Raw genomic sequence first — 288,358 nt, forward strand, 5'->3', positions numbered from 1 at the left:
TCAGGCTGTATATGTAAATAGATATATGGGGATTTTGCCTCTCAAATTTACCAAGCTCCTGAAGGTGCCTGGGGAATTCAATACAACCATGTGTATAGTACTTGCAAATATCTTCCACTTGGTATGTGCATTTGTCTTGTAATTTCTCTCACAAGCCAGAAAGGATCACACAAAACAGCATTGTTGTTATTTTCGACATTAATAATGCTCTTTTTTCTAATTATGTCATCTAAAAGAGGAATCTAGGAGCCTTCCACATACTGGACCGAACACAAGCTCTTGAACGTCCAAATACAGGACTCTACTAAGAGCTTTCTTGGAAAATCATAGTTGGGACTCTGACAGACAGGCCTATAATGGCCTTAGGTTGTTGTTGTTGTTGTTGTTGTGGTCTGGTTTGATGCAGCTCTCCATGCTACTCTATCCTGTGCAAGCTTCTTCATCTCCCAGTACCTACTGCAACCTACATCCTTCTGAATCTGCTTAGTGTATTCATCTCTTGGTCTCACTCTATGATTTTTACCCTCCATGCTGCCCTCCAATACTACATTGGTGATCCCTTGATGCCTCAGAACATGTCCTACCAACCGATCCCTTCTTCTAGTCAAGTTGTGCCACAAACTCCTCCCCAATCCTATTCAATACCTCCTCATTAGTTATGTGATCTACCCATCTAATCTTCAGCATTCTTCTGTAGCACCACATTTCGAAAGCTTCTATTCTCTTCTTGTCTAAACTATTTATTGTCCACATTTCACTTCCATACATGGCTACATTCCATACAAATACTTTCAGAAACGACTTCCTGACACTTAAATCTATACTCGATGTTAACAAATTCCTCTTCTTCAGAAATGCTTTCCTTGCCATTGCCTGTCTACATTTTATATCCTCTCTACTTCGACCATCATCAGTTATTTTGCTCCCCAAATAGCAAAACTCCTTTACTACTTTAAGTGTCTCATTTCCTAATCTAATTTCCTCAGTATCACCAGACTTAATTCGACTACATTCCATTATCCTCGTTTTGCTTTTGCTGATGTTCGTCTTATATCCCCCTTTCAAGACACTGTCCATTCCGCTCAACTGCTCTTCCAAGTCCTTTGCTGTCTCTGACAGAATTACAATGTCATCAGCGAACCTCAGAGTTTTTATTTCTTCTCCATGGATTTTAATACCTACTCTGAATTTTTCTTTTGTTTCCTTCACTGCTTGCTCAATATACAGATTGAACAACATCGGGGAGAGGCTACAACCCTGTCTCACTCTCTTCCCAACCACTGCTTCCCTTTCATGTCCTTCGACTCTTATAATTGCCATCTGGTTTCTGTACAAATTGTAAATAGCTTTTTGCTACTTGTATTTTACCTCTGCCACCTTTAGAATTTGAAAGAGAGTATTCCAATCAACATTGTCAAAAGCTTTCTCTAAGTCTACAAATGCTAGGAACATAGGTTTGCCTTTCCTTAATCTTTCTTCTAAGGTGAGCCGTAAGGTCAGTATTGCCTCACGTGTTCCAATATTTCTACAGAATCCAAACTGATCTTCCCCGAGGTCGGCTTCTACCAGTTTTTCCATTCGTCTGTAAAGAATTCGTGTTAGTATTTTGCAGCTGTGACTTACTAAACTGATAGTTCGGTAATTTTCACATTCTTTGGGATTGGAATTATTATATTCTGCTTGAAGTCTGACGGTATTTCGCTGGTCTCATACATCTTGCTCACCAGGTGGTAGAGTTTTGTCAGGACTGGCTCTCCCAAGGCTATCAGTAGTTCTAATGGAATGTTGTCTACTCCCAGGGCCTTGTTTCGACTCAGGTCTTTCAGTGCTCTGTCAAACTCTTCATGCAGTGGCATATCTCCCATTTTATCTTCATCTGCATCCTCTTCCATTTCCATAATAGTGTCCTCAAGTACATCGCCCTTGTATAGACCCTCTATATACTCCTTCCACCTTTCTGCTTTCCCTTCTTTGCTTAAAACTGGGTTTCCAGCTGAGCTCTTGATATTCATACAAGTGGTTCTCTTTTCTCCCAAGGTCTCTTTAATTTTCCTGTTGGCAGTATCTATCTTACCCCTAGTGAGATAAGCCTCTATATACTTATATTTGTCCTCTAGCCATCCCTGCTTAGCCATTTTGCACTTCCGGGGTGTTGATCTCATTTTTGAGACGTTTGTATTCCTTTTTGCCTGCTTCATTTAGTGCATTTTTGTATTTTCTCCTTTCATCAATTAACTTCAATATTTCTTCTGTTACCCAAGCATTTCTATTAGCCCTTGTCTTTTTACCTACTTGATCCTCTGCTGCCTTCACTACTTCATCCCTCAAAGCTACCCATTCTTCTTCTACTGTATTTCTTTCCCTCATTTGTGACAATTGATCCCTTTGCTCTCCCTGAAACTCTGTACAACTTCTGGTTTAGTCAGTATATCCGGGTCCCATCTCCTTAAATTCCCACCTTTTTTCAGTTTCTTCAGTTTTAATCTACAGTTCATAACCAATAGATTGTGGTCAGAGTCCACATCTGCCCCTTGAAATGTCTTACAATTTAAAACCTGGTTCCTAAATCTCTGTCTTACCATTATATAATGTATCTGAAACCTGTCGGTATCTCCAGGCTTTTTCCATGTATACAACCTTCTTTTATGATTCTTGAACCAAATGCTAGCCTTAGGTTAAAGTACAAAAATCATCCAGCACTTGAGACGCCTCATGATATCTCTCCATTATTACCCCATTTATGTATCACTGAGTTTTAGGAGACACTATTCTTAGGCAGCCAAGGGAAATTGTAGCATAGTGTAGCCAGGATATCATGGATCGTTTAAGATCTTGGAAAGTTCCCTTTCAAAATGGGTAGACACGTTACAAGTAGCACGGGTGGTATAGGTATGTGGGAATTGCCTGTGATTAATTTCTCCACACAGAAACACCCGTGTAAGACACACTTCTAAAATATGTGCGCAATGGACTTTCTGAAAACACTCATAAGACACACTACTAAAATCTGTGTGCAATGGACTTTCTGGAAATGTATTAATGTTCTGTGGCCCTAGTAGTGAACCTCAAGTGGCTAACTTGTGGCAAAAGAATAAATAACATGAGGTATATCACAAACAGTACCAGAAGTATTAAATTTACACTGTATCTTATCTATTGGAATGAGGAAGGTTATTCATTGAAACAACTGATTTATTGCAATGGAAATGTGCATGGAGGATGATGATCTAACATAATGATTCAAAGAAACACAGATCCAATAAAACACCCACGAATCACAATTATGTCAACATTAATGGTTGGTTGGAAGTGTTGACATGAAGAATTGACATTCTCTACGCTATCCTCAGTGAGTACGAACATTAATGCTACCTGACTGTTTTTATGTGACAGTGATTGTGGACCACTAAACTGTAAGCCTGAGCTACATTAAGAGAACAATTGCTGCCGCAAGTGAAAGAACACACCACTAATCGTGTATAGCAACATGGAAACCTCTCTACTGAGACATTTATATTATTACGCATAGAGAGAAAGAAATGACTTTTCTTACAAGGAAAACTAATATTATAAGGAAATAACTTTTTCTTCAATTGTCTCTAAAAGTTGAATTTAACATCCCTTGCTGTATTTTCATACATCACGCAGCCAGAATTATGGCATCCAGTGAAGGTTACCTTTTCGAAGTTTTCCTTTTCCATGGAGATGGTAGATTTTGCCATTCCGCTGATAATGATTTTATGCCATTTGCAATTCTAATGGAAGGTGATCATTCCTTTTTGCTGAGCTTTCTTCTCTTCCATCGCTCATTGATATTTGTATATTTGTTTTAAAATAACTTAGAGAGACAATGTTTCAAACTTTCTTGAAGCATATTTCAACAAAATATACAAACTTTGTCATGAATTATTGAGACAAGCACTACATAACATGCAGCTCATATGAGAACACAATATAGATACAGGAGATCAAAGAAGATCGAAATTGTTTATTTTAATTTAGATTCCTTTGACTTCTTGAGTGATATTATACCTTAAGTCTCCAACACATCCTTATACAATTTAATTACAGACTGTCAATAAAAATTATTTTCATCATCAGCCCTTGCACCATTTGTCATTAAAAATTACTGCCTCATTTTTCCTGTACATACATTACATGACATATTCCACCACTGTCTGTTGGAAGCGAAAAACTCAGTGCTTGTCAGTGAGAGCAGGCAGTAATTGGATATTTCACTGAACATATGAAATTACAAATTTTTGCAAGTACAATCACAAGCCATAAAACAATGACAAAGGTACAATTTTGTCTTTCTTACATTCTTAAATAATTCTGGAGTAGTATCATGGTCTCGGTATATAATACCTTTATTGTTGGACCATAGGACAGGCGTGGGGGTGTCAGGAGTTGTTTTATACCTATTCTTTATTATTGTAATGTGCCTGCCTATTGCGAAAACTAAAATTTAAATTCTACAGGAACACAAAATTTAAAATTACGGTTTCTTTATCTCTCTCTGTTCTCTAACTTCATCTGCCCCACTTAATGCCTTTCCACTTATTGGCCATTTATGCCAAAAGTGTACTTCAGTCTTGGTGCACGTTACTTCTATCATGTTTTCCTCAAGTTCATACTCTCCGTTTAGTGTCAGTCAGCATACAGCTCTTAACATGACCTTTCCATCGAAACCACGTTCACAGGTTGAATAAAACAACCTTTTGTTGGAACTGTTTGGCTACTTTGGATTCATTTAATACTTATAAAATGCTTAAGATTATGCAGATTTGTTATTTTTGGACAGTTTTCTGCTATATGCTTCATGGGAGAGCATTTCCTATATAAAAAAATGTCTTGTAGTATTTCTTCATGAGTGACTTCATAAATTTTCATTAGCTCATGTCAATCAACATTGTACATTTTGTTACGGGTGCATTGTCTCTCACACAATTCTCCTGTAGAGTTGTGTTGTTTTGGACCAAACATTAGACCACACAGTGTTATGGGCACTTAATTCCTGTGAATTAGTGCGCAGCGCAAGTATATAGGCTGTACACCGATTTTGCTCGTACCTTCATGACATATCTCCAGAATATTACAACAGTCCACCTGTGGCCTGGTGGAAACCAAAGGTGGTACCAGACGTGGTATATACAGCCAAGTCATCAGTCCTGTGAGTTTGCCATGTAATTGTACGAGGGTTGCCCTGAAAGTAATGCAGCGGATTTTTTTTTCTTCAACAGTTCTTTATTGAACATAATGAGAACTGCACACAAAAAAGATTTTATCTACACACCCTATTTTTCCATGTAATCTCCATCCCATTCTATGGCCTTCCTCCAGCACGAAACAAAGGCGTGTCTGCTCTTTCGGAATCAATTCTTGTCCTGGGTGGCGGAGCCAGTGCTTCACTGTGTGGATCGCCTCCTTATAGGCCTCAAAATGTCTTCCACGAATGGAGGGAGTGGGAATGGCATCATTCCATCGACTGTCATTTTGTTTCAGGCTCAAAATACCGAACCCAGGTATCATCACATGTCGCAATCGGGACAAGAAGGTCTCCCCCTTGGCTTCAAAGCATTACAACAAATCAAGACAAATGTTTTTCTGTGCAATTTGTGATCCACCGTTAGGCACTGGGGGACACATCTTGCACGCACTTTTGAACATCCAAAAGCGTGGATAATTGCATTCGCACTTCCTTTGTTGATTGCCAGACGTAGCGCCAACTGCCGGGTCATAATGCTTCTGTCTTCGCGAATGACAACATCAGCTCACTGCAACACTTCAAATGTGACAGCCGTGGATGATCTTCCCGACCACTGCAAAATGTGGAGCTCCGGCAAACCGCCTTCTGATGACCTCACCCTCCGTGCCCAACGACTAACTTTACTTCTGTTGACAGCAGATGCTCCATAGACTTTGCAGAAGCGTTTGTGAATATTCTCCACAGTTTCTTTCTCTGCAATGAGAAATTCAATGACGGCACGTTGCTTGAAACGTACATCACGTACAGACGCCATTTTGAAACTGTCCTGCAGCTAAGCTATCTGTTGGAAATGGCAGAAACTTGGCGCGCTCACTCAGGAGACTTGAAATAATATATATGTAACGTTTCGAATTTGTAGCATTGTTTTCGGCTCAGGAAAAAATGCAGTGCATTACTTTCTGGGCAACCCTCGTAATTTGCTTTGATGTAGTCCACATTATGGCGCTGAGTGCTGTTCCATCGACGCATTCATACCTGAATATCTGCTTCAAAGTCCCCACTCAACTGCACAGGTCACTTTATCACTTTAATTCAAGACAATTTACAGGTATTCATCATAGAATTGTATCATTTTTCCTTTCTACAAACTTCACTTTACCCAAGTCTCATTTATCTCTCCCTCAATGTTGTGACAACAGTCTACATCTACATCTACATCTACATTGATACTCCGCAAGCCACCCAACGGTGTGTGGCGGAGGGCACTTTACGTGCCACTGTCATTACCTCCCTTTCCTGTTCCAGTCGCGTATGGTTCGCGGGAAGAACGATGTCTGAAAGCCTCCGTGCGCGCTCTAATCTCTCTAATTTTACATTCGTGATCTCCTCGGGAGGTATAAGTAGGGGGAAGCAATATATTCGATACCTCATCCAGAAACGCACCCTCTCGAAACCTGGCGAGCAAGCTACACCGCGATGCAGAGCGCCTCTCTTGCAGAGTCTGCCACTTGAGTTTATTAAACATCTCCGTAACGCTATCACGGTTACCAAATAACCCGGTGACAAAACGCGCCGCTCTTCTTTGGATCTTCTCTATCTCCTCCGTCAACCCGACCTGGTACGGATCCCACACTGATGAGCATATCCTTTTCACCGGTTTTTACACATAAAGGTACATCAGGGTTCAGTTTCTTAAATTTGTGTTACCGTGAAAATTTTCCTGTGTAAAAATTATATCATAAAGTTCTTTTTTGTTATCTATTTTCGGCTATACACGTGCCCATTTAACACACAGTAAACCATATCGAGTAATTTTCTCAAGGGATGTTAAGGTAACTCATGTTTTCTCATTTTATAGGCAAACGAACACATTGCATGTTATCAAATCCAAATCTGTTATAGGAAAATCTTACCCAAAAGTCTATAATTCACACACACACTTGCAATTAGATTCAAAAGCGTCTGAAGAAGAATTTACTACTATCTACTTAGAAGGCATCAACATAATATACATATTCTACAAACAGAAAAGACATGACCAAACTACAATGGAAAGGTGCGACTGAAACAGACATTAAACTGGATAGTGTACTGTAACCTAACATTTACTTACTTAGTACTGGTACTTGTAATACGTACATATTTACATGGATGACTCCAAATGGAAGGCGAAATCGTGCTCGCACTGTGTTGATTCAAAACATTATTTCAAATTCGCCTGGTGGTATTGTTCATTTCTCTCCAACTACAATATCTTTTATATATGTCCATCGTAGCAACTGTCATTTTACCATATATATCAACCTTAGGTCATTTTTCCATCACTCATACTTTATAACTATAAATATCTGAACAATTAATCTCGTTCTCCTGCATGGCAAGTCACAGTCATCCATTTTTCTTCCACATTCTTATGTGGAAATAAGTGACTTTCCTACTCATGCACTGTCTTCATGGACGAGCAATATGGGGTATTTTACTTAGTATAGCTGTTGTGAATGGTTTGAAAAATGTATTTTTGCAAGCACTTTATCAACTATTAACAGTTCTGTGTTAAGTTCATGTAAGAAGCCAACGGTTACATCCTGAGTGGTGGAAGCGAAAGATTAGCTTTGCTTTATACGCATTGTTAAGCGGTATTGCGTGATTTGGCGAAAACGTATGCTGTCAATTGTTGGGCATCTTGGTTTTTCAGTCATTCTTCCATGACTCACTGTATGTACCAGGGCACACACAGCATACATTTTCAGCTCTTAGTTACAGTTATTGTTACTTTTACATCCACAGTGACAAGCATTCATACATGCCTTCCTACTCCACACATTCTTCATCTTCATACACACACGCTCATCCATTCATATATAATTGTACTTCCTATCAGCGTCGTTCTTCCTGTTCCTACCACTATATTTGCACACACCGCTATGCATACCAGCCTCTACTAATTAGGACTTGCACCTGCATGATTCCCTTAAAATTCATCTCTAGACAGAATAATTAAATGCTTGCCCACCCAGCATGCCATTCATGCCTAAGCACATAATTTGCAGATTAATTTAGAGCACATTATTTACCACTACTGTGAAGTGTTTTTCTTCTGTCTTACACAGTCTACAAGTACTAGAATTAAACTTATCCAGACGAAGTACACGCCAGTGAGTGCGTATATTAGCTCTCATGTCAGCAGAAAAGCTTCCACAACTCCTTGCATTTGTCGCCAGTGATTAGTATCATGATTACTGCAGAAACCCCCTCGTCTGACCTGTTTTGTATCAGGCTAGCTCTCATTGACCTATATCATTACATGTCTCATTGTTAATTACTGTCTGGAGCATCTTGCCAGCTGTTGTATCTACCTCTGTTGTCATGACTGGGTGGATTCTGGTATAGGGTATGTATCAGTTTCCTTCCTTTTGGTAATGGTCTTTCCTTAATAGCAAGTTTCTAGGTCTGCTGTCTTGTGGCGGTGCAGCCATGGATGTTGTTGTTATTATTGGACTATGTGTGCCCATTGCCTTGGAAATTTGACTGCATGTTTGTGTTGCCTCCTTGACCTCGCCCTTCTTCATGAATTGAGTCAATGGAGTTCAACATACAGAAGAAATATTCAAGATTTGTTTCTTGTATTGTGATTAATTTTCCTCGGATATTCGGTGGCAACCCACCTTTCAAAATTTTAGCAGATCCATATGAGAGATAAGTTTGCTCCGGTATCTCGTTTTATATTTCTCGAAATATTTTTGCAATCCCCCCTGCATATGGTTCAGTGGTTGCAGGTCAAACACTTCTCACTGTAACCGTTCCTGAGCAGTGGTAGACCAAAAGTTGCCTACAAATGCTTGTCCAAGCTGATCATATGTTTGACAACGTTCTGCCACATCCGCTGCCCTGGGCAATGCATCTCCTTAGGTGAATCCTACGACATAGCGCGTTTTTTGTGATTCGATCCAGCTATGCGGCAGTACGCTACAGAACGCTCATATAAAAATTACTGGGTGAACCTTCTTCGACACTGTAGAAAACACCTGAAACTGGCGATACTTTAAGAGGCTGTTATCTATCAATGTTGATGAAAGACAGAGTACTGTTCCCAGTGAGGCTGGTACTGACATGTGTGACAACAGAGGCGCTAGTAACTCATTTGGTTTATCATTGGTGTCGGTGGTTGATTATGCACTATCTGATCAAAAGTATCCGGACACCTGGCTGAAAATGACTTACAAGTTCGTGGCGACCGCTATCGGTAATGCTGGAATACTGTATGGTGTTGGTCCACCTTTACCCTTGATGACAGCTTCCACTCTCGCAGGTGTACATTCAATCAGGTGGTGGACGTTTCTTGAGGAATGGCAGCCTATTCCTCACGGACTGCTGCACTGAGGAGAGGTGTTCCAAAACATCCCATATGTGTTCTATAGACTCAGGTCAGGACTTGGTGCAAGCCAGTCCATTATAGGGAAGTTACTGTTGTGTAACCACTCGGCCACTGGCCGTGCATTATTAACAGGTGCTCGATCATGTTGAAAAATGCAATCGCCATCCCCAAATTGCTCTTCAACAATAAGATGCAAGAAGATACTTAAAACGTCAATGTAGGCCTGTGCTGTGATAGTGCCACGCAAAACAACAAGGGGTGCAAGCCCCCTCCGTGAAAAACACGACCACACCATAACACCACAGCCTCCGAATTTTACTCTTGGCTCTACACACGCTGGCAGATGACGTTCATTGGGCATTCGCCATATCCGCACCCTGCCATCCGATCGCCACATTGTGTACTGTGATTCTTCACTCCACACAACGTTTTTCCACTGTTCACTCGTCCAATGTTTACGCTTCTTACACGAAGCGAGGCGTCGTTTTGATGTGTGGCTTATGAGCAACCGCTCGATCATGAAATCCACATTTTCTCACCTCCCGCCTAACTGTCATAGCACATGCAGTGGATCCTGATGCAGTTTGTAATTCCTGTGCGATGATATGGATACATGTCTGCCTATTACATGTTACGACCCTCTTCAACTGTCAGTCAACAGATGAAGTCGGCCTGTACGCTTTTGGGCTGTACGTGTCCCTTCACTTCTCCACTTCACTATCACACCGGAAACAAAGGACATAGCGATGTTTAGGACGTGGAAGTCTCGCGTACAGATATATTACACAAGTGACACCCAATCATCTGACCACGTTAGAAGTCCGTGAGTTCTGCAGAGCGCCCCATTCTGGTCTCTCGCGATGTCTAATGACTACTGAGGTAGCTGATACGGAGTACCTGGCAGTAGGTGGCAGCACAATGCACCTAATATGAAAAAATGTATGTTTTTGGGGGTGTCCGGATACTTTTGATCACATAGTGTATGTGCCAAAATCTCTTTCCTCGGTATCGTGAATATGTGGTGGTGAAAAGGTATCTTCTCCTTCGTTTGCTAAACTCTCCTGCATGTTTCCTGCATTAAAAATAGTCTTTTCGTTCGAATTAACTCTACCAATGCGCAGTTCAGAACGAATTAGTTGTACAGCAGTTTGGATGTTCACCTCTACTTTGTCAACAATTTTACTTTCCTTCTCGGACATCAATTTTCGACTACATCTACATAATTTTGATGCTGCAGTACAAACTTTTCCCCGTGTGTGGTGTCACTGTAGAACGCCCCTACCCCACAAGGTGTTTCAACTTCTTTATGTCAGTGTCGACACGTTTGTATTTCATTTTCAGGTAAGGCATTGAAGCAATCGATTTTTGTAAGTGATGTATCAGGCAGTGTGGCTAATAACTTTTCTTTAATGAAGAATCCAATCCCTTCCCTGTATTGTTTTAAATATGTTATTTTCCCAGATTGCTTTAACCTATTACGCAATTTTGCTGCTTCAGGCTGCTGCCGAGCGTTTGACGCATTTTTCACTGTTCTAGCGATAGATGCCATGCTACCTGCTAAAGAGCCAACCATTGAAAGGCCTGTCAAAGTTGGAATAATGAACAGGAGGTTCCCACTTGATGTTATAGGCGCTGATAGGATACTAGGCATTTTACTCAGTTTTACTCTTCAGATCCTTTAATCAACTACTACTGATAACAGAATGTATTGTTTAAATGCCCTAATTTTCCCTTCTTCTTCTTATTCTTCAGCAGATGATGAGCGGCATTCATAACTTTACTGAAATTTAACTCCGTACCTAATTAAGTTTTGCATACATTGCTTTATTAACTACAAGTGCAGAGATACACTGGCCAATATCGATATCCCTTCTTGCACATAATTCCTTGGCTTGGTTGGCCAAAATTCGGTCTGCAGTGTGACAGCCTTACAGTTCTTATTTGCACAATATGCGATATCATGTGTTTGCAGGCCTCATCTAATAGATCGATTCCCTTTTCAGTATTTGTGAGTCATTCTCAGGCTTGGTTCCAGGTCCATAATAGTTATACATGGGTATGTGAAGTTCTATAGATAACTTCTAGAGAATGTCACTGCCTCTGATGAAGTGCTTCTTATTATATATATTTGCTACTGCACTGTTTGAGGTTTATGCGTATTGTTGTATAGTATATCACCAGCATTCGCTCAACCGTTGTGTGATAAAGCAAAACCGAGCAACTTAACAAGGGACATCCCTCACTCGCATGGGTGGTAAAGACATCTGGTTTACTATTTATCTCTAATTCTTCTGTGCAAAAACTACCAGCAATTTCACTACTATTGCTATCCTTTGAGATGTAAGTTGTAGAGTTTTTCTTTGCAAATTGGACGCTCTTAATATCCCTGGTGACCAATTAGGTATGTTCAATTTCTCAGATCCAATCTTGTGTTTTGAAATACGTACTAAATCACCCACATCAAATCTGTATTGCACAAATCTACCATTTTAATACGACTGTGCACGGTATTTATAAGTTCATTATCACAAACGTCAATATTACTGAGATGATACCATTCGAATGAGCTTTATTCCTTGCTGCAACCGATGCTGTGACAACTGTTTCGTTGGGGTCATCCTAGTATATGTGTTGTGGAGATCAGCTGTTAATTTTCTTAGTCTGAAAGCCTACACAGTAATGACACTGCCGCGTATGCCTGCTAATGCAGGTTTAATAGTATTTTTGTATTTCGAACATTGGGGCTTTTTGTTCCTATTCTGTTGGGTTTCTTATATACTTCTGCTGTACATAATATTTGGCCATACTTTTTAATCTTTTGCTGATAGCAATCAAGTCTCGTAGTTTTTAGGAATATTAGACGCAGTAAACCAGATCAAGGCAGTCACTTAGCTGCAGTATTTCTCGATTTCCGAAAAGCGGTTGACTCAGGGGGACACCAACAAATATTACTGAAAGTACAATCATGTGAGGTAGCAGAGACAACATTTGACAAGATTGAGGCTTTCTTGGTAGGGAGGACGCAGCATGTCAACTTGGATGGAGAGTCATCGACAGATGTAGAAGTGACTTCAGGTGCACCACATGGAAATTGTTGGGTCCCTTGTTGTTCATGTTATATATCAATGATCTTGTACACAACATTAATAGTAAGCTCAGACTTTTCGTAGATGACGCAATTATCTACAACGAAATACAGTCTGAATGAAGATGCACTAATATTCAGTCAGAACACTTATAAGATTTCAAAATGGTGCAATGTTTGACAATTTGATTTAAATGTTCGAAAATGTAAAATTGTGAAGGTCATAAAGTGAAAAAACATAGTATCCTATGAATATAATAGTAGTGAGTCACAGATGGAATCTGTAAACCCATATAAATACTCGTGTACAACACTTAGCAAGGACAGGCTCAGTTGTGGATACAGCAGTTAGTAGACTTCGGTTTAATGTTAGAATAATAAGGAAATGCAATCAGAGTACAAAGGATGTTGCTTACAAATCACTCGTCTGGCCCATCCTAGAATATTGTTTAAGTGAGTGAGATCCATACCAAACAGGACTGTGGGGATGATGATCATGTACATACAAGGGCAGCATGAATGCTCACAGGTTTGTTAGAAAAGTTTCAAGAACTTGCTTTAAATGATAACTTAAGGAATATATTACAGCCTCTACGTATTGCTCCCATAGGGATCATGAGGATAATATTACACTAATTAGAGCACACACAGAAGTATTTAAACAATCATTTTTTTGCACTCTATACATGAATGGAATGGGAAAAGCCCTAACAATTGGTACAGTGTGATGTACCCCCTGCCATGCACTTCAAAGTGGTTTGCAGAGTATACATGTAGATCTAAATACATGGTTTTTCCCTTTGTACTCCATACATTCTATCTATCTGACTATTGCTGTAATAAAACAGCCGATAGCATTTTCTTTTTCTTCTTTTCTTTCTTTAGTCTTTGAGAGTCATTTGAGAGATATTGTAACACGCCTGTATGTTTCTCTGAGTGATTGGTCTCTTACCAAATGCTCTAACCCCAGCAGTCGTAGTTTCTTCCAGACAGCCATGCACACTCCAACGACTTTGTGCTGTGTTGTTATGTACTAAACAGACTTTGGAACAGTATACAGCTTATGTACTCTCACGTTTGCCTTCTTTTCAGTAACAACACCCTTGCACTTAATTTACTGAATAGTCTCAATATGGCCTGAGAATAACTGCTATGGTCGCAGGTTCAAATCCTGCCTCGGGCATGGATGTGTGTAATGTCCCTAGATTAGTTAGGTTTAAGTAGTTCTAAGTCTAGGGGACTGACGACCTCAGATGTTAAGTTCCATAGTGCTTAGAGCCATTTGAACCTTGGTGCTTTTGTTGAGTGCTTCAAGTCTAGTAGCATGACATTTAATAATATCGTCGAGCATCTGAAATTTCGTGTCAATGTACAGTCGAATGTTCTGCCTTCCCCTCTAGACTAATTGTAGGTGGATGTGATCGCCATCTTGTCCACAGTGGAATGTATAACGGCGTAATTTCCCTGTCGGTTCTCTATATTTATATACATACCATCATCTTCTAAAACTAGCTGAAAGTTTAGTCCATCTCGACCATCATTCAGCTGCGTCATTTTATCGATAACCAAAAAGATTTTATCGCTAACCAAAAAGTTGTTGTGTGAATGATATCAGCACTCTCCACGTAAAGTTGTAAATTTGTAGCATGCCGTGATAGGTTCCTGCATGTGTCTGGTAATGTGTTTTAAATTCATATTATGCTATCTTAAGACAATAATAAGGTCTGCGTTATCTCTTATGAGTAGCTTTTGTCTCCTAGAATATGTCTGACATTGGTAGAAGACATCAACCCCTCCATGCCTGCCAAAGCAGAAGTATTTTTGTATTTGTTCTTGATTTTCCACCTTAAAATTATCAAATATGAATACAGTATTAAGGTTTACTTCTCCAGGTGGTGAGATACAGTCACTTTCAGTGAAAGTCTTATATGTAAAATCACCAACACCTGAATTATCTCCTTAAGTAGTCGGTATTTGGACTATAATAGTGTTTTGATAACGTACATACATACATAAGGCGAAAACCATCTAGCTCTGTTAACAGACACATAAGAACTTGTGTTTTTCCACAATCAGATGGGACAATATTTATCGATATGATGCTGTTTGGCTGTAGTGATCCATTCTTCTTATTCTGCTTTTACGCAGTATTCTTAGTCCAATCAGTTACCACAAAGCTCTTGTGAAGTGGATGTTTCATCCAACTGCTCATAGTAGAGACTGTATGACTACACTAGCATACATAGGTTTTTGTAGGAAAAAAGGACATAGATGTCATACATACATATTTCATTTATTTTTTACATATATTCAGGTATATATACATCACGTGTTGTAAAACTCTGTAGTTCCAACTACTGATGTGCAGCATGGATTGAAATATTGGGTCACATCTTATTCAATGGGATTCATGGGTTTATCACGACAGTGCTAGTAAATTGCTCCATAATGATTTGTACAAGCTATAAACATACGGCAGCCATTCCCATCTCTGCTCTGTGTGGCATAACTAGCAAAAACTAAATTATTGAATGTCTGTTCCTGCATGTGAGACGATTGGTTTCATTAAAAAGTTTGTTCGTAAGGTCTCCTTCACTGATCTTATCAATGCTCGTGTTAATGTCGGTGTTTGTGTATTTCGAGCAAACATGCCTGCAGTCGCAGCTTAATTATCACATAGTCTACACCACTCTTTAGGGGATAATATCAGTTTAGCATAACAATAACATGGGTTTTCAAAAACCACTGCTGGCTTGAATTCACAATCACACAACATTTCAACACTGACACATTTACTTCCACACAGATTTAAAATCAAGGACATATTGTAAGCGGGTAAGTGCTTTTGCTGAGTCGTCTTTGTCAGAGGGTAGTCCACAGTAACATTAGGAAATACAATTAACAAGAGTTAAACCATGCATATAGATACACTACTCACACATACATGCAAGCATGTTGACGATACTTACAGGATGGTGGTGATGCAGCTTGGCACTTCATGTTGATCCTTTAACAGCTGATTGTTCACTGAAACTATTGGTTATCGGAGGTTTGTACATTGTTTTAGCATTTCAGTGTGGGTAACTTCATAAAATTAAAAAGTATGCGGTAGGTATGTCGCAGTTATCTGTGGGGACCTAATGTTAAGAGTCTTCAGTAGGACAGGAGACCTATTGTTTTAATCTACACAAAAATACATGTAAACTAAATGCGCCACACCCACCACACAACTGTGTGAACTTTTTGTCTGGGTGTGTATGATTATCATTTCAAATTTTAGACATTTTGCGAGCTTCGTTTCCCATTCGCCGCCAACGTTACTTTAAAATCACTCTCCACAAGTCTGATGAGTAAATTCTCTTGGGGATAAATAGTACTGCAATTACTACCTACAGGCCAGAAATGAAACTGTCAAAAGGAATGCAACTGAGAATCAGAAACATGTACAAAAATGCCTGAATTGTGTTATAAAAGAGGGCAAAACGCTATAATGGTATTTGTTTATCTGAACACTGGTGCAAGGCTAGTGAATTAAGTCTCATAAATATAAGCAAGTTTAATTTAGCAACACATTATTGCCGAAGTGTTTTTAAAAATGGTGGGGTATGCATTTACTCTAGAGTAGGACTGCAGTTCAAAGTGAAAACAGAATTGGACCATCTAAATATAGAAAAACATTTTGAATCATGTGCCATAGAGTTAAAAACTGAGGAGAAGAGTGAAAAACTAGTTGTCATTACAGTATATAGATCTCCACTGGGTGACAAAAACATATTCTTCAAAAAAATAGAAGCAGCATTAAACACCTTTTATAGTAATGAAGTGAAATTATTTTTATGTGGAGATTTTAATATTAACCTGTTAATTGAAAGTGATGAAAAAAGACAGCTTTTGAGTATACTCAGCAGCTTCCACATGAAACCACTCTTTACAGATGCCACCAGAATAACAGAACTGTCATCTTCTCTTATAGACAATATTTTCTCAAATATGGAGAATGGTATCACTGAGCCACTAAACGTAAACTTAGGTCTTTCGGATCACAATACACTATTAACATACATAAATTACTCTATCCCCAAGGCAGTAAATTATAAGTGGGGATACAAAAGGCACTTCTATACAGAAAAAGTAAATAGTTTCATCCAGTTGTTAGCTAATGAAACCTGGGAAGATGTCTTTGCACAAACAACAACCGAGGAATCTTTCAATGCTTTTTCTAGTACATTCATGTCCCTATTTGAGATGTGCTTCCCAAAAAAGCTCACAAAGATCAATGTCATGCCTAGGAACACAAGCCAGTGGATAACACCTGCTATTAGAGTATCTAGTCAAACACTAAAACATATCAGTCAACTCAAAAAAGATAACAAAGATGAACACTTCACAGATTATGTTAAGACATACAAGAAAATTTACAGGAAGGTGATCAAAAAAGCCAAGACAATGCACAATGACAGTGTAATTGCTGGGTCAGCAAACAAATCAGAAGCTATATGGAATGTAGTAAAAAAAGAAATAGGCACAAGCAAAAATATTAGAAATCCAGAGGACTTTGTTTTAAAAGATGATCAAGGTGTGCTAGTCAGAAATCGTACTCTAGCAAATTACATTAATGACTACTTCATAAATAGTCCCATCAATCTGCATAAAAATTGTTCTAAGATTAGTAGAACATCAATCCCAGAAGAACAAAGTGTTAATTCATTATTGTTACCTCCCACAAACAAATTGGAAGTTAATCGAATAATAAAAACAATGAAGAATAAAATGTCCTCAGGGATTGACGAGATACCTTGCTCAGTCATGATGAGATGTGCTAGTGTCATATCAGACCCACTCTCACACATCATAAACATATCATTTTCAGAAGGTGTCTTTCCACAACGATTAAAAATTGCAAAAGTAAAACCATTGTATAAAAAGGGCAATATACATGAAGTGGGAAACTATAGACCAATAGCTTTATTATCGGTATTTTCAAAAGTAATAGAGACAGTCATGAAAAACAGAATTACAAATTACCTCGAGAAATTCAATCTATTGTCTGTAAACCAACACGGCTTTCGCAGAGGAATGAGTACAGAGTCAGCCATCACCCAATTCATTGAAAATATTGTAACAGGGGTAGATAAGAACAACAGTACAATAGGAATAAATTTGGACCTCTCAAAGGCATTCGATACCGTCCAACATCATATCCTGCTAGACAAATTAGAATATGTCGGTATACGAGGAGTAGCTAAAAAGTGGTTTCAGTCATATCTCCATAATAGGAAACAGGTAGTAGAAATTGCAACAACAAACAGTAAAAACCAAAGTATTGTTTACAGATTGGATATTCAGACTGTGCCAATAGGGGTACCACAGGGGAGTGTTCTAGGACCTCTCCTATTTCTTCTTTACATAAATGATATCAAGATTCCAGTAAATGGTACTCATATAACCCTGTTTGCGGATGACACAAACATTGTAGTAACTGACATAAACCGGGTATTGCCAACATCTGCAACCAGTTATAGAATATTTGCAAAATTGGTTTGAAGTGAACAAATTAACCATAAATATCTCTAAAACTAATTATATCCATTACAGGAAAGCAAAGTCACACTCTGATCTAGATCTTAGAATACAAAATAAGGAAATTGTGAGAGTTGCTACCACAAAATTCTTAGGTGTACATATAGATGAAAATTTAGACTGGAAATCCCATATCCTGTATCTCTCGCATAAGTTAAGCTCTGCTTGCTTTGCTTTATGCGTTATTAGCTTTGTATGTAGTAGGGAATGTAGCAGAGCTGTTTACTTTGCTTATATACATTCTGCTATTACCTATGGCCTCATCTTCTGGGGTCATAGTAAGAAAAATCTCAAAACCATCTTCACTCTACAAAAACGAGCTGTTAGAATAATTACCAACAGTTCAAGGCTAACTCCTTCAAAGCAATTATTTAAACAGCTGAATATTCTACCCCTACCATGCCTCTATATACAGAAAAGCGTAATTAATGTAAAACGAAATATTAACAATTTCCAATCCAACTCGGATCTACGTACTTACAACACAAGAAAGTGCAATGAGATTCATATAAAAAGAGTTAAGAAGGCTTTGGCGCAGAAACAAACAAACATACGAGGAAGCAGATTGTATAACAAACTACCGGTAAAGATAAAAGAAATAAAAAAAAGTCTTCATTTAAAGAAGCAGTATTCATATTTTTAATGACCAACTGCTATTATAGTGTAAAAGAATACCTGGAATAGCTTCATACTAAACAATTATAGTGATGTACTCTGTGCCAATAGTAATTTTTATCTGACTGTTGCTATGATCTAAATAAATAATATGTACAAAAGTGCTAGAATTGTATGTGTTATATCTAAATGTCAACTGTGTATTCCATGTAAAAAGTCTTTCTCATACATCAATGTAAATAATCAAAGTTGTACATGCTATTTCAATGTGGTCTGATGTTATGTAGTCCACTATGCACATCTGTATTTTGTATAGTATTGTTCACCCTATATGTGTGTATAGGCCTATATATAGCCTACTATGTATTTTTTGACGAAATCCATGCAATGTAAATTGTCTCTGGATGAATAAACTACTACTACTACTACGACTATGGACAAAGGGGTTTGGCAAGGAAGGATGCTCTCATCAGTACATTTTAATATAGTCATGGGCAACGTCTTAAGGAAAGTTCGCCAAGCGTCATCTGCGATGATATAAAAATCGTAGAATAAGCAGGTGATGTGATGATTTGGAAAGAAATGAGCAGAAAATGGAAAAACAATTAAACTCTTAGGTAACCAAGATAGCCGCCGAGTGAGATCACAGATATTTTCTTGGCCGCTAAAAGAACTTATTTAAGAGGAACTAGTGTCAAATTTAAATTTTCTTTCTTTTTTATATTTGCTGTAGTGTCCGTTCTTGACGCACAACTGAATATTAGCGTCCCAGCAGCGCTTGTTCTTGAAAAAAACTTGTTCTTTAGCTGAAGTCCCGATAATCGGGAGATAACCCGAAATTTTGCGTGACATAAACACAAAAAACTCTATTCAAGTTTTCTTGATAGTGCAAAATTCGTTAAAAAAGACTGCTACTAGTTTCATCAGTGTCTACTGCCGCAGTACAAATGTATTTAACTAACTCATTTCGTATTGTGTGCTGGTTAGATAGACGCGATCTATGCCTAAATTTTCCGAGTTATAAACGTTTAAAAACCTGACCAAACACGCCTAATAACCTAAATTCTCTAAAAGTAAATTAATTAAAATTCATTCTTTTTGTCATTATATCTCTAAATCAGAACAAAAAAAAAAAAAAAAAACCCACAGCATATAAGACCTTTGTGTCGTTTTTTGTTTACACACAGCCAATCCCGCGTCCTTGACAAATTTAAAACATTCTTTAATCTTAATTATTCTTTCGAAACTGATCATGAGTGAGAAATTTGGGAGCTGTTATAGGGTAGTGAGTAGTGGGATTTGTTGCCAGTCTTGTAGGAAATATTTTCACTGGGGGAGGGGGAGGGGAACGCAGAGGGGCGAAATTGGGAGAACAGAAGAGGCTCTCTCTTGGAACTGCAGAGTATGCAGTAGGAAAATTTTGATTGGGGAACAGGAAAGGAAAATCTGTGCCCTTCAGGTGCAGTTGGAGGAAGAAAGGAAGGAACTCATAAGGATCAAGAGAGATAGGGGGGACAAGGTTGGGTGGGAACTGGCAGCTGGTAGGAGGATAGGAAGAAAGAGAACGCGATCTGACAGTTTTATCATCTACACCAAAAACAGGTATCTACCACTGCCAGAGTTAAGTGGAGAAGATACCACTGCCAGAGTTAAGTGGAGAAGATCCTCAGGTAGAACGAGGAGCAGGAAATGTGCAGCACACTTCAGCCAAGGCCAAGAAGCCTAGCAATGTACAAAGTCTTAGGAAGAAGAAAGTGCTGCTGCTAGACAGTAGCTATGGGCAAGGTGTAGGCCCTCAGTTAAAGGAAAGTTTAGGGGCAGCGTCCTAGGCCACCAGTATCTTCAAGCCAAAAGCAGGGCTAAGTCATGTGATAGAGGACCTAGCGTCTTTATGTAAGAACTTTACAAAAGAGGACCATGTAGTGATACTAATGGGTGTGGCGGGAAACAGTTTGGACAGGGATGGGGCATATGACATAGGTGGTGACCTGGACAAGATAGCTTCTCTGACTCATGGCACTAACGTACACTTTGTTGAGCTGTTCTGGCGTCATGATCGACCTGTGGAGCTGTGAGGCGAATCAATGTGGGGTTAGGAATGGCTCTGAGGATAGCCAACCTTGCTCATGTTTCTCTGGTGCCCGTTGGGATTATCAACAGATGGGGTTTTACTAGGCATGGCCTACACCTAAACAGGACTGGGAAGGGAAGATTGGTACAGCTGGTTCATGAAAGTAAATGGGGTGGATCTTGGGCCACACATGGTCAAATAACTGTTGTCATAGGTAGGAAAAGTAGGTCTTTCTTAGGATAAATCCAGACAACAGGTTCCCGTGCCTAAAGAGTATCTCCAGCACTTTAAAAAATACTGAAACAATCACTCACAATACAGATTTTAACACGTCAAGTATCACATATACCAGATGTCACAAAGAAAAACAAACCCATGGAAAGAATAACATGGGGCATTTCACAGACTTACCAATCCTCCATGAAAACATGCAATCAATAAAAAATAAAATACAACCATTAGAAGTTGAGCTCCAATCTTTGAACTGCACAGTAGATTGAATTACTGAGCACTGGTGCAGAGACACAGAAATCCAACATGTAGTATTATCATGGTATGAAAAGGCAAACTCTTACTGCAGAACTACTTCAAGGGATGGAGGATCATGCATTTATATCAGAAAAGGAACACAGTTCAAGTCAAGACATGACCTCAGTACTGTAAGTGAAGAGAAACACTTTGAAATATCAGGTATTGATTTAACAGGGCTCGATATCACTAAGAAATTAATCATTTTGTGTACGTATAGATCTCCCAGTGGTAGTGTGGACACTTATATCAATAAGTTAACAGAAGTTCTAGATAAAGTCTCATGCACAAAAGTCAACATAATTCTGTGTGTGGACATTAACATCAACACTAACATCATAAATGAATCCAGCAGCACCCTCATAAACATCTTTAACACTTTTGGCATGTCCCTATTAGTCAATAGTGCAACAAGGGTTACTACAATGACTGCATCAGTAATTGACCGTGTGGCCACAATTACGGACAGAAAAAAATGTGATGTAGCTCTAAAAGCTCTCAGACTATCAGACCATCTGTGTCAAATAACAACAGTAAACTCAGGCATCAAATCATTCCCTAAACTACAAGCCTACAAACGACATCTATCAGAAATCAAAACAAAAGATTTTTAAAAAGAACTAGAAAAACAAAGCTGGGAAGAAGCGTATAAGGAAACCAACGTGAATATGAAATTCCCTAAATTCTCCACATTGTTTGAACTGAACTTTGAAAAGGCATTTCCACAGGAATGCATGTTTGTATCAACATCTCACAAAAACAGATAGATACCATCAGGTATTAAGAAGTCCTCCCAAACACTTGAACACCTCAGTTCCATGAAAAAGATTCGCAATGATCCAGAATTCTTAAATTTCTATCAAAGATATAAACAGATCTATAGGAAGGTGCTGATTGCTGAAAAAAGTCATTTAATGAGAAAATAATATATAATGCAGAGAATAAAAGCAAAGCAGTCTGAGATGTTATAAAAAAGGAAACAGGGAGAGGCAGAATAACATACTGCTAAGGGAGGGTGATAAAGTAATAAATGATCCACAGCACTTAGCAAAGTATGTAAACGAGCATTTTTCAAGTATTGCATAGATGTTATGGCAATAATTCCCTCAGACAAGTATAACACCTGTAAAAACTGTTTCACTAAATACAATGATGTTACTTCCAACCACAGAGAATGAAGTCAATAAAACAATTCAAAAAATAAAAAATAAAAAGTCGGTAGACTTAGATGAAGTACCAATGTGTGTACTGAAACAATGCATAGGGATTATACAAAGCCCCTAAACAAATATAATAAATGAATCCTTCACATCAGGGACATTTCCAGAGCAGTTAAAACAGGTAAGAGTTGTACCGTTGCTTAAGGAAGGTAATGCAGAAGACATGGAAAATTACTGACCAGTTTCCCTGCTGTCAGCATTCTCAAAAATAATAGAAGCAATTATGAAAGACACATTAATGAAGTACCTGAATAAATACAATCTTTTAAGCGGATCACAGTTTGGTTTCCAAAGTGTGCAAAGATACGGAGTCGGGCATAGTAGAATTCACAAAAGTTGTACTTGATGCTCTTGATAAGGATGAATGTGTCACGGGCATATTTTTGGATCTTTCTAAGGCGTTTGATGCAGTCGACCACAAATTTCTATTAAATAAATTAGAAGCACTAGGAATAAGATGGGTAGCTAATTAGATTGGTTTCGATCATACCTAACAAATAGGATGCAAAGAGTAGAGATAACACATACTTCAAATAGATCTAAACATTTAGTAAAACACTTATAAGAACCAAAGTGCATTAATATAGGGGTTCCACAAGGTAGCGTATTAGGACAAAAACTGTTCCTGATATACATCAATGACTTCCCCAGTAGTGTTAGTCATGGCGAAAAAATCCTCTTTGTTGATGACAGCAATATTATAGTCACTGGGAAAACAAGAGAACTCCTTGCCAAGAAAGTAAATGAAACTCTCAAGGAAGTTTATGATTGGTCAATAAGCAATAGAGTGTCACTGAACATAAAGAAAACTAATGTCATGAATTTCAGCTTGAAGAGGAAAAATGACAATGTTCAATTAAATGTAGATGGCACCTCTATAGACTGTGTAACAAATGCAAAATTTCTAAGAATGAATATTGATTCTCAGCTGAAGTGGTGTGAACACACAAACGTACTTGTAAACAGAATGTCATCAGCATGTTATGCTCTTAGAGTGCTATCATCAGTGGGGAACATGCAGTGTCTTTTAGTTACATATTATTCATTTGTAACTAAAAGTTCTTAGCTATGGCATTTTTTTGGGGGAACAAATGCACAAAATATGGACACAATTTTCAAACTCCAGAAAAGAGCCATAAAAATAATAACCAAAAATACTAGTCGAGCTCATTGTAAAGATTTGTTCAGAACACTGGGGATTTTAACTGCTCCATGTGAATACATTTACCAGTCAGCTATACACATCAAAAATAACATTGGTAACTACTGCACAAATAGCTCTGTCCATGACCATAGAACAAGAGCTAGACTCAACTTACATTCACCAATAAAAAATAAACATAAAACTCAAAACAGCATTTCCTACCAAGGAATAAATTACTAAAAGAGATTAAAGAAATTGCATAAATACACTTATTTAAAAGGCAGCTAAAATTACCTGTTGTGCAATAAATTTTTTACATTGAAGGATTACTTAGCTAAAAAAGAGTAGGGGTTTGATAAAAAATGTTATACAAATAAATAATAATAATGATGATTATAAAATATCTAACATAGTTTAAGAATCAGACATGAAAATAAGCTTAACAAAAATTGAAGTAATGAAAATCAGCAGGAAAAATGAAAAACAGAAGTATGTAAATTGCAGTGCAAATAAGTAGATGATTTCTAGTATCTAGGAAGTAAATTAACCAAGAAAGGAAACATCAAGGATGAAGTCTCATAGACAATAGAAAATTGTTCGAAATTTTATCACTGTGTATCAGATATAATTAAAAATTAGAAAATACCTGCCAAAGCAAAGATTTATGGATCATAATGATGGGCTTGGACAAAGAAAGATCTGATTAGAATACAAGCAACAGAGATGCGCATTGTATGAGGGATCCTCGGTAAGATGAGAAGCGCTTGGATAAGGAGTAAAATAACGTGAAACACCCAGCAGATCGGACTCCTACATGAAACAATGGAGAGTAATAAGCTTGAATGATTTGGTCACATTAAAAAAATAGGACTAGAAAGACTTTCGAGAAGAGCCCTAGAATGGACAGAATCTGGACAATGACTAGCTTGAAGGTCAGAGACTAGGTGAAGGATGATTAGGACCAAAGAAGGCTCCAATGGGAGGATATGCTAAATGCTATTGGAGAGAAAAGAAACTTGGAAAAGGGTCTTGAACGACCTCCATAAGCAGAAACATTTCAGGAAAAAGAGAAGAGGCCATAAGTAGTAAGTCTGTGTTATTTTATTTGTGGGTGAAAAACAAGTTTACATTCCATAAGTGAGCTCCTAGAAATAACTGACGCGTTTGAACATGTGTGCACCTGCTTAGATCAGCAAGGAAAAAACACCTTTGAGTTAGAATAGCATCTACTAAATGGATTTTCTTGTAGTGAAAGTAAATCAGCTATTAATGGCAGCACAATAGCAGATGTATTCTGACATGTCTGTGGAGGTAGGGTGATATTTTGTGGAAGAAAAAATGTTTGCCTTAGAATAGCATGATAGAGTGCATTACTATGTTATATTCTTGGTCAGTGAACTATACAAAGAGCTTACAGGCACCAGCCTGCATAGGAAAAATATCTTTGTCTGGGGTATGAGTAGAGTTAGTTTGGAGATTAGAACCCCGAAGGGTAGCTGGGGCAGTCACGCAATATCACAGTGCAGCACCAAATGGTGGAGCAGCCAGGCAGTGATATCACAAAGCAAGGATCCGGCGGTCATTCGACTATCCAGAGGTGGTGTGGTGAGATGGCAGGTTGGAGTGGTCAGAATGGTGGTGTCGTAGTGGCATGTGTGAGTGCTGCTCAGTAGTGGCTAACTGGCAGTGTACACAGCAATGATGGCCTGGCACTCCTGCACAACACACATGACCAGCTGATGGCAGTGGCTCCGGTGTACCACTGCACCAAGAACGTCTTGGTCAACACACAGGGGGCACTCCATGGTGCAGTGTTTGTTTAAATAAAGACATAAATGTTCCTGTCCTTTCCAAGTAGTGGTGGCAATCATTTAAATATTATATATAATCATAGCGCATGTGGACTTAAACTTAGAGCAATTAAAATCTTGTGATTCAAACTTAAGGTCACAATTATTTAAACAGTGATGTCGCAAGGGAAATTGTTCAACATTGGAATGGCTGCGCTAGCAGTATTTTAAACTTAGGGCAAGTGAAATGCACCATGGTAGGAGTGGGGAAAACTAATGATTTTTCAATTTCTCTCTATCTTAAACTTAGGACTGGATTCTGTACTTAGCCCAAGTAAACTGGTAACCAAGCAGGCTGTGTATTCCAATTTTAAGTTGTAACATCAAAGGGTTGTACTTGTAGTCCCAGGTCAACCATTCTGAACAGTGACGACATGGAGCTGTGCTCTTGTTTTGAGAAGTCTGCTGCATGGAAAAACGCTAAAATTTCATTATTCTTGAAGTATCTTCCTTTTAAATGAACTCATTATTATTATTATTATTATTATACTCTTCTATATAATGAAAATAAACTATTCACAGGATTAAATAATAGAGTATATTTATTGCATGAACTGATACAGAATGCTCACTCTGTGGATGTATTAGTACAACTGAATTGAATTGTAGATATTTCTGACAATCCAGAATGAGATTTTCACTCTGCAGCAGAGTGTGCGCTGATATGAAACTTCCTGGCAGATTAAAATGCAAAGTTCGCAGAAGAGCTTCTGTGAAGTCTGGAAAGTAAGAGACGAGGCACTGGTAGAACTGAAGCTGTGAGGACTGTCGTGATTCATGCTTGGGTAGCTCAGTCAATAGAGCACTTGCCCGCAAATGGCAAAGGTCCCGAGTCCGAGTCTAGGGCCGACACACAGTTTTAATCTGCCAGGAAGTTTCATATCAACGCACACTCCACTGCAGAGTGGAAATCTCATTCTGGAAACATCCCCAAGACTGCGGCTAAGCCATGTCTCCGCAGTATCCTTTCTTCCAGTTGTGCTAGTTCTGCAGAAGAGCTTCTGTGAAGTTTGGAAAGTATGAGACGACGTACTGGCAGAATTGAAGCTTTGAGGGCGGGTCGTGAGTTGTGCTTGGATAGCTCAGTCAGTAGAGCACTTGCCGTCGAAAGGCAAAGGTCTTGAGTTCGAGTCTCAGTCCTATATATTTAGAAATTGTTGATGAAGCTCAACGGTGTGTTCTACGAGGCTCCCCTTCAGCATCTGTATGGTGTTGTAACGCAAACGCATCTGCTGCCGGACTCCCACTGCTGCACGCCAACCAACAAGTACCTCAAACAGATTAATAATACCACTCAAACAGGTATATGTAACCTACTCATGTAATATACGCAGAATGTGTTCTGTGCACTATCCTAATACTCGTATTAATAAACTGCAAAATTACTCTTTTACACTGGGTGTCTCTCTGAAGAGTGTTTAAGTGCATTTTCCCTGGTGTTGCAGCAGATATTTGCAACTTCATTTTTGCAATGTGCAACTGGTGTCAACCCAAACAAACTCTGCTCATCAGATCTTTCATGCGACGCCCAACATCAATGGAATGGGTGGAGCCGCATGGGAGTAGCCGAGCGGTCTAAGGCGCTGTGCGGTTGGTCCCGGCGGAGGTTCGAGTCCTCCCTCGGCCATGGTTGTGTGTGTTTGTCTTTAGAATAATTTAGGTTAAGTAATGTGTAAGCTTAGGGACTGATGACCTTAGCAGTTAAGTCCCATAAGATTTCACACACATTTGAACATTTTTTTTTTGAATGGGTCGATTTGTTTCCCTTTTCAATTACAATTATTTTTAATTCGGAGTTTTACACACCCATTCGATAGAGTGCTACTAGAGTAGTATAATACAATATTTGTTTTACCGGTATGTATTAAGAGGAACAGTAAAACACGAGGAATAAGCAATATTCCAGCAGCAACTGAGCAGCACGCTTCTGTATGGCAGTAGCAGTCAGTGTGGGACAGGGTGGTGTTAGCCCTCATGTTTTATTGTCTTGTTAAAACATATAGGTGAAACGAATATCACACTAGACTAAATTGGGACTGCTCTGTAAAGTGGGCAAGTAAAATTGTACTTTAACAACCATTTTTTTGTAGTGGGAAACAAATCGGCGCTTTCCATCGACAATGGACGTCGTATAGAAGAAGTGATGAGCAGTATTTGTTTGGGCTGACTCCAGTTACGCGTTGCAAAAACAAAATTGCAAATATCTGTCGAAACACCAGTGAAAAGTGCCTGATGGCTTTTAGAAGAGACACACTTTATAATAAGAGGAGGGTACAGAAAACTTGATACCTCCGGTTTAAAGGTAAAATTCTCCAATTTAATCACTCAAAATTCTGTACCCTCATAATTTCCAGGTCAGCTCCCTTGGATCACCATCTTGGGTTTTTTAAATTTCACACCAACAGCGCAATGCCCCACCTTGGATTCCCGCCTCTTTACACTTAGGACAACTGCCACACTTTCACAGTGATGTCATAGGATCAGGGGAAGCCCTGCAGCACAAGCAGACTATTTTGAATCCCCTGCCAGTTTTTTTTTTAATTTTCCGCCATGTTTTATGTAGGCCAGTTGGCTTATGAGGTCGTAGGAGTGGAGGAGGAAATCTGGCAACAGTACATGATGTTATCAATGATATCTTAGGAGGATGGATGTATGTGGCAACAACGCAGGCTGTGCTCGAACTGTTACGTCTACAATACTAAAAAATACAAGTACCGTAAGATCTTGATAATCTAGCGCTCGATAATCCGGTAGACTCGATAGTCCAGCATGCATCAGGAATTTTTTCATATTTTTATCTTGGCGCGGTTGGCAGTACAGAAGCTTCGTAACTTTCGGCGCGGCTACTCGACAAGAAGAACTGTCTGTCTCGTTGTGCAATATCCCCACCAAGATAAGCCAGTTACACTGGCCTAAACTAGAAGCCGAAACGGAACGTGATATTAATGATGACCAGTAGACAACAGATCGCTGTGAAATTGTATGACTGATAAATTCTGCATCCACTAATGAACTGAGAGTATTTCCAGCTGAAGAAGTTGGTGAATGGATCGACACTGTAAGATAGTTAGCTGTCGAAGAAGAGCTATTGACGATGTGATATTACAAATTGTTTTGAAACCACAGGAGGCACCATAAACCGAGAGTGACGAAGAAGAAACGCCTACAACTCATATCCCTTGGGCTGAGGCTTCAGAAGACCTAAATACTTTTGTGCAGTTCACTGAGAATGGCCAACAATACAAGCTCCTGAAGTTACAAATTTGTACATCATACGAAACCATTTCTGTTAAAAAAAAAAAAGCTCAATCCAAAAGTCAAGTTATCATTTCGGCAATGTTCCAGAGGGCTCAGGAGAAAATTTCAGTTAAACCATCAGTGGTAGTAACCAGAGCTACATATTCCACGCCCTTGACAACGTCAGATGTCTGTGGAATACGTAAAACCAGTGATTCCAATTAAAATGCGCCAAATTCATGATAACAATTTTTCCAGATCAATAGTGCTTATTTTATTTCGTAACTGTCGTAAATAAAAATTTATATGTGTATTGAACATTTATAAAACTTTGAGCCTCATTCTGATTAAATAGAGCAGTACAGTATTCGACTTTTAAAACAGTTCTGTTTTACGGAAAAGTAATACATACTTTTAATTTTGTTGTGCTGTAATCTACCCTGCTGTGTTTCATATAAAACAGTTACTTGTCTTTGAACATTACAACTATATGTTTTGTTTATATTCCTTTTTCTAAAGCTGGTTTTTAAAAGTAATCTTGATAATTCGACAAATTCGATAATCCGGCATTGACAGATCCCTGAGCAAACCAGACTATCAAGGCTTACTGTACCCTTTAAAAGCTTACACAGGTCGACTTGGACCAATGATGTCAGCTATGACGATGAAGTGGTGCGTATGTGCCAGTAAGGGATCAGTGCGATACAATGTGTCGACATGGAGACGAGATACAGTGGCAACAGACGTAGTTTTGGAAGTGACCGTGACCACACCGTGACTACATCTCCTCAGTTTATAAGCGTACCAACACAGGATGCCCAATGTGTCTACAAGGAATGGTGTGCTACTCGTAGTCAGTTGCATGGCAAATGAAACAATGGTTGTAAAAACATCCCAACCAGCAGGGACTGGAGATGCGTGCCATGCCCGGTCAATAGTAACTGATTTCAAACTCGACTAGAACAGCTGTCGTGAGTGACTCCACAACCAACTCAGCCAGTTTACGAAGGAAGTTTGGGAACGGAATTGGATGCAATAGAAATTTGGTGTCGGGTATTTCGTGTAAGACTATTGCTCACAGCGTCACAGAAAACTTCACGTATTAAATAGGCCAAACAACACAGAGACTGGACAATAGCTTACTGGAAGCATGTAATATCCCCTGATGAGTCGCGATTTTTTCTTTTTTCAACTGACGCAAGGTGTCGAATGCACCTATGGCCCATTGAGGCATTTAACACAGTGTGTGGGGTGCAGGGCCTAGTATAGGCCGGAGGTCGCTCTGGAAGATCCACCCCTGATACCTCCTCAGGAAAGGCCATTTAATGAGGGACAGACTTTATGAAAGTAATTTAGACAACGGAATTGGGAGAGGATCTGGGAACACAACTTTAAATAGGATTAGTATCTGAATATTTATAGCATGGTACCGCAGAGTCAGCAACTGTAAAATGTAATTATATTAAATTTCAGCCTCCAGTTGCATAAGCAAACAAACTTTACCTAGGGTTCGGCTCAGCGCCCGCGGCCCACCTGTCTGGCCCGTTGGTGCGGCCTATCGGCAAAACATCAGTAGAAGTGACGCAGTCTTATGACTATGTACTGTAGCACCAACATTTGAAGTTTGACAAGGCCAATATCTGGCATGTTTTAATTTTAATTTTATATTGTGACATTTCTGAAGAAGGCTACATTATTACAGCTGAAACCTAGGTAAAGTTTATTTGCTTATGCAACTGGAGGCTGAAATTTAATATAATCAAGGATTAGTATTATTTGTAAAATAATTATAGCAAAATTTTATAATGTTTTCTTTTTATTTTTCTCCACGAGTCGCACAACATCTGAGTATACAGTGTCTAACTTCAGAACTTTCTGTAATTAATTTGATTCAACTAGGTCAGCAGTTCGATAAAATGGCAACAGTAGACGATTTGCGTGTGCTTCTCTTTAACGGCGGAATCGAATCCCCTCCCCCCAAATGGATACACACAGTCTTTCTCTATGGAAGGAAAAAACATACAAAGGTAGGAAGAGATTTCATTTGATCCTTACCTGTGTCTTAGCGTATTCTCAGAACCATGTTACTGAGTTGTTACTTTAATATTTTATCAAAAATTTGTGGTATAATTTCTACCCATAATGGAAGGCAGGAAACATATGAGACGTTAAATTTTGTGATACTGTGTGGATAACCTGGTCCACCCATTCAGGTTACTGGGTACGTGAACGAGGATGTTTACTCAACATTCTCGGTGACTAGGTGTTGCCCTTTCTATTACATCTTCATGATGGTTTTGTATGGTTATTTAAGAAGGATCATTTTGTCTATAACAAGGGATGTATTAAAGTGTCTCCCGGTTCCTGACAACCATTGTTGATAGTTTATGGACTCTCATACAAACTGTATGGTGGGAGATTCTCCAGGAATATATCCAGAGCTTGTTTCTGTGCCACACCACTTAGAGGCTCCGATGCAGAATGTGGCAAGTTCACAACATACTGAGTTCTCAAAATGAGAGAGCTATTATCGTTCCATGTTTCTCATCATTCGTTTGATCTCGTGTGTCTATTCTACCGCAAAAATGTCAGTGTCATGCATCCATCTTAGAGGTGCAGTTTATTCAAACATTAGTGTATCTTTAGTGCCATTCAGTAGCGCGATACTACAAACAGATGATTTCAGATATGTATGAAGACGATATATACTTGTTTACCTATCTTCGTAATTTGTAAGAGTGCACTGTGTGAGAAGAAAGGAACTGTACGAGTCTAGTCAAGAAATTCCGGAACTTGCCCCACAACATTTTTCTACACTTACCTTTTACTTATTGTATATGGTCTTCTTCGAAATACTCTCCTCCACAATTGAGACACCGCTCCCAGCGCCATTTCCACTTTCGGAAGCAGTCTTGGTACGCCCCTTGCTGGATCGCTCGAAGCGCTGTCTGCGAATTTTCTTTTATCTAGTCTATCGTTGCTTATCTTCGGTCCTTTCAATGGGGTTTTCCTCTTTGGAAATAAAACAAGTTCGCAGCGGCCATGTCTGCAGAGTATGGAGGATGAGGCAGCAAAGTGATATCGTTTCTTGTGCAATAGTCACTCAGCAACAGGGATCAATGTGTGGATGCGCTATCGTGATGCAAGAGCCATGAATTGTCGCGCCGCATTTCAGGACATTTCCTTCTCACATTTTCTCACAGGCTTCGCAACACGTCCCGATAGTACCACCAATTAAGAGTTTGTCCCTGTGGCACGAATTCTTGATGAACTCGTCCTTCAAAGTCCAAGAAAAACTTTCAGCGTGGCTTTGACATTTGACCTGAACAGACAAGCTTTCTTTGATCTTGGAGAACCCTTTCCGACCAACGGTCAAGATTCAATCTTGGTCTCAACATCATAATCGTAGACCCACGTCTCATCACCAGTTACGACTCTCTTAAGAAACATTTAGTACTAATCTGTGCGATCCAAAAGCTCTTTACAGATTGCGACGCGAAGGTCTTTCTGGTCTTGACTCATGAGCCGTGGAACGGAATTGGCGGCAACATGCTCGATTCCAAGACGCTGTGTCTGACAATTTTTAAACCGTGTGAATCATTGGTTAACACCAAGAACGCCTTAAGCACTCATCACCGCAGGCTTCCTGCTTCATTTAGTGCGTCTCTGTAAAGGTGTTCTTGAGTTTAGCGCAAAATTTAATGCAGACACGTTGCTCCCCTAGCTCTGTCATAACGAAATTTACAAACTCTTCGACACAACATTCTACTCAATACAGCACTGAACAATAACTAATAGACATACAACAATGAACAATTTGACATGTCGCGATACATCACCTCATACAAAAATTCACGGAACTTGTATGCGGACCCTGGAGCTCATACATGTCGCGTATACATTTTGTATATCGCTTTTTGACCATATACGCGACATGTATGAGCGACATTTTAAGAACTCGCGCATGCGCAGTACTATCATTTCCTGTCGTCTTGTCGCCTGCCGCTTATTTTGACGATTAGCGCATGCGTAGTACCAGGCTCTTTGGCGGCTGTTTGAGTTTTGGAAGTGCCGACTGTCGTTTGTTGTGTAGTTATTTGTGTATTGTGTCGTGTGTTGTGCCCACGTGTAATACTTTAAAATTTGCCAAGACTTCGTGGTCCAAACAAAATACACTGCATTTTATAGAGGCAGTGCGCAGGCATCCCTGTATATGGGATGTGAAACTACGAGACTATAAGAACACTCAGAAAAGGTACGACGAGTGGGAGGAAATTGCCAAGGCATTTAACGTGTTAAGGAGGGAATGTGAGGACAAGTGGCATAATTTAAAAAGCCAATATAGTCGCGAGTTAGCGAAAAGGAAGAGCAGCAAAGGAACTGGAAGTGCTACAAGCAATGTGTACCACACTTCATGGTATGCTTTAGAAAGTATGCAGTTCATAAGAGACAATTACAAACCACTCTCTCATAGGAGCACACATTAAGTAGTACCAGTAAGTAAATTTGTTATATTATTTTATTAATCATATATTTGGCAACATTTTTTCGTGCTAATGCTTTACATAATGTGAATATTTACAATTTCACTAAAAAACATGATTCTCCATACTGCTATGGTTTGAAGTCCTGAATGCTGCAGAAGAATAGAGCATATTACTTTATGTCATCATTTAACAATGATGTGGAACTTATTTTCCATACTGCCATGGGATGGAGCCCTGAATACTGCAGAAGTATTCAGCATATTCTCTTCTGTTGTCATTCAGCAATGAAGTTCTTCGGCCAGTTCTGGGCAGTGGCTCCAGCACAGTAGGGGTGTCCCTCCAGGACCCAGGTATTACGTTGCCATCATCTCCCTCTCTGTCGTATGTTCCTGCTGGACAATAACTTTGAGATTTTCTGTTTTGAAGAAAATTATGTAAATAAACACAGGCTAGTGCCACCACTGTAGCCTTTTCCGGACTGAGAAGCATTTGCTTCCTCAGCACTCTGTAAACAGCACTTATAATCCCAAATACATTTTCTATTACTCTTCTTGCCCTGCATGCTCTATGGTTAAAAATACGTTGCCAACTATTTTCTTCATGTAGACCTGGAAATGGTTTCACAATATTTTCCTCTAGGCCAAAGGCTTCGTCAGCGACGAAAACATATGGAACAGGCTTGCTCCTACCAGGAAGAGGAGTTGATGGTGGTATATTTAGAGTTTTGGTTTCTAACATTTTGTAAAATGTGGTGTCTTTAAGGACACCACCATCTGAAATCCTCCCCTGCGTGCCAACATCAGCGTAAATTATTCTATAATTAGCATCAGCAATTGCTAGCAAAACAATGCTGAAGCGCTCTTTATAATTAAAATAAACTGTTCCACTGTTGGGTGGTGCCACAATGTCAATGTGCCTCCCATCTATAGCTCCCAAACACCTGGGGAAATTCCATTTTTCTTCATATTTTTTGGCAATTTTCAGCCATTCCTCTGCAGTAGCAGGAAGCTGGAAAGAAAATTGTTACTCTTTTAATTTAATTTACGCATGGACACTCAAAAAAATTCTAAATACATTAAGATACTTTGATTATAATGTATGTATAACATATAGCTCACTTTGCCTTAGAAATGTGTTATGTATTTTAAAGGTCATGGAAGCCCCAGCCACAGAAGGAGATGGTGAAGGAGAAGGAGAAGGAGAAGGAGAAGGAAGCATTAGTTTCCCTTTCGATGTCACAGAAATGGAGGAGGTGACATTTGCCACGCCCCCAGAAGACATTGTGGAAGTGGAAACCACTCCAGTCATCTCTGTGCCTCCACATGAAAGTGGATCTGCAACTGTGTCACCCTGTACCACTCCAAGTCCGAGTGGAAGTGGTAGATCAAGTGCACTGAAGAGAGCCAGGAGAGACCTGGATGAAGACCGAGAAGATCTTTTGCAGACCTTAAGAAAAGTTGGCGACAATTTAGCAGGCAGAAAAAGGGACCAGTTTACCCACTTGGGTGACTTGGTCGCCAATAAGCTCAGATTTCTTTATGAAAATGGCCATACTAGAATTATGGCAAGACTTGAGAACGGAATATACAGATGTTTGCAGGAGGCAAACGATGAACTAATAGATGCAAATGCATCATAATTTATGTATTCTTTAAAAACATGTATAAATGTTGAAATATGCATGTAATGTGCTGTCAAGTACTACTTAATAAAACTAAATACAGATTAATGTTGTTGGATATCTTTACTGTGAAGAAAGTGTCCTCAGAAATTGTGATATTGTATTACTGAGTGAAGCATGTCAGTCGATCCAAAGAACTAAAAGCTAACCCATTTCAGCAAAATTTGAGAAATTTATGCTGCAAAATGTATGTGCCGTTAAAATTTTAGTTCCTATTCCAGCATCCTCACGTGGTCATGTTGGCAAAATCAACGGCGCGGTAGAAAATTTGTGCTGCTGTTCCTGGTTGACAGTTACTTGTATGTACCCTCGTCCGCTCGTTAAAAGTAATTGCCCTCGTAAAACGAAGATTTCATGACAAAACATTTGCATTGTCGCGCGATTGCTAATGCCAACGTCTCACACACGATTGTCGGCATTAGCATCCGTTGTCAACATTATCACGCGAGGCCGCCGGAATAATAGCAAAAAACTGATATATGTGCCAGATGCATGAAAAAATTATATAATGTATTACATACTCATATATATATATATATATATATATATATATATAAAACTTTTACCTTCGCTTCTTGGGATAAAACTTGCACAATGGCCTCGCAAACACGAAGAATAATGTTTCATATGGCACTTTTTGATATTCTATACAGATACATTAACGTCGAAAAGGAATCCCCAGTGGCCAAAAAACGGAGTGTTACTGCCAACTATCGCTTCCCGAAAGTTTGTGTTGGTTTTGGACACAAGAGGAGCAACAAGAGATAGCAAACCGCGGAAATCCTCCATACTCATCCTAACATAATTTCTAAAATATGCGCCATCCTCTAGCGTTAATTCCTGAACGAGCATTGCGTAAGCTCCGTGAGTAGCGCGTTTGCGAAGAAACTCTCTCTGCCACCATCTACGCTTCCTCCGCCTTTTCTTCCTATCATCTTCCAAAAGAGCAAGTGTACCAGCACATAAAAATGTGAAATCTTCCAAATCGTCGTCGGAAGCCATCGCACAGTGATACAAATCAGTGTAAACGCACGCTCATACATGTATGAAATTGATACTTGTCAACTCATACAAGTCGCAATACATGTCGCAAAGTCGCATATACATGTATCTCATACATGTGCCGATACAAATCGCAGTGTAAACGCACCTTTACACATTAAACACTGGCGTGCGCAGGGATGCCAGCTGCATTTCGCTCTAACACACCTTTGGCCAGAAATTACGAATTATCCGGAATTATTGGAACAGACCTCGTATGTCTTACAGTTAATTCTTGTTAGTCTATGTGAGTTATGGAGGGATAATTTAATGTAGTTGCTGTTTTCCTTGCTTTTAATGAAGTTTATATTGATTCCTCTTCTTGTTGACTCTGATAGAGGCAGATCGTAAGTCAGGTGACAAAATGGTTCTATATAAGACATATTACTCTCTGTTGTTGTTGTGGTCTTCAGTCCTGAGACTGGTTTGATGCAGCTCTCCATACTGCTCTATCCTGTGCAAGTTTCTTCATCTCCCAGTACCTACTGAAACCTACATCCTTCTGAATCTGCTTAATGTATTCATCACTTGGTCCCCCTCTACGATTATTACTCTCCACGCTGCCCTCCAATACTAAATTGGTGATCCCTTGATGCCTCAGAACATGTCCTACCAACCGATCCCTTTTTCTAGTCAAGTTGTGCCACAAACTTCTCTTCTCCCCAATCCTATTCAATACTTCCCCATTAGTTATGTGATCTACCCATCAAATCTTCAGCAATCTTCTGTAGCACCACATTTCGCAAGCTTCTATTCTCTTCTTGTCCAAACTATTTATCGTCCACGTTTCACTTCCATACATGGCTACACTCCATACAAATACTTTCAGAAACGACTTCCTGACACTTAAATCTATACTAGATGTTAACAAATTTCTCTTCTTCAGAAATGCTTTCCTTGCCATTGCCAATATACATTCTATATCTTCTCTACTGCGACCATCATCAGTTATTTTGCTCCCCAAATAGCAAAACTCCTTTACTACTTTAAGGGTCTCATTTCCTAATCTAATTCCCTCAGCATCACCCGACTTAATTCGACTACATTCCATTATCCTCGTTTTGCTTTTGTTGATATTCACCTTATATCCTCCTTTCAAGACTATCCGTTCCGTTCAGCTGCTCTTCCAAGTCCTTTGCTGTCTCTGGCAGAATTACAATGTCATCGGCGAACCTCAAAGTTTTTATTTCTTCTCCATGAATTTTAATACCTACTCCGAATTTTTCTTTTGTTTCCTTCACTGCTTGCTCAACATACAGATTGAATAACAGCAGGGAGAGACTACAACCCTGTCTCACTCCCTTCCCAACCACTGCTCCCCTTTCATGTCCCTCGACTCTTATAACTGCCATCTGGTTTCTGTACAAATTGTAAATAGCTTATCGCTCCCTGTATTTTACCCCTGCCACCTTTAGAATTTGAAAGAGAGTATTCCAGTCAACATTGTCAAAAGCTTTCTCTAAGTCTACAAATGCTGGAAACGTAGGTTTGCCTTTTCTTAATCTTTCTTCTAAGGTAAGTCGTAGGGTCAGTATTGCCTCACGTGTTCCAATATTTCTAGGGAATCCAAACTGATCTTCCCCGAGGTCGGCTTCTACTAGTTTTTCCATTCGTCTGTAAAGAATTCGTGGTAGTATTTTGCAGCCGTGACTTATTAAACTGATAGTTCGGTAATTTTCACATCTGTCAACACCTGCTTTCTTTGGGATTGGAATTATTATATTCTTCTTGAAGTCTGGGGGTATTTCACCTGTCTCATACCTCTTGCTCACCAGATGGTAGAGTTTTGTCAGGACTGGCTCTCCCAAGACTGTAAGTAGTTCTAATGGAATGTTGTCTACTCCCGGGACCTTGTTTCGACTCATGTCTTTCAGCGCTCTGTCAAACTCTTCACGCAGTATCATATCTCCCATTTCATCTTCATCTACATCCTCTTCCACTTCCATTGTCTTCAAGTACATCGCCCTTGTATAGACCCTATATATACTCCTTCCACCTTTCTGCTTTCCCCTCTTTGCTTAGAACTGGGTTTCCATCTGAGCTCTTGATATTCATACAAGTGGTTCTCTTTTCTCCCAAGGTCTCTTTAATTTTCCTGTAGGCCTTATCTATCTTACCCCTAGTGAGATAAGCCTCTACATACTTACATTTGTCCTCTAGCCATCCATGCTTAGCCATTTTGCACTTCCTGTCGATCTCATTTTTGAGACGTTTGTATTCCCTTTTACCTGCTTCATTTACCGTATTTTTATATTTTCTTCTTTCATCAATTAAATTCAATATTTCTTTTTGTAATCCAAGGATTTCTACTAGCCCTCGTCTTCTTACCTACTTGATCCTCTGCTGCCTTCACTACTTCATCCCTCAGAGCTACCGATTCTTCTTCTACTGTATTTCTTTCCCCGATTTGTGACAATTGTTCTCTTATGCTCTCCCTGAAACTCTTTGCAACCTCTGGTTTAGTCAGTTTATCCAGGTCCTATCTCCTTAGATTCCCACCTTTTTGCAGTTTCTTCAGTTTTAATCTACATATCATAACCAATAGATTGTGGTCAGAGTCCACATCTGCCCCTGGAAATGTCTTACAATTTAAAATCTGGTTCCTAAATCTCTGTCTTACCATTATATAATCTATCTGAAACCTGTCAGTATCTCCAGGCTTCTTCCATGCATACAACCTTCTTTTTTGATTCTTGAATCATGTTACTCTCTATAAACATTTAATTTAATTTTAACCATTGCTGTCAGTGTTGCTTGCGTGACTGTATGACTTTCGTAAAACGAAGAACAAAACGCCGAGAACCACAAATCGGAATTTATTTCAATGCACGGTGCATTTCTTGTTCTGGGAACTTATTTTCACGTGTTTGAGCCATCTACACCGTTTTTCAGATTTACGTTAATGCTCATCCTGTTAAGATTACATAACGATAATTACAATGTGGCACCTTTTGAATACTAGTTTTTACAAAACTAAGACAGTATGTGCAGTCATATTTAAATATATATACTGACGGAAAGAAATAGCAACACTAAAGAGTTGTGTGACGTAAACGAATGCTGGCAGGCGTATTTCTGCATCTGAAAGACGATGTCTATTCAAATATCTCGCCAGTCGCATAAAAGTGGCGCTAATAGCTCCACTATGAGGATGCAAATCAGGTTTTCGTTAAATACAAGCTATACCGAACATGAGTTCGCAACCTTTAAGATTGGGCGTGGTGAGTTGATGTTAGCCAAGACTGCCTTTAAGGCAACAAAGACACCATTATCAACACCTCACTGAGTTAGAACGACGCCGTGTAATAGGGCTAAGAGAAGCTGTATGTTCCTTCCGCGTTATTGCAGAAAGACTTGGCAGGAATGAAGCCACTGTACGTGTTTGCTAGTAGCGATGGTCACGAGAATGTACGTATGGAAGAAGACCAGGCTCCGGACGGCTACGTATCGTTACGGAGAGGGAAGATCCCGTGTTCGTCAAATGGCATGGCGCATCGTACTGCATCTGCGACAGTGACACAACGAACTGTAACAAATCGGGTACTTCAAGGACAGCTACAAGCCAGACGCCCTGTAGCGAGCATTCCACAGACCCTAAACCACCGCCATTTGTGACTCAGCAGCGTCAAGCGAAAGCCCATTGGAGGGCATTGAAATTTTTAATGAAAGCCAGTGAAGGGCGAGTGGTGGTTGAAATGAGGTCAGTTGAGGGCCTGCAACCGACGTGTCTGCTTGCCAGACACACTCAACCTACACTTCGAGTTATGGTCTGCAGCACGATTTCATATTGCAGCTGGAGGAATCTGGTGGTTATCCCACACACGCTGACTGCAAATTTGTTCGTCACTCTGGTGATTCGACCTGTTGAGCTGCCATTCATGAACAGCATTCCAGGGGGCGTTTTCCAATAGGATAACGCTCGCCTGCACACCGATATTGTAACACAACACGTTCTGCGGAGCGTCGACATGTTGCATTGTAATGCTCGATCACCAGATCTGTTTCCAATAGAACACTTCTGGGACAATGGGGCGTCAGGCGCAATTTCCATGGTGTTTTGGCAGATATTTGCAATTTCGTTTTGGCAACGTGTAGCTGGAGTGAGCCCAAACAAAACCTGCTCATCACCTCTCACATACGATGCCCAGTGTTGATGGAAACGTCGGTTGGTTTCTATTACAAAAAAAAAAAAAAAAAAATTAAATCGTAATTTTACGTGTCCAGTCGATACAGCGGTCCCAAATTAGTCTAGTGTTTTATTCCTCTGACTGATATATATATTAACACGATCAGTAAAACTCGAAGAATATTCAGTACTCCGGCAGCAACTGAGCAGCACTGTTGTATGGCGGTAGCAGTCAGTGCAGGCCAAGGCAGTGCTGGCGCTGCTGCAGTAGTAAAACGAATATCGCACTAGGCTAATCTTTTACCGATCTTTCGAATGGGAACGTAAAACTCCACTTTAGAAAATAAGTTTGTTGATAATGGGAAACAAACCGACGCTTTCCATCCACACTAGACGTCGCACGAAAGACGTGATGTGCAGTATTTGTTTTGGCTGACTCCAGCTACACATTGATAAAGCGGTATTGCAAATATCTGTCGAAAATGTGCCTGAAGACTCTTAGCAGAGACATTCTGCATATACAGCGTGAGTCAGAAGGAAAATGCATGCTTTGGGGGGTTATAGTATTAGTGAATCTGAACAAAAAACTTTATATCGACATATATCCTATTCCGATTGATTTCCAATATAGGACACATTTAATATCACTATTGTTCATTTTTTCTTGAATAAATTAAAAACCAAAAGACGTGTCGCAATGGAAAGCTGAAAAACATTAAATTTCCCCACCACGAGCATACTGAAAATCTCCGCGACGCGCATGCGCTGTAGCCTACGTAATTTTTTTAAAGCCAGTTCGAAGTAACACAAGCGTCCTGTGTCAAATTATTCGTCTCGACTTCCTCTACACAACTGTAATACATTGTGAACAACGACGATTTCTGAACAACACGGAAAATAAATAACAACTACAATGTGTTCCATCTCGGAAATCGTTCGGAATAGGGTATGTGCCCATTGGTTCAAAAAAATGTTCAAATGTGTGTGAAATCTTATGGGACTTAATTGCTAAGGTCATCAGTCCCAAAGCTTACACACTACTTAACCTAAATTATCCTAAGGACAAACACACACACCCTTGCCCGTCGGAGGACTCGAACCTCCGCCGGGATCAGCCGCACAGTCCATGACTGCAGCGTCTGAGACCGCTCGGCTAATCCCGCGCGGCGCCCGTTGATCCAAATGACGTTTTTTGTTCAGACTAATATTATCACCCCTCAAAGCATGTACTTTTCCTCCTGACTCACGTTGTATAAAAGATGTTTCCGTCAGAGCGTGCAAACACGGAACAGGACATAGAGAATGTTCCAGTGAACAATTGGAGGTAGGGTACCTGGGTTCAAAGAAGACAGCTTAAAGAGATATGCAAGTAAACTTGTCTACCGCTTTGTCTAGCATTATTTTCCGGCTTATTTACAACTAACATGCGTACGAGTTTACGCGTACTGTGCTGTTTATTTTCGCGTTGATTGTTTATTTCCTGTAAGGAAACAAGAAGGACGAACCTGATTACTAGAAAGTCATGATGCAGGCTTTGTTTACTTTACTTGTCTATAAGGTGGCTCTGTTGTATCGTATTTACAATGTCTCATGACAGAACGTGCTATGTATGAGTCAACGACAGGCCCATTCAACATGACTGCACTCAGTGTGAATGTCCGCAGTCATGTCAATGCTGTATTTCCTGGTCGCTGGATTGGAAGGGAAGGTCATATTTCTTGGCCTGCGATGTCACCTGACCTGAGTCCCCCTCACTATCTCTTATGGGGATATCTAAAGCCACTTGTGTATCCAGTGAATACAGACATGGAATTAGTTGCCAGAATTGTATCTGCCTGTGATGTGATACGAAACACACCAGGGATATTTTTCAGGGAGCGTCAGAGTCTTTTTCGCCGAAGTCACGCTTGCATTGAGGTTGATGGTCGTCAGTTTCAGCACGTTTTGTAAGTTACAAGTTCATTGTGTCAATGATGGCATTTCCAGTTAACTGTAACTAACGCAAATAAAAAAGTACACTGTAATCTGATTTTTTCCTTTTACCTCCTTAAGCTGGCTGCTCCTACCCCAGGTTCCCTACCTCAAATTGGTCAGTGGAGCTTCCTCTACGGCCTGTTAAACCTTTGCACGATCTTACGGAAACATCCTGTACATCGAGACCCCGGGTGGGGATTTTGGACGTGACGCTCAACTCAGTTATTGCGGCGAGAAGATGGAGCCAGTCGTAACAATGTATCGGCAACTTTATCTCGGCTTTATTGGTAAGTGCTACATCAGGGAAGAATCAGAAAAGGGAAATGTACCAGTCTGAGGTAAGGGATCCTGGCCTGGAAACGATCGAGTCGAAAGTTACAACCGAAAATAGTTCAGATACCTCTGACAGTAAAATACGTGTACCGGTACTGTTGTTTCTAAGATTGTATGGTCGGTAACTTTCAGAGCTAGTAGTATGGACCAAAACAAAAACAGCTATCGAGTAAACATGGGTCCCAAAACACATACTTTAAGACTTATGAGCACTTGAACATCTTCGACATTTTGAAACACATTTCTTCTGCTGCAAGCTTTTTGGTTTCCAAATTTTTGGAAGAGGTAATATGGGCGAAAACAAGGAAAAAATGCCTAGTAGTGTGGGTTCTAAGAGCCGTGAGCGACTTGATTTATCTTCGCTACTGTGAAACACATGTCTCCTACCAAGCAAGTACCAATAGCTCAAGGCACTCATTTACAGCCCAAGTTAACTAGACTTTTTATAAATGTTTGGGCCCATATCACAGAATAGACAGTATACAGAAAGAAAAGCACAAGGCGGCTCCTTTAATTTGTGTGAAGTCAAGCTTTGCGCTCAACGCCATATTGAAACGGATGCTTACTTCTACGGCTCAAAATGGGCATTCTTACGAAACGGAAGGAATCTAACCGACTAAATGAAAACTTTTACAAAGGAAATGCCAGTGAAACATGTTGTGATAAATCTTTAGCTAAAAACTTATCACATCAGCTTTTAAATTCAGTATCGCTCACATATTCAAGCTATGTACCACTACTGCTTTCAGCGTCAGATGACGATAAAGCTACTTCACTTTGTAAATATCAGTCTTTCCTTGCAGCAATTTTTGCCTGACTTTTATTACCTGGGACTCTCAGCTGATACATCACTTTCAACTTCCAACAGAAACAGCCGTTATGAGACACACTGCAGGTGTTTCAGTGTTTGTGTCAGTGCTGGAATTTTCTTTCACGTTTCCAACCTGAAAGTAAGACACAGGTGTTGTTTTAAATGAAAACAATACGCTGGATTAAAAATTAATTTATACAAATGTTTTTAATTAGGCCCAGATTTATAATTCATTCTAACATATTACGTAATATTAATCGTATTCGTTTAATGAGGGACCATTGATAAGTGCACAAAGAAACTTTTGTCAAGCTTTGTTCTAAATATGTGTTTCAGCTTTTACGTTATATAACTGTTGACGTGGAACGTCTACTTCTTCATCATTGTCTTCCACCAGTAAGTAAAACATAATTCGCGGTCTCTAATTTGAGAAACTTGCACCTACTTAGACAAAGTGTTCACGACTGAGCTGCAGGCTACTTGCAAGTGGCGCCGTCAGGGAGCGCGCTCGGCGCCAGCCTGCTCAAATAAAATACTGTAACTTCCATTTTCTCCACGCTATAGTGAGACGTGGCTCTCCTTCCAATTTTAAAAACAATTTCGGTATGTTAGCTACATATTGTACGCAGTAACGTATCGTCAAAAACGAATCAAACCTAAAGTGGCCTTCTAATTTTGTACTCCGGCGTACCTGGAAATTACGTATCACAGTAACTAAGGCCAAAATCACATTCATCATCGAGCTGTGACATGAAACCATAATATACGTAAGAAAACAGTTTTGTGGTCCAATTAGATTCCTCGGAATCGAATGAGAGATATTATACAGTTGTGAAAAGAGAACGTTCAAATGCAAAACAAGTCGTTTTAAATTTTTTAAAGAAAAATGAGAACCTCTACCAAAAAACGAACTGCAAGAATTTATATAGCACTACTTTTCTACGTATAGAATTTTACACAGTTGAGCTTTTATATTTTACAGAAAGAAATAGGGAAACTCATTTTCCTCGTCAGCCGGCCGGAGTGGCCGAGCGGATCTAGGCGCTATAGTCTGGAACCGCGCGACCGCTACGGTCGCAGGTTCGAATCCTGTCTCGGGCATGGATGTGTGTGATGTCCTTAAGTTAGTTAGGTTTAAGTAGTTCTAAGTTCTAGGGGACTGACAACCTCAGAAGTTAAGTCGCATAGTGCTCAGACCCATTTTTCCTCGTCAACTACTGTCAGCTTCCTTGTGGGAACCGCTCATTACTTTTCTGTGTGGCCTTTTCTCTTAAACCTTATGTATTTCTAATAATCTAATAGTACATCACGCAGCTGTTTACTTGTAGGCAAGCCTATTAGCTAACATGCGCAGTTAATGAAATACACAAAACATGTCCGATCGCCTGTGGCTTCAGACACTGCTGTTTACTGGGCTCCAATTTAGCAGACATCGCGCATACGCACTAAAGTTTCGCTCATGGATTGCAGGTCGTGTTTCCATTCTGTATACTCTTTATTCTGCACCCATAGTAAACAGCTCTGAAAGTTGCCTACCCTGCCCTATTGGTAACAAGGAACCCTTTTCGTTTATAATTTTCGACTTGGTCGTTTCCGGGTAGGGTTATTGATACGTTTAGGCCTACCCTTCTCCATCATCCCTGAAAGTCTGTAACAGAATCACCCTGAGTATTCAAAATATTTGCGATCAGAAATAGGCAGTAATTCTTACATGTGTGTTAAGCGAAACTATCACATCGCAGCCTCTCTCTCTTTTTGTCATAGAAAAAACAAAAAATATCAAATAATATCTTTGTATTCGGGAATTTTATTAGTTTAACATCTGAGACAGATGGTTAATATTCGTTTGGTAGTATCTTTGCACGGAAATTTAGGTGACGCAGTAAAACGGCAGCTGCTTGCGCTGCTGTTACGTAGTCATGTTCGCGTCGGCGCTGTTCGCGGAGTTCTTCAGGGACCCGTTCTTTCGCGTTGGCATCTCGCCCGTCCAGTCGCCACAGTGGACCACATTCGATACTTTCCCGGCTGCGAAGAGTTGTCAAGATGGCGACTGGGGATTTCCTAGCGCAATAAGCTATCCAAGGTACTCTAACGAATAGTTTTGTCAGATTGTCGCTTCTATTTATGATCAAACATTTGCCTGAAAGATATTTATGATAGCCTGCCCTTGCAGTACAAAGTACGTGCAGAACGCTCTCACCTACGCCATCTACGTAGCTATTCATTATTGAAGAAAAATCAGCGAGAACTCAGAAATTTATGTGAAGAAATTTGCCTGTAGTGTATAGGACACGTGACACCCCATAAATCAAATCTGAAAACTCAGGAGCCGAAAGTAAATATTACATTCAGTGGTGCCCCATGCCATCACCGTATGCGATGATACACAACATACTACAAGTGGGTGGTTCTGCGCCAATTGCTCTATCCTCCCCTTCTTAGCATCTCAGATTCAAACAGTTTGCGTCAAATTTTAAAATGGATATCTCCATATTTTTACCTTTAATTACCATTTGACGGAGGTAAATTTTTTAAGAATATGCAATTTTTTTCTTTGGAGTGGTCTTTAAATGCAAAGTGTAATGGGATGGATTCTAGTGTCCGACTCCACTCGTCGGTTTTGCAGAGATGCTGCTTATCGGCAATCTATGAAGGGTACGGATCATACTCGTCAACAAAGGAATATAGCGTGCAGTAAAATAATACTTACATTTAACGCGATTATTATTTAAGCACGAATTACATGGAAACGAATTGAAGATAACGGAAATAAATAAGAACAGGAATGTAAAAAATTTGAGTCTTATTAGGATTATTATCATAATTTATGCGAGTGGAGGGGCACAGAGAACCATAAATTGTATTACTGTATGGCGCATGGTGAAATGGTTCTATTGCTAAATTACGTTAATTCCATTATTGATTATTCATTCCAACAGGAGAAGCACAGGAAAGTTGGATTTTTGGATGGGGACAAATTAAATTAGAACAAAACAGTGGAAAAATAAAGCGAATTATAACAAATACGAATTAGTAATATAAAATATGGAGAAACAAACACCGTAAATTCTAACAAGGCAGGAACTCGAATAACGGAAATCCATTAAAAATTAACAAATATTGAAATCGGTAGAACTTTACTGTATAATTTCAGAGAACAACTACTAGTGCAGAAATGGTATTATATTTGTTGAATCCTGGAAATTAACTAAGCTAGACAGAAGAATAATGCAGTCGACTGAAATTAATTTTTACGAAAAGTTAAAGATCAAACACAAAACTGTATTATACGAGAAGAAATTAATATAAACTGTATAAATAAATAAACAGTGTGAGGGCGTATGTAATGGGAACAATGTATCAATTCTAGTCATCGATTCCAATGTTCGTAGCCGTTTCGCCGTGAAACAGAGAACAATTACGAGAGGAAAAATCTTATTACATTTGCGACACCTGCTAGAAACCAGCGATCCAGTTAGTGAACCATCGAATAGAAAAAAAGATCTAATGAATGAACTTTCGACTAGTTGGAATCGGTAACTGGATTGACCTATATAAGAGGTCAATTCTAGTTATCGATTCCAATGCTTGTAGCTGTTTCGCGGTAATTCAGAGAGCAATTAAGAGCAGAAAAATGTTATTACATTTGAGATAACAGCCGGAAAAATAAAGATCCAATTAATGACCTTTCGAAAAATTGGAATCGGTAACTGGAATTGACCTCATATACAGATTAATTCTAGTTACCCATTCCAATATTGCTAACTTTTTCGCAAAACTTCAGACAGCAGTTACGAGTGCAGATATTGTATTATATTTTCCACACGTACTGCAAAAACGATCTAAGTAATGAACCATCGAATAGTTGTATTCGGTAACTAGAAGTAATATCCACGTGTATTCGTCGGAAGTTCGTGATGATGGAACCTTTCTCAAAACCATATAATTTCCACAAACACTGCACTTGCAAAATTCTGCAATAACGCCCAATTATTGCAAAAATCTTATAGTTGATTTAGGGTCAGTCATTTTCTCAAGGAGAATTTTCGCTCTAAACACAACTGACTCATCCATAATGAAAAGCAGTTGCGTGAGAAATCAAGAGCTTATAAATCACTACTACTTTCATCAACAAAAGATGCCGAAAACAAATTACAATATGAAAACAAAACAATGTACATCGAATTTTTTATATACGCGCGTAACAAGAAAATACAGAGAAATCATTTAACGTTCATAACTACAATATGCTGCACAAACAAAATAACATCACGCATTACGTTATTGGTCAATACCGACTGGTGGAATCGGACACTAGAATTGACCTGTGTAATGTAATGACTACGATAATGCTTTCAATCGTTCAGTATTAACGTGGTTTACGTTTTGATATACAGCGATGCATATTTTAGCGCAACATTATATAGTGCCCCACTGACAAATTTTGTGGCCTGTAATCCATGTCTGGTAGTAACGCAAAACTTATCTAAATGGATGGTTTGTCATCAGTGAATAGGTGATACTTCCTACGCAATTTAAGACGGTTCATTTAACAATTATTGTAATCTTTCTAATGATTCACTTTTCTAGTGTTTCTAATTTACCTAAATTACCGTTAAACGCTAGACATTTGCTTGTATATAAACATTCTGTCTTCACAACTGTTTTGTAATGCCTTATTTTTGCGTTTTTAGGCAGGTAGTTTTTATTGTAAAGATCTTTAGTTACGCAACACGCCGTTCCCAAGTTATGTGTTTTTTGGTAATTTGGGAGAGCGCTTGCAAGCCACATACACTGAATCGCCAAAGAAACTGATATAGGCGTACGTATTCAAATACAGAGGTATGTAAACATGCAGAATACGGCGTTGCGGTCGGCAACGCCTATATAAGACAAGTCTGGCGCAGTTGTTAGATCGATTACTGCTGCTACGATGACAGGTTATCAAGATTTAGCTGAGTTTGAATGTGATGTTATAGTCGTCCCACAGCGACAGGACACAAGATCTCCGAGGTAGAGATGAAGTGGGGATTTTCCCGTACGACCACTTCACAAATCTACCGTGAGTGTCAGGAATCCGGTAAAACATCAAGTCCCCGACATTGCTGCCGCCGGAAAAAGATCCTGCAAGAACGGGACCACCGACGACCGAAGAGAAGTGTTCAACGCGAAAGAAGTGCATTCCTTCCGAACTGCTGCAGGTTTCAATGCTGAGTTATCAACAAGAGTCAGCGTGCGAACCATTCAACGAAGCGTCATCGATATGGGCATTCGGAGCCTAAGGCCAACTCGTGCATCCTTGATGACTGCATGACACACAGCTTTACGCCTCGCCTGGGGCCCTCAACACCGATATTGGACTGTTGATGACTGAAAACATGCTGTCTGGTCGGAAGAGTTTCGATTCAAATTGTATCGAGTGGATGGAGCGGGTATGGAGAAAAGCTCATGGATCCTTGGACCCGCATGTCAGCAGGGGACTGTTCAAGCTGGTGGATGCTCTCTAATGGTGTGGGGCGTGTGCAGTTGGAGTGATATTAGACCCCTGATACATCTACGTACGACACTGACAGATGACAGGTACGTAAGCATCTTGTCTGATCACCTGCACCCATTCATGTCCATTGTGCATTGCGACGGACTTGGGTAGCTCCAACAGGACAATACGACATCTCACACGTCCAGAATTGCTACGGAATGGCTCCAGGAACACTCTTAGTTTAAACACTTCCGCCGGCCTACAAACTTCCCAGGCATGAACATTATTGAGCATAATGGGATGCCTTGTTAAGTGCTGTTCAGAAGAGATCTCCACCCTCTCGTACTCTTACGGATTTATGGACAGCCCTGCAGGGTTCATGGTGTCAGTTTCCTCCAGCACTACCTCAGACATTAGTTGACTCAATGCCACGTCGTGTTGCGGCACTTCTACGTGCTTGCGGGGACCCTACACAATATTAGGCGGACGTACCATTTTCTTCGGCTCTTCATTGTATAGCGAAGTTGCAAACGTAACGGAGCCAGATTTCGATTATCAGAATAGACACATAATGTGCAACATGAAAGTAATATCTCATGTTTTATTAATATCGAAATACAATAATAATTGCGTCGAACTGTTACATAAGAAACACAGGTCTTTTACAATGTTGGAGATATTTTTATTATTTCTACAAAATATAGCGGCATAATTAACTCCGTGAGACGAGCTCATTTACGTATGTAGTAAGTTTCTGTACTCCATACATACAATGAAGAGCATGGGGCTGGCGGGCAAATCAATCTCCATTTCAAATTATCAATGTTTCAAATGATTTAAAAAAAATTAAAACATGGGACTACGTAGGAGGATGGGTGAAGGTGGATCAGCTTTTAGTGCTCAAAGTAATAAACAGTCGTAGGAGAAGCATGGCTGCAAACATGGTCACTGCTCGTTTCAGTCGAATTATTTAAAGCTCTGCTATTAGGTTCCTCCCCAACTGCATCGTCGAAAATCGTGACATATTGCTGCGACCGAATCGAGCAGCATTCATATTTATATTCTTGCTTCTCCTCTGAATGTGTTGTTACTTTTGACAATAAAAACTGATCCTTTTTCGTTCACCTAGCCCCCTGATGCTATTAAAGAAAATCATTTGAAGCATTGATCATTTGAAATGGAGATTGCTTGGTAGGCTACACACAAAATCCATATCAGTTACCTTTAGTCGTTATAGTTGTCACCGCTGTAAGCAAAATCGATATCTGGCTCTGTGGCAGTAGCACCTTCGAGATATATCGCTTGCAATCTTTCTTGCAAACTACAGTGTTTTTAGAAATTTCGGTGCTGTTTTATTGTTTGATAGCTTTTTATATTTATTATTTTTTATTTTATCAGAAATTCTTAAGCTGATTCTATTGGCTATTTCTTCTAAAAGAACCATGTGTATTAGAGCCGGCGTCACATTTTCAGAAGCCATGGCAAAGTCGTCTGCAAACGCGTGACACTTTATTCGAAAATGTTCCCCCTCTTCCCTACCTTATTGGTGAAAGCTTATATTCATTCAGTTTTTCATTCCGGATTGACGTATATCCAGCCCCGTTCCACATTCTTGAAAATTTTCCTTCATGACAGGCTTCACAAAATATGATGAGTAAATGCAATTAAATACTGGGTGAACTTTTCAGGGAAGATACAATCGCCCAAGCGGCACCAATTGGAGATCGACGACTCGTTCCGTGGAAGCCAGTCCAGGAGAGCTCAGCCCCGCCACCATCTTCCAAGAAATGTGGGCTCGAACGGGAAGTTTGTCAGAAACCAAGAAAGACGACTCAGAGAAAGGTGAGAACCAAAAAATGTTCAAATGTGTGTGAAATCTTATGGGACGTAACAGCTAAGGTCACCAGTCCCTAAGCTTACACACTACTTAGCCTAAAATATCCTAAGGACAAACACACACATCCATGCCTGAGGGAGGACTCGTACCTCCGCCGGGACCAGCCGCACTGTCCATGACTGCAGCGTCTGAGACCGCTCGGCTAATCCCGCGCGGCAGGTGAGAACCCTTTCTCATCTTGCTAGTTATTAGTTGCTTCAACTGAATAGTGACTGTTATCTAGAATAATAAGAGCTAATCAACAGGATACTTAATAGTCAAAATAAAGTGCTACTCGTGCAGCACCACGTCAATAGTGTCTCGAGAGCGATTCGAGGTCATGAACGCTGATCTCATACAGGCGGCGCGGCTCGCGAAGCTTAAGTGCCGCTGCTGCGTACGACGTGTTGCGTGGGACACGGGAACGGCTGCTACCAGGAATAAATAGGAGGGCTACATTGTGGTTAGCCGCTCTACTTTATTCGCAGTCAGTACATTTTCACAGAGCACCGTACTAATTGATCTCTACGCTGTCTTAGTTATAGATTTTTTTTCATCGTAGCCTGATGTCGCCGGCTGAAAGCGCAATAGAGAGAGAGCGCGCGCGTTTGTGTGTGTGTGCGCTCGCGCGTGTTTGTGGACGTGCAAGTACCGTTATCTGAAGTTTAGTGCCAGTTATTGAAGCCAGAATCATCTTAAATAACACACGGTAAAACAGATTTGCAATTCCAAATCTGGGGTCCAGAAATTAAAAGTAAATTTTTTCCAGATATTGGTGTAACGGAGGCTACAATGGAGAGAGATGAAGTGTCGATGACGTCTTCTTTTTAATATAAGATTTATTTACGCACCATCTCTCTAAGAATGGGAGAGAGAGTTCAGCCATTGATTTTTTTTTAAGTAGGTCAGATTAAAACGCCAAACTAATTATACAGCTAAAATATAGATGATGTTTGTGAAAAGGATGATGATGATGTGACGTGCATTCTAAGTCATAATGGGTTAAAGTGCACATAACAAGGTCGGCGGAACTTCCGCTGCGTGCTGCAGTTGGCAACACATTTCCATTGGTCATAGTCAATCGAGTGACAGTATGCAGTAGCCAATGAGAATCGCTGAAACTAATGACTTGTTTCGGCGGAAGATGCGAATTGGTTACTTTAGTTTTCATCGTGGACAGCACGAGATTGGCGATTTATTGATCTGGCTATTATTAGTTGCTGGCTTTCATACCTATTTCTTGTCTTGTATGTTTCTCGGAATATGATATTATTTCAAGGGATATTGTTTGTTGTTATATCGTTACAGCTGGGTTGTGATTTGGCAAAGCCAACTAATGTGACTAGCGGAAGACTGGCTGAGTTGATGGCCTGACCTGTAGCGCAGCCCAAGTTATAGATTAAGTTGAAATGTTACAGTTTGCTTGTGAGTTGGCGAAGACAGCAAATGTGATTGGAGGTATGTGGTTGTGGTGACGGATTGATCCGTAGCGTAACACAATGATCGTCCGAAAAAGATTTCCAAGGTTATTTTTACTCAACGACCTTGCTACAGTGGTAACAGATCACCAAAGTTAGGTGCTGCAGGGCTGCCTAGCTCTTAGATGGCTGACCTTCCGGTCTACCGAGTGCTGTTGGCTTGTGGGTTGCACTAAACCCTTGTGAGGCTCATTGAGGAGCTACTTGATGGGGAAGAAGCAGCTCCAGTCACGAAAAGTGACAACGGCGGGGAGAGTGGGGCGCTGACCACATGCCCCTCCATATCCGCATCCATTGATGCCAATGGGCTGAGGATGATATGGTGGTTGATCGGTGTCAGTGGGCGCTCAAGCCCTATTTTGACGGAGTTTAGTTTTTAGTTGTTACTCAGAAACCTAACAGTACAATTAGAAGTTTATAGAATATTCTGTTTTATATGACTACATTCTGCACAGCATATTCCCTCATGCTGCCACATAGTTTCATAGATTCCACACAATGACAACATTCATCGAACACTACATTCTCATTGGTTCTGCCAATTTGTCTAATCATCCGATTTCAATAGCATTCACTTCCCATCATTCGTCGTGCACTTACCATCTGCAGCACGCAAAGCAAAACCCACCGACACCGCAAGTGCGATTTTCATCGTCATAATGAGAACAGTGTGATGTGGGCTCTAGGTAACTATGAGTGAGGATTGAGATGTGGGAGGTATTGGAAAAGATGCTCGTTGGAAAAGGATGAGAGATGTCTTTGTGGGAAGGAACTGGTGGTTGGGATGTAGAGTACCTTTCGTCATGTATCTGGTCCAGAGTGGCTCGCCAATTTGCACTATTCTTCCCTACTCGTTTATGTATTCCCGTGAGACCTCTTGCGATTGCGCACTCGTGTGTCATTTGTTCACTGCAATTAAAGCTACAGCAAGCAATAGCTGAAACTTGAGCTCTTTGTTATTTATGTAGAGACTGGAGGACATAGTGAAGAATATATACCGTGGTTGTTCCTTCTTGGACGGGTTCCCATTTGCACAGTGAAATGTACGGACAGCAAACCACTCTTTATTGCATATCTGACAATATTGTTTCACGTATTCAGAAATTACCGTGAAAATTGAAGACTTCGCTGTTCTCTTTGATGGCCAAGATGAAGGCAATCCATTTACTGTATAAACTAATAAATAACATAAATCTGCAAGCTGTATTCATTTTTGAACACACAAACCATAGCCCAGTGGCTCATTTTTACAATGACATACTCTTCTTCATACTTTCTAAACAGTCACTCACCTGTTTCGCAATAGACAGACTGAATAGCATTACAAAAAGTACCATATTCTACGAGTATTGCCACCTATTGTTCACAATCCGGCAATCATGTCTGCTTAACATGTAAACTTGTACCTTTTAATTGTGGAATGTACCTCAGTTGGCTACTGTACATGCTGCTTATACCGATTAAGGGCAAAAGATATGATTACAGAGTAGCGACTGCTGCAAACGTCATTCTAGCTGAGATGGGTTTGCTCCACAGACAGAATGAGAAGTGTTGGGGGTACAAAGCAACTAGCCACAAGTGCTTTATTTCAGTGTCATAATATCTTCCCAGCTATGATACCTATCTTCAGATGACTATGGTACCTGATGACATTACTGTTTTATCAGCAGCATGTCGTCCTTTCCTCCACTGCATAAGAATGTTTCAGTGTTTAGCAACACTTTATACATTGTTTCGATAGTAAAAACGTGCTATAAGATGAAACAGTTGTATACACCTACATATGTGCAGCAGACGACACTTTGTTTTTTTTTTTTTTTATAAAAAAGCATTTACACACAGAGGTGACGAAAGTCATGTGATAGCGATAAGTCATCTAGTAATAGTAGTAGCTTTATTCATCTGTAGATCTCTTTTTACAAGGGTATATGACATGTCAGAGTATTTATAAGTTCAGACCAATCTAAAATAAGCTAATTCGTATACACACACATTTACAGACTTCCAGTTAGAAACTATCATTAGATTTACTCCTGGTATACAACATTTTTTCTTACAAATAACTTATTAAATAACGTAATGCCACATTGTTCACTCATACCTCACTATCAGTCACTGCACACACTATACACACGTTGTTCCATAACACATCACTCACTACACACACAAACACACACACACAGTGTAAGTAGGCTGTTTAGGTTTTTTTATTGGTAACGCCACCTCTGTATGAAAATCACTGGCTGTGCTGTGTGCAGTCTGTGGCTGCTTTGCATTGTTGTAATACTCGCCATTGTAGTGTTAGGCAGCTGGATGCGAACAGCGCGTTGCGTTGCGCAGTTGGAGGTGAGCCGCCAGCAGTGGTGGATGTGGGGAGAGAGATGGCGGAGTTTTGTAATTTGTCATGAACTGCTATATATATTATGACTTTTGATGATACTAAGGTAAATACATTGTTTGTTCTCTATTAATATCTTTCATTTGCTAACTATCCCTATCAGTAGTTAGTGCCTTCCGTAGTTTGAATCTTTTATTTAGCTGGCAGTAGTGGCGCTCGCTGTACTGCAGTAGTTCGAGTAATGAAGATTTTTGTGAGGTAAGTGATTTCTGAAAGGTATAGTTTAATGTTACTCAGGGCCATTCTTTTGCAGGGATTTTTGAAAGTCAGATTGCGTTGCGCTAAAAATATTGTATGTCAGTTTAAGCACAGTCTTGTATAATTGTTCAAAGGGGACGTTTCATATGTCGACCCTTAGCCGAGGATACCTCACTGGAATCTTCTGATTTTTTCTTGTAGTTTGCGTAATTAGTGTAGCTTTTGTTTATTGCTAGCGCGTAATTATAGAGAGAATTTCCTTTGTAGTTGCAGTTTTTCATTGTTGTACAGTAAAACAGTTGTGGCATGCATGTAGATTTGCACCAAGTATTTCGCAGCTGTGCTTGCAATTAAGTAGACATTGTTTCCATTGCTATGTTATTTTATTTTGCTCTTCAAATTGTGCTTTTCTGTGTTATCGTGTGAAATATTGTGACAATAATGGCGTGTGAAAAACGTAATACTAGGCTCCAAAGTAAACTGAGAAATGACAGTGAAAACGAAAGCAGTGTGTTAGCGCCAACGAGTAATGAATTAACTGATGTTCAAAGTAGTAATTTGGTAATTGTGCATAGGGAAATGGAGCGGGCTGTAAACAATGGTGTAGACAGTGAAACAATTAGTGAACAGGGAAGCATTATCGATCGATCGGTCGGCAACAGCTCGCCTCAGGAATCCGAAATGACAGAACACAATATTGCAAATACTGTAGACTTAGGTTTTGGGTCCTCACCGTTTTCTCAAATGAGTCAAGACACATTTTCTGCTTGTCAAAATGTGAATGTTGCCGGTGAAAATGCACTACCAAAAAGCATAGAGAAACAGATTCCAGACACTAATACATTATTATTGCAATTAATGCAACAAATGGAACAAAATCAGAGACAAATGGGACAAAAACTTCAAAAGTTAGACACAATGGAACAACATCAGAGACAAACACAGCAACAGTTAGACACAATGGAACAAAATCTTCAAAAGTTAGACACAATGGAACAACACCAGAGACAAACACAGCAACAGCTTCAAAAGTTAGACTCATTGGAACAAACTCTTGAACAAACGCGTGAAGATTTAACTACTGAGCTACATAACATCGAATCGAAATGTCAAAAACTTTGTAATGACGTAAAAACACAAATTTGTGAGCATTTCCAACCTATTTTTTCGCGGCATGAAAATGCATTACAGAATCACGAAGCAGCCATAAAAGAACTGCAAATTATTGTTCATGAAAATCATGAGACCTTGCAAGCTAAATTTGACTCAGTTGCATCTACCGATTCGGTTACGCAACTTGCAAAAGCTCAGGAAAACCTAAAGAACACAGTAGATACTCTGAAACTTGGTTCAGAAAAACACACTGAGGAAATAAGTACACTATCGGAGAAAGTAGCCGAACTTTCGGATCAGTTCACTAATTTATCTACGAAGGTAGATGATAATCTGAATGACACAAAACCGGTAGTCTTTAATGACACAGAAGAGTGCGAACAAATTAGGAAACTGAAACAAAATCTGAATCAAATTAATACGCAACACCAAAGAGAAATCCGGGAAGTACAAGATCAGCTGACACAGGTAATACAAGAATTACATATTTCAGAGGACACTCGCGCTCCAGTACAGGAAGAGGGACATAGAAATACGGAACAGCCACAAAATAATAACACCGCGCATTTCGGAAGTTATGAAAGAAATTGGCAAGGTGCACCGAATTTTGAGATGGAACCGCCGACACGACGTAACAATGACCGATATGCTACTCGCCGACACGATGATTTTGACTATAAGCTGTTCATTACTACACGTAAATTCAAAACATTTAAAAATTCTGGCAACGACATTCATCCACAAGCATGGCTCCATCAATTCTCTCATTGTTTTCCTCTCAACTGGTCGTTAGAACACAGATTAGAATTTATGTGTGGCTACTTAGAGAATGAACCAGCTGTAAGAATGCGATCGGTCATTCACGATTGCCACAGTGAAGGAGAATTTTACCATGCCTTCCTCTCAGCATATTGGTCTCAAGCCACACAAGACCGAGTAAAACATGGCATCATAATAATGAAACATTTCGAACAATCTGAATTCTCCAGTCTTGTGAAATATTTTGAAGACATGTTGCACAAGAATCAGTACCTGTCAAACCCATACAGCCCCTCAGAACTCATCCGCATTTGCTTAATCAAATTACCTGAACATTTACGACATATTATTTTAGCAGGATGTTGCAAAGAAGACATTGAGGCTTTTCAGGGACTGTTACAAGAACTGGAAATTGACACTGACAATCGGGGAACGCGGAAACAGGAGCACAACAATTACAGGTCACATCTGTCACAATTCCGCGATGAAAGAAATAATAACTGGACACGACAAGGCTATTCTCACAACACATATAGTGACCAAAACAGACACCACCCGTATGACAACCGTTGGCAGAGTAGTAATAATTACAGGGAAAGATCACCTCTCCGCGGTAGTGACTATCACAGAGACAATCAGAGAAACAGACAATTTGGGAACCAAAATAATTATTATCAAGGGAGACAGAATAACTTTAGACGCAACGGTCCAGCGCGCAGTTATGATTCAGGGAGAAATTCTCCACCACTTAACCGACAAGAAAGAAACTACAGGAACTACCGACATGACGACAGACGATGTGATCGTAACGACAGACCTGAATTGCATCAGAACTGGCGGGATTTAAACAGGGCAGGGCCCTCTCGTCACGGTGAATTTGTAGAAGTTAGGTCTCCAAATCCCAATAACGACGCGCGCCAACAAAGGAACAGACAATGACCTGCACCACAGGCAGCCGCGTGCGCCGGCTGGCTCGGAGAAAAATAACATAGACGCTAACCTTGAGAAAAATTTTAGCACTCCTCACCGACATATACCAAATGACAATTGCATTCAAGTTCAAACTCTGAGTACTAGGAAGAGTAAAGGTTTACACCACATTTCACATGTAAAACCATTTATTGAGAGATAATCTGCGTTTTAACTTTGACTTTGCCATAAAACTTTTCACTTCACATTTCTAGTATGCTTTGTCAGACTTAAGAAACTGTTAACATGCAACAATGTTTGAAATTAACTATCCAGTCAAGAACATAGGTAACTTAGACAAGTAATTGCGAATGCATTGTTATTGCGAACAGATGACACAGTGTTGTTATTTATACATTCTTCCTTGCTAGTTGCACGATTACGTAATGGCTATAAGGCTCACATACTTAGAACATATACTGGCACTGCTAATGAGATTTTCATGCAACATTTTGGTTTACTTGAAAAGACATTCTTTATTTGAAGTACTTTCTGTGGGATTAAAGATGACTTAGCACTTGGTTTCTTTGACAGCTACACAATTATATCACGACGCTACTAATGTGTGACACAAATTACATTGTTGCTTTTGTGCTGTATCTGCTTTATATCTGCACTGTTTTTCTGAATTCTTCTGGAAAGTAAAACATGTTTTAGTAGTAACTTTTGTGGTATAGTTACAATGAGACAGCCTTTTCCGTAGCACAACAATACGTTACAACACAGTACTTTCTTCATCATGGCAATAAGCGTAATAACTAAGATATCTATACGCAAAGCATTTCACTTTTGTTTATCATGAGGTAAGTACATTGGCTTCTGCAGAATGTAGCTTTTGGAGGACGACAACTATGACACTTCCACAGAGATTATCTTACAACAAGACGCACAGTTTAGCGCTACAGTACATGTATTTGAGTGATTAATTTTATACTTAAAACATTTATTTTTAAAGGTTTTTGAATTACAAAGAAAGTTTTCAGTGATACATTTCATTTCATTGCTGTAATCTGTAACACCTGAGGGTATAATTACATTAATCCTCAGGGGGGTACACGCTCACTTTGTGTACCATGTGTTTGGCAAGCACAAGGAGCCCTAGCTAATATGGTATTTGCTTATACAACTTTATACATTGGTACCATATTTCTCTAACACAGAATTACACAGCTATCTGATCATTTAATTGAGAGATAAACTTTTTTTACTACATCAGTGGCACATGTTTACGCAATTACACAGTTGGGTAACTTCACACTTATGAAATTGTATTTTGTCTGTACTTTGTGAACTGTTCATATTTTTTTCGTAACCATTGTGATACTACGAGTGCTTTAAATGATGTATTTGGTATGGGATCATGATTTTTAAAGTGCGTTTGCGGCAGATGACACTTTTGACATGAGCAGAGAATTTTTTTAGGTTTTGAAATTATTGGAGGAAGCTACGACGATTTTGAGTGTTGACTGAGGTGTTATGATGTTATTATTACGATGACTATGTGTATTATGCTGTTGCGGTATGGTTATGATCAATAAGCTGATGCTATATGAGTTATTTGAATATGCTACGCATCTGTTATGATGAAATATGGAAGAAGTGTCGACGAATAAGGTAAGGAATAATGAGTAGTGGTTAGGGACGCTGATTTGTGAAAAAGGATGTCGGAAACCAAGCATCGTACTTTAAGAGTTATGAAATGTGTGTAAATATGTGAATGTATGACAATGCCGGCGAAAATTTTTTGGACAATGTTATATTTACAGGATTTTGTTTCTACATTTGTAACGCAAATTCACAACCTATGAAATTTTTATATGAGACTGTCACTGTAGCGGAAACTGCTGTCATAAATATTTCGTTAAGAAAGGTAAGTGACCTTGGCGTAATGCGTTTTTGGCGCCCAGCTGAAAGGTAGGTCTCTGTAAGCACCCAGCTGCGTGACAGACGCCTGGAAAAAAAAGCCATTAGTGTGTGCCAGAGGCGCAGGTGGAGAAGAAAAAAAAAAGGGAGGTCATTATCCTCGCTATTGACATTCCTTTGTAGAAAGCATCGTAAATATGACACCCTCAAACTTGAAAACATGATTACACTGTGGAGCTCTTAATTTATGATATTTACTAAAATGCCTAATGAAACGGAGAAACATTTCACAGCTATTGTCTTGCTAATTGAGCGAAATGCCATATGGCTTGCCTTTATGTATTTATTTACACATTTTGTTTAATATCTAGTTTCTAGCTGCACTGCAGCATTGGTTAAAATAAAATTTTATAGATGCACTAATATAAATATTTTCTGTCTACAGATCGAGTAAATAATAATTTTTTTTAAAAAAATGAGGGAGCACAAAAAGACGTTTACCTTCACAGGAACTGCATTTATAATTTTCTTTTCAAGTACTTGGTAACTTTTTTGGTAGAATAACTTCTGGTGGTGCACAACTTTAATTACATAGACATTAAGATGTGAATAGACATTTCCCTTATCTGCATTGTTGTCTTTAATGTAAAATTTTTTCTGTTTGAGCTTTGTCATGTTTAGGTACTAGTTATATCATTTGCTTCTGCTGTTTGCCAGGCATAGTGCTACTGAATTTTAATTTGTGATAAGCCAGTATACTACTGATTTATTTTTCTTGTTTGCTGCTTATTGCCTTATATTAGTTGTAATTTATGCTGCTTGCTTCGCCATTTGTATTTTTGATCATTGCTGTGTGTGTTAATTGTTTTGTGCTGCTGCTTTGCCTCGTCCCTTAGTTTAGCATCTGAGCTCAGTAGATTTAAGTTAGCTTAAGAGGGGGTAGACTACATAAGAAACTGACTACGGACAATAGGAAAAAAATGCATTGAGAAGTTATACGAAAAAAGAAGGTACAGAAATCAGGTATAGTTAGGACTTTTGCGAATAATGATGAACCAAGGGAGATCTCCATGCAAAATACTGCAGTAAAACAAACCCTGTCCTTTCCTTTTGTATTATTTTGCTATGTGTGTATGTACCATTGTGTATTTGTCTTTTTCCTGTCTTTAAGTGTTTAGCTAATAAGATTTATGTTGTAGAATTTTTCTAATACTATGTGATTTACTTTGTAAAGATGTTTAGACATTACTTGTTCTGTTTTGTTTTAATGCTCTTGTGTGAAATTGATGTTTCGAAAGTTATTCTGATCTTTTATGTATGTACTTATGTCATAATTCCTGTAACACTGATGTATATGTTTATTTCTGTTCTTTTGTAAAGCCTGTGTTACTACAATTGTTATCTATATAGCTATGTTCTTTAATGATGTATTTTGTACCTTTGTACTTGTATTCTCATGTTATAATATTGTAATTGACACCAGTTCATCTAATTAAGTAACTTGTAAGCATTCATTTCACTGCACACATTTCTGTTGGTCATAGTAATGCACAATATGTAAGAAGTTGGGATTGATAGTGTTTGCACGTGTGTTAATAATTCAGCAAGGGACTGGATAACAGCATTGCTGGTTCTAAGGACAATTCCAAAAACTTTGTGAGTGCACAAGTGGTGGTTATGGACTTGCTACATTATCCGCAAGACTCTTCAATGGTGATTGTGCACCTGCACAGTCACAACAGATGGCTGCTGACCATCTCTACAAGGACTGCAGTGGGTCTTCATCTTTGATGACCCACCAATACCATTATTTCTACTAGGACTACAGTGGGTCTACACCTTTGATGACTCACCAATACCATTATTTCTACAAGGACTGCAGTGGGTCTGCACCTCTGGTGGCCCACCGATACCATAATCTCTACCAGGACCACAGTGAGTCTACTCTGTGATGACCTACCTACCAATACTCTTCAAAACTTCGATTGACTCTGCTGTGGGTTTGCTCTGTTGTGGCCCATTACCTGTCTACATGTCAAGAGTCAGCACTGTCTTTCCGTTGGAAGGACAACACTACTTCTTCAAGACTGCATGGAAATCCACTACTTCTGTGTGCAATTTCTTTTACTAATGAGACTTTGTGAAAAAAAACTGTAATTACTAATATGATGAATGATCAGGACTATCTTTATGGACTGCGAGAAAATTTTAGCTTTTGACCAACATTGTATCAATAAGTGTGTGCTTTTGATTTCTTTGTTATTGTAATTATGAAAAAATTTTTCAAATCTCTATTGGCCACTGCCCAAAAAAATTTGTAAAATTTTTTGTGGGGAGCATGGGGGCTATGTAAGTAGGCTGTTTAGGTTTTTTTATTGGTAACGCCACCTCTGTATGAAAATCACTGGCTGTGCTGTGTGCAGTCTGTGGCTGCTTTGCATTGTTGTAATACTCGCCATTGTAGTGTTAGGCAGCTGGATGCGAACAGCGCGTTGCGTTGCGCAGTTGGAGGTGAGCCGCCAGCAGTGGTGGATGTGGGGAGAGAGATGGCGGAGTTTTGTAATTTGTCATGAACTGCTATATATATTATGACTTTTGATGATACTAAGGTAAATACATTGTTTGTTCTCTATTAATATCTTTCATTTGCTAACAATCCCTATTAGTAGTTAGTGCCTTCCGTAGTTTGAATCTTTTATTTAGCTGGCAGTAGTGGCGCTCGCTGCACTGCAGTAGTTCGAGTAATGAAGATTTTTGTGAGGTAAGTGATTTCTGAAAGGTATAGTTTAATGTTACTCAGGGCCATTCTTTTGCAGGGATTTTTGAAAGTCAGATTGCGTTGCGCTAAAAATATTGTATGTCAGTTTAAGCACAGTCTTGTATAATTGTTCAAAGGGGACGTTTCAACAGGTGATCTCTGGGCCATTTTCTGTACCGCAACTTCCCATTTGCTATCCTGAAAAACTGAGTCAGCATCCCTCTAGAATGAGTGTGATGTTGAGCTCAGAAAGAGGAAGAGGTGTTAGTATTGTGATATGCATAGCTTGTGGGTAAATTTTTATAGAAAAGGAAAAAAGGAAAAAAGAAGGGAAAAAACATAGTGTGAAGGTGTTATGTGGAATGTTGTATGTTTTATAATTACTAATCTTATTTATTTGTATAACATTTTTTTAACCCAACCCCTACTATGTTTGATCTAAGTAATCTTTCAATGTATAAAATGTACTGCTTAACAGATACTTTTTAGCTGCTTTTTTAATAAGTTTTTTTGCAATTTCTTTAATCTCTTTTGGTAAATTATTGTACAGTTTTATTCCTTGGTAGAAAATGCTGTTTTGAGTTTTATGTTTATTTTTTCTTGATAAATGTAAATTGAGTCTAGCTCTTGCTCCATGGTCATGGACAAAGCTGTTTGTGCAGTAATTACTAATGTTATTTTTGATATGTGCAATTGACTAGTAAATGTATTCACATGGAATAGATAAAATCCCCAGTGTATTGAACAGATCTTTACAATGAGCTTGACTACTATTTTTCGTTATTACTCTTATGGCTCTTTTCTGGAGTTTGAAAATTGTGTTCATATTTTGTGCATTTGTTCCCCAAAAAGGAATGCCATAGCTAAGAACTGAGTGTACACTGCATATTACACACTAATGATAGGATTCTAAGGGCATTACATGCTGATGACATTCTGTGTGTTCACACAACTTCAACTGAGAATCATTGTTCATTCCTAGAAATTTTGCATTTTTTACACGGCCTATAGAGGTGCTATCTACATTTAATTTAATGTTGTCATTTTTCCCTCTTCAAACTGAAATTCATGGCATTAGTTTTCTTTACGTTTTCAATGTCACTTTATTGCTTATTGACCGATCATAAACTTCCTTGAGAGTTTCATTCACTTTCTCTGCAAGGATCTCTCTTGTTTTCTAAGTGACTATAATATTTCTGTCATCAGCAAAGAGAATTTTTTCACCCTGAGTAACAATACTAGGAAAGTCATCGATGTATATCAGGAGTAGTATTGGTCCTAATATGCCTCCTTGCAGAACCCCTATACTAATATATTTTGGTTCTGATAAGTGTTTTACTAAATGTTTGGATCTATTTGAAGTGTGTGTTATCTCCACTCTTTGTACTCTATCTGCTAGGTAGTATCGAAACCAATCATTAGTTACCACTCTTATTCCTAACGCTTCTAATTTATTTAATAGAATTTTGTGGTCGATTGTATCAAAGGCTTACAAAGATCCAAAAATATGCCTGTGACACACTCATCTTTGTCAAGAGCATGAAGTACAACTTTTGTGAATTCTACTATGGCTGACTCCGTATTTTTGCCACTTCAAAAACCAAACTATGATTTGCTTTAAAGATTGTATTTATTCAGGTAATTCTTTAATTTGTCTTTTATAACTGCTTCTATAATTTTTGAGAATGGTCACTGCATGGCAATGGGCTGCTAATTTTCTATGTCTTCTGCATTATATTTCTTAAGCAAAGGTACAACTCGTACCTGTTTTAACTGTTCTGGAAATGTCCTTAATGTGAAGGATTCATTTATTATATTTGTTAAGTGGCCTTGTGTAATCTCTATGAATTGTTTCAGTACACGCATTCGTACTTCAGCTAAGACCACTGCCTTTTTGCTTTTTACTTTTCGAACAGTTTTATTGACCTCATTCTCTGCGATTTGAAGTAACATCATTGAATTATTACATTATTTACAGGTGCTATATTTGTTTTGGGGAATTTTTGCTGTAACTTCTCTGCAATACTTGAATAATGTTCGTTTACATAGTTTGCTAAGTGCTGTGGATCATTTATTACCTTATCCCCCTCCCTTAACAGTATGTTATTCTGCCTTTGTTTGCCTCTCCCCATTTCCTTTTTTGTAACATCCCAGACTGCTAAGCTCTTTTTCTTTGCATTATATATTATTTTGTCATTAGAAGACTTCTTTGAAACAATCAGCTCCTTCCTATAGATCTCTTTGTATCTTTGATAAAAGTTTAAGAATTCTGGATCATTGCGAATCTTTTTCATGGAACTGAGGTGTTTAAGTGTTTGGGACGACTTCTTAATACCTTATGGTATCTATCTGTTTTTGTGAGATGTTGATACAAACATGCATTCCTTTGGAAATGCCTTTTCAATGTTAAATTTAAATAATTTGGAGAATTTAGAGAATTTCATATTCTCATTGGTTTCATTATACATTTCACCACAGCTTTTTTATGCTACTTCTTTTTAAAAGTCTTTTATTTTGTTTTCTGATAGATGTCGTTTGTAGGCTTGTAGTTTAGGGAATAATTCGATACCTAATTTTACTTTTGTTATTGGACGGAGATGGTGTGATAGTCCAAGATCTTTTACAGCTACATCACATTTTTTTTCCTGTCCATATTTGTGGCCACATGGTCAATTACTGATGCAGTCATTGTCGTAACCCTTGTTGCGCTATTGACCAATAGGGACATGCCAAAACTTTGAATTGTATTTATGAGGGTGCTGCTGGATTTATTTGTGTTGATGTTAATGTGCCAACACAGAATTATGTTGACCTTTGCACTTGAGAGTTTACCTAGAACTTCTGTTAATTTATTGAGGAAAGTATCCACACTACCACTGGGAGATCTATACACACACAAAACGATTAATTTCTTGGTGATATCAAGCCCTGTTAATTCAATAGCCGAAATTTCAAAGTGTTTGTCTTCACTTACTGTACTGAGGTCATGTCTTGACTTGAACTGTGTTCCTTTTCTGATATAGATGGATGATCCACCACCCCTTGAAGCAGTTCTGCAGTAAGAGTTTGCCCTTTCATACAATGATAATACTACATGTTGGATTTCTGTGTCTCTACGCCAGTGCTCAGTAACACAAACTACCATGCAATTCAAAGATTGGAGCTCAGCTTCTAATAGTTGTATTTTATTTCTTATTGATTGCATGTTTTGCTGGATGATTGTTAAGTTTGTGAAATGCCCCATGTTACTCTTTACAGTAGTTTGTTTTTCTTTGTGACATCTGATATGTCTGATATTTGGGGTGTTAAAATCTGTTTTGTGAGTGATTGTTTCAGTATTTTTTAAACTGCTGGGGATACTCTTGAGGCAGGGGAACCTGTTGTCTGGATTTATCCTAAGAAAGACCTACTTTTCCTACCTATGACAACAGTTATTTGACCATGTGTGGCCCAAGATCCACCCCATTTACTTTCATGAACCAGCTGTACCAATCTTTCCTTCCCAGTCCTGTTTAGGTGTAGAACATGCTAGTATTGCGTACACAAGGTAAAAACGGCACTGTACTCATTTGTGATTCACGTTAAAAGACGTCTGGGAAAATGTGGCCTGGTCAGATGAGTCCTGATTTCATTTGGTAAGAGCTGATGGTAAGGTTCGAGTGTTGTGCAGACCCCACAAAGCCATGGACCCTAGCTATCAACAAGGCACTGCGCAAGCTAGTGGTGGCTCTAGAATGGTGTGAGCCCTGTTTTCATGGAATGGGTTGTGTCTTCTGGTCCAACCAGACCGATTGACTGGAAATGTTTACATTCGGCTACTAGGAGACCATTTGCAGCCATTCATGGACTTCATGTTCCCAAACTACGATGGAATTCTTATCGATGGCTATCTACCTTGCAATTGATTTGAAAAACATTCTGGATAATTCGACCGAATGATTTTCCCCGGCGTGAAGCCCTTCGAACATTTATGGGACATTATCCGGAGGTCAGTTAGTGCACAAAATCGTGCACCAGCAACACTTTCGTAATTATCAATGACTATAGAGACAACATGGTTAATATTTCTGCAGAGGACTTCAGACGATTTGCAGAGTACACACCATGTCTAGTTGCTACACTACGCTGGGCAAAAGGCAGCCCAACACGAAGTTAGGCGGTAACCCTTGACTTTTGTCGCCACAGTTATTGCAGTGTATTGATGTTTAAAAATTTATATATCTTTCATTTTTACATTTCAGTTGGACATTTTTCTTTAAATATGGGTAGATTCGATTACATGTGACACCTCCAGATCGATGTTGTCGCGTAAACAACCCACCATGTCATGCAGAAACTACACATCAGAGTATTCTTAAATGGCTGTTTGCTTTGCCTTTCTTATTTTGAATTTATAAAGTTTGAACCTACCTTCACTGTGAGATGCTGTGGCGCATCACACTGGAGGACAGAGCTGAAGTGTTCATTATATGTCCCTCTACAAACAGACATGCACACTGCTACTCTTTATTTCAAATGTCAGTCACTCATACGAATGGTGCAGTTATGATGATTGATGGCGAGTTTAGCAGCGAGAGAAGATTAAAACAGGCACGGGAGGCATTTGAGTAGCCAGGTTTCGTTTCTGTAGAGTGCTATGGTTACAAAAAGAAATATTTTCTTTTGTAGGATACAGTACTTTTGAAAGTTATGGGCTCTGACTGGATCGTTTATTCGTTCATGAACATTAAAACGTTTGCCTGCTTTTTTACTGAAAACTGAATGTACAGTCCTCTGTCATAAAAAGGTTCAACTGAAATTACTATTGTGAACAGTATGTATCTGTGCACACACCTACATAAAGACAAAACTAGCTGGTGTTCATTGTGCAGTAAATTAAATCAAAACTGTTACTAAAAAACCACTACCAAAATCAAACTGTGTACTGCCAAAAAACTGAAACGCTGACATTACACAGCAACACTATGAAACACACTCTGTTCACTGGTCCATTAAAAATCTAAATTACTAAGAAAATGCTTAGAATTTGCGCAATGGAAACGCGAGACGATAAACGAAAGAACAAATATGAACAGAGTCTCACCTGAAAAATTACAGCATAATTTACTCATACTAAAAAAACAAAAAACCCTTGTTGCATGAAATGAAATACTAATCCGTTCATTACACTACATTGCTGTATATTAAACTCCTATTTCACATGAAAATAATACTCACAGACAACAAAAAACTTAACAAAATTCTTACAAGTCAATGCTTTTACGATTATGCGTATTGAAATGGATTAAACTGAAATGACCTAAAGTGAGGTGGGGAGGTGGATTGTTCTGTTGAAAGAATCGCTGACATAATCAGTAAGCGCCAGCAAAAACTATTACCTTAAAAACATATCCCTAATGCTAATCCATTCTCTCTTTTCCATAAATGCTACATCTGTAAGTCCTTTCATCAGATTAATAATTCCTAGCAATTTTCTTCAGAAAAATCTTCCTCCAATATGCACCACATTAAAAGGTCTGCCAGCTTACTCCATATCCAACACTAGACTACTCTCTGCTCTAAAATGAGACAAAGATACACAAGTTCAGAGATACTACTGTCACTGCCTGAAGTCGACTATTCCACAGATGTCACATGCGACTGCTTCACTCTCGTAATATGAAATTTCCACTCATTCTGAAACTATCTGCAATTAAATGCCCAGTCCACCTAAGTACACTATGTGATCAAAAGTATCCGGACACCCCCAAAAACATACGTTTTTCATATTAGGTGCATTGTGCTGCCACCTACTGCCAGGTACTCCATGTCAGCGACCTCAGTAGTCGTTAGACATCGTCAGAGAGCAGAATGGGACACTCCGCGGAACTCACGGACTACGAACGTGGTCAGGTGTTTGGGTGTCACGTATGTCATACGTCTGTACGCGAGATTTCCACACTCCTGAACATCCCGAGGTGCACTGTTTCCGATGTGATAGTGAAGTGGAAACGTGAAGGGATACGTACAGCACAAAAGCGTACACGCCGACCTCGTCTGTTGACTGACAGAGACCACCGACAGTTCAAGAGAATTATAATGTGTAATCGTCAGACCTCAATCCAGACCATCACAAAGAAATTGCGAAGTCCATCAGGATCCACTGCAAGTACTCTGACAGTTAGGTGGGAGGTGACAAAACTTGGATTTCATGGTCGAGCGGCTGCTCATAAACCACACATCACGCCAGTAAATGCCAAACGACGCCTCGCTTGGTGTAAGAAGCGTAAAAATTGGACGATTGACGAGTGGAAAAACGTTGTGTGGAGTGACAAGTCACGGTACACATTGTGGCGATCCCATGGCAGAGAGTGGGTATGGCGAATGCCTGGTGAACGTCATCTGCTAGCGTGTGTAGTGCCAACAGTAAAATTCGGAGGCGGTGGTGTTATGGTGTGGTCGTGTATTTCATGGAGAGGCTTGTACCCCTTGTTGTTTTGCGTGGCACTATCACAGAAGAGGCCTACATTGATGTTTTAAGCACCTTCTTGCTTCCCACTATTGAAGAGCAATTCGAGGATGGCGATTGCATCTTTCAACATGATCGAGCACCTATTCGTAATGCACTGCCTGTGGCGGAGTGGTTACATGACAATAACATCCCTCTAATGGACTGCCCTGCACAGAGGCCTAACCTGAATCCTATAGAACACCTTTTGGTTGTTTTGGAACGCCGACTTCGTGCCAGGCCACTCCTCAGCGCAGCACTCCGTGAAGGATGGGCTGCCATTCCCTAAGAAACCTTCCACTACCTGCTTGAAGGTATGCCTGCGGGAGTGGAAGCTGTCATCAAGGGTAAGGGTGGGCCAACACCGTATTGAATTCCAGCATTACCGATGGAGGGCGCCACGAACTTGTAAGTCATTTTCAGCGAGGTGTCCGGATACTTTTGGTCACGTAGTGTATCTTCACCTTTCATAATCTCCCACCCCATTTGATAAAATCTTCGTACGTTTTTTATGTTGCCTTACAATGTGGAAACTGCGAAAATTTGACAAGATGCATGAATGTACAAATCTTTTTTACAAAACATATAAATTTAAAATTTACATAAAGAAATTGAACATGTGGTTTTTCGTTAAAAGTCTGTGCACAGGGCATTGTAAAGTTCTGCTTAGGCACACGAAAATATCATTGCAGAATGGAAGTAATTGCAGTCCATATAAATTCCCATCACAAATAACACCTTAACAGTCCAAGATTTGCCTCAATCACTTTGGGTCACTATATCTGTATATGAAGCTGAGATTTCAGTCTCTCGATGTCCACCCATGAAGTACCTTCACTAACATTAAAATAGAATGTCCAGTAAGGGCTGGAATTCATTCAAATGACCATCAAAAACTGATCTTGAAGTTGAATGTCAAATAGTGTTTGGAGTCTGGGCAAGAGACCAAACAGTGACTCCTCTTGCAGTGGACCATTAAGCAATAGATGAAGTGTGACCAAGCGTCCATCATAGACAGTTCTCTTTTGCCAACCATGACCCATGTTGTTAACAGTGGTGAAGTTTCAAGATCAGGAATGTTACGAAAAGTCCTTCACTGACCAACATATCGTCTTCCATAACAAATTAAATCTTGTCCTATATAAATTCCTATACTCAATGAAAATAGTCTCTTGTAATAACGACTGAGGTTTTTGGTTGACAAGTAAACTGACTCTTGCCTGCTAATGTCACATATTGGAGAAAAAACTATGTGATGCACAGAAAATCACAGTGCAGATAACGACACAGTCCTTCATTCACTAACCAAACAGAATGTTATTCCTAATCTGAGAAAACTGTGCAGTAATTGTTTTATCCCTGGCAATTGCAAAAATATTACATAGTATGAAAATGATGTACAATCTTTTTACATGACACAGAATTATATTCACAAAAAAGAATTACAAAAATATTATGAGAAATTAGACATAACATGACATAAACTTATACAATATGTAGATAATCATGAAAATTCAAACATTCAGAATGAACTATTCATAATAAAGTAAAAGATATGACATATTGAACAACCAAAAAAATCACATGAGGTACAAATAAGAAATCTTCAAAATAAGAAGCATAGTAGTGTAAAAAGAACAAATTCGTGTGTGTTCAGAAGAAATCGAAAACGTACCAGAAATTGACGTCTTTACATTAAAACCATGAAAAAAACCTATGACTAGAAACGTATATTCTTTGGTACCAAAATTATCACTACTTTAAAATTTCAGGTATCTGACTTGGATTTATGTTCATGTGTTTAGGGAAGGAAAAGAGGAGGTATCATAGAGTCATGTGTCAACACTTCGTGTTCACCCAAAATTCTCAGTCATCCCCATGCGTGCATTAAATATCAACTATACTTAAAAAATTTCTTAAATTATTTCCATCCTTCAACTTCTTAAATCTCACAGAACTAACTTCGAAAATCTCTTATTCATCACTTACATTTCCCTAACTTTATCTTTGAATAATATAACTTCCATAGTACTCAAATTGTGCCTTAAATATTGCTCAAACTTCGTACCTGAACTTCAGGATATCCAAATTAGTAAAACCATAAACTCAAAACCTTTTTTTTCAACAGTGCACTTCTCAGATCGTCACCTCATATAAAACCATATCCTTTTATTACATCTTATATCTCATATCATCACTTCAAATCGTTTCATTAACTCTCATTTTCTCTACCATGGCTAACCATCATCTTAACATACACCTCTGGTAACTTGTTGCTAACTCATAACTGAAAACAGAAAATCATAGAAAAGTAAGTTGTCATAGACCCTAGCAAAAATTGGTTTAACCAGTGCAAAATGTATTGTGTTCTAATACAAATCAATCTGTCTGTCAAGTGAAGAAACATGACATTGAAACGGAAAACCAGAATAAATAAATGAATATCTATACTAGCTTACTTAAATTGGTGCACCATGGTACTGCTTTTACTAAATATGTTTTATACACTAAGTTAAAAATGTTTGCTGGAAAAGACTGTTAGTAGTTATTAGAACTTTCTCTTCTTTCTTTGTGACAAATTTCGTCTCTCATTTCTCATAGTTTTTGAGTAAGTCTCTCTGAATGATCTTTCAGAATGCAAACATTTTTTAGTAAAATTTTTCATCATGAACATTCAAGAGATCTTAAAAACATATCCATAATGCAAATCTATTCTCTGTGTTCCATAAAAGCTGCATCTGTAAGTCCTTCCATCAGATCTATAATTCCTAACAATTCTCTTCAGAAAAATCCTCCTCCAATATGCACTACACTACAAGTTCTGCCAGCTTACTCCATATCCAACACTTGACTACTTTCCACTCTGCAACTGAGCCAAAGAAACACAAGTTCAGATATACTACTGCCACTGCCGTAGTTCGACTATTCCACAGTAGTCGCACGCGACTGCGTTGCTCTCGTAACATGAAATTTCCACTCATTCTGAGAGTATACGCAAATAAATATCCAGTCCACCTATATCGTATGTCCACATTTCATCTTGTTGCGTGATTCATGCAGCGGGATTCTTTCGTCTTTACAGGGTTATATATTGTTAGGTGTTCTCTTCTTTCATTTTCTTCGATTGCTCAGATAGTAGTAGCACTGGATTGAACAATACATATGTTATTCGATATGTTCAATGGACGTATAAGAAAGCACTCTTCAGTTGTCAGATTTTTAGTATTTCATTTATACACTAATCAGTCAGAACATTACGACCACTGACTTACTATCAATATAAACCCATGCAGGCAATAGCAGTGTCACCTTGTGAGGAATGACAGCTGGTCATACACACAAATGGTGCATGTAGTATCTGCGAGTGTGCTGTCTGTGTGTAGAATGAGGAAGGCCTGCGATCTATCTGAGTTTGATCGAGGGCAGATTGTGATGGCCTGTAGGCTCGGCGCGGTGTTTCGAAAAATGATGACTTTTGGGTGTTCGAGGAGTGCTGTGGTGAGTGTCTTCAACATGTAGCGAAACCAAGGTGAAACCGCGTCCAGATGTCGTGGGGTTGGGTGGCCACCACTCATTACAGATGTCGGACGTTGTAGGCTGAGCACATTGGTAAAACGGGACATGCCGTGAACTGTGGGAGAACTAACATCAGACTTTAATTCTGGGCAAAGTAAAAGTCCTTCTGAACACACAGTGCACCGGTTACACTTAACGATGGGCCTCTGCAGCCGATGATCCATGTACCTGCCACTGTTAGTACCCATCATTGGCAACTAAGACTGAAATGGGCGCATGACCATCGTCACTGGACTTTGGTGCAGTGGCAGGGCGTTGCACGGTCTGGTGAATCCCGACACCTTCTTCATCATACTGATGGGAGGTCACGAAACCGTCGTTTCCGAGGGGAACAGCTCCTTGACATCTCTACTGTGGGATGGAAACAAACTGACAGCGGCTCTGTTATGCGCTGGGGAACATTCACAGAGGCACCTATAGGTCCAGTGGAGCTCGTGCAAGGCGGCATGATGACCAGGAAGTATTATGCACGGGTTGCAGTACTCGTACACCCTCTCGTGACAATTATGTTTCCCGACGCCAGTGGCATTTTTCAAGGCACCTATAGGTCCAGTGGAGCTCGTGCAAGGCGGCATGATGACCAGGAAGTATTATGCACGGGTTGCAGTACTCGTACACCCTCTCATGACAATTATGTTTCCCGACGCCAGTGGCATTTTTCAAGGCACCTATAGGTCCAGTGGAGCTCGTGCAAGGCGGCATGATGACCAGGAAGTATTATGCACGGGTTGCAGTACTCGTACACCCTCTCATGACAATTATGTTTCCCGACGCCAGTGGCATTTTTCAATAAGATAATGCGCCACGTCACAAGGCCAGGAGTGTGATGGAGTGTTCGAGGAACACAGTGGCGAGTTTCAGTTGATGTGGTGCCCCCCCCCCCCCCCCCCCAACTCACCAGATCTGAACCCGATTAAACACCTCTCGGATATGATTCAGCTCATCAGCTCCCTCCCCAGTATTGTTAGGAATTAGGTGACTTGCGTGTGCATACGTGGTGCCAACTCCCTTCAGCTACCTGCCAAGGCCTCATTGCTTCCACACCATGATGCGTCGTCACAGTTGTCCTTGCCAGAGGTGGACAAACCAGTTATTAGGTAGATGGTCATAACGTTCTGGTTGATCAGTGTATATTGAGAGAAAACTTAATTTTCACGCTGATTTGGTTTAACACACACATAGAAATGGTTTCCTTACATTCTTAGGAACAAAAAAATGGTTCAAATGGCTCTGAGCACTATGGGAATTAACTTCTGAGGTCAGTCCCCTAGAACTTAGAACTACTTAAACCTAACTAACCTAAGGACATCACACACATCCAGGCCCGAGGCAGGATTCGAACCTGTGACCGTAGCGGTCGCGCAGTTCCAGACTGTAGCTCCTAGAACTGCTCGGCCACTCCGGCCGGCTCTCAGGAACATACACATGAATCCCACTCCACTCATCATTATTTGCACACCATCGGCTTATTCTGCTTCAACATTTTGTTTGCATTTTCCATCGTCTTTCTGCTGGCACTGTCACTCGTTCCTCCGTGTCACCGGCAACAAATTTAATGGTTTTAGCAGCAAGCAGTCGCATCTCCTTGCGAAGACACGATAACTTTTCTTGTTTGCTCTGGGAGGTAACAAAGTACACTACTTTGAACAGGCACATGGTTGCACCTAGTCATGTGACCAAGTTACACTGCTTGATACATGTTGAGTCATCACTGTGAAGGACACGGAGATTCCACGTATCTTGTGAGGCAGCGTTGTGTTTGAAAGGCACCTTGTGGTGGACCACCATTAGGACGGTACCGTTGAACCGTGTAATATTCAGATCTGCAAGGTATTCGGATTTAAATGTGCCTGATGTCGGACTGCTTGGGAATGTATGAGTAGGCATACTCGTTATCAAGGACCCAGTCAACCGCGTCTAACCACACGAGTGGATCATTACTAATCATTTAACTATTCGCTGGTGGTGTGTACATGTACTCCTTTGATCTTGCAGCTTCCTCAGCAGCTCATAAGATAGCCTTGAGGTGTTTACCTCTCGCAGGTGGAGTCGTCGCCGAGGCAGAGACCACTTCAGCCCTCAGCATCGGCGTCAGCAGTGCGCGCTGCACTGGATGCCGCTCAGTTTGGCTCTGTGCAGTGCGTGCCCATAGCTTTAGGCCACCGATCGAGCCCTCGCCCCCGCCCACCTCAGCTGCCGCCGTCGCGTGTCACCCAGGCGTGGATGGCGTCGCTACGGAAGCCCGATGTCAAGAGGTCACGCAGCGCCGCCGGCCCAGCTACCACCGTCGACTCTGCTGCAGCGCAACCGAGGCAGCTCGCTTCGGCGCACAAAGCTGCAGGAGACGGCCTCGATTCGGTCAGCTTACACATTTCTGTCTAGTTTTATAGTTTCTGTTTCTGCCTCCGCGGTCAAGGCTGTTAATATATTAGGGTCTTGCACAGTGTCGGTAGACACTATGTTACCAAAAACAACCAGACAATAATATGAGATGTGTTCACCCTTCGCCTTTGTGGTGGCTTGAACTCTGGTGGGGACACTTTCAGAGGGGTAACTGAATGTTTGCCGAGAAATGGCAGCTCATTCTTCCTCAAGAGTCAAGGCTAGAGAAGGTAGTGATGTTGGACGCTGGGGTCTTGGGTGAAGTCGATGTTCTGTTTCGTTCCAAAGGAGTTCTATTGGGTTCAGCTCAGGACTCTGGGCCGGCCAGTTCAGTACTGAAATGTTATTGTCCACCAGCCATTGCCAAACTGATGATGATTTATGGCAAGGTGCATTGTCATGCTGCACAGTCATCATTTCCGAACTGTTCCTCTACTGTACACAGTACACAAGGTTGTAAAATATGTTCATATTCTTCCGAATTTACTGTTTGCTTAAGCACAATAAGAGGATCACTCCCTAACCATGAAAAACATCCCCATACCGTAACATTACCTCCTCCATTATTCATTGTTGGCACTACACATGATGGCAGGTAACGTTCTCCAGGCATACCCAAACGCTTCCATCGGATTGCCATACTGTATAGAATGATTCATTAGTCCAAACACGCGTTTCCAGCTATCCACTGCCCAGTGACGTCACTCTTTACACCACCTCAAGCGACGTTTAGCACCGAGTACAGCAATGTGTGGCTTATGAGGAGGTGATCGATCGTTGTACTCCATTATTTTTAACTCACTAAGCACAATCATGGAGCTAACTGAACTACTGGTAGCACTTTGAAACTCAGGAATGATTCCTTCTGCCGATTTCATGCGATTCCCTTACAACCACTCTTCGCAATGCTCGATGGTGCCTGTCCGTTAGGAAATGTTCAAATATGTGTGAGCTCTTAAGGGACCAAACTGCATCTACATCTACATCTACATCCATACTCCGCAAGCCACCTGACGGTGCGTGGCGGAGGGTACCTTCAGTACCTCTATCGGTTCTCCCTTCTATTCCAGTTTCGTATTGTTCGTGGAAAGGTCATCGTGCAGAGGTCATCGGTTCCCAGGCTTACACACTACTTAACCTAACTTAATCTAACCTATGCTAAGAATAACACACACACCCGTGCCCGAGGGAGAACTCGAACCTCCGGCGGGAGGAGCCGCGCAATATGTGACATGGCGCCTCTAACTGCGCGGCCACTCCGCGTGGCTATCCATTAGGACATGGGGTCTACCTGCTCTGGTTTTAGCTGTAGTTGTTCCTTTCCATTTATACCCCACAGTCGCATCACAAACGGTAGACTTCAGGAGGTGAAATGCCCCTGATAGGTCGGTTAGTCAGGCGACATCCAGTGACTGCTCCCCGTTAGAAGTCTCTGAGATTTCGTATCCAACCCATTCTGCTGTTATTGCTTCTCTCCTGTCAACACAGTATTTTCCGCCTCTTGTGAGGTCTAGCGGTCAATTCCGCATTACGTCGGATGTCCAGACACTTCTGATCAGTGTTGGGGCCCCCATGCAGTGTCCTCATTCGACATTCAGGCACTGCACTGCTACAAATATAGTGTTGTGTATGTATGAAGATGGGTGTTGGGGTGATGCACTTTGGCAGGGGATAGTTTACGACGTGAGGCTTCAGCAAATAGTGTTATTCTGTAGCGTCTGTCTGGGAACTTTTGGGTGCTCGTAGGAAGGAAGAAAGAAAGGAGAAATAGGGTTTAATGTCCCGTCGACATGGAGGTCATTAGAGACAAAACACAACCTCTTATTCTTTCAAGGACAGGAAAAGAATTTGCTCGTGCCCTTTCTAATCATTGTGACATTTGCCTGGAATGATTTAGGGTTGGTTCAAATGGCTCTGAGCACTAGGCGACTTAACTTCTGAGGTCATCAGTCGCCTAGAACTTAGAACTAATTAAACCGAACTAACCTAAGGACATCACACACATCCATGCCCGAGGCAGGATTCGAACCTGCTACCGCAGCGGTCGTTCGGGTCCAGACTGTAGCACCTAGAACCGCACGGCCACTCCGACCGACTGTGATTTAGGGAAATCACGGAAAACGTTAATCAAGATGCCCAGACGCGGACTTGAACCGTTGTCCTCGCGAATGCGAGTGCATTGTGCTATTCACTGGGCCACCTTCCTCGGTAGTGCATGCTGAATATTTAGCGTTGATATTCATATTAAATTACGTATGGTGAAGATACTTAGGCACTATTCTCTCTTATGCAGCACACACAACAAATATTACGTAAAGAAGGGACATCGATATTTCTCCAAGCATATAAACGTATCTCTCGAAAGTCAGAAGTAGAAACTTTGGTTAGAGAATGTGACATTGGGTAGAAACAAAGAATCCTTCATCCGTCTTGAGTACTTGAATATAAAATGATATACACATATTAGAAAAGTTTTACATCACCTTAGTCTCGCGAATTCTGGAACCTGTACAGAAAATTGGAATAGAGATCAACATAAACATCATTTCCGCCCTTTTTATTGCTCATGAAAACCACACATTGCATGTTGTATCACCATACTGCGAGAGCTTCAGAGATGGTGGTCCAGAATGCTGTACACACCGGTACCCCTAATACCCAGCAGCACGTCCTCTTATATTGGTGTATGCCTTTAATCGTCGTGGAATGCTATCCACACGTTCATCAAGATACTGTTGGTCCAGACTGCCCCACTCCTCAACTGCGATTCGGCGTAGATCCATCACAATGGGTGGTGGGCCACGACGTCCATAAACAGCCTTTTTCAATCCATCCAGGTATTTTCGCTAGGGATCATATCTGGAGAACATGCTGGCCACTCTAGTCGAGCGATGTTGTTATCCTGAAGGAAGTCATTCACAAGATGTGCACAATGGGGGCGCGAATTGTCGTCCATGAAGACGAATGTCTCGCCAATATGCTGCCTATATGGTTGTACTATCGGTCGGAGGATGGCATTCACATATCGTGCAGCCGATACGGCGCCTTCCATGACCACCAGCGGCGTACGACGGCCCCACATAAAGCCACCCCAAAACAGCAGGGAACCTCCGCCTTGCTGCTGTCGCTGGACAGAGTGTCTAAGGCGTTCAGCCTAACCGGGTTCCCTCTAAACACGTCTCCGACGAATGTCTGGTTGAAGGCATATGCAACGCTCATCGGTGAAGAGAACGTGATGCCAACCCTGAGCGGTCCATGTGGCATGTTGTTGGGCCCATCTGTACCACGCTGCATGGTGTCTTGGTTGCAAAGATGGACCTCGCCATTGACGTCGGGAGTGAAGTTGCGGATCATGCAACCTATTGCGCACAGTTTGAGTCGTAGCACGACGTCCTGTGGCTGTACAAAAAGCGTCACTCAACATGGTGGCGTTGCGTCAGGGTTCTCAAAGCCATAATCCGTAAGGTAGCGGTCATCCACTGCACTGGTAGCCTTTGGGCGGCCTGAGCGAGGCATGTCATCGACAGCTCCTGTCTCCCTGTATCTTCTCCATTTCCGAACAACATCGCTTTGGTTCACTTCGAGACCCCTGGACCCTTCCCTTGTTGAGAGCCCTTCCTGGCACAAAGTAACAATGCGGACGCGATCGAACCGCGGTATCGACCGTTTAGACATGATTGAACTACAGACAACATGAGCCGTGTACCTCTTTCCTGATGGAATGACTAGAACTGATTAGTTGTCAGACCCCCTCCCCCTCCGTCTAACAGGTGCTGCTGATGCATTGTCTTCAGTAGTCTGGGAACCTGGGCGATGCAAAACTTTTTTGATATGTGTACATGATAATTCAAAAATAATATAACAGTTACAGAAGGCTACACCTATCTAATGCGAAGAGATACATCGATGAGAATTACAGAGGGTGTAAAAGTGAGCTCAGAATTTCGATCGTTGTGCAAGAGCAAGCATGTGCATGAGTAGTGATGCGTAAGTAAACAGTTCATGGCGTGCACTCTAAGGAAAAAGAAAAAAGAAAAAACGCAGCATAATGGAGTTATAGAAACTGATATCCATATAGGTATTGATGGAAAAAGCTGAGTTGTAAACTTTGGTAGCCGATGGATGGATATGTGACGCTGCAGCGTAATTTCATTGCGCGGCTCGCAGAAGTAGTAAACGGGAGAGCATAGAGATAGGATACCAGCTTGATTGTCGCCCGCCATACGGCGCCACAGTGTGCGCCCCCTTTTGTTGCCCTTCATGGCAAGCCATCCTGGGCTTAAATTTCAGCAAAGTAATGCCCGCCCGGACACGGTGAGAGTTTCTACTGCTTGGCGTCGTGCCTGGCAAACCGTGCGTTGGCCAGCAAGGTCACCGGATCTCTCCCAGTCGAGAACATTTGAAGCGTTATAGGCAGGGCCCTCCAACCATCTCGGGATTTTGACGATGTAAAGCACCAGTTGGACAGAATTTGGCACGATATCCCAAAGGACGACATCCCACAACTCTGTCAATCAGTGTCAAGCCGCTTGCTTAAGGGCCAGGGATGGACCAACACGATACTGGCTTGCTCAGTTCGTGAAGTTCTTACCGTTGAGTAAATCATCCAATTTTTCTGAATTTGTAATCTTTTGGTTGTCTGTACATGTAAAACACATCTACCGATTTTCGTCCTATTCGGATAATTCCTTTGTGGTCCGTCTTTTTTTTATTTTCCTCCTTCTTCGTTTTTCTTGCTTAGAGTGTTAGTGAAAATGGCAGATACGTGCGTGCTAGAATTTTGCAGCTGTAGTTCTGTCATCATGCTGCAGAGAACATTTCATAAGCGATAAGATCAAGCGTTTCCAGAGTCCAACAACGTTCGCAGAAGCAGTTTGAAGAGACAGGATGTTTGCACAAAGGTAAAAGTACTAGCCGGACATGTGTATGAACACAAAACGTTGAAAGACTTCGCCATTCCTTTTGACATAATGCAGGAAAATCAACGCATTTAGTCAGTAGAGCGCTACAAATGACACGAATAATCGTTTGCCGTGTTCTTAAAACAAAGCTGAAAATGAAACCGTATGTGGTTCATATTTCGCAAGCACTGAAAAAGGAACTCTACATTCAGCGTACGAATTGCGCTACGGCAGTGCTGGACACCAAAAAGGGATAGAAACATTTGCTGTAAGTCTCATATTTAGCGATGAGGCAAACTTTCACAACGCTAACCGGCACAACATTTGAATATGGGGTACAGAAAAATCTTCGTGTGTATTTTAATATCACCGTGACTCGCTGAAAGTGTGTTCTGCACGATGTCAGCGCAAAAATCGTATGGTCCAGTTTTCTTCGCTGAGCTAAGTTGCCGGTGTGAGGCCTCTACTTGATCTGCACGAGTGACTCTACTGAGTGGCAGATTGCTTCCCAAAACACAAATGCTTAATAAAAGTTACGCAGCAGGTCTCATTAATGCAATTAATGTTAAAAGGCTGGCCCTAGCATTAAAATCGAGCTACCGGTATTCCCATAGCTTACTGTCTACTAACTTCGTGAAAGAGATAACTAATTACAAATCAAAATCTTGGCCCAGGTAAATACCAATATTTACTACAAATTCTTAGTATGCAGAAACTGATAAAGGACATTACAAGATTTCTTAAGGAGCAAAAACAGAGCTTAAGAGTGAGAAATGAAACTACGTTATGATACACAATTTACGGATGACAAAGATACTCTAAAAGCGAAACGGGTTTGATGCAGATCAACTTCCTTACATGCTAATACAGCAAAACATATACGTGAGATGAAACCAGCGATTGCAGGGTCGTTCCGGAAAGAGATGAGATTACGTACAACTGTACTTTTCCGCTTAGTCATGAAAAGCCAGCGTGAGTTTTACTGAAACAGCAGCAAACATTTAACTCTGTTCCGCCCTAACCATCTGATGCCCCTACATATTCTCACCATTATGATCGTGTGGACGAGTGGACTGAATATTGCGGATGGGTGTCTCGCCCTAGTCCGCTCCGTAAGTGAATTCCATCTGTCTTCATCTAAGTCTGCCACTAGAGACGCTCGCAGAAAGCCGTCTGCAGCCAAAGCGCCGCCGGAGATGAAGTCTCCTACCAGAGTAACGTCTTCTATCAGAATACCAGAATGTTGATAGGAGAATAATTGCCTGCTACTACATTGAATTCTTCCACGAGAATGATACGACTATAGGAAGAGCACACTTCCCCTGTGCCTGTTTTGTTCAGAGTCCCTTGGAAAAAACATTGCCCACCAATGAGTCGGTAGCCATTAGTGTAATTTACTATATTGTTAAAATCGTCCTCCAATCGTTCGTTTCCTCGCTCGCACTGTTCCGAAAATCATGGGGGAGTGGACCTACGTCATAGCCGCATGTCTGTAACCTTTAACTACCAGTCTGCAGTCTCCTCTTGAAAAAACTTTGGACTGGTCACTAATCTTCATTTCTTTGCGCTCTTTTTCAGAACACCCAAGTCGTAGCTTCCATGACCGTTGGATGGAAAAGTTTTCCCTCGTTCCACCCTCTTTCTACGAATTCGCTGGACCATGCACAATGCACTTGGCAGAAAGCATATTGCCGAAAGGGACACACTGTGAAACGCCCATTACTGTGGCCCCACTTCCAGGGCGCTCACACCTCCTTTCGTGAATTCGTGCGTGACGCACATGAGGCCCTACCTCTTGACCCTCCCTCCCTGTCCTCGCTCCTTCCCCTCTGTGTCCTCCTTCACCTTTCTCAGTGCCCTTGTTTACGTCGGCTCGGCTGTCATCCTCGCTTCAGATATTCTTTCCAGGTTTTGGTCTTCTTGCTTCTCGTTTTCGTATTTCCTTTTGGATGTTTTTCGTACCCCTTATGGGTTTGATCTTCCCTTCTAAATTTTCTCTCCTAGTATGAACCACCAAGGGAGAACACCTTGCTCAGCTTCTTAGACGTGCGACCTTACCATCTCTTCCATTTTTTCCTCGACACTGTTGTCCTTTAATGCTATATAGCCAGCATGGTAGCCAATCTGTGTGGTTGGATTGTTATGTACCCTCCTGACAACCCAGGGACCACGCATCTCATACCCGAACTGATGCCTCCCCGTGTATGCCTAGAGTGGTCGCTTGTCATTCTGGACCATCGTAACTCCTAGAAATGACTGCTGTGTCAGGCAGCCCTTGCTGTGACCCAGTGGTGTCCCTGACCAGAGTGGTTGGTATCATGGCAGAGGCTTTGTATAAGAAATGCATTAAGCTTCAAGTTGGCCATTCCTCTACAGCTGTTTCTTTAGTTTGCAGTGGATTTTTAATGCTGCTTCTTATAACCCTTGCTGTCTTCCGTTCCCTGGCTACAACCTAGGAGCAAGGCCCGGCTCACTGGCTGGTCTTCATCAGGACTGATGGGGACACTTTCACCGCCACCAAGTCACTATTTTTTGTGGAAACTATTGAAAAATTTGGGCAAAGTGGAATCTCGTAGTAAGATGGGGTCAGGTTCGCTGTTGGTCAAAACTTCTTCTGCCACCCAGTCTACAGTCCCTTGTGCCTGTGACCATTTTCACAACCTCCAAGTGTCCATTACTCCTCACCAGTCGTTGAATCTGATTCAGGGAGACATGTTTCATAGTGACCTCATCCTTCAGACTGATGAAGAACTTTGGACCAATCTGGAAAGTCAGGGCATTCTTTTTGTTTGATATGTTCAGAAAGGCCATAAGGACAATTTCATTGATACCAGCACCTTTATTCTGGCGTTTCTACATCTACATCTACATCTACATCTACATGTCTACTCTGCAATTCACATTTAAGTTCTTGGCAGAGGGTTCATCGAACCACAATCATACTATCTCTCTACCATTCCACTCCCGAACAGCGCGCGGGAAAAACGAACACCTAAACCTTTTTGTTCGAGCTCTGATTTCTCTTATTTTAATTTGATGATCATTCCTACCTATGTAGGTTGGGCTCAACAAAATATTTTCGCATTCGGAAGAGAAAGTTGGCGACTGAAATTTCGTAAATAGATCTCGCCGCGACGAAAAACGTCTTTGCTTTAATGACTTCCATCCCAACTCGCGTATCATATCTGCCACACTCTCTCCCCTATTACGTGATAATACAAAACGAGCTGACCTTTTTTGCACCCTTTCGATGTCCTCCGTCAGTCCCACCTGGTAAGGATCCCACACCGCGCAGCAATATTCTAACAGGACGAACGAGTGTAGTATAAGCTGTCTCTTTAGTGGACTTGTTGCATCTTCTAAGTGTCCTGCAAATGAAACGCAACTTTTGGCTCGCCTTCCCTACAATATTATCTATGTGGTCTTTCCAACTGAAGTTGTTCGTAATTTTAACATCCAGGTACTTAGTTGAATTGACAGCCTTGAGAATTGTACTATTTATCGAGTAATCGAATTCCAACGGATTTCTTTTGGAACTCATGTGGATCACCTCACACATTTCGTTATTTAGCGTCAACTATCACCTGCCACACCATACAGCAATGTTTTCTAAATCGCTTTGCAATTGATACTGGTCTTTGGATGACCTTACTAGACGGTAAATTACAGCATCATCTGCGAACAACCTAAGAGAACTGCTCAGATTGTCACCCAGGTCATTTATATAGATCAGGAACAGCAGAGGTCCCAGGACGCTTCCCTGGGGAACACCTGATATCACTTCAGTTTTACTCGATGATTTTCCGTATATTACTACGAACTGCGACCTTCCTGACAGGAAATCACGAATCCAGTCCCACAACTGAGACGATACCCCATAGGCCCGCAGCTTGATTAGAAGTCGCTTGTGAGGAACGGTGTCAAAAGCCTTCCGGAAATCTAGAAATACGGAATCAACTTGAGATCCCCTGTCGATAGCGGCCATTACTTCGTGCGAATAAAGAGCTAGCTGCGTTTCACAAGAACGATGTTTTCTGAAACCATGCTGATTACGTATCAATAGATAGTTCCCTTCGAGGTGATTCATAATGTTTGAATACAATATATGCTCCAAAACCCTACTGCAAACCGACGTCAATGATATAGGTCTGTAGTTCGATGGATTACTCCTAATACCCTTCTTAAACACTGGTGCGTCCCGTGCAATTTTCCAATCTGTAGGTACAGATCTATCGGTGAGCGAGCGGTTGTATATGATTGCTAAGTAGGGAGCTATTGTATCAGCGTAATCTGAAAGAAACCTAATCGATATACAATCTGGACCTGAAGACTTGCCCGTATCAAGCGATTTGAGTTGTTTCGCAACCCCTAAGGAATCTACTTCTAAGAAACTCATGCTAGCAGCTGTTCGTGTTTCAAATTCTGGAATATTCCATTCGTCTTCCCTGGTGAAGGAATTTCGGAAAACTGCGTTCAATAACTCCGCTTTAGCGGCACAGTCGTCGGTAACAGTACCATCGGCACTGCGCAGCGAAGGTATTGACTGCATCTTGCCGCTTGTGTACTTTACATACGACCAGAATTTCTTCGGATTTTCTACCAAATTTCAAGACAATGTTTCGTTGTGGAACCTATTAAAGGCATCTCGCATTGAAGTCCGTGCCAAATTTCGCGCGTCTGTAAATTTTAGCCAATCTTCGGGATTTCGCGTTCTTCTGAACTTCGCATGCTTTTTCCGTTGCCTCTGCAACAGTGTTCGGACCTGTTTTGTGTACCATGGGGGATCAGTTCCATCTCTTACCAATTTATGAGGTATGAATCTCTCAAATGCTGTTGCTACTATATCTTTGAATTTGAGCCACATCTCGTCTACATTTGCATAGTCAGATCGGAAGGAATGGAGATTGTCTCTTAGAAAGGCTTCTAGTGACACTTTATCCGCTTTTTTAAATAAAATTATTTTGCGTTTGTTTCTGGTGGATTTCGAAGAAACGGTATTGATCCTAGCTGCAACGACCTTGTGATCACTAATCCCTGTATCAGTCATGATGCTCTCTATCAGCTCTGGATTGTTTGTGGCTAAGAGGTCAAGTGTGTTTTCGCAACCATTTACAATTCGCGTGGGTTCGTGGACTAACTGCTCGAAATAATTTTCGGAGAAAGCATTTAGGACAATCTCGGAAGATGTTTTCTGCCTACCACCGGTTTTGAACAAGTATTTTTGCCAACATATCGAGGGAAGGTTGAAGTCCCCACCAACTATAACAGTATGAGTGGGGTATTTATTTGTTACGAGACTCAAATTTTCTCTGAACTGTTCAGCAACTATATCATCGGAGTCTGGGGGTCGGTAGAAGGAGCCAATTATTAACTTAGTTCGGCTGTTAAGTATAACCTCCACCCATACCAATTCGCACTGAGTATCTGAAACTTCCCCTTTGAACAATTTATACAAGACTGTGCTTAAACTGACACACAATATTTTGTTAGCGCAACGCAATCTGACTTTCAAAATTCCCTACAAAAGAATGGCCCTGACTAACATTAAACTGTACCTTTCACAAATCACTTACCTCACAAAAATCTTCGCTGCTCAAGCTACCGCAATACAGCGAGCGCCACTACTGCCAGCTAAATAAAAGATTCAAACTATGGAAGGCACTAACTACTGACAGGGATAGTTAGCAAATGAAAGATATTAATAAAGAACAAACAATGTATTTACCTTAATATCATCACAAGTCATAATATATATATCAGTTCATGACAAATTACAAATCTCCGCCATCTCTCTCCCCACATCCACCACTGCTGGCGGCTCACCTCCAACTGCGCAACGCTACGCGCTGTTCACAGCCAGCTGCCTAACACTACAATGGCGAGTATTACAACAATGCAAAGCAGCCACAGACTGGACACAGCACAGCCAGTGATTTTCATACAGAGGTGGCGTTACCAATAAAAAACCTAAACAGCCTACTTACATAGAGAAAACATAAACAGCCTACTTACATAGAGAAAACATAAACAGCCTACTTACATAGAGAAAACATAAACAGCCTACTTACATAGAGAAAACATAAACAGCCTACTTACATAGCCCCCATGCTCCCCACAAAAATTTTTACAAATGGTGTTGGGCACTGGCCAATACAGATTTGACAAAAATTTTTCACAATTACAGTAACAAAGATATAAAATGCACACACTTATTAATATTATGTTGGTCAAAAGATCAAAATTTCTCACAGTCCATAAAGACAGTCCACATTGTTCATCACAGTAAAAATGCAGAGTTTTTCTCAAAGTCTGAGCAGTAAAAGAAAATGCACACAGAAGTAGTGGATTTCCATGCAGTCTTGAAGAAGCAGTGTTGTCCTTCCAACGGAAAGACAGTGCTGACTCTTGACATGCATACAGGTAATGGGCCACAACAGAGCAAACCCACAGCAGAGTCAGTCGAAATTTTGAAGAGTATTGGTAGGTAGGTCATCACCGAGCAGACCCACTGTAGTCCTGGTAGAGATTACGGTATTGGTGGGCCACCAGAGGTGCAGACCCACTGCAGTCCTTGTAGAAATAATGGTATTGATGGATCATCAAAGATGTAGACCCACTGTAGTCCTTGTAGAGATAATGGTATTGGTGGGCCACCAGAGGTGCAGACCCACTGTAGTCCTTGTAGAGATGGCCAGCAGCCATCTGTTGCGATTGTGCAGGTGCACATTCACCATTGAAGAGTCTTGCGGAGAATATAGCAAGTCCATAAACCACCACTTGTGCACTCACAAAGTTTCTGGAATTGTCCTTAGATCCAGCAATGCTGTTATCCAGTCCCTTGCTGAGTTATTAACACACGTGCAAACACTAACAGTCCCTACTTCTCACATATTGTCCATATACTATGACCAACAGAAACGTGTGCAGTGAAAGGAATGCTTACAAGTTACTTAATTTGATGAACTGGTGTCAATTACAATATTATAACATGAGAATACAATTACAAAGGTACAAAATACATCATTAAAGAACATAACAATACAGATAACATTTGTAGTAAAACAGGCGTTACAAAAGAATAGAAATAGACATATACGTCGGTGTTACAGGAATTATGACATGAGTACATACATAGAAGATCAGAATAACTTGCGAAACATCAACTTCACACATGAGCATTTAAACAGAATAAATAATGTGTAAGCATATTTATAAGGTAAATAACATATTATGAATGCCAATTATATTTGAGGATAACAGTATTCCTCATCATAGTGAATGTAGCTTAATATTAAAAGAGAAAAAAATTCTATGAAACTACACAGAGACAGGAAGAAAACAAATACACAAGGGTACACACACACATAGTGGGATAACACCAATAGGAAAGGACAGGGTTCGTTTTCAGTGTAACCTTTGGTACTGCAGTCCAACCCAAAACTTCATATATCTTTCCTCTTATTTCATCCTTTGTTTCCACCAAAAAAAATTCTAACTAAGCATGCTTTCTGTGTTTATATGTTCACACATTTCTTACCTCAACATTTATTTCCAAGAAAATCCTACCTAAACCTGTTTTCTCAATGCATTTCTTCCAATTCATCGCAACTCATTCTCTTAGAGGCTACCCCCTCTTAAGCTAACTTAAATCTACTGAGCTCAGATGCTAAACTAAGGGACGAGGCAATGCAGCAGCACAAAATAAGTAACAAACAGCAATGACCAAAAAATTGGAAAATTGCAAAGCAAGCTACAGTAAATCGAAATTAACAGATAAAATGCAAAATTACAACTAATATGAGCCAATGTGCAGCAAACAAAAAATTAAATCTGGCTTAGCAGAGTAACACAAATTAAAGTTCAGTAGCACTATGCCTGGCAAACAGCAGCTTATATCGAAACATGACATAGCTCAAGCAGAAAAAATAGTACACTAAAGATAACAATGCAGATAAGGGAAATGTATAATCACATCTTAATGTCTATGCAATTAAAGTGGTGCACCACAAATTATTCTACAAAAGAAATTACCAAGTACTTGGAAAGAAAATTATAGATGCAGTTACTGGTACTAGTTCCTTCTTATTGTTCTTTCCTTTCCAAGAGCTCCTTTATCGAAGAATGTGGGTCATAAAATAATTATTTATTAGATCTGTTGACAGAAAGTGTTCACATTAGCAAATGCATTTCATTTTATAAAAGCAATGCTGCAACACAGCTGGAAACCAGATATCAAATGAAATAAGCAACTATGAAAAGCAAAGCATAAAAATATCATTCAGTAGTCATGTGACATTTCATAAGTTAGTAGCTCTCAACTCTCATAGAAAGACGCTTGTCATAATCAGGTGTGCAGATGTAAAAATATTTCTCGTCATTTCATTAGGCATTTCAGTAAATATCAGAAAGTACGATATGTTTCCAAGTAATTAGCGTGTCGGATTTGCGATGCTTTCTCTAAAGGAATGACAATGGCCAGGATAATGGCCTCCCTTTTTTTTTTTTTTTTTTCTTCCTGTGCTCTGAAAGGCACGCGCTAATGACTTTTTCTCCAGGCGTCTGACACAGCTGGGTGCCCGCGACGCATTACGTGCAGGTGGTCACTTAACTTTCGTACGGAAATATTTACGACAGCAGTTTCTGCTACCGTGGCAGTCTCATATAAAAATATTTCACAGGTCAAGAATTAGCGTTGCAAATCTGTAGAAACAAAATCCTATAAATATAAGTGTCCAAAAAAAAATATTGGTCAGCATTGTGATACAGTCACACATTTCATAACTCTTAAAGTACGATTCTTGGTTTCCAACATCCTGTTTCACAAGTCAAGAGTCCCTAACTTCTATTCATTATTCATATACATATAAACACGTAATCACATTCCTCATATATGGTAGCATCATCTTATTGACATAAACATACCTCAACAGCATAATACACATCGTCGTCGTAAAAATAACATCATAACACCTCAGTCAAATCTCCAAAACGTCGTAGCTTTCTTCAATAATTTCAAAACCTAAAAAAAATTCTCTGCTCATTTCAATAGTGTCATCTACCTCAAACGTACTTTAAAAATCATGAATCCATACCAAATACATCATTCAAAGCTCTCATAGTATCACAATGGTTCCAAAAAATATGAACATTTCACAAAGTACAGACAAAATACAATTTCATAAGTGTGAATGTATCCAACTGTGAAATTGCGTAAACATGAAGTTATCCAACGGTGTAGTTACGTAAACATCTGTCACTAACGTAGTAAAAAAAATGTTTATCTCTCAGTTACATGATCAGATAGCTGTGTAATTTGTGTGTTAGAGAAATATGGTACCGATGTGTAAAGTTGTATAAGCAAATACCATATTAGCTAGGGTTCCTTGTGGTTGCTACACACATGGTACACAAAGTAGGCGTGTACCCCCCTGAGGATTAATGTAATTATACCCTCAGGTGTTACAGATTACAGCAATGGAATGAAATGTATCACGGAAAACTTTCTTTGTAATTCAAAAATCTTTAAAAATAAATGTTTTAAGTATAAAATTGATCACTCAAATACGTGTACTGCAGCGCTAAACTGTGCGTCTTGTAACATAATCTCTGTGGAAGTGTCGTAGTTATCGTCCTCCGAAAGCTAAGTTCTGCAGAAGTCAATGTACTTACCTCATGATAAACAAAAGTGAAATGCTTTGCGTATAGATATCATAGTTATTATGGTTATTGGCGTGATGAAGAAAGTACTGTACAGTAACGTATTGTTGTGCCACAAAAAAGGCTGTCTCATTGTTGCTATACCACAAAAGTTACTACTAAAACCTGTTTTACTTCCTAGAAGAATTCAGAAAACTGTGCAGATATAAAACAGAAACACTGCAAAAGCAACATTGTAAATTGTCACTCATTAGTAGCGTCGTGATAAAAATCGTGTAGCTGTCACATAAACTAACCTCTGTGTCATCTGGTATCTCTCAGAAAGCACATTAAATTCAGAATGTATTTTCAAATAAACCAAAATGTTGCATTAAAATCTCCTTAGCAGTACTGGTAAATGTTCTAAGTATGTGAGCCTTATAGTCGTTACGTAATCGTGCAACAAACAAGCAAGAATGTACAAATACAGCACTGTGTCGTCTGTTCACTATAACAATGCATTCGTAATTTTTGTTTAAAAATGTTCCCTAGATTCTAGACTGGATATTTAACTTCAAACATTGTTGCATGTTAACAGTTTCTTAAGTCTGACAAAGCATACTAGTAATGTGAAGCGAAAAATTTTATGGTAAAGACAAAGTTAAAAAGCAGATTATCTTTCAATAAACGGTTTTACATGTGAAATGTGGTGTAAACCTTTACTCTTCCTACTATGCAAAGCTCGAGCTTCAACGGAATTATCATGTCGTATACGTCGGTAAAGAATACTGGAATTTTTCTCAAGGTTAGCGTCTATGTTATTTTTCTCTGAGCCAGCCGGCGCACGCGGCTGCCTGCGGTGCGAGTCATTGTCTGTCTCTTTGTTGGCGCGCGTTGTTATTGGGATTAGGAGACCTAACTTCTACAAATTCACTCTGACGAGAAGGCCCTGCTCTGTTTGAAGCTCGCCAGTTCTGATGGAATTCAGGTCTGTCGTTTTGTCGGTAGTTTACACAATTTCTTTCGTGTCGGTCACGTGGTGGAGAATTTCTCCCTGAATCGTAACTGTGCGTCGAACTGTTGCGCCTGAATTTATTCTGCCTCCCTTGATAATAATTATTCTGGTTCCCATATTGTCTGTTTCTAAGGTAATCTCTGTCATATTCATTACTACGGAAATGCGATCTTTCTCTGTAACTATTACTCTGCCAGTGGTTGTCATACGGGTGGTGTCTGTTTGGGTCACGATTTGCGTTGTAAGAATAGCCTTGTCGTGTCCAGTTATTGCTTCTGTCGTCACGGAATTGTGACGGATGTGACCTGTAATTGTTGTGTCCTTGTTTTCGCGTTCCGCGATTGTCAGTGTCACTTTCCAGTTCTTGTAACAGTCCCTGAAAAGCTTCAATGTCGTCTTTGCAACGTCCTGCCAAAATAATATGTCGTAAATGTTCAGGCAATTTGATTAAGCAAATGCGGATGAGTTCTGAGGGGCTGTATGGGTTTGACAGGTACTGATTCTTGTGCAACATGTCTTCAAAATATTTCATAAGACTGGAAAATTCAGACTGTTCAAAGTGTTTCATCATCATGATGCTATGTTTTACACGGTCTTGTGTGGCTTGAGACCAATATGCTGAGAGGAAGGCATGGTAAAATTCTCCCTCACTGTGGCAATCGTGAATGACCGATCGCATTCTTACAGCTGGTTCATTCTCTAAGTAGCCACACATAAATTCTAATCTGTGTTCTAACGACCAGTTGGGAGGAAAACAATGAGAGAATTGATGGAGCCATGCTTGTGGATGAATGTCGTTGCCAGAATTCTTAAATGTTTTGAATTTACGTGTAGTAATGAACAGCTTATAGTCAAAATCGTCATGTCGGCGAGTCGCATATCGGTCATTGTTAGGTCGTGTCGGCCGTTCCATCTCAAAATTCGGTGCACATTGCCAATTTCTTTCATAACTTCCGAAATGCCCTGTGTTATTATTTTGCGGCTTTTCCGTGTTTCTAAGTCCCTCTTCCCGTGTTGGAGCGCAAGTGTCCTCTGAAATACGTAATTCTTGTATTACCTGTGTCAGCTGATCTTGTACTTCCCGGATTTCTCTTTGGTGTTGTGTATTAATCTGATTCTGATTTTGTTTGAATTTCCTAATTTGTTCATACTCTTCTGTGTCAGTGAAGGCTACGGGTCTTGTGTCATTCAGATCATCATCTACCTTTGTAGATAAGTTAGTGAATTGATCCGAAAGTTCGGCTACTTTCTCCGATAGTGTACTTATTTCCTCAGCGTGTTTTTCTGAACCAAGTTTCAGAGTATCTACTTTGTCCTTTAAGTTTTCCTGAGCTTTTGCAAGTTGCGTAACCGAATCGGTAGATGCAACTGAGTCAAATTTAGCTTGCAAGGTCTCATGATTTTCATGAACAATGGTTTGCAGCTCTTTTATGGCTGCTTCGTGATTCTGTAATGCATTTTCATGCCGCGAAAAAATAGGTTGAAAATGCTCACAAATTTGTGTTTTTACGTCATTACAGACTTTTTGACATTTCGATTCAATGTTATGTAACTCAGTAGTTAAATCTTCACGCGTTTGTTCAAGAGTTTGTTCCAATGAGTCTAACTTTTGAAGCTGTTGCTGTGTTTGTCTCTGATTTTGTTCCATTGTGTCTAACTTTTTAAGATTTTGTTCCACTGTATCTAACTTTTTAAGATTTTGTCCCATTTGTTTCTGATTTTGTTCAAGTGTTGTGTCTAACTTTTGTAGCTTTTGTCCCATTTGTTGCATTAACTGTAATAACAATGCACTGGTGTCTGAAACATGTTCCTCAGTGCTTTTCGGCAGTGAATTTGCACCGGCAACATTGACATTTTGACATGCAGAAAATGTGTCTTGACTTATTTGAGAAAACGGCGAGAACCCAAAACCTGAGTCTACAGTATTCGCAAAATTGTGTCCTGTCATTCCCGATTCCTGAGGCAAGCTGTTGCCGACCGATCGATCGATAATGCGTCCCTCTTCACTAATTGTTTCACTGTCCACGCCATTGTTTGCCGCCTGCTCCATTTCCCTATGAACAGTTACCAAATTACTACTTTGAACATCAGTTAATTCATTACTCGGTGGCGCTAACACACTGCTTTCATTTTCACTGTCATTTCTCAGTTTACTTTGGAGCCTAGTATTACGTTTTTCACACGCCATTATTGTCACAATATTTCACACGATAACACAGAAAAACACAATTTGAAGATAAAAAATAAGAGAACACATTAACATAGCACTGAAAATAATATCTAGTTAATTGCAAGCGCAGCTGCGAAAAACTTGCTGCAAATCTACATGCATGCCACAACTATTTTACTGTACAACAATGAAAAACTACAACTACAAAGGAAATTCTCTCTATAATTACGCGCTAGCAATAAACAATAGCTACACCAATTACACAAACTACAAGAAAAAATCAGAAGATTCCAGTGAGGTATCCTAGGCTAAGGGTCGACATATGAAACTTCCCCTTTGAACAATTTATACAAGACTGTGCTTAAACTGACACAATATTTTGTTAGCGCAACGCAATCTGACTTTCAAAATTCCCTACAAAAGAATGGCCCTGACTAACATTAAACTGTACCTTTCACAAATCACTTACCTCACAAAAATCTTCGCTGCTCAAGCTACCGCAATACAGCGAGCGCCACTACTGCCAGCTAAATAAAAGATTCAAACTATGGAAGGCACTAACTACTGATAGGGATAGTTAGCAAATGAAAGATATTAATAAAGAACAAACAATGTATTTACCTTAATATCATCACAAGTCATAATATATATATCAGTTCATGACAAATTACAAATCTCCGCCATCTCTCTCCCCACATCCACCACTGCTGGCGGCTCACCTCCAACTGCGCAACGCTACGCGCTGTTCACAGCCAGCTGCCTAACACTACAATGGCGAGTATTACAACAATGCAAAGCAGCCACAGACTGGACACAGCACAGCCAGTGATTTTCATACAGAGGTGGCGTTACCAATAAAAAACCTAAACAGCCTACTTACATAGAGAAAACATAAACAGCCTACTTACATAGAGAAAACATAAACAGCCTACTTACATAGAGAAAACATAAACAGCCTACTTACATATCTACTTCGACTTCACTACAAGATAAACCACTACTGACAGACACAAACACTCCACCACCAATTCTGCCTAATCTATCTTTCCTGAACACCGTCTGAGGCTTCGTAAAAATTTCTGCAGAACTTATTTCAGGCTTTAGCCAGCTTTCTGTACCATTTGAGGGCGATAATCTTCTGGAGAAGGTCAAGGTTATGTATTATTGGTGTGACATGACGCCATACACCCCACCACCCATCAGGTGTTTTGGGTACATGTCTTCCCACTGTGAAGTGGACTCTCTTTACTGTGAATATGGATACACGATGGGAGCCCCTGTCTCCCACCACCCCTATGTGTTAACTGTCATGGCCATCACTCTCCATGCTTGTCAGATTGTCCAGTTTGTAGGTAGGAAGAGAAAATGCAGGAGTATAGGTGCGTTGATTTTGTATCTCACACTGAGGCTTGTCAGAAATATGCTGTCTTCACACTGTATTTATGACATCTAACTTTGCCTCTGTTACATCCCTCCCCTCTCCTCCTTCCTACTTACTTCAGTCCTGCAGCCCCTCCTCTCACCCTCCCCTTCCTCTCAATGCTGCTCCCCTCGGCTCCCACACTGTCTCCTATGGATGCTGCTCCCCCAATCCAGCTGGAGAAGTGTACCCTTCCTCAACGCCTGCTAAGTGTTAGGGCCCCTCCTGGGACCCCTCCCCCTAGTGTCTACTAGACCAGAGCCTTGTTGCCACAAGTCAGCCACAAGACCCACACACAGTTCATGTACCCCAAGATCGTCTGCTTTCTCTTGGTTCCAGATCTCTCTGAAGCCTGACTATCTCCTGTCCCTACTCTCCTTGATCTACAAAAGAGAAGAAGAAGAAACATAGGTCCTGGAACAAATTCCCTCTAGAGCCCCCGGAGGTGCCAACTCCCTCTTCATGACATGGATCAGATCTCTTGTTTACAGACATCACCCTGTCCATGTTGGTGATGGATGGTGATTCGGCAGTGTGACCGGTTTTGGCTCATTCACCTCCCATTTGGATCCCCATTCTGTACTTATTCAATGGAACTGTATTAGATACTACTGTCACCGTCTGGAGTTACAGTCGCTTATTTCTTTTTATTGCACAGATTGTATCATTCTCCAAGAATCACATTTTACTGGTGCTCACTCATTGATGCTTCGTGGGTTCTGTGCTTTTTGTTGGAACAGGGCTGGCCCTTTGACGGCTTTCAGTGGCGTCCGCACATTCGTCCATGTGGACATTGTTAGTACATGGATCGTTCTTCATACTGAACTGGAATTGCCGACCTTGGATACTTGGGCTCTGCAGCAACTGTTTGCAATCTCTTTCCCCCTCCTGACAGGCCACCTATTCCCACTACCTTCACTTCCGTCCTTCAGCAGTTACCCCCTCTGTGTCTCCTCCTAAGGGATTTTAATGACCATCACTCCTTGTGGTGCAGTGCTTCATCATCTAGTCAGGGTCTCCTCATAGACAAGTTTCTCGCTGGTCATGGCTTGCGCCTTCTTGATGGTGGTTTCCCTGCCCAATTCACTGCCGCTTATGGCACTGCCTCTACCATAGATCTTTCTCACTGCATGGTGAGCTATGCGACATTGACCACTTATCTATTGATTCTCTCATTCCCTTCCCTCCTCTCAATGGCCAGGTTACCTCACTGGCATTACTTCGTGCTGATTGGCCTCCATATAACTCCCAGGTCGTGTTAACCCACTCTTTGTCAGAATGTATTGACGAAGTCGTCCCTGAAACATCAGCTATAATTATTCGCTCCGCCATCATTGCTGTCCCCCACTTAACGGGCTCTCTACACAATTGGCTGGTCCCATAGTGGACCACAGCCATTGGCATTGCCATCCAAGATCGCCGTTGGGCTTTGCAATGCCTTAAGTGGTATCTGTGCTCCACCGGTACTATTACTTTTTAGAAGTCTTCATGCCAAAGCATTAGTTAACCAAACAGGGCAAGCTGGTATGTTGGGATCGCCTTGTCTCCTCCCTAGGTGTGGGTTACTCTCTGTGACCTCCAAGGCTGCCAATGGCAGTCTTCCATCCCGGGCCTTGGCGCTCCAGATGGCCTTTGTATGGATCTATCGGTTCTTACAGAACACCTTGCGACCCATTTTGCTATGGCATCAGCGTAAGCCTCGTATCCTGCCACCTTCCTACAGTGGGCTGAAGCTTCCTACCCCTTATCAGGCAGAATCCTAAAGTAAAACATTTACTGTATTGAAATTTCTTTTTGCCATCTCCTCCTCCCACGATTCAGACTCTGGCCCCAATACTACCCATAGCCAATTGCTTCAGCGCCTCAACCCTCCACAGCAATAGTCTTTCCTCCAGGTGCTTAACCATATTTGGCTTCGAGGTGTTTTCCCCTCTCAGTGGAGGGACAGAATTGTGGCTCCTATCCTTAATCCTGGTAAGGATCCGTCATCCCTCGATAGTTACTGGCTAATCAGTCTGGCCAACGTCCGCTACAAGTTACTTGAATGGATGGTGGCTTTTCGGTTTAGTTTGAGTCCTTGAATCTTAAAACCTTTTGTCTCTTTACTAGTGTGGCTTTTGGGGAGGGGGGGGATGGTCTCCAATCAAGCATCTGAGTCAATTGCAAAGCACAGTTTGATGGGCATTCTCTCAGTGCCACCATCTTGCTGCAGTTTTATCTTCATAAGGCCTGTGACATGGCTTGGAACCATCACATCTTACTTACACCCCATAAGTGGGGTGTTCAGGACCCCTTTCAAATTTTTCTCCACCAGTTCCTTTCCCAACATTCGTTCTGAGTTTGGGTTGGTAGCGTTCTTAGCTCTCCACAGACCCAGGAGAGTGGCATTCCACTGGGTTCTGTATTAAATGTTCTTTTTCTGATCTCTGTTAATGGTCTCGTGGTCTCCGTTGGACTGTTGGTCACCGTATCTTTGTGTGTGGATGATTTCTGTACTTGGGCTAGTTCCTATTCTGAAATTAAGTAAGACCGTGGGACAATTTTTGACGACCACTGTTCCAGAGTGGGTGTGAGATAGATTATCACTTAGATGTTGCGTGTGTACACCAAGGGGAGTCACAAAGAACACCTGCAAAACATGTAAAAAATTGAACTTTCGTTTACAGCCTAATTCCTATTAATGTATCGCTATAAATTAAATAGTTATTTCCGTTTGATATAGCTACACTGATTTTAAATTGCCCTGTACAATAAAAGCGGCAAATAACAAATATTCCAAACACAATATAAATATATGTGTTGATGCAAGTTTCATATTACACACATGTGCCATTGTTACAAGTAAAACAATTTCTGTGCTGCACCATCATGTCTACTTGCGAAAAGTTACACTGTCAGGGAATTTCGTCTCTTCTAACTTCACTTAGGAAGACGTTAACATTCTTCCATTTCATGGTCCACTTCGTAACCTGCGTAAGTGTTGGAACCACTAGGTAGAGATGTAAATGTGATTCAGGAAGAGGAACTATACAGGCAGGAAAATTTTTCTCTACCATGAAATTTAAATGAATGTGCATATTGGGGCAGAGTATGTTCTAGCATAAAGTACCGTTATACAAGATGGCGGCGAAGACATAATCCAAGATGGCGGTGATGACGTCATCGAAGATGGTGTCCATGATGTCAGCTGATGACTCAAGTACCGTTATCCAAGATGGCGGCTTTTGGTGGGAAAGTGCCACACCCCCTCCCCTCCCTCCCCCAGAAAAATGGCGGGAAATTTAAATTCTGATAGGATAATGCATCACACCAAAGAAAATGGTGGGATAGAAAGGGCTACCTCCACTAACCTAAGTCGTCCGACAGCCACCTCAACCTAGGAACTGGCGCCAAGTTTGAATTTTTGTGGTAAAGAAAGGTCAATTCGCGTATCTCTACTAAGCTAAGAAAATGGCGCGAAAGAAAGGACACTTGGACTACCTCCACTAACCTAAGTCACCCGACCGCCACCTCCTCCTAGGAACCGGCGCCAAGTTTGAATTTTGGCAGTAAAGAAAGGTCACTTGGGGTTTCTCTACCAATCTAAGAAAATTGTGGGAAACAAAGCTCACCTCCACTAATCTAAGTAACCTGGCCGCCACCTCCTCCTAGGGGTTGGTGGGAAAAGGACACAGCCTGGCCCGCTTCTCGTGGTCGTGCGGTAGCGTTCTCGCTTCCCACGTCCGGGTTCCCGGGTTCGATTCCCGGCGGGGTCAGGGATTTTCTCTGCCTCGTGATGGCTGGGTGTTGTGTGCTGTCCTTAGGTTAGTTAGGTTTAAGTAATTCTAAGTTCTAGGGGACTTATGACCACAGCAGTTGAGTCCCATAGTGCTCAGAGCCGTTTGACACAGCCTGCACTGGGCTGGTGGAGAGAGAGGAAGGAGTGTACCTTTTTTTTTTTTTTGGAACAATTTATTTAGGGATGGAGAATATTTATCACAGTGATACAGGACACACGCTCTGACATGCCACACAGCATACAGACCTTCAAACTACTCCTACATAACTCATGTATAATGCTCTGCATACACACTTGCTAATTGTAAACTGTCAAAATAATGCATTGCACAGCCTACAGACATGCAAACCATTCGTAAATAATGCAATACATTTACGTCCAGAGGGCCAAAAACTCGTAAATTGTCCAAATAATAATCCATCTAAAAGATTCTGCAAACATGCATGCTAATTGTGAACTATCGAAATCATGCACCAGTGTTTATTTAAACAATTAGAGGCAGCACCACCATCCAGTGTGTTCAACACGAGGTCTACACCCCAACTGACCTAGTACACAGTACCACCACCAGAGAGTGCTGTCGTCCATTTCGTGATGTAATCCAAGATGATGGGAGAAATGGCGGGTAAATGACTCTGCCTGTGCTGGACATGAGTCTTTATTTCGCAGGCAGTGTCTCCAACTGACGTAGTACACAGAACTGCCACCAGAGAGTGCTCACATCCATCCTGTGATGTAATCCGAAAGGCTGGTCTGGAGGGGGGGGGGGGGGAATGGTACGAAAATGACTCAGCCAGCGCTGAGTTGTTGGGGAGAATGAGGAAGGAGTGTACTCTATTTATTTTGGGACATTTTATTTACAGATGGGGTATATTTATCACACTGACACAAAACAATCTCCCTTATGTGCTGGGGGTCACAATACACAGTCTGCAGAACTGTAAACTACTTCTAAATAACGCTCTTCAGACACACAAACAACTACTAATTTATCGAAATAATTTCAGCACAGACATGCAAACTCCTCCTAAATAATGCAATACACTGGTGTGCAGACACAAAATTGTAAACTGTCCAAATAATGCATAGCACAGCCTACAGATCTGCTTGCAAAATAAAGCAACAGACACGCAATCAATGCGCGCAAGCACCCTTCACCACCCCATGTCCACTAGACCGCACAGGAGGTTAACGGAAGCCCCAGTGAAGTGACGCGGTCATCAGCTGTGAAACGACACACAGACGCCCGTTAAGGTCCCGTGCTGTCACAGCCGTGAGCTGCCGCTGGATGCAGGGAAAAATTCCCTCTATTTTCGAGTATAGTCAGTGTTATATTGACGTCACAGAACTCCAATGTGCGCTCACGCAGCCTCCATATGAGAGACACATCCGGGCAGCACATGTCTTTGCCGTTTATGACAAAGTAGCTACAAACCTTCACAAACACATCTAACGATATTCTCAATCTTATACTGATGTCACATGATTGTGTAAAAAATAAGAACCGAGTCGACCTCACGGAAAATGTATAGTGTGCCAGAAATAGTTAATGCTCGCTTTTTTTGATGCCTCAGCCTGTAGGCACGAAAATTCTTTCCCTAACAGAACTTGTTTACGAAAATAATGCAGAATAACGTCGAATGCAGTCGTCCTCGCAGACCTAACGTGGTACCAAGTCCATCACAAGTTACCCTTCCTGCTTTCAACACACTCTCAAACGTTCCCTCCGCTATGTAGAAGTTCTTGTTTCCCAGCACAAAGGATGTGAATGAATCGAGCATTATGATTGGCTCTTATCGAATTTACCCGCCGAATTACTGATGGCGCCGATATCGAAGCACCATCCACCTATTCTTTCTTTCTGCAGATGGGACTTTCAGAGGTAAAACTATTTTGCACAGATTGCTAAACTGCATTGACAGTTAAACCTGCAAATTTTGTCTACAGATCATCAAATACATACGAGACTCACAAGATTATTGGATATTTCCCAGTGTAAATACAATTAAATATTACAATTGCTGCTACAGTCTGACACTGATCGATGTACAGCCAATGTCTCCTCTTGACGACTGTGCTTCTGGAACGAATCTCAGTATCTATAGTGCACATAATTTTCCAAGTAAAAGATCTATCTCATACCCTCGAGGTTATCGATGTGCTGAATCTATACATCCCTCATGATAGGACACACAGTCATCTTCTCCAGTCATGCCACAGCATAAAGCATAGTAACTTTACAATGCAATATATACACATTTTACACAACATAAGCCACATTAACTTTATAATACAATACATACAGATTTTACACAAACAGTGCAGTTATCTTTTATATCTGTACAGTACCCAAAAAAATTATGGTATGCCTACACTCACACTGGCTATATGTCATGATGCTCCTCGGTCCTAGGGAAGCACCGTCAGCCTTTTTTTCTTTCTACAGACGTGACATCCAGCAGCAATAAACTATGTTACACTAATTACCATATTTCACTGACAACTAAACCTCGCAAAGTGCCATACATATCGTCAGATATGGAAAAGACTCTTACTCAATTACACTGCTCTCCCACTGAGAACAGGAGCTTGAATATTAGAGTGTGAAACCGATATCCAACCCAGCAATCTATCACCGCGTACCGTGTCGATGTAGTAAACATACAATTCATATCCTCCGCCATACAAAATCATCCCTTTTACATCAGAGCGCCCTCAGTGGACTGAAGCCACTCTCAAAACTGTTCTTCAAATTCGGGATCGTTTCCCCTCAACACAAACGCGTTACTCTTTCTTCTCTGAACCTGCTTCCTTGCTTGTTCGCTTTTCTACACACATCTCCAGACTCAGGGATTACAAGAATACACGTATTTTTGCATGGTTCGTCACAATATTATATCATTTTCGCGGTACTTCTCGATATCAAGCACTAGGCTGCATCCTACCGATCGCTAGCGCAATATTATTCCCAAGATATAGACTGGAAATTGTTTCTCTACAAACCCCAAACTTTAGAGAGGTGCAGTGTGTTGTAAACCATTGAGTAACTAGAAACAAAGAGAGGAAACTGATATTTCCATTCACGAATACCGATGTCAGTGATGTAACATATTCCAAATCATCCCTATAATTTACAAGCCAACTAAGGTCTTTCCAATGTCTAGAGAAAAGGCAAATGTGTCTTCCACATGCTAGATGCACACACTACAATAGATCTTCTCTCAACTAAGTAAAGTCGCGAAATGTGCAGAAGCAGTCAACCGAACAATTTACATGGGAAGGAATAATGATCCAGCACAAACGCGCCTTCATACACAATGTTCTCAAATTTCCACTTGATCACAAAAGCCGCCCAACACATACTAAGTATTAGTTCGCTATTCTGTCGTCTAGACGACGGCAAAGTTAACTCAGATACATTCCTACACTCCAACAGGCCTCTGCATTTGGACGGCTGCAGCCGTTAACGGGAAATGTGTATGTTTCCCACCACAGGCCATGCATACATGGAATGACTCTAGAAAACAGATGTTTTATCATTATACTTGCAATTAAATGTTACGATTGCGGTCTCAATTGAATGGCATTCGACAATGAGTGAAGTATCGGAAATACATCCTGCTGAAGGCTGTGGCTCTGGAAATATCTGTACCTTCCTTACGACTGGACATTGTGATCTCCTTTAGACATATCGGAACATAAACACATACATTATAAGCCTGATACTAAAATGCAAACATATCATGCACCCCTCACTACTACTAAGTATAGTACTTAACCAATAAATGATTCCACACGATGCAAAATAATACTGACCGAAAATCAACAATGGGTGGGCATGTCTCTTAGGTTTTTCTTGTGAATGCTACCATTGTATCTTAGAAAGAGCGACGTAATCGGTCAGATGTTAAAAAAAAAACCAGTCGCAACAATTACTGCATGTTACCGCCACAAGCGGTCTTGGTTCTACAGCTGCAGACAAGTATCCATGTTAAAAGCTATACCCACTTCGCAAAGCGAGGTAATGATGTGCTGATTGAGGTCATAAGAAAATGTACACTAGCTTCTCAGATCTCTAGTGTTGCGCTATCTGCTAGAAATGATGTCCATGATTTGGAATCAGGTCTTTCCAATCAAGCACATACCTGCATTGGATCCTATTGATAGTTCCTTTAATGATTACAACCACTACTCAATCATATTTCTGACACTCTCATATCTCACAATGAGTCACCTTCCTCGACCCTGTCTGCTATAGTAAAATTACAATCTGGTTTTAGTCAGTCCCTGCGCTTCTTGCAACTGATCCCATTTCTACAGCTTTGCGCATGTGATCGTCCAATTTAAGTTGGAGCTGAGCAAAAGTCAGAGAAAGACATATTCACCACCGTCTGCAACCCGTGTAGAAACAGGACGACCTGAGTTAGTGCAACAGGAGTGTGTTTTGACCATTAGGCGGAAATGCGCGCAATGTGGTACATAGCCGAACTAGATACAGATACTACAGTCCGAAGCAGATCCGCGTCCATTCAAATCAATTAGCCTGACATACTATCATCGTTATTCTCTACCCCCCAACAGAGAAAAATTACGAACCATAAAAGTCCCACTAACTTCGTCCGATATAGAAGTCACCTAGGCACCGATGCTGGCGCAAAGACGCATAGCTGTGGTGGGGTTCAGCGCGGAGAAAGAGATTTCGCAATACTCTCCAGAATAGCGCAGCATGCAGCCCTCCAAGCATTCCTAATGGTATGCCCTATCCCACACCGAACTTACACCTCAGACTGCTGCTGCTACTGCCACCTGTGCGACACAATCCTATTAAATATACAAATTTTGATCCATTGCAGAGGTCAGTTTAAGGTTTTATCACCCGTACTGTAGGATGATGAACGCATCCCACAGACTACACTGTAACTCGCAAGAGGCGCTCCCTATGACCCTGTGTCCTTGTTTGGAACATTGTTTTCTAACACGCTGTGTACACTGCCATACATTTTGTTTTTCTGCCATGACTTCGAGGTCCGTCTCAGGTCCTCAACTGACATTAAGACGCTCTGATCCATGACATCTCACAGAAAACAAGACATTGCACGGTGTAAATCATTTTGTTACTGCAACTACCATAACACGCGACACACAGTGGACGATTTTAAATAAAAGACAGTTACAACATAAGGAAACTATAAGAGTTTGCTTGTATTTCGTAGAGTTTCCAAACTGATGTCCGAAAGTGATTGACGACCTCTACATTTAAACTCATCTGTCACAGTGATGGAATACAAGATGGCTCGGCATTCCCTTTCGACTGATTCTTCATATTGCACTCATGTACGCGATCACTGTTTCGCTGCTAGCAGCCCCCAGAAGTTGTCACCCATCCACAAAACTCATTCCCCAGCTCAAACAAGCGTTGTTAGTCAGTCATTATGTGATAACCAACAGCGCACCAATGCACAGATGGGATGGAAAAGACACCACCGATGTACTGTAATAATAAGCATCACAGTTGATAGCGCGAACAATTTTAGTAATTTTACGGTAATTTCAACACCTGCCAATGATATGACAGCATGTTTCCCCAGTTTCAGTATCATAGCTAACCCGCTCCTTCTATACATTACGAGTATCACTGCGAATGCAGATGAGTGCACAGTACGTCCACTCAGTGTTAATTCTCGAACACATAAATCATCAAAGTATACCAGACAGCGCTCTACATATTTCTAACACCTCGAGCACAGTGCTTAATTTACGATCTATCTCTCTGGGTATGAGAGTCACAGGGCATTCTCGCTGTCTTAGGATAAAATTAGAGAGTGAAAGACGCTCATCACACTGTCATTGACCAACCCGCCCTGCAGCACCTTACCGAATGAATCTGCAACCGATCAGAAGTATATCGCTACACTCCACGTCCCGTGAATGAATGGAGCTTTCCGAGTCCTCACCCATCTCGAGATGCGCCCATGTCGAGGAGTTTAGCACTCCTTATCAATGTATAGTAACAGATTTCAAAGTGCCGTGATGTAATAGCAGACAGTTAAGAAGAACAAGATCCATCCAGATGGATGGAGTTTGGCTCATTTTTACGTAAATCAACCAAGCTATCAACTCTAAAGTATTGTTCTAGAGTCTAGGATCGGCAAGTGGAAGGTATTGGCAAGAGAGAACATAAACACACGCACTCCTAAGGCTACAACATTCTGCAGTTAAAACGGGCTGTAATGTTAGATCTCCTGCGTTTCGGACCTGTCAGTTGTATGGAATGTAGCGTTGTTAATATTTCATTGTGAGAAATATATTTCAAGTGCATGACATACATCCTTCTTCCCGGTTTTTCTACGATAAACTATGTTATCTAACCGTAAAACGAAAAAAAATACTTGCATAAAACATTTGCTCTGCGTGATACAAGCACAATATAACTTTCCGGAGACGTATAGTGTCCACTGTTCACATCCGATCACGGTTCAGAAATCATACAATGCCTGCATCAGGCCTATATAAAATGATGGTTAGTAGCGGGGGATACCTCCTACAAGGAAACAGATAAACGCATAGCAGCAGCGTCCGACATGTGAAAATTACAAGTCATTCCGTCACTATCTCTGTAAACAGCACATCTGTGGGGCAAATGTGTACACGGTGATTACAGCACCTCACAAGCACCTATCACTAACTTAGTTATGGCGCTGAAGTCTCGATTTCACACCGAAGATGCGACAGGGGGGATGGAGTACGTCGTATAAATCAAAGCCCGGTTAGAGGAATGTATCAAGTTTCATCACACATGAGATGGAAGTCTTCTGATGACCGACAGGTTTACCGTTAATGATCGCAAGTAGACGGTGCTTTAAACCACATACAGAACACGTGGTTGTATACAACTAGAACGCAGGCTACGTCGCGTGACTGATGCATCCGGACAGAATACTGGAAAAATTGAGCTGCAGCGACTTCTCCTTGTCTAGAATGCATCTGTCAACTGTTAAATAGTACCACGTTACAGCTCCATCTCAATCCATCACCCCGTCCACTCTCTGTTATCCTTTAACGCAGATGCAAGTAAGTTTAGAGGTGAATGGTTCTCTGTCATCCTGAAAAGCGTCACATACAGTAGTCAATTCGCGTGTATCACTGATACCTCAATAGACATACAGTATAATGCCGCCTCGACGGAAAAAAATTGACTGCCTCCCTTGTTCCCTTCGTTTCGATGTCGACCTTTTCTCGGATTCCTCTTGTTGCCGCATACATTGTATAGATTTGTTTTAAAAGTGGAAATTCCATCTTGTAAATGATAGAAACCGCTGTCTGTTATGTAGTGGGTCTCGTTGTGCAGATTATCTTATTATGTCAGCGTGCAGATAGACAATATATTACTAGGGCGTTTTTAAAAAGCCACTTCCGACTAACACGTGATCGATTATTCATTTGCATACGTCTACATCTACATCTACATTTATACTCCGCAAGCCACCCAACGGTGTGTGGCGGAGGGCACTTTACGTGCCACTGTCATTACCTTCCTTTTCTGTTCCAGTCGCGTGTGGTTCGCGGGAAGAACGACTGTTTGAAAGCCTCCGTGCGCGCTCGAATCTCTCTAATTTTACATTCGTGATCTCCTCGGGAGGTATAAGTAGGGGGAAGCAATATATTCGATACCTCATCCAGAAACGCACCCTCTCGAAACCTGGCGAGCAAGCTACACCGCGATGCAGAGCGCCTCTCTTGCAGAGTCTGCCACTTGAGTTTGCTAAACATCTCCGTAACGCTATCACGGTTACCAAAAACCCTGTGACGAAACGCGCCGCTCTTCTTTGGATGTTCTGTATCTCCTCCGTCAACCCGATCTGGTACGGATCCCACACTGATGAGCAATACTCAAGTATAGGTCGAACGAGTGTTTTGTAAGCCACCTCCATTGTTGATGGACTACATTTTCTAAGGACTCTCAACCTGGTACCCGCCTTACCAACAATTAATTTTATATGATCATTCCACTTCAAATCGTTCCGCACGCATACTCCCAGATATTTTACAGAAGTAACTGCTACCAGTGTTTGTTCTGATATCATATAATCATACAATAAAGGATCCTTCTTTCTATGTATTCGCAATACATTACATTTGTCTATGTTAAGGGTCAGTTGCCACTCCCTGCACCAAGTGCCTATCCGCTGCAGATCTTCCTGCATTTCGCTACAATTTTCTAATGCTGCAACTTCTCTGTATACTACAGCATCATCCGCGAAAAGCCGCATGGAACTTCCGACACTATCTAATAGGTCATTTATGTATATTGTGAAAAGTAATGGTCCCATAACAGTCCCCTGTGGCACGCCAGAGGTTACTTTAACGTCTGTAGACGTCTCTCCATCGATAACAACATGCTGTGTTCTGTTTGCTAAAAACTCTTTAATCTAGCCACACAGCTGGTCTGATATTCCGTAGGCTCTTACTTTGTTTATCAGGCGACAGTGCGGAACTGTATCGAACGCCTTCCGGAAGTCAAGGAAAATAGCATCTACCTGGGAGCCTGTATCTAACATTTTCTGGGTCTCATAAACAAATAAAGCGAGTTGGTTCTCACACGATCGCTGTTTCCGGAATCCATGTTGATTCCTACAGAGTAGATTCTGGGTTTCCAAAAACGACATGATACGCGAGCAAAAAACATGTTCTAAAATTCTACAACAGATCGACGTCAGAGATATAGGTCTATAGTTTTGCGCATCTGCTCGACGACCCTTCTTGAAGACTGGGACTACCTGTGCTCTTTTCCAATCATTTGGAACCTTCCGTTCCTCTAGAGACTTGCGGTACACGGCTGTTAGAAGGGGGGCAAGTTCTTTCGCGTACTCTGTGTAGAATCTAATTGGTATCCCGTCAGGTCCAGTGGACTTTCCTCTGTTGAGTGATTCCATTTGCTTTTCTATTCCTTGGACACTTATTTCCATGTCAGCCATTTTTTCGTTTGTGCGAGGATTTAGAGAAGGAACTGCAGTGCGGTCTTCCTCTGTGAAACAGCTTTGGAAAAAGGTGTTTAGTATTTCAGCTTTACGCGTGTCATCCTCTGTTTCAATGCCATCATCACCCCGGAGTGTCTGGATATGCTTTTTCGAGCCACTTACTGATTTAACGTAAGACCAGAACTTCTTAGGATTTTCTGTCAAGTCAGTACATAGAATTTTACTTTCGAATTCACTGAACGCTTCACGCATAGCCCTCCTTACGCTAACTTTGACATCGTTTAGCTTCTGTTTGTCTGAGAGGTTTTGGCTGCGTTTACACTTGGAGTGAAGCTCTCTTTGCTTTCGCAGTAGTTTCCTAACTTTGTTGTTGAACCACGGTGGGTTTTTCCCGTCCCTCACAGTTTTACTCGGCACGTACCTGTCTAAAACGTATTTTACGATTCCCTTGAATTTTCTCCATAAACACTCAACATTGTCAGTGTCGGAACAGAAATTTTCGTTTTGATCTGTTAGGTAGTCTGAAATCTGCCTTCTGTTACTCTTGCTAAACAGATAAACCTTCCTCCCTTTTATCATATTCCTATTAACTTCCATATTCAGGGATGCTGCAACGGCCTTATGATCACTGATTCCCTGTTCTGCACTTACAGAGTCGAAAAGTTCGGGTCTGTTTGTTATCAGTAGGTCCAAGATGTTATCTCCACGAGTCGGTTCTCTGTTTAATTGGTCGAGGTAATTTTCGGATAGTGCACTCAGTATAATGTCACTCGATGCTCTGTCCCTACCACCCGTCCTAAACATCTGAGTGTCCCAGTCTATATCTGGTAAATTGAAATCTCCACCTAAGACTATAACATGCTCAGAAAATTTATGTGAAATGTATTCCAAATTTTCTCTCAGTTGTTCTGCCACTAATGCTGCTGAGTCGGGAGGTCGGTAAAAGGAGCCAACTATTAACCTAGCTAGGTTGTTGAATTTAACCTCCAACCATAATAATTCACAGGAACTATCCACTTCTACTTCACAACAGGATAAACTACTACTAACAGTGACAAACACGCCACCACCGGTTGCATGCAATCTATCCTTTCTAAACACCGTCTGTGCCTTTGTAAAAATTTCGGCAGAATTTATCTCTGGCTTCAGCCAGCTATCTGTACCTATAACGATTTCAGCTTCGGTGCCTTCTATCAGCGCTTGAAGTTCCGGTACTTTACCAATGCAGCTTCGACAGTTTACAATTACAATACCGATTGCTGCTTGGCCCCCGCATGTCCTGACTTTGCCCCGCACCCTTTGAGGCTGCTGCCCTTTCTGTACTTGCCCGAGGCCATCTAACCTAAAAAACCGCCCAGTCCACGCCACACAACCCCTGATACCCGTGTAGCCGCTTGCTGCGTGTAATGGACTCCTGACCTATCCAGCGGAACCCGAAACCCCACCGCCCTATGGCGCAAGTCGTCTTGGTATCATTGTTAATGAAATCTGTTTCGTGTCTTGTATTTGAAGTGACTTCTTTATTCAAGTAATAACATTTATTCATCCCAAACTGCAATAACGTGACTGCAGTCTGTCCAACAGCATTCTTAATGATGAACGGTTCAGGTAAGCGAACAAAACATAACATTAGGGAATCTATAAATTAGATTGTTTAATTGTTTATGATATCATTGCAGAATAACATAGGGAAGACTCCAACAGTCCTAAATTCTTAACTTGAAGTATATAAGGAGGACTAATATTTTCTTTGATCTTCATTCTTATAATGACTTTCTTCAAAAGAACACTGCGCATACATTTAATTCATAATTGATTCAATTAAGCAGTATCGTTAAAGTGCCAATGCTCCATTTAATTTCTGTCCAGTTTCCTCCAATGAACCATTTAATCAACTGGACACCAAATCTTCGATGATTTCATCATATCATAAAAATAAATTGAATAATGCTTTCGGAAATACTGGGTTGTTTGAGAGAAGGTAATAACATTTCACCATTACTTTGCGAAAATTAAAGTATATTTAGTATCTGTACAGGAAATACAGTTGTAAAAGCTACATACCATGGCTTTTATGTGACACTTATTCTGAAGATCATTGTTACGCATGCCCCCAGTTTAGCGCCATTCCATGCAAAAATGAGCTGTATGAAATCTGATATCCTTGGGATAAGAATTTCGAAATCAGAAAAATCCAGAAAAATAAAACTTCACGTAATATTAATTTTGGATGATGAATTCGTTAATTTCCCAAAGTAGGCGGATTGTTTGCTTATACTCTTTAACTGAAGCGTTCTCATTCAGCAGACCACACTCGTCCAGTTATTTGAGGAGTCAGCGACGTTATTACAGGTAGAGAAAGGGCAGACTGAGCCAAGTCGTTGCTTGTTACGATCTAAGTTGGATCACAACTTGTCGCAGGATGTAAGGTGTGTACAATGTATTCGTCTGTAGTTCATTTATGCCAGAAAATTTATTTTCTCAGGTATTATTCGTATGAAATAGCTGGAAGCAAGCTACTAACCATCATATAAACTTTAATTGACAAACTTCCTGTTGGCTCCTGTATCGAGTTCTTCGGTCGATGTTTGTCTGATGATTTTTCTGGCGTTTCGTCAGCACGAGTCGCTGGCATCGTCAGAGCTTCATTCTCCATTCACCCTCTACCAGCAATGGAGGGTGAAGCTTTGACAATGCACGTTACTCGCTCTGGTGAAACGTCAGAAAAATCATCAAAGAAACATCAGCCGAAGAACCCGAGAGAGAAGCCATCAGGTAGTTTGTCAACAAGTGGCCACGAAAGCCTCAATAATTTTATATTATAATTTTCTTTCACATTTTCCAATGTGCAAATTAACGATTTCAGTTATATCACGAATGAATGAGCTACTTAGCACAGTTTTTATAGACTGAGGACTTAATTTACATTATAATATCGCAACAGGTAACTCTGTACAAATGCGAGGTATGTACGTTTTTATGATATGTGTTATTCGTAATGAGTAACTTCACTGTGTTACGGCATACTTTTGCCTAACGTGATGCTGTGAATACTTATACGTGAGTACGTCACATCTCATTACATGTACCTTGTCGTTAACATTTGCATCAGTTAACAGCATTTAACAGACTCGTGACAGTTTACGCATGCTGTGTTACTTATGTATTATTTTAATTGGAATACATGAACCGATGATTGTGCTGTGGGACACAACCTTCTGAAAATACTTTCAGAACATCCACTAAGAATAACGCTTCGATAATTAATAAAGTATATTATCATGCGCTTGTCCCAACTGGATAGATGCCCAGCCAGTCTGCTATTTATTTTGAATTTTTCGTTGAAATATTTACTCATAATGTTCAATGATAATTCATTGTGGGCTACGTGCCAAGTAAGATCGTCGCTACAGCAGAGGTTATTTGTTCCTATGGAACGCAAACTGCTAACAATCTGTCCTCTTAAGCACTCGCTGTGCGTAGGCATTAGAGATCGTGGGAGAGGAAATCACATGACTTGGTCGCCGTCGGAGAACGTTGGCTCCAGGTCACAAGCTCTCTCTGGCACTAGCTTCCACCTAGCTAGGACGTTCTTCCTTTCTGATTCCTTTGAACATTTTACTTCAGCAATGACTAACTTACAACTCTAATGCAACATCCCTTGTCCCCCGCCGTGACTGGATGGCGCCTTGCAAACCAAGCTTGACACGACCAACTGTACCTCGTGTAAGGAATAATCTTCCTGTTTGTTCATAAAAATCTATGTCTATGATTTAACTCCGTCTAAAGGCTCCCTCACATTGACTGACCTGACCAGGCTCACTGTTCACCTGTATATTATAGTCTATTACTATATTTCGATTTTTTCGTTAAGGTACAGCCACTCATAGCCTCACTTTCGCCATCAGCTGATGAACTGCGCAGCAGACAGCTCCCCCTATTCAGGTAGTTTTGAAGCTGACATGCAAACAAAGAATGACTGCTTGTGACTGATGAGACTCACAAGGGGTCTTACGGACTAGCCCTCTTCGACTTTTTTCATATTTACGTGATCTAAAAGTCAGCGCCCAGACATCAGTTGCCTAAAGCACCGCGGTGTCATTCACATAAAAAACCTGGAAAAAACTGTCTTTGAGGATTTTAAAGTGCTGTTAATTATTTAAAAAATTCGAAATCAGAACATAATTGCTGGTAGCTGAGTCTAGTAATCATAGTGTTGGTGCTTCGAATGTCCAAGTGGGAAATATTTTTCTACTGTTACTTATAGTCTATATTTATTATCAAATATAAATGCTAAGTAACAAATATTTAACCACACATTTTTAACAAAAGTAACTTCTTTTTATTTTTAATTACTGGTTGTATGACAATAAAGATTAAAATTTTACACAGACATAGAAATGGACTATTATTAAATGAAAAAATCATACACAGCAGTAATGTTGTTCAATCTCTGGTAACAATAAGTATTTCATCCTCTTTTTGAAGTATCGCATTTTCGTACCAAATTTTCATTTTTTTGTAAATACATCCATTTCCATGTGATTAGGTAATTATAAATAAAGATATGCCACTTTTATTTAAAAACTATGATTCATTGTACATTAACGTACATTTATTTTTGTTAAGGTATACGAAATAGAAGTAAATGTAAAAATATCTATTGTTACTAACTAGATTGGAACTATCAAAGCATTACAATATCAAGCACTTAGCTACTGACGATTATGATAATTAGTTGGAAATGTTTTATGCTTAACAGCGGTCAGAAATCTTCTACTTTTCAAATACGATTTCTTTTATTATGCACGGTACTGCTTTAGGAAATTCTACATGTGTGGCGAAAATCGAACCAATTCGTAAGGTCTCCCTGTTAGAAATATAATGCTAGGGGCACTGCATTAGATCTACTTAGCACGATAAGAGTAGTTTGTGTAAAAGAAGGCTTTTCGTTAAACATAGTTTAAAATGAAACTGGCTCAGAAAATATTTAGGATAAGACTGACAGGGGATTAGCCTGTGGCACGTGTGGCACGTGTAGCAGGTCTGCCTGAGTAATAGAAGCAACAGCAGACTCAGGGTGTGAGGATTATTTGAGAGCTCCTGACCCTTCAATTTGCCCCTGAGAGAGACATCAGGCGATCGAGGTGGCACTCACTCTGCTGCTCCTTACTCAACACCTCATGCACTCGTGACAAAGTTGTCAAATCGACGTGCGCTGTTGCTTCATCTTGTTGAAAAAATCCATGTAATCGTGCACTTTCTGCAAACTGATTCACGTATGGATTAAACCGTTTGTAGACATAACGGTTAGAATTAACAGTTTGGTGAAAGACTCGTGCTATGATGCCGGCACAAGACATTGCGCACCAAAGACCAACCTTGAGATTTTATAGCGTCTACTCAAAGCAGTGACAGGAATTTTCTGACGCACATTGTTGCGTGTTCTGACGGTCTGAACCGGGCCTAATCTACAGAAATGAAAAAGAGAATCCGGAAATTCTGATTCTATTTCGTTCAGATATCATCGGCAGAATTCAACACACGAAAGTTCGTCCGGACGCTTTAACTCGTGCTCAACAGAAAATCTGTAAGGATGCAGATACAAGTCCTTTTTGATAATATTTCGACACGACGATCTACTGATAGGCACTTGCACATGAACGGCGTTTAGAATTCATCGGACTTTGTTCCAGGTTTTCCTTCAGTCGAGTAACGTTTTCTGGCGTTCGAAATCTTTTCAGATAGTTACGGATTTCATTCCCGACAGAGTCCGTTTTATGCCAGTTTCTCACAAAGTTTTGCATTCCAAACTGTACTGGATGTCTTGGCACAAGGTTTCCAGTCTAAAACTTTTGCACAAACAGTTCGCACACGTACGGTGAGAATGCGGGCTGTCTAGGCATATGCTGTTGGTCAAAAGCTCTCAGGTTTCCGGCCAGATGGCAGTCTTAAAATAACGCAACATTTCGACAAGTGTCAACTCATCATCTTTGGGTATGCTGTGATATTTATACTAGTGGAGGGCCCCTGCCCCCCGCCCCCCGCCCCACCTGGGTATGGGCGGCCGGGTTCTATCCGGCCAGCGGGTGGGCAGAGGGGCGAGGCTGCAGTGGTGGGGCAGCAGGTGCTTTGTTCGCATCTCCGTGCGAGCATTCCGGCCGCGTCTCGCGCGACGGACGCTACTGGTTACGCTCTCGTCGTATTGCCGCTAACGCCGGATTTCGTGGTGCACTTAGTTGGTATCCTTTGTCTCTGTTGACAAGACTGTCGTGAATCCGTATTTTAATGGATTCCTTTATGACGCTGCCGCTGTTCGAGCACATTTTCCACGAACTGTAATTCTCGTAACTCTCGACAAGGAAACCTCTCTATTTTATCACGAGCACCATTTACTGTTCGCTGAACACGTCTGCTCCTCTCTCTCACTCAAAGTTAATGGCTCAGCAAAGTAGTCAGGATAGAGCTAGACAAGCTCAAGTATTGTGACATGGGTGGTACAGTGCACAAATGGTTTAATTCGTACCTAACTGGAGGAGTGCAGAAAGTTGAAATAAGCAGTTCTCATAATATGAAAAGATCAGCACATTCCTCAAACTGGGGAACTATCAAGAATGGGGTTCCACAAAGGTCGGTCTTGGGTCCTTTGTTGTTCTTAATATATATTAATGACTTGCCATTCTATATTCATGAAGAGACAAAGTTAGTTCTCTTTGCTGATGATACAAGTATAGTAATCAAACCTGACAAACAAGAATTAACTGATGAAATTGTCAATAATGTCTTTCAGAAAATTACAAAGTGGTTCCTTGTAAACGGACTCTCACTGAATTTTGATAAGACACAGTACATACATGGTATGAAGCTATTAATAAATATAGACATTAATCAGAGGCATATAGCTAAGGTAGAATATTCAAAATTTTTAGGTGTGCCCATTGATGAGAGATTAAATTGGAAGAAACACATTGATGATCTGCTGAAACGTTTGAGTTCAGCTACTTATGCAATAAGGGTAATTGCAAATTTTGGTGATAAACATCTTAGTAAATTAGCTTACTACGCCTATTTTCACTCATTGCTCGCATATGGCATCATATTTTGGGGTAATTCATCACTGAGGAATAAAGTATTTATTGCACAAAAGCGTGTAATCAGAATAATAGCTGGAGTCCACCAAAGATCAAAAATGGTTCAAATGGCTCTGAGCACTATGGGACTTAACATCTGTGGTCATCACTCCCCTAGAACTTAGAACTACTTAAACCTAACTAACCTAAGGACATCACACACATCCATGCCTGAGGCAGGATTCCAACCTGCGACCGTAGGAGTCGCGCGGTTCCGGACTGAGCGCCTGAACCGCTAGACCACCGCGCCACCGAAGATCATCCTGCAGACATTTATTTTAGGATCTAGGGATATTCACAGTAGCTTCTCAGTATATACACTCTCTTATGAAATTTGTTATGAACAACCAAAACCAATTCCAAGGTAATAGCAGTGTGTATAACTACAATACTAGGAGAAAGGATGATCTTCACTATTCAAGATTAAATCTGACTTTGACACAGAAAGGGGTGAAGTATACTGCCACTAAAGTCTTTGGTCACTTACCAAATAGTATCAAAAGTCTGACAGATAACCAACAAGTATTTAAGAAGAAATTAAAACAATTTCTGAATGACAACTCCTTCTACTCCATAGAGGAATTTTTAGATATAAATTAAGAAAAAAAGTTGTTATATTAACTTAATTATGTTGTTAAATGTTAAATTAACTTAATTATGTCATGTATTGGAAAATTTGACTCGTTCCACATCATTACGATATATCGTATTCATGATCCATGGAACTAGTACTAAAAAAAAAAAAAAAAAAAAAAGAAGAAAAAGAAAAAAAAGAGCATGCGGGAGATGCGCATACGCAGAAGTATGACAGCAGCCGACTGATATATCGAAATCGAGGTAGCCAGCATATTCTGTGACGGACAGTACTCCTGTTCATTAACAAGTGCCCTTCCGAATCAGTCGTATAAATGTTTTCCGGGCCAGTTTTATTTTGTCCGCCCAGTGGAAACTGAGAGGTGTCGTGAGCTATGTCGAGAAAATGAGGACGAAAAGTGAGAGTAAAAATGTGTACAGGCAAGCGACGGCGTGGCGGCAAGCGAGCCGGAGCTGTTGTCGCTGATCCGCGGCGAGGTGCTGCTGGCCGACCCCGGCGTGTCGTGGGACGACGTGGCTGGCCTGGAGGCGGCGCGCGACGCCCTGCGCGAGGCTACCGTGCTGCCGCTGCGCCTGCCCGGATACTTCAGCGGCATCCGCACGCCCTGCCGCGCCCTGCTGCTCGTGCGTCTCTCAGCACTACGCTCTTTCTCACTAACAGCTGTAGCGCACTATTTAACACAGTTCACGCAACACTCTAAAACTCGATGCGGCCTGTCTTTAAATTCAAACGGCAGTTTGTTGTGTTTGGCCACTCTACACAACGAAAATACAGTTACAGTAACAACAAGAATTTAGGTACACATCAGGCTATACAGGTTGTTACAAAAAGATACGGCCAAACTTTCAGGAAACATTCCTCACACACAAAGAAAGAAAATATGTTATGTGAACACGTGCCCGGAAACGCTTAATTTCCATGTTAGAGCTCATTTTAGTTTCGTTCTTCCACCTACGCTCAATGGAACACGTTATCATGATTTCATACTGGATACTCTACCTGTGCTGGTGAACTTGTGCCTTTACAAGTACGACACAACATGTGGTTCATGCACGATGGAGCTCCTGCACATTTCAGTCGAAGTGTTCGTACGCTTCTCAACAACAGATTCGGTGACCGATGGATTGGTAGGGGCGGACCAATTCCATGGCCTCCACGCTCTCCTGACCTCAACCCTCTTGACTTTCATTTATGGGGGCATTTGAAAGCTCTTGTCTACGCAACCCCGGTACCAAATGTAGAGACTCTTCGTGCTCGTATTGTGGACGGCTGTGATGCAATACGCAATTCTCCAGGGCTGCATCAGCGCATCAGGGATTCCGTGCGACGGAGGGTGGATGCATGTATCCTCGCTAACGGAGGACATTTTGAACATTTCCTGTAACAAAGTGTTTGAAGTCACGCTGGTACGTTCTGTTGCTGTGTGCTTCCACTCCATGATTAATGTGATTTGAAGAGAAGTAATAAAATGAGCTCTAACATGGAAAGTAAGCGTTTCCGGACACATGTCCACATAACATATTTTCTTTCTTTGTGTGTGAGGAATGTTTCCCGAAAGTTTAGCCGTACCTTTTTGTAATACCCTGTATTTATTATTTTTCGGTCGCCTAACCGTGGAGAGGTTGTAGGACAACTGAGGGATCTCGAAATCTAAGTCAAGTCTGACTATAATAGATATTATTTGCTCTTTGTAGTGCACACACTTCACATAAAATTGACAGAGAGGGAAGTTCTCTAAAATATCAACAGAAATTACACAAAATCAAATGAAATGACTGTATGGCATTGATGGTTGGGAGTCCCCACCTCGGGAAGTTCGGCCACCGAGTTGCAAGTTTTTTCAGTTGGCGTCACATTCAATGACTTGCGTGTGGATGATGATGGTACAATGATGAGACAATATAACACACAGTTCCCGAGCGGAGAAAATCTCCGATCCGGCCACAAATCGAACGTAGGCCCACCGCATCACAGTCACATACGCTGACCACTCAGCGGATAGAAATTACATAAAATGACTCTAACACTTGGTGGATGCCAAATTACATGGGAGACTGCAGCTGCAAAACACAGCAATATTTCTTCATCTGCGTAGCTGGTGAGTTCAAAGATAACAAGACAAAACTGGCAAAAAACTGTAATTAAATAGGTAACACAAGTTGCGTGACAGAGCAACTAAACTGCGAGCTAGTCAGAATATGCATCGTGCTACAGCAATTGCGGCAACTGTATTTCACCAAAAGTCAACCACAGTGCACCAATCAGCTCCAGGAGAGGAATAATCGAGAAAATTCCTATTCTGCTCCCAACTTCGAAAAAAAAAGAAAAGAAAAGAAAATTCCGTGTGGAGAGGACGGCTCAATGCTGTCGCCAATGTGACGAATTAGAATATTGCGTATTGCACGAAGAAAACGGGGAACGCAACAGAATCATCCCACTCTGGGGATGCAAAATGCACCCTAAAAACAGAAGGTCGGTACTGGAATCTATCAGTGTCCCATTAATTAGACAGTCTCTTCAAGCCATCCACTGTGGCGAGGGTGACTCATTCGATTGCATAAACCAAAATTTTGGATCAAAAGCAACGGACTTTTTCAGACTGCTCGAACAATGGCACGGACCCCTCCTTTCATGTCAGTACCGAAAAGGCCAAAACGTGAGTTATTCAATGGCGAAACGGTGGACTCTGCCTCCAATAAGGACAGCTGCTGGCTCTAGCCTACAAAAGCACGGCTGCGGCCCCACTTCCGTGAAACTGCTCAACTTCTCGGCGATGTCACCTAGAGGCCACACAGGTAGCACAGCCTCCCAGCGACAAAAACGCAAATCTTTCCTCAAAGGAAACATGCCCAGTATTTTCAATAAAATAAACACGAAATTGTGGCACTGAAATGAAATATTATGTGACAGTCATGTCACAGTTTTAAAAAATCGGTGTAGCTGTATGTCCAAGAGCACAGAAACAAATGATACAGAATCTGAAGACAAACTCTAATTTTTTTTTTTTTACAATGTTTATAAAAGCTCTGTGTCCACCCTCGTCACACGGCGCAGATTTAATCGGTAGTTCATTTCTGTCCATACCCGATTCAGCGTGGGAGTGATGGTAAGAGCAGTTTCTGCGATGAATTGTCGCAAGTCTTGGAGGATCTGTGGTGGAGGTGGAAGATAGACCCTGTCCATAATCTAACACCACAAAAAAATACCACAGGGCGTCGAGTTCAGTGACTGCGGTAGTCAGTCGAATACAGCCAGATCATTGTTCACAACATGGACTATGTAATCTAGTACACAGCTGTGGAAATGTTGTGGAGCGCTGTCTTGTTGAAAGGTGAAATCCCTGCTATCAACGCCAAGTTCTGTCATGAATCACAATTGCAGCATGTCGAGGTGGGTGATGCATTTGGCAGTTCTCTCAGTGAAGAACACAGCACAGGGTACAGGGTGAATCAAAAAGAATCATCCAATCTAAAAAATATCATAACTATTATGTTATTTGAGATATGTGCTTGAACAATGTGCTGCTTGAAAGAGCAAAGTCTCGAGTTTTACATGGTTCCCGATAGGTAGCAACAGTGTGCGCCCACTGCAGCTCTAATAAAATTTGTGTCAGGACAACAGAAAGCGAGTTGCATTCTACGCTTTGCGCAGTGCGGGTCAGGAATACCTGTTCAGCTTGACTTTCGTACTGGGTATGGTGTGGATCCTCCTACAGCACAGACCATTAGACGATGATATGAACAGTTCCGAGAAAACAGGTTGTTTGTGTAGAGGCAAGTCGCGAGCCGTCTCCCTTAGTCTGACACAAGCGTCTAAGGCATCGGGCATAGTTTCATGAGGAGCCGCAGAATCCGTTCGCCGTACAGCTCGACATCTCAACATGCCCCCGATGCCCGTCTGGCGTGTGTTACATCGACGTTTACAAGTGAAAGCATACAAAATTCAGCTACTGTAAGTTCTTCGTGGAGGTGACAAACAACAACGTGTGTTCTGTAATTTCGTTCTTAGCAAGATGTAGGATGACAATTTTCTTCCATGCTTAGTGTTTAATGACGATGCAACATTCCCCTTAAATAGAAAGGTGAACCGTCATAATATGAGAATATGGAGTACGAAACAACCACATGAAGTTGTACAACATGTGAGGGACTCTACAAAATTTAACGTGCTTTGTGTATTTTCAAGGGAAAAGGTGGATGGCCCATTTTTCTTTGCCGAGAACACTGTTACAGGAAGCAGATATCTCAATACGCTTGAGATCTGTCTTTTCACACGGATGGAGACTCATTCGAACGACTTCATTAACCAACAGGATGGGGACGGTCACACTGGCATTTGGAAGAGCGGGAATTTTTAAATCAAAGTATTACTGAAAGATGGATTGGTCACACTGAACCAAATGATTCAGCCTTACATCACTGGCCCCCAAGGTCACTGGATCTGGCTGTATGTGATTATTTCTTTTGGGAGTTTACAAAAGACTCAGTTTATATACCTCCGTAATCAACAACAATGAATGAACTGAGACATTGCATAACAGCAGCTCTGGAAGCTGTAACTCAAGACGTGCTCGCTGCAGTGTGGGAACAATTTGAATACCACATTGACATATGCCGAGCATCACAAGGAGGGCATATTGAATTCCTATAAAAAGGTATGAAAACAATTTTTCTTGCTTCCCGTTCATAAAAAAACAAAATTCATTGTGTATGTTTAATTGAGAATATATAAATATAGACGTTCCAAATCGGATGATTCTTTTTGATACTCCCTGTACCTTAATTTTTCCACAATGCCGGACGTGTTCGACAGTTGCATGTGGATTCTCTGTCCCTCTTATGCAAGTGCTGTGTCGGTTGACTTTCTCTGAGAGATGAAAAGTAACGTTGACAGTGAAGATAAATTAGCTTGCGAAGACGTCATTTACAAGATGGTTCTCTATATCAATGCACGGCTGCAGATTGCACAATTTGTCGTCATAGTTTATGGCTTGCAGTAGCTGCAATTTGTACGGCTTCATTCTCAGTAGCTTAAGAAGGATTTTTCCCACTGATGGCTTAAAGACATTCAATGCTGCACTAGCTCGATGGGTAGACTGTCTGTTCGGTCACGCTCGCTCGGCCCGAACGTTTTGCACCGTATAAACAACCATTTTCATCGAATTTCTTGTACCATTTCACTATACTGTTGTAAACTGGTGGTCTTGTAAGTAGGCTGTTTAGGTTTTTTTATTGGTAACGCCACCTCTGTATGAAAATCACTGGCTGTGCTGTGTGCAGTCTGTGGCTGCTTTGCATTGTTGTAATACTCGCCATTGTAGTGTTAGGCAGCTGGATGTGAACAGCGCGTAGCGTTGCGCAGTTGGAGGTGAGCCGCCAGCAGTGGTGGATGTGGGGAGAGAGATGGCGGAGTTTTGTAATTTGTCATGAACTGCTGTAATTATATATGATGATATCAAGGTAAATACATTGTTTGTTCTCTATTAATATCTTTCATTTGCTAACCATCCCTATCAGTAGTTAGTGCCTTCCATAGTTTGAATCTTTTATTTAGCTGGCAGTAGTGGCGCTCGCTGTATTGCAGTAGCTTGAGCAGCGAAGATTTTTGTGAGGTAAATGATTTGTGAAAGGTATAGTTTAATGTTACTCAGGGCCATTCTTTTGCAGGGATTTTTGAAAGTCAGATTGCGTTGCGCTAAAAATATTGTATGTCAGTTTAAGGACAGTCATGTATAATTCTTCAAAGGGGACGTTTCAGTCTCTTATGAAACTTGTCATGGAAAGCTCTTTGCACACTCACTGCCGATCGGAACGGGTAAATTACAGCACATAAAACGCTTTCTGTGTGTAGTTCTCCGCCATTTTTAGCAACTACGGTTGATTGCGCACTTGCTGGCAGTTTTCGAAACTAGCTCGCCGGTGCCGCATTAAAAAAAAATTAGTTTTTGTCTTTCATTTAGTGCATCATTTCTTACGTAACGGTTATCCATTTACCTGCAGCAATTTTCTAATGTTTCATGGAATTTGTGATTACCCTGCATAAAAAAGACATATGTCTTACGTTTCGTCGATTTGATGTTGAGAAAGGCGGATCGTGGACGGCTACCATGATCAGGATAGATTTCGATATACAACTGCACCATGTCGTATCAGTTTGGTCACACACGCCATAAATGGAAATTATCCACTTCTCTGACTATCGTGGTGTCGCCGTGGCCTTCAGTCCGAAGAATGGTTTATTGCAGCTCACCACGCCAGTCTACCCTGTGGAAGCCACTTCATCTTGCATAACTACTGTAACCTTCGTACAGTTGAACCTGGTTGCTGTATTCTAGTCTTGGACTCCGCCTAATATTTTACCCCACATTTCTTACCATTATCAATTCAATGAGTACATTTCTTTTCATGTTCTACTAACAGAAGCAAGCTGTAGCTAACCTGGAATATGCGTGAATGTTTTTCCCTTTATTGTTATTTCATTCCCTCGCCTTTCAGGATGAGTGTGAGCTGCCAGCAGTAACGCCACTCTTCAGCAGAAATCGTTTATAAAATATGCAAGCATAAATTTATAATAATTTGGATGGATGTTTTTTAAAATAGAAAGCACTTCACTTCAATGCACTTAGTTTTAGAACGGGAGTAGTGCATGAGGCTGCCTGGCGAGAGAGAGTTTTCTGGAAAGGGATGGAGAAGGTGGAGAGCATGAACACGAACCCAGCTTTTGGAAAGGGAGGGAGGAACGTGGGGGCAAGAGACACCTCTGTGCGGAGAGGAAAAGGAGTATTCTTTTAAAGCCGGAAGGATGGGTAAAGCTCTGGGTAAATTTTCTGGTCCATCAGAGAAAGTTGGTAAATGTGGCGAGTGCATAGGCATAAGGTTGCAGGGATATGTTGGTACAAGTGCGGGAGAGAGTGAGGGTTAACAATAATCTGGAATGAGACGATACGATGGTTGGTGGCAAGTTCAGGAGATGTAAGAAATCCGCAGGTAAAGAAAGACAGACACCTGAGTCACTTGCTGTGCTCCTTCGGATTACTGGTTCCAACTTTGGCATAGGTCATCTTCAGATCAAAAAGTACTTGCTGCGAATCGCAGATCATCAGAGAGAGGCATCAGTTAACCCCTGATAGTGAACTGTATCTCTCTGTCCGAACAGTCCTCGGAAGGCCCAACGGTACCGACCGACCGCCGTGTATCCTCAGACGATAGGCGTCACTGGATACGGATACGGTGGGCCATGTGGTCAACACACCGCTCTCCTGGCCGTTGCCGCTGTTCGTGACCGGAGTCGTTACTTCTCAGTCAAGTAGCTCCTCAATTGGCTTGACAAGGCGTGAGTGCAGACCGCTCGCCAACAGCGCTCGGTACACCCGCGCGATCACCCATTCGAGGGGTAGACAAGCCCGACAGTGCTTAACTTCGGTGGTCTGAAAGGAATTGGTGTTACCACTACGGCAAGGCCGTCGGCATCATAATGAACTGTGATTCACAGTAATTTTTTTTTTTATCTGAAGATAACCTGTGGCCAAGGTGGAAACCCATAGTCTTAATAACCATAAAAAATGTCCTAAACGGAGTCTTTCTTTCTTCATTATATTAAAACTGGTCATGGCGACCTCAGAAGTCATGTCTTCAGCGTGGAAGAGGAGAAAAGGCAAATTAAGAAGTTTATACAGGGTCGAAGTAGGAGAGTGTAGAGGGCTATAGAAAGGTGAGGCGGCGTGCTCGGCATTAGAGTGTTTGTAGGGAATGGTAATACTCTAATTGGCATAAGAGAGAACTGGACGAATTAACGCCTTGTAGATGTGGAGTGTGATGAGCGGACGCAATTTCTAAGTTGGGCGATCAGTAGTTTGTCTTTTTCCATCTTAGTTTATGGTTGAGGATTAGCCTGAAGTGTTTTGGTTATCGGATAGGAAGTAGAAGTAAAAAGAATGCAGTGAAAGCTGTGGGCGCTTTCTCCTATAGTTACTGCCTTGGTCTCAGAAAGATTGATCTTGTGGAGGTAAGATGTTTGAAACGGAATTAAAGCTCTTAAGTCCCGTATTAACTAAAACAGAGCTTGTGTATAGCCGGTACAGTCAGCAGCAGAAAGGTGGTGGCTGTGCAGTCCGGGCCGCCAGGCACAGGCAAGACGCTGCTGGTGCGGGCGCTGGCCACAGACAGCCGCGGGCAGCTCGCCTTCTTCAACGTCTCCTCCTCCACCCTCACATCGCGCTGGCGGGGCGACTCCGAGAAGCTGGTGAGTACTGCCACCACTCTCCTCAGTTACTCACCACACTCTACTCACCCGCCTCCAGGGTTGAGGTTGCTAACACACGCTTGTGCCATGGTTCTTGACGAGAAAGATACCGGTTCAGATCCTCACAACGGCCGGCCGAAGTGGCCGTGCGGTTCTAGGCGCTGCAGTATGGAACTGCGAGACTGCTACGGTCGCAGGTTCGAATCCTGCCTCGGGCATGGATGTGTGTGATGTCCTTAGGTTAGTTAGGTTTAACCAGTTCTAAGTTCTAGGGGACTAATGACCTCAGAAGTTGAGTCCCATAGTGCTCAGAGCCATTTGAACCATTTTTTCCTCACAACGAGGAAACATAATCTCAGCTTTACTGCTAGCAAAGGAAGAAAAGTTGTTGGCGTAAAGTTCCTCATTACTATACTCAGAGGTCCATTAAAATTACTTGTTAGTTGACGTCTGTCTATTTCCGCTACAGTGTTCCCACATCGTCTGCCACCTACCACTCGGTTATCGGCGGCACACAAACATGGCGGGTAACACAAGTGCTGTTACTTAACGTGTAATCAAGGATTAATGTCGGAAGCGCCCGCCGTGATGTATGACGGGAATGCGAGATGCTCTCTCGGTAGTTGATTTGTGGCACTAATGACTGAACTGCGACAGACGATGCGTTTTGTAGCCCTGAATTTAAACTCGTGTCCTGACCTAATCACAACCTCCTGATGTGCAATATATCCGAGAAAACGGCAACGAACAATCTGCGGCAGAGCTGTTAATCAACTCGAGACTGAAAAATTTCAGTTTGAGCACGAAATCAAAGTGTAAATTGTTGCTTTCATTGGTTACCTGAAACTATCCTCACACGGGCTACACGAACTGTCACGTTATCAACCAATGAGCATTTCTGGTTACAGGTAACAGGCAACACATGCACGTTCCAAAGCAAAAAGTAATAATAGGAAAAAATAAGAACAAATGAAAAGGTCAATATGATGATGAAACTGACGTGGTGAAGTATCAGGAATAAATAATTACATTTAAACCAGCTTACTGAATGAAATTAACAATGAGTCTTTTGGATATCATTTAGAAATAAAAATTTCATAGTATGTAAGGAGAGTCGAACCCTCGACCTACCACACATTCCACACATTAGGGACGCCTTATAACCACTACATTACACCCCCACCCTGCATTAATGACTTTCCAGAACGAGTCGAACGATGATTTGCAGCCTTTGAAAAGTTCGGCATATATATATATATATATGCGAAGCTTACCTAATGTAGGCCGATGATAATAATTGTATATCTAGTCTTGCATGAACGGATCCAGCCTGTTTTGGTTAGTGCTGTATGTGAACGATGCGTATTTCATTAGGATCGTTGTGTGTGTGTGTGTGTGTGTGTGTGTGTGTGTGTGTGCGCGCGCGCGCGCGCGAGTGTTTGTGTCTGTGTGTGTGTGTTTTATCGTCTCTGATGAAATGCTAAATAAAAGGGGCACGCCTAGGAATCGGGATCCAGAATTCCAAACACGTCAAGGAAGAAAGTCGTACAAGAAATTGGAAGTGAACTCGCCAATTGTGGCAGTCCGGCAATAGCGAACACTTTGATCGTGACGTTGAGCACTCGGATTGCAGGAAACTAGCTGCAGCGCGTGGAGTGTCAACCAACAACAAATTGTAATCAGACAACAGCGCGAACTTCCGGGGTCATGGTACATTCAACCGTTCGTTACCTTTTCCTCCCACCGACAACAGTACAAGAAGGAGGTGGAACTTCTTCTCTCTGCATCAGTTGTAGAGGACGTGTATGGAGCAAAAATACGAATAACATCGCGCAGACACTCACCTACATGACACATATTTTAACATTCCCACACCATCAAGAAAGAGTAAAAAAGTTAACAGTCGCACGAAAATGAGTTCACCAGTTGATTTTTATGGTACAAAAATCTTTTCTTAACACCATATTCCAGCGATGTGGTCGAAAATATTAAAGAAAGAATAAAATTTTTAATGTTTAATAGCTACTCATTTTTGGTGCAGAATTGATATCTCCACCCTTTCTTTGTTCTTCATGCAGGTTGTGCGGAAAAAATTACTTTGTCTGAACGACTGAGTGATATAGTCGTGACATTCAAAACATATTTAAGAGCTGTTAACCATCAGCTGTTAAAACTGTTAAACATGATGCCCAGCACAGCAGGAAAGGTGGTCTACAGATATCAGAAAGCAAAGTTAAAACTAGTAAAACATGTGCAGCCCAGGTGTTCCATAAAACAGTGTATCAATACTGAGATTTTTCTATTGTTTTATAGTGTCTGTAATACGCATGTCTTTAGGTTCTTGTGAAGTAGATGTGACAGTTTTTGTTTGTTGTATGTTAGATTTTCAAGCTATTTACAACAGATTTGTTGTTGCCACTGACATACATCGTGATATTTGGAATAATTATGGGCTTGCAACTGCACATTAATCATTAATATTTGGAGTTATATTGATACTTAGAAGGTTAAAACCATTATAAATCTTTATTTTAGATCAATTTTTTGACATTAAATACATTATAAATCTTTATTTTAAATCAATTTTTTTGACATTTCGACTCTGACCAAGAATACCAGTACACCTTAGAGGTCAGTTAAGAACGTCGGATCTTGATCTAAATAAACATGCGTCAGTGTGTCGGTATTCTATTCATCACAACTTGCATGTCCTAACGGAGACATTTTTATGGTACCAATGCAAACGAATCGAGGAGCCAGACGACACCAGACGTAAGCTAGCTTCAAATAAGCGGCTACGATTACAGGGTTTTAATTAAAATCACACGAAACGTGTATTTCATTTATTTTGGTTTTAACTAAACATTGTTCGTTTCGTCACTTCAAAATCAGCAGTGTTAATTTTTTTCTGTTTAATGCTCAGCTAGGCGCTAAGTTTGCTACGAGTATTGGTAGATATTTCATCTCATGGATTCTCAGGAAGGTTGTGAATCTCTTGTGAAAAGAGCGTTTCATTGTGTGTCACCGAGAAACTGTGACGAGTAATTGTCTCATATATATATGGTAACATTTTTGTTGTGCAGTATAGTATTCCCTATTACCGTCTACAGTTATGGGTATCTTTTGAGAATAAATGTGAACTGTGCAGAAATTACGTTTTATTAATGGCACGTCTGACTAAATATACGGCTGACATTCATATAGTCTGCCCTGAGACTCAATAGTATTAGACACGATGCCTTTGCGTTTTTTTTTTTTTTTTCTTTTTGGTCAAATTGTGTCGAGCTTGACAGGCATCTCTTTCTTATCATGAAACGCACAACTGGTTTATCTTAATATTCCCCTAAGTGGACAGTTATCTGTGGATGTGCTTCGTGACTGAAATGTGCTTGGGCACTATCGTTTTAGAATCAAAATTTTCAGAAACTCTTGGCAATCTGTAGCACTTGAGAATGCTGGAAGAAATACAGACACTGGTAGAGTGTTGCCAACCATTCTAGCCCCCATGTACATGGGAAATCTTTGTTGGTGAGATGTAACAGTAATCGCATATAGATTATCATAGTCCCAGATGTGACTCTCCCGACTTCTGATGTTCGGTAAGTATGCCTCTTATGTCAATTACAAGAGTGCGCAGAAGGTAATATCGTGGACATTTTGATGAAGAAACCAGTGCACTGACTCCGTACGAAGTGTGAAATTCGGCGCGCCAGTACCTGCACCCTCTGAAAGTGGTACATGTGTATGCTCCACACTTGTTATAGCAGCCAAATGGTTAGGTTTTCATAGCACGTGGCAGAGTATGAGTACCAGCAGACGGTGAATTTTTAAACCCCTTCTTCGTGACAACTTCAGTATTCAGTGTTCTTGCATCATACTTCCACGAGATATGTAACAACACAGGAGATAATGGACGAACTGGACTTGGAACTAGAGTAGAAACATTAAATTCTGAAGTTACTCTTTCGTTGTCAAATGGCTTAAAAGGCTGGCCTGTTACAGATGAACACAGAAAATGTGTTTCATCAGATACACGATCGTTAATGCCAGTAGTGTGATATAAAAGATTTTTAAGATAAAACGATTTGTAAATTAGAAAAGTAAATGATTATGATATGATTAACTGTAGCGGCTCACATAGCCTAACCACATACTCTTTCTCTATCCAAGTAACTAAAAAAAAACCTGCTAAACTGTGGTTAATCGAAAACGAAACAAACTGCTTAAGTAGTAAACACCTACAATTATTGTGATTTATTTCGCTTCACCAAAAGTCTTCTTGAAGTAATAAAAATACAGTAAACAAAACGAGCAGGAAAAAGTTCAACTCAAGAAAAAAGCCTATTCACAACATTTGCAATTCAACTGTTTGTAATAGCCTAAGTAGTTAGAGATGAGGAGTTTCTTGAGCCATTTGGTGGAGGACACAGGAAACAATTCCTTCTAGAATTTAAAAGCGGGTATCAGTTCTACATCTACGTATACACACATACATACTCCGCCAGCCACCGTACCGTGCGTGGCACAGGGTACTGCGTACCTCCAAGTTACGAGTATTTATCATTTCCTGTTCCACTCGCAAACAGAGCGAGGGAAAAACGACTGTCTATATGCTTCCGTATGTGCCGTAATTTCTCGTATCTTACGCGCAGTGTATGTTGGCGGCAGTAGAATCGTTCAGCAGTCAGCTTCAAATGCCAGTTCTCTAGATTTCCACAATAGTGTTCGCTAAAAAAACGTCGCCTTCTCTTCATAGATTTCCATTTGAGTTCCCGAAGCATCTCCGTAACATTTAGGTGTTGTTCGAACCTACCGGTAACAAATCTTGTAGCCTCCCTCTGATTCTTTGCTATGTTCTCCTTTTATCCGACCTTGTACGTATCTCAAACACTCGAGAAGTACACAAGAACAGGACGCACTAGTGTCCCATACACGATCTCTTTTGCAGATGAGCCACACTTTTCTAAAATTCTCCCAATAAACTGAAGTTCGACCATTCGCCTTCCCTGCCACAGTTCTCACATGCTCTTTCCATTTCATATCTCTTTGTAACGTTGTGCCCAGATATTTAAATGACGTGACTGTGTCAAGCAGGACACTACTACAGTTGTATCCGAACATTACGGGTTTGTTTTCCCTACTCATCCGCATTAACTTACATTTTTGCACACTTAGAGCTATACCGAAGAGCCGAGAAAACTGACACACGTGCCTAATATCGTGTAGGGCCTCCGCGAGCACGCAGAAGTACCGCAACACGACGTGGCATGGTCTCGACTAATGGCTGAAGTAGTTCTGGAGGGAATTGACACTATGAATCATGCAGGGCTGTCCATAAATCCGCAAGAGTACGAGGGAGTGGAGATCTCTTCTGAACAGCACGTTGCAAGGCATCCCAGATATGCTCAATAATGTTCATGTCTGAAGAGCTTGATGGCCAGAGAAAGTGTTTAAACTCAAAAGAGTGTTTTTGGAGCCACTTTGTAGCAATTCTGGACGTGTGGGGTGTCTCGCATTTCCCTGCTGAAATTGCCCAAGTCCGTCGGAATGCACAATGGACACGAATGGATGCAGGTGATCAGACATGATTCTTACGTACGTGTCACCTGTCAGAGTCGTATCTAGACGTATCAGGGTTCCCATATCACTCCAATTGTACACGCCCTACACCATTAGAGGGCCTCCACCAGCTTGAACAGTTCCCTGCTGACATGCAGAGTCCATGGATCCATGAGGCTGTCTCCATACCCAAACACATCCATCCACTCGATGCAATTTGGAACAAGATTCGTCTGACCAGGTAACATGTTTCTAGTCATCAACAGTTCAATATCGGTGTTGACGCACCCAGGAGAGACGTAAGGGTTTGTGTCATGCTGTCATCAAAGGTGCAACAGTGGGCCTTTGGCTCCGAAAGCCCATATCGATGAAGTTTCGCACATTGACAGTTGTTGATGGCCCAGCACTGAAGTCTGCAGCAGTTTGCGGAAGGGCTGCACTTCTGTCACGTTGAACGATTTTGTTCAGTCGTTGTTGGTCTCGTTCTTGCAGGATCTTTTTCCGACGCAGCGATGTCGGAGATTTGATGTTTTACCGGATTCCTGATATTCACGATACACTCGTGAAATGGTCGTACGGGAAAATCTCCATTTCATCGCCACCTCAGAGATGCTGTGTCCCATCGCTCGTGCGCCGACTATAACACCACGTTTAAACTCACTTAATTCTAGATAACCTGCCAGTATAGCGGCAGTAACTGAACTAACAACTGCGCTAGGCACTTGTCTTATATAGGCGTTGCCGACCGCAACGCCGTATTCTGCCTGTTTACATATCTCTGTATTTGAATATGCATGCCTATACTAGTCTCTTTGGCGCTTCAGTGTAACTGCCATTCATCACACCAATTAGAAATTTTGTCTAAGTCATCTTGTGTCCACCCACAGCCACTCAACTTTGATACCTTACCGTACACCACAGCATTATCAGCAAACAACCGCAGATTGCTGGCAATACTCTCCGGCAAATCATTTACGTATATAGAGAACAACAGCGGTCCTATCACACTTCGCTGAGGCACGCCTGACAATACCCTTGTCTATGATGAACACTCGCCGTCGAGGACAACGTACTGGGTTCTATAACTTAAAAAGTCTTCGAGCCACTCACATGTCTGTGAACCTGTTTCATGTGCTCGAACCTTCATTAACAGCTTGCAATGGGGCACCGTATCAGATGGTTTCAGGAAATCTAGAAATATGGAATCTGCCTGTTGCTCCTTATCCATAGTTTGCAGTATGTCATTGGAGAAATGGGCAGGCTCTGTTTCGCATGAGCGATGCTTTCTAAAACCCTGCTGATTTTTGGACATAATCTTGCCGGTCTCAAGAAAAGTTATTGTATACGAACGGAGAATATGTTCACGTATTCTGTAGCAAAACGAAGTTAGGGATATTGGTATGTAACTAAGCGGGTCCGTTATTTTACCCTTCTTATATACAGGAGTCACCTGTGCTTTCTTCCAGTCGCTGGGCGCGAGATTCGCGATAAATGCAAGCTAGGTAAGGGGCCAAGGCCATAAAGTACGCTTGGGATTCCATCCGGACCTCGCGACCTATTTGCTTTCAGATCTTTCAGTTGTTTCTCTACGCCACGGATGCTTGTTACTATGTCCTCCTGCCGGCCGGTGTGGCCGTGCGGTCTAGGCACTTCAGTGTGGAACCGCGTGACCGCTCCGGTCGCAGGTTCGAATCCTGCCTCGGGCATGGATGTGTGTGATGTCCTTAGGTTAGTTAGGTTTAAATATTTCTCAGTTCTAGGGGACTGATGACCACAGATGTTAAGTCCCATAGTGCTCAGAGCCATTTGAACCATTTTTTTACTATGTCGTCCATACGGGAGTCTGCCCAATGGTCAAATGACGGTATGTTTGTACGATTCTTCAGCGTGAACGATTTTTTGAACGCGAAAATTAAAACTTCGTCTTTAGTTTTGCTATCTTCGTTTGCCACACCAGACTGGTCAACAAGGGACTGGGTGGAAGTTTTGGATCCGCTTAGCGATCTTACGTAGGACCAGAATTACCTCGGGTTATCTGCCAGCTCTTTTGTTATGGTGTGACGGTGGTAGTTGCCGAATGCTTCGCGCATAGTTCTTTTCACAGACCGAAGAATCTCCGCAAACTTTTACTTGTCGTCTTTTGTGCATTCTCTTTTGAATTGAGAGTGCAACAGCCCCTGCTTTCTCAGCTTTTTCCGAACTTTGTTATTAAACCATGTTCGATCTTTTCGATCCGTAAACCACGTACTAGGCACAAAACTTTGCAGACCACGATTTTCAATCTCCTTAAACTTTGCCATAATTCCTCTACGTCCATCTTACTGGAACTAAGTAATGTCAGTTCACCAAATGAGATGCTAAAACTGCTTATCTGCTGCTTATAGCAGAAACACTCTCCTAGCTTCTTCACTGGTTTATTAACTTTCGTAACCGTAATGCTATAATGAGATCATGGTCGCTAATCCCCATTTTTATACCACCGTTGTAGATAAGTTCTAGCCTATATGTAGCTACAAGGTCTAAGATTTTCCACTGCGCGCGGGGTGCCGAACTAGTTGCTCAAGACAGTCTTCAGAAAACATGTTCAACAGTACTTCGCACGACTGTTCCTCTGTAACCCCGCAGTAAGTGCATAGACATCCCAGTCTATACTCAGTAGGTTAAAGACGCCTCCAACTAGTATTACAAGATCTGGGTTTTTACGTGCTACTGACCATACAATTTCTTTTGACGACTCGAGAACCGGTAGAGCGGTATCGGATTGCTGATAAAATCATCCAACAATTATCTTGGTTTCACCTAGACTTGTTATACGCGACCAAATAACTTCCCTGTCCCACTCAACATCGACTTCAATAGAGACTATATTTTTGTCAACTGCAATGAACACGGACCCTCCTCTGGCCTCTAACCCATCTTTCTGATATGCGTTCTGTTCCACTACTCGCTAAATATCTCAGAGTTTCCACTTCAGGTTTCAGCCAGCTCTCGGGCCCAAGAATAATCTGAGCACGAGAACTTTCCTGGAAGCCAATAAATTCGGGAACTTTGTTACGAATACCTCGTCATTTTACTGAGAAAATTTTGACAGTCGAAGTGTCTTTACTCTGAATGCGGTCTGACTTTCCTTGCTGTGTAATGACTGGCGAGTGTTCATCGTAGTACCGCAGACTATCACCTAGCCTAATAAGCCCTCATATGCACTCTACAAGAACACTGCTACCCGAGTCGCTGCTTGCTTTTTGTAGTATATCCTTGACCTATCAAGGGGTTGTGCTACAAATCCCCACTCGTTAATGCAGATGTAGGAATCTGCAGCCAAGACCGTCACAGAGTCAACAAATCCTTTGGCTGAGACCCTCCCCTCGGCTCCAAATCAAGGACCCTGACCAACTCTAAGAACAAATCTGCGAACTCTGTGCTCTGCTTGCACCCCACACGCAAGACACCAGCCTTCACCATCTCCGCCAACCACGTGTATGAACTGAGACTTCGTTGATACCTACATGATCCACAACTGCAGACGACTTCACCATGCACGCTTGACAGACGGAAGCAGGGCTGCCTCCACACCTCAGATGAGGTCCCCCAGCAGACAATCCGAGTGCACACTGGCTTTCTTTCCAACCCTAACGCTGTCTATCTAGAGATCACCATAATGTTGCAGATCCTGATAACTAGCATAACTCCCCCACTCCCCATGTGCCTGTTCGGACCCTGCTGAAGCAGCGGACACACGTCCACACATAGAGTGAACGGGCGAGGCCAGACTGCTAGTCTCCACATTGGACCGCCATCTCGAGTGACACAAATGCGTTACCACCCGCCAGTCACCATTCTGTGAGGGCAGATTCATCGCATCGGGTACATAGGAGGTGCCTCGGCAGCAGAGCCCTTGGGCGAAACAAGCGACACACGAAGTGTCCCATGCGACACGCCAGGTTCTCCGAGAGTGCTACACCTATCGGCAGCAGCCTGAAGGTGATTGACTGTAGCCAAAAGTGCATTCAGCAGTTTCCAAACTGTGGCCAGCTCCTTCTGCGTCCGCATACATACGCACATCCTACCCATTGTAGCAAGTCTAACTGAAGAAGTAAACTGTAAAAGAAGACTGAATCCTAGATATGCAACTTGCTAACCTTCTGGGGTGTCACCAATGGACGCTGATGCATTAATGGTACAAATGGCTCTGAGCACTATGGATCTTAACTTCTGAGGTCATCAGTCTCCTAGAACTCAGAACTACTTAAACCTAAGTAACCTAAGGACATCACACACATCCATGCCCGAGGCAGGATTCGAACCTGCGACCGTAGCGGTCGCGCTGCTCCAGACTGTAGCGCCTAGAACCGCTCGGTCACTCCGGTCGGCGATGCATTAATGTTGACTCGACTTATCCGATTAACCTAACTATTCTTTCCTTCATCAAATTTCATTTAACCCACTTCCATCACACCTGTCCGCCCTCCACAAAGTTAATTCTTCCTTATACTGGAAACCACTGTTGAAGGTGCAGGTGCAGATGCAGATGCTGAATACGTGCTGCACTGATTACCATACAGGGCTTCTGTACAGCGTGTTGACCTCTGCTCATTCTGGTATCTTAATAATGCCGGTTTTTTTATTGGTCTTTTGTAATTACTCCATACATATTTTGAGTGAGTAAACTTATGAAGGTGAGACTTGTTAGGCAAAGGCAGTGGGATACCGAGCTCTCACTCTCGGAGCGTTATACATTCCTGGTCATTAAAACTGCAACACCAGTAAGGATAGAAAATAACGAAATTTACTAACTGTGCGGATACAGTACAGTAGGAAGAATACATGATTAGATATTTAGGTGGGTTGAAGTATACAGTGACCGAAATTTAGTACACAGAGTGGTAATTTCTGGGGACTCCAATTGCTGTGCATAGAGCCCAACTAAGCTTGGATGGAAAACACGGGCTATCATTTCATGCTGCTTCAACTCGGTGCCAGAACGTATCAGTCGTTTGTGAGTGGTGGCGCACCAATTCGTCGGCAACCTATGACCGAACGTTTATATTTGGTACAAGATTTAGACCACGTGCTGTCCAGGATAACAGTCGGAAGCTCTCTGTACCGATGGAGGTCATGACGGGCAAATTGCGGTCCTGCGAAATGTTTCCAGAAGTTGGTGCTTCAGTTTTAACTTCCAGTGGCGCACATGGCATGCCTGGCGTTTGCAGGTCCGCCTGCTGTTCGCGGAAGCGCGATCGCGGGCGCCGAGTGTGATCTTCATCGACGAGGTGGACGCGCTGTGCTGCGCGCGCGGCTCCCCCAGCGAGCACGAGGCGTCGCGCCGCTTCAAGGCTGAGCTGCTGGTCGCCATGGACGGGCTGTTGTCGGGGACAGGCGTGGGCGCCGGCAAGAGCCAGCCGCACGTCGTCCTCGTCGCCGCTACCAATCACCCCTGGGACCTGGACGACGCCTTCCTCAGGAGGTAGGCAACGTCACAACGGGTCAGTTTTGAGTATCACCTCAAAAAATCGAGCTGCGACTTGCTGATAGTTTTCGTACCTCTCTACATACTCACCCGTCAATGTAACACAGTTGCACCATCAATGGATGACTTGGCACCCACCTTGGTTGTAAAAGTTCGCAATTTGGCTGATCGAGAACTCTGGGGAAAGAGGAAAAACTTAGTGGGTGTCATGTCAGGATATTATGGGGAGTGATGGAAAATTAGACTGGTCAAAGAAGCAGCATGTTTGACTGTGTCCAGTGCAGAATGAATTGGGGAGATGTTGTGAAGCGAAACACCCTCCTGCACAGCTTCCTGTACTGCTGTATATTGGCTCCCTCCCCTAACATCATCAGGGAGTTTCAGTATTTCGCTCTATGAGCGTCGTTTAATAAATAATACCCCATCTTTTGCATCCACAAATATACACTAGTCTGCAAAACTTAACGAAACTAACTTTCGCTATGTATGTGACTGCCAAATAACGTAGCTCGATGAAACTTGGACCATAAATACACTACTGGCCATTAAAATTGCTACACCACGAAGATGACGTACTGCAGACGCGAAATTTAACCGACAGGAAGAAGATGCTGTGGTACGCAAATGATTAGCTTTTCAGAACATTCACACAAGGTTGGCACCGGACGCGACACCTACAACGTGCTGACATGAGAAAAGTTTCCAACCGATTTGTCATACACAAACAGCAGTTGACCGGCGTTGCCTGGTGAAACGTTACTGTGATGCCTCGTGTAAGGAGGAGAAATGCGTACCATCACGTTTCCGACTTTGATAAAGGTCGGATTGTAGCCTATCGCGATTGCGGTTTATCGTATCGCGACATTGCTGCTCGCGTTGGTCGAGATCCAATGACTGTTAGCAGAATATGGAATCGGTGGGTTCAGGAGGCTAATACGGAACGCCGTGCTGCATCCCAACGGCCTCGTATCACTAGCAGTCGAGATGACAGGCACTTTATCCACATGGCTGTAACGGATCGTGCAGCCACGTCTCGATCCCTGAGTCGTCAGATGGGGACGTTTGCAAGACTACAACCATCTGCACGAACAGTTCGACGACGTTTCCAGCAGCATTGACTGTCAGCTCGGAGACCATGGCTGCAGTTACCCTTGACGCTGCATCACAGACAGGAGCGCCTGCGATGGTGTACTCAACGACGAACATGGGTGCGCGAATGGCAAAACGTAATTTTTTCGGATGAATCCAGGTTCTGTTTACAGCATCATGATGGTCGCATCCGTGTTTTGCGACATCGCGGTGAACGCACATTAGAAGCGTGTATTCGTCATCGCCATACTGGCGTATCACCCGGCGTGATGGTATGGGGTGCCATTGGTTACACGTCTCGGTCACCTCTTGAGCGCATTGACAGCACATTGAACAGTGGACGTTACATTTCCGATGTTTTACGATCCGTGGCTCTACCCTTCATTCGATCCCTGCGAAACCCTACATTTCAGCAGGATAATGCACGACCGCATGTTGCAGGTGCTGTACGGGCCTTTCTGGATACAGAAAATGTTCGATTGCTGCCCTGGCCAGCAAATTCTCCAGATCTCTCACCAATTGAAAACGTCTGGTCAATGGTGGGCGAGCAACTGGCTCGTCACAATACGCCAGTCCCTTCTCTTGATGAAATGTGGTATCGTGTTGAAGCTGCATGGGCAGCTGCACCTGTACACGCCATCCAAGCTCTGTTTGACTCAATACTCAGGCGTATCAAGGCCGTTAATACGGCCAGAGGTGGTTGTCGTGGATACTGATTTCTCGGGATCTATGCACCCAAATTGCGTGAAAGTGTAATCACATGTCAGTTCTAGTATAATATATCTGTCCAATGAATACGCGTTTATCATCTGCATTTCTTTTTTGTGTAGCAATTTTAATGGCCAGTAGTGTAGAATGAAGTGCTGCTGTGTAGTACAGAGGGTGCCTGGAACAAATACACAATGAGACGAACAGAAATGACACTGAAATCATTAGAATTCACGATGGTCCTAGACACTAAAAAAGATGGGACATGGTCGTTAATAGGGTGTGTAATGACAACGGACGGCAATGCCCTGCAGTGTCCTCCCATGCTTGACGTATCCTGACGTGGGGAGCAGTAGGAACACGTAATCCACCAGAAACATTGTTGAACGTGATTGTTTTGGTGATCGAGATGTTACGGTGTGGGGAGAGAGAATATTGCTTGGGTGCACTCACCTCGTAATCTTTGAACACAGCAAATTCACTGGTCAACGTTATTGCGACACTGTACTCGTTCCACATATCTGACTTCATTTTTATGGATGACAACGCACGGCAGGCTCGAACAGCGAGCGCAGGAGGCGCAGCTCTTGGATCGAGAGGATATTGGGCTAACAGACTACCCTGCCCGTTCCCCTAAATTAAATACCATCGAGCACGTGTTGACGGCGTTGGAAGACGTATTACAGCACGTCCACATACAGCAACGACCATCCAACAGTTGTCAGTCGCTCTGGTGGAGAAATGTAACGTCCTACCACGAGAACTCCTTCCTAGCACCGGAGCACGTTGCAGAGCATGCAATGCCATCCGCAGTGATCAGCCGCCCACTTAAGAAACATGTCCCGCCGTTTGTGATGTCCAGGAGATTATCATAAATCGCAGTGACTTCAGGGTAATTATTGCCTTCGAATAAAAGTTACATTTTTATTCTTCTCATTGCATATTTCTTTCAGTTACCTCGGATATTATACGGTAGGAATCGTTTCTATGCATGTTCCAAGTATCATCTAGATGAGTTACTTAGCAGTGAAACATAATACGACAGTTATTTGGTGCTTAACTTTTGCACATCAGTATATGCAGAGTGAACATCAATAAAACCGCCTCGGGTATTATACGGGAGGAATTGTTTCCACGCATGTTCCAAGTATCATCTAGGTGCGTTACTTAGCAGTGAGACATAATGCGAAAGTTATTTGGTGCTTAACTTTTGCACACCAGTGTATGCAGAGTGAACATCAATAAAACCGACGAACTGCAGGGACAGATTCGTGACTAGAAGTGGAGGAAAAAGGGTTCTATGGACATATGGCCCAAAATACATCGTTGCCACGGTAGATGGCTCTGACGACTGAAAGCTCATCTGATCTCATGCTGTGTGTTCCTTGTGTGTTACAGGCTGTGTGTAAGCTGCAGAATGGTGTGATATTCATGTCGGGAACAAGCTGACATGGTGTTTGTGTACGAACAAGCAGATAGGAACGGTCGAAAGACAGCAGAGCTAAACCAAAACAAGTACCTTCACAGACACCAACCACGTAACACAACATTTCAACCCCTTTCTCGACGTTTGTGTGATCACATAATCGTACCTTGGCTTACACCATGTTTGCGGGCCACTTGCCTGGAGCTTGCACTAGTCTTTGTCTCAATATCCCGTAACCCGGTCCTCCAAATCTGGTGCACGCACAGTCCGCCGCCTCCCTACGCGTTCGTCTTTCTGAAAGGACCTATGATCACACAAACGTCCAAAAAGGGCTTAAAATATTGTGCTATTTGGTTCATATCTGTGGGGATACTTGTTTTGGTATAGCCGTGCTGCCTCTCGACCGTTTCCATCTGCTTGGCAGTATACAAACCACATCTCGGCTTGTTCCCGATGTGAATACCACACCATTCTGCTGCCTACAGTACGCTGCATCAACCACAAGCCTGCAACACGCAAGGAACACACGGCACGTGCTCAGAGGAACTTTCGTTTGTCAGAGCCATCTACAGTGGTAACGATGCATTTCCGGGCACATGTTGATAGGACTTTTTTCCTCTATTTACAGTCAGGAATCCGTCGCTGCCGTTTGTCGGTTTTATTAATGTTCACCCTCTATAGCATATTGTCCTTTTAGGTGCTTCAAATTTGATGCTTATTCTGACGTGTCTGAAGTTTCGAACTATTCCAACGGATGACAGAGCCTTAAGTCTAGTTAACACGACGACATTGGGTTGCGCCACTCCTTGCGGTGAATGAGGTGTACGCAAGTGGTTTCATATATGGCTGTAGACACGGCGACACCAGTATACACCTCAGTTTCGTCGTTTTGTGGGTCCCTGTGTCGTGTCTGAAATGAAAAGTTTAGGCAGCTGCACGTCGCACGAGTTGTGATGGAGTTAAAGCTTGTTGCGTGGAATCGCTGCATAAGAAAAAAATTAGAAAATTGTTTCGATTCGTGACTAGATGAATAAAAAACGTCAGCTCGGTTGCTCAGCATCCTTGGAGTAATTTATAACGGAAGATCCAAGAAGTTCTTCTAATTATCTTACAATGTCACCAGAACTGTTCACGTTTCTTCTAAATAGAGTTAATTATGCGATAAGGAATAAAGCTAATGTAATGCATGAAGCACTGTCGCCAGAACTGAAATTACATATCATATTACGTGGATTACAATCGAGAACACTCGGCATGCTATAAGATACGGTTTCAGTTGGTGATGACGCTATTTCATTAACACCAATAATTATTAACATTAGCAGTAATAATTATTAACATTAGCAATAATAATTACTCGAAGCAGGCCGCATTAAGAAGAGAATGGTTTGCAAACTACTCTCCTGAAGATAGATCTTTACAGTGTCAATATTTCAAAATTCTAACATGTGAATGGGGAGCACTGCAGCGACGTTTTAAATAGATGAATATAGAATAAAGAATGCAGCTATTTGAATTTGTATAGCCTTCCTTCCTGTCAACAATATTCCTTAACAAAGAGTTGGCCAACTCGAACGATGGGATTTTAGTCCTGTAGACGAGAGGATTGCCACAGCTAGAATTACACTTGCTTGTATTTTTCTTAATTCAGTTGTATATGTGCTCCTAACTCAATAAATTGTGCCCTGCAGCTCAGATATTGTCAAACCATCTATGTTATGATCGCGCATGACGGTCTCAGCGGCAGCAATATGTTGCCTATTTTTGTAATCAGCGTCACTGAAATCCCACAAACATCAATGCAAATCATAGATATCCAAAAAGCGAACATTATTCTCCGTTCCCCACTTCACATTTCAGTTTGTCTACACCCTACGAACACACATAACCTCAAAACTCATGCAGCTAGTGTCACCAAAGTTGGACCACGCCGAAAGTGTTTAGTTTCACCAACGAGTTGCGCAAACAAGTGGCGCGCTTGCGCAGTGGCCGGTAGCGCAGTTGCTGCAACCTAGTGTCGTCGTGTAAACTAGGCTTTAGTGAACCAACAAAATGACATCTACACAAGGTACTCGTCATAGCAATGTGCTGTAACTGAATTACATATATAAAAAATAAAACGTAGCGAACATGCATAAGCGTTTGTGTGCAGTGTATAGTAATGGTGCAATTGAAGGAAATACTGTTGGGCAATGGCTAATGATAGTTAAAGTGTTAGGAAGAGCAGAAACTGAGCTCCATGGCCGGACACGTCTGGGACGTCCTGTCACAGTCAGAGGTGTAAAAATTCTTCTTCCAGCATGCCTGCCCCTGTCTCCGCCGCAACCATTAAAGCAGCCCAACCTGCTGCAGCGAGACAGAAGAGTACCTGTTTACTGACACTGGTTAAATCAGGCCAACTCGGGTGGCCATAAGTCTGGCAAGCTTCATGGTACCCGCTCAGCCAGCCGCAGTTGACAACAGGTAGCTCTATTTATCCAACGTGACTACAGAATAGACAGGTATAGTAGTTTCATTGCAGCTCATTTATAAATAAGTGTGGGAGCAGCATAATGAACAAACCTGACTTTAAGGACATTGAGGAGAAATTAAGAATTGGGAAACATAAACCAGTCACGAAACAGAGCAGGGGAAATGTTTTCATGTGTTTATAAGATTCAAATAAGTCGGTAGATGTCTCGCAATGCAAATTGTGTAAAAAGTTACTAACAATCGTTCGAGGATTTCTGGTATGTTAAGATATGTGTGTAAATTTGACCATCAGTTTCCTCCCTCCATACACATTTTGAACAACGACAAAGACATAGTGACTGACAAGTGTGTGGAAATGCGTGTTAAGGACTTGAGGCCATTAAGCAGTACATAGGCTTTCTAAATTTGGGGCGAACATTGATCCAAATACGAAAAAACTATGGCTTAGAGGATGGTGAAAACCACATTCTGGTGGTATGTAACGTACTTGGACGGAAGGAAGATTGGAGTTAACGTCCCTTCGACGTCGAGTTCATTAGACACTGAGCGCAAGCTCGAATGGTGTCAGAGAGGGGGAGGGAAATCGGCCCTGCCCTTTCAAAGGAACCATCCCAGCATTTGCCTGGAGCAGTTTATGGAAATCACAGAAAACCTAGATTTGGATGGCCGAACGCAGGTTTGAACCGTCATCCTCCCTAAGGGAAGTCCAGGGTGCTAACCGCAGCGCCACCTCGTTCCGTCTTCAGATATGTACTTTTTTAGTTTAACGTAACAAGGAAAACGAACTTCGTATTTGCTACAATATATTTAGGGAATTTATAATGAACTATTTTGGCTGTTGCATTCAGCGAACGCGCAATACACATCCTGGGAAAAGAAATTAAAATTCTATTACCTGAGGCCATATCTAGCTGGAAATTTCCAAAGTTACAAGAACTAGACTTCTAAAACCTACCTGTAGTTGCCGTTGCAGTATAATAGACATCTTCAGGTTCCTAGGAGAAAAAGGTTTCGGCTTTCAGAGATGGTTCTGCTCACTACAGAAAACATTTATTGGAGGTGACCTCTAACATATGTGTGACTGGTTCTGATCTATCTTCCTACCACAGTTGTGCAAGGACGCTCTGTGAGTGTTTTAGGAATTTGTGTTGAACCTAAAACCTGCAAGGTAGGAAGACACCATCTCATGCATGCAGAATTCGGAAGAGTGCAGCAGTACGGACAGTGATATAATCAGACAATGATCTCAATGTCGGTTCCATTACACTCCCTGTAAAGGAAACATTGCTAACAGAAATTAGTGTACGGGTTCAGGCGTAACTACACACATCAAAAAAAGTTTTGCATTACCCCGGTTTCCAGAACTCCTGAAGATAGACATTGACTGTGGGTATTTTACCACAGACACAGTCCCTTTGACCGTTCAGAGATGTCACTAAACCTTCCCAAAGATGTAAACAACCATGCATGAGCAGCGCCTGTTAGACGGAGGGGGTCCGACAGCCAGTCAGTCCCAGTCAGTCCCAGTCATTCCATCAGGAAGGAGGTACACTGCTCGTGTTGTCTGTACTTCAACCGTACCTAGACGGTCAATACCGCGTTTCGATCGCATCCTCACTGTTTCTTTGTGCCAAGAGGGCTCTCCAAAAGGGAAGTGTCTAGGCGCCACGGCGTGTACCAAAGCGATGAGTTTCTGACATGGAGGAGATACAGAGAGATAGGAGATGTCGATGACATGCTTCGCTCAGGCCGCCCAAGGGCTACTACTGCAATGGATGACTGCTATCTACAGATTATGGCTCAGAGGAACTCTGACAGCAACGCCAGCAGGTTGAATAACGCTTTTCGTGCAGCCACAGTACGTCGCGTTACGACTCAAATTGTACGCAATAGGCTGCATGATGAGCAGCTTCAGTCCCGACGTCCATGGCGAGATCCATCTTTGCAACCGCGACATCACGCAGCACAGTACAGAAGGGCCCAACAACATGCCGAATGGACCGCTTAGGACTGGCATCACGTTCTCTTCACTGGTAAGTGTTGCATATGCCTTCAACTAGACAATCGTCGGAGACGTGTTTGGAGGCAACCCGGTCAGGGTGAACGCCTTAGACACACTGTCCAGCGACTGCAGCCAGGTGGAGGTTCCCTGCTGTTTTGGGGTGGCATTTTATGGGGCCGACGTACACCGCTGGCGACCATGGAAGGCGCCGTAATGGCTATATGACATGTGAATGCCATCCTCTGACCAATAGTGCAACGACATCGGCAGCATATTGACGAGACATTCGTCTTCACGGACGACAATTCGCGCTCCCATCGTGCACATCTTGAGAATGACTTCCTTCAGGATAACGACATCGCTCGACTAGTGTGGCAAGCATGTTCTCCAGTCATGAACCCTATCGGACATGCCTGGCATAGATTGAAAAGGGCTGTTTATGGACGACGTGACCCACCAACCGCTCTGAGAGATCTAGGTGAATCGCCATTGAGGAGTGGAACAATCTGGACCAACAGTGCCTTGATGAAGTTGTGGATAGTATGCCATGACGAATACAGGCATACATCCATGCAAGCGGACGTGCTACTGGGTATTAGAGGTACCGGTGTGTACAGCAATCTGGACGACCACCTCTGAAGGTCTCGCTGTATGGTAGTACAACATGCATTGTGTGGCTTTCATGAGCAATAAAAAGGGCAGAAATGATGTTTATGTTGATCTCTATTCCAATTTTCTGTACAGGTTCCGGAATTCTCGGAACCGAGGTGATGCAACACTTTTTTTGATGTGGATATATGTTAGCAAAAAATGATAATCTTAGATTTTCGTTATCAAGGTTTATTTTTACTCTAAGTATGTCTTTATGACATATCACTCATAACTGCAATACATACAGGATGGTAAAATATTGATATGGGGTGTTCACAACCGTGAAGCGAAGTTCCTAACTATACTAACGTTCTTTAATAGTAAGATGGTTGATGACCATGTCTAGGGGTCGATAAAATACAAACAAATTAAATACAGTTGGGGCCAGAGATATCTATTAAGCTACAATGCACAATTACAATAACCAAATAATGGATGGGGGTCAGTAAAGAGCAATCAGAAAGAAGTACACAGTTAAAACAATTCAATAACTTCAGAGTATAAAGCACTCTACAGTGGCTGATCAGTTCCTTTCGTTAAATCGAATATCTTGCGTTTCTGCTTTAATTAAGCCCAACACTCGTGAATATGTTTAACTACAGGTCATGGCTGAATGTACTAAAAATACCCATAGTGCTTAGAGCCATTTGAACAATTTTTGAACAGAATTGCTGAGACAATAGTGTACCTGTTACCACGAGGTGTGGCCTATTAGATGGTACGGGTGTACATGCAGTGCAAGACTTTCCCCATTAGATCTATACGATAATTTCTCAACGTCGTTGTTGGACATCAGTTATATTACAGAATGGCGCCATCCCTAGTCTGGAAGTATTTTACGATGTGCGGTATCAGTGAAGTACAGTGCTCCAGTTGCTTTAAAAGACTGAAAACCGGATAAACCTCAACAAACTTGTGACATAATATCAGGAGAAAATTTAAATATTAGCAGTTAGTAATAATAGAAAGTAGTTAAGCTGCTGCCTGTGTCTACATAACATGCCTTTAAGTCCTTGTAGCCCTTGAAAACGGACAAATTAACATGAAATATGACGTTATTCAACCTCAGTTTTCACCCTCTAGCACGGACTACTCGTAGCGTCCAAATAGTGCTATAATCCCCGATTACATGATTCTTCAGTAGGGTTTCAAAAAATAGAATCAATAGGAGAGTACTAGCGGTTTTTTTGTAGTAGTAGTAGTAAACCACTGATACCTTTCGAGAAAAGCAGCGAACGTTGGATGGCCTAAATTTCCTTTTGTTTGCCTATTTATGTTAATAATTTGATTCTGTGTATCATGAAACTGACGGAGAAAAGATTTTTCAGCCTTTGTTAGATTTCTAGTTTATTACAGGAAATAATAGGAATACAAAAGCGAAAACCTGTTATTTCAGAAACCGGTTATTTTGGGCGGTTTGAACAGTCCGGTTCAACTGACGTTGAAAAAAACGATGTAACCGATATAGCCGAAAATCGGTTGATTCAGAGCTAACTGCGCGAAATCTGGCAGAAAACCCAAAGAGATTCTGGTCATACGTAAAGCACACCAGTGGCAAGAAGCAATCAATATCTTCACTGAGCGATAACAACGGTGAAGTCACTGATGACAGTGCCAGTAAGGCTGAGTTATTAAACACGGCTTTTCTAAACTCCTTCACCAAAGAAGACGAAGTAAATATTCATGAATCAATCAAGAACAACTGCCAAGATAAGAAACACAGGAGTAGATATCCTCGGTGTACCAAAGCAGCTTAAATCACTTAATAAAGCCAAGGCTTCCTGTCCAGATTGTATACAAGTCAGGTTCCTCTAAGAGAACGCTGACACAATAGCTCCATATTTAGCAATTATATAAAACCGCTCGCTCACAGAAAGATCCGTACCTAAAGACTGGAAAATTGCTCAAGTCACACCAATACCCAAAAAGGGAAGTAGGAGTAATCCGTTGAATTACAGGCCCATATCACTAACGTCGATTTATAGTAGCGTTTTGGAACATATACTGTATTCGAACATTATAAAGTACCTCGATGAAAACGATTTGACACGTAGTCAGCACGGATTCAGAAAATATCACTCTTGCGAAACATAACTAGCTCTTTATACTCATGAAGTAATGAGTGCTATCGACAGGGGATGTCAAATTGATTCCATATTTTTAGATTTCCAGAAGGCTTTCGACACCGTTCCTCACAATCGTCTTCTAACCAAACTGCGTGCCTATGGAATATCGTGCTACTGGATTCGTGATTTCCTGTCAGAAAGGTCACAGTTTGTAGTAATAGACGGAAAGTCATTGAGTAAAACAGAAGTAATATCCGGCGTTCCCCAAGGAAGTGTTATAGGCCCTCTATTGTTCCTGATCTATATTAATAACATAGTAGACAATCTCAGTAGCTGTCTTATATTGTTTTCAGATGATGCTGTCATTTACCGTCTTGTAAAGTCATCAGATGACGAAAACTGATTGCAAAATGATTTAGATAAGATATCTGTATGGTGCGAAAAGTGGCAATTGACCCTGAATAAAGAAAAGTGTGAAGTTATTTACATGAGTACTAAAAGAAATCCGTTAAATTTCGATGACGCGGTAAGTCACACAAATCTGAAGGCTGTAAATTCAACTAAATACTTAGGGATTACAATTAAAAATACCCTAAATTGGAACGAGCACATAGATAATGTTGTGGGTAGAACAAACCAAAGACTGCGATTCATTGGCAGAACACTTAGAAGGTGCAAACTAAAGAGACCGCTTACACCGCTCTTGTCCGCCCTATTCTGGAGTATTGCTGTGCGGTGTGGGATCCGCATCAGATGGAACTGACGGATGACATCGAAAAAGTACAAAGAAGGGCAGCTCGTTTTGTATTAACGCAAAGTATGGGAGATAGTGCCACTGACATGGTACGTGAATTGGAGTGGCAATCATTAAAACAAAGGCGTTTTTCGTTGCGACGGGATCTTCTCATGAAATTTCAATCACCAGTTTTCTCCTCCGATTGCGAAAACATTCTGTTAGTACCCACCAACATAGGGAGAAATGATCATCACGATAAAATAAATCAGGGCCTGCACAGAAAAATTTAAGTGCTCGTTTTCCCCGCTCGCCGTTCGAGACTGGGACAGTAGAGAGACAGCTTGAAGTGGTTCATCGAACCCTCTGCCAGCAATTTATTGTGAATAGCAGAGTAATCACTTAGATGTAGATGTAGAGGTATCGCCCAGTACCCGTATATTGTGATAAGACAGCGGCAGAAGTAATCTGTATCGACCTGATACAGCTGCAGCATTTCCTCTTCTGCCTGGATTCGTTGGGCTTTCTGAATGGGTGTGAGCATTAGCTGAAACCAACGGGCGGCTGCTTTGTTACGTTCATGTCGTATAAGATGAGAACTTATCCGTACAGAGTTTCACTTTTTCCGCTATCGACTCGATAGTATTGAGCTGGTCATCAAGCATCAAGGCCTTCACCTCACTTGCAGTTCCTCGTTCTTCACAGATAGATGGTCTCCCATTTCGTTCTTCGTCATTGCCATGTTTGACCGCATTGGAAGCGCCTACGCTATCTAGCCGTTGTGTCATATGATGGTGCATTGTGGCGTTCACTTCCGCCGAAAGACGCAGAAAAAGAATCAGCACACGATGTTGCCCTTTATCAATGGTCTGCGATAGTTTGTTTTGACTCCTACAGTGGCTTAATACGGTACTGTGGCGCGCAAATTTTAATGTGTGCTGGGACTGTAGACGTTTACTGATAAACAAACAAGAAATCCATTAAGAAATTTTATTTTCGTTGTGATGATTAAAGCCTTATGACTACCACTCCTACATGTAAACCCCACAATTTACCTTACAGTGTATAGTAGAGGGTATATTTGTAGTACGATTCAAATTACTTGATAGTTGACATTCACGCGTTGGAGCTGATTTCCTCCAATTAGCGTGCTCAGCGTCACAGGTGAACCGTTCGCCGTTGCCAAACTGCCACAACAATTACGAAGTCCACTTCAAATTCCTTGCCCAGCTTTCTTTCTTGATGTGTTTGGATCCCGAATCTTCGGTCTGGCCCTTTTATTTCGTATTTCATCGTAATGATAGCCGCACCAAAAACGAAAAACACACACAACCATGCTAAGGAAATACACACGTTTCTTACACAGCAGTAACCGAACACTACTGGATTATTTCGCACAAGATTCAGAGTCACACATACAGTTATTATAACCACAGAGATCGGCCTACATTGTACGAGTATAAGCTTCGCATGACATTGCGTGAAGCTAGTGCTGTGGCGTAGTGACTGGAGTAATAACTTGCTATGTAGAAATTCGCTGTTTCAAAACTCGTCACATACTGCAGTTTTTTTTAAATTTCTAAATCTTTTAGCGCTGGAACTGAAATGTTTTTTCTTGAGTCTACTCATAGAGGTTAGCTTTAATCGCTGTGAACATCATCATCATCAGTTTTCTGCTATATTAGCAGGTACTTTGCCTCTCCATTTTCTGCGATCCATTGCCTTCTTCTTGAGGCTGCTGTATGTTGTACCGTTCAACACGTCATTCAGTATCTGAAATGTCTTCCTTCCTCGCTTCCTTTTCCCTTCTACATAGCCATCTAAAACTGTTTTTATCAGTCCGTCATTCTTTCTTAATATATGCCCAATCCAATTTCTTTTTCTTCTTTTTATTACATCTCGTAACTGCCGTTTCTCTCCCACTTTTCTTAGTACCTCTTCATTTTTTACTTTGTCCATCCAACCTATTCTTTGCATCCTCTGCCGTGTCCACATCTCAAAAGCCTCCAGCCTTTCTCTGTATTTCTTCCTCAGAGTCCATGTTCCAGCACCATACAGAAGTACACTCCGTACAAAACATTTTATGAGTCTTTTCCTGAGTTCTCTGTCCAGACTGCTGCAGAAAATTCTCCTTTTGTTATAAAATGCCTCGTTTGCCATTGCTATCCTTGTTTTAATTTCTGTGCTGCACTTCCAGTTGGTGTCTATCCTGCTTCCAAGATAATTAAAATTTTGCACCTGTTCTAATATTTCTCCATTCAACATAATTTTTATTTCTTTATTCCCTCCTAGTGCCAATGTTTTTGTTTTCTTTGTGTTGGTTTTCATTCCATAATTTTTCCGTTAGCATCAGTGGTATCCACTAAATCCTGTAATTCTTTTTTCCCTATGGCTAGAAGGACCATGTCATCAGCAAACTTCAAACGCCCTACTGTTATTCCTCCAATTTCTACTCCTTTGTGATCTAATGAGCATTGATAATCATATTTTCCAAGTAGAGGTTGAAAAGGGTAGGTGATAGACAGCAACCTTGTCTTACTCCTTCTCCTAGTCCGATACCGTTTGTGTTTTTTTCTCTCACTTTAAATGAGGCTTTTTCATTCAGATGTAATGAGTTTACAAGTCTTCTGGTTTTCCAGTCCACTATCTTTTCCCTCATTATAGTCGTCAGCTTGTCCCAGGCCACATTGTCAAATGCCTTTCTAGATCGATGAAGCACATATAGAGGTCTCTTCCTTTTTCAATAAACCTAGCATAGCGATCGTGATTTTAGTTACGCCGCAAATTGCTCATCGCTGTTTTCTCGGATATTAGTACGTTGCACATCACGAGGTTGCGGTTAGGTCAGGACATGAGTTTAAATTCAGGGCTACAAAACGCGTCGTCTGCAGCTGTTCAGTCATTGGTCACTTAAAATCAACCGTCGACAGACCATCTCCCATTTCCATCCGTCATACCTCTCGGCAACCGCTTTCAACATTGCCTCGCGTTACACATTAACAGCATTTGTGAACTGACGCGCCGTGTGTATGTGTATGTGTGTGTCGCCTATAACCAAGCGGTAGCAGGTAGCGGTTGTGGCGACATCGTAGCGGCAAGTGAGAGACGTCAACTATCAAATACGAGGGCTGGAACTTAAATAGTGGCAACTACTTATTCACAACCGATACAAAAGAGTTACATGTTTGCACCTGTTACTGTCCTTCGAAGTTGCCAGCGATGTGGAAGGCGTAGTATACCGTTAGCAGAGACTGTTCTGTTGATGGTGCTAATGGAGCGGTCTACTACCTGTCGAATCTGTGGAACAGTTCTGAAGCGAATGCCACGAAGTGGTTCCTTCATCTTCGGGATCAAATCAAAGTCACAAGGACTTAAGTCCGGGCCGGCCGGTGTGGCCGTGCGGTTCTAGGCGCTCCAGTCTAGAACCGCGTGACCGCTACAGGTTCGAATCCTGTCTCGGGCATGGATGTGTGTGATGTCCTTAGGTTAGTTAGGTTTAACTAGTTCTAAGTTCTAGGGGACTGATGACCACAGATGTTGAGTCCCATAGTGCTCAGAGCCATTTGAACCATTTTTGAACTTAAGTCCGGGGAGTATGGTGGATGGTACAGTACTTCCCAGTCCAACCGACCGAACAGAGCAGTCACAACTTGCGCTTTATGCAACCGTGCATTGTCGAGCAAAATGATGGGTGGGTTGCGCAGAAAGTGTCGCCACTTCTTCCGCAAAGCTGGTCGCAGTTGCTGGTGACTTTGATTTGATTCCGAAGAAGAATGAATCACTTCGTGACATTCGCTTCAGTACTGTTCCAGAGATTCGACAGGCAGCAGACCGCTGCATTCCCACCATCAACAGAACAGCCTCTGCTAACATGTATACTAACCCCTTCCACATCGCTGGCAACGTGTTCTACACAACGCTGGTGACTACTCTGAAGGACAGTAACATGTGCAAATATGTAATTCTTTTGTATCTGTTGTGAATAAATAGTTGCCACTATTTCAAGTTCCAACCCTCGTAATTTTAATCGGACTATAGTACCATTGGCAAGGCACTGAATAAGCTTTAATTTCTATAATTTCTATAATTTCTTCGTCATGATTATTTTGCAAAATTTATGTGGAAAAAAGCAATATACTGCCTGATTTCTTGAAATGTAAGGTCATATAATTTTAACAACCTCTCGTTGATGTTCAACGCCTCTCTTATAGTGACTGCCACTGTAATCAAATGAGCATCTCTGTAATCAGTTCCCGCCTGCTAAACGAACCATAATGCGACGCGCCCCTGTTTCTTGGATCTACCTAACTAATACTAAATGGCGTACTACCCAAACTGACGAGTAATGCTCAAGAATCGGGCAAACGAGTATTCTGTAAGCCACTGATATCGTGTATAGATTACATTTTTTTAGGATTCTTCTAACCATGCTCAGTTTGAGACCTGTTTTTCCAACAACTACTTTTAGGTGTTGGTTCCAATTCAGGTCGCTCCGAACTGATAGCCTCAGATATTTTACAGTTGTTGACATAAGTAGTGATTTCTCGAAACAATGTATAACGGAACATCGATGGGTGTTTCGATCTATTTATTCACAACACACTAATTAATTTTATTTACTCTGAGCGTCAGTTTCCAACTTCTGCACCAAGCTTCCGTTTTCTGATGCTCTTCCTGCGTTCTACTATATTTGTCTTTCGTTGCAACTTTCAAATATACAACAACATCGTCAGCGGACAGGGCTGCACATAGGTTCCAGCGGTATCCATTAAATCATTTATAGCCATGTACACTGATAAGCCAAAACATTACGACCACTGCCACCGTGGTGCTGGATGTCGCATGGTGACTCTGCTGGCAAGTGACGCGTAACAGCAGTAAGCGAAGCAGACACGGGCGGGGATCACCATAGCGAAGATATTGGCTGTAAATGGGGAAATCCATTGAGATAAGCGACTTTAACAATGGTCAGATAATCATTACGCAGAGCCTATAACAAGTATCTCGAAAACGGCGAGGGTGGTCGAATATTCATGTGCTACTATCGTGGGCACCTACGGAAAGAGATAGAAAGACAGTGAAACTTCCACTAGGCGCTAAATGATTGGACGTCCACTGCTCTTCACAAAACGTGGGATTCGGAGGCTTGTCTGCTCTGTAAAGTAGGATAGATATGGCATCACTGCCGAAGGAGCACAATGCTGGTACACACACAAGTGTTTCGGAGCACACCGTTCATCGTACATTGTTGAACAGGGAGCTCCGCAGCAGACCACTCCTACCTGTTCACATATCGACCCAATGATATCATCAGTTACGATTACAGTGGGCGCGGGACCAGGGGGATTCGACCGTCGCTCAATGGAAACGTGTCGGCTTTTCGGGTGCATCACAATTTTGCTAACCAGGTCGATGGTCGCCTCCACAAACGCCGTCATCGACGTGAACGGCGGCTCGAAGCGTTCAGCGCGCCACGGACGCAGGCTGGTGGCTGCAATATTATGCAATGGGAGACATTCTCTTGCGCTTGCACGGGATCTATGGTAGTAATCGAAGACAAGCTGACAGCTGCGGAACACCTGCATCCCTTCATGCTTGATGTCTTATCCGACGGTGATATCATCTTTCAGCATTATGATTGTCCGTGTGTCGGGGGCAGAATCGTGCTACAGTGGTCTGAGAAGCATTATAGTGAACTCACTTTGATGTCTCGGCGACAAATTCGCGCTTGAAGTAAGTCCTTAAGCCCCCCATGAACCATGGACCTTGCCGTTGGTGGGGAGGCTTGCGTGCCTCAGCGATACAGATGGCCGTACCGTAGGTGCAATCACAACGGAGGGGTATCTGTTGAGAGGCCAGACAAACATGTGGTTCCTGAAGAAGGGCAGCAGCCTTTTCAGTAGTTGCAGGGGCAACAGTCTGGATGATTGACTGATCTGGCCTTGTAACACTAACCAAAATGGCCTCGCTGTGCTGGTACTGCGAACGGCTGAAAGCAAGGGGAAATTACAACCGTAATTTTTCCCGAGGGCATGGAGCTTTACAGTATGATTAAATGATGATGGCGTCCTCTTGGGTAAAATATTCTGGAGGTAAAATAGTCCCCCATTCGGATCTCCGGGTGGGGACTACTCAAGAGGACGTCGTTATCAGGAGAAAGAAAACTGGCATTCTACGGATCGGAGCGTGGAATGTCAGATCCCTTAATCGGGCAGGTAGGTTAGAAAATTTAAAAAGGGAAATGAATAGGTTAAAGTTGGATATAGTGGGAATTAGTGAAGTTCGGTGGCAGGAGGAACAAGACTTTTGGTCAGGTGATTACAGGGTTATAAATACAAAATCAAATAGGGGTAATGCAGGAGTAGGTTTAATAATGAATAAAAAAATAGGAGTGCGGGTTAGCTACTACAAACAGCATAGTGAACGCATTATTGTGGCCAAGATAGGCACAAAGCCCATGCCTACTACAGTAGTACAAGTTTATATGCCAACTAGCTCTGCAGATGATGAAGAAATTGATGAAATGTATGACGAGATAAAAGAAATTATTCAGGTAGTGAAGGGACACGAAAATTTAATAGTCATGGGTGACTGGAATTCGTCAGTAGGAAAAGGGAGAGAAGGAAACATAGTAGGTGAATATGGATTGGGGGGAAGAAATGAAAGAGGAAGCCGCCTTGTAGAATTTTGCACAGAGCATAAGTTAATCATAGCTAACACTTGGTTCAAGAATCATAAAAGAAGGTTGTATACCTGGAAGAATCCTGGAGATACTAAAAGGTATCAGATAGATTACATAATGGTAAGACAGAGATTTAGGAACCAGGTTTTAAATTTTAAGACATTTCCAGGGGCAGATGTGGATTCTGACCACAATCTATTGGTTATGAACTGCAGATTGAAACTGAAGAAACTGCAAAAAGGCGGGAATTTAAGGAGATGCGACCTGGATGAACTGAAAGAACCAGAGGTTGTACAGAGTTTCAGGGAGAGCATAAGGGAACAATTGAAAGGAATGGGGGAAAGAAATACAGTAGAAGAAGAATGGGTAGCTCTGAGGGATGAAGTAGTGAAGGCAGCAGACGATAAAGTAGGTAAAAAGACGAGGGCTAATAGAAATCCTTGGGTAACAGAAGAAATATTGAATTTAATTGATGAAAGGAGAAAATATAAAAATGCAGTAAATGAAGAAGGCCAAAAGGAATACAAACGTCTCAAAAATGAGATCGACAGGAAGTGCAAAATGGCTAAGCAGGGATGGCTAGAGGACAAATGTAAGGATGTAGAGGCTTGTCTCACTAGGGGTAAGATAGATACTGCCTACAGGAAAATTAAATAGACCTTTGGAGAGAAGAGAACAACTTGTATGAATATCAAGAGCTCAGATGGCAACCCAGTTCTAAGCAAAGAAGGGAAGGCAGAAAGGTGGAAGGAGTATATAGAGGGTTTATACAAGGGCGATGTACTTGAGGACAATATTATGGAAATGGAAGAGGATGTAGATGAAGATGAAATGGGAGATAAGATACTGCGTGAAGAGTTTGACAGAGCACTGAAAGACCTGAGTCGAAACAAGGCCCCAGGAGTAGACAACATTCCATTAGAACTACTGATGGCCTTGGGAGAGCCAGTCATGACAAAACTCTACCATCTGGTGAACAAGATGTATGAGACAGGCGAAATACCCACAGACTTCAAGAAGAATATAATAATTCCAATCCCAAAGAAAGTAGGTGTTGACAGATGTGAACATTACCGAACTATCAGTTTAATAAGTCACAGCTGCAAAATACTAACGCGAATTCTTTACAGAATAATGGAAAAACTGGTAGAAGCGGACCTCAGGGAAGATCAGTTTGGATTCCGTAGAAATGTTGGAACACGTGAGGCAATACTAACGTTACGACTTATCTTAGAAGAAAGATTAAGAAAAGGCAAACCTACGTTTCTAGCATTTGTAGACTTAGAGAAAGCTTTTGACAACGTTAACTGGAATACTCTGTTTCAAATTCTGAATGTGGCAGGGGTAAAATACAGGGAGCGAAAGGCTATTTACAATTTGTACAGAAACCAGATGGCAGTTATAAGTGTCGAGGGGCATGAAAGGGAAGCAGTGGTTGGGAAAGGAGTGAGACAGGGTTGTAGCCTCTCCCCGATGTTATTCAATCTGTATATTAAGCAAGCAGTAAAGGAAACAAAAGAAAAATTCGGAGTAGGTATTAAAATCCATGGAGAAGAAATAAAAACTTTGAGGTTCGCCGATGACATTGTAATTCTGTCAGAGACAGCAAAGGACTTGGAAGAGCAGTTGAACGGAATGGACGGTGTCTTGAAAGGAGGATATAAGATGAACATCAACAAAAGCAAAACGAGGATAATGGAATGTAGTCAAATTAAATCGGGTGATTCTTAGGGGATTAGATTAGGAAATGAGACACTTAAAGTAGTAAAGGAGTTTTGCTATTTAGGGAGTAAAATAACTGATGATGGTCGAAGTAGAGAGGATTATAAAATGTAGACTGGCAATGGCAAGGAAATCGTTTCTGAAGAAGAGAAATTTGTTAACATCGAGCATAGATTTAAGTGTCAGGAAGTCGTTTCTGAAAGTATTTGTATGGAGTGTAGCCATGTATGGAAGTGAAACATGGACGATAACCAGTTTGGACAAGAAGAGAATAGAAGCTTTCGAAATGTGGTGCTACAGAAGAATGCTGAAGATAAGGTGGGAAGATCACGTAACTATTGAGGAGGTATTGAATAGGATTGGGGAGAAGAGAAGTTTGTGGCACAACTTGACTAGAAGAAGGGATCGGTTGGTAGGACATGTTTTGAGACATCAAGGAATCACAAATTTAGCATTGGAGGGCAGCGTGGAGGATAAAAATCGTAGAGGGAGACCAAGAGATCAGTACACTAAGCAGATTCAGAAGGATGTAGGTTGCAGTAGGTACTGGGAGATGAAGAAGCTTGCACAGGATAGAGTAGCATGGAGAGCTGCATCAAACCAGTCTCAGGACTGAAGACCACAACAACAACAACGTCCTTAAGAACCCATCCGAGTCGCCATAGGGCGCCATCACCGCGTACGCAAATCAGGAGCCCGTTATTTACGCGAATTACGTGACATGTGCGTAGACATCTAATGCCACATACCTCCACATACTACCAACAAACTGTCGGATCCGTGATACGCAGAACCAGTGATGTAATGCGTTCCAAAGACAGGCAAACAAGCGGTTAAGCAGGCGGTCATAATGTTTCGGCTCATCAGTGTATATCGTGAATAATAACACCCCTTGGTGATTTAAACAATGAAAACTATACCAGTTATTTATTTTCTTGTTGCTTAGCCCAACGCGTTTCGAGAATTTATTCTCATTTTCAGTTCCATTTGAGAATAAATTCCCGAAACGCGCTATACTAAGCAGCAAAAAAGTAACTGGTGCAGTTTTCATTATTTAAATCACGAACAAAACACTTGCATGTTTTCCCAAAACATGAATATAATGAACGAAATTAAACACTCCATTGAGATGCTCCCCATTTCTCTCCGTTGAAAGGGAATGATGAATTATGTTTACTAAGAAGTGCTGAATCCACTCAGCTAATCCGATATCCTTTAAATTAATATTTTGCTCCCTAAGGAATAATGCGAACTTTATCGTATTCCTTCCTGAAGTCAAGGGACACGGCATTAATCTGGGTGTCATTACATAAAGTCCTTTGGATCTTGTTTACGGACAGAGCGTGCCATGTTTTGCAAGATGTGTGTGGATCCATGTTAATTACTGTAAGGTATATTTTGGTTCTCGAAAGAGGTCATAATACAGGAATTTAAAATGTTTCCTATCTTTCTACAACACATTTCCATCAGCGAAATAATTCTATAATTTTGTCATTAATCATTTCGAAACTATTCAAGTATATGATTTTAACATAAAGAGTGCCAGGAAACTATTTGTTAAATCTAATACGTGTATTTATGTTTTCGACTGACGATAAACAACGAGAAAGTTCGAAACAATTAACTATTAACCCAAATTGTTTGTACAACTGATACTGAAAAATAAGAAATAATAAATGAAAGTTTAACTCATGTTAAAAGCATATCTCAACAATGGTATGTACTTCCTTAAGTTCAACATCTTTCCCTGTGTGATGTTGTCTATTTTGCTGATCAAAATGTACTGAAGTTGGTTTGTTTTGCGTATCTGCATTCATTAATGACTTTTGGAAAAATGTTGCGGGTCAAACAAATAAGATGTACAGCGTTCATTGCAAAACGAAGCACACAATAAGGAATATAAGTGATGTACGTTGTCAAGTCACTGTCGATAACTGTTTTAGTAACTAGACAACGAGTACTAATCACAAATTCGCACGTCAGTGATTACTTAATGAAGTTTGTCGTGCAACCATCAGAATTTGAAAACAACTGTGGGGACAAGGCGGGAATCAAGCACTATTCTCCCACATGACGTCGTAGCGCAGATGGTTTGCCGCTACTTTCCTACGTCCTGAAGTGGAGGGTGAAATGCGTATCTATATCATTTAGATGATTGTAGTGAGTGCATTTACAGTATACACTTTATTTAGAGGTGATACAGATGAGTTTGAAATGAATGGGAGGGAGAGAATGAAACTGATATTGTCCACGATGTACTCATCTCGAATAGCTTCATTTGGACCTAAGAGTTTAGTTTCCCCATCACAGTGGCGAACCAGCTTCATCAATGTCATATCCCATCATCCCATGAGAGACCGCAGCGAGATCTGGGATTTAACTCAGCACACTGGCGCACATACTGATTTCAAAAAACAGGACACCACCACCCTTTTCCCATTTGGTAGCCAAATACGAATGCTGAAAATTGCTTCTATCCCCAGTAATCGAACTGGATACCTCGAAGTCGGACGGCACCGATCCTTTGACGTCCACAGCCTATCAACAAGTCTATTGACTTCGTTTACCTTTTCGTCTATGCCTTCACAAAATACTAATCGCAATCTTCTAGGTTAAATATGGAAATCATTACAGAGACTTGGTAAACACTCCCTCGTTCCAACAAAACTGCAGTTTTTTTCCTTATGAAGTAAGAGCAGTTAGTTCTGTTTTAATGAAACGCATGCTGCATCGATGTTCAATATACATATTATGGAAAAGAGAGGTGGTAGAATAGTCATTAAGATGATTGAAGGTAAAATCTTCTAGTTTGTTAGGTTTCACCATGTTTCTCTTTAATTTTTTCACACACAATCGACGTTTCGAGCATGCTGCTGTGGTCTTTTTGAGAATCGTCCGGTGTTTCGGGTTGTTAAGTTCCTAGACTTGCAAGACGAGAAGCGGGGTTCATGTCCCCATCCGACTATTCAGATTATGTTTTCTTTAAACCGATTAAGATGAATGCAGAGGTAGTTATATCGAAAAGGACACGGCTGACTTCCTTCACCACACCTGTACCATCAGAGCTTACGCTCCATGTGGTACGTGCTCTTGTCTGTTTCCCTTGTCTCTGGCCGAACTCCCCAATTGTGTGTGTTTACTTACTAAAATATGAGTTTTAATGTTTTCTCCTACTCCAAGCAGGTTTCACCTTAAGTTTCTCCATACACTTTACAAAGTGTACTGAGTTAAATGATACGGCATGGTGAGTTCTGTCTGACATTAAAGCGAGGGCCATACTGAAACAAATGCCTCCTATTATTGTGGATTGATTCAGGGTGTACGAGCACGATTATGTTGGTGTAGTTATAATTTTTGAATCTGCTTCTAACGTGCCGTTCGTTTCATTATCTTGCGACAGACAGCAGCAGCAGGGGAGCGTCCTAAAGTAGCATCTAATATCGAGTTGGGTGTAAAAAAAAAAGTCTCGTGGAATTTCTCACTGCTGAAAAAATTATCTCAACTGAAATCCACCGACAACTGCTAAAGGTGTATTGATACGATACAGCAGATATGAGTAATTTGAGGCAATGGAGACTTTCACTTGCAATGCAGATGATGTATACAACAAATCACGCCTCCATCAACCCTGCTCAACACCTATCTCTCACGATGAACGTCCTCTCAATCAACTCATCCATGATGATCCGCGAATCACGACAAAGGACATGTGTACACAGCCGAATGTCGGCTGTAATGTCTTACAGGGTAGACAAGGTGTTCCACAGACCTGACTATAGTAAAGTCGGTGCTAGATGGGTTCTGCGAATGCTTACCCCAGACTAAAAAATCGAGGAATGGAAATTTGACGGAACCTGCTGGGCCTGGTGGCACTTTCTGAGCAACATATCGCTGGAGATAAGACGTGGTGTCACCTCTACAAGCCAGAATCGAAAACACAGTGAGCAGAGTGGCGACATGTGAATTCTTCAGCAAAGAAATTCGAGACATAGCCATCTGAAGGCAAAGTAATGTGCACAGTCTTCTGGAATAAGCATTGTGTGGTTCTTTCTCTTTTGGAATAGGCAAGGTGTGGTTATTTTCGACGTCTGTCAGTTCAGACTCTAACTAGCCTAAAACCCGAATTTTCAGTCAGAACAGAGAAGACAACCTCCCACTTGCAGCAAAATTACGCGAGGCCATACAACAGTTTTGCGACAGACTTGCCTGTATTGTACAATGACATCAACCCTACTGACAGCATCTCTTTTGGGTTATAAAAGGTAGATTATATGGCCAACATTTTCCAGACTCACTCGACAGATGCATTCATCAAACCTATATGACAGTAACCCCCGTCAGGTGGTTCAGAGTTTTACTAGCATTTCATTCAGGCTTTTCTTCATCTTTGGCGAAAGTGCATAACAAGTGATGTTGACTATGTGGAAAAAATGACGGTTGTTGTTGCTGTCTTCAACCCAAAGACTGGTTTGATGCAGGCTTCTACACTAACCTGGGCTGTGCAAGCCTCATCTCCGAATACCTACCGCAAGCTACATCCATTTGAACCTGCTTACTGTATTCATACCTCGGTCTCTCTTTTCAGTTTTTAACTCCCTCCCCCTCCCCATTTCCTTTCAATACCGTACTGACAGTTCCTTGATGCCTCAGAATGTGAACTATCAATCCAAACCTTTTCTTTAGTCAAGTTGTGTCATAAATTGCTTTTCTCCCCAACAGTACTTCCTCAGTATTTACGCGATCTCCCCCTCTAATTTTCAGCATTCTTCTGTAGCAGCATGTTTCAGAAGCTTCTATTTTCTTCTTGACTGAACTGCTTCCTGTCCACCAAGGCTACGCTCCAGACAATTACCTTCAGAAGAGACTTCTTAGCATTTCGATATTAACAAATTCTTCTCTTTCAGAAATGCGTTTGTTGCCACATCCATTCTGCATTTTATATCGTGTCTACTTTCGCCGTCATCAGATATTTTCCTGCTGAAGTAGCAAAACTCATCTACTATTTTTAGTGTCTCATTTTCTACTCTTTATTACCCTCAGCATCGCCTGGTGAAATGCTACTAGGTTCTGTTACCTACATTTTACTTTTGTTGATGTTCATCTTATAAGCTCTTTCAAGACACTGTCTATTCCGTAACAACTGCAATTCTAAGTCTTTTGCTGTCTATTTCATCCTCATCACCGACACGCAAGTCGCACAACGTGGCGTCGACTGCAATAAGACTTGTACCTGGCGGCCGAACTTCCCCGGATGGGGCCTCCGGGTCAGCAATGCCATACGATCATTTCATTTTTTCTGACAGAATTAACACGCCATCGTCAAAGCTTAAAGATTTTATTTCTTCTCTGTGAAATTTAATTTCTTCTTCAAATGTCTCCTTCCTTTCTTTTATTGTTTGTTTAATGTACGGATTTAAAAACATCGAGGATAGGCTACAATAATGTATCACTCCCTTCTCAAATACTGCTGCCCTTTCATGCCATACCCATCGACTCTTATACTGCAGTCTGTTTTCTGTACGAGCGGTATATAATCGTGCTCTCCCTTTATTTCATCCCATCTACTTTTAAAATTTCAAAAAGTATATTCCAGTCAACATTGTCGAAAGCTTTCTCTAAATGTACAAATAATATAAACGTAGGTTTGCCTTTCTTTAACCTATCTTCTAAAATAAGTCGTAGGGTGAGTATTGTCTCGCGTGTTCCTACATTTCTCTGGAGCTCAAATTGATCTTCCCCGAGGTCGGCTTCTGCCAGTTTTTCATCCTCCTGTAAGTAATTCGTGGCACTATGTATTTGACATCTTGGTATTTAATTGCTTTATTGTGCTTTCTGCTTCTGCTGTAGTTCCTTCCAAAATAAATTTGAAGTATTAGTTTCTGAATGAGGCAAAGGGGGACCTTGTGGCAATCAGTAAAGCTGTTATGTCAGCTGCACAAACGTGCCGCACACGCTTATGTTTGTCGTAGCTGACGCCAGAACCAGACCTGCTGTTCCTGTGACAACGCAGTACGCTTCTTGGCTACAAGCAGCAGCTGAATCGTGGCAAATAATGCTCTACATGCAGGGTTGGAGAAAAGTAAAGCCGGCCATTGTGGCCGAGCGGTTCTCGGCGCTTCAGTCGGGAACCGCGCGACCGCTACGGTCGCAGGTTCGAATCCTGCCTCGAGCATGGATGTTTGTGACGTCCTTAGGTTAGTTAGGTTTAAGTAGTTCTAAGTTCTAGAGGACTGATCTCAGATGTTAAGTCCCATAGTGCTCAGAGCCATTTGACCCAGAAAAGGATACGGTAATGAGGCCCGAGCAGGGTATAGGATGTCGAATCGAACGCAATATACCAAACAACAACAGGTCGCAAATGATCCGTTGTTTACTTATGGCCACGAAACGGTAGCCAGTTACGAAGAGTTTGCTAAAGTGCGTGCTCTTGGGCATAGTTACTTGTTAAATTAGCTCATGGTAATTGTTTGAGCTGAACAGTGGACCTAGGAAAACTTCAAATTCCGTTGCCGCTTTCGTTGGATGTGATTTTTCTGTGCTGTATATTGTGTAAAACTTGGATTCTATGTCAATTACGCGAGAAGTAACATAATTCTATTAGTGAATTAGATAATGAGTTACATTATAGAAACAACATTGCACGAATAAACAAGTCTAAAGACCACGTATTTTAAGTTTCGCTAATGTTCGGAGGGTACAAATGAACTGTCATCGCTTCAAAGTAAAGATCCTCGAAGAAAAAAAGATGGGCTGGTCTTCTCTAAAACTCCTGGCTTGTTGCTAATGATTGTTGCTACTTCAAAAAACTTCGTGACCAGCTCTTCACGGGTGTTGACTTCAGGGCACTTGCCGCTGAAGGGCTGTCGTTTTGTGACCAATAGCTCCACGGTCCGGATTTCCTATCTGCCGATTATTTGACAAATTTGATCAATTATCATATTTTTTTCCTGTTTCCTGTGTGACAGGAAAGAGGAAAGTACACACTTCATATTAGTATTGGCCGTGCCTTTCCTATTCGTTTCGCGTATGCAGCGGAGGAAAAACGTCTACGTGGCTCCATTAGCATCCTATCTCTCTTATCCTGTTCGCATTATTCCTAAGTGACATATGCTAAGACGGCAATGAAATAATTCCACAGTTTATCTAGAATATTTCACTCACATTTCATTCTTTCCGGACATTATATTGTTTAGAAATACATATAGTGTAGTTCCATTTCTGTGGTATTCCCAAATTTTAATATTACACCTTGTCATCTTGGGTTTCACATTGTCGTCAATAGCCAATGAGCAGCGGGAAAACTTTGCTCTTTCATCTACGATCGACAACATACATCCAAAATATATATGGTGTAAATGATAACTGAGTACAGCGTAACACAGTGGTGTACGGGAAATCGAGACAAACATTAATTTTATCTTGGAATTCTTCCATGGTTCCGTGTTTGCAAACAAAACAACAATATGGGAATTGTGGACCCGCCTTGAGGCAAAAAACGTTTGTTATTTATTTATTTAATTATTCCCCAAACTAAATTCGGCAATAAATATCGCCGTCATCAGTGGGTACTTTAATTCTAAAACATGCAGAAAAAGCACAGTTAAAAACATTGTGAACCATTATTACATATATGTTGTTTGTTTTTTAAATACTGTTTTCTGTGAATACTTTCGTAATACCTTATTTACTATACGTCAAAGCGTGGTTTTTAAGATTGTTGTCGCTGTTTGCGGCATATTTTCTGTGTTTTTCCGTTGCCGTTTTTCTTGGCATACATCCTCTCATCCGCAACTATGTGAATAGCTGTTAGTAAACAAATAAAAAAACTAAATGCGAAAGTATGTTTCTCTGTGTATAAAAGTAGCTGCAAACCATCCAGCGAACGTGAGTACACGACAGACTACGTAACAACCTAGTACACACCAAAACTGTAACCACAGCACGACAATCCCAATTGTATAACGCCGACGTACATAAATTCACGTTTTTGTATTTGTTTACTAACGGCCACTCACACAGTTGCATGCCAAGAAAAACAGCACCAGAAAAACACAGAAAATATGCTGCAAACAGTGACAACAATCTTAAAAACTATCATGTGACGGATAGTAAATATGGTATTATGAAAGTAGTCACAGAAAAAAATATTTAATAAACAAACAGTACATACGTAATAATAGTTCACAATGTTTTATAACTATACTATTTCTGCATGTGTTAGAGTTAAAGAACCCACTGATGATGGCGATATTTGTCGCCGAAACTAGTTCGGGGAATAAATAATGTTGCATCAAGGCAGACCCAAAATTGCCATGTTGTTGGGAGACAAACGTTTCGATATACGACATTTGTGCCCTATGAAGCCGGGAAACAGCCTCAGATTGGCGTATAGAAGCCACCTAAGCCACTGCGCTAAAATCACCATTGATTCTTAAACAATTAATCCGTTTTGTTCCTCTGGTCTTCTTGCTATGAGACTACTGTGCTTGTAAGGGCTATTGCAAACATAGGATTCAGCAGTTTTGACGTTACAGTCATCCGCCCTCGGCTTTGTCTACTCAGCGGCAGTGTTGCAGCCTTGTGTTGATAAACACAAGCCACATACAACTGGTGGATACACACTAAATCAAACAACAAGGAATTTTACAGGCACAATCACGTGCTCTCCAGTATTCTGGCTACCTGCCTTGAGACGCGTTCCATCACCTAACATGAGAAGAGAGAATAATCTTATCAGGCAATATAAGAAACTCTGTAACAACCAGCAGCTGCCAATTTATGACGGCATACATGCTATCCAAATTAACAGACTCTGCTGTAGACTTCCCCTAATCAGAACAGCTAGCAATACAGCGGATCATACCTTCGGTCTCCTTGAAGTGGTATCACAATGGTCCATCAGAGGTCCAGAGCTTTCTCCACTCCAACAACCAACCATGGAAACTTTCCCCAGAGGAAATGGTGTACACTTAAAAGGATTAGACTGACCATGGGAGATGCAGTAACCTACTACACAGATGGGGAAAAACTACCTCTGCAGAGTATGCACACTGCTTTCCAAGAGAGACTCTCAGACACATTGTGGAAGAGAGCCTTCAAAATTCATACCTTCGAAACCTGTCTTACTTTTTGGACAGTACAGTGTATCTGATAAATTATAGAAATATATCTGAAAATTCGTACATTATGTACATATTGCACTATATTGTATTTCCAAAGCGATTAATAATAACAATGTAAACATAATTATTTTTTGTAGAACATTTACAGAGTTTCTTCTTTCATTAACCTCAGGAGATGGTTTAAATTGTTGAAGTTATGAAATAAAAAAATTTCAAAGCTCTGAAAACTTAAGCCAGTAGCTGAAAAGAATGAGACGATATTCATATCAAGTGCGATGGGCATGTGCTGCAGCTTTGGTGTCTCTGTAGGCCAACCAGCTTGATAGACCACAAGTCCCCAATATCAAATTTCTCCTCTCGATTTTCTCCACACCACTGTGGTACATTGTAAACAGTTATCATTTGCATCCTGTACATTAGATTTAAAATTTTTCTACTTGCCCATCACTTACGAACAATGATCAAATTTATTCTGGGAAACTAAGCATTTCAAATGGTATACACTGAGGTGACAAAAATCATGAGACAGAGATACATATCCATACAGATTGCAGTAAAATATCAAACACAGGGTATAGAAAGGTAGTTTATTAGTAGATGGAAATTGCCAATGTGGACCCAAATTTTATGGACCAGTCAGCAGGTTTCATGTACTACTGCCAAAAACCTTTTTGGTTAAAAAATATGGCCACTCAGCTCAGTTTATTAACTGTAATTTAAACAAAAATCATGAAATAAAAAATAAAAAAACGTATAAATTTAAACTGGATATGAAAATGATAGAAAAATTTAAAAATTATGTACAGGAAAAAATTAAATTATTTATTTTTCATTTTCATAAAAGTCATTTATTTTCATTTTTCTTTTTTAAATTTATAAATTTTTTGTTCTTCATTTTGATAATCAAATATTTTTTTTAAATTTGAGTTTCTTAAATCTAATAAAATTTTTAGTTTTTAATTTCTTTTAAATATACTGAGACTTTCTATTTTCATTTTTAAAACTTTAATAAATTTTTCATTTTTTTGGTTTAATAAAATTATTCCCATATAATTGTAAGAGAAAATCTTATACATTAGCTCTTCCAAATCTAGCATTCAAGTCGTTTTTCCATTTGTTGAAAATCTAATACAATACAACAAAAATGTGACTGACATGTGGGATGAATTTAAATTTAACAAAAATATCTTTGTTAAAGGAAATAATAAGCCAAGGCAGAAAAAAGGGTAATGACATATTTGCAAATATTATTTTTAACCATCTTTAATTATAAAACATTTGGAAAGTATAGCACATAATGATGCTGCTGATTATCTAAATAATATTATGATAAATATGTATATGAATTTGAATTTTATAGTTATAACAAAAATTTGTTAGAAATATGAGAAGAAATGAAAGATCAAACTCTCTTTTTAACTTTAAAAATTGTGAATTACCATGTAAATATAAATATTGACCGTAAATTTTATTTTGGCCCTCATGAAACGTTAAAAATATTTAATAATTTCCCAAAAATCTTAAAAGATTATATTTTTGTTTATATATTATTTTTAAGGGCTTCTCATTCAATAATCAAAAATATATGTGCTACAAAAATTTCAAGTCATATTTTGTGCTGAACATCATACATAACACACTTTCTCCATAAAAATTGTGTAGGAGAAAGCATCATTATGAATTTTAACATTAAAATAGGAGAAAGTATCATTAGGAATTTTAACATTTAAAGAAGCACATAATTACATAGTTGTGTTTTGAATTGCCACAGTATTTTTCTTTGAGTCTTATTTACAACAGAAATAGGATAACTTGTAATGAAATTATATGGCTTTCCCTCATTATTTCCTTTTAATTGTGTTACTGATTTAATATCATACAATGAATTGTAAGCTTTTAAATAATTATTTGATGAATCTAAATTCCACAATTCTTGACATAACATTTCATTTCTTCTATTTTTTTAAATAAATATCTTGTTATTTAACATACCAAATAATTATCAATCAGTCAACTGATTTATTTCTCCTTTGTTGGAAAAACAACAAAAATAAAATAATGTGCATCAAATGCAGATGATTAACAATAGGTACTCTAATTTCCATATTTTCAATAACTATTTTTCAGTCATTTAGTAATGTATCTTTTATTTCTCTCCAGCATCATTTTTATCAGAACATCTAAGAATAGCATCACCAGCACGAAAACTTAAAGTACAAATAACAGTTAAATCTTCTTATGACATAATTTCTTTATAGTCTTTAAAAAATACCGAAGTATTTCTAATGGATAAATGACTTTTTATTCTCAACTATTTATTTTATCATTATTAAGTATATGTCCTTCCATAAAATTTTTATCAGAAACAGACGAATTTAAATTCAGTACAACTGACAAAGAAATAAAAGGATGTTCCACTCTTGATAAAATATTATTTCCTTTTTATATTTACAAAAACAAATAACTTTAATAGATATCCTTATTGGATATCCCTTCATATGTAGTGTAATCTGATCCCTCAGTTTAAGGAATTTTAAAATGCATATATAGTAGGGCATGATTTGCAAAACCTATCCATCTCCAATATTTTTATTAATTTCTATATCTGTATAAAGAATATTTAAATTTTCTTTCCTTTTTTCATTAATATAAAAAGAGCAAAATTGAAAGCTTTTAATTTTTGTCAATTATACCCATAAAATTTTTATACGAAATTAATAAAAACACCTTTGAATATAATTATAAAAAATTATAATCCCCAACCATTATCATCAACGTTCATTCATAATTTTGGCTTTCCATACATAATTCTGTAACTACTGTTACTGCTATACTTTCACCAAGTGAAGCATCTTCAGCATCTTTTGTTGTTATTCGAACTTCTTTATCTGCTGAGTGTATTTTTCCTAAATCATAATTATGTCTATACAACATATCATGTTTTTACAAGCTTTAGCTAATGGATTTATTCCTTTATCGTCTCTAGCTAATCTTTCTTCTAATTTTGTTGCTGGATGAGAATAATTATAACCCAGAATATGCATTTCAAAAGGTAATTTGTTAATTAAGGTATTAATTAATTCTATTCAATTTTTCTGATTGCCAAACGTATGAGGTGAATTATTCGAAAATCTAATTGAATGAGGCATTGCTTTTCGATTACTAATAATAAAGTCACTAAATGTTTTTGTTAATTTTTTGTTATTTTCAGCTAATTCTTCTCTAGAATAATTGCTACTCTCTCAATTACATCTGTATATTATTCACCCAAATATATGTGATTAGTGTTTCCATATAGTTTTTATTTAGTCTTCAACAACATTTTCCTCTTCACTTGAATTTAAATCTACTGCTATTTTTTTCTTTGAAAAATAAACGTCGAGATTTTTTCACCTGATATTTAGATTCATTACCTTTAACTGATTTTATTTTGTTTGGATTATTATCAGATTATAATGCACCAGATTTATATAATGTGCCCAGGTAATTTGATATATCAAGAGCATCAAATTCTTTATTCATATCATCTACAGTAATCTGTTTTTTAATTAAGAGATTCATTAATCCATCTGTTTCTTCACATGTTTTATCATCAACTGTTAATTTATCACCATCAAATTTTCTGGTAATTTTCCAAAAAATGTAAATGTTCCAACAGGTCTTAATAAAAAAACTGCATCTTTACTGTCAATGATGTATTCTACCATTCTTAAAATTACATTTAATGTTTGATTTTTTCTTCATTTTTAACTTTTTCATTCTTTAGTCTGTTCTTCATATTTAACCAATAAAGCTTGTGATTCTGATTCTCTTGAAGTATAATCTCTATCATATTCTAACTTCTTCTAAAAATGTTGTTAATAATGATAAGTAACAATTTTTTCAACTTATTTATTTTCTTCAGTTGCTTTAAAAACTGCTATTTCCTGTATCTTCCATTGTATCACTAATGGGTTGATATTTTTATATGTTTTATTTTCGATTTCTAAATTTTCTTTCCATTTTTAGAACTCTCCTTCAAAGTGTTTCATTGTTTTTCTATTTCATGTAGGTGTTTCAACAAATTCTGGAAATTAATTTGCTAACATTTACGAAGGATAAAATATTAATAATATTACTTTTTAACACTTTATCTTTAAAATGTAGTTTTTATGTTTAATGTTTAGTGTCAATGTTTAATACTTCATGTTTGTGTTTACTGTTTACTTTTATGTTTTAAAAAATCTTTATTTTTATTTCTATATTTCCCATTATAAATTTGTCTTGGTACATCTATTGAACTAATCTAGTTTATCCTCATTACAATATTTAGTACACATTTCTTTAAAATCATCAATTTTAAATCGCTTCACACAAATTTTTTATATACGTGATTTAGATTAGTATCATCTTGTCTAAAAGGATTAAAAACTTTAAATTATTTCTTCCTAATTGTTTTGACGTTTTTGAATTTGTTTGGGCTAAAAAAACAATCTATTTCTTTATGTCTTACTCTAGTAAAATATTCTATAACAACATCTTGATTTTCAACAAAAACATCAAATGAAACAACTGTACTATCTTCTTCTACATCTAGTGATATAATTTCTTCATTATTTTCAATAAAAGTAACAATTTTTTATTATTTTTTAATTTTTTTTATAATCCCCGAATACATTCATTGATTTTCATGTTCAGAGTAAATATATAAATGGTTTACTTTTCCCCAAAGTAATCATGCCAGAGCTAAAATATAATTCTGAAGCATTACTGTGGTTTTTCCACATCTGCTTGGTCAGATTAGTGCATATCAAATAGAATTTGGGAAAGGTTTCCTATGTTTATTATCAGTTTTTTCTTACAAATTCTTGTTTCTGTTTCCCAATCTATTTTTCGACATTTATATGAATAGTAATTTAATAATAGTAAATGAGCCACTTAATTCAATTAAGTGATCATTCATCAATTCTCAAAAAAAGACTAAGTGTAACTATAGACGATAATTACTAAAAAGTCACTTGAATTGATTTTTATATAATTATTTTGACCCTAAAAATGAATTAAATTGTGATTCAGAAACAATAAAAATTCTTGTTGATCAATGTCTTTTTAAAAATTTAGGAAACTTTTTTCATACTAAGAAACCTAACATACAGGGTGATTATAATTAATCTTTCAAAACACTATAGAAATAACATCACTGGTCAGAATGACGTAAAATTGCGATGGAATATTATCTGAGAAAGGGGAAAACGTATGGCAGATGCTAAAAAGCAGTGTGAAAATTGCTCAATGGATTATGCTGTATGTGTCAGAACATGTAAATTGAAACACCTGTTATGCCCTCGACCATTTGAAGTTGGTATAAACATGACAGGTACACAGCATTTCCTCCTTTCGCATCTACAACGTTTGTCATGACTGACTCAATGGAGGATCGTGCACTGCTTGTAAAGCTGTATTACAAGAATGATGACTGTGTACACGTCAATTTGCAGAAGTTATGACACTCAAGGTTTTGAAAAAAGAGGTTGGTTTGATGACTGCAGTAGGTCTAGAGAAAATTACTCGAAAATTAGAAACGATGGGTTCATTTGGTGTGCAACTTGGTTTATGGAGGAAATTAATTGATTCGATGTCAGTGGAAGCAGTGGCCACAGCAATGTAGTGGGAGACAATTGGTGGTTTGCATGGAGAATCGCCCGAACATTGGATGTACCCGTGAGCACAGTGCATAAAATCCTACAAAACATCATTCTTTCCTATCCATTCAAAATTACCTGTGTGCATGAGCTGCTTCCCGTTGACCTGCCAGCAGTAGAGACCTTTGCTTTAGAATTTCTTCCTTGCATGGAAGTGGACAATGATCGGCCGTGGAAGATTTTGTGGACAGATGAAGCCCACTTTCATTTCACAGGATATGTCAATACACAGAATTGTCAGATGTTGGCAATGGAAAATCTCCATGAAAATCATCCATTACCATAGCATTCAGAAAACGTCATTGTGCGGTGTGGGTTTATGGTGCCATTTATCATATGGCCATGTTTTTTTTAAGAGACAGGTGCTTCCAGTCCTGTTGACTGTACCATCACTGGTAAGCGCTATGAGTACAACCACGTCATTCCAGCTCGGATGCGGGGATGGGATCATTTTTATGCAAGATGGCGCACCCGTGTACATTCCAAATCCAATTAAGCAGCTGCTGAAGCACCATTTCGGAAATGCTAGAATTTTCAGCCACCATTTCCATACAGCCAGGCTGTCCCGATCATCTGATATTAATCTGTGTGACTTCTGGCTGTGGGGCTACCTGAAAGATGTTGTGTTCAGTGTTCCAATTGCAAACTTAGCTGCATTGAAGGCATGCACTGCGTGACACATTCTGAATGTGATGCCGGTCACACTTTGATCAGTTGTGGACCATGCTGTTTCTCGGTTTCAACTTATTGCAGGAAATGGTGGTCAGCATATTGAACATGTCTTGCGTCACTCACACGGAAATTAAGTATCCGATTTGATTGTAATTGATACTTTTTATGCAGTTTTTTCCATCAGTACAATGAAAAACCGATTCTTCTCATCCAGTGTGATATGAACCTTGCCGTGGTGGATGAGCTGACGTAACTAACAGTATTACACATGTATACCAATGCACACTGAATAGTAGAGTTTGTTTAACGTCAAACATACACCTTAGGCATTGTTGTACGATTCTTTTGTCATTTCTAGTAGACCACTTTCAAATTATGGTGCTTACAGCGCCATCTATCACTACATTTTGTAACTATTTATTTTTCTTCTGCCTTATGTTTTCCCCTGTCTCCCATAATATGCCATTGCAATTTGACATCATTTGACCAATTGTGTTATTTCTACAGTGGTTTGAAAGTTTAATTATAATCAGCCTGTACATATTAAAGAAGATAAAATTTTAAATAAAATGACTGCTGAAAGTAATGTTAATTATATATGGATATTAAAAGACATTTTTGTAAAGTTTTTAGGCCTTAAAAATCTAACTATTCTGGCTAAAGAAAATTTACTTTTAACAACTTGCCAAATATAATTCCTTTAGAATAAATTAATATTACTTTAATTTAACTAATGGAATGTTTATAAAATATAATTATTATTCTCATTGAGAATCCGGTATTTATTACTCCTTTTAAGCCAGAACTAATATTTGTGTCCCAATAATTTACAAATCATGTTTCGTTCTATTGTTCCTATTCATAATATATTTCAAGATTTAGAAACAACAATAACAGCTGAAAATAATAATTTGCTCTATTTCAATGTAGGTATTGTAACATTTATTTCAGAAAGAAATTAATATATTTTTTAAATTAAATAATTTTACACATTTTAAATAAGATAATTTTATAATTTTTAAGTGAAAAAGTTTTATAAACTTTCTAAAAATATTAATTTTATTAAATGTATACAAACAATTTATCTGTATAAATTAACATCTTTACAGTTGATTATACTTTGCTGCCAAATGGTGAAACCAAACCTAATGTAATTAAAATTAATTAAATAATGAACAATTAAATAGTATTGATAACTTTTAATTAATGCTCAAAAAAGAAAGAAAGAGAAAACAATGGGTGGAAATTTAGTTATTACAATCGGTGTTCCAATTGCGGATAAAAGCTTTTGAACATCTTATAGAAAATGAAGAAGAACAGGTTCTGGATCAACGAAACATGAACTTGGATTTTTACCATTATTACTGGCTCCATTACCTTATATAGCTACTGTTTGCACCACAGCTGGTTGATTAGCTGGTGTAGCAAAATCAATAAGATAGAAATCAAAAAGATTAAGAGTTATAGGACAAAAAAGTATATAATTTAGTAATGGAAATGGAAGGAACTTGAGTAAAAAATTTCAAAAAATTAAAAAATAATAAACCTCTAAAATATTTGAATTGGAAAATCTTGCTAAAAATTAAAAATTAAACATTTTAAAAGGGCTTTAGTGACTGATATATTACCCAATAAACTAAAACATTTTGAATGTGGTATAGACAGTTAAGCTATTTTTGATAATGTTGGTACACACTGGATTTGTTGTTGTAGTTGTTGTTGTGGTCTTCAGTCCTGAGACTGGTTTGATGCAGCTCTCCATGCTACTCTACCCTGTGCAAGCTGCTTCATCTCTGAGTAACAACTGTAAACTACATCTTTCTGAATCTGCTTAGTGTATTCATCTCTTGGTCACCCTCTACCATTTTTAGCAGTCACACTTCCCTCCAATACTAAATTGGTGATCCCTTCATGCCTCAGAACCTGTCCTGCCAACCAATCCTTTCTTTTAGTCAGGTTGTGCCACAAATTCCTCTTCTCCCCAATTCTATTCAAGTACCTCCTCATTTGATACATGATCTACGCATATAATTTTCAGCATTCTTCTGTAGTACCACATTTTGAAAGCTTCTATTATCTTCTTGTGTAAACTATTTTTCATCCATGTTTCACTTCCATATATGGCTACACAACATACAAATACTTTTAGAAAAGACTCCCTGGGACATAAAACTATACTCGATGCTAACAAATTTCTCTTCTTCAGAAACGCTTTCCTTGCCATAGACATTTTATATCCTCTCTAGTTCGACCATCATCAGTTATTTTGCTCCCCAAAGAGCAAAACTGATCTACTACTTTAAGCATCTCACTTCCTAATCTAATTCCATCACCATAATCTGATTTAATTCGACTACATTCCATTATCCTCGTTTTGTTTCTGTTGATCTCCATCTTATATTCTCCATTCATGACACTGTCCATTCCGTTCAGCTGCTCTTCCAGTTCCTGTGCTGTCTCTGACAGAATTACAATGTCATCGGCGAACCTCAAAGTTTTTATTTCTCCTCCATGGATTTTAATACCTACTCTGAATTTTTCTTTTATTTCCTTCACTGCTTGCTCAATACACAGTTTGAATAACATCGGGGAGAGGCTACAATCCTGTCTCACTCCATTCCCAACCAATGTTTTCCTATCATGTCCCTCGACTCTTATAACTGCCATCTGGTTTCTGTACAAGTTGTAAATAGTCTTTCGCTCCCTGTATTTTACATCTGCCACCTTCAGAATTTGAAAGAGAGGATCCCAGTCAACATTGTGAAAAGCTTTCTCTAAGTCTAAAAATGCTAGAAACATAGGTTTGCCTTTCCTTAACCTATCTTCTAAAACAAGTCGTAGGGTTGGTATTGCCTTGCGTGGTCCAACAGAATCCAAACTGATCTTCCTCAAGGTCTGATTCTACCCGTTTTTCCAGTCATCTGTCAAAAATTTGCACCCATGACTTATTAAACTGACAGTTCGATAATTTTTACACCTGCAGACACCTGCTTCCTTTGGTATTGGTATTATTATATTCTTCTCGAAGTCTGAGGGTATTGCGCCTGTATCATACAGACTGCTCACCAAATGGTAGAGTTTTCTCATGGCTGGCTCTCCAAAGGCTATCAGTAGTTTCAACTTAGGTCTTCACATAGTATCACGTCTCCCATTTTATCTTCATCTACATCCTCTTCCAGTTCCATAATATTGCTCTCAAGTACATCACCCTTGTGTAGGCCCTCTATACATTCCTTTCATCTTTTTGCTTTCCCTTCTATGCTTAGGACTTTTTTTCTATCTGAGCTCCTGATATTTGTACATTGTTTTCTGTCTGAGCTCCTATATTTGTACAGGTGAGCGTCTTTTCTGCAAATGTCTCTTTAATTTACCTGTAGACAGTATCCATCTTATTCCTAATGACAGATGCCTCTACATCCTTATGTATGTACCCTGCCTATCCTTGTGTAGCCATTTTGCACTTCCTGTCGATCTCATTTTTGAAATGTTTGTATTCCTTTTTACCTGCTTCATTTACTGCATTTTCATATTTTCTTCTTTCATCAACTAAATTTAGTATCTCTTCTATTACCCGAGGATTTCTACTAGCCCTCATCTTTTTACTTACTTGTTCCTCTGCTGCTGTCGGTACTTCATCTCTAAAAGCTACCCATTCTTTTACTGTATTTCTTTGTTATTATAAAACAAAAAATACTAAAACTGCTTTTCATTCATTTCATGGCAATATATAAAGAGAATTAGTTACTTATTTGAAAAAATGATTTATATTACAGTACAAGAGAATACAGATTTTGATAAATTTATTTGTTTTCAATTGTGGTTTTATGTGTGAGAATATTATTTAACAATGCTAAATTTAATGGCATTTTAACTTAAATATAAGGACGTTTTGGAAATAAAGTAAAAATAAATAAAGACTTACAAAAATGTTAGAATCAAAATTTAATGATATTTAAAATTTAAAGAAATGAAAAATTTTTGGAAATAAAGTAAAAATAAAAAATGAAGAATAAGAAAAACCCTAGAATCAAAAATAATTAAAAACAAATTTAGAAGCCTTCTAATCGAAAATTAATGAACATGAATTATAAAAAAATAGTCGTAAAATGGGTAAATTTAATTATACAAGGAGAAGAAATGGATTAGAAAATTAATACAGATATCAATAAATGTACATTAGGAAAATTAAGATTTGAAATCGATTTGTAAAGAGAAAGTTTATTTAAACAGTTTTAGAATGAATTAAGTATAATTTCTTATCATACTGTGACATGATACTTTTAAAAATCGAAGATTAGTAGAAGTGTGCGATTTAATTAATGGTGATGATGCAGTTGGTGAAAAATATTTAGAAAAACATTAAAAATATTTTAAAAGATATTATTAATATAAAAAACATTTTACAATAGTGCTATAGTAGAGTATCATAAAAGACAAATAATAACAATTCCACATTTCATTATGTCTTAGATGAATTTAAAGGGTTAAAATTCTTAAAATGATAAATTTATAGATTTGACAAGAATAATTTTATTCTCAAAACGTTGTTGTTGATTAAAATATAAATAAGATAAAGTCGTCAATCTATAAGAGTAAAACATAAAGTTAAAACTGTGCCAGTGGATCTATAAATAATTTTATTTGTTGATATTTCATCTTATAATGGAACTGTTTCTTAAGAAACTAAAAAATGCTAGCAATTTTAAATTGGTAAAAGAAATAGTGAACTGGAATTAAATTGTTTATATAACATTAGCAGAGAACAAATTCGTTTGGAAATCAATAATAAATTTAAACCCATTTCGCCAAAAAATATGAAAATTAATTAGTAGATATGATTTGATTTGCTTAGAAGGAAACATTAGTTTAAGTTATAAAGAAAGTAAAAATATAACAATAATGAGTTCCACGATGTGCAATTAATAAATTAATATTTTTCATTTTTTATTAATATTTATTTTCAATTTTCTTAGTTAACTTTTATGTTTTTTTTTAAATTTGTCTTTAAAAGAATTTATAAATTTTTTCCTTTTAAATAAATGAGCAATTATATAAAAATTTTAAAGATATTTGTGAGCTACAATTAAATTTTTCAGTTAGTATTGCTAATTATAAATGTATAAATAATAAATAAAATAAAATAAGATTTAAATCTTTTTCTAAAAATTCAGCAACTGATGACAGTTATTCAAATAAATGTAAGAATGGCATTCTAGAATATATCAAAATTTAAAAAAATTATTCTTTATAAATGGGTATTTTAAAGTTTTGGGACAGTTAGGAAATTGTTACATAAAATATATTTCAAATTAAACCTCAATAGTGTTATTCGATACATATACGAAAATATTAGGTATCCTGTACACATTATGTATTGAGAATTTTAATGAAATTAGTTTTTCTAATTTTAGTTAAATTATGAGTTTAGAAGAACATTATAATGTTTGGCAATATAGCTTTGGAATAATTCCTTTACTTTTCAATGGAAAACATAAATATAATACATGTGAGTTTCTTAAAATGAAAAATGAAACATTTAATTTATAAAAATGAAAAAAAAAATTTGATTTTTAAAAAATGAAAAATATAACCAATTATCAGATTTCTTGAAAAAAATTATTATTTTTTTAAAAAAATAAAAGTTATTAGAGTTTTAAAAATGGAAATGGTTGTGAATATTTTTTGAGTAAAATTTTAATTTTTTCGTTTGTACGATTTTAAAATTATTCAATAATCTTCATATTAGTTGAAATTTATAAGTTTTCTGATTTTTGGTTTTACAATATCAGTTAAATTTCAGTTAATAAATTTAGTTGAATGGCCCCAATTTTTTAACCAAAAAGGATGGAAACTGTCGTCTGGCACCAAAATTTGTGCTACTTGCACTGGTGGCATTGTCATTCGTACTTATGTAATTCATGTGAAAACGTTTCCTACATGATTATGGGCATAGAATGAGAATAAACAGACTTGGAACATGGGGAAGAGTAGTTGGAGCTAGACACATAGGATGTTCCATTTGAGAAATCATATGGGTATTCAGTATTCTAAGATCCACAGTGTCGCAACAGTGCCGAGAATACAAAATTTCTGAGATTAACTCTCGTCACATACAATGCAGTGGACAGCGGCCTTCACTTAACCACCGAGAGGAGTGGCGTATAGTTGTTAGTGCTAAAAAACCAGGTACACTGTGTGAAATAACCACAGAAATCAATGTGAGATTTATGATGAACATATCCATTCGGACAGTGTGGCGAAACTTGATGGTAATGGGCTATGGCAGCAGTCTAGTGATGTGAGTGCCTTTGCTAACAGCATGACATCACCTGTAGCACCTCTCCTGGGTCCATGACCATACTGGTTTGACTACAGACAACTGGAAAACCATGGGCTGGTCAGGTGAGTTCCGACTTTAGTTGATAAAAGCTGGTAATAGGGTTTGAGTGTGGTGCAGACCCCATGAAGCCAAGGACCCAAGTTGTGAATGAGGCACTGTGCAAGCTGGTAGGGGCCTCATAATGGTGTGGACTGTGTTTCAAGGAATGGACTTGGTCCTCTGGTGCATATGATTGTAAAAGGTTGTGTTCAGCTACTTGGAGACAATCTGCAGTTATTCATAAACTTCATGTTCCTAAACAATGAAGTCATGTCTCTGGGTCACAATTGTTCATGACTGCTTTGAAGAACGTTCTGCACAATTCAAGCAAATGATTTGGCCACCCAGATCGCCTGGCATGAATATTATTAAACATTCAGGGGTCATAATCGAGAGGTTAGTTCATGCGCAAAATCCTGCACCAGCAACACTTTCGCTATAGAGGCAGCATGATGCAGTATTTCTCCAGGGGACTCCCAACGACTTGTTGAGGCCATGCCATGTCGAGTTACTATGCTAGAGCGAGCAAAAGGGGCCCAACACGATATTAGAAGATATTCCTCAACTTTTATCAACTCATTGTGTTTTGGATCTGTGAGAAAAGAAAATTCTTTTGCACTTTCTGGTAACAGCAGGGGCTTGAATCTGTGTTGCAAAGATATTGTTCCATGTGATGTCATAAGTGGGTGAACAGTCATAAAACAGGACGGTGAACACATTTACTTACCTACTGCAGTACTTTTTGAGGTGTACGTTTTAGTGACAAACTGAAGGAAGGAGGGAAAGCAGATTGAGATTTAACGTCCCTCCGACGACATGGTCATTTGAGATGAAGCACATACAAGCTCAGATCGGGGATGATGGGCTCAAAACAACTTCTTTTCGAGATTTTGTTCTCAAAGCTTTGGCCACTAGCCACGTGACACACATCTGCACGACACATTGTTCCTTGAGCCTATGTTGACACTGCATGTTCCTTCATTCGCAATGACAAGTATAAAATTATTTAATATTGTAGACTGACAGTACATGCGAAATCCCTTTGATAAACTGACTGCACACCCTGCAGTGACAACAGACAGGAACAATGAATCATATAATCTACCACTGCAGACAAAAGTTACAAGAATAAATATGCTGGTTTATAAGTTTGTAATGTTTTTGTTCTGTATGTTCGCATGGAGACAAATAATCTCTTATTTATGGTGCTACGGTGATGTATTGAATGTTGCTTATTTGAAGTTTATTCATAACATTAAGAAAGACCGATCGACTTTTATGAAGAACACTTAGATGGTTTAATCAATGGTGGTCCACACCAGTGTACCCACTAACTGGCAAATGATGAAGTGTGATCGTTTAACCTTCGTGTGATACATGTATATATATTACATGTCGAAGTTTAAAAAGTAACGATGAAAAGGAATTAAGGGAGATTAGTCACGTTGGTTAAATATCTAGGTCTAACGTTTCTAAGTGTTATGGGCTGGAATGAGCATGTACGGATGATAGTAGGGAAGGCGAACTGTTGACTTTGGTCCATTGGGAGAAATACAACACTGGTGTGATTCATTCTTTAGTACAGCTCGACTAATGTGGCCAACAGGTAAAATTAAAAGAAGACATCGAAACAATTCAGAGGTGTGCTCCTAATTTTGTTAACGGTAAGCTCGATCAACACACGAATATTACAGACATGCTTCATGGATCAACTCCTGAGCATTATGGATACTTCATAATCTCAAATGGGAACCTGTGGAGGAAAGATGACGTTCTTTTCACGAAACATTACTGAGAAAATTTAGAGAACTTGCACTTGAGGCTGACTGCAGAACGATTCTACTGCCGCCAACGTACATTTCGCATACAGACCGTGAAGTCAAGGTAGTTAAGAGAAATATGGAAAGAAGGAAGGATGTAGACAGCCATTTACTCTTGTCCATTTTTGAGTGGAACAAGAAAAGGAATAACTAGCAGTGGGACAAAGTATCCTCCACCAGGCCTGTCAGGCGGCTATCAGAGTATCGATGTAGATGCAGGTGCAGAAATGTGCCATCGACGATGACAGTAGATAGATATTGCCGGAGGCGCCCTAGGCCTGCCTCAGGCCTGCAAATACTGGCAACATCAGTCTACTATCGTCAGTTGTCGATCTCCCACTCTCCACCATAGATTCTGAAAACTAAACAGAATCAGTTAATTATAAATATTAACACAATGTTAAAAATCAGTTACTTGTAAATTACTAATTGATTATAAAAAGTTTTAAAACAATTAGATTTCAGAATTAAGGGATGATTTGAAACTTCCTGGCAGATTAAAACTGTGTGCCGGACCGAGACTCGAAATCGGGACCTTTGCCTTAGTTCGAGTCTCAGTCCGGCACACAGTTTTAATCTGCCAGGAAGTTTCATATCAGTGCACACTCCACTGCAGAGTGAAAATCTCACTAAGGGATGATTTGTTTATCAGTGTTTAAAGGGTCATGTTTTACAGTCCCTGGTATTTTATGATTTTTTCCCAAAAATATTTTTATTAAAAATAAGAATCTAATGTTTTCTTTCCATATAAATGAGTATGAAAATAAAAAATCTTGGACAAGCTTTGACAATATTTTAAAAGACACTTCTCTGTGGTTGACCTTCAAGAATGTTGTCAATTAAATTATTTGACAGGCTATTAAAAATCATAAAAAGATGATTTCATCATATTAACAATTAAATATTTAATAAGAAACTAAATAAAGGTAAGGAAGAATTGGAAATTGTTGACCTTATTATAAAATAGAAAACAGAGATGATATTTATAAAAATAATGAAGAGAAACCCTTAAAAGAAATGTTTCCATTTTATATGACTGGGAAGAAAGAAATAGAAAAACAGTTAACCAACATTTACTTGATATAGCATTTAATAAAAGATTAGAGACAATAAATTTCGAAAATAAAATAGGAGCACTCGATCCTAATTGTTTCCTAAAGTGAAGGAAACCAAAAATTATTAAAATCGTTAAAGAATATCTTAAATTATTTAATTGTTTGAAAATATATTTTAATTTATTTTACGAGTACAGAATGCCGAAAACTAACAAAATTATGTAATAAAGGCATCAAACTCAAAATTATAGGGTTCTTATAGAAAATGATGCAATTAAAACATTTAGGAATAGGAAAAAAGATACAGGATGTATCAAAAAGAACCATCCTATTTAAGTAACTTTTATGGTATTTGAGATATGTGCATCAAAATTATAGGGTTCTTATAGAAGACGATGCAATTAAAACATTTAGGAATGGGAAAGGAGATACAGGATGTATCAAAAAGAATCATCCTACTTAAAAAAGACAACTGTTATGTTATTTGAGAGATTTGCATGTACAACATACTTTTGGGGAGATCAAACTCTCAAGTTGTACATGGTTCCCACTAGGTAGCAACAGTGTATGTCCACTACTGTCCAAGTAAAAATGGTGTCGGGACAACAGAAAGCATTTTGTGTTCTACATTTTGCGCAGCATGCATCAGTAATAACTGTGCAGTGTGACTTTTGTACTGGGTATGGTGTGGATCCTCCTACCATGGCATGCCTACGATGGTATGAACAATTCCAAGAAATAGGTCGTTTGTGTAAAGGCAAATCGCTGGGCCATCCCCGATAGTCTGACACAGACATTGAACGTGTCTGCCATAGTTCCTCAAGGAGTCTGCAGAAATCCATTCACCATCCAGCCCGACAGGTCAATGTGTCCCCAAAGTCTGTCTGGCAAGTGTTGCGTCGACATTTACACAAGAAACCATACAAAATTAAGCTACTGCAAGCTATTCATGAAGAAGACAAACACCGATGTGTGGAATTCTGTATTTCGTTCTTGGCAAGATGAAGGATGACAGTTTTCTTCCATGCTTAGTGTCTAGTGACAAGGCGATATTCCATTTAAATGGAAAGCTGAACAAACATAATGTTAGAATATGGGGTATGGAACAACCACGTGAAGTCATACAATACGAGAGGACACTCCAAAATTTAATGTGTTTTCTGCAGTTTCACAAGAATAGGTGTATGGTCCATTTTTCTTTGGCGGGAACAATGTTACAGGAAGCATATATCTCTTTTCCCACAGTTGGAGACTGATATGAATGACTTCATTTATCAACAGAATGGAGCACTGTCACACTGGCGCATGGAAGTGTGGGAATTTTTAAATAAGGATTACTGAATGATGGATCAGTTGCACTGAGCCAAACAATTCAGCCTTGCATTACTGGCCTCCAAGGTCACCTGACCTTCCTGTATGTGAGTAGTTCTTTTGGGGGTGTATAAAAGATTCTGTTTATGTGCCTCCACTACTGTCAACAATGAATGAACTGAGCCACTGCATAACAGCTGCAATGGTAGCCATAACTCAACACATGGTTGCTGCACTGTGGGAATAATTTGAATACCACGTTGACATATACCGTACATCTCAAGGGGGCATATTGAAGACCTATAAAGATGTATGAAAAAATCAAAAAACAAAATTCATTGTATATGTTTATTAGTTTCAGAAATGTAGATGTGCCAAATTGGACGATTCTCTTTGATAAACTCTGTATTCTAACAAAATCTCTAGTTTTCTAAGATGAGGGATGGGATGGAATTAATTAGAATTATTGGATTACAATTAGATTCATCTTACATAGAACTCCTAGAAAAAATAAAAAGCTTATGGCAATGAAAAAATAATTATCAAGAATGCTTCTATAGGCAGTCGCTTCTGCAATGAAACCAATAGATTGAACTGTAAAAAATCCCAAAAGAACTCAAATTATAAAGTTTTTGTTAAGGAGCTTGAAGAACAAATACTGCATGTTTCCTACCCTGTGGAAATTAATGATATCCCAAAAGTTGAAGCTAAATTTAGCGTATCTATTGATGTTAATTTCTTTGAAGAAAACATTCTCTAGTGAAATATATTATGATTTATATACATTAAAAATAACAAAATCTAAAAAATAAAAAAATATTAATTTATTATATTTTCAAGAAGAAAATAATTCACAGTACTATTGGATAAAAGATTTATCTCAACTTATTTCTAATCAAATTAATAAAAATGAACACAATAAATTCATTTGTGATTTGTGCTTCTTACGACTGATTAATAAGGATAGATTAAATGATCACATGTAAAAATTGTTTAGTTAATCAAAGAATAAAAGTAGAACCACCAAAAAAATGGAAATATGTACATTTTACAAATTATGAGTTTTCACAAATATCGCTTTTCTTATTTATACAGATTTTGAGAGTTTATTATTGCAAATATATAACTGCACATTATAAAAATCCCATTGTTTATATAGGACCAGATTTCTATAAAAACTTGTAGAATGTGCTAAAAAAGAATCTGAAGAAGTTGGGGAAATTTATTCTGAAATTAAAGAAATGAAACCTATAACTTCTGAAGAAAAATTTAGACATAATAAATGTAAAAAAGCACTTTATATGAAAAACCTAAAACATAAAAAGAAAGTTCGTCATCAAGCTCATTTAATGTGAAAATATATAAATCAGTTATGTAATAAATGCAATTTACAATCGAAATGTCCTAGTTTGTACCAATATATTTTCATAAATTATCAGGATATTACTCTCATTTGCTTGTGAAAGAACTTGGTTTTATTGTATTAATGTTGCTAAAAAACAGAAAATTAAAAATGAAGTTTACTGATACAGTTAATTATTATGGCTTGAAGCCTTGATGAACTTTCATGCAATTTAGGCAAGGATCAAATATAAATTAATCAAAAAATTTTCTAGAAGAAGAAGAATAAATTTAGTAACTAAAGAGGAGTTTATTCTTGTGATCATATGGATTGTTGGGAATAATTTGAAGAAACAATATTTCCAATAAAAAAGAATTTTGCAATAAAATGAAAATCTAGGAAACAAATGATGATGATTATACTCACACTAAATTCATTTGTGAAAAATTTAATACAAAAATCTTGGTGGTTATCATGATTAATTTTAAAAAATTATGTTTCATTATTTGTCAATGCTTTTTAAAAATTTAAAAAATTATCTATAAAAACATATGATTTAAATCCATTTTGATATTTTACACCATCTTGTTTATCTTGGGACACTATGTTAAAAATAACAAAACATAAATCAGAATTGTGATATGATTTTAATGGCTGAAAGAGGAATAAGAGGTGATACATCCCAATGTTGTAAAAAGTATGTTAAATAATTAATAAGTATATGAAGAATTATGATCCAGAAAGAGATTATGATTATTAAGCATGTTGAGACAAAAGTAATTTATGTGGTAATGATATGAGTCAATATTTACCATCTTGTGGATTTGAATGAGATGAACAAAAAAGTTTCGATTCTAAAAAAATAAGGGAAATTTCAGATACTTCTAAAATATGTTATATTTTCGAAGTAGGTTTAGAATATCCAAAAGAATCACATGATTTACGTAAAGATTTACCATTAGCCCCCATAATAAAAGTGTTCCAGGAAATAAAGGGAAAAAATTATTAACTACTTTCGAAAATAAATATAATTATGTTGTTCATTTTAGAAATCTTAAACAGTACCTCCCTCAAGGGATGAAAATAAAAACATCCTACATTTTCAAATTTAAACTATGTACTTGCTTAGAAAAGTATATAGAGTTCAATAGAGAGATGCGAATGGAAGCGAGAAGTCATCATTATTAGGATAAACAATGGAAAATATACAAAGCATAGTTGTTATGAAATTATACTTTGGTCCAGATAAATGTTATAAATTAATAGCTAAACCAGAGTTTAAAATTAGAAGGATATTTAATGAAAGTTTAGTTGCTATTCATAAGAAAAAATTACAGTTTTGTTAATAAACCTCTCTATATTGGAATGAATGATTGATTTACTGAAAGAAATAAAGTATCATTTTCTCTACAATGTTATGAAACCAAAATATGGAGAAAATATTGAACTTCGTTATCAAGACATTGACAGTTACATCTGCAGTACAAAAACTGAAGATTTTTGGAAGATATGAAATCAATGGTTGATTATTTTGATGCAAGTGATTATAAAAAGGACAATATTTATAATATACCTCTAGTAAATAAAATGTATTAGGAAATGTGAAAGATGAATGTAAAGGAAAAGTAATGAAAGAATGTTGTGGTTTAAGGTTTATGGCTATAAAGTGCGATTTATATTATCTCTTAGTAACTGTTTTACTGTGTGAAGTGGCACAGTGTTTAGCACACTGGACTCACATTTGGGAGGCCGACAGTTCAAACCTGAGTCCAGCTATCCTAAATTGGGCTTTTCATTATTTCACTAAATCGTTTCAGGCAAATGCCAGGATGGTTCCTTTGAAAGGACATGGCTCACTTCCTTCTCCATTCTTTCCTTATCTGATGGGACCAATGACGTTGCTGTTTGGTCTCCTCCCCAAATCAACCAACCAACCAACTAATTGTTTTGGTATTTTTGAATATGTTTACGCTAAATAAAAATAATCCATTCCTTTGTGTCTTCTTTTAGTAAAATATCCAGTAAAATATTCACTAACTACATCCCGATTTTCGAGAGTAAAATCATCAAATCCAACAACTAAATTATCATGACATTCAAACAATGGTATAATTCCATAATTATCTTCGATAAATGTAGTACTCTTCTCATTATTTTTATTTTCAATTTTTTACACATTTTTATTGAACTATGGTTGATTCAAGCTTTAGGAATAAACATACAAATGATTTATTTTATCCCTGTTTAGCCATCCTGAGAGCTAAAACGTAATTTCAATCATTAATGTTGCTTTTCCACATCCACCTGGTCCTGTTATTGCACACTGAACAGAGATAGGCAAGAGCTTGCCATGCTTACTCTTCACTTTCTTCTCTGGAATTCTTATTTTATCCCTGTTTAGCCATCCTGAGAGCTAAAAGATAATTTCAATCATTAATGTTGCTTTTCCACTTCCACTTGGTCCTATTATTGCACACTGAACAGAGATGGGCAAGAGCTTGCCATGCTTACTCTTCACTTTCTTCTCTGGAATTCTTATTTTTGGATCCCAATCAGTTTTATTCATTTTACACCGAAAAATAATAAATTGTGTTGTGATGGAGAAACGATAGAAACTCATGGACAATAAGCACGAAAAATTTATCCATACAAGTACACATATTGAAGTAGACGAAATTTTAAACAGAGCTTTCACTGAAAGTGATACTTATACGCTGAAGAGCCAGAGAAATTGGTACACACGCCTAATATTGTGGAGGGCCCTCACAAGCACGCAGAAGTGCAGCATCACGATGTGGCATAGACTCGACTAATGTCTGAAGTAATGCAGGAAGGAACTAACACCATGAATCCTGTATGGCTGTCCATAAATCAGTAAGACTACCAGGGGGTAAAGATATCTTCTGAACAGCACGTTGCAGGGCACCCCAAATACGCTCAATAATGTTCATGTCTGGGGAGTTTGGTGGCCAGCGGAAGTGTTTAAACTCAGAAGAGTGTTCGTGGAGAAACTCTGTAGTAATTCTGGATGTCTGGGGAGTCCCAATTTCCTACTGGAATTGCCCAAGTCCGTTGAAATGCACAGTGGACATAAATGGACGCAGGTGATGCTTACATATATGTCACTTGTGAGAGTAATATCTAGACATATCTGGGGTCTCAGCTCACTTCAAAAAATGGCTCTGAGAACTATATGACTTTACTTCTGAGGTCATCAGTCGCCTAGAACTTAGAACTAATTAAACCTAACTGACCTAAGGACGTCACACACATCCATGCTCGAGGCAGGATTCGAACCTGCCACCATAGCAGTCGCTCGGTTCCAGACCGTAGCGCCTAGAACCGCACAGCCACTCCGGCTGGCAGATCACTTCAACTGCACATGTCCAACACCATTAGAGAGCCTCCACCAGCATGCACAGTTCCCTGCTAACATACAGGATGCATGGATTCATGAAGTTGTATCCTTACCCATACTCGTCCATCCACTCGATGCAATTTGAAACGAGATTCGTCTGACCAGACAACATGTTTCCAGTCATCAGCAGTCCAATATCGGTGTTGATGGGACCAGGTGAGGTGTAAAGCTTTGTATCATGCAGTCATCAAGGGTACATGAGTGGGCGCTCGTCTCTGAAAGCCAATTTTGATGATGTTTCATTGAATGGTTTGCACACTGACACTTGTTGATTGCCCTGCATTGAAATCTGCAGTAATTTATGGAAGAGTTGCATCTCTGTAACATTGAACGATTCTCTTCAGTCATCATTGGTTCTGTTCTTGCTCAATCTTTTCTGGCCACAGTGATGTCAGGCGCTGCTGACCACAGCGCTGTATTCTGCCTGTTTACATATCACTGAATTTGAATACACATGCCTATACCAGTCACTTTGGCACTTCAGTGTGTATTTACATAAAGGATAGAATTGGAAGTCTATTAAGAAGTAATAACCAAATTATTGAAGCCAAAGAAGAATCTATTGCTAATGATATGCTTAAAATTGTTCCATTCGAGATAATCAAAATTAAGTTGAATTTGGCTAATGGAATGAATGTGAAACATGGTAATAACTTTCACAGGGAAGCTAGTATAATTGCTTCATTCAAACGCATTGCAAAATTTTTTGCACCATTAATTCTTGAGCCACATTATTCTGTATATATTCCAATTTCTGATACTGTTCAGGATTTAGAAATAACTATAATGGATGAAAATGATAATTTGATTGACTTCAATGGTGCTAGTGTAACAGTTGTTTTAAAAATATCTTAATAAATTTCATCCCATATAAATGAATAAGATTGACAGCTATCAATTTTACTTATTCCTTGTGAATGAGAAGACTGAAAATAATTTAAATATTCCTAATAAGGAGACAGATCGATATTCGTATTGGTGATGATTGGGTTCATCATAGTCATACTCAGTTGTATATGAGCTTCAGTATTATTGGAACTGATGGTACAGATTATCCAACATATGATAGAAAATCCAATAAAAATGGATTGACAACTATGTTGAAAAGCTGTTTGATCTTATCACCATAAAGAAAGAGAATAATCTTTTTTTTGGGACTGAGAACCCTTTCATTCCTTTGTGTGTCCTTATGTGATTGACTTCATCTCTAGCCAATGAGTTAACCATGTAAGCTGATATCTTCAATAACAGGAAGATAAAAAATAAGAAAAACGAAGTACTATTTCCACTAGATTTGTTTGGCAGTTTCTTTAAAGACTACAGGGAAGTTATATGGCAAGAAGTTTTAACTGTAATTTTAACAGGAGTTCTAGTGTAAATGATGCCATTCTTCAATGGTCTGACCATAATCAAGCTGAAGTTGAAATAAAAGACACACTTCCTAAGGAACATAAAAATTCTTGTGGAATCAATGGAGATTCAAGTTCATATGGTTAGTTGTGAGCCACAGTATTCACTAGACCTTTAGTGAGAATGACTAAAAAAATCAAAAAATTCCCATATCATTCCTTGAATCACAAACCATTGACGTTGTCAGATTAAGTGGATAAAGAAATTTTGAATTAGATATCACCAATTACTCTAATTCTGCAGAATTTGATACACCTTATTTGATTTTGTCATTTTCAAACTAATCAGAAAAATAATCAGTTGATTCTTCTTTTTCAATCATGTTAAATTACGGAATATGTATATAAAGAATGGTAGAAATGAAGTTTTACCTCAAGAAATGAGGAATCTAGATCCATAAACTAACTTTTTGAAGGCTTATGATACTTTGTGAGATTTTAAGTGGGTTACACAATTAAACGGTGATGTCATTGTAAATCCATTCAGTTTCATAGAGAACTGACCTATATCTATTATAAATATGTTCAGGAGAATAACTGTGTTAGCTGCACAAGAGAGTACTACAAAACTATGTGCCACATTCAGTGATAAAATTGCAAGTGGTACAATTGTTTGTATAGTAGTGTATGGCAAGAAAAATAACATTTGATACTCAACACTGAATGTTAATGGAAAATTTTTAAATCAATATAAATTATTTTTATTTTTTTGTTGCAGTGTGAGAAACTAATAAAAATACTATATAAAATTCTATATAATTTTTTATTATATTTTGCAGATCACAACGTTCATAATAATCTTTGATAAAAAATCATAATTATCACAAAAAATACATAATAATAAATTATCAAGAGATTTATGATAATCCAATTTTCTTAAAGTCATAAAAAAGAGAATTTGACCTTTCTATTTCTTCCTAAATATCTATAATACATTGTTTATAATTAAAACAAATTCCCAATCTTCAGACCCATTGTCATCATTATAATTTAGCATACAATCAACACCCTCATTGTGTTTCTTGCTTCCCAGATGGTCTATGATTGAAGATGGTTGAAATTGGTTTTGCAAATATTACATTTCACTTTTTTGTCTCTTGGTTTATTAAAAATACTTTTCTCTAGCTTTATTAAAAATAGTTTAGTCAGATATAGATTTGCCCCCCACACATTAGTCATACTTTCTGGTTTAATTTTATTAGATTTTTAAAAAATTAAAATCTTTTTATGATTTTTTTGAAAAAATTTATCCTCAGCTCTAAATTTTTTCATGATCAAGATTTTTATTTTTATAATCACTTAAAAATAATAACTATTTTTTATATCCAGTTTAAAAAATTATAATTAACTGATTGTGTTCCATTTAAGAAATCGAGGGAGGGGAGGGGCAGTTTGGGAATCGACAGTAGTAGATAGATATTTCTGGTATCCCTAGGTGTGAGGGTGGGGGGGGGGGGGTGGCAGACCTGGGGCAGCACCAGCAATATTCATCATTGATGAGGTCGATAAAGACATGTACAACCTTGGATTGAGGAAGAATGGGGCAAGAAATCGGTCATGCCCTTTGAAAGAATCATGCCATGCCTTAAGCAATTTGGAGAAAACGCTGAAAAGCTGAACGTGGGTGGCTGGACAGGGATTTGAAATTCCCTCCTAAACACGAGTCCATTGTGCTAACCACTGCACCACCTCTCTTCACGTGGCACACTAATATGTAGTGTCATCAGAAATCTGTTTGGGTGGAAGGTGACACTTTGGTTGTGAGCACTGTGTGTGTCACGAGAATTACACAATTCTTGCAGTGACATGTGTATTACACTTACTAGATTTTGATGGGTGCTTTAAATCCGCCGTTCTGGTGACATCATGGCTTAAGCAGAAGAGTGATATTTGTGGTTTAAATATTTTCAAACACAACGATTTGTTGAAGTGAAAAGAATGAGAATTCTGATTTTTGCAGATGATGTCCAATGCTGTGGAGCCATTTTGCAGTTGTCAGAACATAAATTATGTCCATGCTGAGGTATTTTCATCAGACAGGATAACCTTATTCCCATGAATATTCATAGCTGAAATATATTAATATGAAGGAAAGCAAAAATGTTTATTAATATAGTTTGCTGGTGACATTTTTCTCCACATGGATGTGACTGTTTTTAAAATGGTGTAGCTTAAAAGAAGGTCCAGTGTTGGCGGTGTACCACTGGAGAAAGCAGTAGAGCCTAAATATGCAGGAACAAAATGATGGAGCGTTATGGAGTAGAACATACAAAGAAAGCAGCTGTCGGTATACTGAATCGAAGTCTTCAACTTTTTGGCCAGGATTCTGGAAAAGTATTATCTGTCTCTAGCAGGAAGCATCAGGCAGGGTCCTCACATGACCTGTTCCTGTATATTGCTGGAGCACACATTCTGTGTCTAAGAGACTGGGCGAAGGGAAAGTGTGGAACTAATACACAGGTTAGTAACAACCTCTTTCAGTCAGTAACATGGTGTTGCGAAGATGCTTGGCCAACTTCAATGAAACCCATTGAAAATTACACTGCTGACAGAAGAAAAAGGAGAAACTCTCGAAGCGCAGGAGGAAACGAAATGATACTAAATGGGTTCAGAAAGTATGTGATGTTATTTCAGTGATAACAATATGAAGTGAAATTTACAAAAACTTGGAAGTGTGAAACAGTTATGAATATGATGTTGCACCCACCCTGATCCAAAAGCATATACTGATTCGGTTGGGAAGAGTGTCGTAGGTCTGTCGTATCCTCTCTTGCGGCAAACTGGTCCACAACTGTTGTAGTGAGTCCTTGGCATCCTGGATATTGGCGCTGGTATGGAGTTGGCGTCCGATTTGCCCCACACATGCTCTATTGTGTACACATCTGGGGATCTAGCTGGTCACTGGAGAACTTCAACATGAAACAGGTAGTTTGTACAGATATGTGCTAAGTGCAGATGAGTATTGTCCTGTTGATAAACGGCTCCACAATACTATCACATTAAAGATAAGCCATGAGGACGCAAGACGTCCGTGACGTACCATTGTGCCATCAGAGATCCCTCAATCACTGCCAACTCTGACCTACAGTAATACCCGATGGCTCCCCACACCATGACAACAGGAGTAACACCATTGGGCTATCCCAAACATTGTAAGAATGGGACCTCTCCCCAGGTCCACCATAGTCACTTATTATTGTAATTCCGTGTAGTGCAGAACCCTGCTTTAACGCTCAACACAGTACGACCCCATTCGTCACCAGTCAACGTTTCCAGATCGCAGCACCATTCCAGTAGTAGCTATCTGTATTGTGGTGTTAATGGCAGCCTAAGAATGGGACGATAATTCCTTAGTCCGGCTGCTGCCAGTCTCCAACCAGTGCTGTGGGATGACAGAATGTTGCAGGTAGTCCATTACTTCTTCTCTGATGGCAGGTGTTAATGTGAAGAAACTACGATGTGTTTGTTGCACAGTATGTCAGTCCTATCTTGTGGTGGTCATAAGTGGTCGACGGGAACCTTGGCAATGTGTTTACCTGCCCTCTCGTCCCAATGCAGTTAATCATCGGGGCACTGTCTCATCTGACTGCCATACACATCTGGATATTGTACGATTCGACTAGCCAATCATATGGAGAAGCGAAACGAGACCCCTATCAAACTCTGTTAGATGTTGGCAACGCTGTCTCACTTGAGTACACGGTATCTCTGTGTCTTCCACAGTGACTATTCAATATCTGACATTATTGATGGCCCTTATATATCCTACCAGGCCTACTAACAACACTAGATACGAACGACACTAATGCATTCTGGTGGCCATTCTACTTGTCTCAAGGAATTGTAGCCCTTAATCATTTACATACCCAATGATGGACGTACGAAGCTATGTATATATCCAACCATGACTTTTGCGTGCTTCACTTACTTTGTCCGACACTATACTATTAGATCGATTTAGAGCTCCAGTATTTGAGATTGGCTGTAAAACAAATCTACTGTGTCTGCAGTGTGTTTTGCTGAAATGCCACAAGGGTGTAGTAAGAGATACTGTGTGCACAAGGAGTCATAGAAATGGTTATTTTCCTCCCGCTCAGTTCGCAGATAACAGATAACTGTCTGTATTGCTCTCATTCACGCACCTCCCAGAGGCTTGGAGAATGTATATGCAGATATAGATACAACATAAACTTTTTCTGATAACGTCATACATTCTGTTGTTCTTATTTCTGGTGATGCGAACTGATATAAATTCCTCAGCTTGCTAGCATGGTTGTCAACAGAACAACAAACGCAGTTCTCTTTTATCCTATCTCCAGAAATAAAAAAGAAATTCTTGGACTCTATATGGCATTCTAGCGTCCTGTTCAAGCTGCACTGGTATTTGATCCCAGTCAATTGCATCCTTGTAACGCCATCCATTCTAGCTAATCGTGCATCCTAAACAACAATACTCGTAAACAACATCTTGTCTTGTTTTAATTGCAGTTGCTTACCAGTGATACATCCTGTCGCCAATCCTTTGCCTTCTATACACAGCTAACGTTCCTAAACCATCCTCTCCCATGTACCAAGGAGTACGTCAGTATGTGAAGACAACACTTTCCTTGCTATCCACCTCACCCTCCATTCGTTCCAACGATCCCTCCAACTCTGCATCAAAAATGTCACCTCTTGGTGTAGCCAGTGGTACCTCTCCAGCAACGTGGCCAGCACTTGGCCAAAAGCGAACTTGGAACCCACTCCTACTAACAATTAAGGAGAAAGTCCATAATGGGCTAGAACGCACTACTGACTGTTCCGAACATGGGGACTAAAGTCCTCGACTCTGATAAATAACCACCACCTATTCAGATGAAGCAAGAATCGCGGCCCCTTTCAAGCTTCAGCACACTCACCAAATCCTTGAATGTCATATATGCTTAGCCGCGCGGAGTAGCCGCGGGTCTGAGGCGTGTTGTCACGGTCCGCGCGGCTCCCCGTCGGAGTTTCGAGTCCTACCTCGGGCTTGGATGTGTGTGTCGTTCTTAGCGTAAGTTAGTTTAAGTTAGATTAAGTCGAGTGTAAGCTTAGGAACCGATGACCTCAGCAGTTTTGTCCCATAAGACCTTACCACAAATTTCCAAAATATATTCTTACTCACTTTTCGTAGCCGTTTACAACCACCCCGCCCATGTCCTGTACCAGCTGATAAAAGTTCCCGCATCTCAAACACGTGGATCGTCTTCACCAGTTCGTCCTACGAAAAATCGAATCCCAACACTCAGCTAGAGTTCCGTCAGAATAAACGAGCACACACGCCACTTCATGGACTGTTGCACGACTCACTTCAAGGATCACTGGAAAATTCTACACTGCGACAAGGACGCCCCTTATTTTTGTTTCTTCTAGTTCTTCTCTTGTTGAAATCATGTATCCAAGTGAACTCAGCATCCCGCAAAATACAGTTCTCATCTTATAGAAGACGAGTTTCACGATGATTGTCTTCGGTGTGCAGTGTTTTGCTTCACAAAATTTGCGCTACTGCGAGGTATTGCAGAAGAGCACACTCCTGTAGCACACCTGACATCTTGCATTGGCTGTGGTCCACTGACGTTTGATCACGATATACTATACATTGCCTATCTTGCATTCACATGCTGAAACCTTCTAGAAATAGACGAAAACGAAGTGAAATTCCATTGTTTTTTTTTTAAATAGAGGAAAATCCAGATCCAAAATTACAAAATTTGAAGTTTTTCAAGAGTAACGAGAAGTCAAGCGCAGAAGAATCTTCACGGAGGAACAAAGGAAACAGCAGAACGAAAGAAAGAAAACATATTGGGAAAAAATTAGAAAGGGTCACCACCAGAAATAATAAGTAATATGTGATTCTTACACGAAAGTCTTAGTTGGCCAAATTCAACGCAAAAAATCCAAAGCTTTGGAGTCGATACACGGTTGGTCAAGCGACTCATTCTGATGCTAATCGTTATCATCTGTCAAAAATCTGATAATGCGAAAATTATCAAGTTCCACTTTAGTTTGGAATCCACTTTAAACTGCAGATCCCCATATAACTGTATGGGAAAGTCAGATGGAAGACTGGAGGAAAGTGAGGCCATATTATCTCCAATAAGACGATGCACAATTAAATGCTTTTGTGTTCGAAGCAACCTTGGGATTCATGACATCTTTTCTCATACACAAGCTCATTTCTATTCCCAAACAGTTAATGACCAAAATCACATTTTAGTATTTAATATTTGTTGCTATACATAAGCCAACAGCCTTGCCACAGTATTAACAGCGGTTATCGTCAGATATGATTGGCATCCACTTCTCCCTCACAAGCAGTGTGGTCTACGTCAAACTGATCAACGACACGGTGTATGACATGATCGTACGAGACCATAAAGATCGACTTAAATTTGAACATTCTGACGGCCATGTCGGAACGGTAGCTATTGTTCACGAGGGGCTTGGACTAGGAACTGTCGGAGTATTTGAGCTACCGTTTGAGGTTCCGGCTGAGATCGTGGTTACCGCGCTACAACCCTATGGTCGGGTACTTAGTCACATAGCAGAAAAATGGACAACCTTTACCACATACCCGGTACTTAATGGTAAGCAACAACTACGAATCGAGCTATCGAAACATGTGCCGTCTTATTTCACGATTGGAGGCTGCAGAGCAATAGTGATTTACGATGATCAGCCAAAAACTTGCTCAGGTTGTGGTCAGGAAGGCCACGTTCGCTCAGCGTGTCTCCAATGAAGAATTGCACGAATACCAACAGGTGACGCCTCTCTCTCTCACATATGCGAATGTGTCCCAGAAGGACGCCCCACTGAACAGTCACAGCGCCCAACAACTGGACAGGCTAGTCGAAATGCCGACGACGGCGGCGACGCTCCCCACCGAGCAGCACCGATCGATACCACCAGTGCAGAGAACGGATGAACAAATGGTCATCGACAGTCGAATAATGCCAACGGCCGCCTTCGTGTCAGACTGCACTGGCGACATAGAAAGTCGCCCACATTTGGGTACGGAAACGCACACACGTAAGCAACGGTCTCTGACACGGCGTGAGAAACGACAACACCTTAATGTATACACAGGGCGACGATCAAGAATCGACTGAGGAAGACGGCCACCTTACAGAGTCCCGAGACTCCTCACTGAGAACATCACCGTCTCGACAGCAGCGTACGTCAAGAGCAACCTGAAAAACTAGACAACGCACGACAACCAGCAGTCTACTGCCACTCCCAGGTTGTAGAAGAGGAGACACAGAGAGACGGGGCTGGTGAGCCCCGGCTGACGGAAAACTTGTACCAAGGAGACTGGGCTGATGATTGTGAAGGGGAGCCACCGACAGTCGCAACAGGCGACACGGCGGGGGTGGCGCCCCTTTAAAGTTAAACTTTTAACCAATGACGGCGGGCAGGACGGGGTCACGTAGCGTGCCAGTACACCAGGAAACGCGTAAGCTCCCATGGCCGATATACATGTGACGGAACGAAGACAAGCGTATCGGCTTGTTTCTTTCAGTATCAATAACACACGATCGCAGATTAAGATGTCCTCACTCAAAGACATGCTACAAGCAGTGGACATTGACATCGTCCTCATACGAGAAGAATACGTCGATAAATTTCCTGTCATGTACGGGTATGAATCCTACGTATCACAAGCCTCCGAAACTGGCAGCGGCATAGCTATACTTCTGAAAGAAGACATCACGGCAGAGGATGTACAGTACCTACCATCGGCACGGGAATTAGCAATGGCAGTACTTGACGTACGTTCACCAACAGCTATCCACCATCCGGTACAGACAGGATGCGAGAGGATTCCCGCTTTTTCGCAGATGAAATTGCCCCGCTCTTCACAGGTCGACACGACCGATTAATCCTAGGCGGCGATTTCAATTGTGTACTTGCACCGAAAAATCAGTGTCCTCGATATACTCCGTGCCCAGAACTACGAATTTTGGTGCAGAGTATGCATCTGGTTGACATCTGGGAGCATGCCCAAGGCCTCCGGATACACCCATACAACGAGTCAATCCGCTAGGCGTCTCGACCGAATTTATGTAACACTATCAAATCTTAACGCTGACGTCGTGGGAAACGGAGCTGTGGCTTACAGCATATACCGACCATACAGCATTAATACACTCCTGGAAATTGAAATAAGAACACCGTGAATTCATTGTCCCAGGAAGGGGAAACTTTATTGACACATTCCTGGGGTCAGATACATCACATGATCACACTGACAGAACCACAGGCACATAGACAACGGCAACAGAGCATGCACAATGTCGGCACTAGTACAGTGTATATCCACCTTTCGCAGCAATGCAGGCTGCTATTCTCCCATGGAGACGATCGTAGAGATGCTGGATGTAGTCCTGTGGAACGGCTTGACATGCCATTTCCACCTGGCGCCTCAGTTGGACCAGCGTTCGTGCTGGACGTGCAGACCGCGTGAGACGACGCTTCATCCAGTCCCAAACATGCTCAATGGGGGACAGATCCGGAGATCTTGCTGGCCAGGGTAGTTGACTTACACCTTCCAGAGCACGTTGGGTGGCACGGGATACATGCGGACGTGCATTGTCCTGTTGGAACAGCAAGTTCCCTTGCCGGTCTAGGAATGGTAGAACGATTGGTTCGATGACGGTTTGGATGTACCGTGCACTATTCAGTGTCCCCTCGACGATCACCAGTTTTGTACGGCCAGTGTAGGAGATCGCTTCCCACACCATGATGCCGGGTGTTGGCCCTGTGTGCCTCGGTCGTATGCAGTCCTGATTGTGGAGCTCACCTGCATGGCGCCAAACACGCATACGACCATCATTGGCACCAAGGCAGAAGCGACTCTCATCGCTGAAGACGACACGTCTCCATTCGTCCCTCCATTCACGCCTGTCGCGACACCACTGGAGGCGGGCTGCACGATGTTGGGGCGTGAGCGGAAGACGGCCTAACGGTGTGCGGGACCGTAGCCCAGCTTCATGGAGACGGTTGCAAATGGTCCTCGCCGATACCCCAGGAGCAACAGTGTCCCTAATTTGCTGGGAAGTGGCGGTGCGATCCCCTACGGCACTGCGTAGGATCCTACGGTCTTGGAGTGCATCCGTGCGTCGCTGCGGTCCGGTCCCAGGTCGACGGGCACGTGCACCTTCCGCCGACCACTGGCGACAACATCGATGTACTGTGGAGACCTCACGCTCCACGTGTTGAGCAATTCGGCGGTACGTCCACCCGGCCTCCCGCATGCCCACTATACGCCCTCGCTCAAAGTCCGCCAGCTGCACATACGGTTCACGTCCACGCTGTCGCGGCATGCTACCAGTGTTAAAGACTGCGATGGAGCTCCGCATGCCACGGCAAACTGGCTGACACTGACGGCGGCGGTGCACAAATGCTGCGCAGCTAGCGCCATTCGACGGCCAACACCGCGGTTCCTGGTGTGTCCGCTGTGCCGTGCGTGTGATCATTGCTTGTACAGCCCTCTCGCAGTGTCCGGAGCAAGTATGGTGGGTCTGACACACCGGTGTCAATGTGTTCTTTTTTCCATTTCCAGGAGTGTATGTACAATCTCTCTCCGGCGGCAGCAAGTGTGGCGTAGCCGCGGTCCTTGGTAAATGAATGTCACCCACCTGCGGGACTCAGCTTGTCGAGACGTCATTGAAGATGTCTGAGATCTTGCGAGCGATGCCTTTAGTCGTATCCCACGGTTCTAAGTTGGTGGATGGGTTGCGCCAAACCGGCGCTGCGCCGTGCAATGATGACATATGGTCGTGAGCAGGCAGTGTGGCGACGTCAGACGATGGAATTCTGGATCACGGTGCTACGGGAATGCACCAAACAAATGCCTTCTCCGATGCCGCAAGAGGCGGTACAACGAGCAAAGGCCAAAATTAAATCCATCATGCGACGCCACCTCAAAGGTACAGTGATCAGGGCGTGGACACTAGATCGGGTTGCAGGAGAACACCCATCGATGTATCACATCATCAACGAAAACAAAAGACGACGAACAGCCCTGGTACATGCCGTGGACACGGATGATGGCAGACACCTAACATCGGAACATTACATTCAACTTTACACCGCAATGGGTACCGATATGGCGGCCATTAACGAACTTACACATACTATTTTCGGCTCCATTGAACTAGAGACGGAAGCACAACTGATGGAGGAGATTACAGAGGAGGAAATTATGGATGCTATTGGTAGAGGAGCGGTGAACAAGTCGCCGGGACCAGATGGCCTCCCTTTGGAATTCTACAGGACCTTCAGGTAGGTGATAGCACCGCGATGGACTACTATCTGCCGCGAATTAATGTTTCCTGGGGTGCCCTTACCGCCGGCTTTTGTGCAGGGACTGATTATTTCAATACACAAACCCTCGGGTGGTAAACTGGTACGGGACTACCGACCACTGACACTCCTTAACTGCGACTTTAAAATATTCACCAGATTATTAGCAGCACGTAGCAGCACGTAGCAGCACGCCCCCGAAGAGTTTTGCCTCAAGAGCTCTCACTCGATCAAACTTCGCTCGGCGGAGATAACAACATCCAGACGGCGCTTGTTGAATATCGCGATTTGATCGCCCTAACAAAGTCGTGCTGCCTCCGTGCAGCCCTAGCGTCAATAGACTTTGATCAAGCCTTTGATAGAGTAAACCATAATTATCTTGCAGAAGTCCTGACACAAATGCGTTTTCCACGACCATTTATCACTGTCGTGATGCGGCTACTCAGCAATTCCTCTTCCAAAGTGCTCATCAGTGGACGTACGACAAAAACTCTCGTCGAAGCGAGACTGGTCAGACTAGGATGTCCCTCATCAACGACATTGTATGCACTGGCTCTCGACCCTTTACTCTGTGACCTACGACATCGCTTGGCAGGACTGACTTGGCAAGAATACACATTTACGTGGAAGTCACACGCGGATGACGTGGTACTAATAGCAAGGAATGAAAACGATATGGTGTTGCTTTGGACTGGATACGCATGTATGGAACGGCCACTGGCAACCATATAAATATGGACAAGTCTGTAGCGATGAGATGAATATCGGTGTTGGACTAACAGAAGAATGTGTAGCACCCTTACGGCTCATGAATGTCTTGAAATGCCTAGGTATTGTTTTTACTAACGACATATGTCGCACAGAAGCGTACAGCTATAGGAGACTGCTACAGTCAGTCCGGATGGGCGTTAGAGGGAGCATCACATGGGCATTAGACATGACCCAGCGGGTCACATATTGTAATGTTCTTTATAAGTTATTAACTTTTGATTACGTTGAACGAATGTCTGAACTGTAGAATGGATACTAGCTCAAATTATCGTGCGGCATGTTGTAACTGGAAGTGGTGTGATTACTCTGTGTTATTGTTAGCAAATCTTTATACGAACTGATTGGGCGATGCAGCTCCCAATATCATTAAAGAGATACAGTCACTGCAAAATACATTCAGCCCCTTAGGCACTGAATCCTCTAGCCCTGTTCAGAACTGATAACCTTGGTCTCTGTGCACATAAAAAAAAAGCACTCCGTCTTCAGGCCACGAGTGGCCTACCGGGACCATCCGACCGCCGTGTCATCCCCTGTGGACGATGCGGATAGGAGGGGCATGGGGTCAGCACACCGCTCTCCCGGTCGTTATGATGGTAGTCTTGACCGAAGCCGCTACTATTCGGTCGAGTAGCTCTTCAATTGGCATCACGAGGCTGAGTTCTGTGCACATAGCAAATAAATTAATTTGTCTTACCTCTAAAGTAGCAACGGTGGAACGCGGTATATTCTGGTCTCTCATTAAAAAAATAAAATATGCTAGCTACAGGCTCAGCAGTGTGCAGTGCTGGCCATAATACTTTGAAATGCACATGAAATTCTTTAGGCTGATAAACGAAAACATTTAAGAAGATCCAACTTCTTTGAAACACATATCACCTGGACAGGGACGCGTTACTGATTGTGGTGAATTTCTAACACTGATTTTTTTAGCAAAATTATATTACAATTTAAGTTTGCTTTTCGAAAACATCTGACAACTGAAGTTACATTAGTCAGAAAAATACATTATATTTATTAACTGATTCGCGAACAATGAGATTTATACAGCAACTATTATCTAACCTCACTAAACCATCATAAATGCTAATCATCAATTTACATATAGCTCAGTTAACAAATCTTAGAAACATTTCAAAAGAGAAATATCTAACTACCCTTTTTATCAAACCAGTTTACGTACATTTTGGGGTTACTCGACAATTACAAATTATCAGCCAACTCATCTACACTAACTCGCTGGTAAAACGAAAATCATAATTGTTTAACATCTTGACCTTTCTTGCATGAAGACTTCCGCTTCCATGTTCTCATAATTCCTACATTAATCTAACACTTGGTTTCTTCACAGAGCACACCATAAAAACTGCCTACACCATCCTCTTTCATTCACAGACAGCTACCTACCTACAACTGTGCGCCCAGCGCTCTCTAACTCCAACATTACAATCTCAAAAAATGGTTCAAATGGCTCTGAGCACTATGGGACTTAACATATATGGTCATCAGTCCCCTAGAACTTAGAACTACTTAAACCTAACTAACCTAAGGACATCACACAACACCCAGTCATCACGAGGCAGAGAAAATCCCTGACCCCGCCGGGAATCGAACCCGGGACCCCGGGCGCGGGAAGCGAGAACGCTACCGCGCGACCATTACAATCTCAGACTAGAAGCAGTATCCTTGGCTCTGCGGTCGTGCACAGTCAGCGATCCGCTTTGTAAAGCCTACCAAAGACATACATCGTTTATAACATAATAGTTTCATTTTAGTTTACATTAATATTATTATCATATTCGGATGCCAGATGCAAGTGTGCCCCAGTACTCCCAATGTCGGTGATGGCAGCACAACGAATACTGACGGCGTTCGGTTCCTTTGTGAGAGCAGGTATACTGTTTAAAGTAAGATACGACGCCCTTACCCTCCCTCTTAGTAAGGGTAGCCTTGGTCTTGCACATGTTCGTGATCGAACGGTGGCACTATGTATTAGCACAACGTTAAAACTGTGGAGACGGCATCAGACTTCTCTGACAGGAATCTTAACAGAAGAACTAGCAGCAGTTTCACGAATGGCACCAGTGGCGATCCAGCACATATCCCAGTCATTCCAGCATATACGCACTTTTTTTTTATATAGAGTACAGCTACGTTCAGACGGCTCTGCTGGAAACCAGACCTGCAACGGCGCATCACATCTATCGGATACTAACGACGGGACGACACGGCTATCCTACTGAGAGGAAGCATCAAAATGGTCGCGCCTAGAACCGCTCGGCCACACCGGCCGGCAGGAAGCATCCACGTATCAATTGGCAAGTAGTATGGCAGTCGACACACCATGTTTCCTTAGACACAGAGGCACGTGCAATGTGGTATCTAACAGTTAATGGTAAAAAAGTCACCAGATCCAGACTCCATGCGATCCATATGACAGATTCACCATCTCATATACGGACCCTCGACTAAAATGTGGCGTTTGGCGACACAAATGATCGCTTTCTTTCTTCAAATGGGACAACACAAAACTGAACCAAGGATTATAGTCTTCGCGGGCGAGACGTACTACCCACGTACTAAAGCGAACGCCGTAACGTGGCTTCGAGGCCAGACGTGCTCTGTTTGTTCAGAGATAGTCCAAAGAATGTAATGGACTTTTGGACCTTTTTACAGGAACGACATCTACAGATCGCGAGCAATCCGAAATACCGACAGTATTTTTTTAAGTTCCTATGGGGTGCGTTTCAAGAGCCACTACATATATGTAACGTCCAGGGTAGGAGAAGCTAAATTATCGATGCGAAGAAAGAATGAACGGAAGACAAGAATCGGTGGGTACGATATGCTTACGATGAGATATACCCGGATGACAGAGCAGCAGAGGGGATTGGAAATACGGTTCTCTGTTGTGATGTGTGTTTCTTTCTTTGTGTACTACTAGTATCATGTTCAGTTTACTAGCTTTCAAGCCATAGAGAAATATTATTTGTGGTATGAAAATGCAGTGGTTGTTACCGAAATTTAACTTTTCTTAAATGTTATATGAGAACCAGGATTTGCTGTAATTTGTAAAAGATATTCATTGAAATTTGAAGCATAGTTGAAGTATTTCTTTTTAACATAATTTCATTGTGTTTTTCGTTTCTGACGTACTGTGTTTTTAACTTTCCAAAGTTTACTCCTTATTACAATGTTAATTTTATGTCAGTCTGGTTTGTAGTTATCCTGTTCAATATATCTAAAGAAATTTTAATCTCATTTTTTAATACCAACAAAAAGAGTTTCTTGTTTTCTATAAAAAAAATTTAAAAAATAGGAAGAGAATAGTAGCAGGTTCGCGTCCACCGCATTCTGAATACTTTTTTCATCTTCCGTTTTCTAAAAGATTCTGGGCCGTTCTTACTCATTTAATGAAAGTAGTACCTCAAAGAAATGGGGTAGCACCTTTGCTTCATACTAAAAAAACGGCTGAGGACGACACAGCGGCTGATCGGTACTGTTGGGCCTCCAAGGACTGTTCGGACGGTGCTTTTTTGTGCATCTAAGTTCACAAATAAATTAATAATATTAAAGTGGTGTTCAAATTGTAAGCTTTACAGACAGAATATTAATCAGCCCCTTAAAGGAGCACAGTGTCGCTTTGGAGCTCTGTGGCTGGAATAGAAATAGGGCAGTTGGTCATATGACCCACCACTGCTAACGTATGTGAAGTGTTGTGCACGTACCAGTCGGTTGTATGGAATTAGCGCATTGAGATGGTTTGTGTCGAGACATGACAGAATGGGAGAAAGGAGCCATTATCATTGGACATACCGGTGACCACACCATGAATGGAGCTGCTTGATTTGTTGTCTACAGGGAATGGTGTGCAGCTGAGATCCCAAGCGACAGGGACCTTCGCAGGTGTTACACCTTGTAAATGACAATCGATTTCAAGCCATGCTGGTAACTGAGCAAAGACTGCATACAACATATATTTGGACCTCGCATTGGGTCATTGCTGACAGAGCCACATAAAGCAGCACATCTTCAACGGACCAAATAACAAAGAAACTGAACAGTAGCTCACTGAGGATATGTATCTTGGCGCAGCGAGACGAGATGCAATGTCTCGAGTGCACCTGTGGACCAATGACGGGTTTAACTCGTAGTGTATGCACGATGTAATTCAGAACAGATGTGGTTCTGTGATGTTTAAGACCTGTCTTACATACCATGACTTAGGCCTACTCGAGGTTACAGTAAACATGAACCAGATAAACAAGTATTGCCCTTTTATCATGCTGAGGATGCTGTTGGCGTTCCTGGCTTCCAAGATAACAGCTGTGTCCACAGAGCTGCATGCATATGTTCCTGACTTGATGAACACACAAGCACCTATCGCATCCTGACTAGCCCACTAAATCTCTCGAGCTTAACCTCACAGAGAATGCGAGACTATTTGTGTCAGGGGAGAAAATGTAGCAATCAACATTGCTGCAGTTTGGTAGCTCCATAGAATCTCTCTGTCAATAAGTGGCTTCAGCTGGATATAATACGTCTGAAGAAACTTGTGTACTATTTTGCTCCCGGAATTGAGTCCATGACCAGGGCTATGGACGGTATTGCACAGTCTCCAGGGAGGAGATTAATTTTTGTCTGATGTACTTATCAGTGCCGTTGTGATTGGGTGCACTGTGGAGATATACAGGGTGGTCCATCTGAAATTTCGGATGAGATTATCTCGAAAACTATACATCAGGTAAAAATAGTGGGTCAGACAAGTTTGTAAGCTCAAAGCTCAAAGGGGGTCATCAAATGATACAACAAATGACCTCCAGCCCCCGACCCCTCGGGTGGGGTGGGAGACAGCTTTAAAATCTTAAATGGAAACACCCATTTTTTATTGTAGATTCGGATTCTTCATAAAAAGGTTATCAAGTTTTGTCTGAAAATTTTTTCAAACCATTGACAGATGGCGCTGAAATCAAGAAAAAAGTAAAATTGGGGAAGAACTCTGATTATTATCCGAGAAAGACGCATCAAATCGATAAAAAATCTGCACAAATTCTTTCGTTACACCAAATTAAGCTATTTTGTGCAAAATGTACTGTATCCTAGTTTTAGCGTTACCCAGGAACAGCGACTTGGACGTAGTATAATGATATTCCAATGAGATGCTTCATTAATGTGAGTCCCCTTGCCTCTCACATGTTGGGGCGATTCATTAGTGTGAGCTTCACAATTTGGGGTGCTTAATTAGCCACGAAGAAATTCTTCAAAATTATCCCCATTTGCTTCAATGCATAAAGTCAATCGTCTGCGAAAGTTGTACACAGTTTTGAGCAGCACATCCCGTGGTATGGATGCACACGTTCTTCGAATGCGTTGCTCCATATCGTTCCGGGTTGTGGGCTGTCTTTCATAAACAATATTTTTTGAATAACCCCGCAAGAAAAAATCAGAAGATGTTAGGTCTAGTGAACGTGGAGGCCACTGAATTGGTCTGCCACTCCTATCCACCGACCAGGGTACCGTAAATTTAAAACGATCCGCACATTTTTAGCATAATGGGGAGCTGCTCCATCCTGTTGGAACCACATTCGTTGCCTAGTTTCTAAATCAACAGATTAGATTAGATTAGTACTTGTTCCATAGATCATGAATAAGACACTCCATAATGATGTGGAACGTGTCAGGTTAATGAAAGGTGTTTATACAAGATATTACATTACACAAAATATTACATGACACTTAATACTTTTAATTTTTTTGCGGGGGGGGGGGGGGATTACCCACTTACTATATCCAAAAATTCATCTAATGAGTAGAAGGAGTTGCCATTAAGAAATTCTTTTAATTTCCTTTTAAATGCTATATGGCTATCTGTCAGACTTTTGATGCTATTAGGTAAGTGACCAAAGACTTTTGTGGCAGCATAATTTACCCCCTTCTGAGCCAAAGTTAGATTTAACCTTGAGTAGTGAAGATCATCCTTTCTCCTAGTTTGTAGCCATGTACACTGCTATTGCTTTTGAACTCGTTCAGGTTGTTAATGACAAATTTCGTAAGTGAATATGTATATTGTGAGGCTACAGTGAAGATCTCTAGCTCTTTAAATAAGTGTCTGCAGGGTGATCTTGGATGAGCTTTAGCAATTATCCTGATTACACGCTTTTGTGCAATGAAATAAGGAAGCAGAGAATAAAAATAGGCATGGTAAGCTAATTTACTGATATGTATATCGCCAAAATTTGCAATGACCTTAATAGCATAAGTAGCTGAACTCAAATGTTTCAGCAGATCGTCAGTGTGTTTTTCCAGTTCAACCCTCATCAATGCTTACACCTAGAAATTTTGAATATTCTACCTTAGCTACCTATTTCCGATCGAAGTCTATATTTATTAATGCTGTCGTTCCATTTACTGTGTGGAACTGTATATTCTGTGTTTTGTCAAAGTTTAATGAGAGGCCATTTGCAGAGAACCACTTAATGATTTTCTGAAAAACACCGTTTACAATTTCATCAGTTAATTTTTGTCTGTTTGGTGTGATAGTTATACTTGTTTCATCGGCAAAAAGTACCAGCTTTGCATCTCTGTGAATATAATATACTGGATGATCAAAAAGTCAGTATAAATTTGAAAACTTAATAAACCACAGAATAATGTAGATAGAGAGGTAAAAATTGACACACATGCTTGGAATGACATGGGGTTTTATTAGAACAAAAAAAAACAAAGTTCACAAAATGTCCGACAGATGCGCGTCATTTGGTGATGATCGTGTGCTCAGCCTCCACTTTCGTCACGCTTGGCCTTCCAGGTCCCCAGATCTCAGTCCGTGCGATTATTGGCTTTGGGGTTACCTGAAGTCGCAAGTGTATCGTGATCGACCGACATCTCTGGGGATACTGAAAGACAACATCCGACGCCAATGTCTCACCATAACTCCAGACATGCTTTACAGTGCACTTTACAACATTAGTCCTCAACTGCAGTTATTGTTGAGGAATGATGGTGGACATATTGAGCATTTCCTGTAAAGAACATCATCTTTGCTTTGTCTTACTTTGTTATGCTAATTATTGCTATTCTGATCAGATGAAGGGCATCTGTCAGACATTTTTTGAACATTTGTATTTTTTCGGTTCTAATAAAACCCCATGTCATTCCAAGCATGTGTGTCAATTTGTACCTCTCTATCTACATTATTCCGTGATTTATTCAGTTTTCAAATTTATACTGACTTTTTTATCACCCGGTATATTGAGAACAGCAGAGGACCCAAGACTGAACCTTGTGGCACCCCGTTCTTGATTGTTCCCCAGTTTGAGAAATCACCAGTGTTTTGCATATTATGTGAACTGCTTATTTCAACTTTCTGCACTCTTCCAGTTAGGTCTGATTTAAACCATTTGAGCGCTGTTCCATTCATACCATAGTACTTGAGCGTATCTAGAAGTATTCCATGATTTACACAATCAAAAGCCTTTGAGAGATCACAAAAGATCCCAATGGGTGATTTCCGGTTACTCAGAGCATTTAATGTTTCATTAGTGAAAGTATATATAGCATTTTGTGGTGAAAAACCTTTCTGGAAACAAACTGACATTTTGTTAAAACTTTATTTTTACAAAGGTGTGAAGCTACTGTACAATACATTACTTTTTCAAGAATTTTGGATAAGGCAGTCAGAAGAGAGATTGGGTGGAAGTTGTTGACATCAGACGTATCCCCTTTTTTATGCAGTGGTTTAACAATGGCATACTTCCGTCTATCTGGGAAAAGACCCTGCTTCAGAGAGATATTATATATGTGGCGAAGAATCCTACTTATCTCTTGGGAACAAGCTTTTATTATCCTGATGGAAATGCCATCAATTCCATGCGAGCTTTTATTCTTGAGAGAGTTTATTATCTTCCTAATTTCAGAAGGAGAGGTGGATGGAATTTCAGTTGTATCAAATTGTGTGGGTGAGGCCTCTCCCATTAACTGCCTTGCTTCTTCTAATGAACATTTAGATCCTATTTTCTCTACAACACTTAAAAAATGATTATTGAAAATGTTTTCGACTTCTGGCTTGTTGTTTGTCAAGTTACCATTCGCTTTGATGGTAATGCTGTACTCTTGGTTGCCCTGTCTCTCTTGTAATAATATTCGAAATTGTTTTGATTTTGTTATCAGAGGTATTAATCTCAGACATGATGCACATGCTTTTGGACTTTTTAATAACCTTTCTTAATGTAACACAGTAGTTTTTATAATATTTGACTGTTTCTGGGTCATTACTCTTTCTTGTTGTTAGATACAGTTCCCTTTTGTGGTTACAAGATATTTATATTCCTTTAGTAAGCCAAGGTTTTTTGCATGGTTTCTTATAATTAGATTTAACTACTTTCTTGTGGAAACAGTTTTCAAATTCTCTTACAAGTGTAGGAAGAAATAAGTTATATTTTAAATTAGCATCGAGTTCCTTGTACACTTCATCCCAGTCTGACTGCTGAAGATTTTCCCTGAAATTTCTAATTGTTGAATCATTAATTGAACACCCAACTTTGGAGGGTAGTTTTGAATTACTGAGTGGAGCTATGTCATATACTGTAACTAGCTGAGCACCGTGACCAGAAAGGCCATTCTCAACAGGACAAGAATTTATGTTTTTAAACTTAACTTGGTATATAAAAGTGTTATCTATCAATGTGCTGCTGTCCTTTACTACCCGAGTAGGAAAATCAATGACAGATGTCAAACTGAAAGAACTGAGCAAGACTTCCAGGTCATTCTTGCTATTACACTCTTTCAGTGAATCAACATCTTCCATTAGCTCCAACAAATCATCGTGGAAAAGTTGTAAACATTTTGGTCAAAAAAATACGGTCCTATCAAGTAACCGTTTAAAACTCCACACCAGACCATTAACGACCATTCGTGTTGATTGTCAACGGGTCTGTGCCAGCGGGGATTGATAGGGGACCAATAATGACAATCATAACCATTTAATTTGCCATTGTTTTTGAATGTGGCTTCATCGGTGAACATAACGTATCTGAAAAAATCATTGTCACCTCTTATCATTTCCTAGGCCCATTGGCAGAAATGCACACGTATTTGCATATCTTTCGGCGTTAATGCCTGAGTCAGTGTGATATGACACGCATGATATTTATCTGCCTTCAAAATCCTCAAAACAGTTGATTTTGTTATTCCATTTTGTCTCTGGATCGCACGACAACTCATTTCGGGATCCAGTTGAACACAGGCAAAAACGGTAAGGGTACGAGCGTCATTTTCATTGTATTCGCGATGACGAGGTGGACAGTCCATGTATCCATTTCGAGCTCGAGTGCAATTTCGAATGATGTTTTCGCTTGGACGTCGTCTGTTTGGGAAACGATCCGCATACAATTGTATCAACAATCTCTGTAGGAGGATAGTGAGCCATATTTTGCTAAAGAATAATTTACTTTCGTCAGTTGATGTTCCAGGTTCACAATCTGAAAATGATGTGACGTCTGGTCGCATTGCACCGACCTGTATACTGAGCCGTAGTTCGTACTTTGGCCACGGTAGCGACACAGTCGGGTGAGTAATGCAATTGTGAAGAGTTCCCTAACGAGATTTTAATACCATTGCGCCCCCCTCCATCAAAAGTTGTGGCGGGTAGGATACATTTTGTAAAAAAGTAGCTTAATTTTGCGTGGTGAAAGAATTGGTGCACATTTTCTATCGATTTGATACGTCCTTCTCGGATCATTCTAAATACCGGGTGATCAATAAGTCAGTTGAAATTTGAAAACTTAATAAACCACGGAATAATGTAGATAGAGAGGTAAAAATTGACACACATGATCCCCAGCCTGGCTGATAAACACCTGCTGGAACGTACGATATTTATCCAGGATGGCGCTCCACCCCATATTGATAGACGCGTGAAAGATCTCTTGCGCGCGTCTTTTGGTGATGATCGTGTGCTTAGCCGCCACTTTCGTCATGCTTGGCTTTCCAGGTCCCCAGACCTCAGTCAGTGCGATTATTGGCTTTGGGGTTACCTGAAGTCGCAAGTGTATCGTGATCGACCGACATCTCTGAAAGACAACATCTGACGCCAATGCCTCACCATTAACTCCGGACATGCTTTACAATGCTGTTCACAACAGCTATTGTCGAGGAACGATGGTGGACGTATTGAGCATTTCCTGTAAAGAACATCATCTTTGCTTTGTCTTACTTTGTTATGCTAATTATTGCTATTCTGATCAGATGAAGCGCCATCTGTCGGACATTTTTTGAACGTTTGTATTTTTTTTGGCTCTAATAAAACCCCATGTCATTCCAAGCATGTGTGTCAATTTGTACGTCTCTATCTATATTATTCCGTGATTTATTCAGTTTTCAAATTTATACTGACTTTTTGATCACCCAGTAAATCGGAGTTCTTCCCCAATTTTAATTTTTCTCCATTTCAGCACCACCTGTCAATTGTTCAAAAAAAATGTTTCAGACAAAACTTGATTACTTTTTTATGGAGAATCCGAATCTGCAACAAAAAATGGGGGTTTCCATTTAAAATTTAAAAGTTGACCCCCACCCAACCCAAGGGGGCGGGGGCTGGGGGTCACTTGTAGTATCATTTGACGTCCTCCTTTGAGCTTACGAACTTGTCTTGCCCTCATTTTTTACTCGATATATAGTTTTCGAGGTAATCTCATTCGAAACTTCAGATGGACCATCCCGTATATGAAAAGATGTCTTTTGAGTGAGTGTAAACGCGCCTTCGACAGGTTCGAGCGGAGGGTGCACGTGCCACTGCCGGACGAGGCGTCCCGGAGGCGGCTGGCGGAGGTGTGCCTGCGCGGTGTGGCGACTGAGGAAGGTGTGAACGCGGCGGCGGAGGTGGCGTCGCGTACGCAGGGGTTCTCGGGCGCGGATGTGGCTGCAGCGTGCCGCTGCGCGGCCATGGCGGCCCTGCGGCAGCTCGTGCGAGACAGGGGCGTTGACGCGGTGGCCGCGCTGCCCGCTGACCGGCTGCAGCCGCCGCTGTCGCTGCAGGACCTGCGGGCCGCGCTCGCCGCCGCCAGGCCCACTGTGCGTCGCTCCCTCGTGCGCCGCTATACTGCCTGGGCCAAGAAGTTCGCCACAGACTAATTTGTCCGTTGTTGTCCTGTCAATAAAATCTGTACCTGTCTGTCTGTCCCAGAAAACGCTCACTCACTTGAACGTGTTTGTAACGTCCCTACCAGAGCCACGTATAGAGCTGACCTTAACCACATTCGCGGTTCTATATTTTCAATGCGTCACTCGGACACAACATTAAATGTACACAAGTTAACAAATGGCAGTTGTAGCTTTCTGAGTATACGGTAGTTTATGGAGATCTCACCAGTTTTGATATCGCGATGTTACTGTTATCTCGACGGTTCTTATATCTCGTAGGTTTTTATATCTTATTGGTTCTGAGACCTTGTCAGTTCTGAGATCTCTATAGTTTGGAGTCCTCAACAGCTGGAGGACATCGACAGTTGTAACATCTCGACAATTATGTAAGAGTACTGGCTGGCGCAAGCTACCCCTGCCATAACCATGTTGATTCCATCAAGCATCTGGCGCAGAATTTTGACGACGTGGCTGTTCACATTACGTAGGCACAACCACTCAATCGGAAACTAACTGTGTTACTGAAATCCACAGTGCATTTCCACCACCTCCTCATTGATCATTGTAGCGTTGTTCCACTTCAGACGTGGAAAACAAATTGCCACAGGACGCTCCGCTTTATCAATGGCCTGCGCTGTTTCGTTTTGACTCTTTTAGCGGCGTGCTACTATGCTGAGGATTTTTTTCTGTAGGATGGGGCCCCTCCACGCCCACACCGACGTGGTGACCAAACCAAAAGTTCTACTGTCACCTCCGTATAACATATTAGTTTTCGAATCAGGAGTCATAGGATGCGGGCTGTGATGTTGTCCATGCGTCTGGGTAGGATTACTCATTGACATGGTCCATCAGGAGACAGAAAATGGACGAAAGCGATCGGAGGGTAGCGGTTTGTAAGGGCAGAGGGGAAAAAAGTGCCAAGGCAAGCGCCAAGGGAAAGAAAACCTCTGCGGCAGTAGGACGGGTAGTAAGGCAGTAGCGGCTTGATAGCTGCGACAGTGCATGCAAGGTGAGGTTACGTTAGTGCGAGGTATCGTGCATCGTTACCTTTGTCACTGCGGGTGCTCGTTGTAGATGGGTCAGTCCGGGCGCTGCAGCTGGGCTCCTGTGAATTCTCCTGAGCCTGCTGCAGCGGCTGCGTCCCTGTAACAGTCCTAAGTCGTCATACATTAGTGGGCGATCAGCCATAGATCAGCTCACAGTGTAGGGGGGGGGGGCTGGTTTGCGTGTTGTGTACAGTAAGGCTTCCCTACGATTGCCTGTTTTTCGGCGGGTCGAGCATCTGGGGTTGGCAGTAGTAGCTGTGTTGCAGCGGCTCGCCAGTACTGTTGTGTTAGCGTGCTATGAATCATAGATGTTTAGTCCCTTGCTAATAGTGGTTTTGGTCTATTATGTTTCCATCTATGGTTGTGGTCATAGTTCCCCAGAGAAAGAATAAACGGGTTACGCGAGTGTCTCGTGTTTTTGTACCTGCAAGAGGGTATCTAGCCGATATTCCCAGTGAAGATCCGCGGTGCGTGTGTAATGCGGAGCATTGCTTATGATTCTGAGTACTTTGTTCTGTATGAGTTGCAGACGGCGCAGGCGTGTGGGCGTAGTTTATCCCCAGCCTGGAGCAGCATACGTCATCAGAGGTCTAATAAGTGTGGTGTACATGACCTGGACACCCTCCTGTTCAGTGTGCTACGCCTGTTAAGCGTAGGATCGAGTTGTTTGAGCCTCGCCTTTGCTTTTTTGGTCGCGTGTGGAATGTGGTCCCCCCCTGAGTAGTTTCTGGACCAGCCAGACACCAAGGTATCCTACCCTCTCACGGAAACGTATTGGGCGTGCATGCAGTGTTATTGGGTTGCAGTGTTGATGTTTGAGCATTAGTTTCGGTCTTCTAGCGAACAGAACGGCTTCGCACTTGTCGACGTTTACTCTAACACGCCATTTCACCAACCAAGGCACTGCCGCTCTGAGTGCAGTTTGTAGTCATGAGTTAATGTTAGACTGTTTCCAATCTCGCGCGAGGATGGCAGTATCATCCGCGTAGATTGCTACCATCGTGTTGCGTGTAGCTGTAAGGTCATTAATGTAGAAGTTAAACAGTATGGGCCCTATGATGCTTCCTTGGGGTACTACAGCCTGTACACCATGTCGTGTACTCCTGTCCGTGAGATATGAGTGTATGAGATGTATGAGCCCATCAGGGAACCCTGCTTCGCTGAGTTTGCGTATGAGGCCGTTGTGCCACAGACGGTCGAAGGCCTTTTCGATGTCCAGGAACACTGCCTCAGTGGCTTTGTTTGTGTTGTATCCGAATTGCTCCAGCCTCAGGGTATCGTTTGTAACGCAGTACGTAGTGAGTCGTTTTAATTCACCTTCTCAACGATCTTGCTGAGCGCACTCAGCAGGCTGATGGGTCGGTAATTTTGTGGGAGGGAGTGGTCTTTCCCCGGCTTCCTGAACATCAGGACCTTGGCCGTCTTCCAAAAGGCGGGGAAGTGTTGGTGTTTAAGGATGGCAATCGTGATGTGTGTAAAGTATTCTACTGCTTTATCCGTGAACTCCTGAAGGACACGGTTTTGAATGCCATCGTGACCAGGGGCCTTCCTAGCTGTAGTATGCATGGCGGTCCATTTGACTTCAGCTGTGCTAGCCTGTCGGATGTCGTTGCGCGATGGTTGGGCCAAGATGCGTGTAACCGCCTGGTCGGTCTCAAGTGTGAACGCTGGATCTGAGGGATCCAGGTTCGGTGTGAATGACGCTGCAACTGTGAGGGCCATCAGTTCCGCTTTTTCTTCCGCAGAATATGCCGGTCCGTCGTACCCTTGTAGCGTGAGTGTGTATAGTTTCTCCCTGGTGAAGTGACGGGCCAGCTGAGGTGCGAAGATTTAAATGTATACCAGGACTGCACATATGCACCTCCAAATAAACAAAAAATGAATTATGTACTTTATTTTTTTTAAGATGATGGTTAAAATTTTATGACTGCTCATCATAAAGAGGAGTTATATACAGGGTGATAGTAATTAAAGTTCAACTTTCAAAACAATATAGAAATAACACCACTGGTCAGAAAGACGTCAAATTGCAACGGAATATTATCGGAGAAAGGGGAAAACGTATGGCAGAAAATAAAAAATAGTGTGAAAATTGATCGCCGGCCGAAGTGGCCGAGCGGTTCTAGGCACTACAGTCTGGAACCGCACGACCGCTACGGTTGCAGGTTCCAATCCTGTCTCGGGCATGGACGTGTGTGATGTCCTTATTTTAGTTAAGTTTAAGTAGTTCTTAGTTCTAGGCGACTGGTGATCTCAGAAGTTAAGTCCCATAGTGCTCAGAGCCATTTGTTTGTGAAAATTGATCAATGGATGGCGCTGTATGAGTCAGAATACTTAAATCAAAACACCTGTCATGTTAACGACCCATTGAAGTTGGTATAAACATGCCAGGTACGCGGCTTTTCATCCTTTCGCGTCCGCGACTTTCGCCATGACTGTCTCAAAGCAGGATCGCGCTCTGCTTGTAAAGCTGTACGAGGGTCACTCCAAAAGAAATGCACACTATTTTTTTTAAAATCCATCTTTTATTCTACATGTTTGAAAATTTTACAGTGTGTAGATACATCCTTTAGGAACAATATTTTCATTTCTCCACATAATTTCCATCCCTCTCAACTGCCTTACGCCATCTTGGAGTCAGCGCCTGTATACCCGCATGGTAAACTTCTGGACCAACCTGTTGGAGCCACTGTTTGGCAGCGTGCACAAGGGAGTCATCATCTTCAAACCTTGTTCCACGAAGTCTTTCAGTTTCCCAAAAAGATGATAGTCACTTGGAGCCAAGTCAGGACTGTAAGGCGGGTGTTTCAGTGTTGTCCATCTGAGTTTTGTGATCGCTTCCACGGGTTTTTGACTGACATGTGGCCGTGCATTGTCGTGCAACAGGAAACCATCCTGCTTCTGCCGATTTGGTCGAACACGACTCAGTCGAGTTTGAAGTTTTTTCAGTGTCGTAACATATGCATCAGAATTTATGGTGGTTCCGCTTGGCATGATGATCACAAGCAATAGTCCTTCGGAATCGAAAAACACCATAGCCATAACTTTTCCAGCAGAAGGTGTGGTTTTGAATTTTTTTTCTTGGGTGAATTTGCATGATGCCACTCCATTGATTGCCTCTTCGTCTTTGGTGAAAAATGATGGAGCCATGTTTCATCACCTGTCACAATTCTTCCAAGAAATTCATCTCAGCTATTCTCATACCGTTCCAAAAGTTCGCTGCATACCGTTTTTCTTGTTTACTTGTGAGCCAGTGTCAACATCCTGGAAACCCACCTGGCACAAACCTTTTTTAACGCCAACACTTTCAGTATTCTGCAAACTCTTCCTTCCTCTATCCCAACGTAGCGTGACAATTCGTTCACTGTGATGCGTCTGTCAGCAGTCACCAATTCGTTAACTCTCTGTATGTTGTCTGGAGTGTGTGCAGTACGAGGCCTGCCGCTACGAGGACAATCCTCAATATTGCCGTGCCCGCTTTCATCACATAACCTGCTTGCCCACCGACTAACTGTACTGCGATCGGCAGCAGCATCTCCATACACCTTTTTCAACCTCTTGTGGATGTTTCCCACTGTCACGTTTTCACAGCACAGGAATTCTGACGAACGTCAAGTGTAGCAGCCATCTTGAAGACATGCTGTGACGGCGCCACTCAAGGGAACATGTTGAACTAAGTTTGAAAACAAGTGGGAAGGATGTATCTACACACTGTAAAACTTTCACACATGCAGAATGAAAACTGTATTTTTACAAAAATAGTGTGAATTTCTTTTGGAGTGACCCTCGTATTACAAGAATGATGACTGTGGACATGCAGAACTTCCGGACACTGAAGAGTTTGAAAAAAGGCGTTGCTCCGATGACTGCCGTGGGTCGGGAAAAAAATTCGGAAATCCGAAAATACGGGTTCTTTTTGTGTGCAACGTTGGTAGAGGGAGGAAACGATTTGACGTCAGTGGAAGCAGTGGCCTCAGCAATGCAGGGGGACACGAGTGGTGGTGTGCAAACGTGTAGTGCGCGGAGGATTGCCCGAACATTGGCCATACCCGTGAGCACGGTGCGTAAAATCCTACGAAACATCCTTCTTTGCTATCCATTCAAAATAACGCATGTGCATGAGTTGCTTCCTGTTGACCTGCCAGCAAGAGAGACATTTGCTTTAGAATTTCTTGCTCGCATGGAAGTGGACAGTGATAGGCCATGGAAGATTTTGTGGACAGACGAAGCCCACTTCCATCTGACAGGATATGTCAATACACAGAATTGTCGAATATGGGCAACGGAAAATCCACGCGCAAATCAACCAGTATCAATTCATCACCGTGTGGTGCGGGTTTACGGCATCATTTATCATAGGGGCATATTTTTCGAAGAGACAGGTGCTTCTGGTCCTGTTACCTGTACCGTCACTGGTAGGCACTATGAATGTCTTTTGCGCAACCACGTCATTCCTGCTCTCCAACAGATGGATGTGTGGATGGGATCATTTTTGCGCAAGATGGCGCACCCGCGCACATTACAGTTCCAGTTAAGCAGCTGCTGAAGCGCCATTTCGGAAATGCTGGAATTATCAGCCGCCGTTTCCCTACAGTCTGGCCGTCCCGATCACCTGCTCTTAATCCGTGTGACTTCTAGCAGTGGGGCTATCTGAAGGATGTTGTGTTCACTGTTCCTATTGCAAACTTAGCTGCATTGAAGGGAAGCACTGCGCAACACGTTCTGAACGTGACCTCGGGAACACATCGATCAGTTGTGGAACATGCTGTTTCTCGATTTCAACTTGTTGCAGAAAACGGTGGACAGCATACTGAACATGTTTTGCGCCAGTCACACGGAAATTAATAATCTGATTTGATTTTGATTGACGCATATTATATAGTTTTTGGCCTCAGGACAATTTAAAACCGATGTGAGTGATGCCTTTTATGCGGTTTCTGGCCTCAGGACAGTTAAAAACCGATTTTCCGCATTCGATGTGATGTGACCTTGCCACGGTGGATGGGCTTACACTTGTACAGCCATGCACAATTTGTTTTAACGTCAAACGTACACCTTAGGCGTTGTTGTACGATTCATTTGTCGTTTCTAGTTGACCACTATTAAATTATGATGCTTACAGCACCATATATTGCTACATATTGTAACTATTTATTTTTCTTCCGCCATACGTTTTTCCCCTTCTCCGATAATATTCCATTGCAATTTGACGTCATTCTGACCATTGGTGTTATTTCAACAGCGGTTTGAAAGTTTAAATTTAAATCATAAACTTTAATTGTAATCACCCTGTAAATAAATTTATTAGGGCAATCAAAAAGTTTCCGTTGAGGAAGCGAAAGATTGATGCCACCCAGTGCGACCCCGATGCGGGTATATAAGTACCGACATTTAGGCAAGGGCATTCGTGTCTTTCAGACATGCGTCCACTAAATGCAGAAACGTGAACTATGGCGACGTTGTTACTAGTGAAATGATTTTAATGTGCAAATTATGGCCAGAAAAAGCGTTAAAAGGTTCTGAAAATAAATACAAAACGGTACAAAAAAGTTACAGCTGAAATGAATTACTTTCTTTGGGTTTAAATCATCTACATTAACTTTTTTGTCCCATTTGCTGGGTTCTGTTTAACTGTATTACACACATTATTTCAATGGCGCTTTGAGATCAATAGATCCTTATAGGGTAAACTGCGCTCGATATCTACAGAAACTAATAGATCACATCTTGTCAGCACCTGTAAAGGAAGTCCAGAATAAGGGGTCAGTGAAACACTCAATGTTGCGAAGGTTACAACATCTGGATTGTTCTTCAAATTTAATCCCTATTTGTCTTTAGCAACTCCATCAAGCATGTCTCCAACACTCATCAAGTCCTCCCACTGTTCCTACTCCTCCACACCTCCTTCTTCCAAACTCTGAATCACATCAGGGAAATCTGCAATTACATCCACATCTATACACTGCAAACCACCGTGAGGTGCACGGCAGAGGGTATGTCCTATTGTACCAGTTATTAGGGTATCTTCCTGTTCCATACTTCCCTCGGGCATGGATGTGTGTGATGTACTTAGGTTAGTTAGGTTTAAATAGTCCTAAGTTCTAGGGGACTGATGACCTCAGAAGTTTAGTCCCATAGTGCTCAGAGCCATTTGAATCATTTTGTTCCATACTTCTAGCCATAAACTGGAAAAAAGTTCAAACTCTATGTCTTTGTTGTTGACTGATTATTGGGCCTGCTTGATGGCTGCTGCGTCCATTGAGCATAGAGCGTGTGTGAAGTACCTGGTTTCATCAAAGATTTCGCACGAGAAAACTGCTCATCTTATGCAAGTACCCCTCCCTGTGGCCGCGTAGGATAGCCGTGCGGTCTGAGGCGCCTTGCCATGGTTCGCGCGGCTCCCCCCATCGGAGGTTCGATTCCTCCGTCCGTGATGGGTGTGTGTGTTGTCCTCAGTGTAAGTTAAAGTTGGATTAAATAGTGTGTAAGACTAGGGACCGATGACCAAGCAGTTTGGTCCCATAGAACTTACCACAAATTTCCAAAATTTCCCTCCCTGTGATAACAGGAACCTGTGGAAGGTTGAAACCTGTCATTTCTTGTAGAAAACTTCACGACTAGGAGCCTTTACCAGAATCTTCCTCAGAGTAGTAATGATGTCATTTACCCTGCAGTAATGCTGCCTGATACTTTCGCAAAAACGGCATAGACCATGAGCAATACATGTCACATGGTTGAGGTTGTAGATGCCCTTCAGTTGTTAGAAAGCCGAAAGTATGTAGCGTGTTTGATCAGCCACCACAAACCTGACTATTTTGTATTGTATGTCCCATGACCACAGTTTCATACATGAGTCGTTGAAAGATTGCTTTATCATGCAGGCATTTGTCTTCTCGAATCTCACGTTTTAAATACCATAGGCTTTACCGATTCACCAGTTAATGAAAAAACCAACGCATTCAAAACATATCTTTGCAGCTCATCAGTATTTTCATCTAAAACAGATCCCACTTCATGTTTGCCGAATGCCTCTTTTATTTTCTCTAAAACGCTCTCTTAAATTGGCTGTACGTAACTTTCTCTCAGAGTGCTCTCATCCAGTATTAACCTTTGTGTGTACTTCTCAGGAAATGATTTGAATCCAGGATTGTTTACCTAGTGGACTGAAATTCCTGACTGGATTGATGCCATAACAAATCCGCACTAAACTCATTCAGTGACCGCTGCGCTTTAGACCCCTGAAGCGAAGGCGTGTGTCAGAGTAGTTTACTCAGCTTACGGCTTGCACTGTTCTTTAAATATTTGTTGTTCTGGAGGTGCTGGTTTATTCTGCTTCTTTGATGCTTATTGTCGCGGAATGATGTCATCAGTTTTATAAACTACGTCTTCTGCAAGTGCACACGATTTCTCTCTCTTCACCTTTAGCATGATTTTGTTGTGAAAAATCCATTCTGGTGCAACACTAACACGGTCAACAAGACAGTACACAGGCGATAGATAGGGACCGTTAAATTCACGGCAGGACTAACTGAATCTAATTTCAACTGTTGCAGTATCGTTGTTTAAATTTTATTTGATTTCACAGCGACAAGTTGATATCAGCGCACACTCTGCTGCAGAGTGAAAATCTCATTCTGGAAGTTGATCTTTGTTACTGAAGTTGACTGTTGTTGTTGAGGTTGGCGATTGTTGTTCGGGGGTATGAATAATTACTGGTGCTTTCCCTCAATCATATTATAATATTTATTGATTGAACAAAATCTTAAAATACCGTTCAAGAACAGAAAAAATTATGTCCAGTCTATTAAAAACGCAGATAAAAAATGGGTGGAAAGGTGCTTAAGCATGGGATGGAAGAAAAAAGATGCAAAATGCAGTAATCTCACAGAAAGGTGCATGAAACTTTGCTTGTTTTGCTCCATTTCCCGCCTCCAAGTGCGTGTATTGACCTGTCAGTGTGAAAGTAGGTATATTTCCGGAAAGGCGCTACACCTTCAAATCCTTTCTTCAGTTATTACCAAAAGCATCCAAACAGGACCATCGTGCTGTTATTCTTTTGTTGGCTGCTGAAGAACAAACACCAGCATTCATCCACTGGAGAACGAAGACTGTGTATGAGGCAGAATGTCTGTCGAAAACCATTGTTGTGTAATGGTGTACCAAGTTCCACGCTGGTTGCAGTTCTGCACAAGACGCCAGTCCATCTGGCAGGTCAGACTCATTCACTATGGACAACAAGCAGACAGTTGATGAAGCAATTAGGACAGACCACGCATATCCATTCGTGCACTAGCAAAGGATCTTGGCATCAACTTCGTTACTGCACAACACATAATCCGGCAGGAGTCAGGCTACTGTGGATACCCCAGCTGTTGAATGCCAAACAGAAAGTTTGCCTGAAGCATCCCATCCATTCCAATGTTGAAGGCAACACGTTCCTTGAGTTCACTGTCACTGACGATGAGAGCTGGGGCCTTCGCTGGGAATCGGAGTCGAAAGTGTCGACGATGAAGTGGTGTTATCCATCGTTCCCTTGTCTCACGAAGTTCAAGAGGGAAGCATCTATCTGCTGGAAAGGTGATGCTAACTCTGTTCTTTGATTACCAGGGCCCACTGCTTATAGATTTCAAGAAACCTCTTGTCCCCATCGCTGGGGAACGGTACTGAGCAACGCTGGAAAAATTATGACGTGCATTAAGGTGAAACATCCGGAAAAACTGCGACAAGAGGTGCTGCTGCTTCATGATAACATGTCTCCAAATCCTGAAAGTCGTAAAGTAGAAGTTGTACAACTCAAGTGGGAGACAATAGAGCACCTGTCGCACAGTCCTGATCTCACCGCATATAGTTATCACGCCTTTCATCTCTTAAATGTGTGTCTTAAACCTGGTGCATTGGTGGGATGGTTGCCTCAATGCTCACAGCGATTTTTCCTGATTGGTCTCCGAATGTAAACTTTTTGATCGCCCTTAATACGGTGGTATACATAGCTAAAGACTGTGACACATATTTTTGTCATTTGAGTCATGTACTGTTATACATGCATAAGTACCGCTTTTCTGACAACAGACGGGCCAATCAGGACTGAGTGACCACCATGTCATCTTATGCCACTGGCGTCGTTCGGATGTGGTATGGAGGGGTGAGGACCAGCGCACCATTCTCCGTGTCATTGGTGGCTTTACAGAACCGCTACTTCTCATGCAGGAAGGTTCTCAACTGGCATCACAAGGCTGATTGTACCCAATCCCAATCTTTCCACCAAGCGAAAATCCCTGCCAATAGTGGGAAACAAAACCCAGTTCCTCTGGTGGTCAGTCAAAAAAAAAGAATGTGTGTGAAATCTTATGGGACTTAACTGCTAAGGTCATCAGTCCCTAAGGTTACACACTACTTAACCTAAATTATCCTAAGGACAAACACACACACCCATGCCCGAGGGACGACTCGAACCTCCGCCGGAACCAGGTGGTCAGTCAACTATGTTGACCATTCAGCTACAGAGATGACCTTGGGTATCTATGCCGTGTTGAAAATTATGCTAGAAGTACTATTTTGGAAAACTGTAAATTGATCTTATTTTTCCAAATATAATTGTAAGCAGAATTTTCAACACAGCACAGACATATAATATTTTATGGCTCAACTGGGTACATGAGTCACAGCCTTTAGATATATATGTATACTGTCATAAATCAACGACCTATGTGTAGTACCGCCGAAAAATCACTTGAGACATTCAAGTCAGCACTATAGTGGGTGCTAGCAAGCCTACATTTACTTGTGGAGGAGGTCGAGTGGATACTACAACACATACAAAATGTTGAACCACTTTATTAAGGTTTGAACAATATAATGCACTTAAGTTGGAAACATTACATGTCCGCAGGAATGTCTGTGTATTTGATACTGTCACTGTACACTAACTCATCCCGTGACACCGTACAAAATGATAGCCATATCTCGCTGTGCAATGCACAGATAGAGTTCTGACTCCAAATGCAACTCGCAGTGCTGAATATCAAGTAAGACGATGCTGTCATCGTAAACAATGAATGCAAGGTGGAGCTAGCAGCATTTCGCTTTGACTTAAGTATTCTTCCAGCAGCGTTAGTGCATGGAACCTCTACAGAACATGTTTATACCAACGTCTCTCATTCGTTGCTGCGTCAGGCAGCGACTATCCTTACTTGTCCATTTTGAGGTACCATCATTGACATGGGATCTCATTCTTCGGATGATAGCCAAATTTTGTGTACAGGATGTTAGGGTTGTAAGTGCAGATACTGAGATCATTGGTACCTTGACATGTACCCACTTCAGTGTGCCACTTTTCTTTTCCTCTGCATCTAACAGTTATCCCACAAACACATCGCATAATTCACAACCACATGTTTTCTGCAGGGTCTCAACTGCACCACTAAGTAGACTAAAACTGCCAGTATAAACTAACTCTTTCGCACCCATGTGTACACACTTCAACACCTGACCTGCTGCCCAGGAAAAAATGAGCCTTAACGCCTAGCTCGTGCTACATGTACTTGGAGGCAATAGCCAACCTAAAAACATACTACTCCTAATAGCCATAATTCTTGGTCTGCAAACGAAGTAAATACTGATATAATGTCGTTCAGTACACTGTCATCAGTCACCAATAAAAATATCTGCATTTATACCCCTAAAGCTTGTATGTAGTCATAGTAATAGTGGTGATGGTTTCATCTGTGGAGCACTTTCAAAACGATATTGTACATGCTATGGTCTTAGAGTTTAAGTACAAAAACGACACAGTTCATATACACAAGCATTTACATCTTAGTGGTAAAGTTTGACAAGGGGACAAGCCCAGCCTTATTAAAACAACGCAACCACATTCGGTTCATCCCTGGTGTACTGACAATGCTGTTTTCATTTTATGGTGTGCAACTTCCCATTTGTTGGACTGAAAAATAAGTCACAGCTACAAATAGCTTTAAGGCAAATGTTACATGAACCTCCGCTAAATGTTATCTTGAACAATAAATTTTCAGACAAAACAATAAACAAAAACCCACAGAACATGGCACAGAAAGTGCTAAAACAGACAGCGGTAAAACGTAATAAACCGTGTATTGCACAAAACGGAAATCTCTCTAATTTTTCCTTCAGGCCTAGAAAGTATGAAGCGCAACGATATCCAAAAAAGGCTGTCTCAACGAAGAGACTGTTATATAGCGTAACTTTAGTTGAGAAACATCAGTTAAAAAGTGCAGATGAGTTCAATACAGTGTTGATAGGCGGAGCTGTAATTTGTCGCAATTTAAGATGCAATTTTCACTGTGTTTCCGAATCCACTTATTTTCCGTATAACTTTTCGGCGTTGGTAATGACGCCAACTATTGCAGAGACCGGGAGGAGTTTGTAATACATTGTAAGAGCCGTTTATGAGGCACTTTTAGATTTCTGCACCTCAACGGGTAAAAACGGATCCCTTACAGGATCACTTTGCTGTCCGTCAGTCTGAGTAATAAGACCCCTTTTTCTCAGGAATGAGCCGATGTATCAAGATAAAATTTATGTCACACACCAAGGTCTACGATCTCTTGGCGGTGGGAAACATTTAAGCTTCTACTTGAATGTAGTCAAAAGGTATGACCGTTTATGTCGCATATTTTGATATTTTTTCAACATCGATAACAGACAAAAATTGTCGAGGTTCTTGATTCATGGGATAGATGACCTATATAGACAATTAAGTTTGTGCGGAATCCTCAGTGCGTGAGTCTTACCTGCACTTATCCGGATTTTTTTTTTTTTCAGTGAGGTTTTGATAGTCCGTGTGCGGGAATTACCGACGTACGTCACGCTCTCCGTTGGGCCTACATTATAACAACTGAGTCGTATATTTTTAAAGGGGCTCAAGTCAACCGACCTACTTTTGTAGAAAATTAACAACAACTGTTTAAATTGTATAACTTCATATGGGTTTCTTTATTCGTATTGCTTTGTTATATTGAAACTTCTTAATTAAAAAAATATTTTTACTTAAATTGCTGAGTATCTGGGAAGGTGAAGCTTCTACGCTATTTAATTCTGAAACTGCTGAATGAAATTGACGCACTGAACCTACTGTCTCTTTGCTTATTCTTTTCATTTCAACAGTGACCCACAATATTATAGCGCAGCGCCATCTGACTGCTCAAAAAAAGATAACCTAACTTCAAATAATTAATAAAAAAGAATGGCCCTGAATTAGAAGAAATCCTAACAATAACCCATACATATAAGTCACTTACCTCACAGAAAATCTTCATGACACGAACTACAGCGATACAAGCGCCAGTACTGCCAGCTAAATAAGAGATTGTAACTACTGAAGGCTCTAACTACTAATAGGCATGTGGTTAGCAAAGGAAAGATTTTGTTGCAGAGCAAACAATGTATTTAGCAGATTTTACCTTAAGTGACAACCAGTTCAAAAAAATTAAATAATCATCAGTAATAAATCTCCATGACGGATACACATTCAGACCGTCCGCTCGCGCTAGTATTGCAAACCTCCAACACTGCTAATCATTAACCTCTAACCTCCATCGCTGCTGAATACTCATTCCCAACTTCTATCACTGCTGGCTGTTTACCTGCAAGTGGGAGTCCAACGAGCCACAGACAGTCTCTTACATAGTGCACACAGCGCTGTCAGAGTCATTAATGCAGAGCGCTACATAGCGCTGCCAACATACAAAACATAAACAGCCTGCTTGCAATATGATGCAAATGTGGCTGTGAAACGAGAGACTGAATTTCTGATGTTATATTTTGGTAATGTAATGCTGGAAAAACATGCTATTTAAAAAAAAGAAATACATGCAAAACATACTGAAATCGCCCACTTCCTTTTATTCCCAGTAACATTTTGCTTGCGTATAATACAACACGTACAACTCTACAATTCACAGTACTAAAGCATTGTTTTACAACAAATATCAGGTGTCTGAGAAGAGACGAAGTTCGTCGTAGTCTTGTGTTACATCTTTTATATGATCGTTTATAAATGAGCACAGTTCATTTGAACTCTTTTGGTTTCACCCTCATGGCAGACATGTACCGTGCTTGTTCCAGTTTTATAGTGTTAAGAGAAATGTAAGTGGTAAAAAAAGGAAAACAAGGTAGATGGAAAGAAATAAAGAAACTGTTTTATTATTTCAAAAGTTATCGCCATTACAGTTAATACGTATATTCCATAGTGAGGCAAGACAGTCAGTACCTTCGTGGAAAAATGTCTGCAGTTGCCTGCGGAACCATTATTGTACCCAGGCGTGCACCTCTTTGTCTGGAGCGAATCGACAGCCACTTTCTTCAAGACTCTAAAAACACAGAAATCGCATGGGGAGAGATCGGGACTGTATGGAGGATGTGTAAGGCCTTCCCAGCGAAACTTCTGCGGCTTACTCGAAACAACAGGCATCCCAGCTCTGGGAGAGTTATGATGATCTTTTCCTTTGGCTGCAAGGGCCCACTGTTCATTGACTTTCTGGAACACTTCGCCACAATTAACTCACAGCGGTACGTGCACACTTTGCAAAAACTGAAGCGCGCCATCGAGTCCAAAACCTCAGCAATGTTGATGAACGTCATCATTCTGTTGCATGTTGACAAGGTTGTTTCGACTACGCTGCAGAAATTTCGCTGGGAAGCTCGTGCACATCGTCCATGCAGTCCCGATCTCTCCTCATGCGATTTCCATATTTTTGAAGCCCGAGGAAAGACGTTCGTAGCTGTCGATTTACTTTAGACGAAGATGTGATCGCCTGGGTGCAATCATGGATCAGTGTGCAACTGCAAACATTTTTCCACGACGACATTGTCCATCTGTCTCACAGTGCTTCAATGCATTAACAGTTATGGTGATTGTAAAATGTAAACTTTCACTGCTGCAAACGTCACGATTAATAAAATGTTCCGGGCTTTTTTGCCGTGGTCGAATGGATTCCACCTTATAACCCAACGTTTCGTCCCCATCTGCAGAGGCCATTTTCAGGGAGAATCGCAGCTGCTATGAATGTCTGATTCACACACTGGCTCACTATTGACTACAACAAAATTGCGCTTCAGCATACTTCCGCGCAGTCGCCTGGCGTCACATGTTTTGAATACGCGAGCGCAAATGGCCGTTGTCGACTACCGTCGTCTACTATTGCGATCGTATCGTACGACTGTATGTGGGACGACCGGATTCGTATATCAAGAATTCGGCACATTTTATCACTAAATTAAACGGCATGGTGGTACAGCCGGAAGATATATTAGTTGGTTTTGATGTGGTATCGCTATTCATTGGTGTTCCACTCAATGAAGTGCTGCAACAGCTGAGTCGGATTCCTCCTTCTGATGCAGAACTGTTTATATATTGCCTCAAACCACGAGTTTCAAATGGAACGATGAGTTCTATAAACAGACGGATGGTGTCGCTATGGTGAGCGCCTTAAGCCCAGTTATAGTGAACTTCTTTATGGAAAAGTTCGGGGAGCAGACATTGGAGCCGGCCGTGTGGCCGAGCGGTTCTAGGCGCTTCAGTCTGGAATCGCGCGACCGATACCGCCTGCCTCGGGCATGGATGTGTGTGATGTCCTTAGGTTAGTTAGGTTTAAGTAGTTCTAAATTCTAGGGGACTGATGACCTCAGATGTTTAGTCCCATAGTGCTCAGAGCCATTTGAACCGTTTTGAGCATACATTGGAACCTGCAAACAAGAAACCGAATATTTGGTTCCGCTATGTGGATGATACGCTTGTTTTGTGGCGGCATGACAGGGAGGAACTGTATGATTTTCACAAACATCTCATTGGGATCAATCCGAATATTTAGTTTAGTATGGAGGAGGAGGCAGGCGGAAGATTAAATTTTCCCGATATGCTAGTTTTCAAGAAAAAGGATGGTAACTTGGGCCACACGTTTTACCAAAAACACTCGCACACAGACCGTTACATACACCGGTTTTCGAACTACCACCTACAACAAAAGCGAGGCATCGTAAAAACGTTGCCGGATGAGCAAGGAAATCCTGCGAACCAGAGCTGCTTGACGCGGAATTAAAACATTTCAGCAGTACAATGCTCAAGAATGGTTATTCGTTCGCTGAGCTGAAAAGAGCGTTAAGACCATCGCGTAGAAATCAGCGATGCTCAAGCGCCTGTGAAATCGTACGTTTTCCTGCCATTCATTAAGGGCGTTACTGACCGCTGAGGGAAAAATCTTTGAAACACGTATGTAACGCAGCAGCGATGGCGAGGCATTGTAGCATCTGTGACCAGAGAGTATGCGCTTGACCGCGCGAGTGTTGCGAGCGGTTCTCAGTCAGTAGTAGTCTTTGCGAGTTAGTTGTCGCTATGCAGAGTAGCAGTCAGTCTGTCGTTGCGAGTCTGTCAGTTCAGTCGTTGCGAGTCTGTAGCTCTGTCTAGTTGAGAGCAGTACTCAGTCTGTAGTCGTCATGCAGAGCGGTCGGTCAGTAGTAGCAGCCCAGTGCGGTTGTGTGATGTAGGCGGTCGGCAACAATGGTCAAGATGAGGAATAAGGTATACTGTTAATTAATATAATCATTAGATAATGAAAAATTTTATTTATTGTAATTATTCTCCAACAAGTCTCCCAATAATAATTTTTTATTTCAAAAGCATTTTCTCAAAAGTTTAATTTTTTTTGAACTAAAGATCTCGTTGCACTTCCCATTTCATTCCACTTCTTTTTAAAAAAAAAAAAAAAATTTCACTAGAATTACAAAAAAAAAAGAGAATATTATTATTTGCAATGCAGTTCCTCCAAGCGGTGCGCAACAACAAGAGCAGATATGTGACATCCATTTATTCTGAGGTAAGACTTTAATTCTGATTGTTTTACACAGGGCCAAAGACCGATATTTCGGTTCAATTGTAATTTCTTGTCACTGAACGGACTTTAAATTTGGTGAAGAATTTATATTTGAGTCAGATTGCGTATTTCACATTTTTGTTGCCATTTTCAATACCTCTCATTGTGGGCGAGGTTACGCTTAGAGCAGTGTCCATTAGCATTCTTAAATAATATTGCCCAAACTTTTTTCAAAAATATTGTGGGGAGGTTACACTTGGCGACACCCAGTCCAGGATCGAATTTCGTTGAGAGTCTTTTGAGCGACAGTCAGATATCTGCTCTTATTTGCTTAGATAATTAGGATTTGGCGCAACGCTTTTAATAATATTGTGACTTTCTTTCTACAGGTCAACGGGAATTTGCTGCTTTGTTGTATTTGTGTGTTGCTTTTGCATTGTGCTTATTTGCTTTGTGAAAAATTTTGACTATTGTAAAAATGCCGCGAAAGACTGTGAATAGTGTATCGCGAAGTATTGTGAATGAAATTACCGACTTAAACAACGTGACCGATAGTAATTGTGATACGCAACGTAATGATGACAATCCTGCGTTCACTAACAATCAGTGCATTCCAACCACTAATGATGACTTTTACCCTGATAATGAACAAACGAACTCAATTGTCTTGTCTGTTAATTTGACGACAATTGATGACGCGGAGCGCTCTATAGTAATGAGCGCTGCCGAAATTAACACACCCGATTTAGAAAATCCAAGTAATGTACAGACAAATTTTTCGAACGAAAATGGACAGTGTTCTGAAAGTACGACGGATCCATTTAATTCAGAAATAATGACCGACAGTGTACATTCGTCTGGCAAACCTTTTTGTAAATCTCAGAATAACCAAATGGTTACAGAAAGCGAGAGAATTCCAGATCCACCACTAAACAGCACAGAGAGTATAAACGCTAATTTTGGCTTTGATCGATTTTTGGCACTAGTGTTGCAACGACTTGACCAAATTTGTGAAAAATTTGATGAGCAGCACAAAGAATTTATAGAACGGAACAAACAATTTTCTGAAAATTTTAAACAGCAGAACGAAAAACACGACAACGTTAATGAACAGAAGAAACAAGTTAGTGAACAGATTACAGCTGTTACCGTTCAATGTCAGGACAATAAAGAACAATTACGTGAGGATATTGAGGATTGTGCTAAAAACAGTAATAAAGAAGTTGGCACTTTTGCACAAGAATTAAGTAGCACACGTGTAGACACAACAGAATCACATAAAGACGAGATTATTGCAGTCACCGAACAATGTTCGGCAAACGCAACATTGATACACGAAATTAATGCAGTCACCGAACAATGCCGTAAAAACGCAGTACAGATTCGCGACGAGGTTAATTTAGAGTCAGTGGAAGTTTCACACACTCCGAATACGGAAGTTGACGAGAAATTTGCACGACAGATCAACCAAATTGACGAAAGTGTTACAGTAATAGAGTTGAAAACTATTCCAGTCACCAATACGTCACAGAATCCGCCAGTTTGCGAACATTTGTCTGACTCACGCAGCGTGTATAATGCGAACAATTTACAGAGAATACGCAAATTAAAATCCGGAAAGCCACGCGACTTAAAATCTGAAAAGCTATGCAACTTGAAATCCGAAATGACACAGACGAACAGATTCACTCACAAACCCGAACGTGTTATCAAACCGAGTGACGAGAACGTAGATTTTAAGCAGTGTGCATTTGTAAGAAAATGTAAGGAATTTAATAACGGGAGAACACAGATACACGCTTTGCACTGTATACGACAATTTGTTTTTATGCTTTCACCGCTATTGCCTGTAATGCAGAAGCTAGCTTTGAACCAGATGCGACAATTTATTTTTGCACTTTCATCAGCATTGCCTATAATGCAGAAATTTGAATTAACATGGATACAACTATTTGCTTTTGGATTTATACCGCAATTGCCTGTAACGCAAAAGCCAAAATTTATTTGCAGTGCGTAAAAGACCTCAGGGGATTCATTACGCTTTAATGAATATGTGCCGTAGCGAGCATAGGGCCCCGAGCTGTAGTAGTGCTGTTTCATCTTTAGTTTTCTGCACTGCTGCCTTTTCTTCTACTATCCTTTATATCTATCAAAACTGCTCTTTAACTATTGCTCTATCTAGGATTAAGAATATGTAATGAAAACCGGATATGACAAATATTTTACCGAATGTGACAATTTTCAGTAGGCACTCCCGTAATGACAACTACCGCCATAATTTTAATTACAGATAAAATCGTAATCATCAGTATGTGTAAAAGTAAAATTAACAGCAAACGCATTTTTTTTGTAACAATAGATGTTTTTCACCACAATAGCATGAAAGTCAACCGCTTAGCATACCTAACCAACAATGCAGTCTACAAGGTCAACCAAACTTTAATGTTTCGCCGCGTGCACGTATAGTCCCAGCTCTAACAAATAGTAACGCATGGCAGCAAAGAAATAACTACGTACAAACAACACACTATTTCAACTCGCATAGCAATACGCCGTATAGAAATTACTATCTTGACAGACGTAAAAATAACGAGCACAATTTTCAGCGTACATTTAATAACAGTCGATCTTTTCAGCAGCAAGAACATTAGCAACAACACATTATCATGAATGATCCAGACAATAGGTGTCATCCATAGCGTAACACGTCAGTATGAAATAACAGAACAGTTCATATAGTGGATATGCCACAACATTCTCCCGTAAATAATAACACGTACGATAGATTTTAACCAGATACAGCACAGATTGCATATTACAGTAACGCAAACATTACTTTTGACACACAGAATTTTGCTCACGAGAATGTTATTTGAAAAATGCTTTGTTGAATGCACCACTTTTATCGCACCCAGATCTTACTAGAAATTTTTCCATTGCCACCGACAGTTCCAACACCGCCTTAGGCGTATACATTTTCCAGGAAATAGAAGAAGATGGTTCTACAGTAATTAAAAACATCGCATTTGCAAGTCGCATTTTGTCACCTGCTGAACGAAATTATTCCGTCACAGAACTTGAAACATTATGTGTTGTATGGGCTTTCACGAGATTTAGGCACTTTCTTTACGGCAGACATACCACCGTCTACACAGACCATAGAGCGATACAATTTTTACTTTCAGCTAAATTCACTCACGACAGGTTAAGCAGATGGAAACTGTATTTACAGGAATTTAATTTTACGATTGTTCACATTCCCGGCACGCAAAATGTTGTAGCAGACGCACTATCGCGTTCTCTCGGCAACAATCAGCAAGACGTAGCAACCAACTTCTGTAAAACAAATTTCAGTGTCATGTACATTCAGCAAGTTGCATTTGAAAACTTTATTTCATCGTCATTACAGGACATAGCGCAAGAACAAAACAAAGACAATGTGTGGAAAGAAATTAAACAGCTTTGGCAAGATAAGAAAAATGTTACGATTAGGAACCACTACACTGTACGCAATGACATTCTGTTTCGCCGCTCTCATCCTGACAGCAACATTTGGTTATTATGCATACCTGACGAACTGGTTAACAAACTAATTTGGTACACTCATTTAAGTTACGCACATTACGGAGCACGAAAATGTTTTCTTATACTGAGACAGAACTCTTATTTTACCAACATGGAGAAACGTATACGACGAGTTTTAGCGTCTTGTAAAATTTGCCAGAAAGCTAAATCAGACACCACTTCACATATTCCTCCTTTATATCCCATTATACCTGTGAAATTAAGACACATGGCCGCAGTAGATATTTTTGGTCCGATTCCGAGAACTAACAGAGGTTTTTGCTACATTTTTGTCGCTGTTGAGCTCACTTCAAAATTTGTTACTTTCACTCCGTTACGCAAAGCTACTGCTAAAACTGTTTCGAAAGCATTTGTAAAACATTTTCTATTTCATGTAGGGCATGTAATGAAAGTAATTTCTGATAATGGATCTCAATTTCGTAGTAGTATATGGACACGCATGTTACGAGCTAGAAACATTTCTCCGATTTATATATCCAAGTACCACGCTTCTTCGAACCCTTGTGAAAGATTAATGAAGGAAATTGGTAAGCTGTGCAGAATATACTGCCACAAAAGACATATTGATTGGGATACACACATACTCTCATTCCAAGATGTAATTAATTCCATTCCAAATGAATCCACTATGCTATCTCCGACTGTTATACTGAAAAACGTTGAACCACCGAACAAAATTAAAGAATTAATAGAATTCCCCAAAAATCGTCGCCTACGACACCACGAAATAATTGACATTGCGCTGAACAACATCAAACGTGCCGCAGAGCGCCGGAGAAGACAGCAAAAACAGGTTTGTACACGCCGCGACTTTCACGTTGGACAGAAGATATTAGTACGTACACACTATTTATCCAGCAAATTAAAAGGTAAGTGCAGTAAATTTGAACTTCTGTACGCAGGTCCGTATCGGATTCGCAACATCCCTCACCCCAATGTTGTACACGTCGAAACTTTGAGAACCAGAAAATCGAAAGGCAATCACCATATCTCAAACATTAAACCGTTTATTGAGTGAAACCACTGTATGATTCAACACACTATGATGCCATTTACTAATGCAATTAATTCACCTGACTAATTATTGATGATTATCGTATTTTTTTTTTCTTGGCAAGTGCCCGGCAAGGTAAGGTTAGCAGGTCGCTCTTCTTGTCGTTACACATCAGACCGTGCATATTTTTCCAGATGAATTTACACATTTACGACTATTTCAGCAATTATATTTATGTGACTACTTATCGATGATTATCGTGTTTTTTCTTGGCAAGTGCCCGGCAAGGTAAGGTTAGCAGGTCGCTTTTCTTGTCGTTACACATCAGACCGTGCACATTTTCCATTTTTTTGTGTATATGACTGTACTCCAGTTTTGTTTGTATGCACTATGAAATAGTTAAGATATAACACACACCAGTCGACTTTGACATATTTTTTTTGCCTTATGACATCTCAACATCGTGACTGTTTCACATTTTTTTTGCTACTGCATTGTATTATTCTGTGTACATTTTTTCGCATCCGAACACTGTCAATGTCTTGGACATATTACGTTTTCTGTCATGTTATGCTGTATGGTTAATTGTGTCACCATAAACCAGTCATTATTTAGTGGGTATAGGATTTAAATGCAAGACATTAATCTTTGTTCATCAATTTCAGAAAGGAATGATGATTCTAAGAAATAAATTTAACATAAATGGGAATTTCATCTACGGAATAAACGAAAGGAGATGCAATAACTTTATGAGGAAGAGTAAAGGGATCAGGATTAACAAGCATTAACAAGACTATACTATACTCATCACAGAATAGCAGTCTTAACTAATTTTTTCTTTCAGAATACAAGGTGATTGATGCAGGCTGTCAGAGAGAACTACACATCTTAATTTTAGTGATGAAATATGCTAGAGATAAGGAATAGTTAGGTAATGAGTAATGAAGTGATTTTTTTGCAGATGATAGTGAATACTGATGAATAATGATGAAGGAAATGGTATTATGAATAATGAAGTTTTTCTTTACAGGTGATGATAATGGTGAAGTTATGATGATATGGATAATGAAGTTTTTTCTTTATGCTACGTAGTTATTTAAGTATTTGTTGCGGTTTGCTTTGACAGCAGGTGTTACATTGCATAGTAGGATGACGGAAAGTTTTGGAAAGGACAGCTATGGAACACATTTTATACATATTTCACTACTTGTTAATTCGAAGTTCACTACTTTTCAGCATAGTGTGCGTTTCTTCTTTCAGGTCAATAATCCGTTTTTGTATTTTTTCCAGGAGAAGTTTTTCATAACACTTACTAAACCTGTTACTTATTATACCTGTTCTAGTACTTGCATTTTTATATTTTTTACCCATTTGTGTTTATCATTTATAAATGTGATCACATGTACTGCCTTGTTACATAATCTTGCTACAGCTGACTCATGACGAATGACGTTACCTATCCTCATTTGCAGCAATAGGTCAAAAGCAAAAAGTATTATGCCTCAGCAATTAATTATCGATCCCAACGCAATGCATTGCTACCAAAAAAAATGTATTACCAGTCCCACATAATGTCACTAGTTTATGATAATTCTGAATAATACTGATCAACTCTGAATAGCATGTCACTCGAGTAATGACCTCTTAATGAGACTATATTCAAAATAATGCTTTGTCACTAGCTAATAACTGCCACTGTTTATTGTAATGCCCGTGATTACTAATGATTTGACTGTAATTAACTGATTTTTAATAATGACTTTGTAATGATCTGAATAATACTGAATGATGAACTATGTTTTATTCTATTCAATACTTGATGGCCACTGAGTGCCAATAATTAATGTCAATCAACGAAATTGTTATTAATTATGCCATTAATTAACTCTTGTTTTCAATGTTCATACTTTGTATTTGGAAATGAATGTGACTGTTTCATAATGCTTTGTAATTAGGAAAAGACTAATGATTCTTAATAGATTGGAATGACACATAATTAATTAACTATGGTACTGTTTAATAATGCTTTGTAATTAATTAAGGCTAATAATTCTTAGTATATTGAAATGACAAATGATTAATTAATTAACTGTAATTAGACAAATGATTAATTAACGACAAATGATTAATTAACTGTAATTATACAAATGATTAATTAACTGTAATTAGACAAATGATTAATTAAAGACAAATGATTAATTAACTGTAATTAGGAGAAGGTTAATGATTCTTGATTATACTCTGTAACTGAAAAGAATGCGATTATTTCATACTATTTTGTAACCAGGAAAAGAAGGCTACTGATTCTATGTAAAACAATTAATGAACATTTTTCTGTAATACTACATACTTGGTACAGAAATGTTCAATAACTGGGCTATGAATGCCACGAACTATCAATGAAGACTGTAATTGTCAATATTATGTGACTTGATGTCCTTCACCTCATAAGCTGACTACCCTGAATTACTGCAATGTCCATTTGTCCTGTTTATCCCAGTGATCATGGAGCACTATATTTGGTTTTGCACTAATTCTACGTTGGTGTGCCTTGTAAGAGTGTGGTGTTGACACGACATGCTGTCCACCACCATGAGCGATGAAGACATTATTATGGTCCCACTGTTTGGTGTACCTAATGTACTGCCAAAATGAAAACATGGAACATTACTACGACAGTTCAGTGTCTTGGCTACACTGATAAATTCTGATGGGAAAAGAACTTCAAGTTGTGTCACTTGGTGTTGTACTACTGTGGAAAGATATGGACTTTCAGAGCAGCTGTGTGCAATCTAAAGTGCTACAACCATGATGCAATCCTTCCCTTTCCTATCCTGATTCTTGTCACATAAAGAAAAAATTTTTTTTGGTAACATCATTTATGTTCATAGGTTATACATTTTTCGATTCGCTAAACTCCAGTGTGAGTACACTTATGTCACTGGTCGACATGATGTTTGCCATTATGTTTATTTGTTGTGAAAATACTAAAGACATTTTTCAGTGCATGTGCACTTTGGACATGAATTTTTTTTTTTTTTGCCATTATGTTTATTTGTTGTGAAAATGCTAAAGACATTTTTCAGTGCATGTACACTTGTCAACATAATATTTTTTGCCAGTCTGTTTATTTGTTCTGAAAATGCTAAAGAATTTTTTCAGTGCCTGTGCACTTTGTTATCTGTCAAATAATTTGTATATACTTTTCTGATTTGCTACTATGTTTTGTACTCACATTTTGTCTTTGTCTGATATATTTTGTACTTAGTGCGTGTGCACAACATTTACTTTATGTACTACATCTAATTATTCTTGCCAGTCTGTTTATTTGTTCTGAATATGCTAAAGAATTTTTTCAGTGCCTGTGCACTTTGTTATCTGTCAAATAATTTGTATATACTTTTCTGATTTGCTACTATGTTTTGTACTCACATTTTGTCTTTGTCTGATATATTTTGTACTTAGTGCGTGTGCACAACATTTACTTTATGTACTACATCTAATTATTCTTGCCAGTCTGTTTATTTGTTCTGCATATGCTAAAGATTTTTTTTCAGTGCCTGTGCACTTTATCTGTCAAAAAGTTTGTATATACTTTTTTCTGATTTGCTACTATGTTTAGTATTCACATTTTGTCCTTGTCTGATATATTTTGTACTTAGTGCGTGTGCACAACATTTAAATATTCTGTAAGTTGTAGGATTTTGTTAATTAAAGAAAAATTTTGCCGCGCTTGGCAAGTCCAAATGACTCACCATCGCTGCCAAATTTTTGCCCCCCGAGTGGAGGGTTATGAAACACGTATGTAACGCAGCAGCGATGGCGAGGCATTGTAGCATCTGTGACCAGAGAGTATGCGCTTGACCGCGCGAGTGTTGCGAGCGGTTCTCAGTCAGTAGTAGTCTTTGCGAGTTAGTTGTCGCTATGCAGAGTAGCAGTCAGTCTGTCGTTGCGAGTCTGTCAGTTCAGTCGTTGCGAGTCTGTAGCTCTGTCTAGTTGAGAGCAGTACTCAGTCTGTAGTCGTCATGCAGAGCGGTCGGTCAGTAGTAGCAGCCCAGTGCGGTTGTGTGATGTAGGCGGTCGGCAACAATGGTCAAGATGAGGAATAAGGTATACTGTTAATTAATATAATCATTAGATAATGAAAAATTTTATTTATTGTAATTATTCTCCAACAAGTCTCCCAATAATAATTTTTTATTTCAAAAGCATTTTCTCAAAAGTTTAATTTTTTTTGAACTAAAGATCTCGTTGCACTTCCCATTTCATTCCACTTCTTTTTAAAAAAAAAAAAAAAATTTCACTAGAATTACAAAAAAAAAAAGAGAATATTATTATTTGCAATGCAGTTCCTCCAAGCGGTGCGCAACAACAAGAGCAGATATGTGACATCCATTTATTCTGAGGTAAGACTTTAATTCTGATTGTTTTACACAGGGCCAAAGACCGATATTTCGGTTCAATTGTAATTTCTTGTCACTGAACGGACTTTAAATTTGGTGAAGAATTTATATTTGAGTCAGATTGCGTATTTCACATTTTTGTTGCCATTTTCAATACCTCTCATTGTGGGCGAGGTTACGCTTAGAGCAGTGTCCATTAGCATTCTTAAATAATATTGCCCAAACTTTTTTCAAAAATATTGTGGGGAGGTTACATCTTGAAAAAGCAGAACATCGCGGTAACCTGCAAACCCACACGGCAGATACAAGATCACCTAAAATCGGCCAAGGATGTTCACCAATCGCTGGAAAAAGCAGGAGTTTATAGGGAAGATTGACATATCAGTTGTTGTGGAACATGATTTGCTGGCAGGAGACCAGCACGTTCATTTTGATAGGACTCAAGTACTGGCTGGACAGGCTATACAGAGAGTCGATAGAGATTGTTAAGCACGCCAGGAACTTCAATAGGAAGTTGGAGGCCGTGAAACTGAATGGCAACTGGGTTCCGGTGCTGAGGAAGACGTGCAGTCTTTATCATTCGGCGACAGCAACAGCGACGGCAGTCGACAACGGCCAGCTGCGCTTGCGTATTCAAAACTTGTGACCTTAAGCCACTACACGGAAGCACGAGGGAACGGAAATTTGCTGTGGCCGATAGCGAGCCACGGTGTGAAGCGGACATTCAATGAACCTAACGATCCCCTTAAATATGTCCTCAGCTGATGGAGACGAAATGTTGCGTTTTAAGTTAAAATCCATTGGACCCCGGCATAACGGCGTGAGTTACGGTGATTACTTTTGAAATAATATAACAGTTAACTTTTTTTTTCATCCGTCACTTTTTCATTTGATCGCCCCTTATACATTGATAGTAAGTTGCTTTAGACAAAAACACATCTTGCACCGAAATTTTTGGTAGGAAGCTGTTCTGCACAAACACGAAAGACAAAAAAAGAATTTGGTATTATTTTCCAGCTTCTGTAAAAGTGTCAGCTTTTTCGCTTATGAAGAAGCAGTTCAATCACAACATTCCAGTTATTCTCTCTTTGTTTCTCCGAATAACAACGTTGCTCTTCAACGTTAATATCACACTTGGATCCACTCATTGCATTACAAATAATCGTTAGACACTACTATCAACCTATAATACAATGCACGTGTAACTGCATGGATAAGCCAAGACAATAATCTACAATTGAGGTGTATTGTTTGCTTGTGAACACTACTGATGTAGCCATCTAGCAGCGCGAGTAGAAAATATTAACGCTGCTAATTAAGCTCAATTTTCAAGGTCGCGTGAGTCACGACTGATGTTCTTATCTTTTAATGGGGCATGAGCCTTTGATTAATGCCATTATTAAATAACATTGCTTTTTCAGATTTCCTGTTGAATATATACACTACTGGCCATCAAAATTGCTACACCACGAAGCTGACGTGCTACAGACGCGAAATTTAACCGACAGGAAGAAAATGTTGTGATATGCAAATGATTAGCTTTTCAGATCATTCACACAAGGTTGGCGCCGGTGGCGACACCTACAACGTGCTGACATGAGGAAAGTCTCCAACCGATTTCTCATACACAAACAGCAGTTGACAGGCGTTGCCTGGTGAAGCGTTGTGATGCCTCGTGTAAATGCGTACCATCACGTTTCCGACTTTCATAAATGTCGCATTGTAGCCTATCGCGGTTGCGGTTTATCGTATCGCGACATTGCTGGTCGCGCTGGTCGAGATCCAATGACGGTGGGTTCAGGAGGGTAATACGGAACGCCGTGGTGAATTCCAACGGTCTCGTATCACTAGCAGTCGAGATGACAGGCATCTTATCCTCATGGCTGTAACGGATCGTGCAGCCACGTCTCGATCCCTGAGTCAACAGATGGGGACGTTTACAAGACAACAATCGTCTGCACGAACAGTTCTACGACGTTTGCAGCAGCATGGACTATCAGCTCGGAGACCATGGCTGCGGTTACCCTTTGACGCTGCATCACAGACAGGAGCGCCTGCGATGGTGTACTCAACGACGATCCTGGGTGCACGATTGGCAAAACGTCATTTTTTCGGATGAATCCAGGTTCTGTTTACAGCATCATGATGGTCGCATCCGTGTTTGGCGACATCGCGATGAACGCACTTTGGAAGCGTGTATTCGTCATCGCCATACTGGCGTATCACCCAGCGTGATGGTATGGGGTTACACGTCTCGGTCACCTCTTGTTCGCATTGACGGCACTTTGAACAGTGGACGTTACATTTCAGATGTGTTACGACCCCTGGCTTTACCCTTCATTCGATCCCTGCGAAACCCTACATTTCAGCAGGATAATGCACGACGGCATGTTGCAGGTCCTGTGCGGGCCTTTCTGGATACAGAAAATATTCGACTGTTGCCCTGGGCAGCACATTCTCCAGATCTCTCACCAATTGAAAACGTCTGGTCAATGGTGGCCGAGCAACTGGCTCGTCACAATACGCCAGTCACTACTCTTGATGAACTGTGGTATCGTGTTGAAGATGCATAGGCAGCTGTACCTGTACACGCCATCCAAGCTCTGTTTGACTCAATGCCCAGACGTATCAAGGCCGTTATTACGGCCAGAGGTGGTTGTTTTGGGTACTGATTTCTCAAGATCTATGCACCCAAATTGCGTGAAAATGTAATCACATGTCAGTTCTAATATGATATATTTGTGCAATGAATACCCGTTTATCATCTGCATTTCTTCTTGGTACAGCAATTTAAATGGCCGGTAGTGTACTAGCTGACAGACTCATACCCGGTTAATGTCACTTTTTGCTGCTATAATATGTAGTATCTGAAGCAATAGCAGACTCCAGATTAACTGATTACGGACTGACGCCCTTTTGAAAATATACGATTCATAATTTTCTATTTTAGGTTGAAGATGCAATGGAAACATAAGGATAAGGTATTCTTGGACAGTGCAAAGAGAAAATAAAGCGGCAGCAATAAAATGTGTTACAGAAAGTAAGACACAGTTTGCTATAACTGTGAACTGATATAACGTACCAAGAACAGGCAGAGTTCTCGGTTGAAGATATGTTTTTCAGGTAGTGGGCAAACTTGTGAAGAGGCAACTCTCCACAAAGAGAGTCGAATTCGTGACATGCTTAGCTTATTCGAAACTGACGTGAAAATGACGTGTCACTCTATGAAACAACGGTAGTCGACAACTTTGGAGCCACCAGTTTTTGTATTATAACTTGCATGCTATGGCAATATGCTATTTCAAGACAACGATGCGTTGAATAATTATCACAAACACGTTAGCCTTGGTAGGATGTCTTATAATTATGTGTCAGTTGATGATGTGTTGTTGTTGTGGTCTCCAGTCATGAGACTGGTTTCATGCAGCTCTCCATGCTACCCCACCCTGTGCAAGCTTCTTCATCTCCCAGTACTTACTGCAACCTACATCCTTCGGAATCTGCTTAGTGTATTCGTCTCTTGGTCTCCCTCCACGATTTTTACCCTCCACGCTGCCCTCCAATGCTAAATTTGTGATCCCTTGATGCCTCGGAACATGTCCTACAAACCGGTCCCTTCTTTTTGTCAAGTTGTGCCACAAACTCCTCTTCTCCCCAATTCTATTCATTCCTTCCTCATTAGTTATGTGATCTACCCATCTAATCTTCAGCATTCATCTGTAGCACCACATTTCGAAAGCTTCTATTCTCTTCTTGTCGAAACTATTTATTGTCCATGTTTCGCTTCCATACATGGCTACAGTCCATACAAATACATTCAGAAACGACTTCCTGACATTTAAATCTATACTCGATGTTAACAAATTCCTCTTCTTCAGAAACGCTTTCCTTGCCATTGCCAGTCTACATTTTATATCCTCTCCACTTCGACCATCATCAGTTATTTTGCTCCCCAAATAGCAAAACTCCTTTACTACTTTAAGTGTCTCATTTCCTAATCTAATTCCCTCAACATCACCCAACCTAATTCGACTATATTCCATTATCCTCGTTTTGCTTTTGTTGATGTTCATCTTATACCCTCCTTTCAAGACACTGTCCATTCCGTTCAACTGCTCTTCCAAGTCCTTTGCTGTCTCTGATAGAATTACAATGTCATCTGCGAACCTCAAAGTTTTTATTTCTTCTCCATGGATTTTAATACCTACTCCGAATTTTTCTTTTGTTTCCTTTACTGTTTGCTCAATATACAGATTAAATAACATCATGGAGAGGCTACAACCCTGTCTCATTCCCTTCCCAATCACTGCTTCCCTTTCATGCCCCTCGACTCTTATAACTGCCATCTGGTTTCTGTACAAATTGTAAATAGCCTTTCGCTCCCTGTATTTTACCCCTGCCACCTTTAGAATTTGAAAGAGAGTATTCCAGTCAACATTGTCAAAAGCTTTCTCTAAGTCTACAAATGCTAGAAACGTAGGTTTGCCTTTCCTTAATCTTTCTTCTAAGATAAGTTGTAGGGTCAGTATTGCCTCACGTGTTCCAATATTTCTACGGAATCCAAACTGATCTTCCTCGAGGTCGGCTTCTACCAGTTTTTCCATTCGTCTGTAAAGAACTCGCGTTAATATTTTGCAGCTGTGACTTATTAAACTGATAGTTCGGTAATTTTCACAACTGTCAACACCTGCTTTCTTTGGGATTGGAATTATTATTTTCTTCTTGAAGTCTGAGGATATTTCGCCTGTCTCGTACATCTTGCTCACCAGATGGTAGAGTTTTGTCAGGACTGGTTCTCCCAAGGCCGTCAGTAGTTCTAATGGAATGTTGTCCACTCCCTGGGCCTTGTTTCGACTCAGGTCTTTCAGTGCTGTGTCAGACTCTTCACGCAGTATCATATCTCCCATTTCATCTTCATGTATATCCTCTTCCATTTCCATAATATTGTCCTCAAGTACATCGCCCTTGTACAGACCCCCTATATACTCCTTCCACCTTTCTGCTTTCCCTTCCTTGCTTATAACTTGGTTTCCATCTGAGCTCTTGATATTCATACAAGTGGTTCTCTTTTCTGTAAAGGTCTCTTTAATTTTCCTGTAGGCAGTATCTATCTTACCCTTAGTGAGATATGCCTCTACATCCCTACATTTGTCCTCTAGCCATCCCTGCTTAGCCATTTTGCAATTCCTGTCGATCTCATTTTTGAGACGTTTGTATTCCTTTTTGCCTGCTTCATTTACTGCATTTTTATATTTTCTCCTTTCATCAATTAAATTCAATATTTCCTCTGTTACCCAAGGATTTCTACTAGCCCTCGTCTTTTTACCTACTTGATCGTCTGCTGCCTTCACTACTTCATCCCTCAGAGCTACCCATTCTTCTTTTACTGTACTTCTTTCCCCCATTCCTGTCAATTGTTCCCTTATGCTCTTCCTGAAACTCTCTACAACCTCTGGTTTAGTCAGTTTATCCAGGTCCCATCTCCTTAAGTTCCCACCTTTTTGCAGTTTCTTCAGTATTAATCTACAGTTCATAACCAATAGATTGTGGTCAGAGTTCACATCTGCCCCTGGAAGTGTCTTACAATTTAAAACCTGGTTCCTAAATCTCTGCCTTACCATTATATAATCTATCTGATACCTTCTAGTATCTCCAGTATTCTTCCATGTATACAACCTTCTTTCATGATTCTTGAGCCAAGTGTTAGCTATGTTTAAGTTATGCTCTGTGCAAAACTCTACCAGACGGATTCCTCTTTCATTTCTTAGCCCCAATCCATATTCACCTACTATGTTTCCTTCTCTCCCTTTTCCTACTCTCGAATTCCAGTAACCAATGATAATTAAATTTTCGTCTCTCTTCACTATCTGAATAATTTCTTTTATCTCATCATACATTTCATCAATTTCTTCAATATCTGCAGAACTAGTTGGCATGTAAACTTGTACTACTGTTGTAGGCGTGGGCTTCGTGTCTATCTTGACCACAATAATGCGTTCACTATGCTGTTTGTAGTTGATGATAGCTGGCGGTAAAAGCCTCCAGGAGATCCTAAGATGGATGATAATCTTCGTCAGAGCTGCTAGTGTTTTCCATGGTCTTGTGGTCAGGAACACCACCTTATGCAGTCGACGAAGCATGTTTGCGTTCTGGTATATGCTATTTTTTAAACTTTCGTGACAGGTTCTGTGACTTTCTTATCAATGAAACACAAATACGCCTATGTTATGCAATAGTCGATATTATTTACATGTAACAACGTCCTCTAGCAGGAATGAGCATCCTCTGCATTGTGACTCGTGTCTGAAAAATGAAGGCTGCAGTTGCTGCGACTGAAGCGACAAGCAATGGCATTTATGTTCCTTTCTGGTCAGAAGTATTTGACCGTTGTTTCCGAAAATGTTGCTTTGCGAGGGGGTTTTCCGCTTTTCTGCTTATGAAGAAGCGGCTCACTCACAACTTCCCGTTGCTTAATTTGTCTTCGTTTTTCCGAATAACGACATTGCTCCTAAACTTTAATATCACTCCTTGAAATACTCATTGTATAATATGTAATCGTTAAATACTAATACCAGCCTACACTACAATGCAGTTTTAACTGCATGGATAACAAAGACAACAACGTACAACGATCGAAACAATTTGTGAAGGTACGAGATTTTCCAGACATTTTGTAGCCGAAGTTTGGAAATAAATAATTTCGTTGAGTGGGAGTGAAATCTCGAACTAATTTTGAATGTAAATGAACAAGCTTTATTAGTAGAATTATATACATTTTTGCTATCCAAAATAATCGTTCAGAATATAAAGTTTTAATTATTATGTAAGAAAATTTATTAGGGGACAAGTCCTGTTTTGTGTGTTCTTTTTATTTGTATGATGTATTCCGCCTGGTCACTGTGCCGTTCCAAGACAGTTAAAGACGTAGTTGGGGGAGTGTTCTGAAATTACTAGTGATTTCGCATACTTTGTCCCACAAATGGTTTACTTATTAGCTATCGAAATGGGTTTAAAACCTTTAAGTAACAATGGAAAGGAATTTTGTGATGGCTGATAGTGCAAACCTTCCAAAATTTCATGCATACACAGCTTACGTCCGCCATCACTCGGCAACGAAGTCAGCCTGTGTCTCTCTCGGCTAGCATTAGCAGGAACAAAGCATAGGCTGCATGTGAGTTGCAATAGCCAAGCGGGTTGTCAGCACGGTACCTCAGCGTTTTCGGTCACAGGGTTGGCTGCTCTCTGTAATACAAAAAAACAATGATGAACTGTAACGAACAAAGTGAGTTAATAAAAAAGCGGTTAAGGTAACGAGCTGCAGGGCACATCGTAGGTTCCCATACCAATGCGTAAAAAAAAAAATTTTTCTTCTCTTCTTGTCTGTAACACATTCTGATACTTCGCTATTCGTGAAAGTTACGTATTTTTCCGAATTATTCGTTGTTATTTACATATAAGAGCGTGCTTTCTCAGTAATGACTATCTTCGCTTTCGTGACTGCCACGGATCGCACGGCTCCCCCTGTGGGAGGTTCGATTCCTCCCTCGGGCATGAGTGTGTGTTGTCCACAGCGTAAGTTAGTTTAAGTTAGATTAAACAGCGTGTAGGCTTAGGAACCGATGACCTAAGTAGTTTGGTCCCATGAGATCTTATCACAAATTTCCAAGTTAAGGAACGACGGAAAAATGAAGAATATTTCGGGTGTTTTTATATATGTATTTGTACAGTGTGCTACTGCACTCCATTCCTCGCTCATATTCCGAAACGTAAAATGGAAAACAAGACGTCGATGTGAATGAGAATAAAGTAACATAATGTGACTTTTATGACAGCCTCCAGAACACAGTCAAATATCCTATCGTTATTATGCATTCATGACACACGTGGTCAGCGAAATTTGAAGAGTATTACATACTCTAACCAGACCCTTCGGTACTTTGAAGAATAGTGTGTCTGTGTCGTCTGCTAGCTGCTTTGGGTTCGTGCCGCTGTGGCTCTACAGTGTGCATGCGCGGATCCGAGGCAGATTACTTTAGATTGGTTGGCGCGAGGAGAACTGACACCAGCGTCTCGGTTCGCTAGAACCATACGTCATCGCTTCCTAAATGCTTACAGGATAATGTTGGGGATCTCCTTCGAAAACAACGCTGCTCGGTGCGCTCGCCTACCGATCCACTCCGCAGAGCGGCCCAAAGATACAGAATGCTGGGACCTTATTCTGTATCTTCCTGATGCTATGCTGACCAGATCGGTAGGCGAGAGCACCGATCGGCGTTGTTTCCAAAGTAGTACCCAACGTTATTCTGTAAGCATTTAGGAGGCGATGCCGAATGTTTGTAGCGAACTGAGACGCTGTTGTTAGTTCTCCTTGCGCCAACCAATCTAAAGCAATCTGCCTCAAATCAGCGCATGCGCAGTGTAGCGCCACAGCGGCACGAACCCAAAGCAGCTAGCAGGCGACACAGGCACACTATTCTTTACAGTACCGTAAAGTGTGGTTAGAGTATGTAATACTGTTCAAATTTCGCTGACCACGTGCTTCCAAGCATGCATAATAAAGATAGGATATTTGACTGTGTTCTGGAAACTGTCATAAATGTCGCATTTGTTGTTTTATTCTCATTTACCTCGACGTCTTGCTTTGGATTTTACGTTTCGGAATATGAGTTAGAAATGGAGTGTAGTACCACACTGTACAAATACACACCCGAAAAATTCGTCATTTTTTTCTGTTTTCCATCATTCCTTAGTTGCTTCAAAATTAATGGAGGTGCGTTCCACTATGCAACTAATTGAAGGCAGTTTGTTTATTACCATACGCATTTCGCTTCTTTCATTTGTGAAGATGCTTCGTTTCTTTTATTTTTGAAGATGCTTCACAAATAAAAGAAGCGAAACGCGCATGGCAATAAACAAACTGCCTTCAATTAGTTGCATAGATGGAACATACCTCCATCAACCCAAAAATTGTTTAAGAGAGTATCAAAGAATAAGAAGATGCATATAATGTGGTTCTAACACGCTATTAGAGATCCAAATGATGAAGAAGCCTGCTTCCCTATATGATACTTCAAAGATATGGTTCTTAAAAACAAAGTTTAAAAATCACCTTTTCGAGAGAGTGTGGCGATTGCAGCCACTGAAGTTCGTCGTATTTTATAACATGCATCTGAAGAACCAAAATGTGGCATAATCTAAAAATATTATGGTGGGATCTTTCATCTCTGTCTACTATTGTTAAGGATTCGACCGCTGATAAATACGAGGGCGGTTCAGAAAGTAACCTTCGATTGGTCACAGTGCGGGTTGTGGGGGGAGTAGCGACGCCATCTGTGCGTTCACGCACTCAACAGGTCAGTCGGCATCAAGCCGTGGTCGAGTGAACGTCGTACCTGCGCTAGTTTAGTTTTTGTGGCAGTTTGAAATGTGTGCTGCAATAGAAAACCCCGCCAAATGTGAAGTGCGTGCTGTCGTAAGGTTTTTTACAGCCAAAGGATATTCTGCAGCAGCTATTCATCGTGAGCTTTGTGCCGTGTACGGACCAAGAGTTATGAGTGAAGGAGTTGTCCGTGAATGGGTACGTTTATTTAAAAGTGGACGAGAAAACGTTCATGATGAAGAGAGGAGTGGTAGACCATCATTGGTGACTGACGAACTCGTTCAGACAGTTGATGCAAAAGTTCGTGAAAATCGACGTTTCTCAATGTCGGAGTTGTCTACTGGTTTTCCACAGATTTCTAAGACTCTCTTGTACGAGATAGTGACAGCCAGATTGGGTTACCGTAAGTTCTGTGCACGATGGGTGCCCAAAATTCTTACCGACCACCACAAAACTCAAAGAATGGCCTCTGCATTAGACTTTCTGTCATGTTATGAGGACGAAGGAGAACCATTGTTAAACAGAATCGTGACCGGTGACGAAACCTGGATTAAGTACGTGAACCCTGAGACAAAAGAACAATCAAAGATGTGGGCACATTCAAATTCGCCTACCAAACCAAGAAAAGCCTCGCAAGATTTTTCTGCCAGAAAACTGATGGCAACGGTGTTTTGGGATGCCAAAGGGGTGTTGTTGGTTGAATTCATGGAATGTGGTACGACCATTAATCAAGACGTGTACTGTGAAACAATAAAAAAGTTACGACGGGCTATACAGAACAAACGCCGTGGTATGCTGACTTCCGGTATCGTTTTTTTGCACGATAACGCCCGTCCTCACTCTGCTCGCAGGACAACGGCCCTTCTTGAGTCCTTCAAGTGGGACGTTATCAACCATCCACCTTACAGCCCAGACCTGGCGCCAAGTGATTATTACCTCTTCATGCATTTGAAGAAATGGCTCGGGTCACAGCGGTTTGATGACGACGAAGAGCTCAAAGATGCGGTCACAGGCTGGCTCCAGGCACAAGCGGGTGATTTTTATGCAGAAGGAATTTCAAAGCTTGTGAAGAGATACGATAATTGCTTCAATCGCTATGGAGACTATGTAGAAAAATAGTGAAAAGATGTAGTTGTAAGATGTATATATTAAAATATTTTTATTTAACTTGGTGTATTTTTTTAATCAACCGGAGGTTACTTTCTGAACGGCCCTCGTACATGTGAAAAGCAAGAGTATAAAGACGGTTGCTGCTAGATTCATTCACAGTAATTTAAGTTGTGCTCTTAGATTCCCATCAGCCCACTTACGGAAATCGCTAGGTATTCGGAAAAAAATGGTGATTTATTTGTGACAAAAAATATAAATGTCACTGTCAGTTGTTTCACGCACAGCAATTTCATCTTTCATTTCTTAAACATATGAAAGTCACGAAATCGAAGATACTCATTATTGAGAAAGCGCGCTCTGACGAGTGAAAGAAAAATAATTAATTCTGATGAGTAACGAAGTCTCAGAATGTGTTACAAACACGAAGAGGAAAAAAATACTTCCATAGCCTGCAGCATGTAAACCTATGACTTTTGGCACTATAGTTGGTTGCCTTACCCACTTGGCTACTACAACCCACACGCACTCAGCACTTTATTCCACATAATTCCAGTCGAGAGAGCTGCAAGCTGACTTCATTGCTGAATGATGCTGGCGTAAGCCGTAAATCCATGAAATTTTGGAAGAGTTCCTCTATCAGGCTTCACAAAATTACTTTCCATTTTTACTTAAAATTTTTAAAAACGTTTAGATAATTAATAAGTAAACCATTTGTGGAAAAAAGTATGCAAAGTCCCTAATAATTTCAGCTAATACTCAAGTGATGTAAGTAAGCAGAGCCAACCTTTTCAGATCTGATAATTTTTTAAACTCTTGTTGTTGTGGTCTTCAGTCCTGAGACTGGTTTCATGCAGCTCTCCATGCTACGCTATCGTGTGCAAGCATCTTCATCTCCCAGAACCAACTGCAACCTACATCCTGAATCTGCTTAGTGTATTCTTCTCTTGGTCTCCCTCTACAATTTTTACCCTCCACGCTGCCCTCCAATACTAAAGTGATGATCCCTTGATGTCTCAGAACATGTCCTACCAACCGATCCCTTCTTCTAGCTAAGATGTTCCACAAACTCCTCTTCTCCCCAGTTCTATTCAGTACCTCCTCATTAGTTACGTGATCTACCCATCTAATCTTCAGCATTCTTCTGTAGCACCACATTTCAAAAGCTTCTATTTTCTCCTTGTTCAAACTATTTATCATCCATGTTTCAGTTCCATACATGGCTACACTCCATACAAATACTTTCAGAAACGACTTCCTGACACTCAAATCTATACTCGATGTTAACATATTCCTCTTCTTCAGAAACACTTTCCTTGCCATTGCCAGTCTACATTTTATATCCTCTCTACTTCGGCCATCATCAATTACTTTCCTCCCCAAATAGCAAAACTCATTTACTACTTTAAGTGTCTCATTTCCTAATCTAATTCCCTCAGCATCACCCAACTTAATTCGACTACATTCAATTATCCTCGTTTTGCTTTTGTTGATGTTCACCTTATAACCTCCTTTCAAGATACTGTCCACTCCGTTCAACTCCTCTTCCAAGCCCATTGCTGTCTCTGACAGAATTACAATGTCATCGGCGAACCTCAAACTTTTTCTTTCTTCTCCATGGATTTTGATACGCACTCCAAATTTTTCTTTTGTTTCCTTTACTGATTGCTCAATATACAGATTAAATAACATCGGGGAGAGGCTACAACCCTGTCCCACTCCCTTTCCAATCACTGCTTCCCTTTCATGTCCCTCGACTCTTATAACTGCCATCTGGTTTCTGTACAAATTGTAAATAGCCTTTCGCTCCCTGTATTTTACCCCTGCCACCTTTAGAATTTGAAACAGAGTATTCCAGTCAACATTGTCAAACGCTTTCTCTAAGTCTTCAGATGCTAGAAACGTAGGTATGCCTTTCCTTAATCTTTCTTCTAAGATAAGTCGTAGGGTCAGTATTGCCTCACATGTTCCAACATTTCTACGGAATCCAAACTGATCTTCCCCGAGGTCGGCTTCTACCAGTTTTTCCATTCATCTGTAAAGAACTCGCGTTAATATTTTGCAGCTGTGACTTATTAAACTGACAGTTCGGTAATTTTCACATCTGTCAACACCTGCTTTCTTTGGGATTGGAATTATTATAGTCTTCTTGAAGTCTGAGGGTATTTCGCCTGTCTCATACATCTTGCTCACCAGATGGTAGAGTTTTGTCAGGACTGGTTCTCCCAAGGCCGTCAGTAGTTCTAATGGAATGTTGTCTACTCTAGGGCCTTGCTTCGACTCAGGTCTTTCAGTGCTCTGTCAAACTCTTCACGCAGTATCATATCTCCCATTTCATCTTCATGTATATCCTCTTCCATTTCCATAATATTGTCCTCAAGTACATCGCCCTTGTGCAGACCCTCTATATACTCCTTCCACCTTTCTGCTTTCCCTTCCTTGCTTATAACTTGGTTTCCATCTGAGCTTTAATTTTCCTGTAGGCAGTATCTATCTTACCCCTAGTGAGATAAGCCTCTACATCCTTACATTTGCCCTCTAGCCATCCCTGCTTAGCCATTTTGCACTTCCTGTCAAGCTTATTTTTGAGACGTTTGTATTCCTTTTTGCCCGTTTTTTTTCGAGAAAACGGAGGGGTGTCTCTTCCATAAGACACAAGAATGCAGCCCAAAAGAATGCAAAGAAGAAGGAGCAGTAGGAACCTTAAAGATCCTCCTGTGGAATATAGAAGGTCTAAAAAGTGCAACCAACACAGCTCCAACAAACTTTCTGCAGAGATATGATATAGCAGTCTCAACAGAAACATTCTTAACCGAAGACTGGCAACACCCAGAAATTTACTGTACTCATCTCCATGCAAAACAAGGCGACATAGGAAGACCCAGAGGAGGAATAACTGTGCTCATAAAACCGGAATTAACGCCAATAACTGCAACTATCAAAAAAGAACATACACTCCTGACAGAAACGAAACACTTTACAATAATATCAGCGTACTTCTAACCGAACAAGACATGCATTGATATAATAGATGAAATAGACCAGCTGATCACTCAGAGTAAACATAATAAACCACTAATTATTGCTGGAGACTTAAATTGCGGAATGGATGTACAAAATTACGAAGCAAAAGTAACAGTGGAAAAGTTGCAGGAAGAAGGCTTTATCCTGTTAAACAATCCCAACATACCTACATATATTTCCCACAACGGCAAAAGTACAATAGACATTGCATTCGTAAGGGGACCGATCAGGGGTAATATATCACCTCTCTGGACTGCAGACCACACACCACTTCCGAAACATATCCCTCTGGAAATAAATATCCAAGGAGCATGGCGAAAAACGCAAGAAAAAGAGTAAGAAGCACTGTCGAGAACAATAGACGTCGGGAAAGTGGAAGCTGAATCCGATCATATAAAACAAATCGAAATGTTAATAGACAATTCGCGACTAGAGGAAGCAACAGAAGCGATAGGAGAACTCCTAAGACAAGCCGCCAACCCCAGATACAAAAGAAGAGCGAAAAAGTGGTTCGACACAGAGTGTTACAGTTTCAGAAAAGATGTACTAGGAAGCCTACATCAACTAAAACAGTGCGCAGAGAACCCTATACTCCTCAGGAATTACGCCGAAAAACGAAGCATCTACAAGAAAACTCTAAAGGAAAAGAAGAAATCATTCTGGGAAAAAGAAGGAAAGAAACTAGTGCAGGAAGCCTCAAAAGACCCATATATTGTGCTACGCCCCAGAAAACGAGCGGAAACACATTTCATAGACATGAAAATATGGGAGACGCACTTCGACAACGTACTGAATAAGGAAGGACTAAGAGGGAGACCGGAGGGCAGAGAGGATATAACGCTGCAAACAACTGTGGATTGGATCCCATTGACCACGAAAGAGATCAAAGATGCCATTAAGAGCACCAAGAGTACAAAAGCTGCATGCCTGACAGACTTTATAGCGAATATATGAAAGACACTGCCCAAATACTAACGCCAATGTGGACAAAACTCTACAATAAATGTATAGAAACAGCCTCCATTCCGGAACAGTGGAGAGAGTCAACAGTAAAAGTGCTTTACAAAGGGAAAAGAGACCCCAAGGACGCTAGCAAATACAGAGGCATAGCCCTAGAAAACTTACCTTTCAAAGTGTTCAGAAAAATAATAACAGAAAGAATAAAGCAAATAATCGACGAACACCTCCCCAAAAGCCAAATGGGATTCAGAAAGGGAATATCAACTCTGACAGCAATAGAACTCGTGCTAAAGAGCGTATGGGAAGCCCTTGAAGACAGAGAAAAGTTCTATGTAGTATTCATAGATTTTACAAAAGCCTTTGAATTTATAAACAGAAAATTAATGACCAAAAAACTAGAGGAAACCCTGGGAAAAAACAACATCTGGACACGAATTATAAGCGCTATACTGCAATGGAACGAAGTAAGAATATCAGACAATCTCTCCCTATCGGAACCAATACTCCAATCAAACGGAGTACTACAGGGAGACCCAGAGTCCTCTGTTATTTATCCTTGCAGCAGAAGAAATTGTAAGAATACCCCAAAGGGAGGGCGTAGTCTCATATGCATATGCAGACGATATTGTAATAGGTGCAAAGAATATTGCAAACTCACAAGAAGCGATAAACGATATGGAAGATTGGTGTGTCGAACGCGGCTTCGAAATAAAAGTGGCGAAAACAGAAATGATGATACTCAGAAATGGAGGAAGAACGCCTGCATCAGCTGAGATCTTCATACGAGAGAGAAAACTGAAGATTGTACCGGACTACAAGTACCTAGGGGTCACAATACAAACAACTGCAAAATGTTTCACAAAACATGTAACAGAGAAAGCAATGCAAGCAATAATGGCAATACATGAAATACAATACATCAGATCCCTTAACCTAGAGACAGCAATGGTACTATTCAGAGCCAAAACCTTCCCAGCACTGACGTACGGCATAAAAATTATTGGACCACATCTTACAGTGAACAACCTAACAACACTAGAAAGAGTGAAGGCGACCTAAATAAAGAAAGCAATAGGAGTTCCCAAAACAACACGATCGAGACTTGTATACCTGCTGGCGAGGGAACCCTTCCTCATTGAAGACCTTCAGACAATCCTGATTCTATCCAATAGCAGCGCCTTGGAAAGTCTACTTAAAACATTGAAGAAAAAAAGGGAAGACATACCTCCAGAGTTTTACAGCACAGGTGCCATGATTGACCGAACATGGACAAAGGAAAACTTCGAAATGAGACACGTGATCACCAGATTGGCAGTCCATGGTTTCCACCACCTTGTTTGCAACAACACGTCGTATCCTGAACCAAACGAAGTGTATGAGTGTAAACTGTGTCACCAAATTTGAAAACTTTACCATATAGAGCTCTGTACCAAAAGGACACGAACAATAAGTGACTATGCAAATCAAAATATGTGAAATTTCTAATTTATCTTATTATTATCACTGTACATTGAATTTGTATGGCTATTTGGCTGCAATAAACTTATTATTATTATATTCCTTTTTGCCTGCTTCATTTACTGCATTATTATATTTTCTCCTATCATCAATTAAATTCAATATTTTTTCTGTTACCCAAGGATTTCCACTAGCCCTCTTCTTTTTACCTACTAGATCCTCTGCTGCCTTCACTACTTCATCCCTCAAAGCTACCCATTCTTCTTCTACTGTATTTCTTTCCCCCATTCCAGTCAATTGTTCCCCTATTCTCTCCCTGAAACTCTGTACAACCTCTGGTTTAGTCAGTTTATCCAGGTCCCATCTCCTTTAATTCTCACCTTTTTGCAATTTCTTCAGTTTTAATCTACAATTCATAACCAATAGATAGTGGTCAGACTCCACCTCTGCCCCTGGAAATGTCTTACAATTTACAACCTGGTCCCTAAATCTCTGTCTTACCATTATATAATCTATCTGATACCTTCTAGTATCTCCAGGCTTCTTCCGTGTATACAGCCTTCTTTCATGATTCTTGGACCAAGTGTTAGCTGTGATTAAGTTACGCTCTGTGCAAAATTCTGCCAGGCGGCTTCCTCTTTCATTTCTTCCCCCCAGTCCATATTCACCCACTACGTTTCCTTCTTTCCCTTTTCCTACTATCGAATTCCAGTCACCCACGACTATTAAATTTTCGTCTCCCTTCACTACCAGAATAATTTCTTTTATCTCATCATACATTTCATCAATTTCCTCATCTGCAGAGCTAGTTGGCATATAAACTTGTACTACTGTAGTAGGCGTGCGGTTTGTGTCTATCTTGGTCACAATAATGTGTTCACTACGCTGTTTGTAGTAGCTTACCAGCACTCCTATTTTTTTTATTCATTATTAAACCTACTCCTGCATTACCCCTATTTGATTTTGTATTTATAACCCTGTATTCACCTGAGCAAAAGTCTTGTTCCTCCTGCCACCGAACTTCACTAATTCCCACTATATCTAACTTTAACCTGTCAATTTCCCTTTTTAAATTTTCTAACCTACCTGCCCGATTAAGGGATCTGACATTCCACGCTCCGATCCGTAGAACGCCAGTTTTCTTTCTCCTGATAACGACGTCCTCTTGAGTAGTCCCCACCCGGAGATCCGAATGGGGGACTATTTTACCTCCCGATTATTTTACCCAAGAGGACGCCATCATCATTTAATCATACTGTAAAGCTCCATGCCCTCGGGAAAAATTACGGCTGTAATTTCCCCTTGCTTTCAGCCGTTCGCAGTACCAGCACAGCGAGGCCATTTTGGTTAGTGTTACAAGGCCAGATCAGTCAATCATCCAGACTGTTGTCCCTGCAACTACTGAAAAGGCTGCTGACCCTCTTCAGGAACCATACCTTTGTCTGGCCTCTCAACGGATACCCCTCCGTTGAGGTTGCACCTACAGTACGGCTATCTGTATCGCTGAGGCACGCAAGCCTCCCAACCAACGGCAAGGTCCATGGTTCATGGGGTAACAGGTATTTTGTTGGAATATTGACCGAAACTGTTTTTTATGTTATAATCATTCACAGTAACAACAATACAAACCATATTTCTAACAAAGGAAAACATTCTATTATGAACTCACTTCCCACCCAGGTGTATCCTGGTGATTCTTCAGTAAATTCGAAGCTGAAGCCACTCAATATACCTAAAATAACAAATTCTAGACGTAAATAAATCGCACCAAACCGAACTTACTGCACCGATAGGTGTGAACAATACAGAATAGGGCCCCTAGTCATGCTACGATTTTCCACTATAACTGCAGCCTAAGGCACATATTAACTATTGTAGAAATAATATTAAGAGTAAAACATGTGACAGATCAGGGCATTTAGCACGAGACTACCGACTTGAGAAAAGAATTCATAAAGTAGAATCTGCTCAATCGTGTTGAAAGTCGGAGACTCCGTAGCCAGTCATATCAGAAATTTGGAATTTATCGGGACATAAAGATATCTTTAAGAAAGCGAAGCCAGTGTGTGTATCACACATCACAGACCAGGGCACATTGCCAGATGTAAACAGCAATGAAATTCTAAACTCAGATTGGAATGTATACCGCAGAGACAGGCTCGAGAGTGAAGAGGGAGGCGTGTTTATAGCGATAAGAAGTTCAATAGTATCGAAGGAAATTGACGGAGATCCGAAATGTGAAATAATTTGGGTGAAGGTCGCGGTTAAAGCAGGCTCAGACATGGTAATTGGATGTCTCTATAGGCACCCTGGCTCAGCAACTGTTGTGGCTGAGCACCTGAAGGATAATTCGGAAAATATTTCGAGTAGATTTCCCCACCATGTTACAGTTCTGGATAGAGATTTTAATTTGCCGGATATAGACTGGGAGACTCAAACGTTCATAACGGGTGGCAGGGACAAAGAATCCAGTTAAATTTTTTAAAGTGCTTTATATGAAAACTACCTTGAGCAGTTAAATAGAGAACCGACTCGTGGCGATAACATATTAGACCTTCTGGTGACAAACAGACCCGAACTATTTGAAACTGTTAACGCAGAACAGGGAATCAGCGATCATAAAGCGGTTACTGCATCGATGATTTCAGACGTAAATAGAAATATTAAAAAAGGTAGGAAGATTTTTCTGTTTAGCAAAATTGACAAAAAGCAAATTTCAGAGTACCTGATGGCTCAACACAAAAGTTTTGTCTCAAGTACAGATAGTGTTGAGGATCAGTGGACAAAGTTCAAAACCATCGTACAATATGTGTTAGATGAGTATGTGCCAAGCAAGATCGTAAGAGATGGAAAGGAGCAACTGTGGTACAACAACCGAGTTAGAAAACTGCTGCGGAAGCAAAGGGAACTTCACAGCAAACATAAAAATAGCCAAAGCCTTGGAGACAAATAAAAATTACGCGAAGTGAAATGTAGTGTGAGGAGGGCTATGCGAGAGGCGTTCAATGAATTCGAAAGTAAAGTTCTATGTACTGATTTGGCCGAAAATCCTAAGAAATTTTGGCCTTATGTCAAAGCGATAGGTGGATCAAAACAAAATGTCCAGACACTCTGTGACCAAAATGGTATTGAAACAGAGGAAATACTAAATGTCTTTTTCCAAAGCTGTTTCACAGAGGAAGACTGCACTGTAGTTCCTTCTCTAGATTGTCGCACAGATGACAAAATGGTAGATATCGAAATAGACGACAGAGGGATAAAGAAACAATTAAAATCGCTCAAAAGAGGAAAGGCCGCTGGACCTGGTAGGATACCAGCTCGATTTTACACAGAGTACGCGAAGGAACTTGCGCCCCTTCTTGCAGCGGTGTACCGTAGGTCTCTAGAAGAGCGTAGCGTTCCAAAGGATTGGAAAAGGCCACAAGTCATCCCCGTTTTCAAGAAGGGACGTCGAACAGATGTGCAGAACTATAGACCTATATCTCTTATGTCTATCAGTTGTAGAATTTTGGAACACGTATTGCGTTTGAGTATAATGACTTTTCTGGAGACTAGAAATCTACTCTGGGTTTCGAAAAACACGATCGTGTGACGCACAGCTCGCGCTATTCGTCCACGAGACTCAGAGGGCCATAGACACGGGTTCCCAGGTAGATGCCGTGTTTCTTGACTTCCGCAAGGCGTTCGATACAGTTCCCCACAGTCGTTTAATGAACATATGGACTATCAGACCAATTGTGTGATTGGACTGAAGAGTTCCTAGATAACAGAACGCAGCATGTCATTCTCAATGGAGAGAAGTCTTCCGAAGTAAGACTGATTTCAGGTGTGCCGCAGGGGAGTGTCGTGGGACCGTTGTTGTTCACAATATACATAAATGATCTTGTGGATGACATCGGAAGTTCACTGAGGCTTTTTGTGGACAATGCTGTGGTATATCGAGAGGTTGTAACAATGGAAAATTGTACTGAAGTGCAGGAGGATCTGCAGGGAATGGCAATTGAATCTCAATGTAGACAAGTGTAATGTGCTGCGAATACATCGAAAGAAACATCCCTTACCATTTAGCTACAATATAGCAGGTCAGCAACTGGAAGCAGTTAATTCCATAAATTATCTGGGAGTACGCATTAGGAGTGATTTAAAATGGAATGATCACATAAAGTTGATCGTCGGTAAAGCAGATGCCAAACTGAGATTCATTGGAAGAATCCTAAGGAAATTCAATCCGAAAACAAAGGAAGTAGGTTACAGTACTCTTGTTCGTCCACTGCTTGAATACTGCTCAGCAGTCTGGGATCCGTACCAGAAGGGGTTGATAGAAGAGATAGAGAAGATCCAACGGAGAGCAGCGCGCTTCGTTACAGGATCATTTAGTAATCGCGAAAGCGTTACGGAGATGATAGATAAACTCCAGTGGAAGACTGTGCAGGAGAGACGCTCAGTAGCTCGGTACGGGCTTTTGTTGAAGTTTCGTGAACATACCTTCACCGAGGAGTCAAGCAGTATATTGCTCCCTCCTACGTATATCTCGCGAAGAGACCATGAGGATAAAATCAGAGAGATTAGAGCTCACACAGAGGCATACCGACAATCCTTCTTTCCATGAACAATACGAGACTGGAATAGAAGGGAGAACCGATAGAGGTACTCACGGTACCCTCCGCCACACACCGCCGGGTGGCTTGCGGAGTATGGGTGTAGATGTAGATGTAGATGTAGAGAGCGTACTGGGAACACGACATTGCCTGTGACAGATAAGAAGCAAGGAAACGACAAAAAAGCACAAGATTAAAGTCGTCATATATTATGAGTGACTAAAGCAAAACAATTTGAAGTTGCTGGTGAACAAATGTGAATTTTTAAGGAAAAAGGGCAATTATCTGACAAATGTCTTACATTAATATGGTTAAAATTAGATCCAAAAAAGCTAAAAGCGTGGGTGGAGTATCCACAGCCCAACACAACACAAGCATTATCGAGTTTTCTCGGATTGTCTCGTCACTCTATATGCTTTCTTAGTGACTTAAGTAAAGTAGAAAAGCCACTAGAGGAGTTTTTTTTAAAAGTGTTAAGTATGAATGGCGCGTCAAGCAAAAGAATGTGGTCCGAGTGCTAAAGGAGAAGCTACATGTCACCCTATGCCAGAGTATGCTACAAAGTTCATAATAACGACTAATACTAACAAGAGAGAGATTGGTGCGATTCTCAGCCAAGGGGAGATAGGTAAAGACCTTCCAGTCACATATACGTCCAAAACTCTGAAATTATAGTACAATTGAGAGAGAGCTATTGGCCATAGTTTGAGTGGTCAAACATTGCAGATCATATTTGTTTGGTTGTACGTTTATCATTTGTAGAGATAATAAACCACTACAATGTGTCAGAAACACTAGGATTTCCTCTTCATGTTTATGAAGTTATGTTTCGAATTATAGGTGTATGATTACGAAATTGTACACAAAAAAGTCAAAAACAATCTGGTAACTGATGCACTACCGAGAATAATGGAAGTACAGTCATATGATACCGAAACTGGGGAAGGTGAAAGCGAGGAAAAGCCAATAGCCGAGAAAAACGAGCAGAAGAAGAAAATTGAGGAAAGAAAAACGGAAATTTTGCACCAGTTCCACGGCGCACGTATAGGTGGCATCTACAGATACTTACAACAGACATCGTATTATCGAATTGGGAAATAACGAAAGTGGTCTGGTATGAAGAAGGATATTAAGGACTACATCAGACGAAATGTTAATTGGGTCAAATAACTCTGAGTACTATTGGACTTAAAACCGGAGGTCATGAGTCCCCTAGAACTTAGAACTACTTAAACCTAACTAACCTAGGGACATCACACACAACCATGCCCAAGGCAGGATTCGAACCTGCGACAGTAGGAGTCGCGCAGTTCCGGACTGAAGCGCCTAGAAGTGCTCGGCCACCGCGGCCGGCTGAAATGTTAATTATAAAATAAGATAACGGAAAATAAGATAAAAATGCCATTGATTATAATAGCAGCACCAGTGACGGTGTTTGACAAGTGTAATATTGATGTCGTTGGTCCATTGGTGTCAACAGAAATAATAACTATATACTAACATTTCAGGAAGCTCTAACGAACTTCACAGTAACAGAACCTATAGAAAAGCGGAATACAGATAAAGTGGCTCACGTCATGGAGAAAAAGATAATTTTGAGATTTGGGTTACCCCTGGCAATGCTGAGTGACAAGAGTAGCAGTTCTTTGAGTGACACACTAAAGAGACTGCGCAAATTGTTAAGGATTCACGGGTACAACTTCTTGTAACCATCCTCAGTCAAACGGAGTACTAGATAGATCATACGGAACTATAACTAAATTACTGAGACACTATATCAATAGGATACAGTCAGGTTGTGACAAATGGCATTCGTTCGCTGTATTTGCTAATTATATCATCGCCCATAGCGCAATAAGATACACACCACATGATTTATTCTTCAGTAGAGAATCTCAGATATTGGGTATGTTGCAAAGAGGTTCTGGAGGAGTTATATTCTTTTACAGTTCCACTTCCAAAATGGCCGAGGGAAATACGACTGTCTAAAAGCCTCTGTATGATCCCTAATTTCTCGTATCTTACCTTCATAGTCCATATGCAAAATGTATGTTGGCTCCAGTAGGATCGTTCTGTAGTCTGCCTGAAATGCCGGTTCTCTAAAATTTCGCAATAGTGCCTCACGAAAAGAGCGTCGCCTCACTTCCAGGGATTCCCATTTTAGTTAATGAAGCATCTCCGTAACACTTGCATGCTGATGGAATTACCACTAAGAAATATAGCAGCATGTCCCTGAATTGCCAACTTCCTTTAAGTCAACCTGATGGTCATCCCAAACACTTGAACAGTACTCAAGACTGGGTCGCACTGGTGTTCCATATGCTATCTCCTTTGTGAATGAAGTATCTACACTTTCCCAAAATTCTCCCAATAAAACAAAGACGAGCATTTTCCTTCCCTTCTACCAATCTGACATGCTCGTTCCATTTCATATCGCTTTTCAACGTCATGCCTAGTTATTTAATAGATGCGACTGTGTCAAACAGCACCTCACTAGTATTGGAATATTACGGTATTGTTTTTCCTTCTCATCCTCGTTAGCTTACAATTTTTTACATTTATAGCAAGCTGCCATTCATTACACCAATTATAAGTTGTGCCTAAGTCATCTTGTATTGCTTCATTCATTCAACGACGACACCATCCCGTACACCACAGTCAGAGAATAAAGTTTGTTTACCCCAATCTCCATTGTTGCCAAATTTATTCAAGATGCAGGTTCAAAAGTGGCTCTGAGCACTATGGGACTTAACGTCTGAGGTCATCAGCCCCTAGAACTTAGAACTACTTAAACCTAACTAACCTAAGGACATCACACAAATCCATGCCCGAGGCAGGATTCGAACCTGCGACCGTAGCAGTCGCGCGGTTGCTGACTGTGGAGCCTAGAACTGCTCGGCCACTCCGGCTGGCCCAAGATGTGGGATCCAAGATGGAGCTGATTGATGTGGCAACGTCGCAATGACGTCAAGGTGGGAAGTTCAGATGTACGCAGGAAGGTAGGTTAAGTGGGCTACCTCCACTAACCTAACCCCCTCCCCTCCCCGTTCCCACCCCTCAAACAGAAAATGGCGGTAAGTTCAAATTTCATCAGGAAAATGCAACACAACACGGTTACCTCAACTAACCTAAGAAAATGGCGGGAAAATATGTCACTTCGGCTACCTACACTAACATAAGTAATCTGACTGCTACCTCTTCCTAGAAATTGGCTCGGAAAGGACTCAGCCTGTGCTGGACAGGATGGGCGTAAGTCTTTATTTTGCATGCAGTGCTTATTTAAACAATCTGAAGAAGTAGCTCCATCCACTGTGTCCACCATGAGATCCGGAGTCCAACTGACGTAGTGCACAGTGCTGCCACCAGAGGGTACTGTGGTCCCTTCTGTGATGTAATCCAAGATGGCGGTCTGGGAAAGCAAAATAGTGGGAAAAGGAGTCAGCTATGCTGGGCTGCTGGATAGGATGGCTGTCAATCTCTATTTTGCGGGCAGTCCTTATTTAAACAATTTGAGGCAGTAGCTCCATCCACTGTGTCCATAATTAGGTCTGGAGTCCAGCTGACCTAGTACACTGTACCGCCACCAGAGTGCGCTATCATGGGCTGCTGGAGAGAGGAAGGAGTGTACTTTATTTATTTATGAGCAATTTATTTAGGGATGGATTCGACATAGTATATTTATTACATTGATACAAAAGACTCGCCCTGACATTCTTGGGGTTACAATACACAGCATTCAGACATGCAAACAACTCGTAACTTACTGAAATAATGCAGTACACTGATGTCCAGACACGCAAACAACTCCTAAATTACTGAATTAATGCAGAGCACAGCCTACAGACCTGCTCGCAAAATAATACAACAGACACGCAAACAACTCGTAAATTGCCAAAATGGTGCAAGTAAAAGGCTCTGCAAACACGCTCACAACGCTTAAACAGCCGAAAATAAGGCTGTGCACAAACACTAAGTGCATGAAAAAAACGCTTTCGAACTAGCATCAACCACGACGTATCAGCAAACTGTTCCACTGTGCACACATGTCGACACTGCCGACACTACACAGGCGCTTTGCAGACCGCAGCCAGCAGGTGAAAGTAAGGTCCACAATTAGAGTTCTTCGAGTGTTATGCTGACGTCACATGTCTATGTAAATAAGAGCCAAGTCACCCTATGGACGCGCACTCTGGGCAGTGTGTTCACTCTGCTCTCGTATGCTGGACGCCTCTGGGCTGCATGCACATGTTTACCATCGCTGCCAATATCTTCTCTACCTATGGATACGGACGTCACAGGTCGTGCTATAGACATCTGTTCCAATGCTTTCTAGAATAGCACAGGGTGCATTGTTCCTAGCAATCGTAACGGGACATGTGAGCTGCGTCTAGCTGTGCATGCGTTTACCCGCCCCCTCCCCTCCCCTCCAGCTTGGCGGATGCATTGCAACGAAATGTTCACATGGCGCACGAAAATAGCATCAAATAACACTGAATGCATTCTTCCGATGATCCTAGCCGGACAGCCCAACCCATCTGTCACTGAATTTACCTGTCAAACTGCTGCTGCTGCCAGGGCGGGAGCACTGTCAGCCATTGTTTTCTGCAGACAAGACTTTCAGTGGCAAAACTATTTTGTACAGTCGCCATATTGCACTGACAGTTAAACAACACAAAAGTCGTCAAATACATACCAGTTACTCACCGTGTCTCAGTGCAGCGCCAATAGAGAAATTGCTACCATAAACGCAGCCCATGACTGCAGCCGCGGAAGCGTGTGTCAGCGAGAGAGAGGCCAGTCAGCTGTGGACAACCTCTTACCCCAGGAGTATCTGAGTAGCATGAGTTCGAACGCTGTCAATACTCCCAGTGCAAACACTCGTCGTATTGAATATTCTCAAATTTCCGCAGAGTATGCAAGCGACACATGCAGTCCTGAAGGCAACTCAGCGCAAACTGGGTATTAGTTAACTATATACCTGTGCATGGGGGCTTAATTAAATATAATGGAAATATTTTTAATTTTAGTCGCTATTTATCCGATAATCTCTGGCGCTGTGACTCAGTGTAGCCTCCTTTCAACCTGTCCAGGGGGAGCTGTGAGCCAAATCATCATAAGCTTTCTAGGACTCTCTGAACCGGTGTACAAAGAATGGCATGCTTGCTTGCTGCTACACTTTCTATGGCCATCTCCAGACTCACAAGAAGAATGAGAACCAGACACATATTTATCAGTCTAACTACAATTAAATAATAGGATTGCTGCCACAGTCTGACACCAAGCAATGTATTGGATGTGTCTCCTCTTTACGACTGTGGTTCTGGAACAAATCTCACTAACTACAGCGCCCATAATTTTCCACATAAAAAATTTTTTTTCATTGCCTTACATCTATCGATGTGCTGAATCTATACATTCCTCATGACAGGACACGCAGTAGTGACCACCAGACACTCACACATATACAGTGAAGACTGTTGTACAAAGGCTCGGTCGGTTCACCTCAGCTCAAAGACATCGCCGTTTCAGGTCACGGCCTGCTTGGTTACTTGCTTTCTGCACCAATCTCCAAACTATGGAATTACAAGAACAGATGTAATTTCACATGGTTTGTCAAGATATCATACCTTTTTTCCAATACTTTTCGATATGAAGCACATAGCAGCATGCTACTGATCGCTTGCACAGAATAATTCCGAAGATACAGACTGGAAACCTTTTCAGAAATGGTTCAAATGGCTCTGAGCACTATGGGACTTAACATCTGAGGTCATCAGTCCCGCCGGCCGGGGTGGCTGAGCGTCCTAGGCGCTACACTCTGGAACCGCGTGACCGCTACGGTCGCAGGTTCGAATCCTGCCTCGGGTATGGATATGTGTGATGTCCTTAGGTTAGTTAGGTTTAAGTCGCTCTAAGTTCTAGGGGACTGATGACCTCATCTGTTAAGTCCCATAGTGCTCAGAGCCATTTTTTTCATAGTCCCCTAGAACTTAGAACTACTTAAACCTAAGGACATCACACACATCCATGCCCGAGGCAGGATTAAGTAGACTGAAGTGCCTAGAATCGCTCGGCCACAACGGCTGGCGAAAATCTTTTCTCTAGAAACCCAAAACCTTAGTGAGGGTGGAGTGGGATGTAAACCACTGAGTAAATAGAAATTTATTCCACATGCTAAAATCTTTATGTGAAAACTAGAAAAAACTAGAGGATACTGATATTCAACTCGCGAATACCGATGTTGGTGGTATAGCAGATTCCAAATCATCCTTACAATTTACAAAATCAACTGAGGTGTGTCTCATGTCTAGAGAACCAGCAAACATGTCCTCCACCCCTCTTTCACCTGCTAGGTGAGCACACCACAATCGGTGTTCTGTAAAACAAATAAAGACGGGAAATGTGAAGAAGCAGTCAATCGGAAAATTTACATGGGATGGAATAATGGTCTAGCTCAAATACATATCCATATTGAATCTTCTCAAATTTCCACACTATCACGAAAGCTGTCCAACACATACTACATATGAGTTCGCTATTTGGCCATCTAGAGGACGACACTGTTCCTGCATCCCAACAGGCCTTTCCATTCGGACGGCGCCTGCTGTTCTACATCTACATCTTCGTCTACATGGATACTCTGCAAATCACATTTTAGTGCCTGACAGAGGGTTCATCGAACCACCTTCACAATTCTCTATTATTCCAACCTCGTATAACGCGCGGATAGAATTAACACCTATACCTTTCCGTACGAGCTCTGATTTCCCTCATTTTATTGTGGTGATCGTTCCGCCCCATGTAGGTAGGTATCAACAAAATATTTTCGCATTCGGAGGAGAAAGTTGGTGATTGAAACTTCGTGAGAAGACTCCGTCGCAACGAAAAACGCCTTTCTTTTAATGATTTCCAGCCCAAATTCTGTATAATTTCTGTGACACTCTCTCCCATATTTCGCGATAATACAAAATGTGCTGCCTTTCTTTGAACTTTTTCGATGTACTCCGGCGTCCTACCCGGTAAGGATATCACATCACGCAGCAGTATTTTAAAAGCGGACGGACGAGCCTAGTGTAGGCAGTCTCCTTAGTTGGTCTGTTACATTTTCTAAGTGTCCTGCCAATGAAACGCAGCCTTTGGTTAGCCTTCCCCACAACATTTTCTGTGTGTTGTTTCCAATTTAAGTTGTTCATAATTGTAATACCTAGGTATTTAGTTGAATTTACGGCTCTTAGATTAGACTGATTTATCGTGTAACCGAAGTTTAACGAGTTCCTCTTCGCACTCATGTGGATGACCTCACACTTTTCGTTATTTAGGGTCAGCTGCCACTTTTCGCACCATTCAGATATATTTTCTAAATCGTTTTGCAGTTTGTTTTGATCTTCTGATGACTTTATTAGTCGATAAACGACAGCATCATCTGCAAACAACCGAAGATGGCTGCTCAGATTGTTTCCAAAAACGTTTATATAGATAAGGAACAGCAAAGGGCCTATAACACTACCTTGAGGAATGCCTGAAATCACTTCTGTTTTACTCGAAGGCTTTCAGTTACTAAGAACTGTGACCTCTCTGACAGGAAATGGCAAATCCAGTCACATAACTGAGACGATATTCCATAAACACACAATTTTACTACGAGTCGCTTGTGTGGTACAGTGTCAAAAGCCATCCGGAAATCCAGGAATACGGAATCGACCCGGAACGATGTTTTCTAAACCCATGTTGACTGTGTGTCAATAGACCGTTTCCTTCGAGGTAATTCATAATGTTCGAACACAATATATGTTCTAAAATCCTGCTGCATATCGACGTAATTTAGTGGATTACTCTTACTACTTTTCTTGAATATTGCTGTGACCTGTCCAACTTTCCAGTCTTTGGGTACTGATATTTTGTCGAGCGAACGGTTGTATATGATTGTTAAGTATGAAGCTAATGCATCAGCATACTCCGAAAGGAACCTAATTGGTATACAGTCTGGACCAGAAGACTTGCTTTTATTCCGAGGATATTTACTTCTACGTTACTCATGTTGGCAGCTGTTCTCGATTCGAAGTCTGCAATATTTACTTCCTTTAACAGGAAACGTGAATCATTCCCACCCCAGGTCACCACCAGCAAGCCACACAGGTCTAGACACAATCGTCCTAGGAAATCGGTGACATATATATTTGATCACTATACTTACAATCAAATGTTATGTTTGCGGTCTCAGTTGAATGATATTTGACAATGAGCGAAGTATCGGAAATACACCCTGCTGACGTCTGTGGCTCTGGAGATAGAAATATCTGTACCATTCTTATGACCTGACATACTCCTCCCTTTGCTATCACAGTAGTCCATGTCAAATCCAAACCTTACTTACAACTGCACATAGTCATTTCCTTTGTACATGTCAGAACACAAACACATGCCGTATAAGCCTGATGCTCAAGGTGAACCTATCACACATCCCCTACTACTAAGTATAATACTTCGTCAATAACTGTTTCGTGGCGATACGAAATAATGCTGACCGTAAATCAAGTATGGGTGGACATGTCTCATAAGTTTTTCTTGGGAGTGGTACCACTGTGTCTTAGAAAGAGAGGCGTAATCGTCTTACAAACCGCCAGATGTTGGAAAACCCGATTGCAACAACTACTGTATGTTACTGTCACAAGTGGCCTTGGTTCTGCAGGTGCATACAAGTGTCCATGTTAAAAGTTATACTGGCTTTATAAATCGAGTTACGGCATTACCTCTAAATGAAGTGTTTTTTTTTCCCTCAGGCAAATCCCGTGACACTGAATATAGACAGTGATCGCTGGAGTGTATATTATCAGACCAACAGTACAGTTGCACGTCGCCGACAGTCCATCCTCGTAATAAAATTACCGAATTTAGAAAGTGATTCGGCGAAGGAGCGTGGTATGAAACCAGCATTTGCAACTCCCTCTCGCTGCCACCACTAGATATTTATCCAGTACTTCTAATGCATTCTGTCTCGATGCCATATCAGAGGTTTAGTGATATATCGACTGGGTTATAGGCGATGGTTGATTGTGAAGGATCACAAACAGTAGATGGTGTGCTGATTGAGGTCGTAAGAAATGTACACTAGCTTTTCAGATCTCTAGTGTTACGCTATCCGCTAGAAATGTTGTCTGGGATTTGGAATTAAGAATACAGAAAACACAGCACACGCTCCGCAAATGTGGAATATGTGGGGTGGAGGCGTCTGGATGTATTCGAGTACAGTGCTATACGATGCCTTTCGCTCAGAAAAATAGCGCATTTGCGCTTGGTTTTGGCAGATGTACTACATTTACAAGCAGTTTTAGAACAGGGAACGAAAGGTTATGTCATGATCCCATCTGTAGAACTGACATAAGATCGATCGAATTGCGAAAAATGACAGGAAAATGCATATAAATTAAGGGAATATAAACTGAAATGCAGGGAAACTAGGAAGTACTTGCATGTTTTCTTGTTGGCGCAGGACAATTTGAACATGGGAACAAGTATGCAACAGCAAGAGGAAACCGAGAAAACGTCGACATGGAAGCGAAGGGAACCAGGGAAACAGTCAGTTTTTTTCTGTCGAGGCATATCTAATGCGGTAACAGTGATACACGCGAGTTAACTACTGCATTTGACTCTTTTCAGGAAGACAGAGAACCATCTGCTTCTAAACTTACTTGCATCTGCGTTAAAGGATAACAGAGAGTGGACTGGGTGATCGGTTGAGATGGAGCTGTCGTTTGACCATTTTTCCGCTGTTCTGTCAGGATGCATCTGTCACTTACATAGCCTGCGTTCGACTTGTATACAACCACGTGTTCTGTATGTGATTTAGAGCACTGTCTACTTGAGATTGTTAACAGCAAACCACTCGGTCATCAGAGGATTTTCATCTCATGTGTGATAAACCGTGGCCATCCTGTTTCGACACATTCCTCTAAACGAACGAAGATTTGTACGTTGTACTCCATCCCCCTGTCGCATCTTGGGTGTAAAATCGAGACTTCAGTTTCATAACTAAGACGATTTTAAGTTAGCAATAGGTTTTTGTGAGACCCTACAATCCCCGTGTAAACATCTGCTTAACACATGTCCTGTTTACAGAGTTAGTGGCTCTGGGCACTATGGGACTTAACATCTGAGGTCATCAGTCCCCTAGAACTTAGAACTACTTAAACCTAACTAACCTAAGGACATCACACACATCCATGCCCGAGGCAGGATTCGAACCTGCGACCGTAGCAGTCGCGCGGTTCCGGACTGAGGCGCCTAGAACCGCTCAGCCACCGCGGCCGGCTACAGAGTTAGTGGTGGCAAGACTTGTAATTTCACATCTTGGAAGCTGCTGCTATGCGTTTATCTGTTTCCTTGCAAGAGGTATTCTCCATTACTAACGATCATTTTATATAGGACTGATGCGGGCATAGTATAATTTCTGAACCATGATCGCATGTGGACAGTGGACACTATACATCTCTGGAAAGCTATATTGTGCACGTATCACACAGAATCGGTATTTTAAGGAAGTAGTTTTATCATTGTATGATTTGTTACCATAGTTTATCGTAGAGAAACTTGCAAGAAGGATGTATGTCATGCGCTGGAAATATATTTCTTACACTGGAATATTAAAAGCATTACATACCTTCCATGTACTGATCCCAGACCCTAGAACAATACCTTAAAATTGATAGCGTAGTTGATTTACGTAAAATGCTTCAAACTCCATCGGTCTGCAGCTCCATCGAACATAAAAATCGCCCATTTCTTGTTCTTCTTCACCATCTGCTGTTACATCACAACACTCTCAAATATGTTACTATGCACTTTTAAGGAGTGCTAACCTCCTGGACATGGGCGCATCTGGAGAAATCTTGTGTACTTTGATGGGGGAGGACTCGGCTAGCTCCATTCATTCACAAGACACAGAATGTAGTGGTCTACTTCTGGTCGGCTTCATATTAAATTGGTAATGGTGCTGCAGGGTGGGCTGGTCAAAGACAGTGCGATGGGGACATTCAGTCTCTAATTTTATCCTAAGACTTCTCTGTGACTCCCATCCACATAGATAGGATCATAAATTAAGCACTATGCTCGAGCTGCTAGAAATATGAAGAGCGCTGTGTGGTATACTTTGATGGTGTATGTGTTCAACAATTAACAATGAATGGATGTACTGCACACTCATCTATCTACATTCTCATACTCGCAAAGTAGAGAAGGTGTGGTTTAGCGATGGTACTGAAATTGGAAACCATGCTGTCGCATCAGTGGTTGGTGCTGAAGTAACTGTAAAATTGCTAAAATTGTTTGCACAATCAACTGTGATGCTTATTATTACAGTACATCAGTGGTGTCTTTTCTATCCCGTCCATCCACTGGAACGCTGTTGGTTACCACATAATGATTGGCTGACATAGTTTGTTTAAGTTGGAGAAAGATCTTTGGTGGAGGGGCAACACCTCCTGGGGATGGTTAGCACGGAAACAGTGATCGCGTACATGATTGCAATATGAGGAATCAATCGAAACGGAATGCCCAGTCATCAGCTATTCTGTCACTGTGACAGATGAGATTAAATGTAGAGGTCGTCAATCACCTTCAGACTGCAGTTTGGAAACTCTCCACAATGCCACCAAACTCTTCCAGTTTCCTTATGTTGTAACTGCATTTTATTTAAAATCATCCAGTGCGTGTGGCGTGTCATGGTAGCAGCAGTAACAACGTGATTTACGCCCCACGACGTCTAGTTTTCTGTGAGAGGCAATGGATCAAAACGTGTTAATGTCAGTTTAGAACCTGACACAGACCTCGAAGTCATGGAGAAAAAAACAAAATGTATGGCAGTGTAAAAAGCGGTTTACAGCAGAAAAAAAACAATGTTTCAAACAACGAAACAGTGTCACAGGTGTGTCTCTTGCGACTTACAGTATAGTCTGCGATATACAATCATCCTCCTACAGTACAGGTGATGAAACTTTAAACTGGTCTGTGCAGTAGATCAATACCTGTATATATAATAGGATCGTCACATGAGCTCCTTGCCAGCATGCATGCGGTATTTGTTTTTTATATATGAGAGGAGAGAGATGTGGTAAAAATCTTATCGAGTTCTCTATCAGATTAAGTTAGTGGAGCTTTTATAGTTCGTTATTTTTCTCTGGTGGATGGTACAGAATAACGATGATGGAATATTGGGGTGATAGACATGAATGGGCCCTGAGGGATGTGGATCTGTAGTACCTGTTTGTAGTTTGGAGAAGCACCACAATGCATTAGCGAGATGCATATCCTTCCCCCAGTTCCCATACAGTCTTTTATACTACCTCGTGTTGGAGAAGCAGGCTTCATATGGCATTGACCTTACACACTGTGCACAGTTGGCGGAGTTACGACAACATGTTCTCATTTCCATCGAATGGTCAAAACACAGTCCTGGTGCAGTAACTCAGCTTAGCCTATATCTTCACAGGTTGCAGAAGGTGGTAGATATAGCTTTCTCCAACTTCTGTTCAGTTCCGACTTACATTGGAACGATCACATGCGCAAACTTGCAGGGATGGTAGCGCAGAGGCTGAGGGTAGTTGCAAGATGCATAGGGACAACCTAAAATGACGTTGGAATTCTACTTTAGTAGATAGGTTCTAGTAAGGTGATTCGTTTCGACATATGAGAGTGCCAGAAGTATGATTCACTAGAGGCTGTAATCAGTAAAGGACTTCTCCATAGGATCAAATGCAGGTGTGTGGTTGAATGGAGAGACTTGATTCCAAATCCCAGACAGCATTTCTAGCGGATAGCATAACACAAGAGATCTGAAAAGCTAGTGTACATTTCTTACGGCCTCAATCAGCACACCATCGACTGTTTGTGATCCTTCTCAGTCAACCATCGCCTATAGCCCAGTCGATATATCACTAAACCTCTGACATAGCATCGAGACAGAATGCATAAGAAGTACTGGAGAAATATGTAGTGGTGGTAGCGTGAGGGAGTTGCAAATGTTGGTTTCATACCACGTTCCTTCGCCGAATCACTTTCTAAATTCGGTAATTTTATTACGAGGTTGGACTGCCGGCGACCTGCAACCGCACTGTTGGTCTGATAATATACCCTCCAGCGATCACCATCTATATTCAGTGTCACGGGATTTGTCTGGGGGGAAAAAACACTTCATTCAGAGGTAATGCCGTAACTTGATTTATAAAGCCAGTATAACTTTTAATATGGATACTTATACGCACCTGTAGAACCAAGACCGCTTGTGACAGTAACATACAGTAGTTGTTGCCATCGGGTTTTCCAACATCTCGCGGTTTGTAAGACGATTACGCCTCTCTTTCTAAGACACAGTGGTACCACTCCCAAGAAAAACTTATGAGACATGTCCACCCATACTTGATTTACAGTCAGTATTATTTCGTATCGCCAGCAAACAGTTACTGACGAAGTATTATACTTAGTAGTAGGGGATGTGTGTTGGGTTCACCTTGAGCATTAGGCTTATAAGGTATGTGTTTGTGTTCTGACATGTACAAAGGAAATGGCTATGTCCAGTCGTAAGGAAGGTATGGATTTGACATGGAATACTGTGACAGCAAAGGGAGGAGTATGTCAGGTCATAAGAATGGTACAGATATTTCTATTTCCAGCGCCATAGACGTCAGCAGGATGTATTTCCGATACTTCCTCATTGTCGAATGTCATTCAACTGAGACCGCAAACATAACATTTAATTGTAAGTATAGTGATCAAATATATATGTCACCGATTTCCTAGGACGATTGTGTCTAGACCTGTGTGGCTTGCTGGTGGTGGCCTGGGGTGGGAATGATTCACGTTTCCTGTTGACAGCAGGCGCCGTCTGAATGGAAAGGCCTGTTGGGATCCAGGAACCGTGTTGTCCTCTAGACAGCCATATAGAGAACTAATACGTAGTATGTGTTGGACAGCTTTCATGATCGTGTGGAAATTTGAGATGATTCACTATTGGACACGTATTTGAGCTGGACCATTATTCCCTCCCATGTAAATTGTCCGATTGACCTCTTCTTCACATTTCCTGTCTTTATTTGTTTTAGAGAGCAGCGATTGTGGTGTGCTCATCTAGCAGGTGAAAGGCGGGTGGAGGACATGTTTGCTGGTTCTCTAGACATGAGACACACCTTAGTTGTTTTGTAAATTATAAGGATGATTTGAAATCTGCTATATCACTAACATCGGTATTCGCGAGTGGAATATCAGTTTCCTCTATTTTTTTTCGAGTTTTCAAGTAAATATCTTATCAGGCGGGAAAAATTTCTATTTACTCAGTGGTTTACATCACACTCCACCTCACTAAAGTTTTGGGTTCGTAGGCAAAAGATTTCCAGTCTGTATCTTTGGAATTATACTGTGCAAGCGATTGGTAGCATGTTGCTATGTGCTTGATATCGAAAAGTATTGTGAAAAAAAGGTATGATATTCAAACAAACCATGTGAAATTACATATGTTCTTGTAATTCCAGAGTCTGGAGATTGGTGTAAAAGGCAAACAACCAAGCAGGTCAGGACCTGAAACAGTGATGTCTTTGTGCCGAGGTGAACTGACCCAGACTTTGTACAACAGTCTTCACTGTATATGTGCGAGTGTCTGGTGGTCAATACTGCGTGTCCTATCATGAGGGATGTATAGATTCAGCACATCGATAGGTGTAAGGGAATGAAAAAAATTTTTCTATGTGGAAAATTATGTGCGCTATAGATAGTGAGATTTGTCCCAGAACCACAGTCGTAAAGAGGTGACATATTTAGTACATTGCTCAGTGTCCTAATATTTAATTGTAGTTACACTGATAAATATGTGTCTGATTCCCATTATTCTTGTGAGTCCGGAGATGGCCATAGAAAGCGTAGCAGCAAGCAAGCATGCTATCCTTTGTACAGAGAGTCAGAGAAAGCTTATGATGATTTGGCTCATAGCTCCCCCTGGATGGGTAAATAGTGACCTAATGCCCAGTTTGTGCTGAGGTGCCTTTCGGACTGTGTGTGCTATGTGTATACTCTGCAGAAATTTGAGAATATACAATACGACGAGTGTTTGTCCTGGGAGTACTGACAGCGTTTGAAGTCATACTACTCAGACCATCCTGGGGTAAGGTGTTGTCCACAGCTGGCTGTCCTCTCTCTGGCTTACATGCACTTCCGCAGCTGCAGTAATAGGCTGCGTTTACAGTGGCAATTTCCATCGGCGGTTCTGCACTGCGGCACGTTGAGTACATGGGATGCTTTTGACGATTTTTGTGGTGTTTAACCGTCAGTGCAATATGGCCATCTTACAAAATACTTTTGCCACTGAAAGTCTCATCTGCAAAAAACAATGGCGGACAGTGTTCCCACACTGGCTGCAGCTGCAGTTTGACAGGTAAATTCAGTGACACATGGGCTGTCCAGTTAGGATCATCGGGAAGAATGCATTCGGTGTTATTCGAGGCTATTTTCGTGCGCCATGCGAACATTTCGTGGCAATGCATCAGCCAAGCTGGGGGAGTAAATGCATGCAACGCTAGACGCAGCTCACATGTCCCTTTAGGATTGCTAGGAACAATGCACTCTGTGCCATTCTGGAAAGCATTGGAAAGGGTTTCTATAGCACGAACTGTGATGTCAGTATCCACAGGCAGAAAAATATCGCGCCAACAATGGTAAACACCTGCGTGCAGCCCAGAGGCGTCTAGCATACGAGAGCAGAGTGAACACACTGGCCAGAGTGCGCGTCCAGAGGGTGACTTGGCTCTTATTTACATAAACATGTGTCGTCAGCATAACACTCAAAGAACTGTAATTATGGACGTGACTTTCACCTGCAGTGGCAGCAGTGTCGATATGTGCGAGCAATGGAACAGTTTGCTGATATGTTGTGGTTGATGCTAGTTCGAAAGCGTTTTTTTCGTGCACTTAGTGTTTATGCACAGCGTTATTTTCGGTTGTTTAAGCGTTGTGAGCGTGTTCGCAGAGCCTTTTACTTGCACTATTTTGACAATTTACGAGTTGTTTGCGTGTCTGTTGTATTATTTTGCGAACAGGTCTGTAGGCTGTGCTCTGCATTATTTCAGTAATTTAGGAGTTGTTTGCGTGTCTGGATATCAGTGTACTGCATTATTTCGACAGTTTATAATTAGTGAGCGTGTCTGCAGAGCGTTTTACGTGCATTATTTTGACAATTTACGGGTTGCTTGCTGTCTGCACATCAGTGTACTGCATTATTTCGGTGATTTACGAGTAGTTTACAGGTTTGTATGCTGTGTATTGTGACCCTAAGTATGTCAGGGCGAGTGTTTTGTATCAGTGTAATAAATATACTATGTCGAATCCATCCCTAAATATATTGCTCAAAAATAAATAAAGACACTCCTTCTGTCCCCAGCAACCCATGAAAACTCACTCTGGTGGCAGTACTGTGTATCAGGTCAGTTGGACTCCAGACTTAATAGTGGACACAGTGGATGGAGCTGTTGCCTCAAATTGTTTAAATAAAGACTGCCTGCCAAATAGAGACTGACGTCCTTCCTGTCCAGCAGCCCAGCTTAGGCTGAGTCCTTTTCCCACCATTTTTCCTCCCCAGACCGCCATCTTGGACTACATCACAGAAGGGACCACAGCACCCTCTGGTGGCAGTACTGTGCACTAGGTCATTAGGACTCCGGACCTCATGGTGGACACACTAGATGGAGCTACTTCTTCAGTTTGTTTAAATAAACACTGCATGCAAAATAAAGACTTAGATCCATCCTATCCAGCATAGGCTGAATCCTTTCCCAACCAATTTCTAGGATGAGGTTGCAGTCATATGACTTACGTTAGTGGTGGTAGCCCAAGTGACCTATTTTCCCGCCATTTTCTTAGGTTAGTGGAGTTAGCCATGGTGTGTTGCATTGTCCTGATGGAATTTGAACTTACCTCCATTTTCTGGTGGAGGGGAGGGGGTTGGGTTAGTGGAGGTAGCCCAATTGACCTACCTTCCCCCAAAATTTGATCTTTTCGCCATGATTTCATTCCGATGTTGCCATATGTATCGCCGCCATCTTGGATCCGCCATCTTGAATGATTTGGCAACTATGGAGAGTGGGGTAGAACCTACTTTGTTCTACTAATGACCACAGCATCAACAGCAAACATCAGTAAATTGCTGCTCACTCTGTCTGTTAGATCATTTATTAATAAAGAGAGTAAGAACAGTGCTATCGGACTTCTTTGCAGCACTCTTGATGATATGCTTGCCGCTGATGAACACTCGCCTCCGAGGACAACGTACTTGGTACTGCTGTTTAAAAAGTCTTCGACCCACTCTCATTCCTGAGAACGTAAAGCATATGCTCGCAGCCTCATCAACAGTCTGCAGTTTTGCACCTTGTCAAATGCTTTTCTGACATCTTGGAATACGGAACCTGTCTGTTTTCCTCTATCCGTGGTTTGTAGGATTTCATATGTGAAAAGGCAATCTGAGTTTCAAATGAACGATGCTTTCTAAATCCATGGTGATTTGTGGGCTGACGTTTTCGTGTCTCAAGGAAATGTGTTGTATTCGACCTCAGAATACGTTCAAGAATTCTGCGGCAAACCAATGTTAAGGCTCTTGGTCTGTGATTGTGTGGGTCCATTTTTTTTTTTTACATTTTTTATATACAGGAATCTCCTGAGCTTTTTTCCAGTCGCTTGGGACCTTGGACTGGGCGACAGAGTCGCGATAAATGCAAGCTAAGTAAGATAAAGCAAGCTAAGTAAGGGGCCAATGCTGCAGTGCCCTCCCTGTAAAACCCGATTGTGATTCCATCTGGACCTGGCGACTTATTTGTTTTTAACTTTTTTTGTTGCTTCTGTACGCAACGGATGATTCTTTCTATGTCCTCTATGCGAGAGTCTGTATGACAGTCAAACGACTCAATCCTGCGTGAATGATTTATTAAACTTGAAATTTAAAACCTCAGCTTTTCATTTGTTGTCTTCTTTTTGTCGACGAGCTACTGGATACAACCCTTACACCCGATCAGTGATTTTATGTATGATCAAAATTTTCTCTGGTTCTTTGCAAGATCCGCTAAGGTATGACGGTGGAAGTTGTGTGTTACACGTGTTGATCTTCTTACAGACGCACGAATTTTCAATTTTTGCCTGTCAATATTTACGCGTTCGTTTTAGAGCCGTGAGCGCAACAATTTCTGTTTTCTCAGTACTTCACGAATAGGATTATTAAATTACGGAAGGTCCTTTTCATCCTTAATCCACTTTCTAGGCACAGACGTCTCCAGGGAGCGATTTACAATACGTTTAAACTTTGCCTTTAATTCCTTTACATCCATTATATTTTAACTGAATGATGTCTATTAATTGTTTAAGTTGGATGCTAACACCTACTTATCTGCTTTTTCTAACATAAATACTCTCCTAACCATCTCGATGTATTTATTAACTTTACTAAGCATCGGCACTATGATGACATCATGATCAGTAATCCTTTTCTCTATGTTGGCACTGTCAGTGAGGTTAGGCCGGTTCCATTGCATGTGGGTTGTCCAGTATTTATTCAAGACAGTTTTCGGAGAACGAGTTCAAAAGTATTTCACATTATCTGTAATGAATCCACAGACGTTCCAGTCTATACCTTGTAGATGAAAGTAACCCCAACTAAATACTGCATATACTTTTCTTGAATAACTGTGCCACTGTTAGTGCGGAACCAGGTGGCTGGTAAAAACATCTGATAATTAACTTGAGTTCACCTTGGCATGCTAATCGAGTCCAGATAACTTCACAGTCAGACTCAAATTCGACCTCGATAGACACAGTATCTTTCTATACACCAATGAACACTTCTCCCCTCCCCCCCTCCCCCGTACTTTCTACTTCGTCTTTTAGCCAGTTCTCAGTTGTGACAAATTTCCTGGAGGACAGCAAGTTCAGGAACTTTGTTACGAATACTCGACAATTTACTGTCAAATTTTTGACCGTCGAAGTGTCTGTACATTGTACGCGATCTGATTTCGCTCTCTGCGTATCAGATGGCAAGCACTCATCAGAGGCCCTTAGACTACCGCCTAGCCCAAAAAGCCCCCATGCGCACTCCACAAGTACTCCACTACCTGAGTAGCTGCTTTCTTTGTGTAGTGTACCCCTGCCCAATCGCGAGGGTCCTACAATTCTCCGCCCCATAACGCAGATCCAGAAATCTGCAACCACGACGGTCGCAGAATCGACGGAGCTTCTCGTTGAGTTTCCCGATTCGACTCCAAACGAAAGGACTGAGATCCTCACTGGGTATGATGCAGTGAGCATTTGTTTGCACTCCTCGAACGAGGCTAGCAGTAATCACCACTTCCGGCAGACACCTGTAGGTACTACGGATGTCCTCAGAATCCAGTCGAAAGGCGTCATAAACAACAAGCTGCAGACCACTGCACCCTGCACCCTCGAGAGCCGCAGGCAGGGACTGCTCCATCTTTCGGATGAGGTGCACTGGCAGATACACAGTGTGCATATTGTAGTTCTTTTTGGCCTTGGGGGCTATTTCTCTAACATTAGAGCGCCCGATAACAGTAAACCCTTCCTCTCTTGTGCCTGCTTGGATCCTGCTGAAGCAACGGCTACCTGCCCACTCACAGACTGAATGGACGAGGCCAGATGGCCAGCCTCCACATTGACCCTCTACCTCGAGCGACATGGCACCGTAACAACCCGCCATTCACCATGCCGTGAGAGCAGATCCTCAATATCGGGTACACTGGAAGGTGCCTCAGCATCAGAGCCTGTGGGCGAAAGAAGCATCACCTGAGGTGTTCCATGTGATGCATCAGTTTCTCCGCTGCTGCCACACCCTGAGGTTGCAGCCTGCAGACAGCGGACCGTGGCCATAAGTGCCTTCATCTGTTAGCACACACACCCTATCTGTCTTATCATTACTTACTCGAGAATTAAACTACGAAAACAAATAGAAAAAGCTAAATACGTGACTCTCTCGTTTCCTGATGCTTCATAAGGAATTAAACTTTAAAGCACACAAAAACACATAAACAGTTTAAGAATTAAATCGTGAACACCAACAGATAAGCTATATATGCGACTTGCTAGTTCCATGGTGCCTCACCAACGAACGCGACGGCTGCCTGACTGTGATCCACGGTTTCTAGCCGTCCAAAGCAAACAAATGATAACTGCGCTACAGGCTGCACGAATGTACACATCACCTTTAGACTAGAACGCAATACCTTGCACCTTCAATACAAAAATACATAATGAATTTAAGAATTAAACTTTGCAAGCACACAAAAAACACGCAAATAATTTAAGAATTAAATTATGAACACCACCAGAAGAGCTAAATATGCGACTTGCTCCTGGTGCTTCACCAACGAAGGCTGACTTTATTATTATGATTATGTACACGAATTAAAAGAGAAAATGAGACAGATGCACAAATGCACCTGGGATCATAGTAAACAGTGTATGTAGGAGAATAAATAGTGTTATGATAAAGATCAGAGTCCAAATGGGTGATCAAGTTCTACTATGTGATGAAATAATTAGAAGGGACAGAAGCCGTAAGCTAGACACACAGTGGTATGGTCCATATGCCGTAGTGAGGATGAAGGCTAAATATATTCATTTGTTTAAACAGAAAAAAATTTCAATGCCAATAGGGTTCTACTAAAACAGAACTTTTTCTTAAATTTCATAGGAGGAAACTGGCAGGAGTGTTACACCTGATGAGTTGTAATGCAGCAGTGTACCCCCTCGGACAAATCAAGATTTTAGCGTAATACGTTTCCTTCGTCGCTGGGTTTATATTATAATAGTAACGGCAAGGTACAAAAGTTCAGTGTGATGTGGAAAACCGTTAGCTGTATTCATTTAGAGGAACTTCAGAGGAAAGCTGATGAAACAGAAGACTGTCACATTTATCTATGGGATATTGTAAACAAAAGTTAACAAGCTTGGGAATAAGTAATCAAGAATGTATTGCTGTAGAGTATGTCTTAGAATGTCAAGTAAAAGAGATCAGGGATTCTCAAGATGTAATTGGATAATTAACAAAGGGTAAGATTTATAGGAAACGAGATGTCTTAAATTTCATCAGGAAAATTAGTGAAATATTTTTTGGGTCTTTAGATAAACAGGATGCCTCATATTTCAAATCAAACATTGGTTTAATTGAAGATGAACAGAGGTAATTACTTAAGTTCACCAAAGAGCAGATAATAGCAGTCAAGGCAGCTTTAATAAGTTTTTTGTTACACAGTAGCTAGACTTCCATGTAACGAGGAAATAATTGCCAAAATATGGAGAAGCTCCACAGAGGCAAGAACGAATGTGCTAATGTTACTGATCAGAACGTGCAGCACTCTCTAGGTTTAACAAACCGTTAATACAGCTGGTATCGACATATACTGAGTTATAGAGCGAATATGAGTCGTCTAATTCTGCCGTAGTAAATACAGAGAAGGAAATAGTGATACCTCACATAGTTAATCCAGTACAAATAGTTAAACACTTGCAATTAATTTGGGATGATATCATTGATAAGAAAATCCCAGTTGCACTGACAGAACAGAGCGGATACCAATTATTACGCATAACAGAGATGCTTATGTCCAGCCATATATTATGTATTGAATGCCCCATTAGTAGAAAATGAACTATTTAATTTGTAAAGAGTATTAAATCTACTTTCTGAAATTGACAGAATCCAAAAGTTATTCATGTACATTCAACCAAAGAGATTATTTGTTGATTGACGAAGCAAAGCAGCATTATGCAAAACTGGTTAATCAACAACTGTTCTGTACAGAGATAGATCACGTTTGAGCTAAAGTTTGTTTTAATGTCCACATATGATCATGATATGTTTGAAGCTATGCTGCTGTATCCACTAAGGGAAATTCTCAAGGATCGCATTAAGACGTTTGAGAAATTAAAGATAGTGTTAGGACTCCATTGGATCAGTACCAATGATTATTCACTGCTTCAAAAGATGAAGGCTTGACCATATTGTGTATGGACAACAAGCCAACAGATGTGCTGATTAAAGGTACCAGGAAACTGACATTTTATGGCAACTGTAAAGAATATGGAACACAGTTAGTTTTACAATCTGGACAGACAATAAGAATTAATGTGACTAGTGGAGACATAGTGCCAGCCCCAACCATGCATTTTGATTGCTGTATAACAAGCAAAGAAAAGAGGAAAATTTCACACCTGATGTTGGACATGCCGTTGGAACAAATAATACATCATTTAGCTGACCTTAAAGTAGCAAGTCATAAAATAGCAGAGCCAGAGGAGAAAATAGCTTCCAGGATCAGCTTAGTCTTTCAGAAATATCTTAGTATCATTATTCATTCTGGTCCTACATAGGAGTTGCAATACTTTCAATTACGTGTATATGTTGTTTTGCGGATGTGGCTATTGTTGTCGGGATTGTTTTGAGTATTTGTGGAAAGACCTGGTAATGATTGTTTGATAGAGTGTGTGTGAGGACGAAAATATTGTACACAAGTGAAGGGTCGTAGATGACACGCATCTACAACAAAAGGCCACCTAGCCCAAACAAAGTAGTGAAGAGTGTGGAGTAAGCTCCGTTACATTTGAACATGGTAATGAAATACCATTGTTACTGACTCCGGCTCCACGCAGAAGTCAAAGATAAAGCAAAACACTATAAAATTTCCTTCATACATAAGAAACTAGTATTGTCAATCACGTTAGAAAAATGTACACAAGAATATTGTAAAGATATATGTTCTTTTTTCTGGTTTATTATTGTAATCATGATATGCAGTGTTTTGTATTGATATGTATATGTAATGCAAACAAAAACAGATACTTTTGATATGTATACCTACATGTAATGCAAAAAACGAACCATTGTTTCATGTTGATGTCTATGTGTGTATGCAAAGCGCAGTGAAGAAAATGGCCCAATGATTTACACTGATGTCTATACATGTACGTAAAAGTGTTGGGAAAAGTGGACCAAACAGAGTTCCAAATGTAAATAGAACTAAAGTGGTTATCAAAGAATTTAAATAATGTCATTTTTAGAACTAAGATATTTTAAAACATAATAGCAGCCAGATTGCAAATTTGTTTCCAAGAAATATTTCCTATTTTGGGAGATGTCATGACTTGGTGCCAGCAAGAGTACTCCAAGACAGGAAACCAAGTTCACGCTGCAGGTGGCGGCTGTGGACAGTAGCGATTAGGCTACATGGAATAAACACTAACGAAAAACGCTTGCGAACTGCAAACGCAGCCCCAGGGTAGTAGTTTCAGTTCGGAGAATTGAGCTGTAACTTCATACATCGTCTAGAAGTTGTAAGGTGTCCCAGTTCATGGAGATCGCAAACAAACGTGTCTTAAAATACGCAACATGCTAGCTCCAGCAACGTCAGGCGATCCACACATGTTAGAGTGAGATGCGAAATGAGTAAAACTGCTGAAACAGTCGTCCCCTTTCCCGAGGCGGAAGTCTCAACCCATAGTGTGGGGCAATTTGATGTAAAACATAATTGTTGCTAGCCATATTAGGAAAGGTAGCGACGTTTAGCTTTCAGCTGAACGCCGTTGCTACCAAATACGAGGTTCCCGTGAGTCTCTTACAGGTGTCCCTATCGAGTTTCAGAATCCGCATCTCTCGTAGGTGTCGTGTGATATTGTTTGGCGCTGATCCACGCTATCACTTGCTGTCACTGAAAGTTTGTATTTCTGCATTTGCTACTAACCACTTGGAAACTGCAATCTGGCCTGGACTCTTTCTCTATTCTATGCTAGGATACGACAATTGAAGCAGCTGCTATGATCTAAAATGTAAAACTAATTGAATGCCAGTCCCATGTATTTTTAAAAGTTTTAAACGTATTTGTTGGTTATAAAGGCATGAGACATTTTCCAAATGAATTTTTCCAGCATAATCCTGTTCCCTTCAGAATAGGTATCTTTTCCTTGGATATGTGCATTGCGATCCATTCCGCTTCGTACTAAAATGAGTTTTTGCTTTACATAAACTATATAAGATTTCATGTTCTCGAAATAACCCTTTAGCGTTTTGAGAGTTAGGATGCACTAATGCATTTATATTCGTCTGTTGATGTTGGTTCCTCCATAAATAATCCTGCATTTTCTAAACAGTTTAAGTCCGATTTTAAATATGAAACGTATTTTTAAGGTTGATGTAATACTTTCATTTTATGTGCTATCAATTTCAGTCTCATTCAGCCAATATCTTATTTGCTAAAACAGGAAAGCGAATCCATTACATGTAAGGTAAGCTGTTGCTGTAGGGCCTCCATTGGCCCTTCCCACAAATTTCCCCTCCAAGCATAGGAAACTGTTGCTTTGGTACCTTGTTGCAGATCACATTCAAAGTTGTCACTATTATCAAATGTCGCTGAAGCGAAAGGTTTGTGCAAAAAGTTTTCCTAACGAATGATTCATTTATCATTTTCGATTGGGTCAATTATGTAGAGCGATGGCATTATTCTTGCATGGTTTCAGACCTATTAATTTAAGGTGTTGATGGTTATTTGGTACAGCATGTCGTGTTTCTATTTGGAAGTAATGTGCTGTTTGCTGTGTCTGCTGGTTTTGTAATGTATGTCCATCCTGTTTCAAATGTAGGTGTATTACGATTTCTTCACTGTGAAGGTAGACCATACGCCAGTCCTGGTCCACAATGTTCAACTCAAGATGATCTAATGTCTGAACAGTCACTGGGAGGTAAATGGCATTGATTCGTGTCTCTTCAATTTTATATATTTAGTTGACAGTGTGGAAGAATCTGTAAATCCGGTGAATCCATTTGCCATTGACATACGAATTCATTGCAGTATTACACTTGACAAAAATTGTGCTAACTGGTAGTGTATCAATCGAATGAGCAGACTCATAAAGTTTATTCTATCCTTCTGCAAAATTTGATCCTTTGAGAAACCTGTTAGTGATCCTATTGAATTTTCCTGTGTAACGTTTATTGCCCCCTTTGTTATTCTCATTTCCTTTTTAAGTGTGTTGACATTCACACATAGCTCAAATCTTGGTATTGCCTGTTTTAAATTTACATTTAAATCATAAATGTCATATACACCTTTGGGTACTTGCAAAAATGTAATGGAAATTTGTAGTTTGATGCTGTGATACTGTTGTACATATATAACTCTATCTATGTACTACTCCAATCACCTTTCCTTAACTCGATGGGCAGAAATTAATTCAGGTGTAATGTTGACTGTCATTCTTTTAAAGTCAGACTGTATGTCGTCACTCATGAATTTCAAGCGATGAAGTGGTCTGCTTGGTTATTTTTTTATATTTTCATTGAAGCTGTCAAAATGAAACACAAATGGACACAGATGTACGTAAACTTATGCTAGCGTAGAAAAAGGGTAGAATATGTGGTTCTTGTTGTTGCTAAAGTAATATTTCACATAAACACCCGCACAATCCGCGAATGGAGAACTTTCTCATTAATTTTAAGCAAATCGATATTTCTAAGCTTTTTTTTCGAGAACAATGCTAGAGCTTTCCTGTGCAGGCCTATTATTTTATTTCCCTTCGTCAAGTTGCCATAGTGTGCTTTCCGCATTTTTCACAGTTCTGACGATATCTGCTGCACCATCTGCTAAAGAGCCAATTGCTGCCAGTCCTGGAACTGTGAATGAAAGGTTTCAACCTGATGTTCTAGTTAGTGATAAAAGTCCAGATGTTTTAATCGGTTTCCCTTTTGAGTCTCCTTTGTCCACCACTAAAAATAATTGAATGAAATTTTTATACACACTGATGGGGCATTCTTCTTCTTCTTCACCACATTCAGCAGCCAATGACACGCATTCATAACAACTGATTTAAGTTTTAGATACAATGCTTTGTCAAAAACAAGTGCAGCAAAATTCTGACCAAGATATACAACTGTTCTTCTCTGTTAACTAAAATTCGATCTGCAGTACGACGTTCTGGGATGTCTTTATTTGTCATGTATCCAATGCCGTGTTGTTTGCTGGCTTCACGTCATATATTGATTCCCTTGTCACCAAACAAGAGTCGTTTCTCAAGCTTTATTCCTGATCCACTATAGTTATATGTGGTTACATACAGTTCTCCAAATAACTTGTAGAGAATGACGCACTTCCTATCATGCATGTTATCCTGTTGAGCTGTTTGAGGCTAGTGCATGTAGTTACATAGCAAATCGTTGCCATGTAACCAACTATTGTGCAATGAAAGGAAGTCAACCCTTATGATATGTTCTTTGAGATGTTCAGTTCACTGATTTTCTGTAATTCTTCTGTGTAAAAACTACCAGCTCTTTCACTACCGCTATTCTTTAGGATATAAGCTCTAAAGTTTGTTCATTGCGCCTTGGAAACAGCAAACATCTCCATTCTTAGTTTGGTAGGTGTGACGTCTCGAATGCAACCTTGTGTTTTGAAGTTCATACTATATTACTTACATTAAATTTCCTTTTGCATGAATCTACCATTTTAATGTGAGCGTATTCAGTATATAGAAGCTCGTTATCACAAGTGTCAGTTGGTTTCATTTTTATTGTTCAGGGCATGGATGGGTTATACTGGTCAGTAATCTGTAGGAGGACATCAGTCTATTTATAAGAACTGCAAAGGTTGAAATGTAGCCACATTCATGCTTTTGTTGTTTCGTTCAAATGTGCCGTAATACTTGCCTTCATTATGCGAGAATTTCAAGTAGTGGTATTTCACATAGCTTCAAGTAGCTATTATAAAACTCTTCACCAGGGTTTGTTTGAAGGTTCTCCGAGAAGTGACTGGTTCCCATATGCAACAACCGATCAGTCACCTGTGCAACAACTTTCCCTGTCTTTACTTTCACAGGAGGACCCAAGCAAATTTTGAAACCTCATTTCCCATAAACTGTTGAAACCTCAAATTATAATGTATCTTTGTAGAACTGCCTTCCATGCCGGTTTGAGAAACCCTTGAACTACTTTCTCCGTGATTATTAAATAATATGTCTTTCGTGAAGCTCTGAAGTTACTGAATAATTTCATTCGAGTGAGCTGCAAGCAATGCTGTGAATAGTCTTAATTGTTCAACTGTTTTGTTTGACTTATTGTGAAACCAACTGTTAATTTTTTTATTTTGGATATCCATAATGTCATTGCCAAGTGTGCCCTCAAATGCTGCTTTAATAATGTTTTTGTAGTTCAAACTGTTGAGGATTTTGTTGCTATTTCATTGACTTCCTTATACATACTTCAGTTATATGCAATATTTGATCATACATTGCTGTATCTTGCAATGAATATCTGCCGAGCTCTGAAGTTATTAAGAATATTAGATTCAGTAAACCAGGCATTCTTTCAAATTCTCTAAATGAATAGCTATTGAGTTCTGAAGTTTTTAAAATATTAGATTCAGTAAATCAGGCGTTCTTTCAGTTCTCTATCACTGATCTGTATTACATTATTGGTTAAACTTACTGGTTGAGTAATGGCATACATAGTTTTTCTCTGATTACTCTGTATGTTCTTTCTATCTCTCCATCAGTCACTGTGATGTTTAATTAAATCAGCCACAGCAACTTCTTCAGAGCCATTTGCCTTAGACAGTTATTTGATAATTTCAGTAACAGGCATAAATGTTTCTCTGAGTTAAATGTTTCCCTGAGTGACTGGTCTCTTTCCAAGTGTCCCAACCTCAGCAATCATAGCTCCTCTCAGATAGTCTTGTGTGCTGCACCACTTAATGTTTTGTCAGCATGTTGTTGCATACTAGACAGACTTTGTAACTGTAAACTGTTTGTATACAGTCTCATTTGTTTTCTTTTCAGTTACACCACCCCTTGCATTCAATCCATTTATTAACCACAAAATGGTCTGAGAATGAATATTTAGATGCCTAATACGCTACTGGCCATTAAAATGGCTACACCACGAAGATGACGTGTTACAGACGCGAATTTTAACCGACAGGAAGAAGATGCTGTGATATGCAAATGATTAGCTTTTCAGAGCATTCACACAAGGTTGGCGCCGGTGGCGACACCTACAACGTGCTGACATGAGGAAAGTTTCCAACCGATTTCTCATACACAAACAGCAGTTGACCGGCGTTGCCTGGTGAAACGTTGCTGTGATGCCTCGTGTAAGGAGGAGAAATGCGTACCATCACGTTTCCGACTTTGATAAAGGTCGGATTGTAGCCTATCGCGATTGCGGTTTATCGTATCGCGACATTGCTGCTCGCGTTGGTCGAGATCCAATGACTGTTAGCAGAATATGGAATCGGTGGGTTTAGGAGGGTAATACGAAACGCCGTGCTGGATCCCAACGGCCTCGTATCACTAGCAGTCGAGATGACAGGCATCTTATCTGCATAGCTGTAAGTGATCGTGCAGCCACGTCTCGATCCCTGTGTCAGCAGATGGGGACGTTTGCAAGAAAACAATCATCTGCACGAACAGTTCGACGACGTTTGCAGCAGCATGGACTATCAGCTCGGAGACCATGGCTGCGGTTACCCTTGATACTGCATCACAGACAGGAGCACCTGCGATGGTGTACTCAACGACGAACCTGGGTGCACGAATGGCAAAATGTCATTTTTTCGGATGAATCCAGGTTCTGTTTACAGCATCATGATGATTGCATCCGTGTTTGGCGACATCGCATTGAACGCACATTGGAAGCGTATATTCGTCATCGCCATACTGGCGTATCACCCGGCGTGATGGTATGGGGTGCCGTTGGTTACAGGTCTCGGTCAGCTCTTGTTCGCATTGACGACACTTTGAACAGTGGACGTTACATTTCCGATGTGTTACGACCCGTGGCTCTACCCATCATTCGACCCCTGCGAAACCCTACATTTCAGCAGGATAATGCACGACCGCATGTTGCAGGTCCTGTACGGACCTTTCTGGATACAGAAAATGTTCGAGTGCTGCCCTGGCCAGCACATTCTCCAGATCTCTCACCAATTGAAAACGTCTGGTCAATGGTGGCCGAGCAACTGGCTCGTCACAATACGCCAGTCACTACTCTTGATGAACTGTGTTATCGTATTGAAGCTGCATGGGCAGCTATACCTGTACACGCCATCCAAGCTCTGTTTGACTCAATGCCCAGGCGTATCAAGGCCGTTATTACGGTCAGAGGTGGTTGTTCTGGGTACTGATTTCACAGGATCTATGCACCCAAATTGCGTGAAAATGCAATCACATGTCAGTTCTAGTATAGTATATTTGTCCAATGGATACCCATTTATCATCTGCATTTCTTCTTGGTGTAGCAATTTTAATGGCCAGTAGTGTACTTTTGTTTAGTTCTTCAATTCTCTTAGTATGATGTTTGAATTTTTGCATCAACCTACAGATAAATAATCTGCTTCCTAACATTCTCAGACTGTTTTGTAGGGGACATGTGCGCAAATTTGTCTATAAATTGATGTATAATGTTGTACTTAGCTCATTCTTTCATTATATATACATGCCACCATCTTTTAAAAATCTCTTGAAATTTTTGTCGATTTCAGGCATCATTCAACTGCCTTATTTTATCGATACCCAAAAAGCTGTGCTGTGAATGATTCCAGCAATCCCTGCATGAAGTTGTTATTTCGATGACTGTCATGTAGTTCCTACATATGCCTGATAAACGTGTTTTATCATGTTTGAAAGCAATAATAAGATTTGCAATACCTCTTATCAGTTACTTTGGAAAGCTGGAGTATGTCTGGTTTATGTAGATAAAAAGCATCAACCCCCCACATGACGCCCAAAGCAGAAGTATTTTCATATTTGTCTTGTTTTGTTATTGCAACATCATCAAATATAAATACAGTATTTGGTTCTACTTCTTCAGGTGGAAGGAAATACCCACATTTGGTGAAAGCCCTGCATGTGATACCAAACAATACCTGAAGGTATATTCTCCATCAGCTGGTATTTTGGCTAGAATATGTTTTGAAAAACGCATACGTCTGCATGCATTAGCAGAGATATAATGGTATTTATCTTGGGACAGCCTAATGAACCCACAGTTATTGAGTGTATCATGTCTGGCAGTGGTGAACCATTCCTCTTCTTATTTTGATTTTCTACACTATTCTCAGACCAATCAGTTGCCATGTAGTCCTCATGAAGAGGATATTTTGTCCACTCATGGTGAAGAGTATAATACTCATTAACAAGCAAGGGGTTGGGGTTTTAGAGGAATAAAGAGCACCGATATCACACACACACTTCATTACTTTTTATAAACTCTTAAATATAGCTGAGTAAATACAAAGACTCAAAATAAGAATTGATTCTATACTTACATTTGCTGTACTAAAGTCATACATAGTTCCATGTACTGACATGTAACATGTATGAAATACTGAGGTACATGCGATTCTTAGTTTACCATGACAGTTCAACTAAATTCGTTCATAAATTTTCACTTCATTACTTTTTATTAACTCTTAAATATAGCTGAGTATATGCATAGACTCAAAATAAGAATTAATTCTAGACCTACATTTGCTGTACTAAAGTCATACATAGTTCCATGTACTGACGTGCAACATGTATGAAATACTGAGGTTTGATGTACTGAGCTACATTTTCTTCAATGGAACTCTCAGTTGGCCATGACTATCAAATTTCTTCATAGATTTTCATAAGAGCTATAAACGTAAGACTGACACCTCAGTGTCTGGTTGAGCGCTTGCTGTTTGTCATAACTACCTTTCCTTAAATTCTTGAAGGTCAGCTCCTGTAGGTGAATGGATTCTGTTTCAGTAAGAAGTTTAATTTTTGGTGACAAATAGCCTATATTGAACTTGTGATCACCTATTAACACTGTGGGTGTCTAATAATTATGGGCAAACGTGCCCAAAACTGCAAATGGTCTATCACAAAAACTACACTACTCTGTGAGGGATACTATCACTTTATACCATAATAATTCAGCTTTTCAAAAATCGCAGATGGGTTGAATTCACTCTCTGACATCATTCCAATGCTGTCACGTTTACTTTGGCTTGAACGCTTGAATTTAAACTAAGTGATGTGTTGAATATTAATACCTGCTCCTTTTGTGACATCTTCATTAGGGGATACCCGACAGCATCAAATGACAATAAAAAAACACAGTTCAGATACACACATATACACACTGACAATACTAACGTGATATCGATATTTTTGGTGCAGACTGGCAACTCATAGAGGTGGTGGTAACTATTTGTCAACTCATTGCTAACTGGAATCATTATTTATTGCTGATTTATATATTATTTGCACATTGGTCAGGTCGATCTGGTACAGACGGTTGTGGGACATACTGTTTGAATATTTGGAATGAAGCTAGTACTAAAATTACTACAACTACTTCGACTATACGAACTGCACCAAATGGACCACAGAGCTTTATAAACTTTTAGGTGGATGATGAACTAATGTGAAGGCTATTGATGTACAATTATCATTTTCAAAGTTCTTTATTTTCTCATTGAGTTCCTCCAGTGTAAAATTCTTTGATTATCTTATTGTACCAGTTGTGACCTTCAAAGCACATAGACTTATTTATTATTTGACATACATAGGGTGAAGAAAAAATGCTGCACATGGAAGCTGGCATGCGATTCTTCATCCAGATTTAAGACAAAAGTTTATCCAGCAAAATCAGATCAGATGCATTTTGAAAAATGTATGAAAACGAAGAGCTGTGATTTCGCGCACCGCATCAGAATGTACAGAGGAATGCGTATCATCCCACATTACTTTACTAGTGTCATAGCTCCATCAGTTCGAGTCTTTGTCAGGTTTCTTTTTTTTATTTTTAAGATGTCCTTTCCATAATTCTCATCGTTTATAAGCAGGACATCACTTTGTCACATGACAATAGCCTATCACATGACAGTGGGATCTATTAAACTGCATGCAGGTGTTTGCTTAACGCATAGTGCACAACCATAACAGATCATGTCTAGTTCGTGCAGGAATACACGAACAATGAATACGAATACACAAACAATGAATATGCCAGTATGCATCCGATAACTAATCTGTTGCTGCTGCTCATGTGTATATTGCATGGTACCCTCAAAGGCTCCATTCCAATAAGAATGTTATTCGTCTCCTGGAGCAACGTTTCTGGGAAACAAGTAATCCTTCTCACAAGTAATGGACAGAGGCCATCCAGGGATTACACGTACACAATAGAGGACGTGATTCTTGAAAACGTTCACCAATCACCTCAGCGAAGTACACGTGATATTACAAGGCAGTTCCCGGTACCTGAAAGACACACTGTTGAAGTGTTGAATGATGAAGAACTGCATTCATATCATCACACATTAACTCAACAACAGTAGCCAGAAGATCACTTCCGATGAGTACAGTTTTGTGAATGGTCTTTGCTCCAAATGGAAAATAACGAACATTTTATAAATAACGTAATGTGGATGGACGAATTTAGCATCACTCGTAACAGTATTTTCAACCTTCAGAACAGCCATTATTGGTCGAACATCCGTGTGTCAACTGTGAATGTGGCTTTCAGGCATGTTTTGGCAGAAACTTGTGGGCTGGAATCGTGGGAGGAGTCCTTTTGGGCCCTTACCTATTGCCAGAAAAGTTTAATGTGCCCCTGTATTGTCTGTTCTTTTTTGGAATACTTTGACTGATGGAACAGAAAACGTTCCACTTGGCCTTCAGTGACAGCTATGGTTTCAGCATGACTGTGCACCAACACACTTTGGGATGAATGTGTGTAACTATTTAAATGAAGCGTTTCCAGGAAAATGGGTTAGTCATGGAAGTCCAGTGTCTGGCCTCCACATTCCCCAGACCGTCACGTACTAGATTTTCATTTGTGGTGACACTTAAGGGAACAAGTTTATAGTACTTGTAGCGTAACGACGTAAGTTTTGTATAAATGATTTTCTTTTGACATATGACCATGTGCAGACTTCGTCACCTACCTCAGTTACAACACACTTCAAAATTATTTATATTCTTTTTAAATTGTCTGAGAATGGTTCTTGAACGAAACTGTAAAACATCATTTGAGTCGTATGCGCAGAATTACGTCACTCAGTCCAATTGGTTTGCGCAAACTTTTTCGATTTAGATGTCGTTTGTTTCTCCTCAGAAATTATATTAATGCAGGTTATCTGATTTAATAAATATTAGAACCATATTGAATAAACTTTCGAGATTCAAACTCGCGATGAACGTTGTCAAAAATTAATAATCTTGTCAAATATATTATTAATTCATTCAAATAATTCTTCATAAATAAATTCTCGGAACACGTATTTAAACTTTTGTAGCGTCTACTAGTTTATTATCTTCCTACATATAGACGTGAAACTGAGCCTTGACAAGATAGGACTGAACATTTACAACATGATTAAACTTTCTATGATGTCAATGTTGTAGAAACATTACAAATTCTTAATTTTCAATTTTTAGAAGCACGACGCGACAGCTCGGTTTCAGGATCTTCTGTTGCTCTTTGGCTGTCGACCCGCGACGTATAGTGGCCAGCAATTTTGTCTCTGGTCCCGGCAGCGAAGATGCTGTCTCCGTTCGTTGCGCCGCCCTCTCCGTACATGAAACATAAAAAATAAATACAAAACTTTATACAATTCACAACCATTACAAATATTACAAAAAATACATAAACAAAACTAACTTAAACTTATATTCACCTGCAAACTGGGCTGACACTGGTGGATGGGTGACGCTTCAATGTCACATCCCACTACATACCCCACCCACAAGCTCAGTTTCTCAGGTTTTAACCGAAAATTAAACTTCTTCTATATACAATATTTAACTGTTCATATTATATATTTTTCTCGCATTTTCCGTAATCTAAAGTCCTTGCTCTTAGATAGATTCAATCCTTTTCTGACAATATTGTTGTGACTATTTGTCATTTGCTTTTAGTTGTGCTATTATGGTAATTCACAGCCGAATATATGGATATTACTCCTTTTCATTTAATAGTTGCTAGTAAATAATAATTTAGTACATTCTTTAACGTTGTTACATTAGGACAGAGCGTTCAAATTGTGATAGGTTAGTTTCAGTTTTATTCATTTACTAGAGTTATTCTTTCCAAAATGTATATTACTTATAAGTTTCTCACAATAACTAATATTACTATTTACTTTACGTCGTTTCTTTCCCTAATGCTTTATTTATGCCTGAGGTCAAGAAGAAATCAAGCAAAACTTTCTTTAGAATCTCGGCACAGCTTTCTTTAACTTCGGACACTTTGTTGGGTAATGGCAATTTATTTAGGAGAAACAAGCGAGAGAGCCCCGTTTGGTGTGATCTATATTAACACTATTACAAATCTC

The 288,358-nt window shown here is 40.6% G+C and overlaps 1 protein-coding gene across 1 annotated transcript; it reads left to right on the top strand.

The window, feature by feature from the left end:
- Positions 1-45,286: 45,286 nt before the first annotated feature.
- On the top strand, positions 45,287-207,574 carry LOC126485847 (katanin p60 ATPase-containing subunit A-like 1). The gene is made up of 7 exons (XM_050108909.1): positions 45,287-45,450; positions 50,535-50,688; positions 74,365-74,679; positions 114,746-114,949; positions 122,385-122,567; positions 133,337-133,590; positions 207,211-207,574. The coding sequence occupies exons 1-7, from the start codon at positions 45,287-45,289 to the stop codon at positions 207,572-207,574; spliced, it is 1,638 nt and encodes a 545-aa protein (XP_049964866.1).
- The last annotated feature ends 80,784 nt before the right edge of the window (positions 207,575-288,358 follow it).

The sequence above is a fragment of the Schistocerca serialis genome, chromosome 1 (genome assembly GCF_023864345.2).
Source record: "Schistocerca serialis cubense isolate TAMUIC-IGC-003099 chromosome 1, iqSchSeri2.2, whole genome shotgun sequence".
NCBI lineage: Eukaryota > Metazoa > Arthropoda > Insecta > Orthoptera > Acrididae > Schistocerca > Schistocerca serialis.

Excerpts from the sequence above, each read along its gene's own strand:
- LOC126485847 (XM_050108909.1), top strand. The coding sequence starts at position 45,287 with ATGTTCGCGTCGGCGCTGTTCGCGGAGTTCTTCAGGGACCCGTTCTTT. Across the intron at positions 45,451-50,534 it reads AGCGCAATAAGCTATCCAAG|GGAAGATACAATCGCCCAAG; the intron begins GTACTCTAACGA and ends TGAACTTTTCAG. Across the intron at positions 133,591-207,210 it reads GACGACGCCTTCCTCAGGAG|GTTCGAGCGGAGGGTGCACG; the intron begins GTAGGCAACGTC and ends CGCCTTCGACAG.